This window comes from Sarcophilus harrisii, chromosome 4, assembly GCF_902635505.1.
Source record: "Sarcophilus harrisii chromosome 4, mSarHar1.11, whole genome shotgun sequence".
Lineage (NCBI taxonomy): Eukaryota > Metazoa > Chordata > Mammalia > Dasyuromorphia > Dasyuridae > Sarcophilus > Sarcophilus harrisii.
The window spans coordinates 308,378,707-308,667,064 of record NC_045429.1 but is presented as its reverse complement, the minus strand read 5'-3'; the positions used below and the strand labels follow the sequence as shown (position 1 = coordinate 308,667,064).

General features: G+C 37.5%; 6 protein-coding genes across 13 annotated transcripts; 3 read left to right on the top strand and 3 right to left on the bottom strand.

Moving 5' to 3' along the window:
- Positions 1-14,307: 14,307 nt before the first annotated feature.
- On the top strand, positions 14,308-24,501 carry LOC100918643 (carbonyl reductase [NADPH] 2-like). Its single transcript, XM_003768595.4, has 8 exons — positions 14,308-14,359; positions 15,968-16,065; positions 16,972-17,126; positions 17,979-18,021; positions 22,458-22,557; positions 22,996-23,060; positions 23,197-23,314; positions 23,645-24,501. The coding sequence occupies exons 1-8, from the start codon at positions 14,308-14,310 to the stop codon at positions 23,746-23,748; spliced, it is 735 nt and encodes a 244-aa protein (XP_003768643.1). The 3' UTR covers positions 23,749-24,501.
- A 19,483-nt stretch (positions 24,502-43,984) lies between these two features.
- DCXR (dicarbonyl and L-xylulose reductase) lies at positions 43,985-54,873 on the top strand. 3 transcript variants are annotated; one of them, XM_023502640.2, is made up of 9 exons: positions 43,985-44,183; positions 44,303-44,400; positions 46,450-46,604; positions 46,822-46,864; positions 46,980-47,079; positions 47,589-47,653; positions 48,660-48,777; positions 51,290-51,380; positions 52,310-54,873. In XM_023502640.2, exons 1-9 carry the CDS (start codon positions 44,132-44,134, stop codon positions 52,374-52,376), a joined length of 789 nt encoding a protein of 262 aa, XP_023358408.2. In that variant the 5' UTR covers positions 43,985-44,131; the 3' UTR covers positions 52,377-54,873. The 3 variants fall into 3 exon arrangements, with proteins under 3 accessions (XP_023358408.2, XP_023358409.1, XP_003768644.1); XM_023502641.2 differs by lacking the exons at positions 51,290-51,380; positions 52,310-54,873 and adding an exon at positions 48,890-48,983; XM_003768596.4 differs by lacking the exons at positions 51,290-51,380; positions 52,310-54,873 and adding an exon at positions 49,002-49,171 and having other exon boundaries at positions 44,054-44,183.
- Positions 49,550-52,931, bottom strand: RAC3 (Rac family small GTPase 3). Of its 3 annotated transcripts, none has more exons than XM_031965664.1 (6): positions 52,757-52,931; positions 51,378-51,449; positions 50,912-51,029; positions 50,676-50,738; positions 50,357-50,516; positions 49,550-50,239 (listed from the first exon to the last, which is right to left on the bottom strand). In XM_031965664.1, the coding sequence occupies exons 1-6, from the start codon at positions 52,789-52,791 to the stop codon at positions 50,109-50,111; spliced, it is 579 nt and encodes a 192-aa protein (XP_031821524.1). In that variant the 5' UTR covers positions 52,792-52,931; the 3' UTR covers positions 49,550-50,108. The 3 variants fall into 3 exon arrangements, with proteins under 3 accessions (XP_031821524.1, XP_031821523.1, XP_031821525.1); XM_031965663.1 differs by having other exon boundaries at positions 50,837-51,029; positions 52,757-52,839; XM_031965665.1 differs by having other exon boundaries at positions 50,179-50,239; positions 50,353-50,516; positions 52,757-52,839.
- LRRC45 (leucine rich repeat containing 45) lies at positions 54,153-70,560 on the bottom strand. Of its 2 annotated transcripts, none has more exons than XM_031965661.1 (18): positions 70,470-70,560; positions 66,502-66,788; positions 65,667-65,728; positions 65,086-65,156; positions 64,740-64,918; positions 63,834-63,962; positions 62,407-62,519; positions 61,723-61,781; positions 61,558-61,635; positions 60,656-60,842; positions 60,487-60,564; positions 60,077-60,188; positions 59,880-59,950; positions 58,693-58,785; positions 57,397-57,489; positions 55,817-55,990; positions 55,585-55,732; positions 54,153-55,434 (listed from the first exon to the last, which is right to left on the bottom strand). In XM_031965661.1, the coding sequence occupies exons 2-18, from the start codon at positions 66,731-66,733 to the stop codon at positions 55,238-55,240; spliced, it is 2,076 nt and encodes a 691-aa protein (XP_031821521.1). In that variant the 5' UTR covers positions 66,734-66,788; positions 70,470-70,560; the 3' UTR covers positions 54,153-55,237. The 2 variants fall into 2 exon arrangements, with proteins under 2 accessions (XP_031821521.1, XP_003768645.1); XM_003768597.4 differs by having other exon boundaries at positions 60,707-60,842.
- A 10-nt stretch (positions 70,561-70,570) lies between these two features.
- On the top strand, positions 70,571-94,497 carry CENPX (centromere protein X). Of its 2 annotated transcripts, none has more exons than XM_003768598.3 (5): positions 70,571-70,798; positions 91,942-91,993; positions 92,709-92,762; positions 93,286-93,374; positions 93,585-94,497. In XM_003768598.3, exons 1-5 carry the CDS (start codon positions 70,769-70,771, stop codon positions 93,597-93,599), a joined length of 240 nt encoding a protein of 79 aa, XP_003768646.1. In that variant the 5' UTR covers positions 70,571-70,768; the 3' UTR covers positions 93,600-94,497. The 2 variants fall into 2 exon arrangements, with proteins under 2 accessions (XP_003768646.1, XP_012404054.1); XM_012548600.3 differs by lacking the exon at positions 70,571-70,798 and adding an exon at positions 70,827-71,353.
- Positions 94,498-98,057: 3,560 nt separating this feature from the next.
- On the bottom strand, positions 98,058-251,969 carry ASPSCR1 (ASPSCR1 tether for SLC2A4, UBX domain containing). 2 transcript variants are annotated; one of them, XM_012548607.3, is made up of 16 exons: positions 251,838-251,969; positions 250,721-250,776; positions 246,067-246,181; positions 233,037-233,137; positions 200,210-200,267; positions 191,976-192,049; positions 190,536-190,971; positions 119,261-119,400; positions 118,620-118,701; positions 118,156-118,222; positions 115,310-115,372; positions 114,899-114,951; positions 99,076-99,127; positions 98,574-98,643; positions 98,254-98,426; positions 98,058-98,169 (listed from the first exon to the last, which is right to left on the bottom strand). In XM_012548607.3, the coding sequence occupies exons 1-16, from the start codon at positions 251,937-251,939 to the stop codon at positions 98,156-98,158; spliced, it is 1,656 nt and encodes a 551-aa protein (XP_012404061.1). In that variant the 5' UTR covers positions 251,940-251,969; the 3' UTR covers positions 98,058-98,155. The 2 variants fall into 2 exon arrangements, with proteins under 2 accessions (XP_012404061.1, XP_031821522.1); XM_031965662.1 differs by lacking the exons at positions 98,058-98,169; positions 98,254-98,426; positions 98,574-98,643 and adding an exon at positions 98,650-98,856.
- Between the last annotated feature and the right edge of the window lie 36,389 nt (positions 251,970-288,358).

The window sequence follows — 288,358 nt, the reverse complement described above, 5'->3', positions numbered from 1 at the left end:
AAATTAAAATTAATTAATGAAAAATAATCTAACCTCTCTTTTCAGAAGCCAGACTCTCCTAGTACTTAACCTACTTTATGTGTTTTTGGAGAGAGAACCTTTAGTGAATAAAGAAAGAAAGAATAATTACTACAGCTCTCCTGGTCCTTGCAGCAGTTTTGTGTATATTGTTACATGATGATAACTTAAATATAAAAATTTGGATAAGGGACATCATAGAGAAAGTCTATGATTGGGAAGAGTGGTAGTCAAATCATGTAATTAGGGCTGCAATGAGGACAAAATTCTCATTTTTGTTATGTATTGTTGCTTTCTACACAACTTAATATCCATATTGTATTTACCTATTTCAAAATGTAGAGAATAAAATATGCTTTTTTAAAATGACTTTGCACAAAGGAGATTGTAGCCACCTCCTTCAACTCTCCACCTCAAAGTAAGTAGATTACAGAAAATTCTGGAAGATCTTACATGAACTGATGCTAAGTGAAGTAAGCAGGACGAAGAAAATATTTACATAGTAACAGCAAGATTGTGTGATGATTAGCTGTGATAGATGTAGCTCTTCTCAGCAACCCAATGAACCAAGATAATTTCAAAAGATTTGTGATGGAAAATGCCATCCCCATCCAAAGAAAGAATCATGAAGTCTGAATGCAGATCAAAGTGCACTATTTTCACTTCAAATTTTTTACATTCTTGTGGTTTTTCCTTTTTGATCTGATTATTCTTTCAAAATATGACTAATATGGATATATATGATTAATTATTTAATATTAATTTAATATGATTTTAAAATATATCAAAAATAAAATTATTTTTAAATTTTTAACTTTTAAAATAAAATAAAAGATTATTTTTAAAATATTAATTTTAATGTGATTTAATATTAATCTAATATGATTTTACATGCGTAGCCTATATCAAATTGCTTATGGTTTTTGGGAGGGGGAAAGAAAGGGACAGAGAAAGAAAAATATTTGGAACTCAAAATCTTAGAAAAATGAATGTTAAAAACAATCTTTATGTGTAGTTAGAAAAAATATTATTTTAAAAAATCCTTAAAATGCCTATTTTCTCTTCCTTCCTTATTATTTCAAAAGAAAGGGTATCTCTGATTCTTCCAACATCTAAGCCTCTACCTATATCTTTTATCTAATCTTCATCTTCTTTTCCAGGATCTATGTTATCTCCACTTCCCATCCCAATGCATCTGCCATCCTCTCTTCACTAACTACTTTGCACATACCTATACAGGCCTCTACAAGACTTTTAAACACACATACACATACACACACAAAAAAAAAATCTACTTTAGCCAGAAAGTATTATGTTTCTCAAGGCCAAACTTTTTGAAAATGTCTCAAGAAAGAAACTTGTTCTTGCCATTACTGGGTCTATACCCCAAGGAAATCGTAAAGGAAGAAAAAGGACCCACATGTGCAAAAATGTTTGCAGTAGCTCTTTTCATGATAACAAAGAATTAGAAAGAGGCATCCACTCCCCATAAATTGGGGAATGACTAAACAAACTGTGGTACATGAAAGTAATGGAATATCATTGTTTTATAAAAAATGATGAACCAGCTGATTATAGAAAGCCTTAGAAAGATTTACATGAACTGATGCTGAATGAAACAAGTAGAATCAGGAATACATTATGCACAATAACAGCAAGAATGTGCAATGACTAACTGTGAAAGACTTCCAGAAAAAGATCTTAGGAGAATGAATGTAAATCACCATATGCTATGTGCACTTCTTTTTTCTGTTTTTTAATCTCTTCCATTGTTTTTTCTTTTGTTCTGATTTTTCTCTTTCAACATGATTCATAAAGCAATGTATATTAAAAATAAACTTACAAGACTGAAGCCTGCTCTTCCTCACTCTCTCCCTCCATAATTCCTTGTAAACCTGTTTTCATCTACATCTCTCTATTGAAATTGATGTTTCTTAAAGGTAGTCAACAATCTCCTAAACACATAATACTTAGACTTTTTTATTTTAATTTTTTTTCCTGAGGCAATTGGGGTTAATTGACTTGCCCAAGGTCACACAGCTAGAAAGGGTTAAATGTCTGAGACCAGATTTAAGCCCAGGATTTCCTGACTTCAGGGCCAGTGCTCTATCCACTGCACCATCTACTTGCCCTAATTTGATTTTTTTTTTAAGAATTCCTTCTCACTGGAAACTAAGTGGATGCCTATCAGTTGGAGAATGGCTGAACAAGCTATGGTATATGAACATTATAAAATATTATTTTCTATACAAAATGATCAGCAGAATGATTTCAGAAAAGGCTGGAGAGATTTACATGAACTGATGGTAAGTGAAATGAGCAGAACCAGGAGATCATTATACTTGGCAACAGCAAGATTATATGATGATCAGTTCTGATGGCCATGGCTCTTATCAATAATTTGGTGATTCAAAATACTTACAAAGGTCTTATAATAAAAAAAAAGCCATCTACACCCAGAGAGAGGACAGTGGGTACTGAATGTGAACCACAGTATAGTATTTTCACTCTTTTAGTGGTTATTTGCTTGCATTTTGTTTTCTTTCTCATTTTTTCCCTTTATGATCTGATTTTTCTTGTGCAGCATGATATTTATGGAAATATGAATACAGGAATTTCACATATTTCACAATGGATCACTTGCTGACTGGAAGAAGAGGTGGGGAGGAAGAGAGGGGGGAAATTAGAACACAGGGTTTTGTAGGGGTGAATGTCAAAAATTATCCATGTATATATTTTTAAAATGAAAAGCTGTACTTTAAAAGAAAAGGGGAAAAAAGGAATTCTTTCTCCTTTAACTCTCTGCAGCACTGGAACTTCTCTTTCATCACCAAACTCTCTAAGTATTTTCCTCTGTGTTTAACCACTTCTGAGTTTCCTTTATTGGATCTTTAATTGAATAATTCATTCTCTATAACCACAGAGATCAAAACTCAAGAAATGTGACTTGTCTTTCTAGGTAGCAGTACAAGATACTAGCTTCTTCCCATTCAAATCTCTCCATTACACATCATCCTTTCACTGACACATTTTATCCCTCCCTCTCCTTCATATAAAAGAAAATTTGAGGATCAATAGTGCTTTCTTATCTCCAGGCCTTTGTTCAAACCATTCTTTATGCTTCAGTTTCCCTGTCTGATCCTTCCTCCAACCTCCCTCATCTTTCTCATACATCTAACAACAAAGTCCTAACATGTAATATTCTTGTTGATTTTCTGGAGGTCTTGGTACCAGCCTTCGTTTCAGCAGAGTAATTACCATGAGAAGAGCCAGGTGTTAAAGTCCAAATCCTTTATTATTTTCTTCAAAGTTTTGTCTCCTTCCTAGGGCCCAGGCTAGCTTTCTTGAGATTCTCCAAAATGAGCAGGACCAGGAGATCAGTATATACTTCAACAACAATACTATATTGATGACCTGTTCTGATGGACCTGGCCATCCTCAGCAAGGAGATCAACCAAATCATTTCCAATGGAGCAGTAATGAACTGAACCAGCTACGCCCAGAGAAAGAACTCTGGGTGTTGACTAAAAACCATTACATTGAATTCCCAATCCCTATATTCATGCCTACCTGCATTTTTGATTTCCTTCACAAGCTAACTGTACAATATTTCAGAGTCTGATTCTTTTTGTACAGCAAAATAACAGTTTGGTCATGTATACTTATTGTGTATCTAATTTATATATTAATATATTTAACATCTACTGGTCATCCTGCCATCTGGGGGAGGGGGTGGGGGGTAAGAGGTGAAAAATTGGAACAAGAGGTTTGGCAATTGTTAATGCTGTAAAGTTACCCATGCATATAACCTGTAAATAAAAGGCTATTAAATAAATAAATAAATAAAAATGCAATTAAAAAAGAGAGAGATTCTCCGAAATGTGTCTTGATTTCTGTGGGGGAGGCAGGAGGACCACCATGACTGTCTCTGTCTTGAAGTCTGTCTCAGTCTGAAAGCTTGTGCTCCAGCCTCTAGCCCTCTTCCTTCTCCGAGTCTATCTCCAAGACCTTTCCGAGTCTGTCTCTGGCTCAGATGGGCCTTGGTCTCAATGGAGAAATGAGGCCTGCACCAAGGTGATATGAGATGGAATGAATGAATCTGGCTGAATTTGTCGCAGCTTATATGCTCTATTATAGTTACATTATCTATCATAGGTGTGAATCTTGTAGAACTATATTAAGTACTAAGTACATGAATCACCATGCTAAACTCGATAACCATTGTATTATCAATTCCACTGAGTTAGCTCCTTGTAAGAATCCTGGTTTCAAGTACAGAATTCTGGCCCATAACACTAACACATGCACATTTTAATTATGTGTAAGGAACGATATTCTCCAGACAAAAAAGAAAGGTAAAGAGAGAATTTAAATAGTGTTAGATATTCTGCCTGCCCTTTGTTCTGGCATCTGGACATTCTAAAAGCATACATCTTAAGTAAGCATAGAAGTCATGAAACTTCTGTTTCCTCAGTCTCAGTTCTCACCTGCCCCTCTTAGTGAATCTCCCCCCACAATGCATGCAATACCCACAGAGAGTCTATTCTATTGCAGCTAAATGAGACAGAGGCTAGAGCACTAAGCCTGGAGTCAGAAAGGCCTGAGTTTAAAAGTGAGCTCAGCTACTTATTAGTTTTGTGACCCTGGCTAAATCACTTAAGTATTGTCTGACTCAGTTTCCCCAACTGTAAGATAAGGATAAAAAAGATTGTGAAAATCAAATGAGATAATTTTTGTAAAGCACTTAGCATAGTTCTTGAAACATAACTGTTGCTTATTAAAGGCTTGTTTTCTTCTTTCTCTTTATTGTGTTTAGACAGTTATGACAATAGAATTATCCTCTAAGGTGCCCACATTGATGTATAAAGCCTTACAATTTCCTAATTATTTTATCTTTAAGAGAATCTTTTAAAAGATTCTTGAAAACAAAAAATATATATAAAATGTATCTCTGATATATGGGGAATTAAGCCCAATATTTAAAGCAAGTACCAATTACCAATGGAAAAATCATAAAAGAATATGAGCAAGCAGTTTTCGAAACACATCAAAGCCATCAATAATCATATGAAAAAAACTCTAAATAACTAATAATTAGAGAAATACAAATTAAAACAATTTGAAGTATCAATTGTGACAGAAAAGGAAAATGATAAAGCTGGAAGAGATGTGGAGAAATTGGGGAATTATGGAGGGAGAGAGTGAGGAAGAGCAGGCTTCAGTCTTGTAAGTTTATTTTTAATATACATTGCTTTATGAATCATGTTGAAAGAGAAAAATCAGAACAAAGGAAAAAACAATGGAAGAGATTAAAAAACAGAAAAAAGAAGTGCACATAGCATATGGTGATTTACATTCATTCTCCTAAGATCTTTTTCTGGAATACACTGTTGGTGGAATTGTGCATTTGTCCAACCATTCTGGAGAATAATTTGCAGCTATTACAACTGTGCATACCCTTTGAACCAGCAATATTACTACTACATATGTCTTTCAATGAGATCAAAGACAAAGGGAAAGAAACTATTTGAACAAAAATATTTGTATCACTTTTTTTGTAGTAGCAAAGAACTGGAATCTGAAGAGATATCCATCAATTTGGTATAACTGAACAACTTGTAGGATATGATTATGAGAGAACATTATTATGTTACAAAAAAAGCTAAAGGGAATGGTTTCAGAAAAACCTTAAAATTGCTTGAATAGATACAAAATGAACAGAACCAGAAGAATATAGTTCATACACAGTAATAGTAATATTGTAACAATGATCAAATTTGAAGGAGCTGCCTCTTCTCATCAATACAATGCCCAAGACAATTCCAAAGGACTCATGATGAAAAAAGCTATCTATTTTCAGGGAGAGAACTGCTGAATTCTGAGTACAAATTGAAGCATTTTCTTTCACTTTCTTATTTTTATTTTTTTTAACATGGTTAATGTGTTTTGCATGACTTCACATGTATAATGGATATCATGTTGCTTGTTTTTCAGTAGATGGAGAAAAGGAAGGAGGGTGAGAGAGAATTTGGAACTCAAAATTAAAAGACGAACGCAAAAAATATATATTCTTGCAACAGGACCATTATTATTATCCCAGTTAATCTCAGGAAACTGAGTCCTGGGAAGATTAATTATCTAAGAAGCATAGGATCTTAGAACAGAGGAAAACAAAAAACAGTAAATACAGTTGGCAAGGAAAATCAGAGATTATTACCAAAAAAAAATACTCTGGGAAAAAAAAAGCATTCCACCCACTTCCCAATCAACACTTTTATTGCCAGGTAAATCTTAACCTGTTGTTTTTTTTTTTACTTGAATAGAATCTTCTCTGCTCTTCTGATCCCTTTTATTATCTCTGTATGGTGGGAGAGAAATAGAATTTACATTTAATTGTTTCCATCATACCTATTTCATCTCCTGTAGTTCTCAGATACAAACTGACTTCTCTTAAAGTTCTAACTAGTTTCTAGCTACTTACACGGCCTACCGATATGTACCTGTTATTTATTGGACATTTAAGGGCTTCAAGGGTGACTTTGACTTTTTTGCTTTATCCTCTGACTTCAGAATGAAAATGTGCTATCAGATGTGACTGTATTTCTTTTTTAAATTAAAGCTCTTTATTCTCAGAATATATGCATGTATAATTTTGAACATTCACCATTGCAAAACATTGCATTCCAAATTTTTTCCCTCTCTTTCCCCCACTCCCTCCCCTAGATGGCAAGTAATACAATATATGTTAACCATGTGCAATTCTTCTATATATATTTCCACAAATATCATGCTGCACAAGAAAAATCAAATGCAAAAGGGAAAAAATGGGAAAGAAAACAAAATGCAAGCAAACAACAATAAAAGGAATGAAAATGCTATGTTGTGATCCATACTCAGTTCCCACTGTCCTCTCTCTGAGTGTAGATGGCTCTCTTCATCACAAGATCATTGAAACTGGCCTGAACCTTCTCATTGTTGAAAAGAGCCACATCCATCAGAATTGATCATTGTATAATCTTGCTGTTGCTATGTACAATGATCCCCTGGTTTTGCCCATTTCATTTAGTATCAGTTCTGGTAAGTCTCTCCAGGCCTCTCTGAAGTCATCCAGCATATCATTTTTTATAAAACAATAATATTCCATGACATTCATAGGCCATAATTTATTCAGCCATTCTCCAACTGTTGGCTATCCACTCAGTTTCCAGTTTTTTGCTTCTACAGAAAGGGCTGCCACAAACATTTTTATACATGTGGGTCCCTTTCCCTCCTTTATGATCTCTTTGGGATACAAGCCCAGTAGAAAAAGATTTCAAAACTTTGGTCCTTCAAGATCTGTGATTTTTTTGGTATGCCATAAGGAATACACATCTATATCTATATCTATAGATAGATAGATAGATAGATAGATAGATAGATAGATATAGATATAGATAGGACTATCTCTGTGATTTGTTATAACGAATGTGGGAATTGTTATGATCAGTATGTCTCAACTAATTTAGGCTGGTTGTTGGGTGACAAATATAAAATCCCTCACTGAACTTGAATTTAGAACTCTCTAGCTGGAGATCTTGAGGTCTCTTGGTATAAAATCCAGCACTAGAGGAAAGTTCATCTTTTTTGTTGTTTTGCATAATGAGCTTTTGTATATGTGGCAATCTTTTTGATTCTATCTCCTCAGCATCTCTTACATCTGGCCCTCCTCTCCATTCACACCACTTCCTTCATTATCTAGTCTAGATCATTGCAACAGTCTGTTAAGTGATCTCCTAGCAGTCAGTTCCTTCTCTTCCTGATACAACCTCCACAAAACTGCCAAAGTAGTCTTCCTCAATTCTAAAAACTTTGACATTTAAAGTCTTTTGTAATCTAACTTTGTTTTATATTAGATTGATTGCATTTTATTTTGTTTCATACACAGTCAAACTGTCTTATTTGTGATTATCCAACCGCAACATTCCATCTTCCACTTCTTTGCCTTTCAGATTTCCCCTCTATGGTTGAAAGGCTGTCCTATGTCACCTCTGCCTCTTACACAAATGTAGTACATGAATAGAAGTCTATTAAAACAAGACATAGGGGAGTTGAAACTTGATTTCAACTGAGATGCCCAAAGGAAGGAAGAATGCACAAATACACACACATACACACACAGAATTGGGTATAGAAATGCATTTCATTCAATGAGGAATTAGGAGAGTATGAGGAAAAGGGGGATCTAGAGGGAGGATTACTTAAGGGATGGATTGGTCCTTAACAAAATTTAAGGAAATATAGAAATATTTAGACATCTTTTTAAGGTATTAAAGACTTATGTCTCAAATAAAATTTAACAAGAAATTCAACCTGAGACATTTCTCTGAGCAAGATCATATTTATTTGGGACATATGCTGCCTGTCAACAAATAGGTCAATGGATTGGCTCTCTTTATGTCAAATACCTCCAACAAATAGATAACCCCACCCCTTTTATAGATTTTTGGGGAATACAGAAAAAGAACAGAATGGGGTAGATGACATCATGGGATTGGAGACGACATATTGGTTACAAAGCTGAAATCCAAAGAACAATATGATTCATTGGAAGTTTGGAATGGGGGCTAACAAAGACTCCCCCTTTTCACTCATGAGACTAGAAGTGCTCATTTGAGTGCAGTTGCAAGGTTTAGAGATGACAGTTTTGATCATTGTTCAGTCATATCACTACAAACCATTTGGGAAGAGATGCTGGTTCAGAGTGGCAGAACTGCAGGCTTGCTTTTCAGCTAGGATGGTTGTTCTGTGAGCTTTAGACTGGATCAGAAACTAGAACTGAGATGCTTCTTTGCTCCTGGATTTCAAGCATCACTGCCACTATTCTTTTTCCTTTTTGAATTTATAGTATTAATGCCTTACTCCAAAGATGAATATCACCCTGATCTCAAGTGTTTTTTTCATTCTTCTGTGAATTTGTTGTGATTTAGCTACCAGGAAATAAAGCTGCCCCTTAACATGGATGCCCCATATGAGTCTGGAATTTCCTCCTACTCTTGTCCACAGCCTCTCCCTTGTACTAGAGTACTCTGGAGTGCTCCTGGCCAGATTTCAGTCCTGGATGAAATTCATCCTAGAATTGCTCTAAAATCTCCCTGCCTCCCTTTAATGATCTGAGCTGGAAAAGTGAACTCATTGTGATTTTCTCTTGGATTTGTCCATCAGGATTTGGTCTGGTACATTTTCTAGATCAAGTTGGAGAAGTTTGCTAGGAGAACTCACTGTATTTCTTATTACTCTATGATACTGGCTCTGCCTTTTCAATAGAGAAAGAAAAAAAAAGATAACACTATTTTAGAATTGGAAGGATCCTCATTGACCATCTAGTCTAACCCATAACTTTAAAAATAATTATAATACACACTATAGTGTATCTAACAAATGGTCATTCAGCCATGTTCAGAGACCTTCAGTAAGTGTGTTCCTACCCCCTACCTCCAGAGACACCTCTTTGTTGTTGTTCAATTGTTTCATCCTGTCTGACCCTTTGGGATTTTCTTTGGGATATTTCTTTCTCCAGCTTATTTTACCAAGGGAGAAATTGAGGCAAACTGGGTTAGATGAATTGTCCAGGATCACATAGCTAGTAAGCATTTGAGGCTGGATTTGAACTCAGTTATTGCTGACTCCAGATCTGGCACTTTATGTACTGAATTACCAAGTTGCCCTTTAAGATATCTCTAGATTCTTCTAATTGTTAGGAAGTATTTCCTTAGATCTAATTCTCTTCGAATGGATAGTGTTCAGTAAAAGACATGAGCATAAGGCAAATATGTAAGTTCTTGCTGTTTTCAAATTTTCCAATGATATAGAATCATTATATCCTAAACAATTAGGTAAACAAGTATTTGGCCTAGACATCTGCCCATAATGCTATATACATAATTGTATGAAATAGGGTCCTTAAATGTTTCAAAATGATGCAAGAATAATTAACTATTGATACAATTGTCTGTGGAACCTGACTAATGATTATTGATTATTGAAATTAGAATCAGAAACATCTTCAATATGATTTGGGGAAGAGAATTTTAGTGCAGTCAGTTATCTTAGAAAGATCACGAATGAAAAAGCCAATTTTATTCAAGTTTACTACAGTGGGGAAATAACATTTGTTTGTACAAATAACATTGTTTGTACTATGGTACTGTTTGTACCATATGTGTCCTATGGTATGTGTGTTTTCTTATAAACATCTTCTTTGACATTATTGTTAAAGTTTTAAGCACTTAAGTATCCTTCAAAGGCTTTTATTATAATTGGAGTAAAGTTAGCCTCTTATAAGTAAATTCATTTGTGAATTTAGGAATGGGAAGCCTTTACCTGCAAATGTGTTATTACTCATATTTCCATGCCACCCATTATTTAACTTTCTTGTTTGTCTTTTCTAGGCTCTAAGCCATGCTCTTCCAACTACTTGCTCAAACTATATACCATCTTCTAGCTTATCCCAAGACTCACCACTCTCTTGCATCTAGACCTCACTATGCAGGGTCAACTCTTCTTCCCTTTTCAATCTGAAGTAGTTACAAAAGGTGAGTCATTTGTCCCTTAGTTCCAAATGAATGGTCCCTTTGAGAGGAAATGATGTGGAGTAGCCTTTAGGAATATAATAGTAATAATCCCCAGGCTATTTGACTTTGGGAATGATATAATAGCAACCCAATAGTAGTAGACCCCCATACTTTTTAAAATTTATTTTAAAAAGAAGAGAAAAAATACAGAAAAGGAATACAAAACAAAATAAAACAAAACAAAAAGAACATTGTCATGTGCCCAGAAGAATATCAGGAAGGATTCAAAAACAATAAATTACCAGTTCAAGAAAGTATGTGTGTGTGTGTGTGTGTGTGTGTAGAAGAAATTATATTCATGAGTGTCCATCTTTTTTTTATTTTTTTGTAAATTGTCCTTTTATTCTCTACTGTGCACTTTTTTTACTTTATTCTTTTTTCCCCTTTTCATTCTCTCCCACCACCCGTAAACAGGCTATAGTTAAGAAAAGATATACCTATGCATACATATGTGGATATATAAATACATACATATACAGACCTCCATACATATACACATGTATATCTTTCCTATCCCTGCTGACTCTTTGCTTTAATTCGGCTCCTGATTTGCCTCCTCCCCCATGATCCCTTCTTTATCTTCTTCCACATATTTTGTTTTCTATCTGCCCACAGTTCCCCTTTATTTTTTTAGAGATTTTTTTTATAGTATATATGTAGTGTTTAATTATTTAACCCATTCCCAATGTGAGAAGGTTTTCAGAATTATGAGCTCTCCTCCCTTGAATTTCTCTGTCTATTCTTCCTCTGCATCTCATTTGTATGACACAATTGCTATTTTTACCTTACCTCTGCCCCAGTCTTTTGAGTTGTCCTATTGTTGATGTCAGTGTTAAACATATGTATTCATTTCCCATGTAAAAAGCAACAACAATAAAAACAACAATAACAATTTGTCCATATTGAGTGCCTTGAAATTGATATAGGTTCTTACATATTAAGTTTTCTATAAAATTCAGGTTTGGTTGATAGAAAAGTCCTGAAAATCTGTAAGTTTGTTGAATGTCAATTTTTTTCTCATTAGATATTACAGATAATTTTGATGGATATGACTTTTTGGTTTGCAGGCCTAGTTCTTTTAAGTGCCAGATATGCTTCCAGGACCTGAAGTCTTTTATTATGGCTGCTGATAAATCCTGTACAATTCTAATTCTAGCTCTAACACATTTGAATTGTTTTTTAATTGCTTCTTGCAAGTTTTTCACTCTAATTTGCAGGTTTCAAAATTTGGCCATAATATTCCTATCTGTTTTTCACAAAAGATCTCATTGAGGTGGTGATTAGTGAATTTTTTATGTTTCTACTTTTCCCTCATGCTCCATCACATCATTCCAGGACAATTTTCTTGGATTATTTCTTGCATTATTGTGTCAAGGTCCTTTTTTTGGCCACAATTTTCAGACAGTCTAATTATTCTTAAGTTTTCTCTTCTTGATTTGTTCTCCAGATCTATTGTTTTTCTTATGAGATTTTTCACATTCTGTTTTTTTTTTTCATTCTTTAAATTCAGTTTTGTTATTTCTTGGTCTCTCTTAACTTCATTGGCTTCCCCTTGCCCAGTTCTAGTGTTCAAAGAATTATTTTCATCTTTAAGACTCTGTATCTCCTCTTATAGTTGTTTAACTTTTTTTCATAATTTTCTTGTTTTTCTTGGATAGTTTATATATATTTTAGTTTTTCCTCAATATCTTTCCTTTGATTTTTAAATTCTTCTATAAATTCTCTTTGGGCAGGGAGCCATTTCAGGTTACGTTTTAGGGTAGAAGAAGCTGTTTTTTACTTCAATGTCCTCTTCTAAAAATGAACCCCGATATTCCCTGTTCCCCTAGTATGTTTCTATGGTGTGGTTCTTTCTTCTTTGCAGATTCATTTTTTTAAAAAATAAGAGGTATTAGTATAAGAACCTCTATTCATGGCAGTCATGTCTTTAGTTTCACTTGAATTTTCCCCTATGACCTGGAACTCCAAACCAAGAACTTCATCCTCCAGCAAGTGCCCACAGTCAGCAGCATCCCTGTCCCACTGCCTCTGCATTCACAGGTGTGCTGGTTCCTTATCTCTCAGGGGCACATCCAGCAGCACAGCTGGGCCTGACTTTCCTAATGAGCTGAAGTTTCCCTCAGTCTTCCTGGGCTCTGACTCCACATGCAGTTTAGGAGATGAAAATTGGGTTCCTGCTGAGGCTCCAACCATACCCAGCTTATCCCAGGTCTCCCCACTTGATGCTTTTGCAGACTGAGCCTGGAAGTATTTGCATGTCATATGGAGTTAATCTCAATTAAGGGTCTTTCTTCAGATCTTCTCCATTATATCTGAAGGACTCTGTTCCACCCCAAGTCTTCTTGATTTTTCATCAGTCCATGTTCGACCTGAAATGCAAATTTGTTCTATTTGTGAGAGAAATCTGGAGAGCTTGAAATTACCAACCTGCTCCACCATCTTCCCAGAATCCTAAATTCTGGTAAATCTTTCCAGGTTTTTCTGAAATCATATTTCTTGTCATTTCTTATAACACAATAATATTCCATTACAATCACACACTGTAACTTGTTCAGCCATTCCCCAACTGATGTGGGATCTAATTCTTAGCCACTACAAAAAGAGATGCTATCAATATTTTTGTGCAAGTATTTGACCAACCTACTCTGCCATCTTCCCAGAATCCTCCTCTAACCCCCATTATTTTCAAGAAACTTTCCCACACCTTGGGAATGAGGGTCTCCTTTGGAATGTAACTAGCAGGAGTGACAAGGCACAACCTTGGAGAATGTGTGTGAAAGGAAGTTGGACCTGATATCTTTATTCCATTAAACTATCCTTCAAACATGTCTACATTGTCATCCAAAAGCTGAGGCCACCATCTTGAGTCTTGACCCAAACAATGAGCACTTCTTATTTTCATGAAAAAAGAAAGGAGATCATTGTTAGCCCCAATTACCAAACTTCCCAACGATTATGTAAACCCTAATCTTATGATGTCATTTACCTTGCTCTTTGCTATCTTTCTCTCTTGGAATTTAGCTTGCTTTTATTGGCATTATAATTATAATAAAACTTTGCCTTTCAACTTAGAATTTATCTAAGCTTCCAAACTCTTTGGGGATACCTGTGATACTAGTCAGGAATACCAATTTATTTTTGAGGATCCCCTGCCCTGTGGAACCCCAACATAAAAAATAAATGAGATGCTTGTAAAGCATATAGCTCATTTCTTGGCACATAGTAGGCACTAATTGCTTATATGTTGTTCAGATCTCCAATCTAATAATCAACAAATACTCATTGCATTAATTGTAAGTAGTTTCCAAATTCCTGTTATTTTCAGTATCATGCTTGGAGTTTCAGCTAAGGTATTGTTTAAAGATTTTACAGACCCCAGTCTTTCCTGGTATCCTCTGCCACCATCACCCAGAACTAGGGTGGGGGAATATCTTGGGAGAATCATAATTCTGATGCAACTTTTCCCTACCTATGCACATTCCTGTCTTCAAGCGTACAGCTAAATGTCACTAGTTTCCCCTTTATGTAATCTTGGCAATTGTTTTTTTGCATTGGGTGGAGTTTGTTCCAAGGTTGTAAGGCCCTACCTCTTGTTTTCTGGCCTCAAGCCAGCCCTATGGAAATATAAAGCCCTTCTTGGAAAAGCCCCTCACCTGTCCTGGGCTCTCCTTCCAGCACCATGCAGATCACCTTCAGTGGACTCAGAGCCCTGGTCACCGGTGCAGGAAAAGGTGAGAATGAAGGGGAAAGGGTTGACAGGGGGAACTCAGGTCCAAGTTCCCAATCCTCCCCAAATGTTGCCTAGATTTTGGGAAAGATGAAAGCTAAGCTGCAGGATATTCTTCCAGATGAAACACTGAGAAAGTATTCTCCGGTAACTAAAATATTTGGGAAGAGAATCTGGCGTAGATTATATTTTCCACATCAAGAACCCATCTGCTGAAGCCTACCCACTTCTCAGAATAATGTTTTTTTTAAAAAATGCATAAAATAAAATCATAGGATTACCAAAAAAGATAATTACTTGAAATACAGTTATCAAGAAAAAAAATTTTTTTGAAGTTCCAAGACCTCAGGTCAATAACCTCTGGTTTTACAAGATCGGGTCCTGTGACGCATGTTTGTATGTGAGCATAATAATTGATCCCATGCTGTGTGTTTTTTAAATCAAAAGTACCCTCTTCCCTCATCCCTAGTACTTTGTGAAGAGTTTTGGGGAGGGAGGATTTGAGGATGCTTCAGATTGCCTTCAGGTAATGATAGTGCAGTGAAGAGAGCTCTGGCCTTCGATTTGAATTGAAATTCAGTTTCAGATACTTACCAGCTGTGAGACCCTGGGCAAGATTTCACTCAGTTTCCTCATCTGGAGAATGCCAAATCACTCCAATATTCTTGCCAAGAAAACCCCAAGTGGGGTCACAAAGAGTCATATACAGCTGAAACCACTCAACAACAACACAAGTTTGACAGAAATCCTCAAATCTTGCCATGAGTCTTAAGGCTAAGTCTTTATCCTTCTTGTTCAATCCTCCTTGCCAACATCAGGGTCCAGTCTAAGATATTTAGGGAAGAGAGACAACAGAAAGGAAATCCTGCAAGCATGCTCCCACTGCTGCTGGAGGGGTTGGGAAAAGGGGAGGAGAGCTTGTATAAGAGGCTGGGCCTCTTAGGTATAAAAGGTTTTAATTTTTTCTCCCTTCAAAACTTAAAGAAAAAAATTTCAAAACTTAGGAAGATTCAGAAGGGTGGGTAAGATGTCTCTAAAGAGTTTATGGAACAAAACTAGTATATATTCATTGGACAGGAATGTATGGTTAGCCTGAGATAATCCTAAAGGAAACCACACAGGGGCTGTATTTCTAATAGCCCTTGTCTTTGCAAAGAAATCTGAACCTTGCTCCATTCAAACCTTGCATAATGAACACGGATTAAGAAAGTGAAGAATACTTGCTGGCACTAGAAGGTAATGTTTAATCTTTTACAGCATGTTCCAAAAGTCTTAGGGCAATTTAAAACTTAATTTTAAAAGTTTTACAATTTAAATTTTAAATTTTAAGTTAAATTATTTTAAATTTCAAATCAATTTTAAGCATTTTTAAAGAAGGAATAGCATTGAATTATGTTGGAGTTCACAATGTCTCTTTTGCTCAGTGAGGGACCACAGAGTAGAGAACTGGTATCAGAAGTTTATGTAAATTTGTTCAAGTTATTCTTTGTAGGCCAAGTACCCCAGCTATGGCAATTTTGGTGAGGAGTGAGACAGCAAAGGTAGCATTTTGAGGAATACTTGTAGTCAGAGTAAGGGACCTGAGATGCCATAGATCCATTTGCTCCTACAGGGATTGGAAGGGATACTGTGAAGGCGCTGCATGACTCTGGGGCCAAAGTGGTGGCTGTGAGCAGAACTAAAGAGGATCTGGCCAGTCTTTCTAAGGAGGTGAGAAAGTTCAGCCCTGAACCTCATTCCCCACTTTCTAAATCCCATATCCAGGCAGAGCAGTGCTTGCCAATTTTGGCATGGGGAACCATCTTTTTAAATAAGGAATTATTATCTTTTTTGAATTTTGTACCCCTTCTCATGAGTATCACAAAGGGTATGGACTCCTTCTCAAAATATGTTTTTAAATGCATAAAATAAAATAAAATACAAAGGAAACCAATTATATAAATGCATAAAATAAAATATGAGTAATATCCAGAGGCCATTATCAAATTACAAAGAAAAGATAATGGGAGCCAAGGTCAAGAACTCTGATTTCAACCAACTTTTAAAGATAATTCTGTTGGAGCCAAAGGGATCATGTCCTCTGATACTAAAGATGTCACCCTATGTGTAAGGGATGATGCAAAGCCTTGGAGAAGCTACTACAAGACAAGGGGCAGAAAAAGAGATTGAATTAGGGAGTGGAAATAGGCCAACTGGAAACTAACTGTTTTCACCAATTATTCTTATTACCTGAAAGGCTGGCTCATGTTGTTTTAAGCAGTTAACTGAGCTTTCAAAGGGCTACTAAATTTCAGGTTTCTGAGCCCAATTTCAGTCTTCTTCAACTAGTAATAAGCTCTGGGCTTTCACTTTCACAGCTCTTAAGACATAAGATCACAGGATACAAAAATTTATAATTGAAAGTGACCTTAAATCATATAATTCAACCACCTCATTTTATAAATGAGGATACAGATTTATTTGTAAGGGTATAATTTTGTCCATGGTCACATCTATCACTTCAGTTTTCTCTTTATCCTGTATACTTCTACCCATCTCTCCTCCCCCCTTTCTATTTCCTATTTCCTTTCTCATCTTGGGAGTATCTTCCTGACATTTGTCTCTCTTGCTCCACAGTGTCCAGGATTAGAGCCAATCTGCGTGGACCTGGGAGATTGGGAGGCTACTTCACGAGCTCTTGGAAATATAGGTCCCGTAGACCTATTGGTAAACAATGCAGGTGTACTTCTGACAGAGCCCTTTTTGGAGGTCTCCAAGGAGGCTTTTGACAGGTTAGAGATGGAATTAGAGGGAGGGGTAGAGAATAGAAGAATGAAGACAGGCTCTGGAGGCTTGAAGGATCCTTAAGTGGGTCAAGGAGTCAAGGATTTAGGATATAAAGAGGATATTTCTCAGAAAAGAGAAGCATGAAAGTTCCACTCCTTTCTATTTTGGTTATTAATAAAGCTTTTTATTTTCAAAATATATGCATGGATAATTTTTCAGCATTAACCCTTGCAAAACCTTTTGTTCCAATTTTCCCTCCCTTTTCTCCACTTCTTTCCTTAGATGGCAAGTAATCCAGTATATGTTAAACATGGTAGAAATATATGTTAAATCCAATATATGCATATATATTTATACAATTATCATACTGCAAAAGAAAAATCAAATCAAACAGGAAAAAAATGAAAAAGAAAATAAAATGCAAGCAAACAACAACAAAAAAGAGTGAAAATGCTATGTTGTGAACCACACTCAGTTCTGTACTCCTCTCTCTGGGTGTACATGGTTCTCTTCATCACAAGATCATTGTTCCACTCTTTTCTAGAAGAAGAGCAGAATCTCTGTGCTAATAAGGAAGTGGATGGGGAGGGAAAGACAATGCTGGGGAAGTATAGGGTAGGGATGATGGAGAGTTGGGAGAAGGCGATAAGAAACAAGATCTCAGCCCTGCTACTAATTACTTATGTGACTTTGGGTCACGCTTTTTCCTCTGTCTAGGTTTCAAATTCTACTTCTCTAAAACCATCTGAATAGATCTAAGTTGTTGCAAAGATCTAAGGTTTCTTCTAGCTCTAAATATGCTATGAACCCTGGGGAGAAGGGAGGCATCCATGACTGATAAGAATATTTGTCTGCAGGACCATCAATGTGAATCTTCGCTCTGTGATCCAGGTGTCCCAGGTAATGATGATGGACTGATATCTAGGCCCCAGCTTCTTAAACTATTGTGACTCCATATGGGCTCTTGTAATTGAATGTAGGGGTTGTGAAATTGTGATTTTTATCAGTAAGTGTTTGATTTGTTTTCCTATTTTATCTACCTATATATCTGAGGCCACATAAGAATTTCACAGGGAAAAGGGGATCATGAGTGGAAAAAGTTTAAAAAGCCCTGGTCTAGCTAGAGGGCACAGTGAATACAAGTTTGGTGCCCGGGGATTGTCAATCAGCAAGTCTGGTGCAAATAAGTCACTAATCGACTTTGTAATTAATGTAATTAATAAACAAATATTAACTGCTCTCAGACTTTTTTTGAAGAGCAATCTGATAAGACAAATAAAAGTTATAAAAGTAATATTTTTGACTTAATAAATCCAATATTGAGAATATATCCTGAAAGTGTTATAAAACATACACACACCCAACTCATGTGTAGATTTTCATGGCTACATTATGCTCTTTTTTGTGATTGAGTCATTTCAGTTTTCCCTGACTCTTTGTGACCTCACTTGGATCAAACATACTGAAGCATTTTCCCCACTTCCTTTGCCAACTTATTTTACAGGTGAGTAAATAGGGTCAAATGATTTGCACAGGGTCACCCGGCTAGTATTTGTGTGAGGCCAGATTTGAATTCAGGAAAGTCATCCTGATTCCCAGCCCAGTATTCTTATTTATTGCACCACCTAGCTAACAGACATTATATGTAATAGCAAATAAATAAACAAAAAGCAGAAGAAAACAAAAAGAAATCAAAGCAAACTAAATGTCTGTTAATAGGAGACTGGTTAAATTATTGATGGAATATCATATGGATGATATGAAATGAATGGGATATTATAATGTAGTTAAGAACAGTATGAGAAATATAGTGAAATTTGGAAACTTGATAGTCTATTCTCTAATAAGATGAGAGGGAAACAACTAAGTAGGCAGTTCTCCAAAGAAGAAACAAATTCTCCAGTAGAAACCTTTTCCCAGCCCTTAATGTCTTTTTCTTTGATGTCATCCCATCAGAGTCCATTCACAATCACATTCTCAGTCCCTGTGATGCTCCTCCTCTGTGTGCCCCAGTGTCAGATAAAGTTTGCAAGAGTTACAGATATAGCTTTTCTGTCTAGGGATGTGAACAGTTTAACCTTTCAATATATATTTTTCCCCTGTTAATCTTCCTATTGTTCTCTTGAGTCCTGTGTTTGCAGATTAAATTTCCTGTTTAGTCCTGTTTTTTCTGATAAAAATGATTAAAAGTCTCTGACTTCACTGAAGAGCCACCTCCCCCCTACCCGAAAAGGTGATGCTGAGTCTCTCTGGGTAGTTAATTCTTGGTTATCACCCCAGGTCCTTTGCCTTCCAAAATATGGTATTGCAGGTCCTCTGATCCTTTATTGTAGAAGCTACCAGGTCCTGGGTAATGCTGTCTCTCCTTGACATCTCACTGGTTTTTGTCTGGCAGCATGCAGTATTTTTGCCTTTAGATTGGAGTTTTGGAGTTTTGCAACAATGCTCCTTGGGGTTTTCCTCCTGGGAATCGTTTTCCAGAAGTGATTGATGAATTCTTTCAGGGAGTATTTCCCCCTGCATTTCAGAAACTCCAGGCCACGTTTCCTTCACAAGTGCTATCCAGGCTTTTTTTTTTTTTTTTTTTTTTTTTTTTTTTTTTTTTTTTTTTTTTTTAATAATCTTCAGGTAGACCGATAATTTTTAGAATGTTTCTTCTGGATCTATTTCCCAGGTCAGCTATTTTGCCAAAGAGGTATTTCCTATTTTCTCCCTTGTTTTTATTCGTTTATTTAGTTTAATTGATTCTTGGTGTCTCACAAAGTCACTAGCTTCCATTTGCCCTGTACGAGTTTATACTGAGTTATTTTCTTCTGTTATGTTTTGTATCTGTTTTTTTTTTTTATTTGGTTTATTCTACTTTTTAAGAACTTGTTTTCCTCAAAGAGTTTTTTTCCCCTCATGTATACCTATCAATTCTTTTCTCATTTTTTCTTCTCCCTCTCTTCTTTGCCTTTTGGAGTCTTTCATGAGCATTTCCTGAGAAGTCTCTTTGGGCTTGAAACCAACTGATCTCCCTCTTTGTGGGTATTCTGTCCCAGTTTGGTGTTTGGCCTGCCCTGCTAATAATAGCTTTCTATGGTCAAGCTTATTTTCTGTTTCTTGCTCATTTTCTGTCCTTTTCTTTTGGCATTTCCTCTATTTTTTACTTTTACGGTTGAATCTGCTCCTGGGAAACAGGGGGCACTGTCCCAAGCTTCTTGTGCAGCTCTGAGCCTTGGCTTTGAGCACAGAGCCCCCTTGTGTTGGCAGAGGATAGCTTTGCCTGCTCTAGGCAGGTAATAGCCTGGTTTCCCAGAGTTTGCCTTCTGAGCTGGAAATGGAAGCTGCCCCCTTGTTGTGCCCCTCTGCTGAGCCAGGACCGAGGGTTGCTGATCTGCTATGATGAAGACCCTCTCACTGGTTTTCCCAGAGTCTGTCTGACTCAGGATGAACACCTTCTTCACCCAGTGAGACGGAGCTTGCTTTAAGTTTTTTCAGTCTGTCTTGAGCTGGAGAGAGGTTTCATTCAGTCAGATTCTGTTCAGAGGCTCGATTTCATGTGGTTTTTTTCTAGGGAAACTGGGAGAGCTCAAGCATCCCCCTGACTTTACTCCAACATCTTGGCTCCACTCTCAGAATTCTTTCCAGGCCAACATAAATTTTCTTTATATATATATATGTATATATATATATATATATATATACATATATATATATAAAGAAAATTTATGTTGGCCTGGAAAGAATTCTGAGAGTGGAGCCAAGATGTTGGAGTAAAGTCAGGGGGATGCTTGAGCTCTCCCAGTTTCCCTAGAAAAAAACCACATGAAATCGAGCCTCTGAACAGAATCTGACTGAATGAAACCTCTCTCCAGCTCGAGACAGACTGGAAAACCTTCAAGCAAGCTCCGTCAGAGCCCATGCCTGGGTAATTTTTTACAACATTATCCCTTGCACTCACTTTTGTTCCGACTTTTCCCCTCTCTCCCTTCACCCCCTCCCCTGGATGGCAAGCAGTCCTATACATGTTGAATATGTCACCATATAGCCTAGATACAATATATGTGTGCAGAACCAAACAGTTCTCTTTCAACATAAATTTTCAAGTGCGCACAGGCTAATTATCTGCAGAGTTCTGCTGGTCTACTTCAGGAAGTAGGAGTGGATTTTTCTCGATAGGGGGTCTTCAAGCAAAGAATGAATGGCCATTGATTTTATAAGTTCTACAAGACAAAGCAGAAATGATTAGTATTTGCATTCGATCTGAGTCTATCAGGCTCCAAACAATAACCAAATAGAGCTTGGTCTGGGACCTCTTGGTGTTGAGAATCAAAGTGGTTTTAGTTTAAGGCATGGTCCTTAGGAAAGAAATCTAGCTAGTAAACCCCAAGATACTTTGGGAGAGTTCAAAGATCCAAAAGAAAAAAAAGCTCTTAAAAGCATCTATAGGAAAGGGTATGATACTCTATGTGACCAGAGAAAAGGAAGAAAGGAAGAAAAAAGTGACTTTGCACTCCCTCACTTCAATCCAATTCACTTTTGTCATGGTCCTCTTCAAGAATAAAGGACAAACTATATCAACAAGTTGTAGAAGAGATTCTTGTTCAGCTGATACAATTGTTAGAATTCTGGATCTGAAGTTAGGAAGATCTGAGTTCAAATCTGACCTCGCTACACTTTGTAGCCCTGGACAAACCTCTCTCAGGGGATCAAATGAGAAAATGTTTGTAAAGATCTTTATTAATCTTAAAGTGCTATTTAAGCTAGGTGGCTCAGTGCATAGAACACTGGGCTTGGAATTAGGAAGGAAGATATCTTCCTGAGTTTAAATCTGGCCTCAGACACTTTCTAGCTTTGTGATCCTAGGGAAGTCATTTAACCCTGTTCACCTGAGTTTCCTCATCTGTCAAATGAATTGTAGAAGGAAATGATAAACCATTCCAACATCTTTGCTATGAAAAGCCCTAATGGAGTCAAGAAGAAGTTAAGCGTGACTGAACAAAGACAACAAAAATTATTACTACTACCAGAGGAAAAGTGAATGAGAATGAATAAGCAAATAAAATCCTAATGGGAATTTTAAGAGAAAGTAACCAAAAAGTTAAGATATTTTGTAGATATAAAATATCCATTAGCAAGTTTGTTTGGTCATGGTGATGTCCAACATTAAGTTTTTAATGATATTTATTTTTAAAAAGAAGACATTTGAAAGGAATTAGTTACTCCAGTAACTATACTTTTGGCCCTCTAAATTTTGAAGCTGTGGGATAAATCCTACTTACCCCATTCCAATTATAACTCTAAGGGTTAGAAGGCAGTGAAATCAGGATCCTTCTCCTTCTACTGGTTCCCAGATCATTGCCAGAGGGATGATTGCTCGTGGGGTCCCAGGATCCATTGTCAATATCTCCAGCTTGGTCTCTCGAGCCACTATTCCTACCTTGACCAGCTACAGTGAGTGTCCTCTCTTTTTTGCCTGCTACTGCTCCTACCCAGTCCCTGAATCAATCCCTGAGTCCTAAGTCCATGGGCAGAAGTGGAGTCCATCCCTCAGTTAGGTTTGAGGCATAGTACATTGGATTCAGAATCAGAAGAAGACCCATTCTGAATCTTAATTCTGATATCTCTGTGACTTTGGGGAAACTGAGGTTCAGAGAGAGAAAGTAATTAGATCCTCTTTAGAAGATCCTAACAGAGCTCTCTGGTCCCTGCTAGCTCTATAATCCTACTACCCCATTCTCCTCCTTCCCCTCTAAAGTTTTGATTTTCCTACTTGCCCAGGAAGCCCCCCACAATCCTCTTAGGGATAAGAATCACTAAGCTTAAGGAAAGCAGTGTTACTCTCCCAGACTGGGTTCCTTATAGTTTTTCTCCTTTCATTCATTCCTCCAGGTTGCACCAAAAGTGCAATGGACATGCTGACCAAGGTGATGGCCCTGGAGCTTGGGCCACACAAGGTGAGAGCTCTGGACTAGTAGGAAGCCTTGGGAAATGAGAGTTACAAGTAAAGCTATGGAGCTAGGAACCTTTAAAACCTATGGGAATAGGGACTCTGAAAAATTCAGGCTGAGGGCTGCCTCTTTTGGTATTCAGATTCGAGTAAATACAGTGAATCCCACAGTCGTCCTCACTAACATGGGAAGAAAGGTCTCTGCAGATCCAGAATTTGCTAATGCTCTAAAGGAACGCACTCCTCTGAAGAAGTTTGCAGGTATGCATATGTCTGTATCCATAGGTAGGGTGAGGAGGATGACCATTGGCTCCCTTCCCCAGCAGGATTTCATCAGAGAATTACTGAGCCTTGTCAAGAGAAGGCCACAGATCCAGGGCATAGATGGGTGGTTAAGCTGGGTCATCTCTCCTTCCCCCCAGACTTTCTCTGCTACCCTCCCAATTTCCTGTTAATATTAGGGTAGGAGGAAAGGAGCCCCCAGGCCCAATTCAGCCCCTCCTCTAAACAGAGTTAATTCTACAATTTTACTCTCTTGCTCCCCACTTTGAAGAAAAGCCCTTCCTCTTACTTTATCCCTTCTCCTTGCAGAGGTGGAAGATGTGGTTTACAGCATCCTCTTTCTTCTGAGCGACAAAAGTGCCATGACCAATGGCTCAGGCATTCTGGTTGATGGCGGGTATCTGGCCTCCTAAGCTCCAGTAGGGAGGGTCCACAGATATTAGAACAATGAGTGGGAATTCTGCTTCATTTCCCCCCAACCCCTACCTGCTATAAAGTCCTACACTCCCTCATTTCCTTCTCCTACTCAATCATCAGCCCTTCCCAAACCACCTATGGTTCCTACCCCAACTAAACAAAAAGGTCCCACCTTCTTGCAGCTTTTAATCATCTCCCAGGAGTAGTAGCTTCTTGGCTTTCTCAGAAAATCCTTCATTTCAATCCCACTTTCATTCCCTTCCCCCAATACCCCAGTGGATAAATCTCAGAGAATGCTTAAAGCAAAGTCCTATAACCCATTCTTTTTTCACCCCATTTCTTCCTCTAATTGGTTCTAGATTTGGAATTGGTGGATTCCATCTTGATTCTAATCCTAGCTCTGGATTTTAGTGTCTGCTCTGGGAAAGTTACAACCTCTCTGGGCCAAGGGTTGGACTACATGGCCTATAGGCTCTCTTTCCATCTCTAATCTATAAGCCTAGGAACCAGAGGATTCAAACCTGTAACACAGCAGTGCTTTTCTTCACCTACTAGTGGGAAGAGTGGGAGTTGGGATGAACCTGAGGACAGGAAAAGGCAACAATCATCAATAAACCTGACATGGAAAGACTGAGATTCTGCAGCTCCTTAAAAGTATATGAAATCATGCCCTGAGCTAGGAGTCCCAAGGGTTGGGTTTTAGTTCCTATTCTGATAGGACCTTGGTGGGTGACTTTAGATTTCCTCATCTTTATTTTTTTAATAGTATTTTATTTTTTCCAATTGTATGTAAAGATAACTTTTAATGTTTTTTGTATATTTATTTTTACAAAATTTTGATTTCCAGATTTTTCTTCCTTTCTTCTCTCCCCTCTTCCTAAAACAGTAAGCAATTTGATATGTTATACACACACAATCATGTAAAACATTTTTCCATTATTAGTTGTTGTAAAAGAAGAAACAAGATTTCCTCATCTTTTAAATGAGAAAGTCAGACTATGTGATCTGCACTGAAGATCACTTTCAATTCTGATAATCTAGTTTTGTACAGGGAAATTAGGATGCTAATACTTGAATTGAGAGTACCTTTCCCTTGAAAATTCTTGCTCTGCAACAAAAGCAATTTAACAAGTCTTTATTAAGCACCTATGATATACAGAGCACCAACTAGGCAATTGGGGGAGATACAATTCTTTAGTTGTTTTTTGGAGTTTACAAACAAGGAAATGAATCTATTAATTAGTCATAGTGATGTGAACTCTAAACCAATCCATTCTGTTCCCTTAATCAGGAAATGCTAAAGGTAAATTTTCCCAGACTATCTTGTTAGCATATAATGATGTGAAACCAGTACTCTTAATCCGATTCTCTGGCCTCCATTGTTAGTAATTCTAATCTATCCATTGAGTCTCCAACCTCTGAAACGGTTTTAACATATCTCTGAACAAATATTGGGACTTGATCAGTCACACCTGGCTCCTCCTTAATCCCTCCCTGGCTTCTTCCCAACTCTTTCCAAACTATCTTACCTCTCTAGTTTCTGCCTCTGCTCCTCCCCTGATTTAAAGGTTTCCTGAAGGAGGAAGCAAGATGTAATCATTATGATTCTGCTTTGCTTAGTCACTGATTAAGTCCATGAACTATATCATGTAATAAATGGCAAATCCTTGTAACCTGTGATAAATGTCTAACCTGATTGTTTCACGTTGCGAATCATTATGTCCTCCCAAATCTACTTTATGAATTTACTTCATATTACCACTTTAATACAACTAGAGGCGATAAGGACCTCCATGGTCCCCCATGATGAGATCCAACTGACATTGATGTGGTTTGCCTGGTGGTCTAGAGGTTAGTGGCAATAAGAGAGTTGTTAAGAATCCCTTTTAAATCAGCCACAGGTTCTAGGAGTGAAAGAATTTACTCATTCCCAAATTATTAGTTGCAAAATGAACGTTTATTGTTGGATAGAAACCAGTTTCCCAAGAGACTGACTTCTATAGTGGCAGATCTATGGGAAAATGGAGTTTTGCACTGAGAATGCAGTTCTCAGCGGACAGAAAGTCCTGGCAGCTGAGTGAGCTACCGAGGTCCATCTGCAAAAGACCTTCATTGATGGAAGCTATTATATTGGGTGTCTTGGTGGGGGCTGAGACAGCCCAAGAAGGTCAGACCTAGTTGGGGCTGGGACAGCCCAGATCTCCTATTGGAATTAACAACACTTCAAAGGGGTGCTTTTTGACCAGAATTTCTAATTGAATCAAAGGTCCTGGCATTCTGGAAAGATAACTTATCTAGGGGGATATGCCTTCCCCAGGAGGAGCTGAGAATCTGAAAGGGATCACAGAGCAAAAGGGAACACAATTTCTTAAAGGGATCACAACTTACTTCAACATCTCAATCACCAAGTGTCTTATACACTACAGCCTCATATATGAAAGTTATCAAAATTATTTCATTTTTTTATATGTTGCAAAGTATCTAGTATTCAGTGTATAAGTAGAATGCTGGACCTGGAATCAAAAAGACCTGGAATTAAATCCAGACTCAGTCATAAATTCCTAGCAAAGACTACCCTTCACCATTACATTTAAATTTTATTAATTTCAAGGATAATCTTGAAAGGAATTACAATCACCACTTTAATTCCTAAGCCTCATCTATTTCCATTTACACAACCCAAGCACTCACAATAATGACACATGTAGATCTTTAAAATAATTTATTCAATGATAAAGCAAAAGAAAAATACATTACAGATACTCAAATATTAAAGCAAAGGTATGAATGGTAAAATATATTACAATCCATATATAAACTTGGGGCTCACTTTCCTACCAAAGCTTTCAGTATCTGGTAGGAAAGGGAAAAGAATGAGCACACACACACACACACACACACACACACAGAAATCTGCCACATAGTACATGAGTGAGAAAATTCCCCTGTGCTCAAAGTAATTTACAACTCTGTAAATTTAAATTTTAATGTCCTATTTTTGCCCATAAACATTTCTTCTGGAGCTGAGTTACCATGCTAAATAGAAACTCCTGCTAAAATGACTTGACCCATGCGGTAATTGGCTAACAGGTCACTTACCACATAATAACCAAATGAGTAAATAAACTGCTTTTGATAGCAGAACACACATCACATTAAAACAGATGCAAAACCAACTTTGCCCTTCTGTTACTCCTTCTCAAACCAGAGGAGGTAGTAGAGAGCAATTCAAGAACCCCTGAGAAATCTCCCTTCTTTGTAATTTGGGATTAGAGAGCCATTAAAGTCCTACAGAGTTATCCATTTCCACATCACAATTTTCCCCACTGTGGTTTCCATAAATGACCAGTTGGCATAAGAAATGAAATAAGAATTTTGGGGAAATTTTCAGGAAGCCACAATCAACATGCAAAGGTCAGCAGAATGACATAGAAAAAGGTTAGAAATTCAGAAATGCATAAAATATGTATCTAATAATGTATAATATCAATATCTTTTAACTCTTCATACCATAATAATTCAGATTTCTTCTCTGGTACAAAGGAAAGAGCAAAACATTTTATGCAGATTTTCTAGATCAAGGGACTAGAGTAACACCCTGCCCCACCCTTCACCCCAACCCCACATTGTGAAAGATATAACTATAGTTCTTTACAGACAAGCAGGATTCAGCCCTCTTCTGATGAGGTCACTAAAGCTTTTACAGCCTTTCTCCAATTCATCAACAGATCAGTGTCTTTTCTCAGCAGCAAGTTCTCATCACAGCTATTCAATTATGTCTTTTATTCTTGACTTCTTAAAACTACTAACTCTCCTGTTATAAGAATAACTCTTATGTTATTTCTTCCTATCACTTCTCAAAAATCTCTTTTTTGACTTTTTAGCAACTTTTAATATCTTAAATAAGAGTGTCCTGGTAATCAGTAGCTCATCTTTAACTTATAAGGTAGAACTCCAATACTGAAACAAACATTAGCATTATATTCAATAAACCCAAAGACTTAGGAGATGAAAATGACTGGGGAAATAGAACAGAAGTCTGGTAGAAATTAAATTCAGACCAACATTTAATACCATATAGAAAGAAAAACTCCAAATAGATTCAAGAAAAAAATAAAAAGTCAAATTAGAAGAATAAGGAAGAAATTACTTTTCTGGTCTATAAATGGGGAAGAGTTTAAGATTTTAAAAGGATAGAGAGGATCACACAAGATAAAAAAAGAGACAATTCTGATTATATATATTTTTTTTTGCATAAACAAACCCAGTGTAGTAAAAATTTAAAGGGAAACAATACTGAGAAAAGATTTTTTTGCCACAAGTTTCTCTGATAAAGGTCTTGTTTCCAAAATACATAGGAAACAGATTCATCTTTACAAGACCAAGAACCATTCTCCAATAAGTAAATGTTCAAAAATATGAACAGGAAGAAGTTACCAACAATTTTACAAACATGCTCTACCTCATTAATAATTAGATAAATACAGATTAAAGCAACTTGGTGGTTCTCGCCCATGCCTATTGTACTAGCAAAGATGTTAAAAGAAGAAAATTTAAAATGTTGGAGAGGATGTATGAAAAGATACACTAGTGAACTGTTAGTAGAGCTGTAAATTGATCCAACCATTCTGGAAAGCTATCAAATTGTGAATATCTTTGATTCAGCTATATTACTACTAGATCTATATCTCAAAAAAATAAAAGGGAAAAAATGTAATTTACATGTACAAATATATCTTTTCATGAAAATTAAGGCCTATCCTCTTGGAGAATGGCTAAATAATTAGTGGTATATGAATAAAAAGAAATATTGTTGTTCCATAAAAAATATGAAATTGAAAATTTCAGAGAAAACTGGGAAGACTTTTATGAACTGATTTCACAGTAAAGTGAGCATAAATAGGATAAATATATATGTGTGTGTGTACAAACATATATATATTATTGAAGAAGCAGAAATTGCATTGAAAGATCTAAGAGCTCTGCTCTATGTAATATTAAATCAAGAATCCAAAAGAAAAAAATGTGAAGTATGCCCTGATGAGAGAGTGGAGATGAGTTTAAAATACAGGCAGAGACATTTTTAGACACAGTTAATGTGGGAATTTATTTTGCCAAACTATATAGATATGTTATGAGAAATTTATTTTTTGTTTTTGTTTTTAATTTTCTCATTTGGGGAAACGAAGGGAAGAAATATGGATTAATTAAAAATACATGTTATTTGAAATAAAAAAATAAAATTCAAGAAATCCATCTTTCTTTCTGGTATGAACATGATGATCCTTCCCATAGTCTTCTAATAGTTATTTGATTTATAAATTTTTCAGTTAAAAAATTCAAAACTTTAAAAATAATCACATAAAAATGATCTACCAGATGGACCAAGTGCCTTAATGTTCTGTCTTTTTAAAAGGTCTTCTCGTTACATTTATCTGAGCAGTTACTTTGTGCCTCTCCTCAACATTTGTTTTAATTTTTTTTTTATTTTGACCTCAAGACAGAAAAAAGAACATTTCTATATACATGGCCAAACACAAAAAGAAGATGGTATATAAAACAGTGAATCTTTCCTTCATACTGCTCCTTTTAAAATATACAAAAAGCTGTCTATTACTTCCAAAACTTTCCTTTTGTCTGAATTTCCTTTTTTCTTCTGGTATTTAAAAAAAATGTTTCAATGTTCCTCTTTTATTTATTTATTTGCTCTCAGTATTGTTATCTCCCCATTCCTCACCCTTCCATCTATTCTCCTCCTCCCCTAATTAACCCAGAGGAACAGAAAACAACAATTATTGAGGTCCTCTTAAGAGCTCAAAGCATATGAGCCCTTTGATCTCAGAGGCAGATGAATGAGGCAAGAGACTCATAGAGTGTGAAAAGAGCTCCAGTTTATTATGTCATACAGCCTTGTTGATATACATTTTTGCAAGCGTGATCAGCAAGCGAACAGTAGACAATCCTCAATCACCATTCAAAAAATGGTGGGCTTTGCAAATGCATGGTATCTGCCAATAGAAGCAGAGTCACTCAGCAATTTAGCAGTTCACTCATAGGCGAAAGGCCCTGTCATGACATCCCTGTTTACAAGCAACTAACTGTGACCCTCAGACCGAACCATTCCCATGATCACAAATCATTGCTCCTTGCTCAACAAGGGAGTTTCTGCAACATGGCAGAAAATTTATTGTGCACCAAAGGTCAAGGTGGCCTCAGTACGCCCTCTCTGCAGGGTCCCATAACTCAGCAATTCCCACCTTTTATCTTTTAGATAAAAAGTTTTTTCTTGAGCTGCAACCTCTGAAAGGATAGTGGAGAAAGATCCATAAAAGCATCCTAATATTACAGGGCAACAACAAAGCAATAAGAACATAACAACACCCAGGGCAATCCATGATTCTAATTTTAACCACCATGAAGAGGCATTATCAAACCAATGTATGATTTTTTTCAGTAGTTTTATCTGGGTTCAAATCTTCATGAGAAGCTTTCTCTATGTCAGATGCTAGTTTATATAAACTTTCTATGTCACCTTCAATTATGTTATTGAGAAATAAATCATTCAAATGCCTCTTGATACTGTCCCAATCATAATCTTGTCATTATGATTCGTGATCATGGAAACGGGTTCAGTCTGACAGTCACTAGTTACTCCTAAGCAGGGATGCTTTGATAGGGCCTCTTGCCTATGAGTGAACTGCTAAATTGCTGAGTGACTCTCCTCCCATTGGCAGATACCATGCATTTGCAAAGCCCATGAGTTGCTTCTCTGAATGGTGATTGGGGATTGCCTACTGTTTGCTCGCTGATCACGCTTGCAAAAATGTTTATCAACAAGGCTGTATGGCATAATAAACTGGAGCTCTTTTCACACTCTCTGAATCTCCCGCCTCATTCATCTCGCCTCTGAGATCAAAGGGCTCATATGCTTTGAGCTCTTGAGACAGCAGCAACAACTGGAGCCCAGGGAACAGGGACGTGAAACAGTGCCAGAGCAATCCCTGCATGGTCAAGCAGTGCTATGTGGTCAAGACAATCTCCAAGAGGATGCCAGAGGGAGAGCCCGCCAAACTGTGCTGTTTCTGGAGCAGGCAGAGCGCAATAGAGACAGTTAAGTCAACTTAATGGGGCAGAAAGTAGGCACCCTTCAGACAGGAAAGCATATGTCAGGACTATATACAAATGTATAAGAGAGCAGGGATGCGCACTTCAATTAGGAGATATTAGGAAATTCCTGGACATTGCTTACAAAGTTTCTCCATGGTTACCTGAGAAGGGCTGTTATAATTGTAATAGATGGATTGTTTTTGATGAACAGCTCACCACTTATGATAAGCAATGCCCAGGAGAAATTTTTAAAAAGTCATTTTACTATATACAATCTCATTAAGCAAAGTCTGAAATCAGAACCAGAAAAGGAGGTCAGGAAATTTACAGTTGGAACATAGACAAACTCATCTCTTAGCAGTAAATGTTCCTCTCCAGAGCCTGAGGATGATAATGAATTCCCTCCCCCACCACCACCACCGTCCGTCCCCCTTTATTTTTGTTTCTATCTGGACCTACAGCCTTTCAAAGGCTCTCCTAAAATAAAGCCTAAAAATGAAATAAGAATTGAGGAAAAGCAGGATCAGAAATATAAAACAAAGACCACAGCACCACCTAGTGGATAAAAAGCAAAAGGTAATCAATATATTCTTGATCTTCACTTGAAAAAGTTTTGCAACAGGCTAGAGATCAAGGAGAAGGCACAGAGGGATGGGAAGAATTATTATCCTATTATAGAGGAGAATGGCTCTTTTAACCTAGGGCAGAGAAGACACAGGCATGAACCACTTCCCTTTAAAGTTCTAACCCAGCTGAAGGACTCAGTTCATAAATATGGGGCCATAGCACCTTTTGTTATGTTACAACTTGAAACGATGTCATGAGAAATTTTGTGCCCCAATGATTGGAAAGCACTCGCACGGGCAGTGTTGACTCCAGGACAGGCAGTGTTCTGGATGACAGAATTTTTAGAACAGACGGGGCTGATTGCCACTCAGGTTGCTCCAAGAATAAGCATGAAGTTATACTTTGAGCAACTTAGCAGCCCTGGGACCCATGCAGACACTGGAGATCAAATTCATTTTACTGAAAAGACATACCTCCAAATATCCCAATATCCCAGAATAGCATGGAGTAGGATTCCTATAGAAAAGGGTGAAAAGAAAAGCTTTTCCCAAATAAGACAAAAGACTAGGGAACCCTTCATTGATTTTGTTGCTCGATTACAGGATGTTGTAGCTAAGGCCACTGGAAATGTAGGAGGTATAGATAGGATATTAAAGACTTTGTTATGGGAAAACTGTAATGCAGATTGTCATAGAGCAATGATTGGACCATAGAAGAAATGATTCAGAGGTGTGACAGAAGTATATCAAACTGAGTTGATGTCAGAATATGTGATTGCTGCTAAGAAAGGGCCAAAAGGGAATTGTTAAATTTGTAGTAAACCAGGACACTTTAAGTAAGGAAGCAGGCAATGGGGATAGACCTAAAGCACCATGTCCAAAATGCAAAAGAATGGATATTGGGTTTCAGAATGCAGGAATGCAGGAATTAAATGGGGTCAGGGTCCCCCAGGGAGGCCCAAAAACCAACCTGGGGAATGACAGCTCAATTAGGGACAGATATAAAACAGGAATGGAGGAACAGGTATGCAGCTTTAGATAGCAAGGGACGCTCACAATAATAAAATACAGGAGCAATGATTATTACCGTCTACCCCCTCATGCTGTTTGTGAAGTGCCCATTCAACAGTGTCAAAGAGGAAACCAACTAAAAATCTTTGTTATAAATCCTCCACTATCACAATATTCATTAGCTGTCCTAGTTATACAAATATACGAGGAAGTGCCTGTGTCTGTAACTATGATTAATACTGACAATATTGAAACATATCTTAACAAAGAAAAAGGAAAACAAGCTCAAGGAAAAGTCATTCATCTGAACTTAGAGTTAAAACAGAAGATAATAATAGTGAATTAGCCCCACAGATGGGTCCAAATTCAGAGACTATTGTACAAACATATTTTACAAAGGCTATCGCATTCACACAACCAATATTGATCCTTACTTTGAATAACCAACAGTTTAAAGGATTAATAGACACTGGAGCTTACAGGACTGTGGTAGCTGCTTCTCAATGGCCCCCTTGGTGGCTTATGACATCAGCTAACAATAACGTGTCAAGGGTAGGAGGCAGTAAGGAAGCTTTGATGTCCGCTAAACTGGTAAATTGGCAAAAAGACAGAAATATGGGAACCAATTTTCCTTTAATAATAGATGGCTTACATTATTAACTTATGGGTAGGGATGTATTATAACAATTAGTGATGAAAATCACCACAGATTTTTAGGAGGGGTCATTGATGCTGTAGCTCCCACCACTCCAAAAATGACTTGGACTACTGACACACTGGTATGGATGGAGCAATGGACCCTGACCAAAGAAAAAACAGCCACTCTACATCAATTAGTACAAGAACAATCAGAATTAAGACACATTTAGGAAACAAATAGCTTATGGAACTCCCCTGTATTTGTTATAAAGAAAAAATCTAGTAAATGGAGAATGTTAACAGATTTGAGACAAGTAAATTCAGTCCTGGAAAACATGGGCAGGTTTGCCAGCCCCAAACATAATCCGCAGGGAATGGCCCTTATCGATAATAAATATTAAGGATTGTTTTTACTCTATCCCTATTCACCCCGACGACAAGGATAAATTTTCTTCCTCAGTACCAACATACCATTTTCAAGGACCTGTGAGGAGACAGTCACTATGCAGTTGGGGTGATCTAGAGAATAGAGACAGCATTTATAAAGGCTCAAACAGGACCTATCTTTAACATATTTAACATGTATTGGACTACCTGCCATCTAGGGGAGGGGATGGGGGAAGGCAGGAAAAACTTGGAACAGAAGGTTTTGCAAGGGTTAATGTTTAAAAAATTACGCATGCATATGTTTTGTAAATAAAAAGCTATATAAAAAATTTAGAATAAAATTTTGATCTAAGTTTTTAAAAAATCACCTCTTCCTGTTAAAGTATATGTTAAATCCAATATATGTATACATATTTATGCAGTTATCTTGCTGCACAAGAAAAATCGGATCTAGAAAGAAAGAAAGAAACCTGAGAAGGAAAACAAAAATGCAAACAATAACAGAAAGAGTGTTGTGATCCACACTCATTTCCCATAGTTCTCTCTCTGGGTGTACTGATTCTCTTCATTACCAAACAATTGGAACTGGTTTGAATCATCCAAGAGGTGATTTTTAATGAGAGTCAATCCTTTTTATATAATGCACATCCACTCTCATACGGATGAGCTGGGACCTATATTTGAAGGGAACAAAATAGTGGATGGTCTGCTTACACGTGTTCTTCTCTGTCCTCTAGAACAAGCAGTAAAAGCTCATGAACATTTGCATCTGTCTGCCAGATCTTTCTGGAGATTGTATGGGGTTTCCTGGCAAGAAGCAACAAGCATAGTAAAAAGATATGTAGCTTGTGTACCATATTCCCAAAGACCTGTAAGGTTGGGGACTAACCCTAGAGGTGACAAATCAAATGATATATGGCAAATGGATGTTACACATATGGGAAAAACATGCATTCATGTTACAGTTGACACTTATTCAGGTTTTGTAGCTGCATCCTCTCAATGAGGGGAAGCTGCTTCATGTATAATAAATCACTTATTTTACTGTTTTGCCTCTATGGGTATCCCACACACCATCAAGACTGATAATGGACCTTAAAATATTAAAACAGTTCTTTCAGGAATTCTCCATACAACTCTACAAGACAGGCCATTGTAGAAAGGACTAATCAGACCCTCAAGAGATTAATCAAAAAACAAAAAGAGGAAGATGGAGGTAGAGTCACTCAGAAAGATATAAAGACACACAATAAATTACTTAAAATTTAATTCAAATGATTTTAAGTCCAGCTATGAAATAATCTCTAGTGAATATAGACAATTACTCAAAGATAACACCCCATCTTCATTAAAAAGGCCCCCTAAGAATGAGACCGTGGTAATGAAAAAGGGTCCTGAAGGATGGGAGGGACCCTATAAAGTTCTAATGTGGGGGCCAGGATATACTTGTATCTCCACAAGAGAAAACCTTCCCTAGTGGATTCCCACCAGATATCTCAAAGTTGTCCATAAAACAGAAGAAGAAAAGAAGGAAGAAGAGGTGACTGTCCAAAAGGAGGAGAAGATGTGGCCCCAAGATTACTAGCAAGATGATATAGATATATATAACGGGTTTATGTTACATACAATCAGGATTGGCAACAGAGGACAAAAGGTGTGCTATCATGATCACTATGGTCTAGGACTGACTCATGGAGGGAACACATAACAGATGTAATGCTCACAGGAAATGCATCCCTAATAATCGGGGACAAATTTCACCTTGAGAAATACAATGGAACTATAGCAAAAGTAAAAGTACAACTTTGCTGAACTTGCAAATAGGCTTCCTTTGTGCTGATTGTGAAGGAATAGTACCTGTTGTGCACAAGTAAAGAATGTGACTTTACAAATGCTAATTTTGGGTATGGGGTATCATGTGACATACATGTTGGGCATACAGGGGATGCCCTGGCACAGCGACACCCTCATCTACGTGGGAGGGCTGCAGTGGTATGTCTACATAAAAGCGTCATCAGGCTGGCCCCTCACATCTGCATGCTGTGCCCATACTTGTACTTGTTATATGATTGAAACTGGACATTACAGTCATGGCAGGAAGCTAAAAGGATGAATGATGACAGTCTCCCAATACCTGTTTGGGTACCTTACAAAGGCAATGCCTGAAAAGCTTTATGAAAAGCATAAGCCTCGATGGGACACATTTTTTCCACTCAAGAATTGGGCCGACAGTTTGTTTTTGTTTTTGTTTTTGTTTTTTGAACAATTAACAAAAAATTTACCCCTAACACAAAAGAATATATATATATATATATATATTAATAATAATAAGCCTGGATATGGCTCCACTTTTGTTTCTACATGAAAGGCATCTGGTCAACAAGATATAATATTATGATTAAATACTATATCTTCAGAAACTCACCAAAATTGATGGGACTCTGATGTCCTTTGGATGGAACTTTTTATGCCTTCATATGACCAGGAAATTATCAAGGAAACAGATCTTGGGGCCTCTTTGTCTCCTTTTTTTTTTTTTTTAATAGCCTTTTATTTACAGGATATATGCATGGGTAACTTTACAGCATTAACAATTGCCAAACCTCTTGTTCCAATTTTTCACCTCTTACCCCCCCCCCTCCCCCAGATGGCAGGATAAGTAGTTTAAATATATTAAAATATAAATTAAGATACACAATAAGTAACATTTAAAAACTTATTTTGCTGTACAAAAAATCAGACTCTGAAATATTGCTTGGCTTTGAAGAAATCAAAAGTCAGGTTATAAATATAGGGATTGAATTCAATGTAATGGTTTTTTAGTCATCTCCCAGAGTTCTTTTTATAGGCATAGCTTTATTCATTACTGCTCCTTTGGAAATGATTTGGTTGATCCGTTGCCAAAGGGGATGGCCTGGTCCATCAGAACTGGTCATCATATAGTATTTTGTTGAAGTATATAAATCTCTTGGTCCTCTCATTTCCTCAGCATCAGTTCATTTAAAAATCTCAGGCCTTTCTGAAATCATCCTGGGCATTTCTTAAAAAGTAATATTCCATAATATTCATAACCATAATTTATTCAGCCATTTCCAACTATGGACATCCATTCAGTTTTCAGTTTTAACCACTACAAAAGGGCTTTGCCACAAACATTCTGCAATACAGGTCCCTTTCCCTTCTTTATAATCTCTTTGGGATATAATCCAGTAGTAACACTCTGGATCAAAGGGTACACAGTTTGATAACTTTTGAGCATAGTTCAAACTTTCTCCAAAATGTTATTCTTAAATCCACCAACAATCATCAATGTCCCAGTTTTCCCCTCCCCAACAATCATCATTTTTTTTCCTGTCATCTTAAATCACGGTGTGGTTATATCTTAGGTTTCTTAATTTGCATTTCTCGATTAATAATGACTTGGAGCATCTTTTCATATGACTAGAAATAGTTTAATTTCTTCATCAAATTGTCTTTCATATCCTGACCATTTTCAATTGGAGAATGGCGATTTTTTATAAATTAGAGTTAATTCTCTATATATTTTAAAATGGGCCTTTATCAGAACCTTTGACTGTAAAAAAATTTTTCCCGTTTATTTTCCCTTCTAATCTTGTCTGCATTAGTTTTGTTTACAAAAACTTTTCAGTTTGTATAATCAAAATTTTCTATTTTGTGATCAAAATGATCTTGCTCTTTGTCAAAACCTTCCCCTTCCACAGGTCTGAGAGGTAAACTATCCTGTGTTCCTCTAATTTATTAATAATTTCATTCTTTATTGGGCCGACAGTTTGGCACATGGAAAAACATCTTGGGCCCTTGTTCTTGGACAAATGGCATGAGAATTGGATACCAGTACTATACTAAAGCCTGTCTGGGAGGAAATATGCATTCATGTGGGAAGACTGTAACTGTTACCAAAGAAACCTTAGATTTTTACAATTTACTTGTTGGAATTGTACAGTTAGTGATTGCTTAGAGAATGAAATTGAAGATCAGACTGTGTTTGTGATCACTAGAGCTCATGTATCAATGCTTTTCTGTAAAAAGTGAGAAATGGTATTGTTCTAAAACTGATCATATGTACAACACCATAATAGAAAGAAGGAAACAGACCTTAGTCCCATTAGAAAAAAGAGATGTATCAGCTGTGTCATATTAAGTATCACTATGTTGGTTTCACTTATAGCTTCATCAGTCTCTCTTGCAATGTCCATATCTAATGTACAAAACAGCATAGTACAATCTGGATATATAGAGGAACTGGCTAGGAATGTCTCAGTGGGTTTTGCCCGACAAGCTAAGATAGATGAGCAATTGAATCAGATGATAAAAGATTTAAGGAAAGTATCATTGGAAATATGAGCAGAAGTAGTTATTGAAACTGCAGGTTCAAGTACAATGTGACTACAAATATACAAAGGTTTGTATAATATAATCATGCAGGACTATATTATGATTGGGACAGTATCAAGGGGCATTTGAATGGTTTATTTCTCAATAACACAATTGAAGGTGACATAGAAAGGTTATATAAATTAGCATCTGACATAGAGAAAGCTTCTTATGAAGATTTGAACCCAGATAAAACTACTGAAAAAAATCATACATTGGTTTGATAATGCCTCCTCATGGTGGTTAAAATTAGAATCAGGGATTGCTCTGTGTGTTGTTATGTTCTTATTGCTTTATTGTTGCCCTGTAATATTAGGATGCTTTTATGGATCTTTCTCCACTATCCTTTCAGAGGTTGCAGCTCAAGAAAGGACTTTTTATCTAAAAGATAAAAGGGGGGAATTCCTAGGCTATGGGACTCTTCCAAGAGGGAGTACAGAGGCCACCTTGACCTTTGATGCATAATAAGTTTTCTGCCACGTTGCAGAAATACCCTTGTTAAGCAAGGAGCAATGATTCATGACCATGGGAATGGTTCGGTCTGAGAGTCACAGTTAGTTGCCCATTAAGCAGGGTTACCTCTGGCCTGTGAGCAAATTGCTAAATCACTGAGTGACTCTGCTCCCATTGGCAGATACCATGCATTTGCAAAGCCCACAAACTGCTTCTCTGAATGGTGATTGGGGATTGCCTACTGTTTGCTCACTGATCACGCATGCAAAAAATATATCTCAACAAGGCTGTATGGCATAATAAACTGGAGCTCTTTTCACACTCTATGAGTCTCCCACTTCATTCATCTCACTCTGAGGTCAAAGGGTTCATATACTTTGATCTCTTAGGATAGCAGTAATAAACAATCTTATAACAAATAAACTTAGTAAAGCAAAATGAATTGCCAAGACCAAAAACTGTATGTCCCAAGACCTTTAGTCCACTTTTTTTTTTTGGTCAGAAAATGAGCAGCATGCTTCTTCAAGATGTTGTTGATCGTTACATTGATTAGAGTTCTTCAGTCATTCAAAATCAGTTTTTTAAACCAAATTTCTGTCCTCACATAAATTGTTCTTCTTATTCTCCTCATTGAACTTTGTGTCCGTTATTCTATTTAGTACTCTCTGAAATGATCCCTTCTGTCGTTTCTTATGTGAAATAATATTCCAATACATTCATGGTTCAGTTTGTTCAACCATTCCCCAGCTGTTTAAGAGACAATCAGCAAGACCCTCTTAGATTGTTCTTTTCTCTCTTAAAAGAAAAAGTCTACTCTACCTTTCAAAACTGGGAAGTTTGTTTTGCTTGGGAATACTCTCTCCCCAGTATTATACTCCCTCTTAACTTTCCTTCTCCCTATTTGTTTCCTTCTTAAGTTTGATGTATTTTTGTGCCAAACTCTGCTTGTTTTCAACCCTCCTTTATCCATTTCAGATGAGTGAGGTTCATCTGATGCCCCCTCTCCCCCCTCTTTCCACATGTTTGTATACTATTCTCATTCTAATTATAGGAACTAGTAAGTTCCATCTCTTTCTTTCTCCTTTCTCATTTCCTATATTCTTCCTTTTAATCTCCCTCTCTATCTCTTCTTAAAGCTCTCAGAATAGAATCAATTTGCCTCCAAGAAGGATCTCTAATTTTTTTCCATTCAACTTTCTCATTACTTTCTAAAGACATTAAAATTTCTAGAAATACAAGAATGTTAGCACTACATCAACATATAATTCTTTTCATTTGTTCAAATAAATTTACCTTTTTATGTTTCTCATGACACTTGTGCTTGCATTGCAAAGTTCCTATTCAGCTCTGGTCTTTTTATTGAAACTTTTTGAAAGCCCTTATCATATTAATTATCCATTTTTTTTTTCTTTGTAGGAGTATTCTAAGCTTTTCAGGGGATGATTTTGTTGTTGTTATTAGCCTATTGTAATGTTCTTCTTTAAATTATAATGTTCTCTGGGAGTAGGTTTCTTGGGGAGCTTCTGTGAACAGCCTTCATTTCAGTTCTGTGTAATAATCACCTCAAATGCAGCCAGGTGTTAAAGTCGAGTCCTTTATTGTCTCTTCCAAAATAGCCCAGTAAGCTTTCTTAGAGGCCTATCTCTCTCCTTGGTTCGGAGAACTCTTTCTGCTTGTCCTTTGTCTCAGCCAACTTCAGCCTCTAGCTCCCTCCGAATCCAAAGCCTCCAGCCAGCACAAAGGTGGAAGTTGGAATGAATCTTGACTCTTCCTCCAAGAGTGGGATTGTGGGCTTCTCTTCTCGTGGGCTTGTCCTTCTGATTTGTGAATCTCCTGGACTGAATCCTGACTTGTGAATCTCCTGGAATGCCTATCAATTCCAGTGACTTAGCACCTTGTAAGAATCATACCCGTCTATAGCTTTTGCTTTTTGACATATTTTATTCTAAGATCTCCTCTTATTTTTAACATAAGTATCTAGATCTTATGCAATTTTGACCATAATTCATTGGTACTTGAACTGCTTTTTTCCAGATATCTTTTTTCTTTGGCATGGGAGCTCTGAATTTTGGCTATACCAATTCTGAGACTTTTCCTTTTCTGAATTTCTTTCAGAAAGTTACAGTAGATTCTATCTTCACTTTGTCCTTTGATGTAACATCAATACAAAAGAACAGAATAATACACACACACACATACATATATATTTACATATATAAGTAGATATATATTTATTTCTACATATGAGTACATATATGTATATCTGTGTATACATATGTGTGTGTGTCCACAGAGATATATATACACAATTCTTTTTGTAGTAGCCAGAACTAGAAACATCAGATGAGGAATAGCTAAAGAAATTATGGTATATGAATATAATGGAGCAATATAATTGTGCCATAAAAAAATTACAAAAGGAAATTTCAGAGAAACCTTGAAAGACTTATAGGAACTGATTCACAGTGAAGTAAACAGAACCAGGAAAACAATTTATACAATAACAATAACATTGTAAATACAATTTTGAAGATTTAAGAACTCTGATTATTTTGGTAATCAACCACAATTCCAGAGGACTGATGATAATTAAATGCTCACTATATGTTAGACACTGTGCTAAGTGTTAGAGATAAAAAGAGTCTGTTCTCAAGGAGTTGATATTCTAATGGAGAAGATAACATGGAAACAGCTATGTACCAAAAAGATAAATACAGGGTAAAGCGGAAGCAATTTCAGCGAGAAGACACTGACATTGAAGGGAACCTAGAAAAGCTTCTTATTGAAAGTAGGATTTAAGCTGAGATTTGAAGGAAGCCAGGAAGCAAAAATGGGACAGAAAATATTCCAGACTTGGGGGGCAACCAGAGAAATGGGGGGAAACCAGAGTGGGGGGCCACTGAATCAGGAGATGGAGTGTCTTCTGGGAGGAGCATCAAGAAAGCTTATGTCACTATCACAAAGTATATAGAGGATAATGAAGTAAAAAAAGCCTGAAGAGGTAGGGAAGTGTGAAAGACTTCAAATGCTAAATAGTGAGCATTATATGATATACTGAAGGTATTTACTAGGGAGTTACTGGAATTTTTGGCAGGAATTTATCTTGCATGTCAGGGTGATTCCTATGTTTTAACCCACCTTCTGACAGGGATGATGGACCCAATATTCAGAATGAATCATAGATATTTTTGGACTTGGCCAATATAGCAATTTGTTTTGTCTGACATTATATATTGTTAAAGGGTTTTGTTTTTCAGTTGGGAAAGGGATATAGAAAGAACTAAAAATAGATGCTAATTGAAAAATGTTTCATTAGGAGCATTTAGGTGGTGCAGTAAATAGAGAATACTGGAATCAGGAGAACCTGACTTCAAATCTTGGCTCAGACACTTATTAACTGGGTGAACTTGGACAAGTCACTTAACCCCAAATGCCTCAAAAAAAGTTTTAATTTAAAAATAAAAATTGTTCTGAATTTGTTTTTTATTGTGGTTTTCAGGAAATCTGTTGATTCCTAAATTATATCTCTTGTTTTCCAGGCCAGTTGTTTTTGAAATCAGATAGGTTATTAATTTTTTTCCCCTTTTGATTTTGGGGAAGTAATAGTAAATTTTACTACTTTATTTTCTAAGTTACTTAATCTTCTTCCAATTTTTTTCTTCCATGCATTTTACTTCATTTTTAAAGCTCTTGTTTTATTTCTTCTAGCTATTCATATAGTCCCTGTGTAAGATCCATTTTTTTTCCTTTGAGGATTTAATCCAGAGCTGATCCAGTTATTTTTTTCCAGGTATGTTCAGATTTATAATAAGTTTGAAACTGATTGTTGACTTCTTCGGTTTAGTCATCTCCCCACTATTAGTTCATAAATTGGGATTTTGTGTCAGGGATATACTCTACCCCTTGCTGCACATTTAGGTCAGTGGTTGGCCTGGATTTTCTTGTTTTAGGTAACCTATATTTTTTTTAATAGCCTTTTATTTACAGGTTATATGCATGGGTAACTTTACAGCATTAACAATTGCCAAACCTCTTGTTCCAATTTTTCACCTCTTACCCCCCCAACCTCCTCCCCCAGATGGCAGGATGACCAGTAGATGTTAAGTACATTAAAATATAAATTAGATACACAATAAGTATACATAACCAAAACGTTATTTTGCTGTACAAAAAGAATCAGACTCTGAAATATTGTACAATTAGCCTGTGAAGGAAATCAAAAATGCATGTGGGCATAAATATAGGGATTGGGGATTCAATGTAATGGTTTTTAGTCATCTCCCAGAGTTCTTTCTCTGGGCGTAGCTGGTTCAGTTCATTACTGCTCTATTGAAAATGATTTGGTTGATCTCGTTGCTGAGGATGGCCAGGTCCATCAGAACTGGTCATCATATAGTATTGTTGTTGAAGTATATAATGATCTCCTGGTCCTGCTCATTTCACTCAGCATCAGTTCGTGTAAGTCTCTCCAGGCCTTTCTGAAATCATCCTGTTGGTCATTTCTTACAGAACAATAATATTCCATTAATATTCATATACCACAATTTATTCAGCCATTCTCCAACTGATGGACATCCATTCAGTTTCCAGTTTCTAGCCACTACAAAAAGGGCTGCCACAAACATTCCTGCACATACAGGTCCCTTTCCCTTCTTTATGATTTCTTTGGGATATAAGCCCAGTAGTAACACGGCTGGATCAAAGGGTATGCACAGGGTAACCTATATTTTTGCACCGACTTCCTCCTCCTAGTGTGAGCTCCCTATGTATCTTGAAGATTCAGAAGGCAGTTATCTTCAGAACTCACTGTAGTTTCGGGACAAGGTGTTAAGGACCTCAGAGCCCTTGGTTACCCTAGTTCAAGCTGAATCCACACGGGTCACAGTTATTTTGCTACTGGGGACTTCCAAGCACCCCAGGGACTTTCCTCCCAAAAAGAAAGCCTTCCAAGCTATGTGTATCTGACCCTTCTCAATTAGGATTAGGCGGCTACTGCCTTATTATCCTGGAAGGGAGTTTGCTGGCAGTCAACCCGCTGCTTACTGACTTTGTGTACAATTTGGAAAAAATCACTTTTCTTATAGTTCCTTATTGTTCTTATTGCATTGTTTTATTTTCTGCACATTTTATGTTTTTCCTAGAGTGTGTGTTGAGGAGTTGCTCAGGAAGCCATTTCAGGCATCCTCGTATTTTTCTGACTTTCTTCACTATTTTTCCCCAGTTTTTCTTTCATGAATTCTTCTTTTCGGGACTTTTCGGTAACCAGCCCTATGAAAGGGACTACCGTACACATACAGCATCGTTTTTTGGTTTTTCTTTTTCGGGGAATGGGGATATGTGTCACGTAACTGAGTTGGTAAGAGGCAGCGGTATGGAGGGAAAGCCGGTGCAAAGGTGCACCGAGGCAAGATGCGAGCGATCAGCAGGAAGGCCAGTTTAGACGATGTGTATGTAAAAGGAAGAATGTCAGGGCGTAACACACTGATATGGGCATTTGCATGGCATTTTCATCTCCGCTGCCAGACGAGGAGGCAGTGCCAGGCCGGGGCCGGGAGAGTTAAAATAAAAGTGATGCCCAGGCCACTCCCCCGACCACAGCTCCACCTTCGTCCCAGCTTTTAGCCAACCTCTTGACCGGCCCCACCCCTGGCCATACTAATATGGCCGAAGCTATTCGAAGGGTACCACCTTCCCTCCTATAAAGCGACTTCTGATTGGATAAAGTGTCTTTTCTGTCCTCCCTCTTTCCCCGGGGTGGACTCGTTCCGCAGCGGAGGACTTCAGAACCCTTTCCAGTGCAAGGGGGAGAAAAGCTATCGAAATGGAGCCAAGTTTCGCCGGCCGCCGGGCGCTGGTCACCGGAGCCGGCAAAGGTGGGGCCGGGGCCGATGCTGCAGATGGGGTCGAGGTCACTGGGAGCCGAGCGGCCAAAAGGGTTCAAATCCGGGCCATCCCTAAAGAGCCCATCCCTAAGCCTCTTTGGACGTTTCAGGCATCGGGAGGGACACTGCCAAGGCGCTACTTGCCCGTGGAGCCCAAGTGGTAGCAGTGAGCCGGACCCAGGAGGACCTGACCAGCCTGGCCCAGGAGGTAACGGGGATCTCGGAACCCGGCAGTCTCTTCAAGCCCAGTCTCGTCCCGCCCACTAGAACCTTGCTCCTAGCCATCTAGGCCCGTGAGTCCGGAGAAGCCAAAGGCTGCTGAATGCCAGCTGACCCACGGGTCAGCCACGTCCCTCCTGCCTGCCCTTCCCCACCAAAAATAGCAACAAAAACCAGGGGTTCCGAAGCCGTGAAGTTGACCTTCGCTGCAAAAGACCTGGCATCGCATTCGATCTCAGCTCATTAGATCACGGGTCCCTAGTTTCCTTACCTTTAAAATGGAGATAATATAACACCATGATAACCGCAGGCATTTTATACAGCGCACTTGAAGGTTTGCAAAGCCCTTTATACACATTTGTCTTCTGATCCTCAGTACCACCCAGGGAGGTTGGGTATTAGAATTTTTTTTTAAGCTTCTCTGTGGTTTCATTCATGAAGAGAATTCCTGGTGAGAAAATTGCTTCTACCCGAGTGGTTGCTTTGGTACTTGAGCCCTAAAGAATTTCCTGGGGGCATCAAGCAGTTAAATAGCTGGCTCTGGCTCTGGGTTAGGATCCCAGAAGGGCTGTGCCGCTGGTTACCGGAACCCAGTACTCCCTAATCCAGGCTTGCTCCCTTCTAAATTCTGGTGCCTCTCAACTATTATTATCTTCATTTTACAGATGAAGAAACAAGCTTAAAGGGTCAAAGTGATTTGTTTAGAATTAGTAAATGTCAGATGTGGAATCCCACATCCTACAAACACAGGAATTCCTGACTCCAGTACCTATGCTCTCTTTAGAGCAGGGGTCCTCAAACTTTTTAAATAGGGGGTCAGTTCACTGTCCCTCAGACTGTTGGAGGGCCGGACTATAATAAAAACAAAAACTTTGTTTTGTGGGCCTTTATATAAAGAATTTAATATAAGAATTATAAAGAAAAGATTATTCCCTGGGTGAGGGAATAATCGTCCGCAGCTGCCACATCTGGCCCACCGGGCAGTAGTTTGAGGACCCCCTGCTTCAGAGTGTTCAATCTACAATAAATGGCGTATGCTAAGTGCTTTAAAACTTTGAATGCCAGGCAGTAGGTGGCAAAGTAAATAGAGCACCAACCCTGAAGTCACGAGGACCTGAGTTCACTTAATACTTCCTAACTGTGTGACCTTAGGCAAGACACTTAACCCCAATTGCCTCAGGAAAAAAAAAAAATTTAATTCAGGCTATTTAATATTTCTCTCATCTTCAATCTCTCTTCTACTCTACAGTTGATATTTCAGGTCTTGGGGCTATACTGTGAGAATCATTCCACTTTAGCCCCCTAGTTCTATTCTCCTTCTTGATTATATCCTACATATTCATGTCCATTCCATCTGAGGACCTCAAAGGTGACACTGGACACAGCCTTGGGACTACTGGACTAGAGGCTGCTCCCCCTCAGCAAAGTTTCTTAAGTAATCTGAGTTCTAGCTATTGTGATGTTATGAGTAGAGGTAGTTGAGTGTATGAAGAGGCACCCAGGTACACAATGGTTAGAACACTGGTCGACCCTGGAATCAAGAAGATCTGTGACCCCTCAAATACTTAACTCAATATATGATCCTAGGCAAGTCATTCAACCTCAATCGCCCCCTATCCCACCCATCCCAAAAAAAAAGTGTAAGGAATGGGCAGGGCAAGGAACTTTCAGTTTCCTTGAGAAGTCCATTAGTGGCTCAATATTTAGAACTGAGGGATTCGGTTTTCTGAAGGGCCCTAAAGTACCCAGAGACTTGGCCATGGGCTACAGAGATCTTCTGGAAACTCAAGAAGCACATCTTCCTGTCAATGTCATTTTGCAAGTTATTTTAAGGTACTTCCACTTCCTCCTTTTAACCCATTAATGGAAGAATTCCCAGATTATGGGAGCCTGTGGCCTATTCATTATCGTCTGACCATACCACTTTCCCACTCTCCCAATTTTGTTCCTTCTTTCTGAACTCCAGACTGAGTTCAAGAACTCTCCATGGGAAGCTTTTCTCCCATTGTTACCTAACATCTTTTCCAATCCCCTGAAGTGCCCAGGAATAGAGACTTTATGTGTGGATCTGGGAGACTGGGAAGCCACAGAGCAGGCTCTGAGCAACGTCGGCCCTGTGGACCTGTTGGTGAACAATGCAGGTGTAGCCTTGCTTCAGCCTTTCTTGGAAGTCACTAAGGAGGCTTGTGACAGGTAAGTCCTAGGGGGTAAAAAAATAAAAATACAAAGGGAGGGTGGGGGAGGGGCAAGAGGGGGGAAAACCAATCCATATCCACACTAGAATTTTTCTCCTCTGGAGAACATGAAAATCTAATTGCTCTGCCTAAGAAAGGAAGGATCTCTAGCTCTAGCTCTGGTTGGGAAGCTTTTTTCTCTTGTAGGTATGATTGTATCTGATGTCTATCCTCAGATCTTTTGATGTGAATTTTCGGTCAGTGGTCCAAGTGTCCCAGGTGAGTTGTGACGCCAAATTTGGGGATCACAAGGGTTATTTGAAGTCTCTTGTTCAAACCCCTTCTTCCCTCTCATTCTTCTGTTTTGATCCCTGACTTTTCCCCTGATTTATAGATCATCTCCAAGGGGTTGATAGCCCGGGGAGCCCCAGGAGCTATTGTCAATGTCTCCAGCCAGGCCTCCCATTGTGCTTTAAAGGATCATGCCATCTATTGTGAGTGCCCACCCCAGTTTGCCTTCCTTCATTGACCTTTCTCTAGCAGCTCATTTCAACAATTTGAACCACTAGGCTCCAGTTTCCTGTCTTAATGTAGAATAGAAGAGCTGGAAGGAACCTGAGAGATCATGTAATTAAACCCCTTTACAAGTGAAAAAAATGTGCCCCAGTGAAGTATCCATAGGGAATTAGTGAAAGGCAGGACTGGATACCAAGTCTTTTGACATTCAGACTAAGGCTTAGTCTTCCCATTACCCCAAGCTGCCTCCAACTCTTATGTTCCCTAACCCTGACCATCTTGGTCAATCAACAAGCACTTATTAAGCACCTACTTGTGTGCCAAGCACTGTGCTGAATATTGGGGATACAAAGAAAGGCAAAAACACAGTTCCTGACCTTTGGGTGCTTCTCCCTCTGAACATTAGCCAACTATTTCTCTTAATTCTTCTAAATAACTGACTTAGCTCTTTTACTCTCTTCCTCTCCATCCCATGGTCTCTCACCAGGCTCCACAAAAGGTGCCATGGATATGCTAACCAAGGTGATGGCTCTGGAGTTGGGACCCCACAAGGTGAGATCTGAAATATCTAAATCTACTTGTAAGAAAACCCAAACATTTTCTTCTTATCAGGAAATTAAAGTTCTGCCCTCCTCTGCCCTGGGCAGCCCAGGGCTAGAATAGTCTCTTCAATTCTGGGTGCCACATTTTAGGAAGCACATTAAAGAGAAGTTAGGATTTGGAAGACAGGCTGCATGCAATTGTATCTCAAGTTAATGTCCTATCAGTTGAAGAAATGGGGAATGCTTAGATGATATTGTAGATATGTCACAAGGCCTGGAGGCAGGAATAGCTGAATTCAAATCTGGCCTCAGACACTAGCTGTGTGATCCTGGGCAAGTCACTTAACTGTTTGCCTCAGTTTCTTCTGGTGGGGAATGAGCTAGAGCGGGAAGTGGCAAACTACTCTGGTGTCTTGGCCCAGAAAACCCCAAAATGGGGTCACAGGGAGTCAGTTGGGACTGAACAACAACAAGCCTTTTGGTGAGCTAAGTGGTACAGTGGATACTGCACTGGTCCCGGAGTGAGAAGGATCCGAGTTCAAATGTGACCTCAGAAGCTTACTAGTTGTTTGACCTAGGACAAGTCACTTAACCCTTATTGCTTCAAACAAAAACAAGAAAGCCAAGAAGAACATGTTTTATATTAACTGTGTTCTATATGGTTTTTTTTGGAAGAAGTGTTAGATTTGTTTGCCATGGTCCCAGTGCCTGACTGATCAATAGGCAGAATCAGAAGTAATGGATAAAAGTTTCAAAGAGAAGCAAATGTAGGTTTGTTATAAGGGGAATAAAGAATATCTTTAGAACAATTAGAACTATCAAAAAGGAGGTTGCTTCAGGAGGAAGTGAGGGTAGGGGTCTTCAGACAAAAGTTGGATAAACACTAATCCAGTACATAGAAAGGCCTCATGCTCTGGAGGTTGGACCAGATTTCCTAAGATCCCTTTCAGCTCAGATCATGAGATTCCCAGATGTGGCCATGGCCTGATAGGTCAACCCAAACCTTTCCAACCCAGATCCGAGTGAACACGGTGAATCCTACAGTAGTGATGACTGCCATGGGCAGGGCCAACTGGAGTGACGCCCAGAAGTCAGAGCCCATGCTACGCCGAATCCCACTGGGCAAGTTTGCAGGTAAGTCCTCAAGGCCAAATACTATCTGCTCCCTCCCTTTTCCCCTGAATTGTTTCTCTTTTGGGGCCTTCTAGGAGGCATAGAGGAGAACCCCATCCCTTGCATTTGCCAGGGGCACAAGAATGCATAATCCTCAAAGTGGAAGGGGCAGGTGGGAGTTGGAGCCCGATCGTGGAGACATACCTGCCTCCCAAGCTCTAGATATCACCCCATTCCCCTTGCAGAGGTAGAAGACGTGGTGAACAGCATTCTTTTCCTGCTGAGTGACCAAAGTGCCATGACTACTGGCTCTGCTCTGCTGGTGGATGGAGGGTATCTGGTGGGTTAGGAGGCCTGCATCCTGAACCAGGGGGAGGCATCTGCTTTGTGTGCCCCATTAAATGTTTATAATGTGCTCCTTGAATGCAGGTTATTCTGCCTAAGGTGGGAGGGGTTCTGTTGTAGAGGGTAGAGTTGGAGCAGGAAAAGTATGATACCAATGCCCGGCGTCCTGGAGAGTCCAGTCTAGTTCAGGCTCTCAAGTACCCAAAGTCACCCACACACTAAATTAGATCTTTGGGCTCAGGACAAGCTGGGTCAGAACCAATTTAGGGCTTTTGAGGAAAAATTGAGACCAGTAATTAGTATAGGAAGGACTCCCTTGCATACAACCTGGGGTACAAAGTAACCATCAAGGAAAGCTTTTGTTCCCTCTGATTTAGAGGGAATAGAGACAGAAAAACAAGCTATCTGCTCAGGACAGGGTCAGCTCCCAAGAAAGGAAAGGCCTGTGTTCATGAAGAATGTTTATTGTATAAAATAAGGGATGATGACCCTGTCCTGGGACAAGATGAATAGACCCCACAATTACATACTTCCACCCCCCTGTTCCCCACCCTCCCCAACCTGGGAGGCTACCCTGGTCATGCCCCTTTTCCTCTCTGAGAGAGACCCTGCTCCCTCCTGTGCTAGCTGGAGACCTGGATTTCTGGGTTCCTGGGTACAGAGCAGAGTGAGAGGAAGCTTCAGGCTGTGCTTCCCAGACCTGAGTAGGAGAGAACAAGGACTTCTTCTCTTCCTTATCAGCCCTCCCTCCAGCCCCTCCAGGACAGCATGCTCTGTTCCTTGTGCTGATCTTTCCACTCCAGAGCCCAAGCCTCCCTTTCCCACCCCACTCCCACTCTATATTCCCACTCCCTATACCCACGTCATCTCAGACTGAAGGAAAATCAAACATTTGAACAATGACACCATACTTAGGGGTTTGAGACATTATCCCAACCTCCTGGCCCTTGGGCTCCTAGCCCTTCTCACCACTCAGGCCCCCTGGAGTAGGATTCTCTGGGCAAGGTTTAGAACACAGTACACTTCTTTCCAGGTTTCTTAATGGGTGGGGGACACAGCACTGCCCGAATAGCTTCATCAAACACTGTCTTGAGCCCCCGCTGAGTCAATGCTGAGCACTCCAGGTATTTGACAGAACCTGGGAGCAAGCAGAAAAAGTCTCAGGCTAAAGATGAGGGTGGCAGCATCCTGACCTTATTAAGTGGCTTATCAGGGGGCTTGTTGTCCCCTTCTACTTCCCACTGCCCTGACTCACCAATCTCCCGGGCCATGGCCAGGCCCTGGGGGTAAGTGATGGGGGCCAGCTTCTTGTCCCGAAGCCGTTCAATGGTGTCCTTGTCATCTCGAAGGTCAAGCTTGGTGCCCACGAGGATTATTGGTGTATTGGGACAATGATGTCGCACCTCAGGGTACCACTATGGGAAGAGGTACAAAATGCTAAGAGATTATCCATGGTCCATGTTCTCTAGCCATGGGTCTCTCTCCTTCCCTGGGCCTCATACTTTTAGAAAAGGAATAAAAGGGCCCAGTGTTCCTAGTAATGGCTTTCCTTCCTTCCCTTGCCCACATAGTACCTTGGCACGGACATTCTCGAAGGAGGCTGGGCTCACCAGGGAGAAGCAGATCAGGAAGACATCCTATGTAGGAAAGGGTGATCAATGGTTTGCTGATAAAGGAAGTTCTCCCCACCCTCTACTTTACCTATCTTGCCCAGCTGTAGAATCCCAATCCTGACCTCCAAGTCTGGATATTGAAATTTCATTTCTTCCCAGAGCCCCAGAGGAAACAGGGAACTGCAGGGACTACATACAGTCTGGGGATAAGAGAGGGGTCGAAGCCGATCATAGTCTTCCTGCCCAGCTGTATCCCAAAGTCCCAGGTTCACTGGCTTTCCATCTACCATCACATTGGCTGAGTAATTGTCAAAACTGGAGGGACAAGAGATGGAAGTCAGAATTGAGGGATTTGGCACCTGGATTCCCTCCTAGAGTTCTGCATAGGGAATCTTCAAAAGTTTTAATGGCACCACCACTGCCCTGCCTCCTCCTCTCAACCCTTCAGAATCAGGAACACTGTGTCCCCCAGGGAATGCAGACTGTAGCAAACTTTGTATTTGCCCTCCTATCTCCAAGGCCCTCTCTTCTCTTCCACAGCCAAGGGCCAAACCCACACATGCATTCCTTTTCAGAGCCCTCATCTTTCGTGTCCCTTCTAGCTGGGTGTCTTCAAGTGCCCTGTTCCAAGACCAGAAGATTCCCCAGGTCCCAGATGCTCACACGGTAGGGATGTATTCTCCAGGGAAGGCATTGGTGGTGTAGCTGATTAGCAGGCATGTCTTCCCCACGGCTCTTTAGGGAAAAATGGCATTAACCAGAGGATGATTCCCAAAATCTTGTCCATACCCTTTCCCAATGAACTCTCCATTTGATGGATCTACCCTTTCTCTTTGGGATGTTGTAGCCCAAGACTGCAATGAGGAGACAGAAGTCTAGGTAAAGGTTGAAACTGGAATCTCCATGGTTCTACATGCCTCTCCCAAGTCCAGCTTTTCGGGAGAGGCCCAAGAAGTGGAAAGGAATAGAGAAGTGGAACTTGTTGGGTGGGGTTAATGTAGGAAGGGGGAGTGATGGGTATTCTAACAATTTAAGTGAATTTAGAAAGGGTCTAAAGTGGATGAAAAAAAGTTAGAGGGGAGAGGCACCTAAGACAGTGCCAGGCTGATTCTAATGATTGGCTGGCTCAATAGCAACCTCAGGTCTCGGGTAAAGAGAGATTAGGAGGAAATAAGCAAGTGCTGGAACTCTTCAAGGGGGAGGGGGGGGGGGGGGCGCGGAGATGAACAAGTTATTCCTCCATTGTACTCTGCCTCCTGTGTCACTAGGCCAGTAGGAATTAAAGGACTCAAGTAGGAATCGAGGGGAATGGGCTGGGACACCTGGGGAAGAAATTCATAGTCAATTCAATAATCTGGGCAAAGTGCTGGGAAAACAAAAGCAAAAATCAAACAGCTGTTGTCCTCAGAGTCCACCGAATTGAAAATGCGGGTAGGCAAGGTCTGGAGATGAGTGAGAAAGGGGGGGAAATTTCAGAGTTGGAAGGGACCTCCTGGGATCCTCCAGTTCACTCCTATCTGATGTAAAAATTAATCTCCATAGCATCCGCCCCTGACCAACAGTGAGGCAATCACTTCATTTCTTTGACCCCTCAGGTTACTGCCCTTTCCTGGGGCTGGCAACCCGCCCTCCGCCCATCATTCCCACCCTCCCCGATGCTAGCCGAGGGGCCGCCTAGGCTCTTGCCCAGCCCCAAAGAGACAACGCTGTCAGGGCGTGGCACGTGTGTGCCCTCAGATGGGGGGCGGCGGGGACACGCCGCGCCCGGCTCGGGCTGTCTGCCCGGGCAGGTGTCAGCCCGGTCACCTGGCCTCGTGGGTCCTCAGCAGCCAGCGGACGTGCCTTTTCATTCGCCCGGACCCTGCCCCCACACCGAAATGCAGACCCACCCTTAGCAGCCTTGCACGGGACCCAGCCCCAACCTCTCCAGCCAGGGTGGTACCCCGGACTCCGCCCACCGCCTCCCAGCGTAGAACCCAGTACCCCCAGAGCCAGACCCACCACCCCTCCGCCCCGGCTCCCCGGGCCAGTCCCGGGCTCACCCGTCGCCGACCACCACGCATTTGATCGCCTGCATGTGCCCGGAGCCAGGAGCCGGCTGCGCGGGAGCCGGGGTCTGCGAGCCGAACCGCAGGGAAATGCCCCAGCGCCGCAGCCACGGCGGGGACTAGAGAGTCGAGGGGGCCGGACCGAGCAAGCGGCAAGGGCGGGAGACAGCCGAGCGCCGCGGCCGGAGACAGCCGAAGACCCGAGGCTGGCGAGCGGGCGGGCGCTGCGAAGGTGGGAGGTGGAACCCCAGACCATTCCCCGCCCACTCGGGCGGGGGTAACTCCGTGGCCCAGGGTCAATGGGGCGGCAGGGGCTTAGCTCCTCCCAAACGGACTCCCTAAGACCTCTGGGATGGGGTAACTCAATTCTGGCCCGTTTTCTGGCAATGCGGAGACGGTTCGTCCCACATTCACAGCGGGGCGGGGGGAGCGCCCGGCGGCAGGACACGCCTGCAAGTTGAGAGGGAGGAGTAAAGGGCCCCCTGTCTGGCCGCAGGACTCCAGCCAGGGCCGTGGCCTTCCATCCTCGTGAAACCTAACTCATTTCCCATCTTCTCGCCAGTTGCTAAGGATTTCTCTCCAGCCATTATTTTGCATTGTAATTATCACTGCACTGATTGTACCCCGGCAGGAGATTCCCAAGTTCCTGGAGGGTATCATTTTGGTTTTGTCTTTGTAACCCTAGCACCTCGCTCCGTCCGGCCTCTATTAAGTAGGTCTTGTGCTCTTTGGATTTAATTTGAGGCACTTGGAGAATGAGGCAGAGGGCCATAATAAAAGAGGGAAGAAAAGTTGAATGCACCACTCACAAAAAAGAGCAGCTTCTCCCTCACTACACTATCCACCTCCTCAGGGCCGGGCTCTGTTCAACATTATGATGCTCTCAGCGTTTGCCTTCAAAAGCTGAAGGCACAGAACAAACTCCCATTCCCTTTGCTTGCCCTTCTCTACACCAAAGCAATAGCTGGAATGTGCCTTAGATACCCCCTGGAGCTGCAGGCAGGGGCCAGTACCTTTTCCATAGCAGGCACTCAAACATCAATTGACAAATAAGATTTTGATTGAGTGGCACAAACCTTGGTGATGGGGGGGTGGGGGGGGGGAGTAGGGGAGAACTTTCAGGAAGTTCAAAACTCTCTTGAGAGAATATTTTTTACAGGAAGGTAGATTTTGGCATCCACATACAAAGGTACTCAGATGTCCGCTTACCAAGCCTTTGTTAAACATGGGGAAATTCCAAGACCATGGAGGTTGCCATGTGGCCACCATTGCCAAAAGGATGAAGACTTATTAAGGAAGAGGTAAGTCTTTAAGGAAGGCAGCACAAGACCATAGCAGATAGGGTCTTGTGTTCAGGGAGAGCGATGCACAAGCACCGGAAGCCCTGGTGTATCATGAAATGCACAAGCTCTGTATTTCAAAAACATGCCAAACAATTAAAAAAATCACCATGCTAGCTGTAGGGCTGGGCCCCCAACAGCATGCAAAACAATGTCCACTGAGTGAGTCTCAAGGTTCAATTTTAAGAGTGTTCATAACATTATCTGCTTTGTAACTGGCACACCATTAGGCACACACAAACACACACACACATAAACCCCCAGCTAGCTCTTGGGCAGAGATATCTGCAGAGTTCAAATTTAGTTCTGCTCCAGGTTTCCTGTCATCTTCCAGCACTCTCTTTAAGGCACATGATTCTCAAAATAGGTTGGAGGGGCAAAGATTGGTGGCTGCCCTTGGTGCTCAAAGAGGACCAAAATGACATCAATATGTCAGGGTCAAGATACAATGTGTTGACGTGGCTGAAAAGACCAATATGAGCTTAGAAGATTCCCACCATAGAGCAAGTACAAATAGTCCATGTGAACATTTGGAGTAGAGATGTCTGAAGCACATCTCACATTTCCTTTGAGCTATAGCAAAGGGCAGAGAAGGGAACTGTTAAGTCCTTGGATCCCAGGGAGCATTCGGTTAGCTGATCTGCCTTATAAACAAAGGCAATGCCAGTGGATTTACTTCTGACACAGTGGGCACTGACCAGCCAAGACTTTTCACTTAGACCTAGACTGGGGAAATTCCTTTGGGACAATGAATTCAAATCACATCTAAAATGCATTTTTCAAAAAACACAGCATGGTAGCCTCCATTCTCCTCGGTCATCAGTGTTGCTTTAAGTTGGAGATGGGATAGGAAAGCCATTTTGCCTTGTGTGAAAGAGGTGAAGGAAGGGAAGAAAGTTGGGAGAAACCCAGATTTCCCACTTCCCTTGATAGTAGTTCTCTAGCATCAACTGTACTTCCACCAGGAATCCTCAAATGCTCTGGAAGGTCTCATTCTGTACTTTTCATCTTAGGTTCCAAGGAGGACCTAAGGAGATGGAGGATGTCTCATAGGCAAGCAGAGCTGAGCTCCTTTTGTCTTGCTGTCACCATTCCCTCTGCTTTATACCCAGTCCCAAATCTCCCTTAACTCTTATTACTTGTCGGGTTTTGGAGTCCCCAGGGGAGAGCCCTGTACATAAGCCAAGATGGCGTTCTGTAGGAAGCTTGCTCGCTGGGCCTCCTCCTCCCGCAGCCTGTTGATCTCAGCACTCTTGAGCCTCAGCTTTTCCCTGATAGAAGCATTCTCACTCTCTTTGTCCAGCAGAGCCTCCCGGTGGCTGCTTGACATCACTGTGGGGTAGAGAAGTTCAGTGAGCTGAGGTCCCTCTGTCTTGAATGCCACATGCAGCAAACAGACCAGAAGTAAGAGGCATTTGCCTGTCTCCTGTCACTCAGGAAAGAGGAGCCCGCCTGTGCTGCTGTTTCAGCTAGAGACCTCACCTTTGATCTGCCTTTCCAGGGCTGCAATCTTCTCCTTTAAACCTTCCTGGGCTGTCCTCTCTGCCTGCAGGTGGCCGATCTGCTCCTGCAACTCCACTCGCACCTTATTCACTTCGGCCACCTTCTCCTGTTCCTTGTCTCTCACCTCCTATTGGGAGAAATACTGTGAGGAAAGGAAGTGAGAGCTTAGCTCTGGCCCCTCTGCAGGGACTTGAGGGCCCTATTCACACACCTTCTGCAGCTCCTCTAGCTGTCGCCTCACAGCTTCCATCTGAAGGCCCATCTGGTTGTTCTTGGTCTGGCTTTCAGTCACAGCTTGTTTCTGCTGGAGGCAGTATTCCTGAGCTTCATCCCGAGCCTGGGAAATCAGCCGTATTTTCTCTTCCAGATGAGTCACTCGCTGTTGCTGCAAGTTGCAAAGAACAATAATAACTGGGGAAGGATTGGTCAGTACTGTGGACTATCACCCTGAGAGAACATCCCTAGAAGGGTCTTGGTCTCCCTTCCTCCAAAACTTTCTACTGCATTAGTACTGCTCCCAGGACTTCTTAAAATCTATTGAATAAACTGAACCCAACTCAATGCCTTCTCCACAATAAGTAAGACCAAGAATTTTATAACTTTACAATTAAGATCAGCTGTTCAGTTCCTTTGTTGCATTCAATACTGCTTGAAATCAATGGATCAGGGGCAGCTAGTTGGTGCAATGGATAGAGAGCACCAGCCCTGAAATCAGAAGGACCCGAGTTCAAATCTGGCCTCAGACACTTAACACTTTCTAGCTGTGTGACCCTGGGCAAGTCACTTAATCCCAACTGCCTCAGGAAAAAAAAAAAAAAACAAAATGAATGGGTCAAAAGCTGTGGATTAAAAATCTTTTAACTAGGGAAAATAATCACTGCAATGGGGCTTGTTGCAATAGAATTTGATCTGTAAAATTTTTTTAATAAAGCTTCTTATTTTCAAAACATATGCACGGATAATTTAACAATGCTGACCCTTGCATAGCCTTGTGTTTCAGATTTTCTCCCCACCATCTCCTCCCCTAGATGGCAAGCAATCCAATATGTGTTAAACATGTTAAAATATATGTTAAATCCAATATGTTTATACTATGTTTATACATAGTTGTACAATTCTCTCACTTCACAAGAGAAATCAGATCAAAAAAAAGGAAAGTAAATGAGTAAGAAAACAAAATGCAAACAAACAACAAAAAGAGTAAAAATGTTATATTATGATCTACACTCAGTTGCCACAATCCTCTCTCTGGGCGTAAATGGCTTTCTTCATCATAAGATCATTGGAACTGGCATCAATTATCTCATTGTTGGAAAGAGTCACATTCATCAGAATTGATCATCGTATAATATTGATGTTGCCATGTCCAATGATCTCCTGGTTCTGCTCATTTCACTTAGCATCAATTCATGTAAGTCTGTCCAGGCCTCTCTGAAATCATGTTTCTTATAGAACAATAATATTCCATAACATTCATATACCATAACTTAGTCAGCCTTTCTCCAACTTTCTCCACTCAATTTCCAGTTTCTTTCCACTATGAAAAGACCTGCCACAAACACTTTTGCACATGTGGGTCCCTTTCCTTCCTTTAAACTGATCTGTAAATTACGTTGGTACTTGTTTAAATGTTGTCTTCTCATTTTCTCTTCATGTGTCCTGCCTTCCCCATTAGATTTGTAACCTCTTAAAACTAGGGACTCTTGACTTCTATTCTCAAACATTCCATTTTTGTCTTATATTTCTCAATACCAAGAAAGAGCTCAGATTTCACAGTGTTGACCAACTTACCATTTCCAGGCGCACTTGGCTCTTGGCTTTTATCATCTCCTCCTCTGCCTGACTTCGCTCAGCCAATATGGCTTTCTTCACTCGGTTCACCTCCTATTCCAACATAGACATAAATGTTTAGGTCGAATTTAAGTCGTTCATACCCATCCTCAGGAAGTGACCCTGCTCTAACCACTTAGCAGGACTTTGGCCAAAGTCAGCCTTTCTGGAGGTGGAAAGCTTGGACTTCTAATTTCACTGTAGAAGGAATTCCCCCAAAAGAAACAACTTTTACCAATGATGATGAACAATTATTCTTAACTAAAGAGTCAGAGTTGTCTTAAAGGACTTGCTAGGGATCACCCAGCCAGTGTATGTCAGATGTGGGTCTTGAATTTAGTGTGGCCCTAATCAAACTGAGACCTATTGAAGACTTGAGCTTAAGAAGGCCAAGGTTTCCCACTGCATCCAGGCCATTTCCAGTTGTCCTGATCTATATCTGGCCATTGGACCCAGATGGTTTTGGAGAAGAAAGTGGGACAGGCGACCTTACACAACCCTCCCCTCCCTTAAATCCAATTCACTTGCATGTCATGGCATCACCTCCCTGATGTCATGGTCTTCTTGGAGAATGAAAGATGAACAGTAACATCCATTCTGTCTTACTATTTTTCAACTTTAGCCCAGAGCTCTCAATTACTGAACTTTTTTTTTTTTTTTTTTTTGGCTGAGGCAATTGGAGTTAAGTTACTTGCCCGGAGTCACACAGCTAGGAAGTATTAAGTGTCTGAGGTCGGATTTGAACTCAGGTCCTCCTGACTTCAGGGCCAGCACTCTATCCACTATACCATCTGGCTGCCCCTCAGCTATTTTCTTAACAGAGCTTTTTGCCAGGGTATCTCCCACCTCCTACCCTCCTCCCAAATGCATTATGAGAAATAAGTGGCCTTAGAACAAAGGAGGATCCTTTTTACTCTTTGCCCTAAACTCAGGGTTGTCACTTCCAATCCAACTGCAGCCTTGCTTTGCCACAGTCTGCTTCCTAGATTACTTCTGGGTTTCTGGGCATTTCCCTTAAAAAGATCAAACTAAGAAGCAGACATTAGCAGAGAGTAATGGGGTAACTCAGAAGCCAGAATATTCTTAAATCCAGGTCCACTAGACTTCTGCTGGCCCTAAAGTATAAGGAAGGTATGGGGGATGGGTGATATCTCCACACTCCCGAGGCGTATTTCCAATTTTTTACTCTGAGATATGTCAGTTGTGGGTTAGAATCTCCACCCCCTATTCCCATCCACCTATATTATGAATGCTCACCTCCTCCAGGGAGATTCGTACTGTCTCCAGCTTTTGTATCCTCTCTTGTAAGGATCGTTCACTCTCCTCCATTCGACGAGTCAAGTGTTCTACCTGTTTAGTAACAAAGATGCAGTCCTTGAAGTCTGGAGAAGCCCTTCTCCCTAATTGTTTCCCCAACAGCCTCTGGAAACAGCTTTTCTGACTCCCATTTATTTCCTTCTGAGAAGAACTGAGTTAAAGGCCCAAAAGGCCTCTAATTCTATTATTGGGGGGAAAAAAACTGAGGTGGAAAGATTGTTTATCCATTTGAAAGTGAATTCATTTTCAGAGAGAAATTAACTTCTTAATTTTAAGATGTTCTGGCTGCTCTCTTTCCTGATAGCATAAGTAGGTTTTAAGTCAGGCAGGTAGCCTCAGAATCTGGGAATTAGGAAGCCTCAATTAAAATCCCTCCTCTAACTACTTAACCAGTTGACTTTGAGCTAACTTCTCTGATTCTCAGTTCCCTAAATGCATCCCAAATGGGGGTCAATAGTATCTGAACTATCTATTTTCCAAAATTATTATAAGGATTAAGTAAGAATGTAGGAAGTATTTTGTAAATGGTAAAGCACAATTCAGCTTTTTTTTTTTTTTTTTTTAACCAGAGTCATAATTCAATGTAGAGAAATTCTCAGTGAGTAGCTTCCTCTGCTGGTACAAATCTGTACCTTCAGGACTAGAAGGCTAAAGGCTAAAGCAATTTGCCCAAGGGCTGTGTCAGAAGGATACAAGGTCCAACTCTATCTTTACTCTGCTACACTCTTTCGACTAACTCTATAAAAAACATGGTTGTCCTATGAATAATCAGGCATCAGGAGACCTGGGTTTGGTTCTAGCTCTGCTACCACTTCTCTGGGTGATTTCTGGAAGGCCACTTTATTTCCCTGGCTTTGCTTCCTCCTCTGTAAAATGAAGAGTTTGGCCTAGACAGTCTGCAAGGTTTCTTCTCAGTTTTCTGCTCTTCTAGGACTCTAGAGAACTATAGTCTTCCAGAAGCCACTCCCCAACCCCTGCCTATCCCATTAAACAGAGGTAGTGCAGGTAAGCTTATTGAGGTGCCCCTGGTAGGTTTGGGAACAGCAATAAGCTCAACATAAGCTTGATAGACTAAGGAGGCTCTAAAGTTCTGCTTCTCCACAAGACAGGTTTGGGTGCTTCTTTACCTCTTTTAGTCGGAGGTTTTCGGAATCTTCTAAGCTTTGTTTGAATCTCCTCTTCTCCATTTCCAGGCGCTCTAGAAACTCAAAACATGAAGATATGGGTCACACTTTTCCAGAAGAGTGGCCTGGCGCCCCCATGTGATTTTACTGTCCCTTAGGGTTCTGTTCCCCACTCTCCCCAACCCTCCCCCAGCACTCACCCTCAGCCTGAGTTAATCGTAGCTTCAGCTCCGAAGTTATGTTGGTCAGTTCCTGTTTTGTAAGGAATAGCCGCTCCTGCTGAGTCTTGCTCTTTCGCTCTAATTCATCCACCTGAAAGGCCAACATGATTTAGAACAGAAGTGTCAAACGTGGCTCCCAGTGCAGCCTGAACCAAATTTAAAATATAATTGGGGAATATTTTAATAAAAATACAAGAAAACATAACTAATGCTAATGAATTTTCCATGTGGTATAGTGATTTCTGTTTCTTTGTGAGTTTGAAATCAATGATATCAGGCCCACTCAACTCTACCTCTGGACAACTCTGCCTAGACAGAACTGCTGCTCCTTAGCTAGAACATACAAACATGTTCCAGTCTGTTAGCCCTGGCCTGATGTCCTACCATACCTGGCTACGAAGAAGCATATTTCTTTCATTGGATGAAGCCACTTCTTTCAATAGTTTAGATTCCCGATCTGCAGCTTCCTAGGAATACAATAAGATAAGAAGCAACTTTGGTCAAGCTCTTTCTGCCATACCTGTGAAGTCTACATGATATTCCTCCTAATTCATCTACCTGTTGCCCAATCTTCCCCTGGATCATCACTGAGTCCCTCGTCCAGTATACCTGCTGCTCTAGCTGCAGTTCCTTGGACTGTCGCTGTGATAAGTTTATTTGCTCCTTCTGTGCAGTAGTCAACAGCTCACTCAGGTCTTGGACCTTCTGCTCAGATAGGGCCAAGGCAGCCTCACTCATCTGCAGCCTATATAATGAAAGAAGGGATTTATTAGATCCGAGCCTATCCAGTGCCTCCTGGGTACAGCACACTGGGTTAGGGAGGTGTAAGAAACCTGTTTGGGAGGATAAAACAAAATACAAGGAACTATAAAAGCATAACAATCGCATTAGAAAACTGCATAACAAAGTGCTGTGTGAGATCCATGTGGAAAGCCTGTGTTTAGGAGGGATGCTTTTAAAGATTGTACAAGTTTCTTCTGTTCATTGCTTTAAACCCACACTCTTCAGCCTACCTTTTAAAGACTCCATCACCAACTGTCCCAACTGTCCCCCCTTCCTTCTTTCCCATTACCTTAATCTCTCTATTCCAATTAATCTATCTAAAAAAACCAAACCCAGCCAAACTTACTCCTTCCATCAAATACACTTGTAGTCCTTTCTTTTTTTCTGCCAGTCCATATTCCATCCTACCTCCTTCAAAACTTAGCTCTTAAATTCAAAATTAATCCAATCCAACTCTTTATTATGCATCATTTTTTAAAAAGCAAACTTGATACCACCGATTCATTATTTTTCCCTGATGTTCTGAAATGCCCATGCCTGTGTGTTCTCATGATGTGAAAACTCTGTGAAAGTCAGGGACAGAAGAGATGAATAATATATTTTTGATACCTTCAGGGAGCCTACTAAGGGTAGCCCAAATCAACATCCTGCCTACTCCAGCCCAGCCCATTACATACTTGGCCTTGAGGGAGTTGATGATGGAGTGACGCTCATTCAGGGCCTCTTGAAGCTGACTCACTCGGACTGCTGATGTCCTAAGGAATGGCAAGAGAGACGAACATTGAAACAAACCCAAATATCCCATAAAACAGCCACTTCTCACCTCCTTCTGAACTGCTCACCTGCAATTCCTGGAAATCTCTTCTCTCTGTTTATCAATTGTATCCATCAGGTTCAGGAACTGGGAAAAAACAGATATAAGCCATATAAAAATGGTGAATCCTAATACTTTAATTGAAATCTGGGACAAAGGGCATAATTCCAAATTAGCAGAAAACTAAGTAGCTCTCAGGTCATGCCAAGGAAATAAGAGTCTATCCTTCTAATTTCACACTTCATCTAACCAAAGGACTCGTGTATCACTAGGCTGTCAACTACTAGGAAGGACAAACACTTGGGACTGAGGGATTCTGGGGTACAAGAGCAGAACATGGAGTCAGGAAAACAGGAGAATCAGATGAAGGGACCTGACTAGGAAGACACTGGCAAAACAAAAAGGAGAAGTGGATGGCATACCTAATGATGACCAAAAAAAGGATGAGCTGATTTAACAACTCCTTTTCTGAGGGGGAGAAAAATCTTAAAAGACTAGGAAGAAAGGGGAAAGAACACTTAGGTTCTCTTCACCAACACAATGTCTATAATGAACAGGACTAAGGAAATCATATCCCTGAAGGTAAGCAATAAAAACATCAGCACAAGCTGCAGATATATCCAGACAGCTTCTTGTGGGAGGAGTCTATGCTCTGGGCTGCTTCCTCCCTGTGACAGAGACGAAATGGCAGGTGAGAAGGAAAATTGCTTACCTGTTTGGACTTCTCTTCTTTAAGGTTTTGGACTTCTTTGCTTAGCACATAGGTCCGGTTCTGATTTTCCTGGAGTGACACCTGCCTGTCTAAGTTGTGATCCATGGCTTGTTCTGTGAGACGACAGCAGTGTCACCCCCTGCATCCCTCTTCATTCTGGTAAAGCTGTCACATTACTTGGCAAAGAGCTAGATAACCCACTTATAACCAGACTGTTCTTTTGGCCTGTCCAAAAACTATAGCTGAGGATAGATCTCAGGACACTGAGGACTACCAACCAGATGTGCTATCTGTTCTGGTCACCTTTACAAATTTACAACTATTACAACAGATGAGATACCTAAATAATCTCAAATGATAAATAAGTATGAACTGCATGTGATACTACTTCAGGAATCTTCTTGAATTTTCATTTAGGGTAATTTAAAAATGAATTTCCATTTCTTGACTCTGACTGAGAAGATATAGGAAGGGACTTAGAATATGGTGAGGAATATAGAGAAACTGGACTACAACTTTTAATTCTTTTTGGACAGTTGACAAACTAGAACATTTCTCTACCCCACCCCTCTCCCCACCCAAGTGAATAGATGAACATTTAGTGCATTATTATTTTTCCCAAAAGATAGTTTGGTACAGTGAAAGGAGTACCTAACTGGAGGCAGACCTGAATTCAAATCCTGCCTCAAGAAACGTACTAGCTAGCTAGGAGTCTCTAGACAAGTTATCCTCTCAGAGTTTCCCCACCTGTAAAATGGAGACAATATTTGCACAACTAATCCCTCACAGGATAACTGAAATGAAAATACTTTTATAAATTTTAAAACATTAAATAAATGTAAAATTACTATTATAGTGGCCCTTAAAATCTCCAGGGAGTCTTGCTCATATAGATATGATCCTAGGATCCTGTAGAAGCATTGACTTTTCTAGCACCAGCCCAGTGAACAGAGAACAAGAGAAAATTGTCAGGCTATGCTGACTTGATCAATAATAGTTGCTACTACTTACCTATGCCTTAAAGTTTGCAAAGACACTTTACATATGTTAACCCATTTGATGTAAAGCATTTTGCAAATCTTAAAGCCATATTAAGCCATAGGATGTTCCACTTTAGGTTGGATTTCTAAGCTACCTCATTAGAAATTACTGATGCTGGAATAAAACTTATTACTTCCAGTGCTTTCACAAAACACTTTCTTAGAGAAAAAGCCTTATACTATCAATAGGTATGGAAAAGAAACTTCTCTACTGTATACTAGTCCTATGCAGCTAGATTCTTTCCTACTCAGCTGACATTTCCACAAAATATTTAGCTTTCCCATGAGACAGCGATCAGAGGGATCCTCCAGGTCTGAGAATTGTTTTTATGTCCCATTTCAAGCCAGTTCTAATCTATGCCGGTTCCCTACAGCCCTGCCACTTACCAACAGCTTTCAAGACATCCCCTGGGATGTTGTTTCCAGCTAGCTCCAGCTTCCTTAGGGTCTTGTTGTTGGAAAGACAATTTACAATTGCCCGGCCTCCCAAGAGTCCAATGTTATTCCAACGAAGATCTGAAGGGGAAACATGACAACATCAGGGACAGAGAACCCCACCAGAGGACAGAAGAATAAAAAAGAAGTCTTGACATTAGTTGCTAATTCTTCCATTTTAATTAGAGGTGCTATGGAATCAAAAGGCAGCAGCTATGGAGCCTAACAGGAAGAAAGGGATCAAGCTAGAGCTTTGATTTGGAAAAAAGAGGAAAAGCTCTATTTCAAGTCACCATTTCTTCCTGCCATTAATGCCATAAGCACATTTGCTTACCCGCCACTTTTTGAAAAACATGAAAATTGCAATAGTAAGTAAAGAAGGAGGAATAGTAAAATGCTTAGAATGATCAGGGTACAGAGAAGGATGCTAATTTGTACAGCTATAGCAGCAGTATAGGGAATATTAGCTAGTTCCCTAGTGGTTCAATGGATAGAGGGCCAGACCTCGTCTCAGGAAGATATGAGTTCAAATGTTGCCTCAGAAATTTACTAGTGTGTGACCCAGGGCAAGTCTGCTTGACTTAGTTTCCTCACCTGTCACAAGGAGAATAATAACAACCTACCAGAGTTGGTGTGGGATCAAATGAGATGGGATTTGTAAAGTGCTTTCACACATCTTAAAAAGTACTATAGGGAATGCTAACTATTCTTCTTATCATTGTTCATTTTCCAAATTGTGTCCCAAATTTCCTTTGCACCCTAAGGCCCAGACTAGCTCTGTGGCCAGAAAAATTAAAGAGAGACAACTCTCCCTTGCTGCTAGATCAGTAGTATCAAGCCTGGATGGAACTTCCTTACCTATATCTTGAAGAGTGGAATTGTTCTTCAAGGCCATGGCCAGCTCTTCTGCCCCCTTGTGATTGATCTGGTTGTTTCGGAGGTCTAGTTGCTGCAGAGTAGTATTGGCCCTAAGCCCCTCACAGAAGAGAGAAAAACTTTCTTCCCACATCCCCAGGTTGTTCCACTCTAGAATAAGGCTGTGAAAAAAGCCATTGTCAGGGCTGAAGAGGCTTGACATAGAAAAGCAACTTGTACCCATGAAAACCCATGGAAATGAATAGGAGAATGGTTTGGGAGCTTCTCTCTAGGAAGAACCCTGAACCATGTTGATGAGAAGGGGATGGGCAGGGAATCACCCTCTTACCTTTGAATGGACTTGTTTTGTCGGAGGAGTTTGCCCAGAGCCTCAGCTCCCATAGCTCGAAGGTTATTACCCTAAGACAGATGGATTCTCAATGTGACTGTCTTACTTTCTGAGTGAACCTGTATACCTTATCCTACTACAGAGCTTTAAGAATGGTCCCTAAAGGCACTGTAGAAGGAAGCTAGGGACTGCCTTCTTTTTTAAAGAAGATATGTTTTCCTCAAAATCAGCATCATATTATTCTCTTGTTTGACTAGTGCTACTTAATCATTCATTTATTCAAAACTATGTATTGAATTACTTACTATGCTTACTATGTATTAAGCACTGTAGAAAGTATACCTTTCTACCTTTGAACTTAAGGATTTTTTTGAATTCAAGATGTTTGTCTAGAACACATTTAAACACATAATTTTGAGACATGTAAACTAGGCCATTCAAATAATATCTCTGTAACTATCCAAACTTAGGGAAGGCTATCTAAATTGCTTTCATAGGCCACCAGAGACTACTATCCTACGATAAATATTTAGCAATTCCCACTTTCCCCTCTATCTTTCTCTATGTTTCTATTTGCTCACCTTTAAATCCAGATATTTGACTACTGTGTTTGAACAAAGTCCTTGTATGAGCAGTTTAGATCCTGTAAGAGACAAGGAGTTAGTTTTTTCTAGGATTAAATGGCTTCCTTGGGTCATTCCTATATTCTTTTTCTATCAGCAGGCAACTGCTCAGACCCAAAAAAAGAGATTTTTTTATTTTGTTTGGTCAGAGTTCAGTTATACAAGTGAACCAAAGTTGATCATAGCAACAAAATGCTAATTCAACTCACTACAAATCAGGTAGCCAAACATTAGGTCTACCAGGTTAGGAACTCCTAAAGCTGAGACTTGTAAGGATTCTCCAATTTATAATAAGAAATTACATTTAAACAATATATGCTCAAAGGTTGCCAAGTTTCAAGCAAAGAAACTGATGTTCACAGAAGTGAACTGTTATCACATAATAAGCTTATTTCTAAGTCAATGCACAGAGTTTGGTATATGCCTAGAGGAAGTAAGAGAATAGGACAGTAATCTCGTTATTGTGGAAATCTAGGGATGTTAGAGAAATATTTGGCCCAAAGTCCCTTGCAGAAGAGGGAAAATCTTTCTTCCCATCTCCCTTGGCTATTCCACTATAGAGTGATGTTGGAAGAAGAGATAAGAGCCAAAGGAGCCTTAGGGGATTTGACTTCTGAGTGGGAACCCAGTAGTTATGTTCAGTAAATTAAATGCTGATGGAAACATCAGCAAGTATGTGTATCTCAGGCCAGAACTCAGACAAAGAGATCAGAACTGCATGAGCCCAAAGAGCAGCCAGAGCTTTGTAGAATCTAACCTGGCTTCTGACCAAGTACCCAGAACCATCATTCACCTTCTTCACTCATCATACAGTCACTTAGGAGGACCATTGAAAACAGGATGTCATTTTGCAGGAGCTTCCCCAGAGCTCCACAGGTGTCAACTGACAAGCTCTGGGTGGCCAGGTCCAGCTTGTTCTTGCGATGACCCTCCCGCAAATCATGCAGTTGCTTGAGCACTGCTTCCTGGGGCTCAGCTCCACTGTCCTTACATAGCCGGCTATAGGAACGGCGGAACTCCTCCATTGTCCCAGGAAAACTACAGGGGCTTTTTCAGTATGTTCTTTATAGTCCAACTTTTCTGTGGAGAAATTCCAGAACGAGAGAATTAGCAATTCCAAAGCCTCACAAGTTATGAAGTGATTCACTCTATCCTTGGTAGAGCTGTATGATGTTCCTAGACTAAGCCGTCCTCACTATTGCTAACTTAAGATATCCACAGATACGTAAAACATAAATCAGAATCTGATAAATGAAAAAGAAGACTATAAAGTGCCAAGAGATTAGGTGATGAATAACAGTACGGTTTCTAATAATTCACACTAATACTAGATATAGGGAATACTGTCTTACCAGATAAGGGATGCAGGATGAAATTAGAAAAAACAGGACAAGTGTTAAGAAATCATTAGGTCCTTGTTCCTCTTCCCTACTCTCTTTTCCCACCCAAAATACCATTTCAGTTATTGTAGTACAAGGGTACTAATAAGGACTGGATAAGCCAAGGAATTAGGGGGAGGACACATGTAGGAGATCTACATAAAATGAAGTTCCTAGGGATGACCTTGTCATGCTGGAGGTCCTTTTTTTTACTGGGGTGTTTCCCAGGGTAAATGGAGAAGGCCCCAAGGAAGTTGAAGAGTACAATGTAGTCCTGAGCATATTAAAAAGGCAAACCATGATCATAATATTTTATTAATAAAGCTTTTTATTTTCAAAACTTATCCAAAATTTTCCCCCTCTCTTCCCTTCATTCCCTCCCCTAGATGGCAAGTAATTCAATATATGTTAAACATGCCGTTTTTCTATACATATTTTCATAATTATCATACTGTACAAGAAAAATCAAATCAAAAAGAGGAAAAAGTGAGAAAGAAAAAAAGCAAACAACAAAAAAAAAGTGAAAATATGCTGTGATGCATATTCAATACCCATAGTCCTCTCTCTGGATACAGATGACTTTATCACAAAATCACTGGAACTGGCCTGAATTATTTCACTGTTGAAAAAAGCCACATCCATCATAATTAATCATCGTGTAATCTTGCTGTTACCATGTAGAAGGATCTCCTGGTTCTACTCACTTCACTTAGCATCAATTCATGTAAATCTCTCCAGGCCTCCCCGAAATCATCCTGCTGATTGTTTCTTATAGAACAATCATATTCCATAACATTCATATAACATAACTTATTCTGTCATTTCCCAATTGATGGGACACCCATTCAGTTTCCAATTTCTTGCCACTACAAAAAAGGCTACCACAAACATTTTTACATATGTGAGTCCCTTTCTCTCCTTTATTATCTCTTTGGGATGCAGACCCAATAAGGATATGCACATTTTGATAGCCTTTTAGGGATAATTCCAAATTGCTCCCCAAGATGGTTGAATCAGTTCACAACTCCACCAACAATTCCAGTTTTCCCACATCCCCTCCAACATTTGTCATTATCTTTTCCTTCCATCTTGGCCAATCTGAGAGGTGTGTAGTGGTACTTCAGAGTTCTCGTGCATTTCTCTGATCATTTGTGATTTAGAGCACCTTTTTATATGACTAGAAATGGTTTCAATTTCTTCTGTGTGAAAACTGTGTGTTCATATCCTTTGACATTTTATCGATTGGAGAATGATTTGAATTCTTATAAATGAATCAATTCTCTATATATTTTAAATGAAGTCTTTATCAGAACCTTTTAATGTAAAAAAAATTTTCCCAGTTTATTCTCTTCTAATTCTTCTAATTCTCTTCTAATCTTGGCTGCATTGGTTTTATTTGTACAAAAACTTTTTAACTTAATAAAAAAAACCTTTAACTTACTAAAAAAAAAACTTTTAACAATAAAATAACTTAAAATGTTGCATTCTATAATGTAATTCAGTTCTTCTTTGGCCACAAATTCCTTCTTTTTTTCTACAGATCTGAGAGGTAGACTAGCCTTTGTTTTTCTAATTTACTTATATCACTCTTTTATGTCTAAATCACATCATCATCAATCTTACTACTGACTTCCCTCTACTCCAGTGAAGACAAACTAAAACCTTGAACCCAAGAACAGCAAGGGGAATACTAGTATCTCCCAAACTTCCAGACCTGCAGCCATCACTGAAAGAAGACCTCATTGTGGAGAGGACTACTTCCTTATTGTTACCAACAATAATTGCTATCTACTGCCAACAAGTGGATAAATACAAGAACCTTGGGGATAGGAACATGCCCAAAGTCCATCAGTCCAGTTCTAGCTCAGGCTCCTCTTACAGCAATTGTATGGGAAAGCAATTTCTGTGGGGAAAGGGGGAAAGCTCATGAAACAGCTACCATGTACAAAGCTGCCTCCAGCCAATCTGGAGTAACAAGGCATCCTGTGGAAGAGACAGGAGGCAAGCATAGGCCAGGCAGGTCAGTTATCACCTTGACCTCCATCTCCCCTTGCAGGCACCAAGGACTCTGAACCCAAGAGCCTTGGGAAGTGCAACACTTCCAGCACAGAGTCCTCAGCCATCAGCCTGGGAAGCATCCCCTGTGGAGATGCAGCCTAACAACTACTTCGGCAGGTGGCATAGCCCCAGCTCCTGAAGACCCAGGAGTCCCAGGCACAGCCAAACAGTTCAACATCAGAAACTGCTGTGACTGGATCAATTGCAGTAACATCTGTTTGTGTCAGGAGAACTTTTTCCATGTGAATTGCAGCTGAAATCTTGCACACGTGTGGTCACTACCTCCATTAGGAGGTGGTCTTCTTGAGAGTTGCAACACACCTGCATTTTTTATTCCCTTCACAAGCTAATTGTACAATATTTCAGAGTCTGATTCTTTTTCTACAGCAAAATAACGTTTTGGTCATGTATAGTTATTGTGTATCTAATTTATATTTTAATATATTTAACATCTACTGGTCATCCTGCCATCTGGGGGAGGCGGTGGGGGGGAGAGGTGAAAAATTGGAACAAGAGGTTTGGCAATTGTCAACGCTGTAAAGTTACCCATGTATATATCCTGTAAATAAAAGGCTATTAAATAAAAAAAAGAGAGAGAGAGAGAGTTGCAGCAGTCTGGCTTTTCAGCGTCCAGTGCTTAGCACACAGAAACTACTTTAATAAAACGCATTTCATTCTGTTTTCATGAGGAGGACAATATATATAAAGATGGGGAGGACAGTGCTGTGTATAAAGGGGAACATATAGGGGGCAGAATGCCGTAAGGCAGAGCTCCATACTGGGAAAGGGTCCTATGGAAGAAGGAGCAGTATGCGAATAAGGGGAGGGGGAGGGTCTGCATAGAGAAACGATGGTGTAGGGAGGAGCGACGTATTAGGGAGATGGAGGAGGCAGAGACAAGAAGGGAAGGGGGAGATGGGGTGAAGGAGGCAGTATATGAGGGGAGCGATGCTGCGCGGTTGGGGGGGGGTGGAAAAGGCACTGAATGGGAAAGGGGATAATGGAGAGGGGAGTGCACTAGGGAAGGACTGGTGTCGGGGGAGGGGGGGGAAGAAAGAAGAGACGCTGTGGAGGGACCCTTGAATGGGGGAGGAGGCCGGGTCAATGACGTGATGCTCCCCCGCCCCCAGAATTCTAGAGGAAGGTGGGCGCAGTTACTGACTCCCGGTTACAGGGCAGGAGGCTAGCATAGGTGTGGGGTCCCGTATGCTTTCCATTTCCCCGCACGCCCCCACCACCACCACCACAGGCGTGGGTTCGAGGCCCCCCCCCCAGCTACACTGCAGCGCCCTCCCTCGCTAGGAGGAACCGTCAACTCACTCACCGGCCGCCGCCAGCAGCGCCTCGGTAACCAGGAAGTGCGGGGTGCGCTGGGAAAGGTAGTTCAGCCTGCGTCTGGAGGCGGTAGGAACTACAAGTTCCAGGAACCCTCACGGGGTCTTGCTGGGGAGACCCGCGGTCGGCGGGTGAAAGAGGCGAGAACACGCGTGCGCCGGCTTCGACGGCGGCTTGGAATAGGGGCTAAGAGCAGCGGCCCGCTGCGCCGCTTGCGGCTTCCCGCCGCCCTTTCTCATTGGCTAGCGCAATGCCTGGGGCGGGACCCCTGAGCTCTAAGCCGACAGGATGGAGGAAGAGGGCCCCAGCTTTCGGAAGGTAAGCGCTTGTCTGCGTCCCGGGAGGCTGCAAGTGTTCCCCAGAGACTGCGGAGCAAAAACGGGACGGAGGCCGCCTGGAGCGAGGAAGGCCGCGGGGACGCGCCCCACCCCGCTGTGGGCTGCCCTGATTAACACTGTCCTGTCACCTGCACATCCAATGCAAACCCCTCCGGCTTCCGAGCCCTTCCCTGGGGCTTCCGAGCCTTTCCCTGGGGCTTCCGAGCCCTGACGCCCCTGCGAGCTCTCTGCCCAGCCCCAGGGGCCGGCTCTCGCGTCCTCGCCCCGGACACGCCATCTCCCGACTCGGAGCCGTTTCCACCGGCTGTTCCGCAGGCCTGGGATGCTCCCCCGCCTCTCCTCCGGACCCTGGCTCCCTGCAGGGCCTGGCTAAGTCTCACCTGCCAAGGGAGCCAGCCCTGTCCCGCGTGTTTTTGGTGGCTTCCTTCCGTTGGTTATGCTGTTTAGAATCGGTTTGTACAAAAAAAAAAAAAACCCAGAATTAGTCAAAACAGAAACTTGGTTACCCGGGTGGATTCAAGAAGCAATGTACAGGGTAAGTGTTCCTTCCGTAGTCTCAGTAAATCTAAACCTACCTATTCTGGTGGTTTTCTGAAATGTTTACGTTAGTGATTTTCATAAGCTAGTCCCTGACCTAGGGTTAGGATCCAGCCGGTCTTCTACACCATCACTAGGAATTGTCTGAGGCAGGTCCTGACCACTGAGCCGCCTAGCTGTCCCTCTCTGTTAATGCTTAATACATGGTTATGGATTGATTGGGCTTGCAAAGGAGATTAAAAAAGAAAGGATTTATATGCCCCATAATATTTATACTAGAACTTTTGTAGTAGCAAAGAACTGCAAACAGACTAGATAGATATCTATCAGTTGGAGACTAGTTAAACAAATTTGGAATTGTCTCAGGACAATGGAATATTACTAATGTTTTTAAAGAAACAATGAATTTTCATAGAATCAAACACTTCTACAGAAAATGAAAATTGCAGAAAATGCACTTATCTGAACTGATACAAAGTAAAATAAGCGGAGCTTAAATAAATATATATACATTTATAAATTTGTGTGAATATACACAACAATGTAAAAAATTTAAAAAAAAAACCAGTGACCACAAAACAATAGAAAATGAATGTTGGGAAATAAGAAAGCACACATAACCTCAAAGAAGATATATGAGAATTTATAGTACCAGATAGGGCATGAAGGAGGTGAAGGAAAACCCCAAATATTTAGGACTGTTGGGAAAGGAGAAACTGGGGTATCTAAACAATAAATAAGGGCCATATATTGATTTAACCCAACTTTATCTGTGTTTTTTTATATTTTTATTTTAAACTTTTTTCAATTACATTTTAATGTGGTGTTAGTCACATTCAGAAGTGATGCAGGCTAATGCTGACTCTTCCATTTCCTCATTTCTCAATCCCTTACAGCACTATTTCAGACCCCACCACTCAGTCATAACTGCTAAGTAATTTCATTTATGTCTAAACTGACAAATGAATAGGCTTTCTTGTCTGATATCCTTGGCTACCATGACAATATTCACTCCTACTTATCTTTCTACCTATTACCACTCCTCAGTCTTTTACCTGGATCATCATCTATCCTCTCCTTCTCAGATCTCTTTCATGAGCCCTCTTTTTTTCATCCTTATTTTTACAGTTTTCACTAGGGCTCATAAATTAAGCTATTAATTCTTTACATATGCTACCCAAATCTATTATATCTACCCCTAAACTTGAGCCTGCACTCCAATCGCAATCTGCCTATTATATATAGCTTCTTTGAATACCTTATAGGCATATCAAACCCTGTAAGTCAACAGAATTCCTTATCTCCCTCATATTCTCCCCCATTTTTGTTGTACATCATTATAGTTTTCCAGATTCACAAGCTCAGAGTCATCTTACACTCGTTCCTTTTCCATCTCCCCCACTCCCAACCAATTAGGTAGCAAGTTTTATTGATGATATCATTTCAATATCTATTTGATGTCTCCATAGATATATAGAACACCATTCTCTGGATTTTCCTTCATTTTCTCTGGCTAAACTTTTTCTTCTATTGGCTCATCATCCATTTTATGAATGCCTAAGCATGAAGGTATTTTTCTCCCTGTCCCAGGCTTCTTTGGGCCTTGTTTCTTCTCTCTCACACTGTCTCTGAGTGATCTTATTTGTTCCTATCACTCCTAACATTTCATATATACCCATCTCTTATCTCTCTCAAATTGTACACTTGTACCTGACACCCACAAACTGATGTACCGTAGGGATTTCAAAATCAACATTTGCAAAATGGAATTCTGTGAAGATCGCGTATTTTAAAATCAGCCGGAGTCAGGAATTCAGGTTAGGGGAAAATCATCAGTCTTTATTCTCAGTGAAGAAAGATCAGAGGTGGAAGAGAATGGGCAATAGCAATGTATGTAGCTGAGTCAAGAAGCTAGCTAGACCAGCAGCCACATGACCAGCAGCTAGGAGTATGGAACCAGGCTCAATCTCTCCAGCTTCTCTTCCTGTCTCTTCTGCCTCCACCCACCCAAATCGTCATTTCCTATACAACATATCAAGACTTGCGGAGGTAGGCAGGGACCATTCTTTATCCAATCATGTATATTAATAGAGTATAGCCCAATTACTATTTAGCCTCACGTACTTGGGACCTCAGTGCATCAACTCAAACCTCAGCCCATTACATCTCCCGCTTTCTTTTATTTTAGGACACAGGTGGTCATGCCATCCCTGACTCCTCAGGGAGGTCAAAGCCTCCAAGGGGAGGTGATCACAGCCTCTCTGACTTCTCAGGAAAGGCAGTGAAAGCACTAAAAGGAGATGATCACACCCTCCCTGACATCTCAGGAAGGGAGATGAAAAGCACCAAAGGAAAGTGGGGGTTGCTAGTGGGTTTCTGGGCTGAAGGGTCTTATTATGCACAAACCCATCAGCATGGGAGGTATTACACAAGCACATAGCAATAACGGAGAGACTATTAGGGATGACTCTCCCCACAGTCAGTGCAGGTTCAATATGGTGTAACAAACATGAATTGTATACGCAAGTAGCGGAACAGCAAACAATATAAATCAACATGGTGTTGGAAAGATCACCAGAAGTCCTAGAAGGAGGGTATGTAAACAACAAGTCACACATACACCTTCTTCAGCAGCCAAGAATAGTCCAAAACCAATCTATTGTCCATTGCTTCATGTCAGAATCAAGTCCCCTGAGTTTTTGAAGTCCTCAAAAGTCTTTTTATGTGTTAGGAATCCAATGATTCCAGCAGATTTTAGTCCTGTAACAGTCTTATTATCATTTCTCAGAAGCCAATGATTCCTGAGAGTTTTCAAAGTCCTATGTCTCAGAGAAGTCAATGATTCCTGAGGTTTTCAAGTCCTATGTCTCAGAGAATCCAATGATTCCTGCGGTTTTCAATCCTACAACAATCTTATCATGTCTCAAAGAATCCAATGATTCCTAGGGTTTGACGTCAACAATCTTTGATGTCCATGAGTCAAACGCCATAACTGCCACACTCTTTCAATGGTGAGCACAATCAGCAACAGAACCACCCAATATTTCTTGGGTCTTCTCCTTTGTTTCAAGGGTCTACTCTGTCTCTCTGCGATGGACAAGGTGAATATGGCTCGTTGGCACCATCTGATTCCTTCTCCACCTGTAGGGTACAAGCAAACCCTCTCCCCAAAGCGGTTAGCCTATCTGGTCCTTTCCATTCACCACTTTCTGGGTCTCTCCATCACCTGGCGATTATCTAAAGATAATTGGAGCTGCTCGCACTGGCTGACTGACCTTCTGGTGGGTTATAAAACCTGTCTGCTGGAGCCAGTGCATCTTTTCAAAAATCAAGAAGTTAATAGTATAAAGGGTTAGATTTGAAGTTCTCTAGGGTTACCTGTGGCTCCCCTTTCTTTTGTTTTGAGGAGCATCTTACTCTCTGTTTCTCCTCTCACTATTGCCTGTCCTTGAGGATTAAAAGTATCCCCATGGTGTGAAATCTTATACTGTGCACAAAAGTGTACAAAATGTTTCAAAGTATAAACAGGACCATTGTCTGTTTTATTGCTTGTGGCACACCATAATGCAAATGCTTGTGTGAGGAATTCAGTGACCACTGGGCTTGTCTTTTGCTCTGGTATTGCAAAGTGAATCCCGAAAAGGTGTCTACACAAATGGATAAAAGATAGACGACCAAAAGATTTATAAAGGGTCACATCCATTTGCCAGATTTCATTGGGTCTCAAACCACAAGGGTTCTTTCCTGGAGGCAGTGTAGGAGCATGGAAAGGAAGGCAAGCCATACAGGCTTTTACTATGCTCCTGGCTTCCTCTCTTGTTATTCCAAATTGTAAACGTAAAGCTCAAGCAGCCTGATGATATTTAGAATGAGATGCCTGGGCTTCTTGGAATAAAGGGTGTTGACCAACATAGTTAAAAGGCTATCTGCCTTTGAATTGCCATCAAAATGGGACCTGAAATCCACTGAGGAGTAGACATGTATATATAGATCTTACCTGGATGCTTTCTCACTTGCTCTTGAAGTTTCTTAAAGAGCTGATATATATAGAGCTGCAAATTTTATTTGGGCTGTGCAATTCTTTGTACCACACCTACTGAATAAGGCGAATCAGATATTATATTTATGTCTCCTGGATAATAAGTAAGAGCTAGAATGATTAGTACAATTCATTCTGCTGAGTGACTGAAAGGAGTTCTGACTATTCTCTTTATAGTTAGATCATGAGAGTACACAACATCAAATATTATGTTTGGATGCATCCATGAAGATAGTTGGTCCTTTAAGAGGAACTTTAGAAACTTTTCTTCAGAATCCATCGAATTATGTAATAGTCTGTTATCTTTAATGGAGACCATGTATAAAATTTGGAGCCATGCTAATAAAATTTGCCACTCTGGGATGAGTCTCAACCACATTAATTTGTGTATTGGTATAAAAGGTGTATATCTTGTCAGGTCTTGTCCCAGATAATTGTACTGCTCGCTTAGTGGCCTTTAATAAAATTCTAGCCACAAGCACTGGGTAGGGAGTAAGGCTTTGTGCTGGGGAGGTTCACCCACTCTATCTCACTGTCTCCTTGATGAAGGACTGCTATGGGTGCCTCTTTCGTAGCAAAAACTGTTATTTCCAAGGGTTTTTGAGTGACACTTTCAACCACATTGGATAAAGCCAGTTCAACTTCTCTCAAAGCCTCTTGAGCTTCTTTTGTAAGCTGGCGTGGTGAATTTAAAGCAGTCTCCTCTTAAAATGTCATATAATGGTTGTAACTGATAGGTAGTCAAACCTAACACTGGTCGCATCCATTGGATATCCCCTATCAATTTCTGAAAATCATTCAATGTGTTTAGCTTCTCTGTTCTTAAGGACAGTTTTTTGAATTGTAAGCACCTTAGGGTATACTTCATATCCTAAATATTGAAAAGGAGCATGTCTTTGAATTTTTTCTGGTGCTATGTATAATTTGTAATTCCTTAGTGTTTCTATGGTCTTTTGTAGACATGCTTCTAACATTTGTTCCTCAGGTGTACATCCCAATATATCATCCATGTAATGTAATAGCATAACTTTTGGGAATGCTTTTCTTACTGGAGCAAGAGCAGCAGCAACATACATTTGACACATAGTAGGGCTGTTTTTCATTCCCTGGGGCAAAACTGTCCATTCATATCTTTTATAAGGCTCAGCTAAGTTAACGCTGGGCACTGAAAAGGCAAATCTTTTCATATCCTCCTTATCCAGAGGGATAGAATAGAAACAATCCTTAATATCTATGACCCAAGAGGCCATTCTCTAGGCAATTGAGTAGGAGATGGAAGTCCAGGCTGAAGAGTTCCCATAGTTTCCATCTGTTCATTCACCTCTCTTAAATCTGTTAACATCCTCCATTTTCCAGATTTCTTTTTCACAACACTGGGGAATTCCAAGGACTTAGAGAAGGTTTTAAGTGTCCTTGATCAAGCTGCTCCTCTACTATATCTAATAAAGCCTGAATTTTATCGTTACTTAAGGGCCACTGTTCTATCCACACTGATGTATCAGTTTTCCATTGGATAGGAACAGGTGAAAGTGTTGGCAGGCCTTCAACAGCAGCCCTGCTTAAAAAACCAAAGTACTCATTTTTAACCCTAATTGCTGTAAAATGTCTTCCCCACAGATTGATGGGGATTTTTTCAACTATAAAAGGAGTAAAACTCCTGTTTTGCCTTCAAAGTCCATCTCATAGGGGCAGCACTAACTTCAGCTGCTATTGAGTCCTCCTCGCCAGACCGTGAGGTGTCTGCTTTAATCTTTGGCCAGTGACTGGGCCAATTGGCACCTCTAATGACTGTCTGATCTGCACCAGTGTCTACCAATCCTTCCAATGGAAGGCCATTTATATAGATCGTGAGTATAGGTTGGTCAGTTGTTACATCTGCTGTCCAATATATTGCTGGATTTTGTGATCTGGAATCAGAATCTGGGTGACTATCACCAGGTTGCTTATTAGGATTCTGTGAGTAAACCTAGTGCTACTATTTCTCCTGGTGATAAGTCACATTGTCTGCCTGTATTGGTGACTGGGATATTATCTACACATTCCCAGTTTCCCACATCAGGTGTGGATGGACACTGTTTTATGCGTACTCTCAGGAGTAAACTGGTCAAGCCTGGAGGCAGGGATCCATAGGCTGGAGGAACAGATTCACCTCTCAGGGGTATCTCAGTTGTCTCAGCTGCATACAACTCTATTCTCCCTAATTGTAATCCCTTTCTCCCCATCAGGTTGCCTCCTGGCTGATTGTTTGTAATCCCTTTCTCCCATCATATGGTTTCCTGGCTGATTGATCATATTAGGTATTGGACGTCTAGAGCTTCTGGGTGCACCATTGGCTCCATCATGCCCAAGTGTTTTGCCTGGGGCCCTGGGGCTGGGCCCTTCATCCTGTTTCCCTGAACCTGTCTACATTCTGAGGCCCAATGGAAGCCTCTGTTGCATTTTGGACATGGGGTACTGGGTCTTGTTCTCCCATCCTGTTTTCTCACTCTGCCTCTATATCAACATTGAGCTTTCAGATGCCCTACTTTACCACACTGAAAGCATTAACGTGTCTCTCTAGAAGTCCCTTGCCAGAAGGGACCCTGTCTACCCATGTTTGGATCTTGGGAAGTCTGCATCATAGTCGGGCTATAAAAGGCATTTGTGCCCACTATGGCACAGGGTCTTATGAACTCCTCTAAAGGAGCATCCTTGCACAATCCTAGTATAATTCTTCTGTACACCTCATTAGCATTTTCCTTAGCAAGTTGCCTTATTAAAACATCTGTTGATGAATTTTCCCCATTAGTTCTTGTGATAGCAGTCTGCAAACGTCCCACAAAGTCAGCAAAGGGTTCATTTGGCCCTTGTGTTATTTTTGTGAAGGCCTCACCTTTGTCATTTTTATTGTGAATCGAAGCCCACGCTTTGATAGCATTAGCAGCAATTTGCTCATATGCTGCTACTGAATAATTAATTTGTACTGTGACATCTGCATAGGGACCTGTACCTGTTAGTAGGTCATAGGTGATTGCAGAATGAACTACATTTTGACTATTTTGTTGGGCTTGTATCCTACAGAGCTCACTATATTCAGAAAGCTACATGTAATTTTGTCCAGGTTCTAGGCATACCCTTGCTATAGATTTCCAGTCGTTAGGAGTCAAGATTTCAAAAGCCAAATTCTGTAATAGCATCTTAACATAAGCTGATGTAGCCCCATAAAGAATGCAAGCCTTTTTCAGGTCTTTGACAATTTCTATGTTAAAAGGAGCATATCTTCGACTTTCTTGACCGGAGGAATTAAACTGGGAAATTACAGGAAAGATATAGGGTTGTAGCTCCCTCACATCTATGCCCTTTTCTTTGGCCTTCATTAAGCCCTGTTGCAATCTACTCATAATTGGATGCTGGGGGGGAGGTGTTGGTGCTGTCACTGTCCCCCCCCCCCATTGTCCCTCCTCCCCCCCATCCCAGAGGGTGGAGTTGATGGAGGAGAGTCAATCACTTGCTCCTGAGGTGGAAAGTCACCACACCCTTGCTCACTTAAGTCTCCATGCCCTGTGGGGATATGGTCATTAATCTCTTCATTGTCTTCCTCCTTAATATCCTGCTTCCCTATTTGGCTACTCTGAGCAGGAGCAGTGGGTTTTTTCTTTCTTCTAGGGATAGGGTTTCTTAGTGCTAACTGAATTATATTGTATAAATAGAATGCCTCGATAGAAATTGAATGAGGACCGTTTTCACTGTAATACGCGGACATCTATTGTCCAACCAGGGACCAGTTATCTCGAGAGATCTGCTCCTCCTCTACAAACCAAGGGGAGATGCAATTTAATGTATCCACAAGTCTAGCTACCTGTTCCCATGTTATAAGTAGCCCTTGTCCTTCTATCAGCTTAAGCATGCTTTCTATAGCACCACTCTTGAGTGGGGTTGAAGGGGTTGGAGGCAGGGATGGAGAGTCTTTAGCTAGCATTTGTCGCATTTTAGCCAAAAAGAAAGATTAGTAGTTAAGTTTTTAAGAAAATAAGTTCCCTGTTTGTCTATTAACAACACTCACCCAAGTTCCTGGTCACCAGAGACTTCTTCAGTCCTTGGTTCCCACCGTTGGGCGCCAAATGTGAAGATCGCGTATTTTAAAATCAGCCGGAGTCAGGAATTCAGGTTAGGGGAAAATCATCAGTCTTTATTCTCAGTGAAGAAAGATCAGAGGTGGAAGAGAATGGGCAATAGCAATGTGTGTAGCTGAGTCAAGAAGATAGCTAGATCAGCAGCCACATGACCAGCAGCTAGGAGTATGGAACCCAGGCTCAATCTCTCCCAGCTCCTCTTCCTGTCTCTCTCTGCCTCCACCCACCCAAATCATCATTTCTTATACAACATATCAGGATTTGCACAGAGAGTGGGCAGGGAACATTCTTTATCCAGTCATGGATAAATCCAATCATAATTATCCAATTAATAGAGTATAGCCCAATTACTATTTAGCCTGACATACTTGGGACCTCAGTGCATCAACTCAAACTTCAGTCCATTCATTCTTTTTTCCCTCTCAAAACAATGCCTTTTTCTTGGGGCATGGTGATGGGTGGGTGAGTTAGAGAAGCTACATTAGTGTGATATAGTGGAAAGACCATTGGCTTCAGAGAAAAATCTGGGTTCAAATCCTACCTCTGACACTACCAATGTAACTTTGGACAAACCAATTAACCTGCCTGGACCTCAGTTTCCTCATCTGTTTGTTTAATCTACAAGGCTTCCAAACTCCCAATTTATTATCTTATATTTCTAGTTATCCAGGTTCCCACCCAAATTGAATGACATCTCTTTTTTTAATGTTAAAGTATATATTAAATACAGTATATATATACATATCCATACAGTTATTTTGTTGGGCAAGAAGAATCGGACTTTGAAATAATGTACAATTAACCTATGAAGGAAATCAAAACTGCAAGCGGACAAAAACAGAGGGATTGGAAATGCTATGTAGTGGTTCACACTCATTTCCCAGAGTTCTTTTGCTGGGTGTAGCTGGTTCTATTCATTTTTGAACAAATGGAACTGATTTGGTTCATCTCATTGTTGAAGAGAGTCACATACATCAGAATTGATCATCATACGGTATTGTTGTTGAAGTATATAATGATCTCTTGGTCCTCCTCTTTTCACTCAGCATCAGTTCATATAAGTCTCTCCAGGCCTTTCTGAAATCATCCTGTTGGTCATTTCTTCCAGAACAATAATATTCCATAATATTCATATACCACAATTTATTCAGCCATTCTCCAGTTGATGGACGCGAATTTAAAAAGTTTCTAGCCACCACAAAAAGGGCTGCCACAAACATTTTTGCACTTACAGGTCCCTTTTCCTTATTTAAGATTTCTTTGGGATATAAGCCCAATAGTAACACTGCTAGATGAAAGGATATGCACAGTTTGATAATTTTTTGAGCATAATTCCAAATCGCTCTCCAGAATGGCTGGATCAGTTCACAACTCCACCAAGAATGTATCACTGTCCCAGTTTTCCCACATACCCTCCAACATTCACCATTATCTTTTCCTATCACCCTAGCCAATCTGAGAGGTGTCTAGAGGTATCTCAGAGTTGTCTTAATTTGCATTTCTCTGATCAATAGTGATTTAGAGCACCTTTTCATATGACTAGAAAGTTTCAATTTTTTCATCTAAAAATTGTCTGTTCATATCCTTTGAGAATTGCTTGATTTCTTATAAATTAGAGTCAAGTCTCTAAATATTTTGGAAATGAGGTCTTTGTCAGAACCTTTGACTGTAAAAATGTTTTCCCACTTTATTGTTTCCCTCCTAATCTTGTCTGCATTAATTTTGTTTGTACAAAAGCTTTTCAGTTTGATATAATCAAAATTTTCTATTTTGTGATCAGTAATGATCTCTAGTTCTTCTTTGGTCACAAATTCCTTCCTCCTTCACAGGTCTGAGAGGTAAACTATCCTATGTTCTTCTAATTTATATATAATCTCATTCTTTATGCTTAGATCATGAACCCATTTTGACCTTATCTTGGTGTATGGTGTTAAGTGTGGGTCAATGCCTAGTTTCTGCCATACTAATTTCCAATTTTCCCAGCAGTTTTTGTCAAACAGTGAATCTTTATCCCAAAAGCTGGGGTCTTTGGGTTTGTCAAACACTAGATAATTAAAGTTATTGACTATTTTGTCCTTTGAACCTAACCTATTCCACAGATCAATTAGTCTATTTCTTAAGCCAGTACCAAATGGTTTTGGTAACCGCTGCTTTATAATATAGTTTTAGATCTGGTACAGCTAGGCCACCTTCATTTGAGTTTTTTTTTTTTTTTCATTCGTTCCCTTGAAAGTCTTGACCCTTTGTTCTTCCACATGAATTTTGTTATTTTTTCTAGGTCATTAAAAAAGTTTTTTGGGAGTCTGATTGGTATAGCGAAAATAAATAGATTAGTTTAGGTAGTACTGTCATCTTTATTATATTTGCTCACCCTATCCAAGAGTACTTAATATTTTTCCAATTGGTTAGATCTGACTTTATTTGTGTGGAAAGCGTTTTGTAGTTTTGCTCATATAGTTCCTGATTTTCCCGTGGTAGACAGATTCCCAAATATTTTATACTTTCGACAGTTACTTTAAATGAAATTTCTCCTTGTAACTCTGTTAGAGTTTGTTAGTGATAGATAAGAATGCTAATGACTTATGTGGGTTTATTTTGTATCCTGAAACTTTGCTAAAAGTGTGGATTATTTCTAATAGCTTTTTAGTAGAATCTCTGGGGTTCTCTAAGTATCTGCAGAGAGTGATAATTTGGTTTCCTCATTACCTATTCTAATTCCTTTAATCTCTTTCTCAACTCTTATTGCCGAAGCTAGCATTTCTAATACAATATTGAATAGTAATGGTGATTGTGGGCAATCTTATTTCACTCCTGATCTTGTTGGTAATGGTTCCTGTTTATCCCCATTACATATGATGCTTACTGATGGTTTTACATAGATGCTACTGATTATTTTAAGGAAAAGTCCATTTATTCCTATACTTTTTAATAGGAATGGATGTTGGATTTTATCAAATGCTTTTTCTGCATCTATTGAGACGATCATATGGTTTTTGTTAATTTGGGTACTGATATATTTAATCATATCTCTTGCAGTTGTCTTCTATATAGCTACTATACTGAGGCTTTTATCTCATTATAGTGTCAAACTAAATCTCAAGAACAAGTTTGATCATACCATACCTCTGTTCTTTACCTTTTGTTTCTAGGATAAAATATAGACTTCTCAGATGGTAATTTTTTTCTAAGTGAAAATAATGTTTAATCTGCACTCAGAGTTCATCAATTTTTTTTTTTTTTTTTGAAAGTGGGTAGCAGTTTTCATTTTGGGTCCTTTGGAATTGTCTTGGGTCATTATCTGGATCCTTTCATAGTTGCTCATAGTTATAATATTGCTATCACTATGTATTCTGTTCTTCTGATTCTGTTCACTTAGCATCAGTTCACATAAGTCTTTCCAGGCTTTTCTGAAATCAGCCTGCTCATCATTTCTTACAAAAAAGTAGTTTTCCATTACATTCAAATAGCAGAACTTATTCAGCCATTTCCCAGTCGATGGGCATCCACTCAGTTTCCAATTCCTTGCCATCACAAAAGCTGCTCATTATTTCTTATAACACTGTAGTATTCCATCACAATAATTATTACAATTTGTTCAGTCATTCCCCAATTGATGGACATCTCCTCGATTTCCAGTTTTTTGCCACCATGCACACAAAAAGGCTGTTATAAATATATTTGTAATTTAAGTCTTTTTCCATTTTCTTTGATCTCTTTGGATTACAGACCTTGTATAGTATGCATAGTTTTTAGCCATTTGGATGTTGTTCCAAATTGTTCTCCATAATGGTTAGACCAGTTCATAACTCTTCAAACAGGGCATTAGTATCTCTCTTTTCCCCATATCCCCATATGCCATTTTCCTTTTTTCTAGTAAATGTCAAGCATCTGAGGTGGGATTTGACTTCAGGAGCCACATAGCAGTCCCTGTATATTCTTTTTTGAACACTTCAATCATTTGAAATAAAAGTTCCTTCACTTTCTTCCTCATTTCTTCATTAATGTATTCCTTTTTCTTGTTAACCCAAACCTTCTGTTCATTTAAATTCCCTTAAGTAAATACAGTGAACTTTTGAAGAGACTTGTTTCTCATTTTTTTTTTTTTTTAATGTGAGCACTTTATCATTATATATTTAATTCAGGTTGCACAGTTAAGTTTAACTTTCTGGGCATTTCAAAATTTCTATTCAGCTCTGTAGTTTTTCATGGTATATTATTCCTAATTGTAAGCTTTTCCTTTTTAGAATATCATATCCATTCCCAGCATAGATCCTAAATGTGGTTCCATAATCATGGAATTACTTCTGGCTGCTTGAATTATTTTTCCTTTGACTTCAAGATCTTGATTTTGGCCAAGATGTTCCTGGGAGTTTTCATTTTGGGATTTCTTTCAGGGGGTAACTGGTAGATTCTTTCTACGTTTACTTTTTTTTTTTTTTCTATTGTTCTGATAAATTAGGTCAATTTTCTTTAATAGTTTCTTAAACTAAGCCATCCAGGTTTTTTTATTTGGTAAATTTTTTAGGTAATCTAATGATTTCCCTGATCTGTTTATAGGTCAAGTGTTGTTAAAATAATGAATAGCTTATATTATTCCATTTCTTCCCCAGTCTTTTGACTCTGTTCTAACATTTCTTGTTGCCTCAGGCTGCAGGGATCCTCAAACTATGGCCTGCGGGCCAGATGTGGCAACTGAGGACTATTATGCCACTCACCTAAGGCTATGAAGTTTCTTTAAAGGCCCACAAAATAAAGTTTTTGTTTTTACTATAGTCCGGCCCTCCAACAGTCTGAGGGACAGTGAACTGGCCCCCTATTTAAAAAGTTTGAGGACCCCTGCCTCAGGGAGTCATTGAGTGGTTTCATTCTATTTCTCATGAAGTCCTAATTTTGGTTAAATTTCCCAGCACTTAGAGTAAGCTATTTATCCTTCTTCCATTTTTTTCCCTTTAGAAATCTAATTTTGTTGTATTTTGCTTCACTTCATGCATTTTTTTTTCCCCCTAGTCTTTCTAGTCCCTGTGATCAAGTTATTTTTTTTCTTCTGAGGCTTTGCTTGTTCTTGTTGTGGAATTATTTTTCTGGATTTACATTTTACCATTTGAGTTTTTCTTAACTTTTTTCCCCTTCATTTTCTTCAGTATTTTCTTACATTTGTACATATTTTGATCTGTATTCTAGTGCTTACAAACTTCAGACTAGGGTTTGCATTCCCTGGTGTGTATTGCTTCTCCAAGTTTCACTTACTTATGCATTTGGTTTTATTCATCACTGTTTCATCTGATATCCTATTCATATATTTGATAGGGATGAGTAAAAAAAGCAAGGATCTGGACCTCTGCACAACCTTTCTTATTGCCATAATTACTGGAAATGTGAAATAAATTATATTGTGAACAATCTCCACAGATGACTTGAGTTGTTTGCTCCATTTCTGTTTTTCATGAAGTCCTAATTTTGGTGAAATTTCCCACCATTTAGCGTAAGCTATTTATCCTATTTCTATTGTTTTCCCCCTTTAGAAATCTAATTTTGGCAAAGGCCTGGGAGCCCTGGGTTTTGGTCACTCAATTGCCAGGCTAAGTGACTGTGGGAGCAGCAACCTTCTGCCTGGTATTCCAGGCTCAGACATCTCTATTTCTTTCAAAGATGCCATGATCCTTTCAGGTATCCAGATTTTTAACCTTGGTGTCATCCTAAATTCTATTCTTCCTCCAAATAACCAATTAGTTGTCAGATCTTGTCATTTCTACCTTCACAGTAACTCTTGCATTTGTCCCCCTCTTTCTACTCACCACTTTAAGGACCTCATTGCTTCTCACCTGGACTATAAGCACTAGCCTCTTGATTCATCTCTTTGCGTCAAGTTTCTCCCCTCACTGTTCTACCCACCACATGGCTGGCTAAATCATTTTTCTAAAATATGGTGTTTATGTGAACATTCTTCATAATCCAGCTCTTCCTACCTTTCCAGTTTTCTTATACCTTATTCTATATAGAGAGAATATACTCTGTTTCTCATTCAAGGAATTTTCTCTATTCTCAATGCCTGAAATAATTTCCTTTTTCCTTTCCTTTTTTTCTTGAGTATAGCTTATTTGGACATATCTGTTTGCTTAAATTTTGAATTCCTTAATAGTAGTAACTGACTTTTGCTTTTCTTTGTATCCTTACTACTTGGCACGGTGCATAGAACAAGATAAATGCTTAATTAATACTTGTTGAGTGACTAACCATGTCACTACTTTAATCAGTAAACTCTATTCTGTTATTTCAGAATAAAATATAAAGTCCTATACTTAGAATTTAAATCCATTCAGGGTTTAAAATGAAATAAGCTCAGGTGAATTTTTACATCCTTTTTAAAAAACAATTTTACTAATAGCAAAAGATAAAGAGAATAAAGCTTTTAAAGAACATATAAATGCTACTTTCTTTCTGCTGCAGAATCAACACACGATTCCTAGGGGAGCCGTGACTAAGGTGAAGTTCTAATGCCATTACCCTCTCTTAATATATCTATAATAAAATGTGTTGTGATATAATCTAATATAATTATTAATACAAACCTCTTATATTTCCAGTACAGAAAACCCTTCACACCTTTTTAAAGGCTATTTTTAGTCACCTACCACTAAAACCCTCTCCAGTACAAAATGCTATGCAGGGCTATGGGTAGAAAAATCAGAAAGAATGAAAAGGGTCTAGGATCAAAGGAAAAGTAGGAAGGAGCTGGCATTCCTTAGGGTTTTTATGATAGGCATATGTTGAGCTTACACTCCACTAACATAATCTTGGGGAAATCAAGATGAAGTTTTGGGATAGGGAACTGAAGGAATTGCTAACTTAACATGCAGATCTTTTGGATAAACAGAGGGAAAAGGGACTTGATTTTTAAAAATCTGTCATATATTATTATTGATTTCTAGGCAGGCTCTCTCAGTTCTGCTCTCTGGTGGATGAAAAGGCTAGAGGCATTGCTTGGGTAATGTTGAGAAGTAGAAATAGAAAGAGGCTTGGCTGTTGGAAGCTAGACCATAAATAGACACCTATGGCCTGTCTGTCAACAGTTTTATGAATCAGTTCGACAAAAACCAGGTCCCTCTTCTCTTTCCTTTACTGCTACTACCCCTTGGCCTGGTGCCTCTCCTGGGGCCTTGTGATACCTTTTTTTCCCCTTCCTGTTATATTTTTCCTGAGCTCTCTTAGTCTTTGTTTTTTCTTTTTCAATTAACAAGCACATATTTTCTTTACCTCCCTGCCTCCCCCATTGGGAAAAAACAAAAGAAAACCCTCTTAGGCATAAACAAAACAAATCCTGTAGGTTCTTCTTATTAAAGTCTTTTAGCCTTTAAATGAGCATTTCTTAATCTGGAGGTCCATAAACTTGTTTTAAAAAATATTTCAATAATTAAATAGCACATAATTAATTTTGTTTGGTCTTTTAATTCATACTTAAAACATGTTGAGAAGGGGTCTATAGACTCGTACCTCATTTCTACCTCTTTAATTCCTAAAAATCCCAGCTGAAATCCCATTGTCTAAAAGAACCCATTTCCTTGCCCTCTTAATGTTAGTATTTTGCCTCCATTATTTAATTCCAGTTTATCCTATGTATCACTTGTTTACAGAGACATTTTGTATGTTGTCTTCTCCTTTAGGGCACGAGTTCTTTGAAAGCAGGAAACTGTCTTTTCCCTTTCTTTGTATCTTTGTATTAATTCTTAATTAAATTAATTTTATTTAAATTAATTTATTAATTATTTATTATAATTAATTATATAATATAATAATTTATATAATATATAATTGATTTATTAATTAATTAAATTAATTCTTAATTAAAAACCCCAGGTTTCTGGGGTTTTTTAATTTTTTTTTGTTTTTCTTCCCAGTTACTTATGAAAATTTTTAGCATTAACTTTTATAAGATTTTCTCCCTCCCCTCCTGAAGATGACAGGCAGTTTGATATATTTCTACATGTGTTATCATATCAAACATATTTCCATATTAGTCACAGTTGCAAAAGAAGAAACATTAAAAAACACACATATGAAAGGATAAAATAGAATAAAAAGCTTTGATCTGCATTCTGAGTTCATTATTTTTTTATCTGTTTATGGATATTTTATTTCATGAGTCTTTTGTACTTATATTGAATCACTGTGTTGTGATTTCCACTGTTTAGCGCAGCGTAGGCTAAAAACCCTGGCATGGACATTGATATTCACTCAGTCCTCTATTGTAACTTTCGTTACCAAGGTATTGTCAAATTTAAAAGTGACCTCCTAAAGTACATTTTCCCTTAAATAAGTTGAACAAAACCAATGAATAGAATGATTGTGACTTATAATACATGAAATTGGGTAGAGCTTTGAACCTGGAGTAAGGATGACCCGAGTTCAGCTTCAAGACACTTATTACTACTGGGCAACTCTCTTAAAGCTTTGTCTCAGCTTCTTTACCTGTGAAATGGAGATAATAGGGATTGTTGTGAGGATCAAATAAGATACTAGCTTTAAAATGTTTTGCAAACCTTAAAAAAGCACTATATGAATACTGTTATAATCTTACTGAGTCATTCACTTACATTTGTTCAATTCTAATTTTTAAGGAATTGTTAGCCTTTTTACTTCCTTTTGCATTTGGCCAATTGTACTTTTGAAGAAGTTGTTTTGTTCACTGGATTTTTTTTTTTCATTTTACCAAATTTGTTTTTTTAAAGAGTTGTTTTCGTCATTTTCTGTGCTTTCTTTTCCAAGATATTGACTTTTTCCTCCAAAACTTTCATAATTCTCCTGCATGGATTTAATTTCTTTTCCCCATTTTTTCTTTTGTCTCTCTTTTAAAATCCTTTTTGAGCTCTTCCAAGAGAACCTTTTTGGTTTGATAGCAGTTCACATCTCTTTGAGGCTGCACACATGGGCATTTTGCCATTGCTATCCTCTTCTGAGATTTGTGTTCTTATCTTCTCTGTCACCTATTGTTAGCTATACTTTGGCTAAGAACCTGCTAGATTCTCCCACTTTGCCTTGCCTCTCTGCACCACACCTGACTGGGCTCTTTTTATCCTTGCCTAATTCAGATAGACCTTTCCAGAAGTCCTTTCAAGATATCTTAAGCTGGGAAATTATTACCTTCCCAATGTTGGTGGGTTCTGTCACTCCAAAATTCATTCAGAGGCTTGACCTAGAGTCAATTCTGAGAGAAGCTGGAGAGAATTCGGGCAATGCCCTGGCTTCTCTCTGCCATCTCTAGCTCTGCTTTCTGAATGCTGTTACAATCAAGCACTTAGGTAAAATCTCATTTCCAGAAGTAACCAGCAGGTGGTGCTAAGAACACACTTATTTTTGGAGTGGGGGGGCGGGGTTCCCATGGTCTTAGTTATCCATCCTACTGATGAAGAGGTATGTTTCTGCTCATAGTAACTATTACATCTATTCCAGAAGGGATAAAAATCAACTTAGCTACCTCCGACCTACTTAATTACTTTTTATTTGATGGAATTCCACAAGGGTGCTTATGGGATGTTAAAATTTACAACTGTTCTTCAATTCATTTAACAAACATTTATTTGAATGTGTTAAGGTGAACTGCAAGGGGAATGCATGGTTGACCACATTTTCAAGTATCATATAGCCTAATGAAGAGGAGAAATGTACACAAGTAGCAGGAGAAAAGACATGACTAGAGCAAGGTTTACTTGGCTAGGCAAAAGTGAGTGGCTTGAGATAAAGCTTTGGTTAGAAAAATATGATTAGAGCAGTATATTTATCAGACCATTTTAATAATTTCACATCTATGTGAAAAATGTGTACTGATTCTTTCAATTATCTATTTAGAAATATTGTCTTTGGCCTTTGATTTTACTATTAGGGGATTTCTATACATCCTTGTCAGCAGGAGATTCAGCAATTTCCCTTTCATATCTGGGCAAATAGAAATGATCCATTATTAATTCTTTTTTGGACAAGATATCTTTGGGTAGTGGTATTTGCCTAATAATATTGCTGGGTCAAAGTTTAGTGAATTGTTGGGTATAGTTCCAAATTGCTTTCCATAATGGCTTGACCAACTCCCAGCTCCGTCAGCAGTATATTAGTATTTGTCATTCTCCTTCCTTATCTCTTTAAAAATGCAAGAAAATTTTTAGCATTTATTTTTATAAGATTTTGAGTTCCAGATTTCTCTCCCTTCCTTTCTCTTTTATGATGATAGACAGTCTGATATATTTTATACATGTGCAATTATGTAAAACATTTCTATATTAGTTACAGTTGTGAAAGAAACTGATCAAAAGAAAAACAAATAAGAAATAAAGTGAAAAAATTATGCTTCAATTTGCATTTAGAGTTCTTCATCTTTATCTGGATAATGTTTTCCTTCAAGCAAGTCCTTTGTACTTGTCTTAGATTACTATGTTCTTGAGAAGAGCTGAGTAATTCAGTTGATCATCACAGCTTTCCTGATTCTACTCATTTGCATGGGTTTATACAAGGCTTTCCAGGTTTTTCTAAAATCATCTGTTTATTCAACATTTCTGATTGCAAAATAGTATTCCATGACATTCATAATACCATAGCTTGTTTCAGCCACTCCCCAACTGATAGCCTTCCCTCAATTTCCAATAGTTTGCCATCACAAAAAAGGGCTGCTATGTTTTTGTACATGTAGTTCCATTCCCCATTTTTTATGATCTCTTTGGGATACAGACCTAATAGTGGTATTTATTACTGGATCAAAAAGTATGCACAGTTTGGCTGTCCTTTGGGCATAGTTCCAAATTGTTCTCCAGATTGTTGGATCATTTCAAAACTCCATTAGTGTTCCAATTTTCCCACATCCTCTCCAACATTTATTACTTTACTTTTTTGTCATCAGCCAATCTGATAGGTGTGAAGTGGTATCTCAAAGTTGTTTTAATTTGCATTTCTCTAATTTAAAATGATTTAGAGTATTTATTTCTTCATATGCCTAAAGACAGATTTAGTTTCTTCATCTGAAAACTGCCTGTTTATATCCTTTGATTATTTATCAATTGGGGAATGGCTTATGTTCTTATAAATTTGACTCAGTTTTCTACATATTTGAGAAATGAGGTTTTTATCAGAGACATTTGCTGAAAAGATTGTTTCCCAGCTTTCTGATTTCCTTCTAATCTTGGCTGCATTGTTTGTAGAAAAGCTTTTAGTTTAATAAAATCAAAATTTTTGCCAAACTGATGGATGAGGATAAAGTTGCTTTAATTTGTATTTCTATATTAGTGACCTGCATATTTTTTCATATGCTTTTTGATAGACTTCCTATTCACATCCTTTAATCATTTATCTAATGGGGAGTATGTTTTTTGTTCTTGTAGATTTGAATCAGGTCCTTCTATGCAGGATATTCCAAAATTTTAAGCTTTAATTACTTAGAATTGCACTAAGACTTTTGTGTTGCACACTGTGTTTTGGGTGAGACCTTCGTCAGAGAAACTTGCTTCAATTTTTTTTCTCCCATTACATTTTCCTTTTAACAATTTTGGTTTTGTTTATGCAAAGAGTTTTAATTTTATGTAATAAAATGTCCATTTTTAATCTTCCTCTTTATTCTTCTGCTTCATAAACAATTCCTTTGTTCATGGATCTCAAGAGTCACAATTGCTTACGTACTTGTTCCTCTTATTTGTTTATTTCATCCATTATAACTAAGTCATATACATTTGGACCTTTTTTAAATAGAGATGTCGGTTTAAATTTAATTTGTGGCACATTACATTCTACTTTTTGTCAAATTAATTCTTCCTTCTGAATCGCAGGTCTTTGGTCTTATTGAACATTATGCTATTATGTTTGCTACTATGTTAGATATCCCTAAACTTTTTCACTGATTGATCTTTTTTTCAACCAACACCAAATCATCTAGATAATTATTGCTTTGTGGTATAATTTGAAGACTTCTGACTCTTTTCATTATTTCCCATAAGATTTTTGCCCTTTCATTCTTCTAGCTGTACTTGCTCTCTTTCAACTATCTTATATCAACTTTAGGTCTCTACATGTGGCAGGTCTTCATTCTAAAACTTCTAACACTGCCAAATCCTAGTATATCCTTAAGTTCTTCATCTCTCTATTATTCCTATAGGATACCCAAACTAACAGTAAATTGATACTTGGACCTGAAGTTGGAGATCTATCACCACTACCACCAAGCTTAGACAAGGACTTAAGAGACTTGGAGGATAGATAATAATATTTAAGTGTATTTATGCTTCTCATTTTAGTATTGGGATTGTAGATAGGGCCCTTCCTAGCAATGGCTGGGGGGGAGAGGGGGCTAGAAGTGGAAGGGAAAGCAGAGAGGGAAGAACAGGAGAGTGGCAGAATCAGATTTTACTTTTGTAGCTGATGGTTACCATATGTTCCCAACTCTTACTCTTTTCTTTCCCACAGGAGCTGGTAAACAAGTTGCTGTACTTACACTTTAAAGATGACAGATGCAAAGGTAATTTTTTCCCTTTCTTAATTTTTTTTTTAAATCAAAGCTTTCTTTCCCCCTTTAAATTATTGAAGATGCCCTCCTAACTCCTCCAACAGAACCTTCTCTGATAATTCAGTAGCACAATGAGGCTAAAACAAGCTAACATATAAGCCATGTCTGACAACCCAAACTTCTCTAGAGACCTTTGCTGAGGAGAGAGGCAGGTTTCACACTCTGAACTCATGGTAGACTACTGCATTGTTTGGAGTTCAGTAAGAACTCAAGATCAAGTGTCTTTTAATATTGTTCTTTTTTGTGTCATTGTGATTATTGTGGAAGCTTTCTCTTGGTTCTTTGTTTACAGAATTCAGTTCATAAAAGTCAAAGATGATTTTCCACTTAGAAGTCAGGTTTTAGCATCAGAATCTTCTGAAGTCAGTCATTGACACTGACAATCCACTTAGCAAGGCACCTGATCCTTGCCCACAGTGGTATTGAGCAAGCATAATGTGCTCAACTCCAACAGGATATAAAGAGATTAAAAAGGGTTATATATTTGGTGAAGAAGAGATGGAAGGACTCATGGCATTGATTATCCAGGCATGAGGCCAGAAAAGACTTAAAGCTGGTGCCAGTCCATGAAGAGATAAAGGCAGATACTAAATCAGTCCGAGCATGCTGAATTTCAGGTTTATGGGGATGGGAGCATGCAAATAATTCTATTCTGTTTCCTTCCCAGTCAGTGGAGATGCTCTGCAGCTCATGGTGGAAATGCTGAAGATCTTTGTCCAAGGTGATTTGATAGTTGACTCACTTTTTAAAATTCTCATTAATCTCTGATTTGTGTTAGAGCCACATTGGATTTCTCCCAGTTCCTTGGAAGGAACTAATCTCTGCATGGAATATGCTTTCTTGCATTTTAATTGACTTTAAATCCTGAGACCCAAAAACTGATTAATAACAGTTCCAGTCAATCCAACAAGCATTTATTGAGTACATAAGAAATGCTGACGAAATGCCTAGTTGCTGGAAATACAAAGACAAAATGAAAAAGTCTCTTCCCTCCCTTCAAGGAGCATATGCGGTACTTAGAGCAAGCACCTGGCACAGAATTCAAGACAACTTACAAGGAGTAAAATTGGAAAGTGCATCAGCTTTGAGTTTACAGCTCAAAGCAGCAAAGTAATTCTGGGCAAAATAAGCGGGAGGCTCAGTTCTCTCTCATGTTGAGGTTCTTCTAAACCACATCCAAAGTCAGAATTGTGTACTTCACCCCATCCAAATTTCACTTTTATTCTTCTATGTTCATGTAACAGAAGCTGCAGCTCGTGCAATAAGACAAGCCCAGGCTGAAGACCAGGAAAAAGTTGACATTGAACAGTTTGAGAAAGTGTTGCCACAGCTGGTAAGGAGCCACTGAACTTACTTCTCAGTTGTGGGGCTGGGAGATGTGAAAAGAAATTTCTACGAACAAACAGGGTACACTGAAACCAAGTTTGGCCCAGTTATAAATCAAACCCTAGGTAGGATAGAGCATGGTCATTATTGATAAATGGTTTAGTAGTCTGGATGTTGATAACTTGAAGATACTGAGCTTTCTCTTCTCTCCATCCAGCTTCTTGATTTTTAGAAACAGCAGCATTGGAGAAGATGGAGATTATCGGATCAAGCTGAGCTTACCCGTAAACCTTCTCCAGTCATCTATTTGCTTTTGATCGTTATAAGACAGGGAATCAACCTTATACCAACATTTTGGCTGTGTCTTATTTCAATAAGAAATTCTAAGTGGCCAGATTCTGTTTACTTCCTGACATGACTGAATCAAATCAAAAGAAAATTTCTATAGCTACTGCCTGCCTGAGAATTTCTACCACAATCGCTTAGCATCAGGATGGGTCCCTTTTTTTCCCCTCTGCCAGGGTTGGAAAATAAGGAAGCTTATATGGTATCTTCCTTGAAATAGCACATGGTGGGGGCGGGGTGAAGGAGGAGGAAAAAAGGATAGTGGATGAGGTACTGGGACCAAGGAAAGAACTAAGAGGGGGCAGGCCAGGTCACGTTGGAACAAAATGAGGTGCTCTAGTTCCTTGGACTTGGGTTTCCTGCCCCAGGGGCTACTCATTTAAAGATCAAGGTGCTGGTGCAGCCATCTATTCTTAGCTCCCTGGAAAACAAAAGCTGTATGTCCATGGGACTGAGGCGTCACCAAACCCCTGCCTCATCTCCAGTGCCAGCCCCATAACTTCAGCAGAGTCCCCCCAGTTATTCCCCTCCCCCCCCCCATGGCCCCAAGATGAGTTCCCCAAGACCTCCACTGAGCATCAAGCTCACAGCCAGGTACCTGATCTTTAGTTTATACACAAACAGAGCTTGGTGCTTGCCTTCTCCCAACATTCTTGCTGCCATCTGACATCAAAGCTAGTTTGTAACCTTTTAACCATTTGATATTCCCCTCAGAAGCTGCTTCCCTGAGCTATAAATTTGTTCTCACAAAGCAACATCAATAAATCAAAACTGTCTCCCTCCCTGGCTTAGCCTTTTCACTGCCATTAATCACCCAAAGTCAAGTTGCTTCAAAGCCTTATTCAGCTCCCCATCCCCTTCTCCCCCTCCCTCCCTGCTTTTTTCTCCATCTTTTTAGGGCAAAAGCAAAACTCTTAAAAAGGACAGAATAACAAACAGCATGTGTGTGAATGCCCCAGCTCTCACAAGCCAGCTCCCCGCCGGCAGCTGAGAGAAGCTGTGAAATAGGAAACCTTACACATGTGGGCATGAGCCGCAGCCCAGAGCCTGGCTTGCCTGGAAAACGTTACTCTCACTGCAGCCGCTGCTCCAGAAGCTGCCGCCGTCGGGCAGGATAAAGTAGTGTTTGTGTGGGCTGGCCCCAGGCTCTTGAAAATTGTGTGTCGGAGCAGTGGCCCTGGGTGTGTGCAGAGGGGCTGGGGGGAGGGGGGGAGGTTGATGACATCTTGTGGATGCCACACAGGACTGATGGGCAGAGAGAGGGTGCCACAAAGGGCACTGGACACCCAGGTTCACTTGTCCTGTTAGCGTCCTCAGACATGCATTAAGGCAACATTCATGAGAGCAATGAAGGTGGGCTCTTTCAGCTTATAGCTTTCTAAGCGCATACACATAAACAGTCCTTGATAGGATCACCATTGTGGTCCCTAAACTCTTCTACAAACAGATTCAAAGAGGGTAAAAGTTCTCAGGTTTTAGGGAATGGAGAAGTGAAAGGGAATGGGCTCTCATCCCAAGTGGAAGAAAAAATCTACAGTCACAAATGTGGGCAAGGAAAGAACAGAAGCCATTGAATCCAAACTCTTTTTTCTATAATTGAAGATAAGCAGGTCCCAGAGAGACTATGACTTGCCCAAACTTTACAAAGCACCATCTTTGCAACTAGCCGGTGATAGGCACCAGACCTACGATTTCACTGGTACAGGAGACTTCCAGTTGGCTGAAAAAGCTTGGGTTCTAGGCAATACTCCCTCTCCAGTGCCATCTAGTACCTAATAACTATGGACACCTGACTGCCTTTTTCTGCCTCTTCCTTTAAGAGCCTTTGAACAAATTACTTTGTTCTGTTACCACCAGAACGAAGAAGTGAATCTTTGATTAGACTAGGGTTCAGTACAATGATATAAGAGTTCACTAAGAGGCTTGACAAGGTCCTAACTTCCACAGCACCTTCCACAGCAGATGTCTGCCCATCTTCAGCCTGGGTGATTTTTGTATTCATGCCATCAAGAAAGACAAGCAGGCACAAAGCATAAAGATGGTTGCCCAAAAACATGCCTGCCGACTTCTAGCATCCATCCCTTTCTTTGCTCAGGACTTTAGTCTGAAGGAAGCAACAGAGGAGGACATTTGCCTCTCAAGTTCACATCTGTTTAGCATTTTAAAGTTTCCAAAGCACTTTCCACACACAACAGCCTTGTGAGGTGGTCAATGCAGATACCAATACCTATATGAAAATATCATCTTATGGATGAAAAAAATGAGGCCCAGAAACAGTATTGGAGCTGAACCCAGGTCTCCCAAATTCAGTCTGGAGCTCTTTCCGAACTGGCTCTTTGTTTGGTTATCATTTCCCCAACCCCCGCTTTGGGGAAGGAAGGAATTCCTAATGGATGCGGACACATTTTAGGAGTCTTCCTACCATTCCTTACTTTACATGCCCCAAACATCACCGAAGATAGTTGTTTGCAGCAACAGAGATAACCACTCACTTTACAGAAGCCAGGGAGGCTAAAAAGGAGCCCAGAGCCACTTGTAAAGTCTGCAGCACTGCTTCAACAGCCAACTGCCTGAAAATCAGGTGGCCAGGGGAGCACAGCTGCACTCCCACCCAGCCAGAACTTGAAAACAAACAAAATCAACCCTTTGACTCCACTTTTGTCAGTCTGAGCCTTTGGTGGGCAGTAAGTTTTTGTTTTCAAAGTGAGTTTTTGATTCCTTTTAATCTACAGCATTGTTTTTCCAGTGTGGGAGTTGTAGCTGATGATGTTCTAGGATTGGTATTGACTATCCAGAAATGGCAGGAGACACAGGGCCTGGCTCTGAATACTCTTCAAAAGAATTTGAGAAAATGGGAGCATTTTACTCCCTCTTGTACAGTACTTGATCCACCCCTTGACCCAACACACCCCATCTCTCCACCTTTCTCTTATTCCTTTCCTTCTCTCAGTAAGGTTTTGTGCTTCAAAGCACTCGGGAGCATGTGGAAGTAATTAGACCTGAAGGGAAATGCTGGCTGGTATAGGGAGACAATGACAAGTGCCAGGAACCCTGGGCGCCCCTTTTAGCCACTTTGAAGTTCATTCAGATGGTACAAAGCTCCACTGTGCTTTATTCCTTTGGGAAGAGGTGTGGGTGTGTCTAGCCCAATGAGCAGAAATGGGAGTAGCTACTGGAAACCCCTGCCTGGCCTGGGTACTACTTGCACAGGGCACACCCACAACTTGGTCTTAGGAGGGTTACAAAGTTCTTAGACAGGGATCTACTAGGGAGATCCTGAGGAGAATAAGATAGCCATTGCTCCATTACCTTCCTTCTCAGACTCCCTAAACCTTCCCTAGTCAGCCGCCTTTGTGTCAGACAAGAGATAGCCAGACCCCTGGCTGCTCCAGTCTAAGCAGATGATCACATGAAAGGTTCTTTTCACTGGAGCTTTGTTCTGTTTAGCAGGGAGGTCATTAATGATGTCAATTATGTTTAAAAAAAAAAAAAAAATCCAGGGCCAGAGACTGAAGCCCATATTAGCCATGTCATTAAGGATACCTGTGTTTCTTAAATAAGAATCGAACTTCTGAGACAGGAAAGTGACTGCATTCTCAATTAGACGGGTTTAGCTGATGAATTTATTTTCTTTCCCACCCTACCAGATCAGAATTTTAAGGACTAGGAAAGTGAAAGGGAATGGGCTCTCATCCCAAGTGGAAGAAAAAATCCGCAGTCATACCATCATAAATGTGGGCAAGAAAGGAACAGAAGCCATTGAATCTAAACTCTTTTCCTATAGTCGAAGGTCCCAGAGAGACTGTGACTTGCCCAAACCTTACAAAGCACCATCCTTGCAACTAGACAGTGATAGGAACCAGATCATTTCACTGGTACAGGAGACTTCCAGTTGGCTGAAGAAGCTTCCTTTACCACTGCAAGTCATTCTCTGTAATTTAGAGTCTTGGAGTTTCTGAGTGGACTGAAAGGAGAAGTGACTTGCTTAAGGGTGTTATATTCAATATGTGTCAGGACTTGAACCCAGGTATTTCAAGCATCAAGACTCTCTCTAGTCATATGATCTCTCCCTGAGATATTATTGCCCCTGTCTTACAGATGAGGAAACTAAAGATCAGAAAGGTTATATATAGTATTTGAGCTGGAGATGTGAATAAAGGTTCAAATTTCATTTCATATGAAAATGGAAAGTTCTTATCTTCTGAACCCCTCAGAATGAAATTCTGTTGGGCTAAGAAATCCAAATGGTAAGAAGCAAGATCAGTGAGACTCCTCTTGTTTACCAACTATTGCAGTTCATGCTTTCATCCCATTCCCTTGGCAGTAAGAAAGACACTGGGATTGATTAGGAGGAGCACATCAATTCTTTATTCCCAGCTCAGGTGGGGAGTAGATAGGAGTAGCAGGAGTAGAGGAGGAGTCCCCTCCTTTCATGATGAGCTCTCACCTCTTTCCAGCTGTAGTACAAAGAGGGGAGGAGTTAGTGACCCTTAGCCCCAAGCCATCTTCCCCCCATGAGATCCACCTTCCACAAAAAATACCTGCTAGTTTTAGCCACTTGGGCACTTTGCCAAGATTTCTCCTCACAGGCTGAGCAGTTCCTGCAACAGGCTGTGGGGGTTCTACTGCAACTTCAGTGGACTCCTCCTGTTCAGAAAGCTCAGGCTCAAGGGCTGGCAAAAGAGCTGGCGTTGCTGAGGCCCTAGACATACACCTGAGCAGGCAACCAAATAAAAGGAGTGTGGGTAGGTCTTAAGTTCAAGGGTTAAATTCAACCTAAACAGTGTTTCCCTCCCCCCTTAAATAGTACCTGCTTGGTTCCTGAACCCTCATCCCCCTCTCTCCAATTCCCAAGACTTACCTGGCCACCAGCACATCAGCAGAAGATGGAGAGATGGTGTTCTCCAGCAACTGGGGCTCCAAGTAGAAATCTGTGCAAAACCCCGAGTCCCACCCTCAGGTGGACTGAAGGAAGAGTGAGTCCCAGAGCTGTCCCCAGCCTTTAGCTCCAGACAACATTCTCCCATGGCTCCCCTGGTTGTCCTTAAGGACAGTGTGACCAATGTTGATGTCCTATTCCCATGGGGAACACAACCCCAAGGTGGGACATGCTGGAGCCATGGGGTCTGCCTGTCTCCTATGACCTAAATGAAGGGTGCACAGTAGCTCTCAGGTTCTGCCAATATGTGCGGAAGCCCCCCTTTGCAGGCCCCTTCAAGAAATTTTGTTCCCTCACCCTCCCCTTTTAGGATCTTTGCCACTGATCTTTGAAAAACTTTGAGGCAAGGCAGGGGTGGAAGGATTACAGTTGCTGGAGTTCTGTCTATTAATTAGCTCAGCACAGCCAAAAGGTTCTCACTCACCTACTGGTTCTTCAGACCCAAAGTGAACAAGGGCAGCAGGAAAGAGGTTAGCCTGCAGGAAGGGACAGAGGTTATCAGAAAGACCAGGTGAGGTTATGGACTGGGAAAGCAGGAAGCCACAGGGTTCAGAACAGGGAAATAAATGGCCTTGAGGAAGACGGAGGGAAGAAAAGAACTCTAGTAAAGCCACTGCAAACTTTGACAACCCCCTCAGCTCCAGATCTGTGGTATTCCCTAGTGTTTGTCTTCTGTGCTATGGCTGAATCTCATCTACCTCTGCTTACTGCCTTAGCCTCAAACATGACACTCTTAAGTCCTAAAGGAAGGGGGTCTCATGTAGAAGGGTAGGACAAAGGAATCCTACTACCCATTCCCCCAGTACATGGTCTTCTAGGTTGTTCCTTTTATGCCAAAAGTAATATGGAAAAAAAAAGGTTCTTACAGGGAATAAGTGTTGGAATTTTTTAATAACCTCTTCCTTATGCCCAATTACTGAGGTGAGTAATTAATATTCTGAAGGAGATAACTAAGTACAGCATCTCCCAGCTCAAAGTCCTTTAGTTCAAAGCCCAGCCTTTAGCTCTTCATTTCCCCACTGCCGCCACTAAAACTTCCCCGTCAATCATGTTCTGGGCACACACATCAAAGCTGTGTGTGGGAATGGCCCCAAGGGGTCAGAGAAAATTCATGGCAGGGTCTATGAGTGAGTCCAGGAGACAGAGAGACAGAGCTAGGAGCAGTGGGGGGGAGGGGGGAAGAAGAGGGAAGGAGAAAGGGGAAGAACTTTGAAGGGAGGTAGGAGGAGGGCAACTAAATAGGAAAAGGCAACAGAGTGTTGCGAGTGCTAAGATGATCTGTTACTGACAAAGAACAAACTGCAAATGACAGATTCCCATGGATAGCCACCAACCATAAGAGGGGCTATAACTGAAAGAGGAGTTAGCTACTTCCTCAATTCCTCTCCCACTGCCTGATGTTCTTCTCCCCAGAATCCAACTAATTCATCATTGTTCTCCCTTATTCTTCCACTCCCTTCAATGTTTTGACCTCTGACATTTCATTAGTGGATATTTGATTCTTTTGAATGATTTGTGGAGGGTGCAGTATCAAGGTAAGAACAAAAAAGGGAAAAAAATTCCTTCAAATTCATTCCAGTTACTAAGCTTCTAGGTCCCATCCAAGGTATCCCTGGGCAATGGGAATGGATGGCTTCTGAATAAAGTAGGGGAAGCCCCCATTTCCCTGGCCCTTTGCTTTCTTCAATTCCTGTGGATTCCTGTGGATTCCTCTGGAATCCTGATCACATTCAAGTTTGGCAACCAGTTTCTAGGGTAATTAATGAAAGAATGGTACCTAACACCTAGCCACACACATCAACTTGCATTGATAGCTATGCTGTCAATCGTCTGAGATTCTCACTATGGACTAATGCTAATCCTACTTGGACATTGAGCAACTAAGGATACCATTTAGGTTCTGCACCCCTCCTAATTTGCCAAACTAGACCTGATAAAAGACTGATCATGAGGTCTGCAAAGAGGATTTAAGGGGCTAAGGAAAGGATACTATCTTGCATCCCTCAGGTTTCCTCTTTGCATCTCTGAGAGTCAGGCATCAGGTTTTGAAACACCATCATCTCTGCTGAATGAAGACATGATTTTCTACTCCCAGGCCCACGAGGGAGTGCTATCGTGACAGCACTCAGTACCCAAGGCCAAACAGACCTTTGGTCATAAAGAAATGCCGTCTCAGTTCTAGCAACTAGAATCCTAGCCAGCTGTTAACTAGTCTAGGGTCAAAGACCTCACAACCTGGCACCAACTTAACTTTTCAGCCTTAAATCACAGCATGACTCTTCTCCTATTCTCCACTCTGACCAAATTACATTATTTGACATACTGTATTATTCTCATCTCCCTTTATTCCCTTGCCCTTGCTGTTCTCTCTCTGCAAGACTGGAATGACTCAAAGGACACTTCTTCTAGAAAGCTTCCCAGGCAATAATCACCCTTTACATAGTTTTCACATTTCACACAGCATTTGGTCTGAATTTCCTTTAAAATTCTGCATGGTGATTGATGTCTATTATTTGTGTCTATGCCATAGCCCTTCATGAGATAGCTGATATCTCTAATACTACCTTTTCTAACATCCCTAGTACTTAACAAACTTTAGGTACTTGCTTGACATTGTTTAAATATGAAGTTTTGCCTGGGATCCAGAAGCACTTGCCTGAGAGGGTAAAGCCTTCTCCATTTTGCAGCAGAGCTGCCCTTTGGATCCCCAAAGTGAGAGTTTTCCTCTCAGATAAACAAAAGCCTCAATGTTTACAAAATAGAGATATCAGATTCCCAATCCCGGCTGGGGGAGCATTTCCTAGAGCTAAAGAAAGGTTCATCTTCTGAGATTATCATGCCTTAACCTTCATTGTAGCAAAGTTGCTACAATGTTGGCTTCTTTAGTATGAGAGAGGTGGGACAGGAATTTGGGACCAAGGAGGGTATGGATTCAGTTTATGCACATGACCAAGTAAATTGTAAAACATCTTGTAGACAAGAAGTATGTCCTCTTCTTTTTCTATTTCCTAGCACAGGACTTTTTCTATGCTAACTAAATCTTTATGAAGGATGAGCTAGCTTTGTCCAGAATTGCCTAGACTTGTGGCAGGGAGGGGTAACATGTTTTTCTGGGGATGAAAGGGGATGTTGAATCTGTAGAAAATAGTCCTCTAGGCTCTGCCTGGAGCTTTCAATGACTTTTGTATGCCTCCCTAAGCATTCTCAGTGAAATCACTTATTCTTTCATCCTACTTATGCTATCTCTACTTAACTATAAGTTCTCAAAGAGACTACAATTGATCACTGAAATACATATATCCTGTTACATGCTGAGTACATGAAAGGGCAAGCTAATAAAAACAAGTCTGACTTTCTTTAATACTGCCCTAGGAGGGAGACCTAAGATTTCTTTTTCAGAAAAAAGCAAAATGGAGATGGTCCTTAAGTCAAACCTGTATTGAAAAGGCCTTTCTAAAGATCCCTGACATTGCCACTCTACCCCCAATCCTTAGTCGTCTGAGCCATAGACACCAAACAGCCTGCCCCAGCCTTCCTTCAAATTCCTGCTACAATTCTACCTCTTTCACTGATTCTTCCCTAGCCCTTACCCCTACATTATAATCACCCTTCCTCCTCCAAATTTCTCCTTCATAACCCCTTGCCATCTAAGGTCGGGGTAATGTGCAGCTGCTGGGACAGAAAACATTCTTTCCATTTGAGACTGAGCAGCTTTAAAGTGCCAACAGTCCATTGGAGGAAAGGGGGGAGGGAACATTAAAAGATTAATAAGAAAATGAGAGCTTCAAAGAGCTACGCACATGGACACTGAAATTTAAGCTACCGCCCTGCTTACACAAAAAAAGAGCAACGAGCCCTTTGAAAATTCAATTGCTGAAGATCCAGGATGAGAGAGCAGCCTGGAGTACAGGGCTCAGGGGCAACTTGTCTGCCTCTTTAGGAGGCCCAAAACATCTAAAACTTGTGAGCAAAAGGAATCAGAGTGGTCAAAGAGTTTTTTGGAAACCTCAATGTCCAAAGTGTCACAGACACCACGCCCACACCTTGCCTGTGATTTTGCTTTTTTGAGTTGTGAAAAGAAGGCCTTTCCTCTCTCTTGACTTTCCATAGTGGCATAGGATAATGGGCTTTAGTTTAGAATCCAACTTTTTTAGACTGTGGTTTGACCACATATGGAGTCTTGTAACTGAATGGGGAGGGGGTGCAAAATTATGATTTATTTATCAATAAATGTTTAATTTGTATATCTATATAACAGGAGTCATGTAAAATTTCTCAGGCAAAAGAAGGTCACTAGTGGAAAAGTTTAAAAAGCCCTGGTTTAGAACAAGAAATAAGGAAAATGAAGTGTAAAGAACCCAAGATTACATGGGTTGTAACAGAGGCAAAATTTAAACCCAGATCCTTGGGACTACAAAAATCCAGTATTCATAATCTACAAGCCAGCTATTCACTGCAGCAACCTTTGACAAGTCTCCAGTATCACTAGCTCATTGTTCAAGAACCATTTTCATCTGGTAATGCTGTAGACTATCAGGGACATCAGAGGAAAGAAGAGGAGACAATACTCAGTCACCTGTTTTCCCTCCTTAATCAATTACATAGAGATGAGCCTGGAAAGCCCTGTCTGCTCACCCTTTGGAATTCAAAGGGGTGTTTTTCCTTTTAAGTTGTTATCAAAGTTTAATAGAATTCCAAGCTTTGGGAACAGGCAGGATTTCTCCTGACCCCATATATTCCCAGGATATCACCATCCTTTTTCTAGAATCTGGTTATCATTAAGGCAGCACTAGGCTGGGAATGGAAGTCCAAGGACCCAAATGGCAACTCAAGTCGGGGAATGGCAACTCAAGTCGGGGAAAATGGAAAAAAGCCAAAGACAAGATGAGGAAAGTACCAATCAGCCAGCTTCTGCCTGATACAGAGGCTCGAAAGGAGGAAAAAAAAATTCTGAACCTAGAATCTATAATCTAGCCTACACTTGAAACTGTGACATTGATAGTTACTTAAGTCAATTAAGCCTCAATTTTCTCATCTATAAAATGGGGAAGGAGGAAAATACCTACTTCAAGGTATTTGTAAAAATCAGATGAGAATGTATGTACCCCACAAAATTTAAAGCACTTTATAAATGTCAGTTATTATTATTGCTAGGATATGGCAACAGAGCAAGTAACCCAACTGTTCTCATTCAATTTTTAAGAATATGGTCTTGGCCATGGCCCTCTGGTCTGTTTTTTCCAATTAGTATTCTTCTTCTAATCTAGGAGGCCTAGCTCTTAGGAGATATAATGCTGTTCAGCATAGCAAAAAAGAAAGCAAAGGAGATTCTTTAGCAGTTTCCTCAAGGGCTAAGGACTAAAAGAAACAAGGAGTCCTAACTGGTAAGCCCCTGATGCATATTCAGAAGCAAGTGAGGGTACAAACACACACACACACACACCCTTCTTTGTAACAGACAGTGTTGATGGCAGAGATTCCTATGCCAGGCACACTTCTTTCTATTCCCAGTTCTTTCAGAGGTGGTCTATCAATAAAGGTTATCTAGATAGGTTAACATATAAAGCAGATATATATATGTTTCTAATTTCTGTATACCCTTCTCCAAGTCTAGGACACGTTACAATATGACCCTTTATGAGCTTTCCTCTCAATACATGCAAGGTAGCAATTGAATAGTGGTGGATAAAGGCCACAAGCTTCCCTGCCATCACCAGAGCCCAGGCACTCCGCTCCTTTATCCAGGCTTCATTTTTTCCCCATCTATAAAATGGGAGAGAATAAGACCTACTTATCGTTTAATAACATACTAAAAAGATTGTTTATCTTTCCCTTTCTCTAAACTCTTTTTCTGTTGAGGCTATAACCATTCTTCCAACTTTAGTAAGTGAACAATCACTACTATATCAACTTCAGCACTGATTTTCCCTTCCATCAGTCCTCCCCACCAATATTCAAAGCTAGTAAGCTGCCTATCTTAGCAATTCTATCTCTACAATCTCTTTTAAATTCATCCATTTCTCTCCATACACTTGGCTGAACACCCTAATTCAAGACAACACTGATAAACTGTACTTAAAGAATACAGAAGATTTCCCTGCCTCATTTCTCTTCCCAACTCCCACCCCATCCACCAAACAGAAGCAAAACTGACATTCCTACAAAGATCTGAAAATGTCCTTGCCCTGTTCAAGAAGTTTCAGTGACTCCCTCCCTATTACTTTTAGATAAAACAAATTTTTCTGTTTGTCATTTAAAGCCTTCATAATTGGGCTCATGCCTATCTTTTCAGGTATTCCATACTCTTGATTCTCATATACTATCAAATTGTCTTATTTGCTTTTCTCCATACACATCATTCCATCTCCCATCTCTGGGCCTTTGCAGATGTTGGATTCCCCAGCCTCCCTCCTCAAGCTACCTCTCTCCTCTCCCCCCTTCCTCTTCTCCAATACTTGGACTGAATTCTTTCCTCATAAGGATCCTCCTAGGATCCCTAACTTCCTGATCAACTGGGATCCACTGATTACATAAGGTCTTTCTCATTCCCTCATTTGTTACAGCAAAACTCTGTGGCTTTAATTAATAAGTATTTAATTGTAAGTCTGCTGTATACTATAATCCTCTTGATAACATAAACTGATTGAAGGTAAGTATGACTCTGTTTTTTATTTTTGTATCCCCATCACATAGCGCAGTGCTTTGCAAACATGGACACTTAAATGCTAATTGAGTTGAACTGATTAAAAAACCCAAGTGAGAGAGAGAAAGCAATCAACCAACAAGAATGAATTTTTGATTTAATTAGAAAAGGGCGTCAGGTAGAAAAGGTGAAATTTGAACCACATCTTGAAGAAATTGGATTCTCAAGAGGCAGAAAAGAGGAAGGAAGGTGTTCCAGACATTAGGGACAATCAGGGCTAAGGCTGAGGGATGGAAGATGGATGTATCTTGTAAGATGTGTAAGAATCAGCACAGGAGGCCAGTTTGTTTAAAATGTAGAGTGTGGGAAGAGGATGAGACAGTATAGAACATTGAGACCTCAATGATATTACAAAACATTAAGAAATAACATTAGGAGAGCATCCTATTCTAATAAGTACTTGGTGTCCCTTGAATCAAAGACTGAATGAGTCAATCAGTCTATTTGAGGGAAGGGATCTTAATTCCCTAGACTAGATCATTAGAGTATCTTCTTTACTGTAAACAATCGAATACTGGGAATGTGAGAATATCTTTTTGTTTATACAACTAAGAGAAGTATCCCTTGGTTTATTCTGAAGAAGACTGAAAGAGAAAATAGGGCATAGTTTGGCTTGGGGATATTTTTTTCCAAAGGTGCATCAGCATTAGCAAATCAAAAACTCCAAACTTAAACTATATATCTTTGTTTTACTTTGGTGTGAAATTTCATTTATATTGTATTTCTAGATTTTCAAAGCATTTTACTAGCATATTTCACTTGACCCTTGTAATCTTCGGAGATGGGTACTATTATTCCTATTTTATAAATAAGAAAATTGAGACTGAGACAGTTTAAGGATTTGAATTCACCACTACCTAAAGGTCTATAAAGCTTGGGTTGGAAGCTGCATGATTCTGCATAACAGGTGAAAAATCTGCCTGCCTGAATCTCTCTCCATGCAGAAATGTTTACATATTAATAAATTGTCTCTGATGGATTTTTTAAACCTAGGAGTACAGATTATTTTGTTCCACAAGGAGTGATATATAATGGGGCTGGAATAGCAGGTCAAAGTCAAGTTGTGAAAGGCTTTACAAGTCAAATAGAAGAGAAATGAAAATAGCAGAAAAATCCTCACACTGGGCTCTGTAACTCACTCAGTCATCAAGTGGGTCTACAATCCTCAGGCAAACCAAGTCCCACCCCAAAAGCAGGACAGAATTTTTTTTTTAAAAACCACTTAGCAACCATTCACCATTCTACTAACCTCTCCCCCTTCCTTAACCAGCCCTCAGCTGGGACTCCTGTTTCTACTGCAAAGCTTTGGCTGTGATGCCTCCATGGCCGCTCTGGCCTCACTCTGTAGCCTTAAAACCATCAGCTGTAATTTACAGATGAATTTTTTAAAATGTGGTATTTTATTTTGATACCACAAAGCTCTCCACACAAAACTCAAACAATCTCCATGTCTCATGTTCTCCTTACCAGATCCCAATACATTTTCAAAGAATTCCTTTCCTTTAGGTCTAGGATACATTTACACAGCACTGTAAGGTTTACAAAATACTTTCCTTACAATCAGACAGGTGATGCAAATAATTCCAATTTTAAAGGCAAGGAAAGTGAGGCTTAGAAAAGTATAATAGTATCAGAGAATCTCAGAGTTGAAAGGTTAAATTACTTTCCTAGATCATACAGCTTATTAAGACAGAATTAATATTCTAATGGTAAAGTTGGATCTGAACCTAAGGATTATGATTTTTAATGCAGGGTAAATTGGGAAAGGGAGTAGGGGAGAAAGGGAAGAGAACAGAGGAGAGGATTATTCTTAAAAGTCCATTCTTATAGACAGACAAGAGAGTCATTAAGGGCCTCTATGAAATGCAGATGGTAAATGAAATTATGTAAGAATGGAAGGTTATATGCCCCCAAGATCCTTTATTTTGCTTGCTCTTGCTCCCTTGCTCAAGGTGCTCTGAATTTAAGTTTAAATCAAATAAAAGTTCCAACAAAACCCTACTAATTTGCAGAGGATGAAAAAACCACTGAGAAAGTTAAGGAGGATACAGGAAAAAGTCTTAATTTCAGATGAGAATTATTACTGAAACAACAGACCACTAAGCATAAAGGAGTAAGCAAATTCATGCACTTTGGGTCAGTGCCTGAAAAATCAAATCCCATGAATGGAAAGGAGAATTTCATTTCTCTCAGTCAGCACTTTGATTCAGTAGCTCTCCTGGATTCTTCTGAAATGTTTCTAACACCTGGAAATTAATATTCTTTCTCTCAGGGCACTGGAGAATCAATCAACAAGAACTTAGCTCTTATAATTTTTTTGTTCTGAGAGCTACAGATACAAATTCAATACAAAAAAAAAAAAGCCTGATCAGGCATTTTGATTCCAACAGGAGGATAACATGTATATGAACAGGATTGTGTAAGATTTATATAAAGTAGATGAAAGGCTATAGAACAAGGTTCTTATTTAGGAGAAAGAGAGGGGGGAAAGGGGTCCATGAACTCTTCTTGTTTTATTTTGTTTCCAATTTTGATAATTATTTCATTATAGTTCGTTTCCTTTGTAATTTTATGTATTTTATTTTATGTATTTAAAAACATTATTATGAGAAGAGGTCCATAAGCTTCCCCACACTGTCAAAAAACAGCCACAAGGTAACAAAGGTTAAGAGTCCCTGCTTTAGAAAGAAAAGCACTAGCAGGGGGAAGAGCTCAGAAAAGGTCAGAAGGCAGCCTTTGGGCTGAATCTTGAAGAAACCCAGAGATCCTAAGAAGAGCAAGTGAGCAGGGAGAACAATCCAAGCATAAGGGTCAAACAGTATGGAGGCACCAAGATGGGAAATGTCATGTCCAAGGAATAGCAAGTACTAGACCCTGGAGAATTAGAAGACTTAGGCAAGGAAATCAATTAGAAAGCTGTTATAATAGTCTGATGAGAGGAAATTGGGGCATGTGAAGAGAGAAAGGAACATAAGCAAGAGACATTGTGGAAGCAGAATTAAAGTAAAAAATACATATATAGACATAGATATAGATTCAAAGATGACAATAAAGCTGTCAATCTGGGGGACTGGGAGAATAATGGTGTTCCCTATAGCAAGGAATTTGGGGACTGGAGTGGATGAAGGGGAAAAGATCATGCATTTTATTTTGAGCATATTAAGTTTGAGATATCTGGGCAATATCAAATGTAAATATCCAACAGGCTATGAATGATATATGTGGAAGTGGAGGGCAAGAGAGAGACTAGAGCTGGATATTTAGATCTGGGAATCATCAGCTTAGAGATGATAATTATGCTCATATATTTCCCAAGGATCTTCCACTGACATCTACCTAACCTGCTGGAACCATCCTTCCTCTAGGTCTTCTTACATTTCATATTTCACAGTGCAAGGAAGGAGAAAAGATCATGTATTTTATTTTGAGCATATTAAGTTTGAGATATCTGGGCAATATCAAATTTAAATATCCAACAGGCTATGAATGATATGGAAGTGGAGGGCAGGAGGGAGACTAGAGCTGGATATTTCGATCTGGGAATCATCAGTGCAAGTAAGATCACCAAGTGAGATTGTATAAGACAACAACAGAACCCAGAATAAAAAAGAGGGGAGACCCAATCAGTATTGCAACATTGATAAAGATGGGAAAATTATTTTCTACCTGCTTCCTCCTTTACTACTTCCAGCAAAGTCTCCAAAGTTAAATCTCACATAGTTGGCAAACATACTCCCAAAACCTTTCCAAACCACCCTAATGAATTAGGAAGGGGCAGTTAGATGGCATGGTAAATGGAGCATTCTCCCTGGAGTCAGGAGGACCTGAGTTCAAATGAGACCTCAGACCCTTGACACTAGCTGTGTGACTGTGGGCAAGTCACTTAACCCCAACTGTCATTAAAAAAAAAAAAAAGAATCAAGGAAAGATGGAGATTTAAGAAGAAAAGGGATACTCCTCTGGATAATATTAAAGGCCTCCCAGAACTAAGCAAGGAATTTTCTATACACTATCAGGTAAAAGTATTGTTATCTCTCAGTTTGTACATATCTAGATACACAAAAACTGATTTTAACACACAGGATGATGTTTTTCTCACCTAGAAGGGCCCTGGACTACCATTACCTAGCAATGTCTATTCAGACAATTCAAATTAATTTTGTAGATTTCATTCAGTTCAATGGTCTGTGGAAAGTTCTGTAACTTATACTAAATTCCATTTGTTTAACTGAAAGTATATCAGCTACCATTTAATTTCAAGCTAGCTGAATTAACCACAAATCATATTTAAACCATGTGCCACATTTTGCAAGAATCAATTTCCTTTAAAGTCACTGTGGGAAAGATAAATTTGAATTCCATAGTGGTTAAGCTGAAACAGAGCCCTTGCTTCATCCAGCATTTTACCTAAGCCAAACATAACTAGAAAAGTGCATATGAAGAGAAATAATTTCATATAACAAATTCCTAAGTACAACGAAAATGATTTTTTTAGGTTAGCCATAGACCAAACTACTCTATTAGTAAGGATAATAAGAAAGTTTGGAATCATTGAAGAAAGAACAGAATCCTCTGCTGACAAGATCTGTCTTGAATAGGTCTGGATGATGTGACTGACATAAGATACAGTAGGAATTACAAGCTCAGGGAATGACAGTGACATTAAGGAAAGCTGGCAACTTTTTTTTCTCAAGGATTTTCTCTTCCCCTCACACCTACATTGACAGTTAAATCCACTCTTTTTTTTGGAGCAAGGCCAGTTGGGTCTGGGGAGGCAACCACTGTTGTGCTAGATGTCAAATGATACCCTGCCTCCCTTGTTAGGCCTGGGTGGCTGCTCCTAGCTCTCCAGGGATATCAGGTTTGTCCAAAGATTTCCAAGTGTGCTCAATCCTTAATCCAAGCTGGAAACACAATTTCTTTCTTTGGTTCCTTGTGGACAGCAAGTGTCTGAGGAAAACAGGCAAGGCAGACAGTAAGGAGGCTACTAGGACAGAGGAATGAATAGTCCAAATAAGTGTCTGGTCCCAGAGCTAACAGTCCGCTTTTTATTCACTTGATCCTGGGACAACTTCTCTTACAGCTCTTTTGTTGTCTTCCAACAACCTCCCTTTGCTTTTTTAATTGTAAAATGAGCCAGAGTAATCATACATACACTCTGTGAAAACAGGAAACTCCCTCAAGGCATGTGAGAAAGGAGGCACAATTAATTAGTGTTAAGAAAGTGCTTTGAGATCCATGGATGAAAGATTCCTGAGCTATATACAGTATCATTATCATTACATTGGACTTCAAAGCCCAGATTCTTTAGGATTTCATGAATTCCACCTGACCTGAAGAGATGTGAAAAAAGGAGAAAAAAAATAAAAACGTGCATATATGTGCACACAGAACACATACACACACACACACACACGTAAACAATGTACAATGGATTATACATATATGCCATTCAAAATCTAACTAGCCCAAGTTTACAGAACTCAAGCAAGGTATGTCTGCCCCTAGACACCAGGAAGCCAAAAAAAAAAAAAAAAAAAGGAGAAATCGCCAAGAAAGCTTTGGAAATGAGGAACGGGCCTCTGTATCCTATCTCCCTCCTTCCCCATAGATCTTGCTCAGGTATTCAATTCTGCACACATAAAAAAGAGAGGGAGACAGAGACAGAGAGGCTGAGATTCCACAGAAGAGTTAACTTCTATAGAAAACTAATGGTATTTTCCATTAGCCCTCAGAAAGGCTTTAGAGGGATGGGAGAAAAAATGTTAAGTAGGAATATGAAAGTATTAAGCAGCCCAATTACATGAAAGAAAAGAAGGGCTTTAACCAAGAATTCCAGATTCTTTAATAAACCTCAAATATTACCTAGTCCAGCCTTCTATATGCTATTCTGTGAGTCTTAGACTCACTTGAAAAGAGTAAACCATAGGCTATAAGAATTCCTAAAGATCACCAAGAAAAAAATATCCCAGGAACACCTTTATTGATTCATTATAAAGGTAGACGATCTGGGTCAGGAAATCCTCACTAGGACTAACCTAAATTCCTCTTCTTCTAGTTTAGGCCCATACCTTTTTGTTTCTTAGTATAAAATAATTACTGATTGCCTATACTATGCCAGTACTATACTAGGATTCTATGAAGACTAGAACTGGAAACAGAATTCTTCTTGAGAATAAACAAAGTATCCTTTCTCCATTAGTGTCTAGAAAGAAGACCTAAATCCTGACTTCCAGCTGAGTGACCCTGAAGTCTTCCCATCACCCCAAATCTGCTAAAACACTCTCTCTTTAGGAATACTACCTAAGTTACAGACATGAGAGTGCTGGAATAGCCCAAGAAAAATCCCTATGACCTTTAATAGTGCTGCCAGGTGCAGGACACAGGAAGAAGAAAAAAAGGCTTATCAAGAACTCAAAGCAGATTTTAAAAGAACAAAAAGTCTCCATAGTAAGCAAAGGCAAGGAAACAAAATCTTAGCGGTAGTGGGAGGCTAGAGATGCTTGCAAGAGCTAAACAGTTCTAAGCTGGAAGCCAAAGGAGAAAGGAAGGCTGGCCGAAGGATTAAGGAAGGGAGGGGAGAGGCATACTGCACTTTTCTGGGTGTATTCCTCTATTATTCTGATTGTGGGAATAATTTGGGCACAAGAAGGAAAAAAGAACAAAGGTTATACTACCTCTATTTAAAACCTAAACCGAGATGGACCACCACATCTTTCAAAAACTGTTCCCCTGCCCTCAATTCTAGCACAATCCATGATGAGATCACAGGGCTGAGATTCAGCAGGTTGGGAGGGAACCACTCCTCCGTTTCAGGCCTCAGTTTCTTTTCGTAAAGGAAAAGTATCCTCAGGACAAAGAATGAATTGAAAGAAAATGCTGAACTCCATGGAGAAAGGCATCAAAGCCCCATCAAGGATAACATCCATTTTGGATGTCAGGAGCCTGGGAGAGGCTTCATGGATAGAGAAGGCATGAGATGAGGGAGGACCTACAGAAATTAAGCCAGCTCTTTAGGTGTCTCAGGAAAGGCTAGAAGATAAAGAATGTAGGATGTGCATGTGTTTAGTTGGGGGACAAGGATTGCTACAAACCTCTTTGTCATACACTCACCATCCTCATTCCCCCCCTCACCCATAACACCCAGTCCCTCTCCCCAGCAAAATAACATTCCAAATATTACAATACAAATCCCTATAAGTTCTGGCTTCCTCCAAGGCAAATGTCACTTTCCTGGAGTATGCAAGAGCATTCGGCAGCCTCCTCTCAATCAGGACCAGCCACTAGCAAGAAGGGGTGGGAGGGAAAGAAGGGGAGACCAGCCAACAACAACAAACTTGCCAAGGAAATGAAAGCCCCTCAACTTCCTCGCCTGCCACTCGCCAGGAGGAGAAAGACCTCCCTTTAGTCACTGCCAGCACTCTGATCTCTGGCAGGAAGGAACATACTCCCGGCAGAAGTGGTGCCAGGTCTGGCTGGCCCCATCTGCTGATTGGGGGCAAAGCTGACAGATGAAAGGAGATGGTTGCTAGTAGTAGGGAGTAAAGTGTCACCTGGAATCAGGCTTCTCCAGGTGGGATGGGGTAATGGAAGAGTAAGTTCAGTGTCCCATGGACTCCACAAGTCTGTAGCCTCCTAATTGGAAACATATGGGTCATGGGGCCCAGGACCCAAGTCCACACTCTACAATGACGCATCTTCTAAATTAAATGTTTATCAACAAGCTAGCTGCCAAGCAGAGAGAATAGGGAGAGAAGGAGTAGGTACCTGCTCATGAAGTCCAGTAGAAAAGGGGAAAATTGAGAAGTTAGGAGAGACATATGAAAGTTTCCTGGATATATATAGGGAAGCTCAACTTATGAACACATAAGGAAGGAAAAAAATGTATTAAGACAAGATTTAAAAGTGAAGCAGAGCCCTCCCCCACTAGAGATCTTGGGGTCCTTTTCTTGAGTGTTTTTCAAACACATCCTCCTCTTTGTGACCCCATTTGGGGTTTTCTTGGCAAAGATAATGGAATGGTTTTACACTTCCTTCTCTAGCTCATTTTATAGATGAGAAACTGAGGTAAACAGGGTGCGGTGACTTGCTTACAATCACAGAGGATCTGAGGCTATATCTGAACTCACAAATAGGATCTCCCTGACTCCAGGCCCAGAACTCTTACCTATCTGGCCATCTAGCTGTTCTAGCCTAACCTCCCCTTCAATATTTACCCATCCCTTCCCTCTTCATTAAAAAGTCATTTCCATTCATTCCCTTTCCATGAAATATCTTGTTTTGGGTTCTTATTCCTCAACTCTATCATTTTCCCCTTTATTTCCAACTCAAGACAGGACCCTTTTTCCCATACTGGTCATGCTTCAAAAGATAAAAGAAAAAACGGAAGCCTCCCCATTCATAAATCATCCCCACTTCAAATTTGGGTACCTCCTGCTTCAAAGGCCCATGGAGCAATTGTCTGTCATTTGAAAGGGGTATTAACCCTGTTATTAATTAAAATATCTGAATTGGCTTTGAAAAGGAAACCATTAAGGCAGCTATGCTGGGGAAATACATGAAGAAACTCTTGGAGAAGTATGGGGGGTAAGAAGGGGCAGGGAAGAAAATGCTTTAGAAACATTCCTCTCTAGCTCAGGATGCCAGTTACCAGTAGTATCGGGATCCAACTGCTTCTTACCTTGACCCCATGGTTAAAGGGGGAAAGCAATGGAAATGGCAATATTAGTTAAGATTAACTTCTAAACATTTGTGACAAGGGGTGACTTTGGTAGGTATCCTGCATAGCCCTAATATCCCAGGGAGAAAGGCTGATGACAACACCTACTTCCTTCAAGTGGATCCTGAGGGTACATGGAGGTACACAAGATAGGGCAGCGCCCTGTAAACCAGCTAAACTTAGCCAAGCAAGAGAAAACCCCAATGCCAGGTAAGTTGAGTCCCATAAAATAAGGGACAGAAAGTAAATATAAGCCCAAGTAAAACCCTAGGATCAGTATTTCTGATTCTATTCAGGGACTCTATGCACATCAGTGTGTCCCAGCTCTTGGGACGGACAACAGTTACAAACTCATCCCCTTTAGTGGGGCCCAGGCAGGAAGTGGAGGGTTTTACAAAGCTCCATTCTAAACAACTTCAGAGTGGGCCTAATCCCTTCTTAATTCAATCTGCCTCTAAAAGGCTTTATTATATGCTTGGCAAACAAGCTGCCATTAACTTTCTTTCCAAATACTTGGAGCCTCATCCAGCAGCAGACCTTCCTAACCCAGCTGAGAGACTGTAGCCCAATGGGCAGACTCCTATGAGAAACCAGAAGCAGAGTCTGTACTCAGAAGGAACAGACAGAAAAGATATGAAATGGGACCTAGTACCACAGAGGAAAGTCGATTCAACTGGCTATGACATTACCTGCTATATCTGATAATCACCAAAGCATACATGGGACATTCCCCTAGCAGTCTTTTAATTGAGCTAGGATCCTATTCGGCACACTTTGGAACAACCCACTATCACCAACACCCAGATTGAAGAACAGCTCTAGTACCTGGAAGAGAGTCAGCGTGTTGTCACTCAGGATAGTTTTTGGAGGGGCAAGGACTGTGGAGAGAAAAAGTTGGTTAGAATGAGAGTAACCTCTGCCCTCACTCTTTCTAGCTCCCAAAACAAAGAAGCCAAGATATAGAGGTAAAACAGAATAGAGGAATTGTGACCAAACTGGTCCAAACCATCACTTGGCAGCAACCAATCTTCTATATGGAGGAAAGAAGAGATTCAGAGTAAGTCCCTTTCTTAGAAAGGACTCATATAAATTGTAGTCCCTATTCTCCCTTGGTAACTGCCCAAAGCAACAGAAGATTTGGGAAAGGAAAACTACTATGTAAGGCAACTTTCCTACTATTATTTCAGAAATAAAAAGGGATTTAAGGGAGGAGGAGGAAATTAAGAAAGAACTTACACAGGTAAAAGGACAATTCAGGATTTCCCAGGTGACTTCTCACAAAGTCTCGCAAATCTCCTACTGTAGGACAAGATGAAAAAAAGGATTAAAAGGGAAAGATACATCAGTATTTTAGCAGGACAGAGTCATGACTTGTCTACAAAGAACCAGAAGCAAATTTTAATATCTGGGCTCCCTAACACTCTCCATTCTCCTTTAGGAGAAAAGTGTGAAGAGGCTGGTGAATCTGGCTTAAGAGACATTTTTTCTGGATCCTCCATCAGCCTTACAATATCAGCTTTTAGAATTCAGAAATTAACCTTTTGAGAAGTCTATCAGTAACACTGTGTTGCAAAATAGGCAGGTCCATTCCCTTCTGGTCCAAGGTAACAATGAAATTTTCATTTTCTCATTTAACCCAAGCATCAACAATAAGAATTTGAACCCTTTTCATCTCACATAATCTAAGGATTCTCTTCCTTGGAGTGCAGAGAAGCAGCATCGGAAGGCAGCTGTTAAGCAGCAGGGGCTCCCTTACTACCAAAATGTCAAGGACTTTGAGAGGCAGCAATGCTGGGAGCTATGAGAAAATGCCAAATTATGTCTTCGCTGAAGTGTACTTCTCTATCTTCTTTGCAATGTATACCTTAATTCTGAGCTCTCTTTATCTGCTATTTTATTTTTCTTCTCTTTCTGCTACCCTGAAGCAATCCTACTACCTTTAACTACATCCTGAATTTGCACTATTTAGTGCACAGATTTCTATCCTGCTCCTTGATTAAAATAAAAGTCCAGTACAGAGTTAAATCTCTCTGATGCAGGAGTAGATAGCTAAGTAATAAGAAGGTAAAACTAGATAAGGATGCAGAAAAAAGCATTAGTGTACAATAACTTTAACTATCCTCAATAACACCCCCATTCTCTCCTTTTTTCATTTGATTTCTAATAAATGAGCTGACATACTTTCTTGCCAACAAAAACCCTTAATCCCCCAATCTTTTTCAGAACATATTCTCGATTCCCCTCTTTCACCTTCTCCTCTTTCTCCCTATTTTCTCTTTCCTCCATCTATCTTCCCTGTTTTTCAAATACACCTAAGTTTCTTCATAAGAAAAACCTTCAATAGACCCTACAATCCTCTTATACTATTACATTCTTTTCTCCCTTTCTCAGTCAAAAGACTAGATAAAGTTGTCTACACTCTATATATCTCTCTTTCATTTTCACTAACTTCCCAATCTTTTGCACTCTAGCTTCTAACTTCATCAGAAGTAAAGCTCCTCTCATCAAATACTAATGATCTCTTAATTGCTAAATCTAAATTTTTTTTTCTTAATTCTCCTTTTTTCCAATGAATTTATTGCACCATCCTTTCCCTCCTCAATATAGTCTCTTCTCTGGGTTTTCATGATATTACTTTCTTTGGTTTTCTTTCTATTTAGCTACTCCTAAATATGCCATTAGCAGCTTATTCATATCATACTACTTATCTCTAGGTGTTTCCCAAGAATCTACGCTGGATTCTCTTTCTATGCTGTCTTCATCAACTCTCATGTGTTTATTATCTCTATGCAGACAATATGCTGAACTATAGAGCCAGCGCCAGTCTGTCCCTCGAGCTTATGGTACTCATCACTAACTGTCTACTGGACATTTCAAACTGGATGTGCCAGAGAAATCTCAAACTCCACATATCCAAAATAAAACTCATTATCTTTCCTCCAAATATACCCTTCTTCCAGGCTCCCAGGTTTATAATCTCAGTGTTACTTACACTCACCACTACTCTGGATCCCACACACTTAATCAGGTGCCATATCTTGCTGTATCTAACTCTATAATAGCTCCTACATCCAATCACTATTACTTTCTCATACCATAACTCCAGTTCAGGTCCTCATCACTTCTCACATAGATTATTCCAATGATCTCCAAACTGGGCTAACTCCAATTTGTTCCCCCCACCCCCACCCCCCTTTCACTGTTTATTACTTCTTTTCCTTCCATTCTAAATGTCAGCCAAAGTGATCTTTTCTCTATTTCTCACACATAGTATTCCATCACCTGTATATGCTTTTCCCATGCTCAGAATTCACTCCCTGCTCAGCTATGCCTCAAAAAAAGTTTTCCCTTCCTTCAAGACACAATTCAAGTGTCACTTTTTACATGAAGGTAAATCTTCTTGACCCTTCCAACTCGCTACCCTCCTTCCTAAACTACCTTATATTTCTCTTCATCTTCTGTAGAACTGATCTGATTTGAATGCCATTATTCTGGAGATTTATTAAGAATTTTGTTTGTGGTTACCTTCTGTCTTGAGTATTTACAAGTTCTAGTTGTCACTGAGAGAACTGTAATCCAAGCCATGATCTAGGACACAGGTGTCAGATATAGGGAGTAGGTAGTCTCAGATTTCAACCCACTTTTGAATAGGCCCACTCCCACCCCAACCTTCTGTCCTGGATCCAAACTCTCAGGCAATACAAAAGATGCCTGGAATACAGAGAAGTGATTGAAATTAAGAGTAGAAAGGAAAAAAGATACTTGAGATTGTTCAGGCTTTATTAGTGTCCACTCAAACAGGGTCAAAAAAAAACAAAAACAAAAAAAAAAAAAAAAAAACACAACTATGTGTTGCATCAATCCATCTTCCCTCAACTAACAAGGCACTCAGTCCATCCATGCCCCCAATATCATTCTTCTCATTGAGGTTAGACCTTGTGTACCTATTCCATCAGTTCTACTATCTAGGGTCTTTTCTTATCAAGGTTCTTGGACAAAGCAACACTGTATGAGAAATTAAGATATGGGAAGGAGAAGTTTCATAAAATCTAAAAATACTAGTAAAAGATTTTATAGCCTACCTGTTTCATTTGGGCGAAAGAAGCCTTGTAGGATGTATCGGTCAGGGAACAGAATTCTCAGTGCAATCTAGGCCAACAGAGACAGCCCATCCCCCAAAATAGCAAACTAAGATTATCATGAGGAATAGTAACAACCAACCCCAGAAACCCTGAGCCCAGTTACATAGAAGAAAAATCTATTTGTTTAGTCTCTTATTATTCCTAAACTCTGTTTCTGAAGTTGGCAAAAAAAAAAAAAGGGGGGGGGGGGGCGGGAGAAACCCCTAGGGCAATATAGATAATAAAAACCACCATTTCCTGCCAGCAGCTACTTCATCCCTCTATGGTTTTTGCTACATAGTATCATAAAATCACTCAACTAATTCCTCACAGGATCCCCCCCCCCCCCCCCCCCCCCCCCCCCCATTCAAAGCTTAGTCCTGAAGAGGACTGGTTGAATTCTCCTAGGGTCCAACCTCCCATACCTTTGGATAGCGCTCTAGTTTTTCTTTCATCTGAGCTTCTCGCAAAGATCTGGTCACCAATGGTGCTTCTTCTAGGCGCTTCCTGAGGTAGAAGTAAAACAGAGGGATACAGGAAGTAGAAAGCAGGAAAAGAGATTTCAAGTTTCACTCTTTCCACAAAGAGCTCTCAAGTTAGAGCTATTTCTGGGGTTTATTTTATTTGTCCTGACCCCAGAAATCTTACTCCTTTCTACCCATAAAGAAGTTCTAATTGTATGTGGAAAATGCTAGCATGATCTATGAAGCATATCCAGGAAAGATTTGGGTTCTCCCCGAGTTCTCTCACATCCTTATTCCCCAGGCAGACTCCTGGACATATTAATAGATATCACCTATTAGGACATCTATCAAGTGTCATTTTAAAAGGCATTAGATCCTATAGCTCAATGTTCTTTTTCTTAATAAAGTTAGAAGAAAGGATACCCTTTCTGGAAGAAGGAGAGACTTTACCTAGAAAAACATTCTTGTACATATATCTTTTCTCCACCTACTTACAGCCTTTGGAAGTAGGACCTGAGACTTTTTTGGGAACGTAAGAGAATATAAAAATTGGTGAATAAGGGAAAATAAGACAGATGGCAGATGGAAAATTAAAGACTCACCTTTCACTTTTCAACTGAGCCAAGCGTCTCCTCACATCATCTACAGTGATCTCAAAAAATTCATCAGGAAGCTCTGCTGGCCAGGCCTGGAACAGATCCTCCAGATCTGGGTGGCACACCACTGTCTCTCGCTCCACAGGCTATAGATTAAGAAGAAATGTATATACTTTAGCCATATTTTTGGAGAACTTATAGACAAGAATCTTCCAACTATTCATTTCAGTTTATTAGTAAAACATGTTGCTAGAGAAGTTGAATCCAAGTAAGCTAATGAGGGGAGAAAAATGGCACTTGGTACTACTATAAGCCACCCTTATGTTGATCATCTCTATGGGCAATTAAAGAAAACTACATAGGAACTATTAATTATATATAAGATTCCTCAGCCTAAAACTTATAAATCTCTATGTGTCTTACACCCACATGGGATGAACAGGAGCTGCTCATTTCAACCAGGTCAAGTTTCTTAACTTGAGAGAAGATGATGAGAGGCTTCTCCAAAGGTAGATGAAGCCCAATCTTCTTTTTCAGACTAAGGAAGTGTATATAATCTCCCTCCCCAACCCCTTCCAGGTTTAGTGGGTACACCAAAGATGTAGGAAGCATTCAAGAAGAGTCCTATAGTCTCCTGAAACACAGAAATGCCATTCTTGTCACATCTCTTTCGGGTGGTCCTGAACTCTCCTAATGGCTAAAATAGGAAAGAATTTGCAAAATGTCTATTCATGGAAGAGATGACCCTTTAAATCTTTACTCTAATTTGTCCCTGGCTCTTGGCAACTGTGTCTGGGATGAACTGTCATCACTACTTCCTTCATAGGAAAGTACTATGAAGTGCTATGAGGAGGTAGGAAAAGTAGTACTGAATTTACACTCTGCACCAATCCTTAGCAACTGTCTACTTTGGCAAAGGACTATACAGAGTCCCAGAGACTACTTGTCACCACCTTTCAAAAATCTATGCCCCTAAAACGAGATACTGGGTTGAATAATCTCAGGAAATATGCTGCCCCAAACCCATCCATGTTAGGGTCTTCATTCAGTGCAGGGAGGAGCAAGAGCCAAATTAGAGCTTTGGCAAAAACCAGGGCACTGCTGAACTGGCTGCTCCCTCAGACATCCACCAGCCTGGCCCACCCTTCCCTCCCCTTCACCAGGCCCCCTCCCTTTGCCCACCCTGGGGACACAGGAAGGGAGAGAGTCACTCCTGACTGTCAGCAAAGACAACACAAATTACAAGGCACAGCCAGCTCCATTTGTGGTCCAACTGAGTAATTTCAGAAAGTTAAACCAGTGAGGTCGTGTGGGTGGGACACCTCAGTGGCTTTGAGAAAGCCCAGTGGAGCCGGGCCTAACTAAAGGGTAAAGGAGCTGATTGTAGCTTTCCTCAGACCCAGAGGAAGCTTACCATCTGCCAGTCTTTCCCCTAACAAAACAGCCAGACTCCTTTCTATTTGCCTGCTTTGGTTGCCAGAGGAGAAACAGGTGACCTGAGATGGAGAGCAAGTGAAAAGAAGGATAATGGGAAGAGGCTCATTTTTCTCAGGAAAGGTCTCAGACAGACTTGGGTATCAGTTTACAGAGGGGCTTTGGCACTCCAGACTCTGTAGGCATAAAGAAAATGAACTTTTTCCTTGCTCTGTTCACTTCAGTTCTCAGGACCTCCTCCTCACCCCCAGCCAAAGCTTTATTTTGTGTTTTTAACTGCTTTGAAAAGAGAATCACCCATATCTTGCTTGCTTACCTGACAACTTTAAAGGAAAAGGATTATTTGGGGTACCATGTTTTCCATAAACTTCTATAAGACTTTCTTCCCATGTAAATCCATATACTAGAAAATTCCCCTGCCCTCTTTTAGAGGTATGCTCTCCATCCCATAGTTACCTAGTACCCTTTAGTTTGCTTTTTTCTGTCTTCCACTGCTGGAAATGGATTTCTTTCCTCACTTTATCTCTGTCCTCTCTTTAATGCTAACTGGAATTAGGCAAGAGAAAGTAAAGGATAATTTTCACTTCCCTGGAAATAACAGCCTAAGATATGAAACTTTGGAAAAAGGACAGGTCTTATAATTACTATGTGTCCAGCACATTGCTTGCCACTTTTTTTAGGGGTGCCTCAACCCCTTTACAGGAGCTAGGTGGCACCATCATAGATCACTAGTCTTGGAGTCAGGAAGACCTGAATTCAAATATGACTTTAGACACTCACTGGCCATGTAACCCTGGAAAAGTCACTTCACCCTGTTTGCCTCAGTTTCCTCATCTGCAAAATGAAGCGGAGAAGGAAATGGCAAATCTTTCCAGTCTTTGTCAAGAAAATCCCAAATGGAGCCACAAAGAATCAGATATGACTGATATGACTGAACAACAGCACAGCCTCTGTCACCTTAGCAGATCTGGTTAACAAGAGCTGGCAAAGGCCCACACAAAGATGACTCTTAGGTTGCTAACCAAGGCCCCTGGGGTCTTTAAGACTAACCTTTCCAAAGCCACAACTAACTTCCCAGCCATTGTGGGCAACCAGTGTTAGAGTTTTTCATAATGGAATGCTAGGCGCCAGGCTGCCCCCCATGGCCACAGAGCCCACATTCCTAAAAGACCAAGGGAGCCAGCTTCTGTTTCTGAGAGAGAGAAGAAAAGAGACATTGCTCCCCAACCCTGAGGCCTGCCTCTCTACCCACAGAGACAGCCCGTGGGGAAAAGGCCTGAGAGGCTGGGCCCAGTTTAGGAACAGCAAGGGCAAAACTGGTACGTGGCAGGTTGGAATTCTGAACTCTTTTCAGGTCCTTTCCATATAGGAAGTCAAAAGGCCTGACTTAAGATCTATAAAGTGCTTTGGATTTAAAGTGTGGCATAATGGGAAAAGTGCTTGTTTCACAATTGGGGAGAACTGGGTTCAAGTCTCACCCTGGCCATGGGCTATCTAGGGGACCCTGAGTTACTCCCCATAGGGCTCTAGGGCAACTTTCATAAACCACAAGCTGCAGAAAAGGTGCTGCTCAATATTGGAAAGGATGTTCCTCACTGGAAGCTCCCTTTATTAATGACATCATAAATCAGATCAAAAACAAAATATGCAAATGTGAGGGATGTCTAAGACCCTTACCCAAAATGATTACTCAGAGATCACTCAGTAGAAGGCAGAAAAGTTGTTTATTGAAAACCTCCGGAGGATGAGCCGTCCCATCGCGAGATAAGAAAGAGAAAGTTCGCGGTAGGAGGGCTAAAAAAGTAGTAAAGATACATAGCTTTTGTACAAAAAATTACATCACAAGTAAGAGAGCATTGAGAAGAGGAGGGGAGGCATCTAATTGGTTGTTGCTATTTGGGGAGATTGGAATGGAAGGTTTCTGTTTCCCTGAAATCTCCTGATTTCAAGGAAACAGAAAGTCAGGCCTTCAGACTAAATCAAGCAGACAGTGGTGCAGCTAATAGACTAAATATTGATAAATGTCAAATACCAATAAATGTCATCAGCTCAGGATAAGTAAATATATTTCTAGCTGGCCAAGGCTCAAGTAGATATGAGCCTGCACATATTATACAGGTCATAGGGGAAACACAGAAATAATAAAATACAGAAAAAGAATTTATACATTCCTGTAAGTTCTTCACTTTATTCCCCACACAAACAACTGAATGATGATTTTATTACCAGGGATATCTCTTCACCAGAGAAACCACAGGTTTTGATGAAAAGATAAGTTCTATTTGGAAAGGAATGGAAATTATTTTTACAAATAATCAATTACATCCATCTGATTAAAACTCACCAACCAGCTGCTTGTATGTTAAAAATTAACATAGATTTATGATCTCATCAACATGAATCCTTCCAATGGTAGAAACAGCAAGCTATCCATGCATTCTTATTCCATGTGAACTTGTCCGTATTGTCCTCCAGATGTTCTATTGAGGATTATCTTAACAAGCTACATGTCATCCTTTCTCTAGATCTTTTTATATTTCATAGTACAATTATCTTTCTGTTTTGAGTATAATATAATTCAGTTTAACATACATTTATACAACACTGACTACTGATGTCATGCATTGCAATTTTGGGGGCAAGTGACGGGACTGAGACAGGAAAGAGAATTTACTTGAAATACAGGAAAGTTAGTAGGGCCACAATCTGCAGGTTTTAACTGCTCTCAGGTTTCCTCAACTGCTAGAAAAGGTTATTTTGCATCCCTATTGAGGAAAAAATATTGAGTTTTTTTTTTTAATCTGATTTAGGATCTATTTTTTTTTTTTTAATTACTGTTGAAGCTCAGAGAGGGCTCAGAAGCACACCAGAATCAAGAGGGGTAAAGCTAAATGAGTAACTTTACTAAGGCTGCCAGAAAAAGCCAGATCACCTACTAGTCACAGGGCTGGATAGAACTCTGGCCATGGATGGTCTAATCATATCCTACAAGAAAGGGAAGCTCTGTGGCATTTCTGGTAGGAAACACCACTTTGACTCCAAATATGGGAATTAGAAGCCAAGCGACACATCACAAGTCAAGGAGCTTCAAGCATGAGCTCTTGGCTTTGGATAATCTTCCAGGAAACAAAATTTTTAGCAAAATGAGAGAAATACCTTAAAAAAAAAAATAGATTTGATATCACCAAAGAGAACAGCTTTTGGAAGCACAAACTACAGGAGCTAGAAATCAAAGTAGTACTTAATAAGAATGCCAAGAGTTGGGCTCAGTCTTTTTTCTAAATGCTGAGTAAAAGGAACCTATGGCCCAGAGAATTCAGCAGGTAGGATCAAAAAAGCTACGCCCTAACAAGGTCAGTTGCCCAAAGGTATGGAATACATCAGCTACACTCAATTTTATTTCAGATTTCAGATTTGGGTTCTGGACTAGTTTACTTCTGATTCTTTGCCTGGCAATCTGGTTCTGATTTTAAATTCCTTTGCCCTTTGTTCTGTAGTGACTGCAGTTTACTGTAACATCCATCCTAGGTAGATTTATGGGGAAGTCTTTAGAGCTAAGATGCTTAGATATCATTTTTTTAAATTTGTGATTGGTAAATGATAATGGAAAAACTTCAATAGTTTGAGTTCACAAGATCATCAACTTAGGATGAGACCTTAGAGAACAAAAAAATATACCACTTCATTTTATACGTGAGGAAATTGGGTCCAGAAGTAAGTAACTTGCACAAGGTCATAAAGTTCAGAAAAGGCAAAGATGAGATCAAATCCAGGTCCTGTGATTCCAAATCTAGATCTTTACCTTAAACTATACTGCTTTCACTATTATCAGAATGCACCCATATAAGTTGGAACTATCTCAGGCAAGTTTGTAAATAAGAAATCCCAGCATCAACAGCAAATTCAACTGAAGGTAGGGGTGTCTAAACTAAGTTTAACTTATTTATTGGTCTTATACAGGAGTGAGAGAGAACAAAGATAGAAAGCATATTTGGAAGGCTGAAGAAGTAAAAAGTTAAAATGTTCAAGGGCACTGGAATAAAGAAAACTAATCTAGGGAAATTAATTTACCAGGGAGTTTGGAAAAGATGAGCAAGTACAAATGGCAGGATTACTGAACTTTAAGGGAGATGTGGTTGCTGAGTGATAGCAGTACACTCTAAAAGTGGCAGTAAGATACAAAAAATACATCAACTCCTCTCCCTACATCACATAAGAAAAAAAGTCAGTTTCATAGTACCAAGAATTGTAGTATTTTTAGAAAAAAAAAAGTGTGAAAAGTAATTCAGAATAAAGACCAACAAGTGGGGTGGTGGGTGGTCCAAAGGGTACACTAGAAAGGAAGAGCAGAGGAAGAGAAGGGAGGTCAAGAAAGAGAAGACAGTAGCTGGCATAGGTAGCTTGTTAATCTTTTACTGATCAGAGGTACCTTATACAGCACAATTTTTGGGACCACATAGCACATTGGGATGTAGTCCATCCTAATGGAACGGAGTTGATGGCATCCTAGGAGTAGAAGGACCAAGAAGAAAGACGTCCCTTGGTTTGAATAGTATGGGGGAGGTGAAATTTTCATTTCAAAACTATGATGTTATGTATTTTATTTGGAAGAAGGAGGATATTCTAGCTGACTTGCTAATTTTGAGTCTTTGAATGGACAGGCCAGAATTTTTTCCCCAGTCTTTATGAAAAGAGGCAGTCCTTCTACAAAGACCTCCAAGAGGGCAAAGAGTTTGTATTTTTCCCTTAATGATCCTCTAAGGAGGAGGAGAAGTTTTGATGGATGAGCCAGGGAACAATAAATGCCAACAGTATTTGGCACCTCAGTATTAACTTCCCAGGAAGTGGCTTATGAACTTTAGTCACTTCATTATAGCTGATCTGGATACACATAAAGAACTATCGACTGTTCCAGAAGAGCTATCATCTCTGTTATGCCCTTGATATTCCTGCTCCTATTTTGGCTCATCTGCTTGCTATCATCAGCTATTCGGAGAACCACTGTGAAATGTGTAAAGATAGATTGTCACATGCATGATATCACTGAGATTCATGATTTCATTATTCCAAAAAAGGAATAAAAAGTCTAAGATTTCTGGCTTTTCTTCTTCCCCACTTTACAATTTATCCTAGAGAATTCAGTAAAAGCCCAATAAGCATTATTTTGAGGAGTTCTAATGGAATAGTTCATTACAATTTCATCTCACAAGATGGGAAGCAATAGAAGATATTGAAGCATCAAAAAAGAAACACAAAAGCTCTGGGATCAGCATGTAACTAAGAAAAAGTAAAGCAAAAATACCAATCCAATACTGGCATACATGGAAGGGAAAGAGGAATATGTTTTGATTGAGGGCCATGGGAAAGGGAGACCCTGAGAAAGGAGGGATATCACCATTTTTTCCAAACCTTTCCCCTTTTGTCATTAATACATTTAAAAAATGAGATTTGTAGTTCTTCTAAAACTCCCAATGTTGGTTATCTTTTTCTCAACTTAAAAATAAATTAAAAAAAAAAAAAAAGACAGAAAGGAAATCATTTTAAAAAAAAGAAAGAAAGAAAAGAAAAGAAACAAGGAATAAAATGAGAGAGACAGGCAGGAGTCAAGCAAGGTCTGTGACAGAGCCTGACATCTCCATTTCCCTTCCTCACATTTCAGTGCAATTAATTCAAACCCATTTGGTCTCTGCTTGGTTGACTTATGAGAGAGTGACTCCGCAAGATGAGCTCCCAGTGTTGGAGAAGCAGCAGAACATGGGAAATGAGAGAAAGGAAAAGGAGGGGCTAGGGCAAGCCTTGGGGCAATATAACTTTTAAGAATAAAGGAACTGCTGGCTGTTCCAAACCACCAGGTAGGAACGTCCTGTAGTAAAGGGGGAGATGAAGAAGATAAATTCAGTCTTTCCCAGGTGGGCACAAGTCTGCACTAGTTTACTTCTCTGGAGCAGCTTAGATTCTGTATTTGGAGAGGGAAGGGAGAAAGGAATGGAAGTGACTGATGAGGGAGATAGAATATCCATGGGTACTTCCCAACCACTACTGTGGGCATCACAGGTTCAGCTTAAAGGCTTTTGTTAAGGGATGAGAGATACCTTAACAGCAACGGGGGTTCCCAAGCCAGTGTCACAGTGATATAATAGGAACAGTGTCCCCCTGATCTTTTGGTAGGGGTAGATCTGAATTGGAAAAACCCTAAATCTAAACCTCTCTCAACCTTTGGGAGCATCCCCACTCTCCTACTAGATTCCTAGGGGAAACTCCCACAATAATCCCCACCTACAATTCATTTGGCGATCACCCATTATTGATTAGTCCCGCAAATCATTTGGAGATGGCTCTCTAGCCCCGGGCCATAGAAGGCTAAATAAAAACAAGGCTTGTGTACCTAAATTTTTGCTAATTCCTAATCAGGAACTAGTCCACTGAGAGAATTTCTCAGTGTAATAAACCCACTTTGCCAAAAACTTTGCTTGCAGATTGGGACTGCAAATTCTTTCACAAAATCTGCCACACCAGCCTAGGGACCCCCATCGCTATTGGGGTATCCCTCAACACTTTGATTATCTCTAGCTATTGCTAAAACTGAAGAGGTTAGTTGGTTGCATCCGAGTGCCAGAAATTCCTAAAGACCATATAGAGTCCAACCAAAAAGTCAACTAATTGGTTTATCTTATATCCTTTTTCCACTCTCAGAATCACTTCATTCAGGGATAATCTCTGGTAAGGCACTGAACTCCAAAGAAAAGATTTGCCAGAGGGCAGACAATCAATAAAAATTAAGCACCACCAGGAACTGTGCTAAAAGCTTAGAATACAAAAAGAAATAAAAGTGCCTGCCCTCAAGGAGTCTGAAATTCAACTGGAAACAACAAGCAAACAAATATGTAAAATAAGAATAAGTAAGAAATAGATTAAAGCGGAGCAGTACTAGATTTGAAAAAGGAATTCCTGTAAAAAGTGAGATTTTAGCTGGGATTCAAAAGAAGCCAGGAAATGTGGAGATGAGGAGGGAAAGCATTCCAGGCATAAATGGCACTAAAGAAAATACAGGGGGAAAAGGAGAAAGGGATAGAGGTGGGAGCTAAGATGGCAGAGTAAAAAAAGGATTTTTGCCAGTGCTGTCTCAACACAGCGCTCTAAACTTTAAAAAGCACACTCAAACTGATTCTGAGTAAGAAAGCAAAAACAAAACAACAAAAACAACAGTGAGTCAGAGTTTTTCATTTGAGGAGAACTTAGGAAGATAGAAGAGTGCTGTAGACAATGGGGGCTGCCTGGAAGCATGGCACAGTAGTACTAACACTGATTATGGGTCGCAGGGGTCCTCAAACTACGGCCCGCGGCCAGATGCAGCAGCTGAAGACGATTAGCCCCCTCGTCCAGGGCTATGAAGTTTCTTTATTTAAAGGCCCACAAAACAAAGTTTTTGTTTTTACTATAGTCCAGCCCTCCAACAGTCTGAGGGACAGTGAACTGGCCCCCTATTTAAAAAGTTTGAGGACCCCTGGTTAGGCAATGGCAGAGATAATAAAGATCAAAACACTTGATCAGAAAGAAATTCCAGGCTCAGGATCAGGTGCCATTTGGCAGTTTCATTACACTGTCCAATAAGGAAAGGGGTGGCTGTAGTCACTAGGGAACAGGTATCATACCTGGATTAAGAATCAAGAGAGTAGTGACCAAACCTTTTCCTAGATGACACCAACTTCAAAGTACTGAAAACTTGTTATGTCCACATGATGAGGTTTGAATGCCCTCAATTTCTGGTGGTGATGAGGTTGGTGGCAATAAAAAAATTGTTTAAAAATCCCCTTTAATCAGCCTCAGGTTTAAAGTGAAAGAATTCACTTATTCCCGAATTATTAATTACAAAATGAAAGTTTATTGTTGGATAGAAACCAGTTTTGCCAAGGGACTGACTTCTGTAGTGGCAAAGACTTATTAAGGAAATCGAGTTTTTCGTTGAGAGCAGGCAGAGTCCTAGCAGCTGAGCAAGCTACTGTAGTGTAGGCCTTCTGTAAGGAGCTGAGCTGAAGGAAGCTGTTATATTGAGTGTCTTAGTTGGGGCTGGGACAGCCCAAGCAGATCAGACCAGGAATCCTCAATTGAATGAGAACTTAAAATTTCTATGGGAGTTGATTTGCCCCTGAATAGTATTGCTTCCCTTATCCTGGGAAGATGGGCCTTGTCTCTAGACTTCTTGTAGTCTGGGAGATGCTGATCTTTGAGAGCAGAAAAGGGGACACAATCTCAGAGTGATAATCTTAAAGGGAACACAACTTCAGTAAAGGAAACAGTTTCCCTCCCTCTTCACCCAGACCTAGATGTGAAAGCAGCAGGACTTAGGTCCTGTCAGAAGATCAGACTAGATATTCCTCCTAACTCCAGGGTGAATTCCAAAATAAAGAAATAAGCTAGAAAAATGATCAAACAACAAAAAATGAAAGTGACTTTAAAAAGCTACTATGACTTACATGAACTGATGCTGAGTGAAATGAGCAGAACCAGGAGATCATAATATACCTCAACAATGATACTGTACGAGGATGTATTCTGATGGAAGTGGATTTCTTCGACAAAGAGAAGATCTAACTCAGTTTCAATTGATCAAGCATGGACAGAAGCAGCTACACCCAAAGAAAGAATACTAGGAAATGAATGTAAACTGCTTGCATTTTTGTTCTTCTTCCCGGGTTATTTATACCTTCTAAATCCAATACTCCCTGAGCAACAAGAGAACTGTTCAGTTCTGCCCACATATATTGTATCTAAGATCTACTATTGTAATGTTAAAGGTCACTTTTAATGGGGTGATCAGTTCCTCCATTTGTCCTATTTCGTATTCTGCCTTAAGGTTATGACCATCCTCTCTTAATGGTTGAGATAAAGGTGTTATAGACATTCCTTAATGTCATTAGAATATCAGTAACCTCCATCTCTGAGGCTATCCCCACCTAGGTATCTGCATTATGTCATTGTTAATGTTATTCTCGAGGTTAGACTCTTTGAGATGATAGTCTCGTCTAGCCCTGGGATCCATTGGTCCCAGTATTTCTCTCCATTTAATAAACTACTGAATTGGTCTCTGATCTCTGTCTTGCTCAGTTTCTTTTAACATTACACTGTAACCTATTTAACATGTATAGGACTGCTTTCCATCTAGGGGATGGGGTGGAGGGAGGGAGGGGAAAAATCGGAACAGAAGTGAGTGCAAGGGATAATGTTGTAAAAAATTGCCCTGGCATGGGTTCTGTCAATAAAAAGTTATTTTTAAAAAAAAAAAAAAGGTACCATGGTAACAGAGAAGGTCAAGTCAAATTTAGATGAAGACAATGACTTGAAAACATCTACAAGCAAAGCCTCAAAGAAAAATATAGACTAGACACAAGTAAACCACAAGAATTCTTAGAACTACAAAAACCTTTAAAAGAGTACATAAACATTTTTAATATCAAATAAAAGTAACAGAGCAAAAATGGAGGGAATGAGAGCAATGCAAGAAAATTATGAAAAGAGAATCAATATCTTAGTAAAAGAGGTACAAGAAATACTAAAGAAAAAATTAACTCATTAAAAATCAGAATTGGCCAAATGGCAAAAGAGTTATGAAACTACAGTAAAGAAATTAATTTCTTAAAAAGTCAGATTGGTCAAGTGGAAGCTAATGACTCCATGAGACATCAAGAAACAGTAAAACAAAGTCAAAAAATTGGGGGGGGGGGGAGGTTTTAAAAGGAAATATGAAATACTTCAAAGAAAAACAAGTGACTTGGAAAACAGGTCAAGGAGAGAATTTAAGAATTATTAAACTATTTGAAATCTATGATTAAAAAAGAACACAGACATCATATTTCAAGAAATTATAATGGAAAATTGTCCAGGTACTTTAGAAACTGAAGATAAAGGGACATTTACTACCAGGAGGAACTGATGTAAATTGTGTCCCCTTTGACTTTTTTTTTTTTTTGGAGGGGGGGGCTGAGACTTTTCCTCCTTTTTGAGGGAAGTTCCTGAGCCTCAAACTCTTCTCTGAAAGAAGCCCTCCTTTCTGGGCAGTTAAGTAGTCTCATTAAGTTGGAGATTGTGGGCCTTGGTCGAACCCTCTATTAAGTTGGAGATTAGACCAGAACCATGCCCAGTACCTCTAACTTCCAAGACAAGTAATCTCTTTTCAATTAGAGATCTAGGCCCAAGGCATTGTCAACATTGAATCCCATCTCTGACACTCCATCTTTGACCATCCTCTTGAATCTCCTGCCTTCTTCACTCCTCCACTAAGACCAAGGCTGGTCCCAAGATCCTCCAGAGAGTTAGTCCAAACAGTATTATTTTGGTACCCAAATTTGGGGGCTCTAGAAAGCACACTACATTTTGGCTCCAGAACAGGGACCTCCAGAAGAACACAACATTTTGGTGCCCAATGTGGGGCACTAGAAAGCAGTACACTATATTAACTCCCAGTTAATTTTAAATTGAATTGAAGACTTAGCTGGCTAATAAAAGAAAACTCTGCACCTCCAATCTTTGCAAATGTTCTAAGACAGGACTTTGCCCACTAAGAAGTCTGGTTTCCTAGCAAGTTGGCTTCTCAGTGCCAATAAATCCCTTTTTGCTACACAGATTTCAGGTTTGTGAATTCTTTCCTATAGGATCTGCACCAGCGCAGCCCCAGCAAACCAGGAGCAGATCTAATCAGCAGCAGCAGCAGAAGCAGGGGCTTCCAGAGCTTTCAGCTCATAGATGGTAAGGAGGGATCTAACAACTGGTCAGAAGGAAATTACATGGATCTCTGCTAACACTGAAGCAGGACTCTATTGCTTTGCTCATACCTGAAGATCCAGGCTGCAGTCCTGGGTGGCAATCCCAGGGCAAGGAAGAGCAGTAGCACACCAGAGCTTGTAGCCATACACTGGAGTGGTGACCTGTCTCATAATTCCAAAGCAGAAAAGTATGTTTTCTTTGGTCACAGACCAGAGCACAGACCAGGAGAACAGTAAACACTTCTCCCTACATCATACTACTTTGAAAGAACTGAAAACATACAGGTCCCTAAAAGTTTCTTTGAAAACAGATGCACAAAACCCCTGAAGCTTAGGACAGTGCATCCTCCATTCTGGAAGCAGAGCCCTACATTAATAAAGATTTAAAAGCCAAATAACAGCCTAGGAAAATGAGCAAATAACAGAAAAAGATTCTGACCAAAGAAAGTTACTACAGTGACAAGGTAGATCAAAACACACACTCAGCAAAGGTCCTACATCCAAAGCCTCCAAGAAAAATATGAATTCTTCTCAGGTCATGAAAAAACTCAAAAAGGATTCTGAAAAATAATTTAGAGAGGCAGAGAAAAAATGGGAAAGGGAAATGAGAGTGATCTAGAAAAAGCTGTTACTATGGAGGGGAAGAGGGGGGAGAAAAAGGGATTGAGTGAAACTCTCATGAGAATTGGCTTAAAGAAGGAATAACATACACTTAATAGGTACAGAAATTTATCTTATGCTATAGAATAATAGGAAGAGAAGGGGATAAAGGGAGAGTAATAGAAAGAGGGGTAAATTAGGTGAGGGGGTAGTCAGAAACAAAACACTTTTGAGGAGGGATAGGGTGAAAAGAGAGAAAATAGAATAAATGGGTGGGGGAAAGAAATAGTTAACAAAAATAATTGTGGGAGGGAAATTGAAGCAACATTTTCTGATAAAGGGCTCATTTCTCAAAAATATAAAGAACAGAGTCAAATTTATAAAAATAAGAGCTATTTCCTATAGAGAACCAATATTGAATAAGTCCATGATATTACTTGAGACCTACTCTCAATTAGTGGGATCAATTCAAATTATTGCATCACCTTCTCTCTAACAATTGTAAAGACATACTTGGTAAATTTAGAACAATCTGGATGAAGAATGCATGCAAAAGGAATAAGGCAGTTTATCTATACTATTTACCCCTTAACAATGAATTACAGACATCCTTGAAGTAAATACATTAGTATAATAATTTCTGCTATTTACTACTCTGTTTTGACAAGTACTTTGATACAGATAAAATATCACAACTATTTACAATTCTATTGATTTTAATAAGCATCACAACTAGACTATTTACAATTCTGTATTAAGTATCCCGGTATTAATAGTTAAGGTAGATACTGAAATGTCAAAGTATGGATTGTGCATTAACCCCAGAATGTATATATCACCTGAAGATAGCTAGTATATTGTAACACTAGCCTAAAAGGTATATTAAAAGTATATATATATCTGGCATTCAAATTAATAAATGGAGATTACAAAGCATATCTTCCACTGGCCTCGGATATTCATGTTATGTCCTACTTTCTAGAGCCCTCAAGTTGGGGTGACAAAATGTACCATTGCCTTCTAGAGCCGCAACACCAGGGTGATTAAAATATACCTTCCTAGTGGAGAAGTGATGAGGCAGGACTCCCAAAGATAGTGGGGAAATGGAGTCCATTTATTTCAAGGACTTTCCCCTTTTTATAATGTAACAAAAACAACTCTGAGCACACAGGACTGTGGTGTTTTTCTTCTTTTAAAATATAATGGTTTTCTCTAAGGGCAGGTTTCTTGGGAAGGTTTTCTGGAGGCAGCCTTAGTTTCAGTTAAAAGTAATAATCACCCAAAATGCAGCCAGGTGATAAAAGTTCAGATCTTTATTTCTTCCTCTAAAATAGCCCGGTTGGTTTTCTTAGAGACCTCTCTCTCTCTCTCTCTCTTTGGTTCCAAGAGCTCTTACAGACTGTCCCTTGCTTCTGCCTCTGCTTTCTTCAGCCTCCAGTCAGCACCAAGGTGAAAGTTGTAATGAATCTCTCTTGCCTCTGAGAGAGGGCTTGTGGGCTTCCTCCCAGAGTGCTCCTCTCCCATCCCTGGGAATGTTCCGAAGTAACTCACTCGAAGCTAAGAGCCTCTTTATATATGATCTCCCAAAGGTTAACTCCTCCTTCTGGAGGCAGGTATTAAGGGAGGTGTGAATTCGGATATCTCATACTAAACCCTGAAATCTCCCAAACCTGTGAACTCCAATGAGTACTTAAATACTTCTTGCTTCTATGAGCTCTAAAGGTGTGAACACAAGCACTGTTTCTATCAGTTGTACTTAGTACCTTGTTTCAGGTTCTATTAACACTAGGATTCCAACACAGGACCACATAAACAATTTGCTATGTAGTTTGCCACTTGGTAGCACTCTTCCACCTGCTATCACTCTGCTTCAATCTCAACACAGATTGTCACCGCCCCCATTCTCAGGAAGGCTGAGAGCCCTGAAGGGAGATGGGGCACCAAACCAGACATTGTTAGCAGGTTCCCTCTGGGCTGAAGGATGTTATACCTTACCCAGAGTTTCTCCACTGACTGTGACCCTCTACATCTTCACACTTTGGGTATTCACTGGAGTTGGACTCCATCAATTCCCCAATAGATAAATAATCAAAGTTTCCAGATCAAATAATCTATAGTCATTTGAAAAAAAAAAAAAAAGCCCACATTCACTACTGTCTGGAGAGGCAAATTAAAACAATTTTGAAGTACTACCCCATACCTACTAGATTGGCTAATAGAACAGAAAAGGGAAATGAGAAATGTTGTGGGAAAAATGAGATATTGAATATGCTATTGGTGGAGTTATGAACTGATTCAACCATTTTGCAGAGCAATTTGGATGTCCAAAAGGCTATATAAAAACTATCCCTATCCTTTGACCTAGCAATTCCACTACTAAGTCTATATCCCAAAAAAATATTTAAAAAAATAAAAGGGACCTAAAAATATTTATAGCAGTTCTTTGGGGGGGGGGCAGGGGGGGGAGGGAGGAAAGGGTGCAAATAAATGGAAGTTAAAGGGAAATCCATCAATTGGGAAATGGCTGAATAAATTGTGGTATGTAATTATGTTGAACAACTGTTGTTCTGTAAGAAAGTAAGAGCAGTATGCTTTCAGAAAAACCTAGAAAAACTTCTATGAGTTGAAAAAAAAAAAAATGAAATGTACTGTGTTCAAAGTAACAGCAATAGTTAGATGATCAGCTGTGAATGACATAACTATTTTCAGCAATACAATGATACAAAACAACTTTGAAAGACTTATAATGAAAAATGCTATTCACACCCAGAGAAAAATAATGGTGTCTGAATGCAAACTGAAGCACACTTTTTTAAAAATTTTTTTTTCCTGAGGGTTCCTTCCCCCAACAACATGATATTATTTCCTTTCCTCTCTCCTCATCCCCATATAGAAAATGCAAAGAATTCAATGTAAGTTATACATGTGTAGTCATGGAAAATATTTCCATAACAGATTCAAAAGTTTTAAAAACAAATGTTAAAAATTGTTCTTATATGTAACTGGTTAAAAAAAAAATTAAAAAGAAAAAAAAGGAAAGAAATAGAGGATAAAGCAGAAATTGAAAAAATCCTAAACGAAAACCTGAAATGAAAACTCCCAGAAATATTATAGTCAAATCCTAGAACTTCCAGGGCAAGGAGAAAATGTTGTAATCAATCAGAAAGAAATAATTTAAATACCATGAAGTCACACTCAGGAAAATGCCCAGGGCCAAAATATAAACTATTGTTTAAGGAATAGTTAGGAGGCCAATGTCACTGCATCAAAGCGTACTTGGCAGGGAAAAAAGTAAGGAATAAAAAAATTGAAAAAGTAAAAGCAAGCTAGGTTATGAAAGGCTTTCAGTGTTCAAAAGAGGATTTTTTTTAAGTGATTCTGGAGATGACAGGGAACCACTGGAGTTTATTGAATAAGATAGCATGGTCAGGCATGTGCTTTATGGAAAATGACTAGTGGCTAAATGATAAGAGACTGAAGTCTCTTAAGTAAAGAGACTTAAAAATTAGGTACATATGACAGGACATTACTAAAGTAGTTTAGTCTTGAAGTGATGAGAGCCTAGACCAGAGTGGTGGCAAGATCAGAGGAGAGAAGGATCAAATTCAAAAGAGGTTAAAAGTGAAATTAACAGGCTGGATATTGGGAGTGAGAGGTAAGAAGTTGAGAACCTAAGGGATTGGGAGGAGGATGCTCCCCTTTATAGTAATAGGGCAATTAGGGGAAGGGGAAAGGGAAAGGAAGGAAGCCTTCAAGTATTCCTGATAAAAAGAACAAAACTGTGGAGAAGAGAATAAAGAGAAATTTAGAGCAGTAGATATATTTGATCAAGTGAAATGATAAAACAATGATATAACATTGACATTCGGAGAGAGAAAAGACAAATGTTATTTTTAGAATTCAAATAACTTCGGAGAGAGTGGAGGGTCGGAGGGAAAATAAGGAACAGAAGTGAGTGCAAGGGATAATGTTGTAAAAAAAAAAAAAATTACCCTGGCATGGTTCTATCAATAAAAAATTATTATAATAAAAATAATAATAATAAAAAAGAATTCAAATAACTTCAAGAATCACATAAAGAGAATTAAATAAGAAAAAAGAAAGGATTGAGAGTACTTTTATTCTATTTTGAAGGACTTAAGAAAAAACACATTGTGGGAAAAAAAGGGGAGGAAAGTTATTTTCCAATATGTTCATCAAGTGAAACATGTTGAAAGAAAGTATATACAAAATGAAGAAAGGGAAAGTAGCCATCACATGAATTTCAGACACATTTGGACACAACAAATGAGGGCTGAATATACACACACAGAGATACACATACAGATACACAAGACACACAGTTTGGTGCACAAGTACATGTAATATAAACAGGAACAAGTAAAAAGGAGAGAGGCACTTAAAAGGGAGAATAGTGTTGAGGAGGAAACTCAAATTTCAACCTGAAAGAGTGAATCACTTAAGGAAAGGAAGGGAGGGAATAAGCATTTATTAAGTGCCTATTTTGTGCTGGGGTTATTTGCAAATATTATCTTGCACTTCACAATAATCCTGGAAGGCAAGCACTATAATTACCTCCATTTTACAGATGGAGAAACTGAGACAGTAACTAGCCCTAGGTTACATGTTAGTTAAGTGCCAGATGTGAATTCAGGTCTTCCTTATTTCGGGCCCAGAGCTCTATCTATCAATGGAGGGAATTGACGAGGGAAAAGTCTCCTTGAATCCTGCCTCTGTGAGACCCACCCCAAGGAACCACGATAAATTGGTTTATCCTGGTGGGACTAGTTAAAGTAATCTCATTTAGTTGGACATCTAGATTTCTACTGACCCCTATTGTTGGCTCAAAACCACTTCAGTAAGTGGTCTTATCTAGGACTGGGGGCAGTGACAGCATTGAGGGAATCTCATTTGATTGAAACTTGTCTCAGATTTCCTTATAAAAATGCCAATTTGGGTCTCAGTCCTTGCAGAGGACCCAATATGCCATCCCTGGCATAGTAGCAAATTCTGCCTGCTGAAATGATATTCTCTTTCAGTGTTACCCTCTCTTTATCTTTCTCATCTAGTTCCCTAACGAGACTTTATACCTCTCTGTCCAGATCTCTCTACTAGAAACTTTACTTCTCTTCTGGGACCTTGCCACTAAGGAATTGAGCCTTTGTATTCATGCATAGCAAAGTCTGATTTCCCGATGCCAATAATAAATCTCTTTTTATCAGTGTAGCTTTTCGGGTTTGTAAATTCCTTTACAAAGGACTTCTGCACTGCCAAAAGGGGGTTCCCACAACTCCCAAACCCTGTATCGAATACTAAAGGGGATTTAGGGGATCCAAACCTCTTCATTTGGTTCCCTGAACCCCGAACTTGTCACTAACCTCATCATCAAATTCCCTGACCACCAGGACCCCTAATCTGATCATTATGGTTCCCTGAATCTAATCTCATCATTTGGTTCCCTCACCAGGAACCCCTGGAAATCTAGATCTCATCATTTTAACTTGCTATTTCATGTTACCTTAGTCTGAGATTATGAGATTATGCTTAGCTATACTTATTTTTTTAGTTCACCCAAAGCATAAAAAATTCTATTACAACCCTTTATCGTGAATATTTTCTTCACTTATATTTCTTTTAAACAACATATTATCAGATTCTCCTTTCTAAGCCATTCTACTTTCCTTTTAAATTTGGTAGATTGGTTTAATTTTTGCATCTCAATCACATCATCGCTTTGCTTTTCAACCTCCTTTTTGCAGAGACAGTAAAGATAATGGAAAAGAAGAAATATTACTAACATGAGACATTTGTTTTTGAAGAGATCTGCTTTCATTCTGATGAGATTAGATTCAGGGAACCAAAATGATAAGATTAGGGGTCCTGGTGGTCAGGGAGTTAGATGATGAGGTTAGTTACAGGTTTGGGGTTCAGGGAACCAAATGAAGAGATTTGGTTCCCCTAAATCCCCTCTCAAAAAGAGATAAGGAAACTAATGATAGTGAATTAGGAAAAAATGCTAAGAATATCAATGAAGCATTTTTGAAATTTACTATACAAGAATACTTGTATATGAAACTCATTTTTTAAAAAATGTATAATATATCCCTAAACTGTTTCTTTCTAAACCTCCTTCTATTTTTGTTCTCTGTACATACAAATCAATCTCTTTAAAAATTCCCCCTTTATTATTCATTAGAATTGTTTCTTTATGTCAATTTCATTTTTGAGAACTTCCCATTCATCTCGATGTGAACTCTTTTCTATAAACCCTTTGAAACCTGCCCTCCCAAAGTCTAAGACTATTTCTGGTTATTATCTCTCTTCTCTTATATAATAAATTTTAAAATGGAGAGGCTACTTCCCCTCCAAGGTTCTGATTACTTCTAGTAAACAACTTTTTTCTTCTTGCTGATGAGATTCAAATATAGAACAGAAATGTTCCTTCTTAGTTCTGCTATCTTTTTAAAATTTTAGAATATTTCACTGATATCTTTTATTTTTATATCATCTACTCTTCCCTTTAAAATATCTCCCTTACAACTACTGAAAGACATGTTATAATAAATTTTTAAAATTTTAACAAATAAATGTCTAAGATAATTCAACAAAAGCAATCAAAACTTTTAAAATATATGTAATATTTCAAACATACTTATGGCCATCCTGCCCCCTTACAAAAGTATTTGTGTTTATGTGCCCATTCTTATATCTCTTCTTTGAAGTCGTTTATTCTTTTGAATTTTGCAACTTAAAAAAAAAATTTTTGTACTATATGAAGAATCCTTTCAATATTATGTTACTGCCCATGTCTTCCATAACTCAGATGTCTCCTCTCTGAATGTTAAAGTTAAGGGACATGGACTATTTATTACTAATATTGGTTTATTATTTATGGTTCCTCTCAACAGAATGTAGTTTCCTTATTTGGATGTTTGTTTTTGTTTTATCAAGACAGAATAACTGCAATTCCTAATTTTTTGGATTCACTTGATAAATAATAAAATTTTTACATTCCATCAGTTTTCCATAACATAACTATTCTTACATTGAAGGAACAATGCATAGCATTGTTCTTTAAATGTATTTCTTGGATCAATTATAAGGTCAAACTGTTTATTTCTTATATGGGAAAAATGTTATCTATAACTCTTAAGAATATTATCATTTTAGCAGAACCAGGATATCATTATACACTTCAACAACAATGCTATATGATGATCAATTGTGATGGATGTGACTCTCTTCAACAATGAGAGGATGCAAATCGGTTCCAATTGATTTGTAATGAAGAGAAGCAGCTACATCCAGAGAAAAGAACGCTGGGAAATGAATATGAACCACAACATAACATTTCCACTCTCTCTGTTATTGTTTGTTTGCATTTTTGTTTTTTCTTCTCAGGTTATTTTCACCTTCTTTCTAAATCCGATCTTTCTTGTGCAACAAGATAACTGTATAAATATGTATACATATATTGTATTTAACATATACTTAACATATTTAACATGTAAGGGACTACCTGCCATCTATAGGGAGGAGGTGGGGGGAAGGAGGGGAAAAATCGAAACAAAAGTTTTTGCAAGGGTCAATGTTGAAAAATTACCCATGCATATGTTTTGTATATAAAAAGCCATAATAATAATAATAAAAAGAATATTATCATTTTGCACATATTGAACCAAGGCATGCTGCCTTGGGGAGGATGGAAAGAAGAAAAATTTAGAACAAAAAGTTTTACAAAAATGAAAGTTGTATACTGTAACAATAATATTTTCCAAAGAACAACTGTGAATGACTAAGTTATTTTGAATATTTCACTCAAATCAACTATAAAAGACCTAAGAAAAGTGTTATCCACTTCCATCAGTATAGTATATATTATTAGTTTAAGAAAAATTAATAAGCTGTGTGAAATGGAGATTCACGGCTTACTACTGAATATTCTTTTTATGTTGCGCTGTATAAATGTCTTTTTGTCTTTTTGGTATTTAACTTCAAAATTAATTTTTAAAACTCTTGTTAGAGAAATTTTTTAAAGATTTGACAAGGGGCAGCTAGGTGGCACAGTGGATAGAGTACCAGTCCTGAAGTCAGGAGGACTTGAGTTCAAATCTGTCCTCAGACACTTAATACTTCCTAACTGTGTGATCCTGGCCAAGTCATTTAATCCCAATTACCTCAGGGGGAAAAAAAAAAGAGTTAAGAGGACAGTCCTCCTTCACATGTATTTTTCGCAAGGAAAAGATTGTATAGTTTAAATTACCCATGCATATGTTTTATAAATAACAAGCATTAATTTTTGAAAAAAGGAAAAAAAAATTTAAAAAGAGATTGTATAGTTTTGTTTTCTTATCCAATCTTATCATTCTATTATATTCTATTTTGTTTTACTTGATTATTTAATTCATTCACATTTAAAGTTACAATAGTTAAATTTATATTTTCTTCCATTTATCTCTAATACAGGCATTTTTCAAGTTGTGGTTTTTTCCCCCTTCTTCTGCTATAATCACAATACTGTGTCTCTTTAAGTTTTAGCTTAATATTTTAGCCTTTTCCCCACTCAACCCTCCCTCAACCTAATATTCTCCTTCTGTTTGTTACCCCTTTCCCTTTGGAGTATTGCTTACTAGTGTCTTTTTCTTTCCAACTTCCATATGGTTAATTCTTTCTCTCTTTTTTCTTGTAAATCAAGTAGATTTCCCCCTTCCTCAGTTTTGAAATTCGTTTTTTTTTTAACTCTTTCCAGAGAATCTTTCCCTCATTCTTTTCACTTAAGTTTTAAATTTTACTTTTAGCTTTCTTTTATTTTCAAATTTTGAGTTCCAAATTCTCTCTTCTACTCTTCGACCGTCCATTGAAAAGACAGGCAAAATGATATCAATTACACATATGAAACCAGGCAAACCATTTTCATACTAGCCATATTGAATTAAAAAAAGGTGAAAAAATAAAGTTATACTTCAATTTGTACTCAAAGTTCATTAGTTCTTTCTCTGAAGAGAAATAGCATTTTTTTTCTATTCTGAGTTCTTTAAAATTAGTCTTTTATTATGGTATATGAATATTATGGAATATTATTGTTCTATAAGAAACGATCAAGAGGATGACTTTAGAGAGGTCTGGTGAGTCTTATAAGAACTGATGCAAAATAAAGTGAGAAGAACTAGGAGATCATTATAAGTGGCAACATCAATATTATATGATGATCAATTCTAATGAATGTAACTCTTTACAACAATGAGATGACTGATGCCAGTTCCATTGATCTTGTGATGAAGAGAGCCATCCACACCCAGAGAAAGGCGTGTAGGAACTGAATGTGGATCACAATATAACATTCTCTCTCTTTCTGATGTTGTTCACTTACATTTTTATTTTGTTACTCATTTTTTTTTGCTTTTTGATTTGATTTTCCTTGTGCAACAAGAGAATTGTATAAATGTTTATATATATTGGATTTAACATATGTTTCAACATGTATAACATATTAGACTGCTTGCCATCTAAGAAAGGGAAAGAAGGGGAAAATCTATGCAAGGGCCAATGTTGAAAAATTATCCATGAATATGTTTTGAAAATATAAATAGTTCTTTTCAAAAAAGAATTAGTCTTTTAGAACTGTCTTATATCACTGTCTTGATAAGAGTAGCCAAGTCTTTCACAGTTGATCATTGTTACAATATTGTTATTACTATGCACAATGAGATCCAGGTTTTTCTAGCTTCGTTTTGTATCAGTTTATAATATAAAGATTTTGCCACGTTTTTACTGAAATCTTCCCTTCCTATTATTTCTGCTACTATTATTACTGTTACACTAGAGAATAACAGTACCTCATCACAATTATAAGTCACATTACCCAATGAATAATCATCCCCCTCAATTTCCAATTCTTTGCCACCTCAAAGAGAGTTTCTATAAATACTTTTCTTTTTCTATGATCCTCGTTAATGTACAGACCTAATAATGGCATTGCTGGGTCAAAGAGCACATAAAATTTTATAGCCCTTTAATCACAGTTTCAAATTATTTTCCAGAATTGTTAAACCAGTTCACAACTCCCCCTACAGTCTATTAGTGTACTTTCCCACATTCATTCCTCAATATATTTTCCAGGTCATTTGTTTTTTTGATGAGAGATTTTGTACTTTCTTTTTTTCCCCTCACTTTGTTTTATTGTTTCTTGATGTCTCATGGAGTCATTAGCTTCCACCTTTCCAGTTCTAATTTTAAGGAATTATTTTCTTCAGTGAATTTTTGTATCTCATTTTCCTTTTGGCCAATTTTGCTTTGTAAGGAGTTTTTTTGTACCTTCTTTTACCAGACTGTTAGTTCTCCTTTCATAATTTTCTTGCACCACATTTCTTTTTTCCATTTTTTTTCTATCATTCATTCCTTTCTTTAGCCCTTCCAAGAATTCTTGCTGGGCTTATGTATAATTAGCATTTTTTTTTGAGGCTTTGCTTGTGGCTTTTTTCAGACAAGTGTCTTCTAAATTTTGGTATTCTCTGCCACTGTAGTAGTTTTTTATAGTCAAGTTCTTTTTTGTTTGTTCATTTTTCAATCAATTTCTTAACTTTGAACTTTATGTTAAAGTTGGGCTCTGCTCACCCTAGGGTGGTAAGGCACTGTTCCAATTTTCAGACTTTTTTTACTTTGTGGTTTTCAGAGCTATTTCTGGAGGTTTGTAACTTTTTGGTGCTTCCAAGGTGGTGTGATCCAAGAAAAATTGTGGTTACTGTTCTCCTAGTTTGTGCTTTACTCTTTCTCTTTCTGCTCCCTTGCAGTCATATGAGCATTCCTCTTAACCCAGGTTCTCTGATCTTCCAAAGTTACAAACACTAATGCTCTTTTCAACCCTGGAATTTAAATTAGAGCCCCTAATCCCTTCTGACTGATCAAAAGTGCTCCTCTCTATACTAACTGCATATGGATAATAGTTGCAATTAGCACCAGCTGCACCTAGTGCCAAGAAAGGGTTCCCTGAAATCTTTTTAACCAGTTTCCAACCACCTTACTGGCTAAGCTGAGAGCTCCCAAAGCTGATGCAAGTGGGCTCTCAATTCCCTTCAAGGTCCACTGGTGAGGCTGCCACCACATTCCAGGCTAGTTCCTATCAAGTGTCACAAGATCCCTCCTGCCAATCCCCTAAATTGTCTTACTCTGACTTTTTGTTGGCTCTGTGACTCCAAAATTTTATGTGAAGAGGTATTTTAAAGTTGTTTAGAAGAGAATGTTGGAAATATTTAGCTGGATTGATCTCTGTACACTACTATCTTAGCTCCACCTCCACATATTGTCTTCATTATTTATCCTCTTTCTGTTTGCCTAGATCACCTTCTGGTTCATAACTTGTTTAGTCACTATCTGTGTTCTACATTCTTTACAATGAAAACTTCCAAGGTAATCATTCTGGGCTCTCCTCACTAAGCAGTTTCTGCCCATCTCACAGAGTTTGCTGCATATATTCCCATTTTTCATTGTGCTTTGCTACAAGAAAAATATCAATTTCTGGAGAAAAAAGTCACATGGCAGTTTTCAAGCAGCTAAATCAACATGTATCATCCCCAGATCCCCATTCTTCCCCATGTACCTCAAAACCCCTTTCTCAGGTCCATACCCTCCCATTCTCCTAAATACTAGTTACCCCTAAAGATTCCTATTCCATTCCCACCTGCATCTTAAGGCAGAACATTAATCTTTTCAAGTACCAAATCTCCACAGATGACTCAGCACAAAATCTCAATGCCCTTCACAGAACCTCTATCTCTCTTCACTCATTGGAATATTCATCAGTGGAACACCCCTGACCAACATTAGAACAAAACCTTTATTTCCCCTCCCTCCCTTTTAATTTTCTTTTCTCACCCACTTCCCTATAGACTTTTCTCTTCCTAAATGATCCCAGGGGTCACCTTCACCTCAATGATAACCTATATCTCCATTATTATCTCTAGCCCTATCTCTTTGTGCATATTTAGAAAGAAGTCTTTTTCTGGTCTCTGTTTCACTGTTGCTGTGCTATCATTGGCTGCATTCACTTTCCTTTCCTGTATTTCTGTTATCAGGAGTATTCAATAACCAAATAATCTTCAGGTTTGGTTTTCAAAGACTCTTTTGAGCACTTTGTTGTTACATAACATTCATCGTTCTACATTTATTGTTAAGTTTAGATTTTCAGAATAGGTTGCCCTGTACTACACCCTGAGCTCCACCACTTTTCATAATATATTTTATTCCCTCTGTGTTTTGTGATGTATAAAGAAGAGTCATATTTTATTCAAAATTCCTTTGTATCTAAAGGCCTTTCTTTTAGTCACATACAGAATTAGTTGATTCTGAATTAAACCATTAAATTTAACTACTATTATATGTTAAAATTGGCAGCCACAGACTTTTTTTTTTTTGGAAGCAATCTATTCATTCTTTCAATTGGGATTTCCTTCTCTCTGTTCAGAAATTCAAGGCAGTTTTCTTGTAATTTTTTGCATCTGATAGTCAAAATTTTTGACTTGTCATCCTTTCTTCGGAACTTATAAGTCTTGCAGCTTGTATCAATGCATCCTGCTGTCAAATAATCAGTTTTTGTTTGAATGAAAAACATGTTTTCTTTTAGTGATTGTTTAAAAATTTTCTTCTTCTAGATTGTCCTTCACATCTGCATATCTGTACTCCAAATCAGCTGTTCTTTTTCTAGTTTCTTTCTTGATTTCAGATTCAAGTTTTTCCATTCTACTAATTCATTTCTGATGCATAGGCACTTAAATTCTCCTCTCATAATTCTCATATTGTGGATCCATCATGATCTCTTCAAATTTATGAAGTCCTCTGTTTCATCAAGTGTTGAATTATTTTCCTTGTTTTGCAATATTTATCCAGAGGCCTGAACACATAAATGAATTACGAAGGCCATTTTTTTCTTTTCTTAATGTTTTCTCTGTTGATTTAATGGCTTATGTGCAAGGTCTTTGAGCTTTCTTCTACTGAGATCTTTGATAATTTCAGTCTATTCTTTTCCCCCATTTCCCCCTATTTCTAAACTTGTGGCTCCCTTTCTTCTGATAATAGTTCTTCCAGGGAATTAGTTTCAGCTTCCTCCCATGTTGGGCAACTCATGATTTATCAGCTTAAGTTTCTACCCTATGTTAATTTTCAAGGACAAAATTTATTGCAATTCCAGATACATGTCCTGTCCTTTCCTCTCTCTTCTTTTACTCTCCTGGAGATCTTTTGCCACAAAGAAAGTTGTTAGAATACTAGCCACTGAGGCCTCAGAAAATTTCCAGTCCAAGGTCTGAGCTCCAAGATATATATATATAGTGTAGGGTTAAGTTTGTTGCTAGCTCAGGGGCCCACCAATGCATGGTGGGCAATGGGCGAGTCAAGTGTGGTGAGTCATTAATTCACGGATTTTTTGTTTTGTTTTTTAAAAACTTTCTTTTAGGTTCTTCATTTCCTATGGACACCAAGACAGCTTAATATGCTTTGTCTTTGGTATATAATTTTTGCTTTAAGTTGCTTTGTTTTGGGTGCATACTTTCTGAGTTGGAAAAGTCTTTTAAAAGGTGATGAGAATCAGAAAAAAATGTCTTCTCCATCTTGTTGGTAATATAACCAGAATTCCAATCTCTTATCCAAGAAATCTGATGCAAAATTTCCCTACTTCTCCCTAGCTGAATAATTCTTTTCTTATTTTTGTTGCATTTTTGTGTGAATGAAAACTTTTTCAAATGTATTTAATCAAAATTACCTATTTTATCTTTTAGAATTATCTTTCTACCTTTTATGGTTATGAATTCACCTCCTTCCCAAAACAGCCAAAGAGGGTTCACTAATGTTTCTTCTAATTACGTTTATGATATGATCTTTATAAATATTCAAGTCATGTACCAATTTTGAATTTACTGCAAAATGTGGTGAAGGATATTGGTTTAAACCTAATTTCTGTCAGACTGCTTCACAGTTTTCCTAGCAGTTCTTATCAAACAAGGAATTCTTTCCTAAGTAATTTATATTTTGAGGCTTATCAAATACTGGGTTATTGAATCCCATTATTTCTGATTCTCCCTTTTACTTTACTATTTTTTTTAAAAAGCTAATACAGGAGGCACATGGGAGAAGATGGGAGAGAGGACACACATTTCTTTCTGAACTCCTCCTACTACCCTCATGCTAATTATGAAATCCAGCTTCTGAATTAGCTCTGGACTGGCAGAATCCATGAATATTGCAAAAAATTACCAGCAGAAGATAATTTTAAAGATTGCCAGAAAAGGTACATTTGGTCAGGATCCAGAGGAGGTAGCCAGGCAGAGGCAGACAGAAAGAGTATAGAGGCCAGCAAACACTGTGCAGACTTAAAGCAGGGTATGGCCTCTACAATGTGAAGAATTTACAGGGAGAAATCTACAGCAGTGTTGGCCATTCTGCCCTGATTGTAACCCAGTAGATCAGCAGAGAAGTTATAAAACATCCAACACAAACACAAAAGGTAAATAGTGAACCTGAAACAACTGAATTACTTGGGACCTGGCCACACCCACCAAGCAACTGGAATGAGTCCTCACAGACCCAGCTGCTTGTAGAGGAAACTTGGAAAACCTCTCTTGCTCTAAAAGCAGATCCTATTTTTTTTTAATGAGTAGAAAAGCAAAGAGATCTCTAACCATAAATAGCTTTTATAATGAAAGAAGAACAGATTTCAAACCCTGAGGACACTAAAAGAAGAAATTGTTGCCAGATAAAGCCCCAAAAGGTGGTATAACACAGTCCGCATCACACAAGGTTCTCCTAAAAGAAATTCAAAAGGATCTCAAAAGAGAGCTAGAAGAAAAATGGGGAAAGGAAAGGAAAACTGCAAGAAGGTTTGGAAAAGGTATATAATTCATTAAAAGGTAGATTTGATAAAATGGAAAAAGAAAACAACTCCCTGAAAAACAGAATTTGTTAAATGGAAAAGGTAAATAACCCCCAGGAAAACAGAATTTGTGAATTGGAAAAAGGTAAATAACTCCCAGGAAAACAGAATTTGTGAATTGGAAAAAGGTAAATAACTCCCAGGAAAACAGAATTTGTGAAATGGAAAAAAATTCCATAGAACAAAACAACTCATTTAAAGACTCAACTGGACAAACACAAAAAGGAGTTTAAAAAAAAAAAAAGCAAATGAAGAAAATAATTCACTAAAAATCAGAACTGAACAAATGGAAATGAATGATTCGATGAAACATCAAGAATCAGTAGAGCAAAACCAAAAATATGAAAAAATAGAAAAACCGTAAAACACCTACTTGGGAAAACAACTACCCTAAAAAAATAGATCCAGGAGAGACAATCTAAGGATTATTGGATTCCCTGACAACCATAATGGAAAAAAAGAGCTCAGACATTATTTTTCAGGAAATCATCAAAGAGAACTGCCCTAATGTCAGTGAATCAGAAGGTTAAATAGCCATTGAAAGAATTCACCAAAGACCTCCTAAAAGAGACCACAAAATTAAAACTCCAAAAAATATTGTGGCTAAATTTCAGATCAGACCAAGGAAAAACTATTACAAGCAGCCAGAAAATAAAAACAATTCAAATACCGAGGAGCCACAATAAGGATTGCTCAGGATCTAGCAGCTTCTACCTTAAAGGATAGAATAGCCTGGAATCTAATATTCCGAAAGGCAAAGGAACTTGGAATGCAGCCAAGAATAAACTACCCCACTAAAATGAGCATTTTCTTCCAGGGAAAAAGATGGGCATTCAATAAAACAGGTGAATTCAATTTATTTCTAATGAAAAGACCAGACCTACATGTATAGGACTCAAGAGAAGCATAAAAATGTAAAAAGAATTCTTGAGAATTGTTATTTCTGTTATGGGTATACACGGAGAGTGCATGTATAATTTGATTTTACTGTTATAATTTTAAAAAGAAACTAGAGGTGGAAAGGGGATTGTACCAGAAAAAGGGAAAAGTGGAGGTTAAAAAAAAAAAAAAAACAGGGAAATTACAATTCATGAAGAGACAAAGGAAACCTATTATATTTGAGGGAAAGAGGGAAGGGGGGGGGTGAACATTGTGTTAATTACTCTCATCATATATGGCTCAAAGAGAAAATATTAGATTTAGTTTACAGAGACTTTTCTCACCTTATTGAAAGGTGAGGGGAAAAGGCTAAAAGGGAAGGGGCAAGATAGGTAATACAGAAATAGTAGAGGAAAGGTATAAGAAAGGGGGAGGGACTTTAAAGGAGGGGGACTGATTTAGGCTAGTGGTTTTCAAAAGGTAAATACTGGGGAGGGGGAAAAGGGGGAAAAGGAAAAAGAAAAGTATAATCTGGGGATAATAAGATGGCAGGAAATACAGAATTAGTAGTTTTAACCATCAATGTGAGTGGGGTGAAATTTCCCATAAAGCATAAACATATAGCAGATTGGATTAAAAGCCAGAATCCTACAATATGTTGTTTACAAGAAACACATTTAAAGCTGAGTGAAAATAGAGAATAAAGGTAAAAGGCTGGAGCAGAATCTATTATGCTTCAGGTGAAGTACAAAAAAGCAAGGGTAGTCATCCTGACCTCAGATCAAGCAAAAGCAAAAATTGATCTAATTAAAAGAGATAAGGAAGGAAACTATCTTGCTAAAAAGGTACCACAGATAATGAAGCAATATCTATACTAAATATATGCACCAAGTGGTATGACATCTAAATTCCTAAAGGAGAAGATAAGAGAGATGCAAGAAGAAATAGACGGCAAAACTATAATAGTGGGAAATCTCAACCTTGCTCTCAAAGAACTAGATAAATCAAACCACAAAATAAATAAGAAAGAAGTTAAAGAGGTAAAGAGAATACTAGAAAAGTTAGGTCTTTGGAGAAAAATGAATAGACACAGAAAGGAGTACACTTTCTTCTTGGCAGTTCATGCAACCTATACAAAATCTGACTTTATATTAGAACACAAAGACCTCAAAATCAAATGCAGAAAGGCAGAAATAGTAAATGCAATTTTTTTTTATTCAATGTAATTTTTACTGCATTTTTTCAGAACAGGATGCAATAAAAATGACATTCAATAAAAAGCCAGGGGAAAATAGACCAAAAAGTCATTGGAAACTAAATAATCTCATCCTAAAAAATGAATGGGTGAAACAGTAAATCATAGACACAATTAATAATTTCATCCAAGAGAATGACAATAATGAGACAACATACCAAAATTTGTAGAATACAAGCAAAGCATTTATAAGGAGAAATTTTATATCCCTAGAGGCTTACTTGCATAAAATAGAAAAAGAGAAGATCAATGAATTGGGATTGCAACTAAAAAAGCTAGAAAAAGATCAAATTAAAAACCACCAATCAAATACCAAACTTGAAATTCTAAAAATAAAAGAGAGATTAATAAAACTGAAAGTAAAAAAAAAAATGTATTGAATAAAACTAAGAGTTGGTTTTATGAAAAACCCAACACAACAGATAAACCTGTACTAAATTTCATTAGAATAAGGAAAGAGGAAAATCAAATTGTTAGTCTTAAAAATAAAAAGGGAGAACTTTCCACTAATGAAGAGGAAATTAGAGCAATAATTAGGAATTACTTTGCCCAACTTTATGCCAATAAATTTGAAAACCTAAGTGAAATGGAGGAATACCTACAAAAATATAGGTTGCCTCAATTAAGAGAAGAGGAAGTTAATTGCTTAAATAGTTCCATTTTAGAAAAAGAAATAGAACAAGCTACTATATTAATTATTATTAATTATTACTATTCTATTAATCTATTAATCAACTCCCTAAGAAAAAACCCCCAGGACCAGATGGATTTACATGTGAATATTCTACCAAACATTTAAAGAACAATTAACTCCAATACTATATAATGTATTTGAAAAAGTAGGGAATGAAGGACTTCTACCAAGTTCCTTTCATGACACAAACATGGTACTGATACCTAACTAAACCAGCTAGGAATGAAAACAGTGAAAGAAAATTATTGACCAATCTCCCTAATGAATATTGATGCAAAAATCTTAAATAAAATATTAGCAAAGAGATTGCAAAAAATTATCCTCTGGATAATACACCATGACCAAGTAAGATTTATACCAGGAATACAGAGCTGGTTCAATATTAGGAAAACCATTAGCAAAATTGACTATATCAATAACCAATTAACAAAAACCATATGATTATCTCAACAGATGTAGAAAAAACATTTGATAAAATCCAACATCCATTCCTATTAAAAACACTAGAGAGTATAAGAATAAATGGACTTTTCCTTAAAATAGTCAATAGCATATATTTAAAACCATCAGTAATCGTCATATGTAATGGGGATAAAATGTAGCCATTCCCAATAAGATCTGGAGTGAAACAAGATGGCCTACTATCACCATTGCTATTCAATATGGTATTAGAAATGCTAGCTTTAGCAATAAGAGATGAAAAAGAGATTAAAGAAATTAGAGTAGGTAATGAGGAAATCAAATTATCACTCTTTCTAGATGATATAATGGTATACTTAGAGAACCCCAGAGAAAAACTAAAAAGCTATTAGAAATAATCCACAACTTTAGCAAAGTTGCAGGATACAAAATAAATCCACATAGCAAAATCCAACAGCAAGAGATATAAAGAGAAATTCCATTTAAAATAACTGTCAGTAGTATAAAAATATTTGGAAATCCATTTGCCAAGGGAAAGTCAGGAACTACATGAGCAAAACTACAAAACACTTTCCACACAAATAAAGTCAGAGCTAAACAATTGGAAAAATATCAAGAGCTCTTGGATAGGTCAAGCAAATATAATAAAGATGACAATACTACCTAAACTAAACTAATTATTTAGTGGTATCCCAATCAGACTCCCAAGAAACTATTTTTCTGACCTAGAAATATAACAACAGAATTCATCTGGAAGAACAAAAGGTGAAGAATTTCAAGGGAACTAATGAAAAAAAAAAAAAAATCAAATGAAGGTGGTCTAGCTCTCTACCAAATCTAAAACTATATTATAAAGCAGCGGATATCAAAACCATTTGGTATTGGCTAAGAAAATGAATAGTTGATCAGTAGAATAGGTTAGGTTCACAGAACAAAACAGTCAATGACAATAGCAATTTAGTGTTTCACAAAACCAAAGACCCTAGCTTTTGGGATAAGAATTCACTATTTGACAAAAACTACTGGGAAAACTGGAAACTACTTTGGTAGAAACTAGGCACTGACCAACACTTAACACCATATATTAAGATGAGGTCAAAATGGGTTCATGATCTAGACATAAAGAATGAGATTATAAATAAATTAGAAGAATATAGGATAGTTTACCTCTCAGGTCTGTGGAGGAGGAAGGAATTTGTAATCAAAAAAGAACTAGAGATCATTATTAATCATAAAATAGATAATTTTGATTATATTAAGTTAAATAGTTTTTGTACAAACAAAACTAATGCAAACAAGAGGAGAAGCAATAAACTGGGAAAACATTTTTACATTCAAAGCTTCTGATAAAAGCCTCATTTCCAATTTATATAGAGAATTGACTCAAATTTATAAGAAATCAAGCCATTCTCCAATAGATAAATGGTCAAAGGATATGAACAGACAATTTTCAGATGAAAAAATTGAAACTATTTCTAGTCATATGAAAAGGTGCTCTAAATCACTACTGAACAGAGAAATGAAAATAAAGACAATTCTGAGATACTACTACACACACCTCTCAGATTGGCTAAGATGACAAGAAAAGATAATGATGAATGTTTGGAAGGGAGGTGGGAAAACTGGGACAATGATATATTGTTGGTGGAACTGTGAATGGATCCAGTCATTCTGGAGAGCAATTTGGAACTATGCTCAAAATGTTATCAAACTGTGCACACCCTTGACTCAGCAGGGTTACTACTGAGCTTATATCCCAAAGAGATCTTAAAGGAGAGAAAGGCACCCACATATGCAAAAATGTTTGTTGCAGCCCTTTTTGTAGCAGCTAGAAATTGGAAACTGAATGAATACCCATCAATTGGAGAATGGCTGAATAAATTATGGTTTATGAATGTTATGAAATATTATTGTTCTGTAAGAAATGACCAACAGGATGATTTCAGAGAGGCCTGGAGAGATTTACATAAATTGATGTTAAGTGAAATGAGCAGAACCAGAGATCATTATACATGGCAACAACAAGACTATACAATAATCAATTCTGATGGATGTGGCTCTCTTCAACAATGAGATGATTCAAACCAGTTCCAATGTTCAATAATGAAGACAGTCATCTACACCCAGAAAGAGGACTATGAGAAATGAGTGTGGACTATAACATAGCATTTTCACTCTTTCTGTTATTGTTTGCTTGCATTTTTGTTTTCCTTCTCAGATTTTTTTTTCTTTCTAGATCTGATTTTTCTTGTGAAGATAACTGTATAAATGTGTGTGTGTGTGTGTGTGTGTGTGTGTGTATTGGATTTAACATGTATTGGATTACCTGCTATCTAGGGGAGGGGTTGAGGGGAAGGAGGGGAAAATTTAGAACAGAAGGTTTTGCAAGGTTCAATATTGGAAAATTACCCATCCATATGTTTTGTAAATAAAAAGTTATAATAAAAAAAATTTTTTTAAAGTAATATCAATGATTTTGGGAAACTACTATTTTACAATCTATTTTAAAATACAGAATCCTCTATCTCTTAATAGACTAGATTATCAGTAATACAAGCCAAGAAATCATTAGCCACTCTAATTTTACAAAGAAAAAAAAAAAAGCATTAGCAGATGCCTAGACAAATAAGATACTTCAATAGTCCCAATTCATGTCTTGCTGTGATCTGTGGTTTACAAATTAATTTATTTCTGCTTTCTATACAAAAGGTTTGTAGCATATTTTAATAGTATCACTTTTGGTTTTGCCTCCATCAACTTCACTCAAATGCTTTGTGATGCTTCTTTCTTTTGTTTATTGTATTTCTTCAACAATCTATTTTTTTTAAATAAAGCATATACTTGAGTAGCAGCTCAGTAGCCATAATAAGAGTACTAGGTCTACAAAGTCAAAAAGACTAGATCCCTGATTTCAAATCTGACCTCAAATACTTACTACCTTTGTAACCCTGGACAAGGCATTTAATTTAACCCTTTTTGCCTTGGTTTTCACTTCTATAAAATGAGCAGGAGAAAGAAATGCCAAATTGCTCTTTTATCTCTGCCAAGAAAACCCCAAATGGGATCACAAAGAGTCAGACATAACTGAAAAATCACTAAATTGAACATGAAAATAAACCCCTCATCAAGCCAAATTTCCCTTTTGCATTAAGATCTTGCATTCATCTTGCTTGTTACCCCTACTTGGTATGTTTTGAATATAGACATCTTGTGGCCACAGGTCTAATTATTGACTTCTTTCTTAGATTTTCCTCTTGGGACATTTTTACTATTTTTCTTCCTACTTTGGAGTTATTCTCAATGGATTCAGCTTGAAGGATATACAATTACTATTTTATCCCCCCTTCCCTTGCTGAGCCCCTTTCTCTTTAGTTAACATATTTTTGATGATGATAAGCTTTACTTATTTAACAATCCTCTTATTGGTATGTTATCTCCCAGACCAGAATCCAAGTCTTTTCCATATTTTAAGCTATGATTGAGAAAATTATATCCCATGCTTTTTAACATTCCCATCCACCTCCCTCCATATGTCTTGCACTTCTAAAGCTCACCTTCAACTGCTATCAGTGATTCAAACATCATCTGAGTTCCTAAAGTCTTTAAATTCTTTCCAAACATTTCATAATCTTTAGCAAAGCTATCTGTATCTCATATGAATCACCAGAAGTAGGCAATGGCATCAAATTGACACTTCTTTGAAGGATCTTCATTATGTGCTAAGGATACCTGCCCCAGGGAAGATCTTTCAAATGTATTTATTAGATCTGATAAATATAGATAAATAATCACTTCATGTACTACAGCTGTATGTCAGTTGGCTTGCTGCATTATTATTAAGGCTCAAATGAGCCTTAACTCCTGTCTGCCTCAGTTTCCTCAACTATGAAATGAGAATCATAATAGCAATTACCTCCAAATGTTGCTATAAGAATCAATTAAGATAATATTTGAAAAGTACTTAACCACTAGAAAGATTCTCGGTAGATGGTGGAAGAGGTGAGTAAAAATTAAGCTCTTCAGATTTCTCCTACAAACAGAAAAACTGTTACCTTAGGACAACACAGACTGGTGAAAAATCAAGAAGACATGGGGCAGAACAGAGGTCCTCCTGGCACAATCCAAGAAGATCCAAAGAAAGACACTAGCCAGGATTAGCGAGTGTGAAGTGCAAAGACCTCCTGGCTAGCTTCACAGATGGAGCTAGCTAGGTTTGGCTGGAGCCTTATCAGGAATCACAAAAACCTTCACCTCCCAAACTGCATGTGGAGTTGGGGGTCTAAGGCTGGAAAAACTGAGGGAACCTCAGCTGATTAGGAACACCAGGCCCAGCTGTGCTGCAGAGGCACAGCCCTGGGTAAGAAGGAGCCAGTATACTCAGTGAGTATATAAGCAGTGAGGCAGGGATGCTACTGGCTGCTGCCTTTCCAAGAAGGTGGGGCTTTTAGTTTGGTCAAGTCAGAGGGGAGCTGAAGTAAAGCTAAAGGCACCACCCCGTGATTAGAGGTGTTACACTAATACTTCTCATTTAAAAAAAAAAAAAAAAGAAAAAAAAGAACCACCAAAGAATCAGATCATAGAAACTTATAATGGGAATAGGAAAGATTGGGGTTCATCCTCAGAGAAGAACACTGAAGTGAAAAAAGGTTCTTCTACCCCAATGAGTAACATTAAATGACTCCCTGCCTAGAGAGAATATATAGAAGGGAGGAAAAAAAGTTATCCAACTATTAAAGGAGATATAGAGTCTTAAAAGAGAAAAATAAGTCTCTGAAAATTAGAATTGGGAAATCAGTGAAGTTATAAGAGCTCAAGATATAACAAAACAGAATACATAAAGTATGAAAAAATAGGACAGAATGTGAAACATAAGAAAAACAACATATTTGGAGAACAGATCAAGAAGAGAATATAAGAATAACTGGACTATCTGAAAGCTGTGACCAAAAAAAAGAACCTTGAAAAAATAATGCAGGAAAAAATCCAAGAAAATTGTCCTGGAGTGATAGAACAGGAGAGTAAAGTAGAAATAGAAAAAATCCACTGATCACTACCTCAAAGAGATCCTTTGCAGAAAATATTTAGAGAAATATTATTGCCAAATCTCGAAAATCCTAGATCAAGGAGGAAATGTTGCAAGAAACAAGAAAAAAAAAAAATTCAAAGATGCTAGAGCTATAATTGGAATTGTACAAGACTTCTCAGTAGCTACAAACAAACGCTACCAGACTAAAGGTCCTGGAATCATATATCCTAACAACCAAAAGAAGTAGGCATATATGACCAAGAATATCATAGCCAGCAAAATTATTCATAATATTGAGAGAGAAAAAGTGAGCATTCAATGAACTTGCAAATTTTCACTATTTTCAAACAAACCTGACTCAATAGAAAATTTAACATGTAAGAGCCATATCAAAGAATTTCAAGGAATTTCACATGGACAAATTGTTTTTTAGAGGGAAATGTATACCATGTGTATAAGACTGATATCACCAATAAAGTCGCTCTTAAGAAAGATTGGAGCAAAGTTAAGGTAAAAATAATAATTATACTATACAAATGAGGTGCAGAACAAGACCAGACATAAGAAGCATTAGAAAGGGGAGGAGGACTTGTAGTTCTGAAAACCTAGTTACATTGGGAAATGGGTTAAATAGGCAACACTATTTATATGCCACAAAGGGTACAGCACCCTCCAAAATCTATAAAGAAATAAGAGGAGAGAAATGGGTGGAGGGGCAAGCAAAGGGTGGGAAAAGACAAGTAAAGGATCCATGGGTGAAGGAAAGGTGAAGTAATAGCAAAGCAAAATAAGAAACAGAATTAAAGAAAACAGTACAGACAGGAAAGATATGTGTGTACGTAATGGGGAGAAGTATAGGTATGTGTGGGTGTGGGTGTGGGTGTGTGCGCACGTGCACATAAATATATCCTTACTTAATTATAATCAATCCACTTGGAGAGAGTAGGAAGGGATGAAAGGGGTAAAAAAATTGCACAGCAGAGGGCAAAAGAACAACCTATAAGGAAGTAAAGAAAAAATGGATACTCATGAATACAATGTCTTCTACTATTATATATCCTTTCTTGAACAGGCAATTTATTGTTATATATTTTGACTCTTCCCTGATGTTATTCTAGACACATGACAACGTTCTGCTTTGTTTTGTTTTCTTTTTTCCTAATTTTTTTAATAAAAAAACTTTTTTAAAGTACTAAAATTTCAGAAATATTTAACTCAAGAGATTTTTCTCCTATCAACCACATACTTTTGAATTAGTTTTATTCATGCAAAAGCTTTCCATTTTCAAGTAATCAAAATCATTTATTTCATCTCTTATAATTACCTCTATCCCTTCTTTAAAGAAGTTGATCCCAAGATATAGCTATGAGTTATTTGTGAAAGATAACTATTTGATCAAAGAAATGTATAAAAATTGTATGTATGTATGTATATGTGTGTGTGTGTATATATGTATGTATAAAAATTTATAGCAGTTATTTTTGTGATGACATAAAACTGAAAATTAAGGGAGTGACTATTAATTTGAGAATGACTGAACAAATTATGGTATATGAATGTAATGGAATATAGTAGTGTTCCACACTGTGCTATAAGAAATGACAAAAGGGAAATCTGGAGAGACTTGAATGAACTGACACCAAGAAGTGAGCAGAACCAGAACAATTTATACAATACTGTAAAAATGAATAACTTAGAAAGATCAAAGAACTCTTATTAACACAATGACCAACCACCATTTCTGATCTCTGATGAAGTAAATTAACAAAAAAAAGTCTCAGACTCAACATGCAGAATGAAAAGAATAGATTCTGGGGCATGGCCAGTGTGAGAATTTGCTTGGCTATACATATTTGTAATAAGAGTTTTTTTTTTTTTCTTTTTGCTGAGGCAATTGGGGTTAAGTGACTTGCCCACAGTCACACAGCTAAGAAATGTTAAGTGTCTGAAACCACATTTAAACTCAGGTCCTCCTGACTTCAGGGCTGGTGCTCTGTGCACTGCACCACCTAGCTGACCCACTTTTCTTTCTTTAGAAAGAAAGATAGAAATAAGAATTCGTCAATTGAGAGGAAAAATAAGATACCAGATTTAGTTCTCTAATTTTTTTTTTTTGGCTGAGGTAAATGGGGTAAAGTGGCTTGTCCAAGGTCACACAGTCAGGAAGTATTAAGTGTCTGAGGTCAGATTTGAACTTAGATCTTCCTGACTTCAGGGCTGGTGTTCTATCCACTGTGCCACCTAGCTGCCCCCAGTTCTCTGATTTTTAAATGTATGATCTTATATATTCAGGTTAGGTATCCATTTTGAATTTATGGTACATGGCCAGAGTACTTTCCAGTTTTCCAAAAAATTCTTGTCAAACAAACAAGGCAATTTATTACATTATTGGGTTTAACCATTTCTGTTTCTTCCTTGTATCTTCTGCTCCACTGCTCTAAGTTTCTACTATTTAATTAAATAAAAACCATATAGTTTTGATGATTACTATATTATAATTTCAAAGTAACATTCCAGGAACTCAAGTTCCTCAGTTTTCCTGCATTCCACAATATCCGACCAGTTGTAAGGTATTATTGATGCTACCCCTTACAATCTCTAGCAAACCATCCTTTTCTCTCTATTCACATCCCAGTTTAGTCTCCCATCACTTTTGCCTATATGATTTCAATAACCTCTTAATTAGTCTGCTTCCGATCTTTTCCCTCACAATCTCATCTTCTTCACAGCTTGTCATATTCCACTGCCTCTTCCACTTGTTCTACCACATCATTCAATAACTTCTCTTCCTTTGAAGTTCATAAAATCCATATTCATCAGCCAACTGGGATTTTGGTAGCTGCTATCCAGATCCCCAGGACCTTCTCCTTCCTTCCTTAATGAGTTCAATGCCTGGTTCACAGTCTTTCATCCCCAATCCCTAGCCTCAAATTAGGAGACTTCAATATACATACTAATACTTCTTCAAATCTAGTCACCTAGTTCCTCAAATTTCTCATTTCCCATGAACTTCCAACCATACCTCATCTACACAAACGAGATCATATTTTGATTTTGCCATCTTCCTCAAATGTACCACTTCTGTGTTCATGAAATCTAAAATTCCTTTTTCACCTGGCTTCTCAAACTTTTTCCATTCATGATCCCTTTTTACCTGAGAAATTATTATGTGACCCTATCTCTAATCTGAACTGAGGTGTTATCATGAAGTGTGCATATGCAGTGCAAAGTGCACATGTGTGTTCTGAACCAAGGCTGTAGTGAAGTTGCATGCTGATAAGCTCTGCCAGAAATACCTTGGATTCATTACATGTTTGATTTCAAATTAAATTTTGGTCGTTGCATTCAGAAACCTTGCCTAATTATTGCAACAACCCACAATTTAAGAAGCATTACTTTATCTAATTACAATCTACTATCTTTCCATCTCTCACTTTGCCTTAAAATCCCAAAAATCAATTCTCTGTAATTCCAATACTTCTACCCTTCAATTCTTTCCCAGGTTGCTCTGTTAGTCTTATAATTGCATTGGTCATAAGCTTCTTCCTTTCCTATCCTGATCCCTTGTGGAAACCAGTTCATCTCTTTATGCCCTCTTCTCAAGTTCTTTGTCCCTTAATCCTATTGGAGATTGGGGGGGAAAAAAAAAATACAAAATTATACTGACTAGACCTTCCAAGACAAACTTTCACACTTCCCTTACTGATTCACTATAGCAGTCACTATGAGAGCCCTTCCAAATTTTATTATCCTTCAAGACTTCCATGGTTCCCTCACTCCCACCTCCCTACTCTCAGCTGTGCACTTTGCCTCATATTGACAAACTGAGACTGTTTATTGAGCGCTCACTTTTCTGGCCTACTTATCTCACATCACTAAAATGCTTTTTACCACTTGCTCCTCCATCACTCATTTCACACAAAGAAGTGGCCCTTTTCCTGGACAAAATTAACCCTCCTCCATATGCACAAGTGATCCCATTCCATTCCAATTTCTACAGTATTGTTGACTATCACCATCCCTAATCTCTCCCTGTCTATTAGCTGCTTCCCTACTACTTAGAAACATACTGTCTTTCCATCTTCAAAAAATTTTAACTTCTAATCCATTCCAGAGAGCTATTATGCTCTTTTTTCCTTTTTCTGTCTAAATTTCTAGAGAAAGTATCTACAATTGGTGTCACCATTCCCTTTCTTCTCATCCCTTAACTCTCTTCAGTCTGGTTTCCAACCTTATCACTCAAATGAAATTATGATCTCAAAAGTTACTAACAATCTCTATCATCAAGTCTAATAGTCAAAGGCTCTTCTCTTTTGATAGCCTCTTCCTGCTAGGTTTTTCATTACCCTAATGTCTTCTAGACTAACTTTTTCTGGTTTTCCTTCATGCCTGGCTGTTCCTTCTCAGGCTCTTTTGCTGGATCTTCATCCAGGTCACACACATTAACCACATGAGTTCCCCAAAGCTCTATCTGGGCTCTTTTCTCTTCTCCCATCACTTACTAATGAAATCTAATCAGCTCATAGTTCCAGCTATCTCACATCTGCTTCACATCTCCAACTATCTACTGGACATTTCAACATAGACTGTTAGCAGACATCTTCAAGTCAATGTATATAAAACTGGACTTTTTCCCCTTCCCCCAAACTCTTCCCTCTTAAGAGTTTCACTACCAGTCAAACAAGCTAGCAATCTAGCTAGCTATTTTTCAAGTCTCATTTCTCTTTTGTACTTCTCATGTCCAGTCAATTGCCAAATCCTATAGATTCTACCTTTACTACATCCTCCAAGAAGGCCCATTCTTTCCTCTGATACTGAAACTCCCATGATCCAGGCCTCATTATCTCATGTCTACACAACTACAGTACAGCAACCTGCCTCTTAGTTTCCCTGTCTCGAATCACTCTCCATCTTCCACTCACTTATCAAACTGATCTTCCTAAAAGGCAAAGTTTGATCATGTCACCTTGTTATTCAGTAAACTACAATGACTCTCTATTACTTCTAGAATCAAATATTTGATTTTGAAAGCCCACCATAACCTAACCTCTATCTTTCCAGTCTTCTTCTTCTTTCCCCTCACCCCCTTAAGTACTCAATGATTCAGTGACATTGACTTCTTGCTGTTCCTTGCACTAGCTAGTGCTCCCAAATTCAAGCATTTTCACTCTATGCCTGGAATGACCTCCTCCCTCAAATCTAACTTTCCTAGCTTTCTTTAAATCTTAGCTTAAATCTCACCTTCTACAAGAAGCCTTCAGGAATGCCCTTTAATTCCAGTATCTTTCCTCTAATGTGTGTATATTTAGTGTACACTAATACTTTTTGCTTGTCATCTCCCTTATTAGAGAATAAAGACTGCCTTTTGCCTTTCTTTGTACCTTAAAACTTAGTATAGTGTCTGGCTCTATAAGAGGGTCTTAATAAATGCTTGCTGACTTCACTGGTGACTAACAGCTACCCAAGTGATATTACTGAATTTCATGTGGGACCATGTCAGTCCTTAGTTTGAGCTTTTAACTCAGCTTAAGTCTCATATACACATACACAACTATTTTCATGTTACTTCCTCCAGTAGACTGTAAACTCCTTGAGAGTAGAAACTGGATTTTTTGGCCATTCTTTGTATCTCCAGTAATTAAGCTAGTATTTGTCATACATGTATTACTTAATAAAAAGCCAACTGAATGACTAACATATAGCTCAACTTTTTTCTACATTCAAGCCATGTGCCATCTCTTACTGGAGGCATTTCTTGTTTTAGTTCTCTCCCAGACCCAAATGTTACTTTATATTTACTATTTACTTTGTATATACTTACACATCTTTGTGTACACAGCAGAATAAGAAAATATAAGAGTAAAGAAAGGGGATACTTTGTTGGTCTTTGTATCCCCAGTGCAATGCCAAGAACACAGGAAGTACTTAATAAATCTATGATGAACTAGATCATTGACCAGGAAAGATCAAGTATAAAATCAAGTATAAAAGCCAGAAAAAAATTTGGCTTTCATTCTCCTATTTTAATAAGTATAATTTTAAATCAAATAATCTGAGCCAATCCGCTTCCTAGATAAGGCACAAAGATTAATCAATCAATGAGTAAGTATTTGATAAGTGTCTACCATGTGTACAGTTTTATGCTAAGCTCCAAGGACACACACACACAAAAATTAAAGTCTCTTCCCTCAAAAAGACTGTATTCTGTATACAAAGACAATATATATTTTATATATATATATATATATATATATATATATACACACAATATATATATATAATATATACACATACAAAGAAGTTACAGGGAGGCACTAACATTTCGGAGAAGGCAGAGTCTTAGAAAGACATCATGTGAAAATTGGTATCTAAATTGAGCTTTGAAAGAAATAAAGAGATTTTTAAGAGATAGGATTAAGGATAGAGAATACTGTAGACACAGGTCACAACCTGTACAAACATATGGATTCACTAAATGACTTCTAACGGCACTTTTTATGTTGGCAAAGAATCAGAAACAAAGTGTATGGCCATCATTTGGAAATGGTCAAGTAAAATGTAAAACACAAATATAATGGATTATTACTCATTGTAAGAGAATGAACATGAATGCAGAGAAGCACATGTCATCTAATACTAAAAAAAGTAAATAGAATCAGGAAACAAGTGCTCAATGACTACAACAATATAAACGGGAAAAAAAAGAAAATGGATAGGGAGAAGCATACTGTAGGAAATATAGATGATATAAAAAATTTTTACTTTCAAAAACATATTTGATAACTTTGGGAAAAGTGGGTTCAGTTGAACAATCCTATCAGAAGAGAGACTGCAGAAGTTGAGAAGTCAAGGGAAAGAAAAGAAATAAAAGCAATGAATACAACCAGTAGTTTACTCCCATGAGAAAAGGGAGCAAAGAGAAGTGACAATTTGAAGGGATAGCAATGTGAAGCAAAGTGGGTTTTTTTCTTGTTTTTTTGTTTGGGTTTTTTTTAAAGGACCTAGACATGTTTATAGGCATGAGGCAAAGAAACAATACATAGAGAGAAACTGAAGATTAGGGAGAGAAAGAAAGAAATATCATTGTGGATGTAATTTACCAGAGGAGATGGGAAAGAATGGGACCAAGGATACAAATAATAGGGTTGGCCTTGCTTACAGTGCTTGGAACATGCAAGAACAGATAGAATTTGAATTTTAACTCTATGTAAAGATTCATTTGCCCAAAAGCTTCCAATTATTTTCTACATATACTCAGGAATCTTACCTTATGATGTCCCGAGACTAGATTTTTTCTAGCCCACGAGGCAATTGTGGGGACTAACTAGAGAATGTTTGGAAAATACTTGTGGTTTCTGGAAAAGAAAATTAATACCTATAAAGAAACATTAATGAAATTGGAATAAAAGAAAGTATGGTACAATAAAAACAGTATTCAGTTTAAAGTTAGAAGACTTGGGTTCCCACTCCTTACTCTATTACTGATACCCTGTGTTTCCAGTGAGCAAATCACTTTACCTCCCTGGGCCTCAGTTTCTTTCATTTAAAAAAGCCCTTCTAGCTCTGAAATTCAACAATTCCAACTAAACCAAAAACTAAAGAAAGGCTTCAAAGTCATCGACAAACATAAAATCGCCATGTTCTTCATCTACCCAGAAGCCCAAATAAAGGGTCTAAACGGTAAAAGAATAGATTTAATAAAGACATTAAAAAAAAAATGTTCTGTATAATAATTCATTATACTCACTATGAGGAGTACTTTGGGGAACTAAAGAATCTTCTTGTCTGGAAATTTTTAGATTAAGTTTTTATATGGGATCAAGAAAATAGAGCTCGTCAAAATTATCTATTGACAAAACGTAGAGCAAGGAAAAAAAGAAATTAAAAAAATTAAGTAGTTAATGAAGTGATTTGACAACATTAAAGTGATGCATAAATATGAATTACTACATTATTATTAGGAGAAATATGAGAGGTTTTTGCAATTGTGATTTAATAAAAATCCAAGAGAGCAGCTCCAATGACTGGCTAGGTCCAAGATAACCATTATAGTTATAATATATATATCATAGTATCATATGGTCCTTTAATCCTCACATATTTTTAGGTCTTCACTTTACCAAATAGGTAGCAATATTCAGAGTGAAAAGTCATGGAGGATGAATTGTGAGAAGGACTGCAAGGTGCACACGTAGTTAAAGGTAACTCTCTGGGATATTTGGGACAGCCTTTTTCAGCTGCAATCAAGGAATTGCAAAGTTTGGACTTGTAGCTGTATGAATGGCTTAGAAGATTCATGTGGGCTTCAAAGTTATGTCAGAAGTGGCTTTACTGGCTCACTTAAGGTTTCATTTTCTGAAGAATTATTTTCCAATACATTATTACCCATAAAGAAAAAAATTTTAAAACTATTTGGGGCAACCTCAACTTGAGAATTTTCAGCTTTTTCTGTAGGTGTGATGCTTTATTTAAAAAAAAATTGGGATGTTCTTTGAAAATTGTTTTTGGTAAAAGAGAATTCTTGCCCTTGAGGCTTTGCTTTTTAATGAATCATTACAATAAGAACACAGGCCAAAATCTTCCTGAGTTACTCACACACCACCTAATTCAGATCTTTGCACGCATAACAGCTATGAATTAGAGAGAAAGGTGCCCCACAGCATATGGGGATGGAATCAAAGGCAACCAACTTCTATGAGATCATCAAGCAAAAGACATGCCTCAAGAGTATATGAAGTCCTGAATCTTTCAGAATTTCACAATGAAGGTTAATATGTCTTTATTAAGATTGATGTTACAATTCATTGTACAAGGTCAAAATCCCTAGAGATTCAATATCAGAACAAATCTAGAAAAAATTCACAGATCTGGAGACCAAAAGAATTAATGGTAACTTAACAATTGTTTTTAAAAAGCAACACAAAAACTTGGGCTGTTTAGAACATTTTAATCATCAGAAAACAGTATGAAATATTGTTGCTTCAGGACTAGAATTCAACAAATAGTATTCACAACAGGCTATCAATGAAAGAAAAGAAAGCTAAAATCAGGACAAAGCATAACCAATACTACTAGAGATTTAACAATTTGACAGGTACTTATAATTTATCACACTGCCTCTCAGATTACTCACAAATGATCCACTACCTAAACAAAAAAAAAAAAAAAAAAAAAAAAAATGGTGATCCTCTTGTTGACCATAGATCTCTATCTCTATCTACTATCTCTACTTATACCTCATTCCTCTGTTAAATGTTTTTTATCTCTATGTTATATTTGACAATATAGCTCTCTCCCACTAAATGCTGTCTCTTGTTTGGGTTATATCACAGGACTCTATCTTAATTCTGCTATCTTCTCTTACTATTCCTCAAATTTCCTTTGCTAGCTCATTATGCATATCACGTCCCTTTACAATGGGGTATTCTCCAAGAGTCTGTCCCTTTCTGCTACATTCTCTTTTCCCATCTACTCCATGGATTCAATTATCATCTATTCAGATGACATATCACACACACACACACACACACACACAGAGTCCCAATCTCTCTCTTGAGTTTCAGTCCCACATCCTAAATAACTAATGGATATTTCAAATTGACCATCAAAAAGTCATCTTTTTTTTAAAAGATCTATGTGTGATAATCATCTATCACACCATCTATGTGTGATAATCAACTATGATATACTTAGCACTTGTTAGCAATATAATGATTCAAGGCAATTCCACTAATCTTGGGATGAAAAATGTCTTCCACATCCAGAGAAAGAACTATAAAGACTGAATATGAATCAAAGCATAGTAATTTTCACCTTTTTTTCCTTTTTGTTTTGATTTTTCTTTCACAACATAACTAATATGGTAATATGTCTAAAATAATAGTACATGTGTAACCTATATCAGATTGTGTGCTGTCTTGGGATGGGAGAAGAAAGGAAGGAAGGGAAAAAATTGTAATTTAAGATTTTACAAAAGTGAATATTGAGAATGGATGCCCATCAATTGGAGAATGGTTGAGTAAATTGTGGTATATGAATATTATGGAATATTATTGTTCTGTAAGAAATGACCAGCAGGACAAATACAGAGAGGATTGGCGAGACCTACATGAACTGATGCTGAGAGAAATGAGCAGAACCAGGAAATCATTATATACCTCAACAACGATACTGTATGAGGATGTATTCTGATGCAAGTGGATTTCTTCAACAAAGACAAGATCTAACTTAGTTTCAATTGATCAAGGATGGACAGAAGCAGCTCCACCCAAAGAAAGAACACTAGGAAATGAATGTAAACTGCTTGCATTTTTGTTCTTCTTCCCAGGTTATTTATACTTTCTAAATCCAATTCTCCCTGAGCAACAAGAAAACTGTTCGGTTCTGCACACATATATTGTATCCAAGATCTACTGTAATCTATTTAACATGTATAGGACTGCTTGCCATCTTGGGGAGAGGGTGGAGGGAGGGAGGGGAAAAATCAGAACAGAAGTGAGTGTAAGGGATAATGTTGTAAAAAATTACCCTGGCATGGGGGTTCTGTAAATAAAAAGTTATTTAATAAAAAATAAATAAATAAATAAATAAATAAATAAAAGTGAATATTGAAAACTATCTTTCCATGTAATTAGAAAAAAAATATTAAATAAAAAGAAATTAAATCCATATAAAACATAACTCATTATTTTCCCCCTACCCTCTTCCCAATTTCAAAAAAAGGTACCATCATTCTTCTAGATTCAGGTTTGTAACACTGACCTCAACTCCTTATTTTCACTCATTCCATATACTTAATCAGTTGCCAAATCTTTTTTTTTTTAATTATAACTTTTTATTGACAGAACCCATGTCCAAATCTTTTTTTTTTTTTAATTATAACTTTTTATTGACAGAACCCATGCCTGGGTAATTTTTTACAACATTATCCCTTGCACTCATTTCTGTTCCGACTTTTCCCCTCCCTCCCTCCATCCCTTCTCCCAGATGTCAGTTGCAAAATCTTACTATTTCTACTTTCATCTGTTCTGTTCTTTCTACTCACATAGTCAATATCCTTAGCTCAGGAACTCTTCATCTCCTGTCTAGACTAAATAAACTCCTAAATGGTTTCTGTGCTCTGTCTCTATTTCAAACCATCTTCCAGACAAGTATCAAAGTGATTTTCCTTAAGTACAGATGGGACATCACTCCCTTAATGAATGAACTCGTGTCATTTCCTATTTCCATTGCAATAAAACATAAATGCCTTTGTTTGCTTTTTAATGTCCTTCACAAACTGGCTCAAACCTATCTTTTTAACCTCATTAAACATTACTCCCCTTCCTACACAGTATGGTCCAGTCACACAGCCCTTCTTTCTGTTCTCCAAACATGATACCTCATCTCCCATCTTTATGAATTCTGGAATATATTCTTTCCTCACTTCTGCTTCAGAGAATCCCTTCCTAGCTTCAAAATTCAGTTCAAGCAGTTACTTCTACACAGCCCTCCTGTTCTTTCCACCTGCTAGTGTCCTCTTTTCCTCCCAGCCTTGCTTAATCAGGTGCTTAATAAACTGCTTATTGATTGTCTGGTGTCTTTGACCAGTTAGGGGCTGAGGGGGTCTCAATGATGCTGCAACGAGAAGGAGCCTGGTCCCAAGGGAAATGTGAAATTGGCTCTGCCTATTTATCTGGCCACTGAAGTAACTAAGTTGATCTATCTGATAAATGCCAGAATTCCATGCTTCATCCTATCTAGCCACCCTCCAGGATGCCTTTGCCTAGTTAATATAGGCATCATGACATCTACCCTGCCCATCTCTCCCCAGTGGGAACAGCAAAACTTCAAATCTAAATTTCAAAAGACTTTTTCTATTCCACTCCAAAGGGGTTCATCTACTCAACTTTAATATGAAGCTACACAATTAAGCAAGATAATATTTACTTTAATTATCTATAGGTAGCCAGCTCTAGATCATGCCTCATCCTATACAGTCAACCACCAAGGACTAAGCAGCATAGGGCATATTGCCATCTGCCTTGATACCAAGAGTGCATCCCATATCCCACCCCTACTTTTCAATCTCTTGCTCTGGGAACAAGAGCAAAGCAACTTTATTAATGCCACTGGAAAGGGCAAGACAATCAACAGTCTTACATCTCTGTTCACAATCCCTATCACTATTTAAGCCAAAGCTCCTTTTCCTGGTTACCACTCCCCAATATGTGTTATATCTTTCATAAATTCTTTAAAAGCAATGACTATTTTTGTTATTTTATAGCCAAATATAGTATAGACTAGGTGCTTAATAAAATTTAATTTCACATCATGTATACAAATCATACAGTTGGATATTTTTCTAAGCAATGTGGTAATGTTAGCATATAATGATGAACAAAATATGATCCCAGATTCCAAGGAGCTTATAAGTCTAGGAGAGTAGGTAAAATGACTATAAAACAAATTAGAATAAAATAAGTAACTAGAAAAGATACAAAGGGCCTCCTGAGAAAGGGAGGGTTACTTCTGGTTAGGCCATCAGGGAAGGCTTCACTAATGAGATGGTATTAAAATGGATCCTGAAGAAAGGCAAAGATTTGAAGAGACTCCTGAATATTGGGACAGTGAATTACAGTAAGCAAGGATGATATGGACAAAGATGAAAAGGCAGAGAAATGGCAACATGCATTCAGGAAATACAGGGCATGCAGCTATAATAAAAAGTGTATGAAGGGAGATCCATTAATTAGAATTCAAATACTCAAATGTATTGATGATCTTATTCATTATGCTATTCCCTTCAATGACCGAAGCTCAGAACACATTCATGCCTGCCCATCCTATGGTACTCTTTTCTATGTCTTCAAATAAATTTAACACAAAGGATCCATTTAGCATGTTGGAGTTTTTCTTTCCTTTTTACACAAGGATGCCAGAAAACCCAGCCATCCACTAGTCATCCATTATTCTTCACCACACACTTCATTTTATCCATCTTCTCTCCCCATTACACAATTTTTATAACAATTATGACTCAAATTCTTCTTCAAAGTTTTTCATTGGTTTTATATTGAAGACTTCATATTCACCAGGCATTTCACCATTTCTCTCTTGCTAATACTCATTTTTAATTCTTTAGAGAGTACTATAATCTTTATGTCACATAGCAACATTGGCAAATGTTGATATTAAAATTGGTTTTCCTTTCATGGATGCTAAGAATCACAATCCAGTGGGGACTAAACAGTAATCTCTAGTATAATATAAATAACATATTTGTCCACACACATATAAACTAGATGGTTTGAGATCACCTATTTTGTGGCCATCATTATGTACCACGTCATCCAATTCTCTACTTTGTTCCCATTTAATCAACAAGCTTTCACTAAGTACTTGTTAAGTCAGATATAATCAGTAATTGTAAGTTCCCTGAAAGCAAGAACTGTTTTACTTTTTAGTTTGTATCCCCACTGGTTCAATGCCTTGTACAAAATAGGCCTAAAAGTTGTTTGAACTAAATTCAATTGGTGGTTTTGTGAGCCGGGACAAGATAAGAGAAGGGACAAAATTCCACATAGACACTTTGTTTTTTAAACTAACCCCAGAGAGTTTAGAAAAAATTGAAAGTCATTTTGCTTTCAGTCATTAAAAAGGTCCAAGATCTGTCTCTTGCCACACTGCTTTAAGCACTAGTCCCGTCGATCTCAAATCACAAAAACCTCTATTTCCTGATGAAAGGGTCAAAATTCACAATATCAGTGACCCCACTCCAGAGCATCAAGGTTCTATACCATTGATAATCATAAAAGAAAAATCTTTTGCAGAAATATCAGCAAAAGAAATTTTGCTAATGTCTTGGATGACGTTCTTCCTATATACAAAGTAAATCAGGAGCATAAGGGCGGCAAAATTTCTACTGAAAAGGAAAAGTACAAAGTCATTCTCCCAAGGGAACTTGCCCCTTTCATTCCTCTAACTTATTTAAAGTTCAGAGCACAGAATCACAGATTTCAGGCTAGAAAGAATCTTAGAGAGGTCATGAACTATATTCACTTCATTTTATAGGTGAAGAAACTGAGGCCCAGAGGGGTTAAAAAAAAGTTGTTGAAATATGAACCTGGGTTAAGTAATCTGACTCCAAACTCAATGCTCTTTAGATCTAAGATTAAACCCTGGGGATAGGATTAGAAACCATTTTGGGCACAACTGAAAAAAAAAAAGGATGAATGATGATTAAGTCAAAATGAAACCTTGAGGAAAATTCCAGATCAATAATAATTCCATGAGATACAAAATAAAATTGACAGACAGCTTGCATTGTGGTTTTTACCTTCATCTGAAGAGGCGACACTCAGTATATATCGGGTAAACAGGTAATAAGCCTGGTAAAAATTCATTACTATCCTCAAGTCAAGGAAGGAATCGAGGCCTGACTGCCTGAAAAGACATAAACCCTGAGCAGGCCACTTTTAAAAAGAAGCATTGATCTCTTTATACCCAAATCACAAGACAACAGTGAAAATCTGATCCCTAGGAGACTGGAAAGTGAAGAATTTATCAGTCAAAAGAAGAAACTAGTTTCTAGCCATGTTTGATGGGAAAGATTAGAAGTTTAGAAAAAAAAAAAATACATGGGTAAAAAAAAGCATGTAGCTTTTCTCAGGTATCTCAAAAGGAGTGAGATGAAGAAAAAGAATTAAGGCATTACAATGACAAAGACATAGAATTATCCCATTTACTGGTGACATAAGGGTTTATTTTTAAAGTCCCATAAATTCTTAACAGAGGGGTGACAAATTAGAAGTTCAGAATACATCTTCAAACACAGCTAACGTATAGATTTGTTTTGTGTGTCTATATTTGTTAAAAGAATGTTACTTTGGGGGGGAGCAAAGGGAGTTAGGGAGTGTGTATGAAAGGTTGGGAGATATCTTTTAAAATTATGAAGAGGAAAAGAGATAAAAAAGCATTAATGAATCATTTGAAAAATAGACACAGGAATCAGAAGAAAACTCAAAAGGGAAGAGCAATGCTGAAACTACTACATCCTATTTTTCTGTTATTCTTTGTATAAGGAAATGCTCATGTTCATTAAATTTTGTCAGATTTATTTAAAAAAGAAAAAAGAAAATCCCAAACAATCAACCAAAAAAACTAAGACAGCTAATAGCTTCAGCAACAAGATACAAAATAAATCCACAAAAAGTGTCATTATCTCTTATAATTTAAAAAAATCCAAAAAATAATTTAAAAGTAAATCTCATTTGAAATTATAAAATCATAAACTATTTAAATCAATCTACTAAAGACACATTTTAAGACATATAAATACAATCACAAAGTACTCCTTAATAAAATAAACGATGACAAAAAGATGGATATTCATTATTCCACCAATATAATAAAATGTCAATTTTTTTAAAATGATGATACCACCTAACTTAATTTACAGATTTAGTGCTAAAGTAAATCACCAAACCAAAATTAATTTAGAGGAACAAAAGTCCTAGAAATAGAAACAAAATAAAGGGAGAGGGGGTTGAAATGAAGGAGTAATAGCACTTCCAGACCTCAAATTATACTACAGAGCAGCAACAATTTGGATATGGCTAAAAATGGAAAACTACGCTAATGAAACAAACTAAATAAGCAAATATCAGAATGAAGCATTTATCTCTATAAGTTCAAAATGAACATATGATCTGAATATTAAAGGTCATACTACAAAAACCAATTTTTTAAAATAAACATTCTGATTACATATTTTCCATACAGATATACACACACACATATATACACACATGCACATATTTATGTAAAAACTTCATAAACAGGAACCATTACAAAATATAAATAATTTCAATTACATTAAACTAAAAAACATACATAAAATGAATCGTACTAGGCTAAGAAGAGAAGTTGTGAAGTAGGAAAAAAATTAAGATATGATATCCTATCAAAGAAATTAACATTACTTCACAACAACAAAAGTCATTCCTCAATGAAAAAGTGATCTGTGATGGATTTGGCTGTTAATGAGGTGATTCACAATGGGGTGGAGGTGGGGGAGGAAGAGAGAGAGGGAGGGAAAGAGAGGTGGAGAAAGGGGAAGAGAGGTGAAGACAGAGGGGAGGGGGGGGGAAAGAGGGGAGAGAAAGGGAAGAGAGGGAGATAGGGGGAAAGGGGGGGGAAAGAACACCATCTACACTAAGAAAGAGGTTTTGGGGGACTGAAATGTGGATCACAATATAGTATTTTTTGTTGTTTCCTTGCTTTCTGTTTTCTTTGGCATTTTTTCTTGTGCAGCATTTTGTCTGTGTCTGTGTCTCTGTGTGCGCGCGCGCGTGCACCATAATAAATGTGGAAATATGTACAGGAAAAAAAGTTATCAAAAACAAACCTGAGATTTCAATTCATACCTAGGAACTGTCAATTAATCAATCACTAAGCACTAGCACTAGCCAAATGTTGAGCTAAGCACTGAAGACAATACCACAAAAACAATTCCAGTCCCCATGAAGCTTACAAACTAAAAAGGGGGCACAACATGTAAATAATTGAGAACATATATAATAGATACAGAGCAAAGGAAGGTAACTTAAACAGAAGACTCAAGTGCCTAAGGGGATCAGAGAGGCTTCCTATAGAGAGTACTATTTCAGCTAAGTCTTGAGAGACAGGGTTGTCAAGAGGCAGAGGTGAGGAAGATTAATGCAAACCAGCTAGTGAAAAGGCATTATATATATGGAGTATATAGTGAGCAAGAAACAGCAAATAAACATGCAAATATACAACAGCAAAAAAAGCAATAAAAATGAAGCAAACAAATCTACAAACCCAAAAGAAACCATGAAACTTACACTGCATAAGCTTATCAGACTCAGTTAAAGTGTTAATTTTTCTAAATTGCTTTTTTGATTCTTTTCGTGGCTTGTAGATGGGAGAGAGGAAAGATATAAATTTGTAGATAAAAGCAATATAAAAACAAAAATACTAGTAAAAATAACATTTTTAAGAAGCCAGTTCCTAGAAACAGCAGTCTTCCTAGTTGGCTGACCAATCTACCAACAAATTTCATTAGACATTCTAACTGATGAGTATGCTTGAGCTGCTTGGGACAACAAGACCCCATTATACTGCCAAAACACATGAGGCCTCCTCCCCTTTAATTGTCTCATGTGGCTGACAGCCCAATTCATACTGGTGATTATCAACAAATTCACTACCAGTTATAACAGCAACCAGTGTTGACCCTAGCTAGATAAGTCTTAGCAAACAATGGGTCTCTTTTAAATTCTATTTTTCTTCTGGTACATGGAATGATATGGAATTAACCATGGCATGTACAGTATGGGAGTCAGAATGATCTAATCTACTGCCAGCATAAATGAAAGATATGGTAAAACAGCCAAGAGAATTTTCCAAAAATCAGATTTTTGCCACAGGGTAGAGTATGACCATGAGTATGTCAAAATACCCTGGGCCAGGCAATACATAGATTACAGGTAACCATTTTTACATATCCTAGAAGCAATTGAATAAATTCTCCCTACAACAATTAACACCATATTATAGCATTCTGAATGAAGTACCCCTGAAAACTTAGGATGGTACCACTTCAAGGTAACTGCTGCCTTTCATTATTTTTACGATGTCCACTAACTGTGGAGAACATATCACAGAGAGGTTAAAATGAAAATGGAACAACTTAGGATGGTACCACTTCAAGGTAACTGCTGCCTTTCATTATTTTTACGATGTCCACTAACTGTGGAGAACATATCACAGAGAGGTTAAAATGAAAATGGAACATACCTGAGATAATCAACTCAGACCAAGTCTCTTTCCCCAGAGGGAAAAGAAGTACACATATTACAGAAATACATAGAGTGGCTGATGAATTCATTAGTGTAACCCCTGAACTCCAAAAAAAAAAATTTTTTTTTACCAATCTATATGCATCCTTACCTAGTTTGTTCATGACTAAAGTGTTCAAAAAATGCTTGTCCCAGAGCAAGCAAAACATTCACAGTTCACATCTGTATTGTATTTTAAGGTTTATATATTTTTCCTAATAACAAATCTATGAAATAAATATTGCAAGTATCATTATCCCTCTTCTACACATAGTAAAACTGAACCTCAGAGGTTATATTACTTGCTCAGGATTACACAGCTACTAAATGCTAGAACTGGGAGCCAAATAGTTCTATCCTTACTCCAAATCCAGTATTGCTTTTCACCAAAAAGAGAGAGAGAGAGAGAGAGAGAGAGAGAGATATCGATCACTCTTTAGGTCAGAAACAAGAGGGCAGGTATAATTAAGGACACAGGCTAGGCTTTGCTGCTTCACCTAGAGCAAATATCACATAATCTTTGATCAATGAACTGGACCTTTCACCAATGTGGGCCACTAAAGGCCATGAAATTTTCAACAGGCTGAGGCCATAAGGAGGGAAATTATCAGTATCTGTTCCCGATCACTGCTCTGGCCCTGAATGGAGAATTATAAGAGAATTAAGGGGATGAGAATAAGGATAGAAGGTGGGGGATGGGAGTTCTCCCAAGCACATCTTATTTAACATCAAAGAATAAGGCTGGGTGTTTCTGGACAGCCCCAACCTCTCTCAGTGCATCAAGTTCTGATCTCCAATATAACTATCTTCTAATAATTAATGTTTTGACATCAAAGCCTAAAGCGCTTGGGTCTGTAAACCATCCCCTGTCCCTAGCTTAGGACCTGCCCATATTTTATCCTGTCTCTTTATTTAAATCCCAAAACCACTCACAGGCAAAAACATTAATGGGAAACTTGGAAACTTTTTTTGATTACTAAAGTGTACCTTTGATGTCCCCCCCCCCCTTTCCAAAAACTTGTTTTGTTCCTTTTCCCTCCCTTTCCTTTCCCCCCAGGACTGAAAAGGGACACAAAGCAGATGTCATGTGGCTAGCCAGCCCTCTGGGTGTGCTGCTGTTAGTGACAAGAGAAGAGAGAATGGAAGGAATGGGGGAGGGAGGCTCTATAATCAATCAGCTGCATAAGCTTATGAGATCAAAGGCTCTGAAAGCAACCAAGTCACACACTGTTTAACATGAGGGCGGAAATCATCAAACCCTGGGCACTACCACCCCCAAGATACTGCACCCCACCCCCAAATTCTGCCTAGGCAGAATTGGCAGCTATGCCAAAGGAATCACTCTGTCCAACTGTTTAAGAGTCTGGATTTAGGGGATTTTCTTAACAAGAATCTTCTTCCCACTGGGCAAAGAATACATACAGGAAGACAACAGCCTCTCTCCTATAGAAATAGGAACTCAGGTCTACCTGTTCTCTATATATCCTGAACAAAAATAGCCACTGGTAAATCCTTGGAAAATCAGAGTAGACGTTTTAGGACTCACAGGAAGAACATGCAAAATGCAATCATTTAAGAATGAAGACTCAAGCTGGAAGAAAAAACAAACATTTTTCTCTAGAATTATGAAAACCTGGGGGAGGTCATCCAGATATAAGAGGCAGAAGTCTATACCTTTTACATAAGTACCAAGTTAGTATTCAACACATGCTACTGGTTTTGATAGCAGGAGGTTTAAACAAAAGAGACAAGCTACACTCCATATGGTGGTCAAAATATAGAACAGAAGTTCCTAAAAGCACAAGAACCACTGCCATTCCTGATTAAAAGCAGCCTTGATTTTCCTTTTAGTACTAATTCAAAACTAAGTCACATTCCTTCATTTATTGAATATTTTTTAATAGCTTTTTACTTACAAGATATATGCATGGGTAATTTTTCAGCATTGACAATTGTAAAACCTTTTGTTCCAACTTTTCCCCTCCTTCCCCCCACCCCTCCCCCAGATGGCAGGGTGACCAATACATGTTAAATATATTAAAGTATATGTCAAATATAATATATGCATACATGTTCATACAGTTATTTTGCTGCACAAAAAGAATTGGACTTTGAAATAGTGTACAATTAACCTGTGAAGGAAATCAAAAATGCAGGCGGGCAAAAATATAGGGATTGGAAATTCTATGTAGTGGTTCATATTCATTTCCCAGAGTTCTTTCGCTGGATGTCACTGGTTCAATTTAACGAATATTTTTCTAAACACTTACTAAATATAAGGTCCCATAGTGAACATCATTTGGTAGGGAAGGGGGTAGGTTAAGGGACAAAAGATATCAAAAATGTATGGGGCCATATCTTTCTATCCTTCAAGACCCTTATTTCCACTAAGACATGACTATAATGAAGGAAAAAAGGTAAGAACACAGAAAACCAACGCTAACTCTGAACCATGATTTGAATGACTATAAAACAACATTAAGGGCAAAGTCCCCCAACTTATTCAATGATAAATTTATTATTTCTATTAAGATGATGTGAAATTACAAACTGGATTCCTTCTGGGAATGAGAGGCTGTTTGAAAGGTTTGAAAGAAGATGGCAACAAAAAGTTTTTCCTGCGCTGAGGCAACTGGGGTTAAGTGACTTGCCCAGAGTCACACAGCTAGGAAGTATTAAGTGTCTAAGACCACATTTGAACTCAGATCCTCCTGACTTCAAGGCTGGTGTTCTATCCACTGCACCACCTAGCTGCCCCAATGGCAACAAAACTTTAAGATGAAAGTATACAAAAACCTGTTTCAAACTGTATCCTTCCTCTCATTGATCCATTCTCAGGAAAAGTAAAATTGGCTCAATGAAGATATATTTGATCAACTGACCCTTTTCCATACGTGGATTCTGTATTAGCAGGCCTTGGGAGAACAAAGGTGGGATCTCTGACCATAATTTCTCCACCATGATGGTATTCCACCCAACTGCAATCCTATATAATGCAATCAAGATCAATATCTATGAGGAAATCTATAAAAAGCTATATGAAATAAAGCAAGGAAAAAGTATACATTGACTACAATATAAAAAGCAGAGACAAATGAACAAAAAAATTAGTTATAAACATTTTATATGGAGAAATTCATGTAATAAAATGTAGAAAACTAAAAAGTATATTTAGTTAGTTTTATTGATGATTAAACAACCTGATGGCCAGAGTGGAAAGTGAGAGGATGCACATCAATTGAGGAATGGCTAAATAAAATATGGTACATAAATATGAGGGAATATTACTGTGTTGTAAGAAATGATAGAGAGGATAGTTTCAGAAGAACTTGGGAAGACTTATATGAACTGATACAAAATAAAGAGAACAGGACTTGATAAACAATTTATATAACAGCAATACTGTGAATAAACTTTGAAAAACTTAGTAAATCGGATCAATGCATTGACCTACTTTAATTGCAAAGGATTCATGATGAAATGTGTTATCCACTTCTATGTAGAGAGATAATAGACTCTTAGGGCAAAATTATTTTCTTCTCTTTCTTTAACTTTTATTTTTTGGGGGGCGGGGAAGACATGATAAATATATGAATTGATGTTGCATGACTACATATTTATGATGACTTTTGTTTTTAACTTCTCAATGGGTGAAAGGAGGAAATGAGGGAGAGAATTCAAAACAAAAATAAAGTAAAAAATAAAACTAATTTTATAATTTAAAAAAAAAAACCTAAATGCCTAATTCACAGCCTCTATCACAATATAACTGGGTAGAGCTTCTATACCTAGCTTGAATGCACAAATGAGATAAGAAAAGCCAATCCCCACAATAGATTGGTATCTTTCAGACTGGTTCTGCCTGAAAGGCTAATCTGTCTTCTCCTACCAAATTCATAGTCCTTTTCAACCACTCTAAGACAGCAGAACCATGGAGTCACCAAAAATGAAAGATGAAAATATAAGCAGAATCATATATTGCTAAAAGAGCCAAGAGATTGTAAAGAATAAGATATTTCAGAGAAAATGGTTTTTTTTTTAAGGATTTTTTTTCTTTTTTGATGGGAGGGAAGGGGGCAAGGGACAAAACTAAGAGATCAAAAGATGGCCGTGAATGGAATGTCTGTATTAGAATACATCATTCTGAGAATGTTCTATCAAGTCTCCCTCTCAATAATAATTCCAACTGGTTTAGGACAGAAACACTCATATGGGCTGACAGAAGGGGTCAGGAAAGAGCTGACTTCTAAAAAAGCAACAGGACTCAAAATGGGCCCAATGGTGTTCACTAATGATCTGCACTAATGATTAGTAATGGGGAGGACAAGTAATGCATCAATGAGATTCTCAAGACTACAGGAAACAGAGAGGTGATTAAAATATCAGTAAGAAGTGAAAGAATCACACAAAGGGACTAGGAGAAGCCCACAAAAGAAGCCATAATATGAAAACCAAATTATCCCAATCCATACCTGAAAGATCAGCCCTGGGTAACTCATCTTGGAAGTTTGGGAGAAAAAAACTGGACCGGAAGCAATTAAGAAATTGAGTGAAGTTACATATGGTTCTCACAGAAGAATGGAGAGGGGGGGTGAAGTGAGGGGAGAATTTAGGAATTTATTCTGTAATAATGATAACAAAAATATAAACTCTCTGAAAGCACCAATTCAATCTTGGAAGGGAAGAAAAAGGAAAGGATAATAAAGAAAAGGAATGCTAGTCAGGCTGATAAACAATATGGTCTAAATCCTTGGGTCCTGCAGAACTGAAGGGAGAAGGAGGAGGGGAGAGGAAGGTAGAAGAGCAGGGAGGGAGGAGGGAAGGGAGGGAAAGGGGAGAGAAGAAAAGAGGAAGGAAAGAAGGAAGGAAAAAAAACTTATCATTGGAAAAATTTTAAAATAGAGCAATTGGCTATATTTAGACCCTGACTACAAAGAGCCAACATGGCTTCATCTAGTCAAAAAGCACTTTCTAAGCACTTATTATATGTCAGGTACTGGCCAAACACTAGGGAAACACAAAAAAAAAAAGACAGTCCTTGACTTCAAGGAGCTTACATTCTAATAAAGGAAGAGGTACTCACACAGGTGAAATCCAGAGAATGAAGGATAGGCTTCTCAAAATAGAAGATCCAGGAAGAACTCACCAATAGGAAAAGGATGCTACAAGGGGAAGAAGCTGAGGTGTTGTAGCAAAGAAGAGAAAATGATGCCAGACTAACTTCATTTCATTTTTTGACAAAATTACTAAACTACCAGATGAAGGAATTGCTATTAATGCAATTTACCTCAAATTTGGCAAAACTTTGATAAAAATAAGTCATACCATTTTTATGAAGATGGAGAGATAAGGATTAGATAATACAAATAGATGAGTTAGACAAGACTTGTCAGTGAGATTCAATGTCATCATAGCAATAAATCTCTAGCAAAACATTCCAAGGATCTGTGCTTTGCTTTACATTATTTAATATTTTTCTTAATTATTTGAATAATTGCATTCATGCTAGGCTCACTAAGTATGCAGGTGAAACAAAGCTGGGAGGGGTAACTAACAGCAGACAACAAATCAAGATTCCAAAGAATCTTGACACGCTGGAGCATTCAGCTGAATCTAATAAGATGATATTTAGTCAAAATAACTGCAAACTCTTGTATTTGAGTACTTCCTAAGTATGGAGAGAACAAACAAACAAAGAACCTGTTTGGGAGCAAAATGACAAAAATAGTAATGCCTAGCAAAGACCTCCCTGAAATGAAAGTAGAAAATCAGTCATCAAACATTGACTAAGCACCCACTATGTGCCAGGCATTATGCTAAGTGCTAGATTCTTAATTGGGACAAACCAGGTCTGTTGTAAGGGCTAAACAACATAGGACACTCACTCCTGGATCAGGGAAGGATTGGTTCTTTTCACTACGACGTCTAAAAGAATATATATCAACTGTGCTACAACTGCACAGAAATCAGACAAAGGGTAGAGAAACCAGGAGGCTGAAGAACAAGAAGTTATATGTCACCAGGCTAGTGACTGGTCCAAGAGAAACAAACCCTGGCCCAAATATAAACAGAACAAAATAATTCTGCAACAGTACTCATAAATCTGATAGGCAGGGTCAACTGTCTTTGCTATGTTTAATCTTGTCATCTTTTCAGGCTACTGTCCAATCCTTCTTTTCCCTGCCAGAATTCTCAAATGACACTTAACTTTTAGCCATCATCTCTAATTCCTATTCACCCAATTTCTTTGCCTCATGAACATAGCTTCTGCCCATGTTAAATCTTGACATTTCTGTTAGCAAAAGGTCACGAATGAATATATTCAACAGCCTTCTCTCAGTTGCCCTACTATTGATCTCTCTATGGCACTGATATTAGTGACAACCTTTCTGAAACTCTATTATTCCTTCACTTCTAACACTGTACCCTGCATTTTCCCACCTTTGGGCTTTCCCTTTGTTTCTTCCCATTTTTCTCCCTAAGACTTGCTATCACACAGTTCACTGATGTAATTTTAAATGTCACTTCTACAATGATGACTTCTAGAATGACATCACAGTTCTAACTTCTCACAGAAGTCATAAACAGAATGCCAACTCAGATGTCTTCACCCTATGTTCTCAACATATGTAAAATGGCAAATTTTCTCCCATTAAACAATGTCTTCTTGCTGACACTATCAATATCATCAAGATTCTCTCACTGATCCAGGCTAAAAACTTTCGAGTTGCTTTTGATTATTCTCTCTACGTTAATATCTACCTTCAACTTTCCTTTTCTTGGTTTTTTAGTTTTACTTTCAAAACATATGCATAGATAGTTTCCAATAGTCAAAATCTTGTCTTCCAAATTTTTTCTCCCTCCCTTCCCCATACTCCTTCCCTCAGACAGAAAATAATTCAATATATGTTAAACACATGCAATTCTTCTATACATATTTCCACAATTATCGTGCTGAACAAGAAAAATCAAATCAAAAATGAAAAAGAAAACAAAAAACAAGCAAACAACAAAAAAGGTGAAAATACTACCTTGTGATCCACATTCAGTCCCCTCAATTCTCTTTCTGGATTCTACCTTTAATTTTTCATCAATTTCTGTCATTTCTTCCTTTAAAATATTCCAAGTATAAAAATTATTTGGGCAAAGCAATAATTTTCATATCGTTTTATTCTGTGCCAGCAAGATTCATATTTCTGCTGACACTAGGCTGACTCAGAACATCTAACCTTGATTAAAATGAAATCAGACTGAACTGCTTTCCCCACCTTTAGTTAGTTCTGTCAGCTGAGTGCTGAATTTCACATCATACATAGAGGTTTCACTACTCAGTTTTTCTTTTGTTTTTAATTATGACTTTTAAGGATGTATATTAATAAATCCATATAAATATGCAACAGTACTTCTTAAGGAACACAACACAATGATTCTTAAAAAAAGATATTAGAGAATTTGTTACTGTTGCTATGGGAAGTCGAAGGTTTCAAGGATCATTCAAATTCACAATGAAATGCTAAGGAAAGTACTGCTGAAAACAAACAAACAAAAATCAATCAAGAACAGATATTTCTGTGAAACAGTCTAATATATCTTTGGAAAATAAGCAAACACCATCAGACTTGTCAGTGGAAAGGTTTTTAATACTTCTATGATATAATGTAGGCTTCTTGAAAATGGAAGAATAACAAGGCCACCCAAAAATGTTTCAAGGATATTTTTAATTCCACTGGGTCTGAAAATCTTGTCTACATGAAGGAAATGATGAATTCTGATAAATATACTGATAGACCAAAAATATGAATTATTCTGAACTTTACAAAAATTCCTAAGAGAAGATGGAATCTTGTGCAACAAGGCTTTGCACCATGCCACATAGTATCAAAAGTTAAGAAATTTATCTTTGAGATGGAAATAAATATCCTTTAATGACTTGCCTAATTTAAATCCCATCGAAAATCTAAGGAACAGTTAGCTGTAACAAAGGTAATTTACTATACTATGTGATTAAATTGTGATTTCTTGACAAAAAATTAAATAAAATCTGCAAAATCTGTGAAAGCAATGACACAACACATAAAACAAGTAATATAGCAAAAAGACATTTTGCAAATTAAAACATTTATAAAAATGTAAATTTACTTTGTTGCCAATAATTCACTTACAATCATAATATGGCTATTTGCTTTCCATTAGATGGTGAAAGGCATCAATCTGTACCTATATACTTTTCCATTCTTAATTTTTCACATCTTGGATTCTTGCTTCTCATTTTTGAAAATTATATTTTAAAAAATATATTAGAAGAAATCAGACTCATGGCCCTAAATTTTAAATTACACTTGTAAAGCTATAGAAATAGCATCGGAGCATAATGCAGTGAAAATCTGAAGGAAGAAGTCCTGTGTTCAAATACTAAACTTGCTACTTAAATACCTATGGGACTGCAGCAGTCACCTCACCTTTTTGGTGCTCAGTTTCCTCATATGTAAAATGAAACAGTTGTACTAAATGCACTCCAAATTCCCTTTCAACTCTAAATCCACTATAATTCAGCCCTTAATTCTTTATTCATGCAGCCACTATCTTTATTTAGCTCTTTACTACTTTACTTAGTTTATAGTAACACTGTATTAATTGATCTTGCTATAGCTCCTTCCTATCTAATGCATCTTGCTGCCAGATTACCCAATATTCTTTTCACTATTTTACTCCCCTCATTAAGAATCCATCATGATTTCCATTATCTACTGTATCACACTCAAACTCTTGACCTTCCATAATCTGACCCCATCATGACTACCGAAATTTATTTATTTCTAATCACAAATATAAGCCCTGTTCCAATCAGATTATTCTTTGTATTGTACACAATATACAGAAGGCTAATTTCCATTTGTGAGTTTCCCTATCTATCATACAATGATTGTTCCTCTCTACTCCTCCAATGTGTTCTACTGGAACACTGGACTCAGAGGTAAGAGGCCTGGATCTGAAACCCAGGTCTAAAACTATGACACAATTAAAAAAAAAAAAAAAAATCATCTGACACCCATGGCCTTCAGTTTCCTCCTCTGTAAAATAGTAATATCATTTCCATTATTGATCTTGCAAAATGGTTTGATTGCCAACAAAAATCTCCATAAAGAATTCCTCCACAATTCTAATCCACATAGCTCACAGAAGTCTTCTAAGATCTCTCCCTTCTTCTTTGAATTCCTAAAGCACTTGGAGGAATGCAAAACTATTTATTATTTAACTGCTTCCAAATAAACTGGGAAAACATTTTTACAGTCAAAGGTTCTGATAAAGGCCTCATTTCTGAAATATATAGAGAATTGACTCTAATTTATAAGAAATCTAGCCATTTCCCAGTTGATAAATGGTCAAAGGATATGAACAGATAATTCTCAGATGAAGAAATTGAAACTATTTCTAGCCATATGAAAAGATGCTCCAAGTCATTATTAATCAGAGAAATGCAAATTAAGACAACTCTGAGATACCACAACACACCTGTCAGATTGGCTAGAATGACAGGGAAAGATAATGCAGAATGTTGGAGGGATGTGGGAAAAACTGGGATACTGGTACATTGTTGGTGGAATTGTGAAAACATCCAGCCATTCTGGAGAGCTATTTGGAACTATGCTCAAAAAGTTATCAAACTGTGCATACCCTTTGATCCAGCAGTGTTACTACTAGGCTTATATCCCAAAGAGATCATAAAAAATGGAAAGGAACCTATATGTATAAGAATGTTTGTGGCAGCCCTCTTTGTAGTAGCCAGAAACTGGAAACTGAGTGGATGCCCATCAGTTGGAGAATGGTTGAATAAATTGTGTTATATGAATGTTATGGAATATTATTGTTCTGTAAGAAATGACCAGCAGGATGATTTCAGAAAGGCCTGGAGAGATTTACATGAACTGATGTTGACTGAAATGAGCAGGACTAGGAGATCATTATATACTTCAACAACAATACTATATGATGATCAATTCTGATGAACGTGGCCCTCTTCAACAATGAGATGAAACTATAATCAGTTCCAATTGAACAGTAATGAATTGAACCAGCTACACCCAGCGAAAGAATTCAGAGAAATGAGTGTGAACCACTACGCAGAATTCCCAATCACTCCATTTTTGTCTGCCTGCATTTTAGATTTCCTTCACAGGTTAACTGTATACTATTTCAATGTCTGATTCTTCTTGTGCAGCAAAATAACTGTATGGACATGTATACATATATTGTATTTAACATATACTTTAACATATTTAACATGTATTGATTTATCTGCCATGGGGGGGAGGGGGTGGGAGAAGAAGGGAAGAGGAAGGAGGGGAAAAATTGGAACAAAAGGTTTTGCAACTGTCAATGCTGAAAAATTACCCATGCATATATCTTGTAAATAAAAAGCTATAATTAAAAAAAAAAAAGTATTTAACTGCTTCCAAATTATTTCAAGTGTTGGTATTTTCTTCCCTTCTTAGACCATTAGTTCCTAGAATTAAGGAATGATATCTTCTATCTTTTCCTTCTCCCTCATATTCCCTAGCTCATTGCTGGACAATAATTAAGTACTAACTACTAAATCTAACATGGAAAGCACATACAACACCAGCGCTTCCTTTTAAAGAGTCAGAGCTTAATACTATCTGTTCTCCCTAAAAAGAAAAAAATATCCCTAATACCTAGTAGAAAAAATTTTTTCATCTTTAAAAAAGGGAAAGTAGGGAAGCCATCTTTGAAGCAGTCACACGATTATCACCTCAACCAAGGAGTAGATTTATAACATCAAAGTATTCTACTAGCCTTCAAGAGGTCTCAGTTGGCTGAAAAGAATATCCTTTAATAAATCTTATTTGGACACTTAACTTATGTTCATGGATTTTCTCATTTTCCTTTCTCTAGTATGGTCACCTGGGTTACCAAATAATCATTCATGTGGAGACGCCTTTACTACCAAATATAGGAATTAAACACAGGAAGGTGAAAAAATTTTTGCTTAGCTTTTTTTGTTGTTGTTGGTCAAATGAAATGAGTATGAGAAATTAATCAAGTCTTTTCATTTTGGAACTCCTAGCACTGATACAAAAAATTTTCATTCAAACTGACATAATCTATGGGCCTGATTATTGGTTGATTTTGCTTAATGATTTTTTTTTTCACAGAAGAGGGTTCAATTTGAAGATAACTGTGAAATAAAGAAAAGACTAATCAGTAAAATATATATTTTAAATAGCAATTCATGAACCCAAAAAATAAATAATGCAATTTGATGATTTGGAACCAAACTTGTAACTTGGTTAAAAAAAAAAAAAAAAAAAAATATATATATATATATATATAAAACAAAAATTTTCACCCTCTTGTATTTAGTTCCACTCACTCTCCCATTTAGTTGCCAATTAGCAAGTCAATGATAATCATACCTATTACATACATCATCAGTATGTAATTATACATACATACATAATCAGTAGTAATCAGAGCAATGATTAAGAGAAATAAGCATCCCCTTATTACAGATATACATATTCAGTGTAGAGGGCCTTACTCTGGGTAAGGTATAAGACCCTTCAGCTCAGAGGGAACCTACTAACAATGTCTGGTTTGGTTCCCCACCTCCCTTTGGTGCTGGCACTCTTCCTAAAAAGTCAAGGAGGGTGTGACCACCTGTGTTCTACTTGAAGCAAGTAAAGAGAGGCAGTTACATATACAACTAATACTAGTACTAGTAGTAGTTGTATTAATAATAGTACTAGTAGTACTAGTTGTAATAGTAGTAGTTGTAGTAATTATAGTAGTAACTGTAGTAGTAGTAGTAGTAGCAGTAGTACTAATAGTAGTAATATAGTTGTAGTGTGCTTCTCTAGAGCCTCCAAATATATCATCTGGATTAGCTCTCTGGAAGATCTCAAGACCAGCCTTGATCTTAGTGGATGGAGGAGTGAAGAAAACAGGAGACTCATGAGGATGGTCAAAGATGGAGTCCTATTTCAAGTCCTTTCAGCCCTTAAATACCTTGGTAAATACGTTAAGTACATGCCAACTAGAGAACCATTATATTGTCACATCACACTGAGCAAGCTATGACTATAAGCACCCTCCTATTGATGTGTAAATGCCTCTCTTTACTGTAAGTATCCCTAGCTTCAAGTAGAACACAGGTGGTCACACCCTCCCTGACTTCTCAGGAAAAGTGAGAGCACCAAAGGGAGGTGAGGAGCCAAACCAGACATTGTCAACAGATTTCCTCTGGGCTTACGGGTCTTAAATCTTACCTAGAGTTTTCCCACTATCTGTGGCCCTCTACATCTCCCACTTTCTTTTGTTTTAGTTAAAACAGGTATACATAAATCCATCAGCATGGGAGATATTACACAAGCAAGTACTAATGTAACAAACAATATGACTCAACATGGTATTATAAAAGATTTTCATGAGACCTAGAAGGAGGGTATATGAATAACAATCACACATACACCTCCTTTAGCAGCCAAGAAATAGTCCAAAACCAATCTATTGTCCATCACTTAATGTGTCAGAGCATCTAATGTTTCCTGCAAGTTTTGAAGATCTGCATCAGTCTCATTAACAATTTTTGATGTTCATGAGTTGTTATGATATAGGATCCACCTGCCATTGGCTGCTGAAGGTCTAACTCAGACCTGTAGAATGATTTTTTTCATGTGAGAGGATGATGGCAATGATACAAGGAGATTGAGAGGCTGTTGCATTGCCTGACCTCTCTCCTCTTCCCGCTTATTAATTTCATTCCCAATCCATAACGAACATCTGCATTAGAAAGGCTGTTTTGCAACTCCTTCAAATGTTATGATTTACAAATGTGGAGGCTCTCCGAGAATTTACCTGTCCCTTCACCTAGGCATGGTCCTTAACAATGAGTCAAATGCCATACACATTGGATTAATAGCCATGCTCTTTCAGTGGCACATATAGTCAGATATGGAACTACCTAGGTATTCTCAGGAGGTTCCCTCTGGACTGAAGGGTCTTATACCTTACCCAGAGTTCCCCCACTATCTGCGACCCTCTACAATTCAGAGATCCACTTTCATTACAAATCCCTAGGAAAATCCAAGCAGAAGATATTAGAGACAAATTATATTTCTCTTCCTGGTTTCTTTCATACCCACTGAAAGGAGCCATATATATTATCACTGTACCATACTACCTCATGTCACCCAATATCACATACCTTCATACATAAGTCCTGTAATTAAACTGTTTATATTTGGGAGGGAAAAGAAGTGAGATGAGTGAGGAAAAGATCAAGGATTATCATTATTTTCAAATGAAAAGTCAATTGATCAGTTCTGAGTAAAATTTAACATTAATTGTCATGAAACCAAGACTAAAAACTAGAAGGTCATTTTTTACTGTTTATTCCTTTTTGCATCAATGTGTCAATCAGTTCTATTATAGTGGACTAAAAGGACTAAGTAACAAGGAAAAGAGGAAGCAAGTCCTTATTCATAAATAAAACTTGTGTTTTTCCAAAATGTATGCAAGAATCACAATGAGCAACATCTTAAAGATGTTTAAGCTGAAGTGAAGATCTGAAGAGATTAAGACTGACCCCCAGAAAAGTACTTGTTGGTGAGAAGTCTCAGACCATGCAAAAATTTCCCAAGAATGGCTAATGAAAATTTCATTTTTTGAGTCACTGAAAACAAGACTAGAAAAAGCCCTAAGACTAAGAAAATAATACTATGATGTCCTTCAGGGAAAAAACTGAACAGATGTGTCCTAACCAGCATTTCCTCTTTGTGTATCTTTTTAAATGTTTTTACATGATTGCAACTGGATAGAATATGACTTAGACAAGGTCAGTCTGACTCATAATGGATAAGAGGTAACCTTCAGAAGCATAATGATGTTGATTATTATCCAAAAGTCTTAAAACAGATGACCAATTTCAATGCTGGCATAACTATGAAAGTTTACCTAAATAAAGTCAAGAAAAATGTCTTCCTGGATATGCAACCTACAGGCAAGAGCCTTGCTCTAAGGCACCTATTTCCATCAAGAGTTAAATGGATAAATTGTGGAAATCTCCTTGGTTTGTCTAGACAGTTTAAGTTTCTTCATTTCCCTATGCCAATATTTGACAAGAGAGAATACAGATAAATGGAGAAAATAAAATAAACTAGATAAGTTCACGTTAACATGCATATGACATGTTGGGGTGTGAACTGCAAATGAGCTGATGATCTGAATAACAGACTAATGGTATAAAAACTCCTTAGCACAGTCCAAAATGCAAGACTGTTAGGATGCCCTTTCTATATCACCTTTTATGGCAATCCCAACTATTGCCATATTATCACCTCTAAACAAATGACTCCCAGATCTATAAATGTCATCCTTATCTTTCTCCTGACTCCAGTCTGGCACCACCAACCAAGCGCTGATCATCACTACTTATGTTTCATAAGTACATATGGCTCAGCATGTCCAAAAATGGAACTTATTACATTTCTTCAAATGTCCATGCCCTGTACACAACATACAAAAGCAAAGTAACATAATCTTATGCTATTATTCTATCAAGCCAAGGAGTCTAGCTACTCACTACAACAACAACTTTCAGGAAGTATAAAGCACTGTGCTAAGTACTTTATAATTATTATCTTATTTGATCCTCACCATCACCCTGAGAGGTAAAGGTTAGTTACCATTATCCCCATTTTACAGTTCAAGAAACTAAGGCAAAAAAGTCACTGATTTGCCCAGAGTCTCACACCTAGCAAGTGTCTGAGGCCAAATGTCAACTTAGGGAGATGAATCTTTCTGACTCCAGCCCTGGGACTCTTTGCACTGCGCCATCTAACTGCCCCTACAAAAGCCCAACAAAACATATATGGTAGAAGAGTTGTGACTTTTTTTTTCTTTCTTAATGGGGAAGAAGAGGTATGAAAAAGACAAAAATAAATGCTTGTCATTTTTTAAAATTTTGCTAAAACACCAATTTCTTGTACCAAACTTTCCGATTTCTGCTAAGGCTACTATCATCCTTTTCAGTCCCCCTGCCTCACAGCCCCAAAGTTATGCTTGCCTCTTCCCCAACAAGTTCTGTCATGAAGGGCCAGGTGGCACAAGGGATAGACTACTGGGCCTAAGGTCAGAAAGTCACAAGTTCAAATCTGGCCTCAAACACTTACTAGCTGTATAACCTCGGGCAATTCACTGAAGCTTTATTTGCCTATTTCTTCAACTACAAAATGGACAATGATAGCATCTACCTTCCAAGGCTGTGGTAAGGACAAAATGAGATATCACAGAGCCTTTCGCACAATGCTTGGCATACCCACTCACATAGTACCTTATACTTCTCATCTATATTACATCACAGTCCCACTATTACGTCCTTCTCCAATACATGTTCCATATACCAACCAATTAATATCCTTAGAACACATGTTTCACCACATCAAAATCCTTCCCCTTATTTAAAAATCATCAGTGGTCCCGATAGTCTTTGAAATAAAATATAAACTATTCAATCTGCCACTTTCACAATGTGGCAGTTCTCATTTACCTTTTCCTTATTTCTTTCATATAACTCTGCTTCCCACCCCAGGCCCTGGGCTCGATTGGTGAACTTTCATCTAATTGACCTAGGTAGCCTTGTCACTCCTCTGGTTATCTTCAAATTATGTGTCCACCCTTTTTATCATTTTCATCCCAATGGAACCCTGGGATCAGGGTTCTAGTAGGTGGAACCTTCTCTTTTGCCCAAAACCAAGTCACCCCAACACTATCAGATAGCTTCAAATCCTTGGCCAACCTGTGCCCTCACCCCATCTTATCCTCCTGTATTCAACTCTAATCCCTTTTATTCAGGAAGTCCTCAAGTCTTGCTGGGAGTTTAACTTTTAACCATTTGTATAAATTAAGATTCCTCCATTAGAAGATTAGCTCCTTAAATGAAAGGACTGTCTTAGATTCTTTTTGAGAGTACATAATAAATGCATTTTTCTTTTACTCACTCATTTACAAAGTCTATGATCCAGAGAATATGAACTATTTAAGCTGTTACCCAAATCTGAAAATCTACAGGGTTGCTAGGTGACTTAGTAGATACAGCACCAGCCCTAGGGTCAGGAGGATCTGAGTTTAAATCCAACCTCAAACTCTTACTAGTGACCCTGGGTAACTCGCTTATCTCTTAACTGGCTCCAAAAAAAAAAAAAAAAAAAAAAAAAAAGGAAAAAGAAAGAAAATCTATCTCTGTGCCTTTAAAGAGGTAACCAGAAATGCACTCACTCATGCTGAGACTTCTTTCAAGGCTCAGTTTAGGTGCTTACTACATCCTCCATGTGGCCTTTCCAGGAACCTTTAGTTACTAACCTTTTCTCCCTCATAAAATGTCTTTGTTTTTATTTATTTACATATTGCATCCTAACCCTATCAAACATAAGCTGCTAAAGCACAGAACTTGTTTTACTTTTGTCTTTGGTTCCTCAGCAACCAGGAGAGAATTTCAGACTACATCCCATGATTTTTAGCAGTAACTTTAGTATCTAAATTCTGCTCTATTTAAGCTAATACTCAAATTAATTTGCATTCTCTGAATCCCCAAACAGCTGAAAGTATAGGAGAGGGTCAGGGAAGTGGTCTCAGGTTTAAAAACTGAATTAATTCATAACCTGAAAAAATAAAAGATCAGACAAAGCAGAAGACTGGAGAAGCTATGAACTCAACCTTACCACATGACAGATCTGATTGTTAAAACCAGGTGTCCCAAAGCTTCCCTCCCTGCTCTTTCCCCACCACTATACTAATTAGTTAATGGCTTCTGTGACTTACTATATCCTTATCCTCCTGGATTCTCAGTCCTATTCTTCCCATCCCTACTCCAGCGAATTTTGGAACCATAATAAAATAACACTACCAGTGATACTGAAAACAATATGTCAGTTTACTAATCTTGGACTCCATCATCATGCTGTTAATTTTCTAAATTAAAAAGCAGTCTTGCTCCAGTCTCCTTTATACATTGTCTCTCCTATTAAAATAAGTTTCTCAGGGCAGTTAGGTTGACGCAGTGGATAGAGCACCGCCCTGAAATCAGGAGGACCTGAGTTCAAATGTGACCTCAGACACTTAACACTTCCTAGCTGTGTGACCCTGGGCAAGTCACTTAACACTAATTGTCTCAGAAAAAAAAAGATTTAAGTTTCTTGATGTCAGAAAGTGTCTCCTTTTATATTTGTATCTTCAGCACTTAATACAGTGCTTATATGAATTAACATTTAATAAAATGTCTTTTCACTTGTTCATTTTCTAATCTTTAAGCCACTGAATAAGGAAAAATATATCTTCTTTATCACACTTATTGCCTCCTATGCTAATGGAGATTCAGATTTAAAAAGACTCTTGAGTCCCATGTACACTGAAATTTCTAAAATATTTCTTACCTCTTCTGGTTCTTGTTCCTCCTCCTGGCCAGGCTTGGATTTCTTTGGTTTAGAAGGGCCTCCAGGACTAGAAAGAGATTTTGGCAATTTGGCTGAAGATGGCACCAGATGTCTTGAAGGTATAGAGGAGCCTCCAAGACGCTGCCCGCCCCCAGAGAAAGGAACAAAAGAAGGAGATACTGATTCCTTGGAACTCAGCCTCATTTCATCATCCAACCGTTTAAGGCCCAGACAATCTATTTGGCTGATCCCTGAAGCAACTGCATCATCTGGTCGGCTCAAATCACCACTGCTTAGCTCACCAGAGCCCAAAGAAAGCAGAGAGTTGCTGGCAGCCTGATCAACAGAGATAGATGGGGCAAGGTTTCCTGAGAGTTTAATCTTGGGAACCACAGCCTCCTGCTTGTCAGGTGATTCACACATCTTCATGGAAAACCTGTTGGGAGAAAACCAACACAATAGTAAGCAATATTAGAAACAGGAAAAAAAAAAAATACCTTCTCATTGCCCCTAGGATTTCCTGAGTGTTACTTCCTAGCCCATAGTGATAAAGGGTAAATGGCTCCAAACAAAGCCTTTCTGATAGAATCAGCAAGTTAACCCAATTATCTTGACTGAACAACAGAGGGTTTGGTCTGTTTCCCTTTCTCTATAGTGCAATGAGCAAAAGTAAGCACCAATTCAATATCATGCACAAGTGAAATTAAGCCCCGCTCAGGATATAGAAAGCGCTTTAGATTGGGGATTTAAACCTAAACAAATTAGGAGGAGCTGATCTCAAACCCAACCAGCAGGCGGAGCCACAGGAACCAGCTTTCCAAAGAAACTGTCAGAACCAGGCTTCAAACAATTCAAACAAGTGAGATCACATATAAATAACTTGCATTTCCCCAATTAATACAATATCTATTCATTTGTACCCACAAAGAAACGAATAAAAGAAGATTCAGAAAGAGGCAGAAACAAGTAGGTCAACTTTGGAACAAAGAATGTTAAATTTGTTACATACTTTAAAAAAAAAAAAGCTTTATTTAATAGATTCATGGTTTCATATACAATCCTCTTGTTCCGCTCTTCTTTGTAAGTAGAAATATTCATGTGGGTTGATGTCTGTCAAACTCATGATAATACATTTTCAAAAAAAAAAAAAAAAAAAAAAAAAATTTGTACCCAAATAACATTGTAAAAAGCCTGAGCCAACATCTGCAACCATGGGAAACACATCTGGGCAACAGTTTTAGATAAACAGGCAAATGCAGTAATTACTGTGAGGATGCAATTTTTTTTTTTTTTGCCTTTGAACTCTTTTAAAACGCATTTTTCTGCTGTCTGAAACAAAACAAATTTACCACTATAAGTTCACCAAAAAAAAAAAAAAAAAGAGAGAGAGAGAGAGAGAGAGAGAGTCTCTGACAGGAAGACTAACTTCCTCCACCTAACCTGATGATGGCATTGCCTCCAGTTAAACCCAGTGACTTCAGTGTGGTCTTCTGTAAAGCAGCACTCCCAGTTATCTGAAAGGAGACAAAAATGGGGAACAGAATATACTTTTGTCCAAGATACTTAAAGGATAGCTAGTCAGATAATAAGCAACAGACAGTTGCTAAAAGAACTCTAGAAGAATCATACATTTAGGATTAAAAAGGATCTTAGAAACCACTAAATCTAGTCCTTTCATTTATTAATGACGAAACTAAGGCACAGAGCAACTAAATGACAGCTAGTAAGTTTATACAAGATAGGATTTAAACCTGGTTCTTGCTGACTCCAAGTCCAATGTCTTCTCCACTAAATCACACTACCTCTCTTCTACCTCCCTCTTAACTCAAAAAGCTCTCTAGTTTTGATTTCCCATCTTTCTAACTAGGGCCAAAGTCCTTTTTCCAATTCCCTTTATATCATGTGATACTTTTCCTCCCAAACTTTTGGCTTTCTCATAAATGAAATGGCAGAATGATATATTCCTAAGAAATCAAGAAATCTCAATATTCTAATGTCACATTTATCATTAACTAGTCATTTAACCTCTCTGCGCCACATTTCCGGATTCATAAAATGACTGGATTAGAGCTGACGATCTTTTAAGGTCTCTTCCATTTTATGACTGGATGATCTATAAATCAAAACTAGTTGGACTGAATGGAATAGATTAAAAAGGCAATTCTATAGCCAAAGTGACAACAGATTTGGAGAAATTCTCTAGTCAAGCTTGGGTGGGAAAAAACCTGGGGTGTTATTAGGGATTTAAAGCTGAATATGACACATGGAGAACAATAGGACTCTCTATCAAAACATTTTAGGAAAGAAATAAGAAACAAGTCAAGATCAATTACTGCTTTTCCAGCTGTAGTTAGCCCTTCACCACAAAAGGCTGACTCCCAACCCAAAAAAAAGGGTCAAGCTTTCAGACTTCTAAAAGGTCATATCCAAAATAACTCTGCAGAGTTCAATCATGAACCAAAAACCAAACCTAAAAATTATTTCAATTGATTAATGTTCTTTCTAATTTAAAAAAAAAAGTTACTAGTATATAGCCATCAAAATTATTGTTGGATTTTTTGGTTCGTTTTTTGTAGGAGCCAACTGGAGTTAAGTGACTTGCCCAAGGTCACATAGCTAGTAAATGCTAAATGTCTAAGGTCACATTTGAACTGTCCTCTTGATTCCAAGGCTGGTACTCTATCCCTTGTGCCATCTAGCTGTCATAAAATTATAGCTTTTTGCAGGCAATGTAATGGTTTTAGAGAAGTCTAGAGATTCAACAAAAAATTAACAGAAATAACTTCAGGAAAGTAGCAGAACAAAAAAAAAAAAAAATCAGCAAAAATCATCACTCTTTATATTTTATCAACAACACTTAGGAGGAAGAGAAAAGGGAAATTACATTAAAAATAATTACAGAATGTACATAATGTCTTGGAGTCCACTCACCAATATACTGCAAAAACTACATGATTACAACAATAGAACAAAATCTAAATAACAGAGAAACAGATCTAGATATTTAAAGAGAGACTACTTGCACATGGTTGGGTTCCACTAACATAATAAAAAATGTCACCTTAAGTTAACTTAAGTATCATACCAATCAAATCACCAAAGGGTTATTTTGTAGATCTAGAAAAATAATAAAATGTATCTGAAGAAACAAGGTCAATAATCTCAGAAAGAAATAATGAAAAAAAAAATGAAAGGGTGGGAGAAATACAATCTAGCATTAACCATACCTCAAACTACAGAGTTAGTCACACAAACATAAAGGTAAGTAAATATAGTAGCCTAATGTTTGATAAACACAAAGACACCAACTACAATATTAAGAATTCATGAACTGACAACAAATGCTGGCAAAACTATAAAACAGTCTGGCAGGCATTGAGTTTGTACCAACAACTCAGGTTATATATCATAAAGAGCTCCAACTAGAAGTGTGACCTAAATATAAAAGTTGGCATTATATACAAAATTAAAGGAGCAAAGGAAAAATGATACTTTCTGCAACTATGGCTAATGAAATGACCAAATAAGGGATAGAAAAAAAATAATTACAGAAAATAAAATGAGATAATGTTGATCATGTAAAATTAAAGAATTTTTATACAAACAAAACCAATGTAGTTAAAATTGTAAGGGAAACTGTTAACTGGAAATAAATCTTTGTAGTAAATTTCTTTGGTAAAAGTCTAATATCCACTATGTACAAGCAATAGATTCAGATATATAAGAATAAAAGCTATTCTTCAAAAGATAGTCAAAACATATGAAAAGGCAGTTATCAAAAGAGAACTATGATATATACAAAAATATTCAAATCACTAAAGAGAATTCCAAGTTAAGCAACTCTGAGGCTCCACACCTCATACCCATCAGATTAGCAAAAGTATCAAAAATGGAAAAATGACAACTGCTGGAAGGATTATGAGAAGATAGGCACACTTAATGCACAATTGGTGGATCTGAATTGGTCTAACATTTCTGAAAAGCAATTTGGAGCTGTGTCCAAAAAGTGACTAAACTGTCCATATTCTTTCATCTTTCAATATCACAACTAGATATGTACCCCAGGAATTAAAGATAGAATTAAATGTCCCAAACATACAAAAATATTTATAGCAAGTCTTTTTGTTATAGCAAAGAACAGGAAACCAGGGAGATGTCTATCAATTGTGGAATGGCCAAGTATAGGATGACAAATGAACTAATGCACTAATGATGCCAAAAAAGCATTAAAAAAAAAAACTCAGGAGCTCAGGAGGCACAAATAGTACATTTTAAAAATGAAAATTTTATGTAATGTAGTCTTAATTTCACAAACAATTATTTTTTTCTTCCTCTATGTATATGGAATTCTCTTTTTCTGTTCTTTTACATATACGAAAATAATCCACAGGTTGATTGATGTTTGTCAACTTCAAAATAACAATAAAAATGTCAAAAAAATTCAAAAATAATGAACATATATGAAGATTTTCATCAAGTAGTATTTACACAAATTAAACCAACTCATTTAAGAATATGCATAATTATTACTATGATACATGGTAATTAGGCATAAATAGTAAGCAGCTTCCACAAATGACTAATCAGTATTTTTTATACAACCAACCCAAATTTTAAGTCATCATCTTTTCCTTATTACTTGATCATAATCTAATCAGCATTAATGGGCACAGTTTGTCTTGATACAATATAGATTTAATCTTTGTCCAGTAAATACAAAGATCATTCCCCTCCCCACAAAGGTCTAGAGCTGTCTCTTAGTATTCTTTCCTATAACAAGTACCTACTGTTCCCTTTGAGTTACTCCTAAAGTAATCCTATTTCCCAGGTAAAGAAATTGGGGGGGGAGGGCAGTCTATGAGAACAGAAAATGGTTCCCTTAAGTGGGAGCTGAGAGGAGATCTGCTATTCATATATACAATAACTCCATTATACTCGCTCCTTTACTCCACCCCAAAATGAGCTCGAGCCTCATCCTGACCAACACTTGCTTTTCAGGGGACAAACTGTCTTTTATCTTCATTGGAACTATATAAAAATTAGGGAAGTGAGGGAGGAGAGGAACTGCTCACTAAAACTTGATTTGCCTACAAATCTTGAGTGGACAAAAGGGAACAATATAAACTGGTATAATGTATGATCACTTACTAGACAATAGGCCCTAGAAACAGCAAACACAACTGAAGTGAAGAATACCCAAATTAAAATCCAGCCTCATTTACCAGCTATGTAACTGTGGGCAAATCACTTAATCTATTTGCTTTTATCTATTAGCTGAGGATTTTATCTATACAATGAGAAGAATCATAGCCTTTACTTCCTAGGGATATTGCAAAAATAAAATGAAAAAATATGTGAAATATTTAACGTACCTTAAAGCATTATATACATGTTGGCTATTATTGTAAGATGGTTCATGAAAGAAGAAAAGATATTGAGAATGGATTCTGGATCCCTAACATTTAGTAGCTCTCAGATAGATGGAAGGAGAGAATTGATACTCAAGGCAATATTTCTGATAGAACTAAATCCCTCCTCTTCTTTCTGGGTATCTTAAGAGATGTAAGTCTGGTTTACTTTCAGGTCTGTCTTAAACCCTAATTGCTCATTTTTAGTCCATGTCATTTTCCTAAGTTGTAATAATCATGGATATTTTGGCTTGCTAATTCTCTTACCTTTCCTTCCAGAAAATTCTTCTGCCCTCCCTGAGGCATTTGGGATTAAGAGACTTGCCTGGCTCAACCAGCTAGGGAAGTGTTAAGTGTCTAAGGCCACATTTGAACTCAGGTCCTTCTGACTTCAGAATTGATGCTCTATCCACTGTGCTACCTAGCTACCCCCCAGAGTATTAAAAGTGAAAAAAATTAAATTCAGTTTCAAAGGAGTGTCTTCATGGGGCAAAGGGCTTTGAACACTCAATAATTGCTTAAGACTAATACTGAAGCCAATAGCCAAAGGCTACGTCCCCACTGCTTTAATTTAGCTGTTTTTAGGCAACGCAACCAATAGGTTTATCAGTAATCTTTCTAAGGACCGTCCTCAAAGAGCTTAAATACAGGAATCTTGAAATTCCTCAAAGAGCTTAAATACAGGAATCTGAAAGCTGTAACAGCTAGTTCAACACTTTAAAAAAAAAAAAAAAAAAAAAAAGGACCTTTCTAGGCAAAATAAGCCAAAAAAGGAAATGGGATAAATAGAATTGAAGAAGGGACCCCAAAACTCTAAAACTCTTTTTAGGAAAGATTCTCCTTGGACCCTGTGTCTGTGGGACCCCACAAGGAATACAAGATAAACAGCTTCATTCTGTTATTTAAGTGGGGTTGGTTCCATTCTGAGCTAAAGAATTCCAACCCTATTCAATTGAAGATTTTCTATTCAATTCCAGGTGGGGTTCTAGCTAGCTCAAGCTGAAACCCAGCTTTTGGATAAAAAGAGCCAACTTGGAACTCCACCCACTAGCCCAGCCCCCATGGAGCAGGACTCATTTGTAGCCAAAGCTCCCATTATAAAAAAGCCAATCTTAAACCCTCTTTTTGCAGAGGCCCTAACATGCTATATGCCATGCCAAGGAAACCTCTGCCTGCTGGAATAATATTCTCTTCCAGCACTACCCTCTCTTTATCTCCCTCACCTATTTCCCTAAAGAGACTCTATGCCCCTCTGTAGGGATTTCTCTAAACTTTACTTCTCTGTCAGGACTCCTCCACTACTTTCCGGACTTTGACATTAAGGAATTCAATCTTTCTGTTCATGCATAGCAAAGACTGACTTCCCAATGCCAATAATAAACCTCTTTTACCAATCTAGGTTTTCAGGTTTGTAAATTCCTTTATGAAGAATCTCTGCGCCTCTAGAAGAGAGGTTCCCAAAACTCCCTACCCATGTGCCGAATCCCAAGAAGGCACAGGGGAGCCAAACCTCTCCATTTGGTTCCCTGAACCCCAAACCTGCCACTAGACCTCATCATTTAATTCCCTGACTACCAGGAACCCTAACCGCATCATTTAGTTCCCTGACAACCCTAAATCTAAACCTCATCATATTTTGGTTCCCTGACCAAAGGGAACCCTAAAACCTAAACCTCATTAGGATCATTTCTGTATCATTTCAATTAGACTAATCAGAAAGTAGAACAGTTTATCCAAAAGTAAAGATTTACCAAAAATTCACTGAAGAGCAAGTAAAATTGTCTCAAGATTTTTTTTTTTCCTTGGAGGGGAGGGAGGTAAGGAAGTAGCACAAGGTTCTACTGATGAGGTTTAGATTTAGGGAACCAAAATGAAATTAGGGTTTCTGGTGGTCAGGGAGTTAAATGATAAGGTCTAGTGGCAGATTCGGGATTCAGGGAACCAAATGGAGAGGTTTGGTTCCCCTGCAACCCCTTGGGATTCGACGCAAGGGTAGGGAATTTTGGGGGACTCCCTTCTGGCGGTGCAGAGGTTCTCTGTAAAGGAATTTATAGATCCGAAAACCTAGATTAATAAAAGGTTTTATTATGGGGATTGGAAGGAAGGTTAAAGCCTGGTTAGGGAAATAGGTGAGGGTAAAGAGAGGATGGCACTGGAAAGAGTATTCCAATGGACAGAGGCCCTTGGCGTGCCAAGCATAAGGTTGGCATGTTTGGAACCTCTGCAAAGAGAGGATTTTAGTTTGTCTCTTTTATAATAGGGGGCTTTGGCTACAAGCTGAAGGGGGATCGTGGGTGGAGTCCCAAGTTGGCTCCTAGCTGGGTTTCAGCCTGAGCTGGAATTTGAATTGAATTCAATGAGTTTCAGGACTAGCTGACCTCACTCAGATAACAAGGAAACTGTTTGTCCCTGGGGCAAAGTCCCTCACTAAGGCTAAGTTGAAGGAGATTTTCTCCTTCAAGGATTTTCAGAGTTGCCAGGTCCCCTCTTCATTACATCTAATTTCACTTGAGCCACTGCTTTTAGCATCCTATTTGGGGACACATTAAGGAGCACTAGCCCCAGGGATGCAGAAAAGAAGCATGGAACAAGGCAAAATTCCTATGGATGAGGATGTGAACTATGAAAACTCCCCTTCTTCAGTCATATTAAAAAGGAGTAATTAAATTGAACAGTTCTGAGTGCTGCTGTGCAGAGATACAATGGCTTTTTGATTCTTTGGGAACAAGTTAATTTTTAGACATCCACCAGTCTTCTCATCAAAGCCCCAAGACTCTCTCTAGAAGTCTCTCCTGCACTAGTATACCAATATTCCACTCCTTAAGGATGTCATGATCATAGTAGTAGATAAAACCTCCAGATGGAAGGCTTCTAGAGAGAAGCTCATGAAATCCCGTATCTTCCATGAGCCTTTTGGAGATCAGATAGATTGATTACTTCCCCTTTCTCATGACATCTAAACACAAAAATTTCTCAGTTTACCCTCTGCTACTCTCCACCCATACCCCAAAACTTTTCATTTGAGCAGTCTATGACAGCTGCTTTACTTTAATTCATGTATTTAACATTTTCCTTCTAAGGCACATTTCTTATAAACATATCTGTGTCCATGTGCCTCTCAAATCATAAGATCAAAGTAAACAGAACAGATGATAAATATCTTTGTGCAATAGACAGCACAGAAACAATGTATATAAAAGCAGGAAATGTCAAACTATAGACAACTGTTCTGAACACAACTTGATTATCTCAATAGCAAAATAAGATTCAACAGTAGTCTATGAGAAAATCAGAGTTCTAGAGCTTTCACAAGTTCCTTCTGAGGGCCCAAGTTTGTGCATTTGTAAAGTAAGAGTTGGACTAGGTGATCTCTTTTAGTCCTTTTTACTTTTAACTATCCATAATTCATTCTCCCAGTCAAGATTCTCCTATTTGACCCGAATCAAGGAAATCTCTTCTCAGGTTAGCCTATAGGTATTTGTTAAGTGCTTATTAGATGTGCTAAGCATTGTGCTATAAGGGGAAATGGAAATGAGTCAGCTATGCATTTAAAACGATTTCTGGAAAACAAACCATATGTAAATAAATGGAGATTTTTCTCTCTTCAACCTCCACTCAAGGGCAGGAGCTCTGCTCAAGGTCAAAACAAACAGCAACAGGGACTTGGGGGTTGGGAGAGACCTATAGCTAAAGAAAGCACTCCTTAAGCATCAGTCTCAGAAAGAAAAGAGTTAGAAAGAAAAAAGAAGAGGGAAAAGGAGGGAGGAGCCAGTAGGAAGAAAAGCTAGGCTTTAAGAGCCAGGACTGTTGAACATCACACAAAAAACCTTCACACTGCAAAAGGTTTTGAAAGAGATCAAAACATGGTGCAAAGCAAATATTTATTAAAACAAAACCACTTTTGTGACTCTTGGGCTTTGAGAGACATTGAAAAAACAAACAGGGCATTGAGTGAGGTTTATAGGAGCAGCCGCCAGGGCAGTCTATGGTTATGTTCCAACGAAGCTTGAGCTGCTTCTTTCCCCCCACCCCCCTTTTTTCCATAAAACACATCAGGCTTTGAAAAGATCTAACTTCTCTCAGTCACACACTTTAAAGACAGGTTTGAAGGAGAGAGAATTTTCCAGGTCGGAAAGTGGCATTAAGTTTGTGTAGGGATTTAGGAGAGGTCACAGGGAAAGGGAAGCCAGAATTCTGAAGGGGGGGAGGGGGAGAGGAGGGAATAGAGGATGGGAGTTATTGAGCCAGAGAAAGCTGCTAACCTACCTCATCCCTCATGTAAACACAGACTGGAGTAGATTCACACAGCTGCTCCACACACTCCCTGTAAGGAGAGGAAAAGAAAACAGCTTAGGTTCTCTGAAGCTGATGTACAGAGAACACCCAGGTGCCAGTCACCATGACTCCTAGCTCACAGGACAGCTAGGAGGGAAGCAAATGAGATTCCCGCAGCACCCAAACTAGTCAATGTGGGAGGCATTACCCATGCCTTCAAAGCCTAAGAAGTGAGGGAATAAAGCTACCACACACACACCCACAATCAAAGCTGTATTCTTAAGATACAGGACACGCAGTTTTCTCTCATGCTCCTGGTTATAGCACTCATCCTTACTCAGACCAAATCTGGTATTGCCAACACTCAAATGAGAAACAGACTATTCCAATATGGAATACAACAGAAAGAACATTGGTCTAAAAATCTAGAAACTTGTGTTCTAATTTCTTCTTTACAATTAACTGTGGGACCTTTGTAAGTCAGGTAATTGTAAGTCAGGCTTAAAGAATTACATGTAAAATGAAAGGGTGGGCAAGAATGACAAAAGACAGATTTCTGAAGAAAAGAATTTTGCAATGACCCAAACTAAATAACCACTTTTTGTGTTACTATGCAAACAAAAACAATTCAAGATTATTAAGAACACACACACATACAGGGAGAACTGCTTCAATATAAAAACAAAGGAGAAAAATGTTCTAATAAAACAAAAGAGAATCCTAACCTATATCAGAAATATATAGAATAGAAAATATGACACAAGATAAAGGACCAATGAATAGCTCCAACTAAGTAACAAATAATATGTTCCTTACATAGGAGAGCACTGAATCCTCAAATGATCCAATTGCTTGTCCTTTAAAGGAATAATAATGTGGATCCACAATGCTAACTAATTAAAGGAAAAAGCTTCAGAAAAAAAAAGGTTTATAAAGTAAAGAGCTGGTTAAAAAGATGACAACTAAGAGTAGGATTTATATTTCTGAATCACTATTTAAAATACTAAAATAAAATGTTGTTGGACGAGCTATTCCAGCACTCTCCCTCCCCACCCCCAAAAAAGGCAGCAAATCACACAATATAAAGAAAACCAAGTAATCTCACAAAGGTAGATACCATAGAAAATAGCTACAATGTAGGAAAAATAACAGCAGCAGAGATACCTAGTAATTCACAGGAGAATAAAAAAAATGTAAGAAAGAGCTTTGCAATAAAATCCTAAAATGCTTAAGGAAAAAGTAAAAAGCACCTCAGAAACTTATTAATTGTGTGACACTGAGCAAGTTACTTAACTTTTGTTTGCTTTAATAAACTGCAAGAAGTCAATGGCAAACCACTTCAATATCTTTGTCAAGGAAACCTCATGGACCTTATAGTCAACAAGATCACAAAAAGTTGAACATGAATGAAAAATAACAAAGTGAGTGTCAAATCCACAGAAGAAGAAAATCTGACCAAAAAGGTATCACTAAAATTTAGTGGGATGGAACTCATGAACTGGAATATGGCTTAGTTTAAAAAAAAACAGGATTTTTGTTTGTTTGTTTTGGGTTCTTTTTTAAGGATGAGCTAAAATGGAATTATAGAACCAGAGAGGTAAAGCAATGGAGGCAAAATCTAAAGGGATTGTCACTGTTTTGCTGGATATAAACTGAAAAAATACATGAAGAGTTCAGGAAACAGATCATAAACTTCAACCCCAAAGCATGATGTAATAATGACCAAAGATAGCATCCAAAAATATTTCTTCATTTGCCTTGATGATCTTTATATAATTCAAAATGTAAAAAAATGAGAACTTTTATTCCAGACTCAATTATCAACACTAAGAAGGAACTGCTCAATAAAGTGGTAATTATGGAGACCCTGGGAGTATAAAACTTCTACACCTAGGAATTGATGAGAGAATTTGGAAAGGCAGCTTTTATAAGATTGAAAGGAAGAATAAATAGAATTTTACTCAACAGAAGAAGTCAGCCAAGAAGAGATGGGTAAAGAATGCTCAAGAATAAAATTCTGAAAACATAAAAACAATCCAAAGAGAAAAAAAGGGAATAAATCTGACAGGGAACTTAGCAATAAACCAGAATTTTTCAATAAAATGTACAGAAAATGGAAACAGAGGTGGGTAAAACATGGCATGATTTTACATGACTACCATTTATATTACTACCAATAGTAATCTTAGAATGGCGTAAGGCTAATAGTAACCCCACCCCCCTATCTCAAGCCAAGTCAAGCCAAAAAAAGGGGTGTTTTCTTCTTAGCTACACTAGGAAAAGAGATCAAAAAAAGCACAGAAGCACTTTTTGAATAGTACAAATAATGAATGATGGAGAAAAGACAGACCTACTCAACTTTTAGCTTCTATTTACCAACAATAACCTTTGGGTTAAAAAGATCTACAGAGAAATGGCTAAAAGTAAAGTGATAAATAAAAAGATATAATTAGAGTACTTAGTAAGTATTTGGCCGAATTAAAAATTATTTGCTGTCTCTACATTGTCAAATTTTTACAATATGTTGGTTAGTTTTACCAAACTTTCCCCCCATCTTATCTTTAATCAAAGGGATGGCTCAAATATAAATAATGTAACAACAAATAATCAATAGAAAAAAAATTGCTTAATTACGAGTTAAATCACACTCCAGGGTATTGAAAGAATAGGGATGTACCTACTACACCACTATCAGTGATTTTTTGGAGAAACATGGAGTGATTTTTTGGAGTTTTACTGAACAAGACAAAGGCAAGTTTTGAATCTGATTTTCAAAAAAAAAAAAAAAGCAGGGAAGAAAACAGAATATGCATTCCATGTGAGTGGAGTCAAGACAGCTATAAGAAAAAGACATTTTTACCTAACTCTCTCAATATAAGTCCTACATAATAACCTAGCTAGACTAAATTCTGATCAGGAAAGCCAAGAAAAATTCACAATGAATCATTTTCCCAGTCCAGGGCAGCTTAGGAAGACAGAGCAGTCTAAGAACTCTAAGGAGGAAGCTGCTCAGGAGTAGCAACACTGGCAGCAAGAACAGGACTAGGATCATTCCAGTGCCCAGGGACCAAAAGGAAACCAAATGGAGGAACAAAGCAGGAAGAAAGGGATTCCAGAGGACTCTTGAATTAGCACTAAGAGCAAGAATGAGTGTTAACTGGCAGTCATATTGATGAAGGGACCCCGAAACTCTCTGAAAACTCCTTCAAGGAGAAATTCTCCTTGAATCCTCCTCTGTGAGACCCACCCCAAGGAATCAAAATAAAGTGGTTATCTGGGTGGGACTAGTTGAAGTGTTCAATTCCAAGATTTTCTACCCCTACTGTTGGCTCAAAACCACTCCCAGTAAGTAGTCTCATCTAGACCTGGGGGCAGTGACAGCATTGAGGGAATCTCATTCGATTAAAACTTCATAGATTTCCTTATTAAAATGGCAACTTGGGGCTCAATCCTCACAGAGGACCTAATATGCCATCCCTGGCATAGCAGCCTCTGCCTGCTGGAATGATAATCTCTTTCAGCGCCACCCTCTCTTTATCTCTATCTCCCTCACCTATTTCCCTAATGAGACTTCATGCCTCTCTATTAGGATTTCTCTACTAGAAACTTTACTTCTCTGCCAGGATTTTGCCACTAGGGAATTCAGTCTTTCTATTCATGCATAGCAAAGTCTAACTTCTCAATGCCAATAATAAACTTCCTTTTATCAGTCTAACTTTTCGGGTTCATATTTACGAAGGACCTCTGCACCAATAGAAGGGGGGGGGTTCCTACAACTCCCCACCTTGCGCCAATCCTAAGGGGATTTAGGGGAGCTAAACCTCTTCATTTGGTCCCCTAAATCCTGATCCTGCCACTAACATAACCATTTAACTTCCTGACTACCAGAAACCCTAATATCTCCTCATTTTGTTTCCCTGAATCTAATCTCATCAATATTACCTATTATCCAATTCTGGGTAACAGATCCAGGGTGATGTAGCAACATCAACTGAACATGAGGCTCCAGGTGACTAGTAAGTACAAAAAAAAAAAAAAAAAATCCAGAAATTGAGTTGTGTGGAGTTATGAGCACAGAAATCTGAGCAGGAACTTTATTCTGACATTTAACATAGCATATAAGCCTGCAGTGGAAAAATCTGGAAACTGAAGAGATACCCAGCAATTAGGAAATCACTAAATAAGTTGTGTTATACGAATAATGATGGAATATTACTGTGCTACAAGAAATGATGAAGGAGATGGTTTTAGAAAGATCTGGAAGACTTATATGAACTGATACATATACAAGGAGAATGAAGAGAATAACATATACAGATTGGCAATTTTGTAAAAATAATTCATTGTACCAACAGGATGATTTCAGAAAGGCCTGGAGAGACTTACACGAACTGATGCTGAGTGAAATGAGCAGGACCAGGAGATCATTATATACGTCAACAACAATACTATATGATGACCAGTTCTGATGGACCTGGCCATCCTCAGCAACAAGATCAACCAAATCATTTCCAGTGGAGCAGTAATGAACTGAACCAGCTATGCCCAGAGAAAGAACTCTGGGAGATGACTAAAAACCATTACATTGAATTCCCAATCCCTATATTTATGCCCACCTGCATTTTTTATTTCCTTCACAAGCTAATTGTACAATATTTCAGAGTCTGATTCCTTTTGTACAGCAAAATAACGTTTTGGTCATGTATTATTATTATTATTGTGTATCTAATTTATATTTTAATGTACTTAACATCTACTGGTCATCCTGACATTTGGGGGAGGGGGTGGGGGGTAAGAGGTGAAAAATTGGAACAAGAGGTTTGGCAATTGTTAATGATGTAAAGTTACCCATGCATATATCCTGTAAATAAAAAGCTATTAAATTTTTAAAAAAATTCATTGTAAAAGACTTAGCATTTTTGATCAATACAATGATCCCTCAAAATTCCAAAAGACTCATGATGAAAACTGCTATCCACGGGGGCGGCTAGGTGATGCAGTAGATAGAGCATTGGCTCTGAAATCAGTTAGACCTGAGTTCAAATCTGACCTCAGACAAGAAATGCTTCCTATAACTGTGTGACCTTGGGCAAGTCACTGAATCCCAAATGCCTGGGGGTAAGGAGGAAGAAAGAAAAAACAAAAACAAAAACAAACAAAAACAAAAACAAAAAATGCTATCTACTTCCAGATAGAGAATTGATGGACTCTGAATGAAGTATATTTTTCCCCCTTTTTATTTTCACAACAAATGTTAATGTGGAAATATATTGTGTGTTACTTCATTTGTACAAGAGGTATTGTATTTTTTTTTTTTTTTTTTTTTTTTTTGCCTTCTCAATAGATGAGGAACAGAATAGAAGAAGGGAGAGAATTTGATTCTGAAAACTAAAATTTTTTTAAAGTACAATTTTTTTTAAAACATAAGAAAGAACTAAAAATGCTTTTTAAAACCAAATTAGAGGGATAGAAGAAGAAAATGGGAAAAGAAATGAGAGCTATCTATACAAGCTAAAAAGAGACACTTGCTAAAAGATGTACAAAGTCTTACTGAAATAAATAATGGCTTAAAATTTTAAATAGGCCTTATGGAAGCTAATGACTCCATGAAACATCATGAAATACTAAAACAAAGTCAAAATGCTGAAAAAAGAAAATATTAAATATCAAGTGGAAAAAACTGGAAAATAGACTGAGGTGAGATAATTTAAATATCACTAGACTACCTAAAGCCATAAAAGCATGAAGATATCATGTTTTTAGAAATCATAAAAGATAAATGCCAACATATTTTAGAACTAGACAGCAAAAAAGAAACTGAAAGAATACACTAGTCACTTCATGAAGAAAATTTCAAAATGAAAACTCCCAGGAATACTGTAGTAAAAATCCAAAATTTCTAAGTCAATGAAAGACTACTACAAGCAGTCAGAGAAAGAATTCAAATATCATAGAACCACAGTCAGGACTAGACAAGTTTTGGGAGGATTTTTTTGTCCGTTTGTTTTTGTAATAGCAGCTTTTTATTTTCAAAATATATGCAAAGATAGTTTTCAACATTCATTTTTGCAAAACTCTTTTTGTATTCCAAACTTTTCTCCCTCCCTTCTTTCACCCCGTGCCTAAGAAAGCAAGTAATGCAATATATGCTAAACATGTACAATTCTTCTATACATATTTCCACATTTATCAGGCTGCACAAGAAAAATCAGATCAAAAAGGGAAAAAAATGAGAAAGAAAACAAAAAACAAGCAAACAAAAAAAGGTGGAAAAACTGTGTTGGATCATACAAGTTTTAACAGCAAATACCATTAATGAAAAGAGGACTTGGAATAAATATTCCAGAAACCATGGGATCTAGGATTATAACCAATAATAACCTGCCCAGAAAAATAAAGGATAATAGTTCAGGAAGAAAAATGATTATTTAATGAAATAGAAAACTTTCAAGCATTCCTGGAAAAAAACAGAGCTAAACAGAAAATCTGACATTCAAACACAGGGCTCAAGAGAAACATAAATAGGTTTTTATATTTATATATATATATATATATATTTCATATTTATGAGTGAGAAACTATAAAGGATTTAAATGTGTACACTATTATATGGGGAGATGTGCTTGGGTATGATTCTACGTTTGCATAATTTCAAAAGAAGAATGGAAGAATGTAGAAGAGAAATGGAGTCGAAGAGGAGTTAAGAGAATGGAGGTGTAAGGAGGAGAGAATAAAGGGAAGCAGTAGTCAGAAGCATGACTCTTTACTATGGGAAATAAAAGGGAAAAAAGAAAAGAAAAAGTGTAAGAGCATAGGATAAAGGGAAATACACAACTAACAATCATAACTGTGAATAAATGTGAATGGGACAAACTCATCTGAAAAATGAAAAAAGATAGTCGAATGGATTCAAAATCAGAAACTAAAAATGTTGCTTATAAGAAACTTGAAATATAAAGTTACACTTTGTCTTATCTGTTATGCTTCACTTGAATTGAACAAGACAAAAATGGCAATCATGATCTTAAAAACAAAAAGCAAAAGCATAAATAGATATAATTAAAACTTTATTTTACCAAAAGATACCATACACAATGAATCATATGCTCAATTGAGCATAAATGTACTAATTGACATAGTATTTAAATTCTTAAAAGTTAATGAGTTACAGAAGGAAATAAACAGTAAAACTATCATAGAGAAGGTCCTCAATTCACCCCCTCACACCTAGATAATCTAAATATAAAATAAACAAGAAAAGAAATAAATAGAATCCTTTGAATAACAGATCAAAAATTAACTGAAAACTAAATAACATAATCTTGAAAAATAGGTGAGCAAAAGAACAAATCACAGAAACAATAATTTCATTAATGATAAAGACAAAATACTAAAATTTGTGAGATAAAGCCAAAGCAATTTTTAGAGGGGGGAAAAAAATCATTCTCTCTAAACACTTACATCAATAAAGGAGAAAAAGGTAAATAAGATCAATAAATCAGGCATGCAACTTAAAAATTTAAAAACTAACAAATTAAAAATCCTCAGTTAACCAAAAAAAAAATTACAAAATTGAAAGTAAAAAAAAAAAACCACTGAAGTAATAAATAAAACTAAATCTGGTTATTTGAAGAGAAAAAAAACAATAAAATAAATAAACCATTGGCTAATTTGATTTTTTAAAAATCAGTATAAAAAACGAGAAAGGTGAATTTATGATCCTTAAAGATGAAATAAAAATCAAGGGCTAAACTGTAAGCCAATAAAACCAACATTCTTAATGAAATGAATATTTTTACAAAAAGAGAAATTGATACTTTAAAAAAAAACTATCTTAGAAAAAATTAAATTAAACAAATCATAAATGAACTCCCTAAGGAAAAAGATCCAGAACCAGATGGATTGACAGGCAAAAATCTTCTACCAAACATTAAAAGAATTATATGTATCTTAGCAAGAAAATTACCAAATATTTTATGGTAGCTTTAGGTATTTTGATGAAAATTATGTGAAAAAACAAGTAAGGAAGGAAAATTACCAAATTCTTTCTTAGATACAAATATGGTCTTGATACCTAAACCAGGGAGAGTCAAAACAGAAAAAGAAAGCTAGCCCAAATTCTCTAATGAATATGCTACAAAAACTTAAAATACTAGCAAGAGTATAATAATGATATCACACACATCATATACTATGATCAGACTGTATTAATAGCAGGAATGAAGAGCTATGTCAATATTAGGAAAACCATAAGCATAACTGACCATACTGGCAACGAAATAACCAAAACCATAATTATTTCAATAGATGCAGAGTAAGCTTGGGAGAAAATAAAATACTCATTCCTATTAAAAACACTAGAAAACAAAGGAATAAATGGAGCTTTTCCTTAAAATGACAAGTGATATCTCTCTAAAACTAAAAGCAAGAATTATCTATCATGTGGATAAGCAGAAAGCCTTTCCAATTAGATCAGGGATGAAGCAAGTATGTCCATTATCACCATTGCTATTCAATATTTAATAAGAAATGCTAACTATAGAAATAAAACAAGAAAAAGAAAGAGGAATAAATGTAGGCAATGAGGAAACAACTATTACTCTTTGTAGATGACATGACAGTTTATTCAAAGAATCTTAGAGAGCCAAGTAAAAAGCTAACCAGCAAAATTGTAATATAAAATAAACCACACAAATCAACATTATCAACAAAACCTAACAGAAAGAGTTAAAAGACAAATTCCATTCAAAATAACTATTGATAATATAAAACATATGGGAGTTTACCTGCTAAAACACACATTAAGAACTGTATGAATACAAATAAAAAACATTTTTCATACAAATAAAGAAAAATCTAAATAAATCATGGGTAGGTGAATTCAATATCATAAAAGTGACAATATTACCTAAATTAATTTGCTCATTCATTGCCAAACCAATGAAATTACCAAATGACTACTTTACAGAGTTAGAAAAAAATAACCAATTTCATCTGTAGGAACAAAAGGTCAAGACTAGCAAGAAATTCAATGGAGAGACAGAGATAGAGACTAATATCAACAAAATTGTAACTGTCAAAAACAATTTGGTACTGAAAAAGAAATAGAGAGCTTGATCAGTGAAACAGGTTAAATACACAATATCCAGAAGCAAATGGGCAAAGTAATCTAAAGTTTTTATAAAGCCAAATCAAGCTACTAAGGTAAGAACTCACTAGTTGACACAAAGTGTTGAGAAAACTGGAGAAATACCTACAAGAAATACATTTTTCTGCATCCAGAAAAAGAACTAAGACAAATGAATGTAAATCAACAAATGCTATGTTTACATCTTTTTTCTGTTTTTTTTTTTTATTTCACCCATGATTTTCTTCCGTTTGTGATTTTTCTCTCCCAAAATGATTAATAAAGCAAGGTATATTAAAAACAAACTTAATACAATATTAAAAAAAATTTGTGGAGCTTAGAAGAAATTATCTATGATATAGGCATAAGGAAAGAGATCTGGAGGTAAAATGGATAATTTTGATTATGTAAAATTTAAACGTTTTAGCAATAATAAAACTAATGCAATTAGAATTAGAAGTAGAGCACTGGAGGAGGAAAAGCATTAAAATTTTTTCTGATAAAGGATTCATTTTTCAAATAGAAATTTGACTCAGTGGGAATCAAAAATAAAAGTAATCCCCCAATTAATAAATGGTTAGAGTACATAAAGTTTTCACAAGAAGAAATCCAAGCTATCAACAATCTTATGAAAATATGATCTTTGTTGTTTTCAACTGCATTCAACATTTCATGACTGCATTTGAGGTTTTCTTGTCAAAGATAGTAGAATGATTTGTGGTGTCCTATTCCTGCTCATTTTATAGATAAGGAAACCTGCTGAGTCCTGTCTGCTGAGACAGGTTTAATTGCCTTGACCAATGTCGTACAACTAGAGTCTGAGAACAGATCTGAACTCAAGATGAGTTCTAGTAAATCACAAGTACCATAGAGAAATGCCAATTAAAACTCAGAAGTACTAAGTCACACCCATCAGATTAGTTAAAATGACAAGAAAAGGAAAATGACAAATGCTAGAAGGGACATGGGAAAATAAGTACATTAATGTACTGTTGCTGGAGGTGCAAAGTAGTCCAGTCATTCTAGAAAGCAATTTGGAATTATGCTCAAAAAGTTATTAAACTGAACCTACCTTTTAACTAGACCTGTACCTTAAATAGATTTTAAAAATAAGAAAAAGAACCTATATATTAAAAAATATTTATAATTGGTCTTTTTATGAAAAGACCTAAAAATTGAGGGAATGTCCTTTAAATGGGGAATAGCTGAATAAGTTATGTGATAAAATATTATTGTGCTATAAGAAATGATGAAGGGGATGATTTTACATGGGAGGACTTGTTTGAACTTATATAAAGTGAAATGAGCAGAACATGAGCAGAATCAAAGCAATTTATATAGAAGCAATATGGTAAAGATAAGTTCACTTTGGAAGACTTAGTAATTCCGACTTAATACAATAACATACCACAACTCCAAAGGATTAACAAAGAAACATGCTCTTCACCTCTAGAAAGGAAACTGATGGATTCAGAACACAAGCTAAAGCACATCATTCTTCTATTTTTTTCTCCCTTCCCCCCAAAATATGGCTAATGTGGAAATTTGATTTGTATATGTGTGTATATGATGAGGTTTTATTTTTTTTTATTTTCTCATATGAAATAGGAGGAAGGGGAAGGGAGAGAATATAAAACTGAAAAAAAGTGAATCTTAAAAATTATGATGAACTTGACTTTGATTCTTGGCAAAATTCTAAAACAAAGAATGATTAGTGAACATCTAGAACAGGAAGCAATGACTGCAAAAAATGTACATGGCTTCCTCAAGATTAAAGAACATCAGTCTTACCCCATTGCTTTTACTTTATCTGCTGCTTTTACCTTATCTGTCAATCTAGTTACCCAAATAATTAACCTCTGTTTTAAGCAAAGTGCAAGCTTTCATTCTAATCTTCTAAATAAAAACAAAGAAGGTGCTATAGGTGCTAACCACTATATTGGGCCCAAGTACTCTTGATCTCATCTTGTCTTCTACAGAATAATTACTCCTGCAATCATCCCTAAGTCATTCTAAACTTGTTTTTCTTCTTTCTTGCTGTTTCCTTCCTTGCTATGTACAACATGCTCATTATCCTACCATCCCAGCTAGTAATATTTCTCCCACTCATCTCAGTGAACCTTCAAGAAAAGCCATGTATCTAACCTATCTAAAATATAGGTTTATTTATTTCCTCTCACTTCTTTTAAACCATACTGGCTTCCAATTTTATTATTCAATTGAAAATGCTCTCTCCAAAATAATTAATGATCTCTGAAATACTGAATCCAATGGCTTTTTTTCACACTTCATCTTGATCTCATTCCAACATCTGATTGCTAATATTGATCACTTTCTCCTCCTGGGTACATACTCCCATCTAGTCTCTTGGTCCTCTTCCTATCATCTGACTACTCCTACTTGATCTACTTTGTTCAATCAACATCCATCTCATTACTGTCTATCTACAGGTATCCCCCAAAGACACTATCGCAGGTTTTTCTCTTTTCTTTCTACTCTACTTCATGTGATCTCATTAAGATCTCAATGCAAATGATTTCTGTAGAATCCATGTCTTTGTTTCTGAGTTCAAATTCCACATCACTAAGAGCCAAAGGAATGGATGTCCCATACACAACTCAAATTCAGTCTGTGCAAAACAGAATTCCTTTTCCTATCACTAATACTAAATACACCCTTTCCCTAAACTTTCCTCTTACAATCCAGAGCACAATCATCCAGCCACTTAAGATTTGCAACCTCAATATCACCCTTGCTGTGTGGAGAAAGAAGGAATTCATGATAAAAGAAGAACTAAAGAACATTATGAAATGCAAAATGGATAATTTTGATCATATTAAATTAAAAAGCTTTTGTACAAACAAAATCACTGTAGCCAAGATTACATGGGAAGCAGAAAACTGGGGGAAAAATTTTACACCTAAGGTTTTGATAAAGGCCTCATTTCTAAAATATATAAAGAACTGATTCAAATTTATAAGAATACAAGTCATTCTTCAGTTGATAAATGGTCAAAGGATATGAGAAGACCATTTTCTGACGAAGAATTTAAAGTCATTTCTAGTCATATGAAAAAAAGATATCACTACACACCTTTCAGATTGACTAAGATGACAGGAAAAGATAATAAATACTGGAGGGGATGTGGGAAGACTGGGACACTAATACATTGTTGGTGCAGTTGGGAATTGATCCAACCATTCTGGAGAGCAATTTGGAAATAGGCCTCAAAGAGTTATCAAACTGTGCATACCCTTTGATCCAGCAGAGTGTGTACTGGGTCTACACCCCAGAGAGCATAAAAAAGGGGAAAAGAACCACATGTGCAAAAATGTTTGTAGCAGCTCTTTTTTGCAATGGAATTGGAAAATGAGTGGATATCCATCAGTTGGGGAACGGCTGCATAAGTTATGGGATATGAATGTTATGGAATGTTATTGCTGTTTAAGAAAGGATGAGGAGAATGATTTCAAAAAAGCCTGAAGATATTTACATGAATTGATGCAACATGAAATGACTTCAACCAAGACAACACTGTACACAGCAACAACAAGATTATGTGATGCTCTACTGTGATAGTCTTGACCCCCCTTAGCAATACACTGATTTAAGGTGATTTCAACAGACGTGATAGAGAGCCATCTGCATCCATAAAAAGGACTATGGAAACCAAATGTGGATCACAACATAGTATTTTCACCATTTTTTGTTGTTGTTTGCTTGTTGTCTAGGGAAAGGAGAGAGAAAAATTTGAAACACAAGGTTTTGAAAGGATGAATACTGAAAACTATCTTTGAATGTATTTTGAAAATAAAAAGCTATTATAAAAAAAAAGGAAAAAAAATCACCCTTGCTCTTCATTCTAACTAAATCCATAAATACAATAAATAGTAAATAGTAAATACAATCAAGCAATACAATCCAGTTGCCAAATCTTGTAATTATATGTATTTAACATCTTTTATAGGTGACCCCTTCTATCCACTGACACAGCCATTACTCATCATATAGCCATTATCTCATCACCTCACTTGGATTACCACAAAAGCCTTCTGACTCGTTTCCCTGTCTCAAATGTCTCCCCACCCCAATCCAGTCTTCATATAGCTGCCAAAATGATTTTTCTAATATCTGACCATCTCATCCTCCCACTCAACAAAACTTTCCATTTCCTTTAGGATCAAATGTAAACTTCTTTCTTTGGCATTTAAAGCTCTTCACAATGTACCTCTCTAAGTCTTTTTTTTTTTTTTTTGGCTGAGGCAATTGGGGTTAATTGATTTGCCCAGAGTCACACAACTAGAAAGTGTTAAGTATCTGAGGCCAAATTAGAACTCAGGTCCTCCTGACTTCAGGGCTGGTGTTCTATCCACTGCGCCACCTAGATGTCCCCCCTCTTTAGTCTTTTTACACACTATGCTCTTCCATATACTTTATGGTCATGTGTGGGACAAGTCGGGTGCGAGACCCCTTTCCTAAGTAACCAATCAAAGACATCACCATGTACAAAGAGAAAGCATTTTCCCTACAGGGAGAAGCCCAGACACACCTGGAAGCCATCCCAACTCTGCCATGTGCTCCTGGAACCTGGCCAGCTTCCAGCTTGTCCAGAGTTTAAAAGCAAAAGACTGGAACCTTCTCATTGGATAGACCAAAAGGATGTAACCATCCTTGACCAATGGTCACCAATGATGGCTGCCTCTCACAGGTCACATCACTTCCTGCAACTTCCTGTATCTCAAGGTTCAAAGCTCATCCCTCCAGAGATCAAATGACCTCTCCAGGGTCCCAGTTCTGGGAACAAGGATCATGTGACTCAATAATACTGAGAAATACTTCATCCAATCAGTCCCATTCAGTCATACTGATGTACTTGTAGCTCTATACAGATAGCATTGTAACGTACTTCCAAGCTTTTGAAATGGATCTACTCAAAACCTAAAAGTGCTTCATTATCACCTCCAATTTTCAGAATCACTAGCTTCCTCAAGACTCACCTTAAATTCCATGGTGGTACTAGGTGGTCTTTCTGTGGTACTAGGAAGGTCTTTCCTAGTACCCCAGCTGCAAGTGAATTCCCCTTTAAGGTCACCTTCTTTATCCCCTTTGTATCTTTTACTTCATCTTAACAATTGTTTTAACTTCTAATTTGCAATCCTAGTGTTTAGCACAGTATGGCATACAGTAAGAGCTTAATAAATATTTATTAATCAATTGCCTGAAGGAAAACAAAGACAAAAGGGAAATAGCCTCTGCCTTCAAAGAATTTATATTCTATGGAGGAAATGATATGTATACATTTAAATAAACATAAAATACATACAAGATAGGTAACAGAAGATAGGGGAATACTTGCAGTTGGAGAGAGAGCATATGAGCTGAGTTTTGAAAGGAAACTAGAAACTAAAAGGCAATGGTAATAAGGTAATGCAAAAGTTAAATGTATGGTAAATAAATAGAAAGGAGGCAGCCCAGCTAGATGTCACAGTGGATAGAGCACATGCCCTGAAATCAGGAGGACCTGAATTCAAATGTGACTTCAGACAATTAACACTGCCTAGCTGTGTGACCCTGGGCAAGTCACTTAGCCCCAATTGTCCCAGCAAGATAGACAGACAGACAGACAGATAGGAAAAATCAAGATGAAGTCCTATGAAAAATCTAGAGAGAAAAAACAAATTAGGAAAAACTCCGAGAAGAGAAAGGAGGTATCTGAAATGAACCTTAAAATAAAGAAGGAGTCTTAACAAAAATAAATGCAGAAGGGCAGCCTATTTGAAACTTAGTATTTATGAGAAGGAGAAATTCACCTAAGCAAATTATGAAAATGAGAGTACAGGATGAAAACAGGGAATGCAGAGTTTTTCAATTTGGAAAGCAATGAGACAGCACTGAAAATACCTTAGGAAAGTCATCAAGTCACTGGCTTGAAGAAAGAACTGCAGAAGGGATAAACTGGAGGCAAGAAAAATGCTTAGAAGGTTATTGGGTTATATGGAGATAGAGTGAGAGGACAGGGTGAGAGAATAAAACCCAAAACCCCATATCCAAAATGCCACAAGGGCTTCCACTGAGCCTCTGAATGTAGATTGACCCAGAGAAATGAGAGGCAGGGCCCAGCTCCAAGGTATCAATCAAAAGACAGATGGAGATAGAATGGATGGGACTTAGCATCTGCCTAGATCTGTGGGATGAGAGAAGAATCAAAAACAATTCAGAGCCTTAACAGGTTTATTCTACATCAAAGATTATTGTTGCTGATTGAATAAAAGAAAATTACCTTCCTCATTTAAAAAACAATTGGACAAGAAGCCCAACCAAATTTTACAGAGAATAGATGGAAGGCTGTATACTAGAATTATTATGAATATAGAAGGGAAGAGGTAATGTGCAGGAGAAGATTAAGTCACTTAAAGCTGTCCTATGCTACGTGAAGATGAAACGACATTCTAAAAGTATTCAATGATCTCTAATGTCATTAATACTAATACACTTTTTCCTCTTAATCTTTCTTTGCCACTCCTCTCACTGTCATAAACATATATTGCAGTGAGGCAAAGATATGGGTTAAAGATAGATAGATAGATTCAGAACTGCTTGAATGGCTAGACCAAAAGAGTAATTATTATTGGTTCAAAGGGTTCTAGTGAAGCACTAAAGGGAATTATGTGCTTGCCCCCATATCAATAGCATGATAAAGGTATGGAGAGCATGCTTGCCAAATTTACAAATGACACAAAGCTAGGAAGAATATTTCACATCTTAGATGACAGAGTCCAAATTATCACAACAGGTTAGAACAGGGGGATAAACCTAATAATATGAAATTTTAGGGGAATGATGTTTCTATCCCAAGTGTACCTAGGACAAACATGGGGAAAGTTGTGGCTAGAAAGCAATTCTTCTGAAAAAGTTGTAAGAATTCTAGTAAACTAGTAGCTCAGTAGAAAAGTAGTGGTAAAATATATAGAGTGCCAGGCCTGGAGTCTGAAAGAAATCTTCCCAAGTTCAAATCTGGACTCAAGACACTTAATAGCTGTGTGACCCTGGTAAAGTCACTTAACCCTGTTTGCCTCAGTTCCTCCCTCATCTGCAAAATGAGCTGGAGGAAGAAATAGCAAACCAATCTAGTACCTTTACCAAGAAAACTCCAAGTTTGGGGTCACAAAGAGGCAGAAATGACTAAAGCAACTGAACAAGAAAAGTCAATATTTTAAACTAAATTAAACTCACCACTGTGTCCAAGAGTAAAGAGAGAGTACAATCCTACTGTACATCTACAACATTCAGTGCTGGGCACTACATTTTAATAGTATATTTAAGTTTATCCAGGAAAGGGTGATCAAGTAGATAAAAGGCTTTAGGATCAAAACACAAAGATGTAAAGAAGGAACTAGTACGTTTAGCTCAAAAAGAAGAGATTTGGGGCAGAAATGCTGTCTTCTGTAGCTCTTTTCAAGTAACTAAAGAGCTATCACATGAGCGATTAGAATTCCTGCTTAATTCCAAAGGGAGAGGTTAGAAATAATAAGGCAGAAGATGTAGAGAAGCAGATTTAGGATTCATTCAAGGAAAAACTTCTTAACAGCTGAAGCTGACCCAAATTATAATGGGCTGCCACTAACAGTGGTATATTAGCTCATGAGCATATCTCATGGTATATGCTCATGAGATAATTATGGGTATGTTCTAGAATGGATTCTTGATCAGTCTGAGGTTTAAATAGATGGTCAGTTTCAACTCTCCAATTTTTTTATTCTGACAAAAATAAAAGCCAGTCACTAACGTCCCTCAAGTGCTAACATTCTGAGTCTAAGACTCCATGAACCATTTCTTGGCAATCCAAAACACTATTCCAAGGCACAAGATTACTTTGATCCCAGCATAATCTAATCTAACATCCTTCAACCAAGGATATTCTCTAGACATAAAGAATAAAGGATTTATGATAAGATAACCTAAGACATCATTGGGTACCTCAAAAGCACACAGAAAACTCAGCATTTTGAGTTCTACTCCTGGTATTAATAACTCTAAGTGTAGAAAATATTCTAGGATATGTCAAAATACATCAATTCCATCTTGCTAATAACTCAAACCTTTCCACTTGTATTGACACATTTTCCCTTTTTTATTTATAGTCTAGTCTGACATTGGCCTACTTTGGGGTGGCACCAAGGACCTATGAGGTCATGTAAATTTCGAAACTGACACCAAAATAAAAATACCCTCATTTAATTCTGTACCAAAACCTTTACGAATAACAAGCCTCCACTTTAAAATACTATATAAATATGAACTTAATAGCAAGAACAAGTTAGAATCTGGAATTGTTTAAATGAAATTTCCAATAAGCAAAGAATTCATTTCATTAAATACATTTTGAATACCTACTATGTGAAAGGCAATAAAATACCTTCCTCCCTCCCCTTGTCCCAAAACAAAATATTACTGCCCAAACTATACTTTAGGTTTCATGGGAAAAGGAGCAAGGAAGCAAGACAGAATAGGTTCAGTTTGAGTGTAAAGTAAAAAGTGCCACATGGAAAAGAGATAAAAAGGGTAATTTATTAAGCAATTTCCAAGGTCTTGGAAGAAAAATTGAGAAGACATTTGACAGGCATGGGGAACAACTAGTAGGACAACTGAAAAAGACAATAAACAATGAGAAATTTAGCCTAAAAACAGATGTACTGGGTGAAGGGCCTAGAATACAACCTCAAGTTAAAACCAATCATTCCCTGGCTGAAGTTTCAATTGAAGAAGAGGTTTTGAATGCTATTAAGACTGTTTTCATTAGTGGCTAGAAACTGGAAACTGAATGGATGTTCATCAGTGGGAGAATGGCTGAATAAATTGTGGTATATGAAAATTATGAAATATTACTGTTCTGTAAGAAATGACCAACAGGATGATTTCAGAAAGGCCTGGAGAGACTTACACGAACTGATGCTGAGTGAAATGAGCAGGACCAGGAGATCATTATATACTTCAACAACAATACTAGATGATGACCAGTTCTGAGACCTGGCCATCCTCAGCAACGAGATCAACCAAATCATTTCTAATGGAGCAGTAATGAACTGAACTAGCTATACCCAGAAAAAGAACTCTGGGAGATGACTAAAAACCATTACATTGAATTCCCAATCCCTATATTTATGCACACAAGCATTTTTGATTTCCTTCACAAGCTAATTGTACAATAATTCAGAGTCTGATTCTTTTTGTACAGCAAAATAACGTTTTGGTCATGTATACTTATTGTGTATCTAATTTATATTTTAATATATTTAACATCTACTGGTCATCCTGCCATCTAGGGGAGGGGGGGGGGGGGTAAGAGGTGAAAAATTGGAACAAGAGCTTTGGCAATTGTTAATGCTGTAAAGTTACCCATGTATATATTCTGTAAATAAAAGGCTATTAAATAAAAAAATAAAAAAAATAAAAAAACGACTTAGTGTTACAACTAAAAAAAAAAAAAAAAAAAAAGACTGTTTTCATGTGGTAAAGCACTGGGTGCTGATTCTGTTTCAACTGTGATTTACAAGGTAGGGAGTCCATTCCTCATATAAAAGCTGAGTGAAATTTTTCAGATTATATGACAAGAAAAAGTTATAACTTAGGACATCTCTATTACCCATCTGTATCAAGGTAAATGGAATGGATTGTCCTGTGACAATCACCTGCCAGTGAGAGGGGTCTCTCTCTCTCTTAGTCCTTGCTGGCAAAATTCTTTTCAGAGTTCTCCTTAATAAGCTAATCCTACCTAGAAAAAAGGTCATCTTCCTGAAAGCCTGCATGACTTAAGAAGGGGGGCCAACGAACAGTTAATAAGCATTTACTATCTGACAATTCCAGGAAAAATTCCAGGAACAGAATAGAGGTCTACAAACAACATTTGTAGATCTGACCAAGGCCTTTGATATTGTCAAATAGTGAGGGCTTATGGAAAATTATGTCAAAATTCAATTGCCTAGAGAATTTCATCAGTATAGTACATCAATTTCATGATGACATTCTTCTCGCCCAGGGTTCTAGAATACATTCCAACTAATAAAAATAAGGGTAAAAGAACTTATATATCTTGTTGGAAGATTTTCCTACAACTTATCCAAAGGGATTAAACCTTTAGTTAATCATATTCAATTTACCCTCTTATTCCATAATCACTACATTAATACAGAATCCATTAAGAACTATACTGGAATCCAATCATTCTGGAGAGCAATTTGGAACTATGCTCAAAAAGTTATCAAACTATGCCTATCCTTTGATCCAGAAGTGTTTCTACTGGGATTATATCCCAAAGAAATCCTAAAAGAGGGAAAGAGACCCATATGTGCAAAAAATATTTGTGACAGCCCTCTTTGTAGTGGCAAGAAACTGGAAACTGAGTGGATGCCCATCAATTGGAGAATGACTGAATAAATTATGGTATATGAATATTATGGAATATTATTGTTCTGTAAGAAACAACCAACAGAATGATTTCAGAAAGGCCTGGAGAGACTTACATGAACTGATGCTAAGTGAAATGATCAAGAGATCATTATACATGGCAACAAGACTATATGACGATCAATTTTGATGGACATGGCTCTCTTCAACATTGAGATGATTCAAACCAGTTCCACTTGTACAGTGATGAAGAGAGCCATCTATACCCAGAGAGAGAACCATGGGAACATAGGAATACAACACAGCATTCTCACTCTCTCTGTTGCTATTTGCTTGCATTTTGTTTTCTTTCTCAGTTTTTCTTTTTCTTCCTTCTTGATCTGATTTTTATTGCACAAGATAACTGCATAAATATGTATACATATATTGGATCTAACATGTAATTCAACATATTTAACATGTATTAGACTATATGCCAGCTAGGGGAAGAGGTGGGGGAAAGAGGGGAAAATCTGCAACAAAAGGTTATGTTGGTCAATGTTGGAAAAATTACCCATGCATATGCTTTGTAAAGAAAAAGTTTTAATAACAATTTAAAAAAAAAAAAAAAGAATTATACTAGACTGATAGCAGAGGTCTCAACTGGGATAAACTTTTCCCTGGGACCATTTCAGAACACTAGTCTAATCCCTAAAAGAGAAGCCTGCTATTATACCACCTGAATCTATTATTACTTCCTTTATTTATTCCCCCTTTCCTAAAATATGAAGAAGACAGTAAGAGCTATTCATTCTTATGGCATTTCCATTGTACTTTAAGCCAAGTGATCTATGCAAAACTAGTCAACTTTTGGCCATTCTATCTTCATATTTTCTCATAGTCATTGCCATCAAATCTATCGAAGCAAACTCAATAAAGAAGGATTTCCAGAAGTTCTCGATTAGGTCTCCACTCTCAAAGACAAAGTGCTCTAGACCTGAGATGGAATCTGGACCACTGGAAGAAAACAAGTTACTAGTTTATGAAGCTGGCCAAACCACAATAAGGTTTTTGAATCTGAAGTAGTCATTTAAATCTTGGGCAAAAGGACAGCACCCCTGCTGTGATAGGATTAGTATTGTCAAACATTGTTTCTCTGAGTTCACTGAATGTGAGGTATGTGCTCTTCCTCATTACCAAAGAACAAAAGATCTGTCTGATCCACCTATTGTGAAACACCAGGAACCCAGGTTTCACCAAAAGAAAACAAGACCAAAGGGAGAAATCAGGACAGTCTGGTCAGAGACCAACCAATTCTATCTAACTCTCCTCTTGGAAGTCAAGCAGCTAAATATCAGAAGGCAAGTTGAATTCTAGTCAAGGTAGATTAAAAGTCATAAAGAAAAAAATCCCTAAGTAAAGGAGAAGTGTTTAAAAATTAAAATGATGACTGCAGGTCTCCTCTATATTAACAGGAGTTTCATACCACATGAATTGAAAAAAGTGGTTATCCCCAAAACAGTCATCCTACCATATCACTTTCAAATCCAGTCAAAGTCTTGAGCTTTCAGGTTGAAACACAAGAATTTCTGGGAAGGAACTCATTTTAAAACCAAACAACATTGCATTCTTATTCATTCTGTGTGTGTGTCTGTCTGTCTGTCTGTCTGTCTCTCTCTCTCTCTCTCTTGTGATTCTTCCCATGAGAGAGAACTTCAATCCATCTCTGGGAACTACAAATCACAAACAGAAAAAAAAGAGAGAGAAAAACAAACAAGAGATCTTTAATGGCCTTGTTTTCTTCCCTGAGCCCACTGGCCTCCCTCTTTCGTGATAATACATTACATGCGCCTTTCGAGGCTGTCCAGCACATCAAACGCCCAGCAATGGCTTTGATGTGTGGCTCCTCCAAAGGGAAATGGCAGGCAGATTAGATTCCCTCATGTTAGGATCTGAGAGGGCCTGTAAACATCTTGTGTGTGAGGACTGCAGCACGCCGAGGGGAGGAGCAGCTTGCAATAGCTTCCAGACCTTCTACAATCCCAATTAGCAGAGATCTCCCTTCAGAGGACAGTGGGGACCCGGGGGTAAATTCCAGTGGATTTAGGAGACTTCCCATCACGCACTAAGAAGAACCATAATGCTTCCTCTGTACAACCTTTCCCAAAAACTTCTAAACATCTCCAAGGAGAAAGAAGGCTTATAATTTATGGAGAAAACCCAAAAACCAGGGTTCATATCTAATAGGCATGAGCCCCATGGCAAAACAGAGCTATATAAGACGGACCATGAGAAACTATATCATAGGAATATTTAAGCCACTTAAGACACACAGACACAGACATACACACACACACACACACACACACACACACACAATTGTTTTATCTTTTCAAAGAGAGTACAATGGGCATAGGAAAGGCCAAGTATGTGCTGACTGATTTGTCTATGAGAAGCAACTGAAGTCTACATTAGTTGACCTATTGTTTACATAACACCTACTAGCAAAGCCAAACAAATGTATTCTTTTAGTATGGGTTAAATGCCTGATACTATTTGCTTTTGCAGAAGCTACTTTTTAACTAAAGAGGTCATCATATTACATATGTACAGTTCTTGGCAATCAGGCTCATTAAGTCAGGGTAAGGTATGGTATTTGAAGCTCTTTTGTACTCTTGGACCTTCTGTTTTGGTTTAACAGAGCTGGAGCTAGGACACACAAAACTGCAGCCAAGTTAAACCAAAAACCATAGCCACTCCCTACACCAGAACAAAGAAACTGACAAAGGTGCAGCTTCAAGACTTAAGCCACTCTTCTCTGCCAACTCAGATGTATCATCAAGAGGAAAGGCAGCATCTCCAAATTGTGGGATGAAGACTCCTTCAATAAATCAATCAACGAGCATTTATAGAGTACCTACTTTATGCTAGGCACTGGGAATACAAGCATAAAAAATTAAATAATCCCTACTCATAAGGAGTCTTACTTAATGTGGAAGGCAAGTACATGTAAACTGAATACAAAGACAGTACAACTTAATACCAGGAAGTTAAATACAAAGTACTTAGGGAGGGAGGGCACTAACAGTTGAGGGAACTAAGAAGAGCTTCACATAGAAGGTGATATTCAAGCTGTGTCTTGAAGGAAAAGTAGCATTTTATATGGAAAAAGTGAGAAGGATATAGATTCCAGGGATTAGATAAAGTAAAGGCTCAGAACCAAAAGATGAGACATATCCAAGTAATGATGTAAAAGGAAGCTACAAAGAGATATTGAGATTAAGTTCTTTGGGGTCCAGCCAGGTTGAAAAAGCTAAAAAGTTTATATTTTATCCTAGCAGCAAGAGAATCAATAGAAGATACTGAACAGAAGAGAGACATGGTCATATGTACGATTATGGAAAAGTATTTTGGCAGTTGCATAGAGTATAAACTGGGACATCACACAGGAAGGCATTACAATAACTTAAGTGAAGAGGATGAGGGGTTAAACTAAGCAGGAAAAAAGGAACAAAGGAGAAAGATGCTGTGAAAAGAAAAAAGGAAAGATTTGGCAATTCTGCTATCCAACCAAAGTGACTTAACGCTGTTTTACACACACACACACACACACACACACACACACACACGCAGCAGTCTATGTCCTGTCTCAGTCAGTTCCAACTTCTTCATGAAGTCTTTTTAGACTGTCTCAAGCACTAGAGTCCTCCCTCCCAGGCTATCTTGTATTTAACTACTTTGTATATGTTTGTATTTTTCACTTGATATTCATTCTGCATAGAAATACATGTGTATATATAATTATAAATACATAATGTATGTACTTATACTTATCGTCTTCTTCCCTCCAGCAAGATTCTTTTAATCTTTATACTCAGATCCTCAGCACCTGGCTTAGTAGTCTAGCACATGGTAGACATCTAATGAACTGCTGAATGATGGAAAAAGCATGAGCAAAAAATTTACCAAAAAAGTGGGAGAAGACCAGAAGGAAGGTGGTACCTTCAACAAAAATAGAAAGGCTGAGAAAAAGGATTGCATTGGGAGTAAGAAAACAAATTCTCTTTTGGATTCAGTGTGATGAGATTAGATTCAGGGAAGTAAATGATGAGATTAGGGTTCCTGGTGGTCAGGGATGATGAGGTTAGTGGCAAGTTCGGGGTTCAGGAAACCAAATGAGAAGGTTTGGCTCTCCTAATTCCCCTTGGGATTTGGCGCATGGGTAGGGAGTTATGGGTAGGGAGTTTTGGGAACCCCATTCTGGCGGCATAGAGGTCCTTTATAAAGGAATTTATGAACCCAAAAGGCTAAGCTAATAAAAAGAAGTTTATTATCAGCATTTGGAAGTCAGCCTTTGCTAAGCATGAATGAAAAGGCTGAATTCCTTAGTGACAAGGTCCCGACAAGAGTCAAGTTTCTAGTAGAGAAATCCCAACAGAGAGGTATAAAGTCTTTCGTGAGGATAAAGAGAGAGTAATGCTGAAAGAGAAATCATTCCAGTGGACAAAGGCACAGCATGGCATAGCATGGCATGGCATGGCATGTTAGGTCCTCTGCAAGGAGAGGATTTTAAATTGGCTCTTTTATAATAGAAGCCTTTGGCTATAAGCTGAGGCCTGCTTTCCCCTCCTAATGAGGGCTGGTGGGTGGAGTTTGAGCTGGAATTGAATAGAAAAATCTTTAACTAAATACGGTTGGAATTTTCCAGCTCAGGACTCAACCAGTTATCTAGTTATCTAGCCCCACCTAGATAACAGAATGAAGCTGTTTGTCCTTGGTCAGGGTCTTTATAGTGGCAGGATTCAAGGAGGAAGTCTCCTTGAAGGAGCTTCTCAAATGCTCTATCTCATGGCTCATTCCCAAAGTCAGAGACAGAGAGAAAGAGAGTTTTGGAGTTCCCCTCATCAAGTGAGTTTGTGAAACATCTAGTTTAAATTAGGGCTCAGGGAAGAGATCGGGGCTGATGTATGAGATGTGTAAATTATCTGGAGAGAGAGGATAATTAAAGCCACGGGAGTTGATGACAGAAAGTATAGGAAGAAAAAAAGAGCCCTAGAGAGATCCTAAAGTTGGATATGAATGGAGAGTAAGCAAAGTGTGCTTATGTGTTATAAAAACACAGGAAAAGAGAGTATTCAGGGGGAAAAGGTGGTCAGCAGTGTCATATGTAACAGAAAGCTCAAGAACAATAAGGATTAAGAAAAGACCATCAGATTCACAAATAAAAGGAAACAAACTGGTTATATAATGAAATACTATTGTGCCATAAGAAACAAATATGATGAATACAGAGAGGTATGGAAAGATGACATAAATTGAATGCAGAGTGTATTAAACAAAGCCAAAAAAATGATATAAAACAATTACAACAGTTAAAATGTAAAGAAAAAACAACACAAAATAAATATGCAAAATTACAAAGAAAACAAGCATAGTTTCAAAGCAGAGATAAGAGAAGATAATCTCCAAATCCTCCATTCATTTACAGAGAGGAGAGAGGTCCCCAGATGTGCACACTGAATATATTTTCAGAATTTCTTTTCAATATATTAATCACTTCTACAAATTTCTTTTTTTCTTTTTTTTTTCCTCTTTCTGTTACTGAAAAAAGAAAAAGTATAAAATGACTATCTGAGAAGGAAAAAGAAAAGAGATAGAAGGGAAAATACAGGTACTAAAAATAAAAGATAGCAATATTTTTTTTTTTAAGAGGTCACTGATAACTTTGGAAAAAGCAGTTTTAGTTTAATAAGGCCGGAAACATGAGGAGAGAAAATGGGACATGAGCATGGATAACATTTTCCCAGATTTGGTTTCACAGAAAGTGAAAAGATATAAATATTCAGTCAGTCAACTACCATTTACTAAGCAACTACTGTATGTCAGGCACTATACTATGCTTACTTGATAAGCTGTGATATGCTGAAGATAAAAAAAAAAAATACTCAAGAAGCAATAGCCTAACTGAAGAGAGAAATTGCAAACAACTATGTACAAAGAAGATATATACAGAATAAATTGGGGGCAATTTCAGAAGGAAGGCATTAAGATTAAAGACTGAGAAGGCTTCTTGCAGAAGGTAGGGCTTTAGCTGAAATCTGAGGGAAAACAGAAATGCTAAAAGAAAAGAAAAAAAGGAGCTAAAGGTAGCATGACAAATTTCTAGTGAAAAAGCTAGAATCAAAAAGAGTTGCACACAAGGAACAGCAAGAAAGGGAATATCACTAAATTGCAGAATACTTGGAGGGGAGCAAGATATAAGAATACTGGAAAGATTGAGGGTAGGGAGGAAAGTAAGGTTATAAAGGGCTTTAAAAGTCAAATAGGATTTTATGTTTGATCCTGGAGGTTGTAAAGAAACCCTGTAGTTTTCTTGATTGGGGGGAGGGAAGGATATTATATGATCAGAACTATTCTTTAGAAAAATCAATATGACAGCTGAGTAGAAAATGAATTAGAAAGATTTGAGGCAGGAAAACTACAAGGAAGTAGTCTACAGGACTACAGGACTAGTTGAAGGATGAGGTGATAAGAGCCTGCACTAAAATGGTGATAATGTCAGAGAAGAAAAGGGAATATAAAACAGAGAATGTTATAATCTATAGGACTTGGCCACATGGAGGGAAAGAGAGGGTAAAGAACTGAAGATGACACCTAGGTTGCAAGTCTGGGTAGTTGGAAGGATGGCAGCAACCTTGACAGGAACAGGGAAGTTAGGAAGAAGGAATGTTTGCAAAAACAAAGAAGTAAAACAAACTGAAACTATAAAAGGGACTTGTCATCCCTAAGGGTAAAGAAATAGGATATAGGCTGACAAAAGGAGCTCCTCTTCTTTCCTAGCCCTAGATTCAAAAAGAGTTCAGTTTTTGGACACAGTGAGTTTAATATGTCTATAGGACAACCAGTTTTATATATCCAACAGACAGTTGGAGAGATGCAAGCCTGGAAACAGAGAGAGAGAGCAGGGCTAGAGAAGTAGATCTGAAACCCATCTGCAAAGAGATAAGTGAATAGTGAGGTCTAGTAAAGGTTTTTTTTTTAAAGATGAGGAAATGGACCCATTTGAAGGTGATAGGAAAAAACCTAGTAGATGTGGAAAGGTTGAAGATTAGAGAAGGTATAAACAAGTGAGCCATCTGCTGAAGAAAACAGAAGGGAATAGAAGGGCACACATAGAGGCAATGAACTCAGGAAAAAGGGTCTTCATCAAGAGACTTGAGTAAAACAGGAGAGAATGGGAGATGACATGCTTTACCTCCTTTTCTCTTGTCTTCTAGCACTTCTGGTTTCCCTCAGATCCTATCTACAGTTCTACCTTCTATAAGAAGCTTTCTCAGTTTTTAATCTTAATGCCTTTCTTCTGAGATTGCCCCCAATTTATTCTGTATTCACAGCAGATGGCCACAAATTTCTCAACAAAGTAGGAGGTGAAGTCCAAAGCTGAGAGGGAGAGGTGAAGAAGAGATATGGGAATCTTGGGGGATAGGGAGGAAGGGTAGTGGAAGGGAAGATTTGGAACAACTACTGTGGGGAATGAAATAAGAACTAGAAAATGAATTAGGTAGTAAAAGGATCTATTTGTGGAAGTGACAGTCCAGTTGAAAATGGACAACAAATTTGTAACAAGATACCTGAGTTGTATGAATTCCTCCAACTTTATTCAACATCTGTGGAAGTAGCTGTAGGAGTAACAGAAGGTTATAATTTGACAAGGGATGGTATGTGACAGAATAAAGTGATTTAAGAGTTGATGACACTAAGGAAATGAATCGTTTAACTATAGGATTAAAGACTAAGAAAGAAAGTAAGTGAAATCAAAACATGGATAAATAACCTATGAAAGTACTGAATGGTAGAAGGATTGGATTGAGGCAAGGTCAATTCAGAAAAGGTTTAGGAAGGGTGAGGCAGATGGAAAGATTTAATGACTGGAGGTTATGGTTAGAGAAAGGAATGTCAGAGCTTTTGGTCATGGAAAAGGACCATTTGTGGGTAATGGTTAGATCCATGGTATGACCATCCCTTTTTGTGGTTGAAATGGAGTGGAGGAGTAGGTCACAGAATTTAAGGGGACAGAAGATTTAGAGATTAGGAACTTTGAAGAAGCATCAGTATGAAAGTCAGAAGTGTCCTAGTTATAAGGGCACTCTGTCTCACTTAAATGCAATTTGATAAAAGTTATCAAACTGTGCATACCCTTTGATCCAGCAGTGTTACTACTGGGATTATATCCCAAAGAGATTATAAAGAAGGGAAAGGGACCTATATGTGCACGAATGTTTGTGGCAGCCCTTTTTGTAGTGGCTAAAAACTGGAAATTGAATGGATGTCCATCAGTTGGAGAATGGCTGAATAAATTGTGGTATATGAATATTATGGAATATTACTGTTCTGTAAGAAATGACCAACAGGATGATTTCAGAAAGGCCTGGAGAGACTTACACGAACTGATGCTGAGTGAAATGAGCAGGACCAGGAGATCATTATATACTTCAACAACAATACTATATGATGACCAGTTCTGATGGACCAGGCCATCCTCAGCAACGAGATCAACAAATCATTTCCAATGGAGCAGTAATGAACTGAACCAGCTATGCCCAGAAAAAGAACTCTGGGAGATGACTAAAAACCATTACATTGAATTCCCAATCCCTATATTTATGCACACCTGCATTTTTGATTTCCTTCACAAGCTAACTGTACAATATTTCAGAGTCTGATTCTTTTTGTACAGCAAAATAACGTTTTGGTCATGTATACTTATTGTGCATCTAATTTATATTTTTATATATTTAACATCTACTGGTCATCCTGCCATCTGGGGGAGGGGGTGGGGGGTAAGAGGTGAAAAATTGGAACAAGAGGTTTGGCAATTGTTAATGCTGTAAAGTTATCCATGCATATATCCTGTAAATAAAAGGCTATTAAAAAAAATAATAAATAAATAAATGCAATTTGATAGCAAGTCAAGACATCACCCTGCTGATGTCATTGGTCCTCTTCTAAAAGAAAGGCAAACAACAATTCTAAGGGCAAGAGTTGAGAAGTAAAGGAAATAAGTTGAGAAGTAAAGGAAGCAAGTAAGCCAGGTTCTGATTTTCTTTGGAAAGAAGGAAAAATGACTTGGAGAGGCTGATATACAATAGTCTCCATGACTTGAATAAGACTGAAAAATAATGTCAGCTCTGCTCTCACACAGAAAGTACAATACCAGCCTATGAATGGGTTTCCAGGTCAGGGCCTTTACATAACTGAAAAGATATTACATAGATATAAAAAGTAAACTAGCCATGCTCCTTTATTCCCAAGAACTTTTCTCCTTGCTGTCACCCCCAGTGAAATATTGTCTAATAAAAGAATTTATTCCTCTTGCTACAACTGAAAGAAGGGAGGCTGCTTTAAGGAAAAGCAAGTAAAGCCAAACTAGGATACTAGACCACTATGTAGACTTCAGGGAAAGAGGAAACAAATACCCAATGAACAAATGTACTGAATCCCAAACCTTTGTTATCTCAGTAAAACCTGACCTCTAAAGAGAATTCTGCCTTTTCCATCTCATCTGGGTACCATAAAGAAAGCAAGTTAGAAAGGCCAGGACAAATCAGGAATTGGGGTAGAATCCAGGCAATTGGGAAAGAACAAAGAACAAATTCATTAAATTGAAACTTTAAAAGTGACTTGTCCCTCTAAAGACACGGAAGTAAGTATAGGTTGCTAAAAGGACCTCCCCAATACACATTTATGCTGGCCCTCACCCCAAGATCCAAGAATAACACATTTTCTATTCATTTTCAAACATATAAAATGAATGAGAGGGGAAAAAAATTTACATTGCCTATTTGTATGAGATCTACAGACACTAATACCAATGATCTCTACTTTCTGATAAAACAACCATAAAGATTTTGGAGGAAAGACCAAAAAAAAAAAAATCATACCTGGTAAGGCAGTATGGTTTAGAAAGAATCCTGGACCCATAGTCAGTAGATGCCTAGAGTCAAATCCAATCTGTATTTCATCAGGAGTAAATCACTAAACCACTATGAACATGAGTTTGTCCACTTGTAAAAATGAGGATAATTATATTTAACAGTGCCCACCTCACAGGGCTGATTTGAAAATCAAATGAGACAGTGTTGGAAAGTGCTTTGCAAATTCTACAACACTATATACATGTCCATTATTTATTATTATTATTATTAAAGAGGCAAGTTAGCCAAACGAGGATAAAGAAATGCACACACTATAGCCTGCACAATTCACAACAGCCTTAGCATCTCAACTAGTGCAGTCTTCCAAAGCCACAAAGAAAGCAGAGAGGAATTATCTTTGGAGCAGAGTTTATTACTTTGACATTTACAAAAAATGCCTTGTTCTTGAATTGACTTCAGACAAATTGCAGCTTCAAGCAGAGGGTGTAGCGAAGGAGAGGCAAATGGAACACCCCAACCTCCGTAAGCCTGAAAAATCTTAATTAAGTGCAGGTTGCTGTCTAGGTGTGATCAGATCATACTATTACCAGACAAAGCAAGCTCTGAACTAAAAATGTGCTGATTGTCTCTTCCATCAAATCAGCTCAACTTCTCTTCTAAAATTAGGATGGTATCAGTGAAGGAGGCTACAGAGGGAGTACCTTGCATGAGACTGGTAAATGGATTTCATGCACTTGTTTTTTAATTAAGCCTCACCCTCTAAGTAGGACCAGGAAACCTGTGTCCAAAGAAGAAGACAGCAGATTCTGGAGAGTAGGGGCAAAACAGAAAGAAGGTGGATGCCATTAAGTTTGCATCTCTCTCACATTTTGCAAGCAAGTGTTTTGCCATAGTTGTTAGCCCCAATGATTATCCAAGAGTTACCAAAAAGAAGAAAAAACACTCTAGAAATTGCTTCAAGTAAGGAGAGAAGACAAAAGCAATTTTGCTTTATCTTTCAAACAATGTGCTATGTTTGTACTTTTGCCAATAGCATGTAACTTCTGTGTATGAAAAACTGCAAGTTAGTCTTCATTCCAGAAAATAAAATGTAAAGGATGAAGGAACACATCTACTCACCAGGTTAACAGGGAGACTGAAGGTTTTTAGAGAAATGCTTCAGAGATGTAACAAAAAAAGAAAACAAATAATTCTCACTTTGTATCAAGACAGTGGAAGAATATAAAACCAAAATAAAAAAAAAGACTCAATGAACACTTGAACACATAAAACATATACAGTTCTTTACAGAGAAAGGAAAACTAAAGGAAGCGCCACAGAATAAGGAGACAGATCCACAGATGACATCAGGTAGCTGGTGGCTTTTTGTTAAGGAATACTTAAATAACTATTTAATATCATAATATAAACAAGAAAACACATGTATTTGGGAAAAGACCAAAAGCCTCACAAGAACTAGCAATCTAATGACTATTATCCACTTCTGGTTATTACTGAATACATGATAAGACTAGAAGAAATAGAAACAATATTCCAAAGGATTATTTAGTCCTAGTTTAAAAAAAAATTACTCCTAGTTTAAAAAAAGAACCATGGGGCAGCTAGTTGGTGCAGTGGATAGAGCATCAGCCCTGAAGTCAGGAGGACCTGAGTTCAAATCTGACCTCAGACACTTAACACTTCCTAGCTGTGGGACCCTGGGCAAGTCATTTAACCCCAATTTCCTCAGCAAAAAAAAAACAAAAAAACAAAACAAAAAAAAAAAACCCTGATTTAAAGCAAATAAGGACACTTACTAGAACATTCACTCTAGCAAAAGCAGAAAAGTCATAAGTTTCTTAGAGTATTCTAATAACTTTATCCTCCAAATGATGGCGGTAACAACAAAAGAAAATGCTATTCTGAAACTGTTCCTGACCAACAAGGAGAAACTGGTTGATAAACTAAAAGTAACAGGAATGTTAGAGACAATTAATCATCTGCAATAGTTTATGAAATTGATTTCTGATGAGAAGGAATCCAAATACTCCACAGCTAGTATATATTCTTCTTTTGAATAGCTACTAACTGCCCAAACTTTTCATCCCTCAATGTCTATCAATTGCTCCTAATTCTGTCCTGTGATGCCAACAGAGTAAATCTAATCCTTTCTCTATGTGATTGTCCTCCAGGCCTTCAAATACTTGATCATAGCTCCAACATGCCCCCTAAAGGAGAAAATTTTGAAGAGGTACAACTCCTTATATCATTCACTCAACCCCTAAAGTTGTTAGTTCTCTCATTTTTATGAAGTATTTATATCTTTTTGATAAGCAAGACACTCTAGATAGCTCTTAACAATTTGTGTTAAATAAAATAAATAGATACCTAGGAAATTAATTAAATAAAATATAAATTATTATATAAATGTATATTTATATAAATATTTAAAATATTTATTAAAATTATATAAATAATTAAATATAATCTATTAGGCCCTTATAAAGTGCCTGGTACTGTGCTAAACTCTGCAGATACAAAGATAAAAGTGAAAATAGTCTATGCCCCGGAAAAGTTTAATAGGGGAGACATGTACGTATTTAAATATACACCTAATATGCATGAAATAAAGACCAGCAATATAAAACACAGACTGATTTCACATGCCTAAAGGTAGGCCATGTTTGCCTATTTACCTTCAATAAATAATGCTGTAATGTCTTGCCCAACTTGAAAGTGTTAGATGGAACTACATAACAAAGCACAAGCTTAGCAGAAACATTCCTTCAGAGTCAAATGATGAAAGGATAGCACTATTTCACATAAATATGAAGCTTTGGAGGAAGAAAGCTTTGGTTTGTTTTTTATAAAATATAGCCAACTCTGTTATAAAATAGGTTCTTTCCCAGAGGGTTTATTAATCAAGGAATTACTATCTTGGTTTCTCTTCCATTTAAGAATTACCAAAGTATTATATCACTTTCTGGGAGAAAATCAGCCCAAACATCTTATTTTCCCCCTAAAGGTCCACTGACTCTTTTGCATGGCTTCCAGAATCTTCAAAGAGAATTAAATATACTTTCTTCACCAGTATCCAAAATTAAGGACCACAACTGTGAAAAGGAAACTTAATGAAGGACTTTATTCCAACCTTCCTATAGAGAACTGCTAAACCACCATTCCAATCCCAACTAAGTTAATCTTAAAGTCAGTTTTCTCAAAAAATAATCCCAGAGAACCAAAAGCCAGAAAAATCCCAAAAACCTAACCCAATTCATTTGGAATAAGCCAATTCTCTTGATTTACAATCATAGTTCTGGCAATAATTAAAGAGAGAATTAAGGATCTCTTAACCCCTTAAGAAAGGGTGTCAAATGTTCACTTTATATCTTACTTGGTTTGTACAAAATGAACAAGAATCTCCCAGAGTGTCTGTCGAGAACAAAATGTATCTTGTAACCTAGTGCCATCATCCAATTGCAACGCAATCCGAACCTATGGGAAAAGAGAGCATAAAATTAGATCCATTATTAACAAAAATGACAGCTTTTTTTTTAATCCTCAAACCCTAAACCAAACAACCTAATTGCAAAGGTGCAAAGAAAAAAATGCTATCTAATGACCTTCCCTCAAAACATAATTTGGGATTTATATGAAACATTGGGAACAAAAAGTATTTTGGAGAAAAGTTTCTTCCTCTTTGACAACTGATAACAGATACAGAAAAATCACCAGTCTAGGAGTCATCTAGATTTCAATTCCATGTTTTCAAGTATGCTCCTACTTCAGAATGGGCACTGGGGAAAGAACGAAACTACTTTTTTCCTAAGTCCTACTGACAAATCCCATAAGACTGACCATTCAACTTTGCAAATGAGTAAATGGAGAATAACACTCAAATCTCCCAGAGTATTAAAAACAAATGATGAGATGGTCCCTGCTCATAATAAATTTCTACTCTACTAGGAGTTTAATTAATTCTTTTTGTTTTGGGGTTTTTTTTGTTGGTTTTTTTTTGGGGGGGGGGAGGGTTGCTGAGGCAATTGGAGTTAAGTGACTTGCCCAGGTTCACACAGCCAGGAGGTGTTAAGTGTCTGAAACCAGATTTAAAGTCAGACCCTCCTGTCTTCAGGGCAGATGCTCTATCCACTGCACCACCTAGCTGTTCCTAAAAGTTTAATTATTAATTTAGAAGACACTAATTCAGCATTGTACAATAAATTTCTTTTCCCCAATTTTATGATCAATCTTATTCCAAGTTTTCAGATTCCCTTCTGGGATCAAAGCCTTGCTCAAACAAAACTCCCAAACTTTGAAATATCTTTTTCTCACACTGTTAACAGGCTTATATAGCATCAGGAATACAACTAGTTTAAAAATTACAAAAATTCCTCCCCCTGATATTTTCTTGATATCCTCCTATAATCCAGATATTTCTTTTTTTTCTTTTTATTTTCTTAATAATTGTAACTTTTTATTGACAGAACCCATGCCAGGGTATTTTTTTACAACATTATCCCTTGCACTCACTTCTGTTCTGATTTTTCCCCTCCCTTCCTCCACCCCCTCCCCCAGATGGCAAGCAGTCCTATACATGTTAAATATGTCACAGTATATCCTAGATACAATATATGTGTGCAGAACCAAACAGTTCTCTTGTTGCTCAGGGAGAATTGGATTCAGAAGGTATAAATAACCCGAGAGGAAAAACAAAAATGCAGTTTACATTCATTTCCCACTGTTCTTTCTTTGGGTGTAGCTGCTTCTGTCCATCATTGATTAATTGAAACTGAGTTAGATCTTCTCTTTGTCAAAGAAATCCACTTCCGTCAGAATACATCCTCATACAGTATAGTTGTTGAAGTATATAATGATCTCTTGCTTCTGCTCATTTCACTTACCATCAGTTCATGTAAGTCTCTCTAAGTCTTTTTGTATTAATCCTGCTGGTCAATAATATTCCTTTTTTTTTTTTTTTTAATTTAATAGCCTTTTATTTGCAGGATATATGCATGGGTAACTTTACAGCATTAACAATTGCCAAACCTCTTGTTCCAATTTTTCACCTCTTACCCCCCCACCCCCTCCCCTAGATGGCAGGATGACCAGTAGATGTTAAATATATTAAAATATAAATTAGATACACAATAAGTATACATGACCAAAACGTTATTTTGCTGTACAAAAAGAATCAGACTCTGAAATATTGTACAATTAGCTTGTGAAGGAAATCAAAAATGCAGGTGTGCATAAATATAGGGATTGGGAATTCAATGTAATGGTTTTTAGTCATCTCCCAGAGTTCTTTTTCTGGGTATAGCTAGTTCAGTTCATTACTGCTCCATTAGAAATGATTTGGTTGATCTCGTTGCTGAGGATGGCCAGGTCCATCAGAACTGGTCATCATATAGTATTGTTGTTGAAGTATATAATGATCTCCTGGTCCTGCTCATTTCACTCAGCATCAGTTCGTGTAAGTCTCTCCAGGCCTTTCTGAAATCATCCTGTTGGTCATTTCTTACAGGGTCAATAATATTCCATAACATTCATATACCACAATTTACCCAATTGATGGGCATCCATTCATTTTCTAGTTTCTAGCCACTACAAACAGGGCTGCCACAAATATTTTATTTATACATATATTTTATTTATACAAATATTTTGGCACATACAGGCCCCTTTCCCTTCTTTAGTATCTCTTTGGGGTATAAGCCCAGTAGTAGCACTGCTGGATCAAAGAGTATGCACAGTTTGATAACTTTAGGGGCATAATTCCAGATTGCTCTCCAGAATGGTTGTAATCCAGATATTTCTATAAAAACTCTGAACAGACCATTTTCACTTCTAGAGCCTGCTTCTTCAGTCCTAGCCTAATTGCTGTATTCTGTATAGGGATCCTTTTCACTATCCCTTTCTACTCAACCTAACCCTCTTTTAATAATCAATCTCCAAGCTACATAATTTCATTTCTAATAGGTCCCATATTTTAAAGCAGCATTTCTCAAATTGTGTTCCACAAAATGTAAAAAGAAGTTCCATGAGAATTTTCCTTAGCAATATTTTTCTTTCTAAATTAGTCATGAAATCACAGATGTATCAAAAATATTTATCCCATACAGCAAGTTTGGAGTATAAAAACAACCTTCATTTCCCCTTTTCTGCCCCCAAATTTCTGGACATTCTTTATCCCTGAGTCATTTCACAGCACCAGTTCTCTTTGAACTAGCATTGTTGAGTTCTACTCATACAGCTCAAAGCCCTAAATTCTTCTCTGAAACAGAAATGATAACTTAAATAAAAGTATTTGTTTTTACAAATAACAACACTGTTCAAACTAGTACTGACTTTTCTATCCAAATAATCCAAATCAGCAAACTACTAACATCCTACCAACCTAACATCCTTAGTAGGAGAGACAAGAAATGGGAAAAATTGGAGGAAATCTAGAGGTATTATTGAAATCCAGCTGGGAAGTACTAATACCTTAGATCTGTCTGCAGTAAGAAAAAAAGAAAAACTTATCAAAGAGAAGCTATAAAAGAAACTTAATATCTAGCTATACAAAGTTAAGAAGATACAAGTTAAATAAGACCTACAAGGTTAAACAAGGGACAGGGAGGAAGAGGATGGGAGGATCACGAGAAATAAAGTACCAGTGGTAGAAATAGACTAGGAAAAGGAATCAACCTAAGGCTAAGGTGATGATGAGTTCAATTTTTAAATACAGCAATTTAATGGTGACAATGGGCTATTGAAGATGTCCAAGAATTAAGATACAAGATCTCAGATAAATGAGCAAGAGTAGAGAAACAAGATTTGGAAGTACTCAAGTAATAATTGAAATAGGTAAAATTGATGAATTCTTGAAGGGAAAGAATCACAAGGATAAGAAGAGATCCAAGAACTCATCCCTAAAGAATAGCCGTAAGAAATAAGAAGACTAATCAAAAAAAAGAAAGAACACTTAAGAAAACAGGAGAACCAGAAAAGTATAGTATTCCTTCCCTAAGTCTTTTCTTCTTTAAGCTTTTCCTAGATACAACCAGCAGAGGTAGTCACATAATCTAGTAAGGTAAAAAGCAGTTTAATGTAAAAGATTGTCTCTTGATGAAACTTGCAACTTAGTAGAAGTTTCAGTGACTTCTGAGTGACATAAGCAAGAAACAATTGTGATGGACATTTTTTCTGATATCACAATCTTTCAGAACTCTCTAAAACTTTAGCTGTCTCCATGATCTAAAACACCCAGAAGCCCAAAGAAAGTTTTAAAAAAACTATAGATTGACTCTCACTTCACTCAGTACTTCTTAAGGATGATACACAATAGGGATTTGCAACAAAACCCAGCCCCACACTCCATTCCCCTCCCTTCTTCCCATGCCATAGGTCTATGGCTATGGAGATTTGCTCAGGGAATGACAGACAAAAGCATGTGGAAGCCCTTCAGGAGCAAAAGTCTGCTGAGGGACACAACCCCAAAACACCAGCACAGTAGTTCTGCCAATGGTGAGGCAGATAACCCCTTAGCACTAGCACTGCATAACCATTATATGCCAATGGAATCCCACAGCAGCAGCACAGAGGAAGTAGAATAGGACAACAAGAATGACTACCACAGAGGGAGTGGGGAGTAAAGCATTCCATTAAGAATGAGAGAAAAAAAGCACAGCATCAAAAAGGACCAGTTCTGATCATCCAAAAGACACCTAGTCCAAAGATCTAAGTTGGTGAATCATGGTTTACACTGCCTGGAAGAAACCTAAAACACTTTGAGATCTAACCTCCAAGGAAACCATCATCAGAAAAGACAGGGTCAGAAAGTAAACAGGGAAATTAGTGGGGAGGGAGAAGAGATTTAAAATCTAAGTGAGAAGAAACACTGAACATAAGCAGATAAATCAGCAAGTAAAATATCAACAATAAAATTAAATATGGCCTCCAGATCTAGTCAACAAGTTCAAGTATCTATAAATAAATGCTGCAAAACAAAGAAAAATGATCCAAAATTTGATGTGATGGAAGACTCTACGGAATGTTAGAACATAGAACCACAACATGTTCCTGAGTATTCAAAAGAAAAATGAAAATTATGAAAGCAAAATGTGTGGCTTGCACAACAAATATAATAGAATAAAAGAACTGACATCTCACCAAAGAAACAAGAGAAACAGATAGGGAATATAAATATTAACAGAAATGAAGGACAATCCAGAAGAGAAGAAACAAAAACAACTACGAAAAATATGCTAATTATTCAAGAAACTCATAACTGATCATGAAAATAGGACATATAGACATAATCTAAGAATCATAGTCTTCCCAGAAAAACATAACAAAACAAAAAAATTTAACATCATAATGCAGAAAATAATAGATGAAAATTACTCAGAACTTCTGAACACAGAAAATGAAATACCAATGGAAAGAATTCACAGATCACTATCAGGGGGGGGGGGGGGGGGGGGGTCACACACACCCTCCACCCTCCCCCAAAAAACTAAGGGTGTAAATTCTAAGACACAGCAGTTAAATTTAACAATTCCATTTAGAAGCAACAAGTTCTACAAATGATCAGGAAAAAGACCCTCAAATACAAAGGAAAGGAAATCCAAATAATGTTAAGACTATTCTGCACCCACCAGAATATATAGAAAGAAATATAGCAATGTGTTCCAAAAAGCAAAGAACCTCACAATGCAGTCCAGGGTGTCCTACTCTGATAATTTGAGTTTAAGCATACATGAAAAAAAAATGGAGATTCCATAAAGAGGCATCTGAAACATTTTTAGGGAAAAAAAAAAAAATCAGAATTAAAGAGATTAATTGCTTCCTGAATACACCACACAACAGAAATGCATAAGGAATAAATAAATGCAACAATGGAATAGCAATAAAGTGGAATAAGAGAGAGCAGCAAGAGACTTCTTTCTATACTGAGGCATTATGGACAGAATATATGACATCCTGCCTATGATTAACAAATTTTTTTTGGTGGAACTACATTACAACATAAGAGAGTACACAAAAGGAAGAGAAAAAAGAAGGAGCACAATGAAAAATACATGATATGCCAGAGTCAAATCTAAAGCTAACAATGATCAAAAAGTAATCCCTGTGGTCTCAGAAAGAGGAAAGCCTAGAGAGAAGAGGGTAAAAAGAAGACGACGAATTGAAAAGAGGGGGGAAAAGAAATAAGCCTTGCTTTGATGGTGAAAGAAGGTTACACTAATGAATGCTCCTATGGGTAAAATGAAATGTTCTATGAAGGGAGATGAGGACACCTGAAATAATGGGTCTTATTCTAGGAGTGAGGTACAATGGAAAAGGGGAATTCATGTAAATTCTAGATAGAAGTAGCAAAAACTACTGAGGGAATCTGAAAGCCTGGAATAGGTACTTTGGAAGTTCTATGGAATACAGAGAAAAGAGAAAGAACAGCCAATTATAGGGTTTATGAGTCAAAGAATGAAGGTCTAAAATAGAGAGAATCGATAATGAAAAGAATGGGAGATTTTTTTTTTTGCAAAGGGCAGGAAAAAAAAGAAAAAAAATTTTTAAGTGAACAGAACTAGTTGAAGAGCAGGAGATGAGGGGTTAATCTACTTGACTGAGAGGAAAAAACAGGGGAGGAAAGAATTTCCAGACAGAATCAAAAAAAAAAGGAAATAATAAAGCTCCAAAAGGAAAGAGGTAACAAATGAGAGAGGATGAAATTTAAAGGAAAAGAGCCAGTGGGAACAAAGCCATCTTTAAAAAAAAAAAAAAAAATTTAAGATAAAGTAACTGAAGGAGCATAGTACTAGCAAGGAGGAGGAAGAAAAACTTACTTAAAAAAAAAAAACACAAATATTAGCTCTCACAACTTTAAATGTAAATGGATTAAACAAGCCAATAAAAAAAAAGAGCAACAGACTAGATAAAAAAAACAAGATCCTACAAGTTGTTGTTTACAAGAAAAAACAAGACATACACAAAATTAAACTGAGAGGATATGCCTGGAACATAGTAAGCACTATAAAATACTAGCTATTATTAAATAACTAGGGAAATATTCAGTGCTCATGGCTAGGCCATGACAATATAATAAAAAATTACAATAGTACAAAAATTAATTTATATTTTTAAAGTTATGCCAATCAAATAAGCACCAAGGGAAAACTTTATAGAACTTGACAAAATAATAACAAAATTCAAGTGGAAAAACATAAGATCTAGAATATTAAGGGAAACAATGACAAGAAGGAAAGATCAGTTGGACTAGTCCTTCCAGACTTCAAACTATATCATGAAGTAGCAATCTTCAAAACCATTTGATATTGGTTAAAAAAAAATAGGTCAATGAAAGTTTCAACAAGAGAGGTTCAAAAATAATTGAATTCAATAATCCAGTGTTCAATAAAAAGAAAAAAAACAAGTTATCCTAATGAAAAAAGCCTTTTTAAATAAAAACTACTGGGAAAAATGGAAAGCGGCCTGACAGAAATTAGGCTTAGACTAACACCTTACACCATATTCTATGGATATGTGATTAAATGGATGTACAACTTTAATATTAAAGATCTTACTATAAATAAAATTAGAAACTATAATCTTAACCACATAATTGAAAGAAACAATTACAAAAGATAAAATAATTTAGATTACTTTAAAATGAAAAGTTTCTGCATATTCAAAATTAATGTACTTCAAAGAAGGGAAGTGGTCAAATAGGAAAAAAACCAAATTTCTCTGACAAAGATTTGGTACATACACACACTCACACACACACACATCCATATATACACACACATACACTTAACACATAAACACTTAATACATACAAATAAAAAATAAGTCATTATCCAATAGATAAATGACCAAAGGATTTCAACAAACAGTTCTCAAAAGAAAAATTTCCAGTTATGTACAATCATATGGAAAGAATGCTCTAAATCTCTAATAATAAGAGAAATATAAATCAAAATAACCCTACGGTTTCATTTCACATCCTGCAAATTGGCAAAAATGATTTTAAAAAAATGGAAACCGTCAATATTGAATGGTTATAGAATAATCACATTAATACACTGTTGGTAGAACTGTGAAACATTTTAAGGTTTTAGGAAGCAATTTAGAATTATGCAAATAAAATTACTAAAAATTACTATTCCCTTCGAACCAGAGATTCCATTATTGGGGTTATTCTCCAAGGAAGCCATTGTTATAAAGAAAGTTCCCACATAATCCAAAATATTTCTAGCAGCATTATGTGGTAGCTAATAATTTAGGAACAACTAAAGAAATTGTGGTATATGAACGTAATGGAATAGTGCTGTAGTGGAACAGTACTGTAAAAAACATTGCATGTGAGAGACTTACATGAACTGATGCTGAGTGAAATGAGCAGGACCAGGCGATCATTATATACTTCAACAACAATACTATATGATGATCAATTCTGATGGATGTGGCCATCTTCAGCAATGAGATGAACCAAATGAGTTCCAATAGAGCAGTAATGAATTGAACCAGCTATACCCAGCGAAACTACTCTGGGAGATGACTATGAACCACTACATAAAATTCCCAATCCCTCTATTTTTTGTCCACCTGCATTTTTAATTTCCTTCACAGGCTAATTGTACACTATTTCAAAGTCCAATTCTTTTTATACAGCAAAATAACTGTTTGGACATGTATACTTATATTATATTTAATTTATACTTTAACATATTTAACATGGATTGGTTAACCTGCCATCTGGAGGAGGGGGTGGGGGAAAGAAAGGGGAAAATTGGAACAAAAGGTTTGGCAATTGTCAATGCCGTAAAATTACCCATGCATATAACCTGTAAATAAAAAGCTATTAAAAAAAATATTGCATGTGATAAATACTGAAAGCATGGAAAGATCTGTATGAACTGATACAGAATGAAATAAGCCAAACCAAGAAAATAATATCAATAGTAACTACAACAATATATATAACAAAATTATAAAGATCAAGCAGGATTCAAAAGAATACTTTGAACCCACTCCTTTAAGGTGAGAAGTCCACAGGTGCTACACATTATACATGTTTTCATATTTTTTCACTGTATTGATCAATCAGACTGACTTTTTTTCCCTCTCTATAAAATATCAGATGGCTCTCTGGGAGAAGGGGGGAGTGGGAGAAGGGGAGGGTACTTGAGATAGCTAAGAAATAGAATAGATCAATAAGAACTTGGGATTTTTTAAGTTTTAAAATAAGAAGAAAAACTTTATCTTTTCACAAAGAAAACACAATAAAAACAAGAATGTAAAAAAAAGCATCAAGGACCAGTGTAATGTTTAGTGGGGAGAGAATCATTATAAAGTGATGACAGTATTGTTCATTCTGCAAGTATTTATTGAGTCCCTACTGCAAGCCAGGAATTATCAGGTGCTGTGGAAAATACAAAAAATAAGATATGATTCTTATGCTCCTACAATTCATGATCTATTAGGAGAGATAAAATGTATATAAACCACTGTTGTGGAAGATGTTATGTGAAGGTTCAGTATGAAAGTTATAGTGTTATGCTAAGTTGGTGGAGAAAGAGATACCATGAAAAGTTATGTTACCATAACTTCTCATTTCCTTTACTTGGCCCTCTACCTTCCTTTCTATTCTCCCCATTAAGGAATTAGAATACCAGACAGCCAAGTGGAAATAGTATGAAAAATAGTTCTACTCCAAAATTCTAAAAGTAGATTTCTATTGTACCAACAAAGTTATCTCCTCCATAAGAATTCAGTATTTTTTTTTTTTTTTACATTGAAGCATAATACTAAAATAAGTCTTTTGACAATACAAGTATATCATAGTTCTGGAGTATAGCATTTGACAAGTATATATATCCAAGCATCAAAAATTTTGGAACTAAATGGGTTCATACTAAATTTTGTCCAAGGTATCACATTAACCCTAAATAATGTTTTATTTTTCCCTTAAAATGGGAAGACACTAATAGCAAAAGCCAATGAGAATCTGACAAAGCAATCCAAAAATCCAATAATATTCTTGCAGAATTATGCAGAAATATGCCAAAAATAACTCCTATGCGAGGTCTCTAGTTTGGATGAAAATATGCCTCTCTTATTCTTTTTGACAGTCATGGAGAGGAAGGCAGGTGACTCATTTGCTTACAAATATAAGAATAAATAGTGAAAAGCTTAGCCAATTCTCCCCCGTCAGTGGAAGAAACCAACTACTTGGAATAACAAAGCTGCCACTTTTGATGATCCTCTCTAACCCAAAGACTATGTCTCCAACTACAAGATAGAGTCACTGAGCCAAAAGGAAGAATGTGATAACCCAAATCAGAGAAGGCAAGTAAAAAAACAGGTCTTAACAGTAAGTGTGTAGCTAGATTTTTGTGAGGATGAAAAGACTAAAGACTGAAAATGTACTTCTTTACACACACACACACACACACACCCCCCACAAGACTACAGAGAGGGGGAATTTCTGTAATAAATAAATGACATGCTGGAATAAAATTCCAACATATCACATCCCTGACTTCTGCAATATACTGGCTTTCCTTTTGTGAGCCCTAATGAAATTTTATTAAAGTCCTGGAGTGTAGTAAAAAAGAACACTGAACTAAGAATCCAGCGAGAAGATTCTATCCCAGGTTCTGCCAATAGTATGGCTTTATGCAAGTCATTTAACTACACACAATATTCTACCTCCTATCTCCCCACTTTTGAACAAGCTGTCTCCTATGTTCAGTATTCTCCTTCACCTCCACCTTTAAAAAGTATCTATCTTTATCGTTTCATATTTCACTTCTCATTAGATTACTCTCCTTAAGGAAAGGACTATCTTTGTCCTCTTTTTATAGTCTCAGTGCTTAGCATAATACTTAGCACATAATAATGTGTTTTACAAAGAAATTTGACTGACTGCTCTATATGAGGCCTTTCCTGGTCCTCCCCACTGTTAGTCTCCCTACCAACCCCAAAATTACTTTGAAATTACTTTGTGCAGTATTGAATCTAACAAGTATTTCAACATATTTAACATGTATTGGACTACCTGCCAACTAGGGGAAGGAGGGGAAAATTTGCAACAAAAGGTTATGCAAGGGTTAATGTTGGAAAAATTACCCATGCATATGCTTTATAAATAAAAAGCTTTAATAAAAAAAATTTTTAATTACTTTATGTACAATGTGTTTTTGCCTGGTAAAACATAAGCTCTTTGAGGGCAAGAACTACTTTATTTTTTTATGTCCTAACACTGGACCCAATACATTCCAGTTACTCAATAAAAGCTTGTTGAGTTTAACTGAATTAAGTTCTCTGGGGACTCATTTTCAACATCTGTAAAAGGAGGGAAAGGGGCTAGATGATCTAAGAGGTTACTTGCAGTTATAATTTTTATGATTCTATGACCAAAGAGTTAAAAGAATTGACCAAAAAAAAAAAAAAAAAAAAAAAAAAAACAAGCATAACTAGAACATTTCATACCTCATACTTCAAATGCCCAAAAAAACCACACATTTCATATTTTCTGAATTTCTATTTCTTCCCCAATCAGAGCATTTACTTAGCCCTGCCCCCAAAAGAAAAAAATTTTCTCTTATTAGTGTTCTATGTAAATTAAGGAACTTCTTACAACATCAAAGTTTTCCTCAGGACTCCACATCTAGGAAACAAAAGAAGCAGTAAACAGCCTGACTTAAACCTACCTAAAACTACTGTCATCACTATCTACCACACCATATCACTCTTCTTCTCAGCATGTTTTTGAGGAAGCTATCTACAAAAGAGCTGCCTCTTCTCCTCTCACTTGGTACTAAAACCTCTGCAATCTGGCTTCTGATTGCATTATTTATCTGAAACCGATCTCCCCCAAGTTATCAATGATCTCTCTATGACCAAATCTTTTCTCAGCCTTTCTCTTTCTTGACTTCGCTAAAACATCTGACACTGCTGGTCATTTTCTCTTCTACAGGGATGCTCACTCTTCTCTGGATTGTCATGATATTGTTTTCTCCTGGTATTCCTGCCTATTTGGTTGCACCTTTTCTCCTGTCCCCCTCCTTACTTGAGAGAGACTCGCAAGGCTCTATGCCTAAACTCTCTTCTTTTTTTTTCCTTTACACTACCTCACCAGCTCCCATGGATTGAATTTTCTTTTCTATGCAGATGACTCACAGATCTACACATCTAGGCCCAGTCTCTTTCCTTCATTCCAGTCCAGCTGGTATTACCAACTGCCTTTTGGTCACCTTGAACTCAATGTTACACAGGTCTCTTCAACTCAACATGCTCTTCACACCTAAACTTCTCCTCACATTAATTTTCCTGTTACTGTTAAGTGCAACATGATCCTTTCAGGCACACAGGATGAAAACTTCATTGTCACACTTTATTCTTCACTCACATTCATTGCACATTACCCAATCCATTGTCAAATCTTGTTTGATCTACCTTCACAGCATTTCTCACAGCTATCCCCTTCTCTCTATGCATATAGTGATCATTCAGGCTTAAACCCTTATTACCTCATGCTTGGACACCTTCCATGACCTTACGATGGATTTCCCTGTCTCAAGTCTCTTCCCATAACATATTCCATACTCAGTTGCTGAAGTGACTTTTCTTAAATGAAAACCTAACCAAGAACCCCCCCACTACAACATAAACCCCAATGTTTACTATCTCCAGGACCAAATATAAACTCTTCTATTCAACATTTAAATTTCTTCTTAATTTTATTCACACACACACATACATACATACACACACACACGCATGCACACACTCCTCTATGCTATGGAACAGGGGTCCTCAAACTTTTTAAATAGGGGACCAGTTCACTGTCCCTCAGACTGTTGGAGGGCCAGACTATAGTAAAAACAAAAACTTTGTTTTGTGGGCCTTTAAATAAAGAAACTTCATAGCCCTGGGTGAGGGGGATAAACATCCTCAGCTGCCACATCTGGCCCGCAGACCATAGTTTGAGGACCCCTGCTCTAGATACACCAAACTTCTTGTTTTTCCATCTACCATCTCCCTGCCTTTACACCAACTGTCCTCCATGGAAAGTTTTCCCTCCTCACTTTTACTTCTTAAGTCTCTAAGATTTCCTTCAAATTTCAGTTTAAATATCATTTCTTCAGGAAACCTTTCCCCATCCCTTCTTCAGCTATAACCTTCAGTTCTGAGGTTACCTTCAGTCTATACTCCATATATCTTGCACACATCTAGTTATTTACACATTGTTTCCCCCATTAGAATGTGAGTTCCTTGAAGGCAGGAACTGAATTTAACATTTCTTTGTATTCCTAGTACTTAGCAATCTGTCTGAAATATAGTAGAATTTAATAAATACTTTCTGACTGAAAAACAAAAAAGGAATGGGAGGGGAAAGAGAATAATTCCAGTCCCTCCAGAAACACACATACCGTATTTTCAGGTCCCTCCCGACTACGGGAGACTGGCACCATCTCCAGCTTGGCATTGTTAGGAAGATTGGCAAATCTCCACTGCAGGGAAAGATCAAGCACATTCCTCTGAAACCTGAAAAACAAACCAAAGTCCTCACCACAAACTGATAGCACATTACCCTGAAGCCACCTGCCACACCCAACTCCAGTTAAATCCTCCAATAACAAGGAAAAAAGACTAGCAGTTTATCTGCCTGGAGAATCCCACAACCATTGACATTTTCAAATTAGACTAAAAGTTAAAAAACTGAAAGTTTAAGGCAGTCAAAAGCTAAAGTTGTCAACAGCCAGAGAGAAAGACAAAACCAGCTTTGAAATTCCTCCAAATGTGATGGTCTTAACATGTCACTGAGGCTCACAAGAAAAATGGTTATTTCCCAAGGTTTTGAAATTACTTTAGGTATTGTGAACAACCAGGGCAAAGGCCAAAGGACATTGACTTCATTCTCATCAACAAATTATACCTATCATGATTGCAAGTCCTGGATATGGGGGGAGGAAAGGAAGAGAGTAGGAGGGAGATGATCAACTGAAAATCAAATTATCCAGTACATCATTTTATCTACTACATTCTCCTTATCTTCCCCTTTCTCTATATTCACAGAAACCTTCTATCCAACCTACTAATAAAAAAAATCAAAATAAATAGGCTTCTTTCTGGTATTCCTTCCCATCCCCTGAAGGAAATAATTAACAAATGAGAATGTGATCAAAAGCCAGGTAACAAGGATGAGGAGGAAAAATGGTATACTGACAATATACAAACCAGGTAACTTTTCAGTTATCTGAAATTTGATTAACTGGTAAACACAAAACTTTCATCACCAATTGAAAAAGGACAAAATATCAGATTAAAAATTAGGATAGAAATTCAGTTAACAAAAGTTCTAGTCTCAGAGCCAAAACTAATTTCACTCATCACACTGAACAAGTTACTTAATATCTCTATGTCTCTTAGCTTTGCAAAAATTACTATAGATATATAATATATATACACTATAGATATATATATCTATAGATACTATAGATATATATCTGTATATACTATATAGATATATAGCTATATAATTTAATGATCATTAAAACCTTCCACCAGACTAAAGAAGCTGCCAGTCTGGATCAGCAACTAACAGAACATAGCATAGTTTTGGAAATACCCTGATTCTCATGCAAAAGATGGAATCAGAGAACCCAAGAGTTGAAGGAGATAAGGTTTCTCAGAAGTAAATGAGGGAAATTAAGAGACCAAGATGTAAGTAGTTAGATGAAATCTAACAGAGTCCAGGAGGGGAAAGCAGATCACAGAGTCATAAAGGATACTGGCAGATCTCAGAAAGAGGAAACCAAAACTTCCACTGATCTTTATTAGTGAACCCTCCTTCCCAATTATAATTTTGGGATGCATGATCTATCATTATTATATCTATTTTACAAATAGGGAAACAGGGATGAGGAAAGCCAAATTAACTTTGGGCCACACAATGGTAAAACTAGGATTACAGAAAACAAAGAAGTTCCTGACTTCCAGTTAAGATCAAATATGGATTCATCACAAAATATATCCTTATCTATACAGAATAAAGAAAAAAAGAATAAAAAAGAACCATTGGAAAGGGAAGGAAACAGAGGGAGAAACAAAGAAACAGTAAATTTCAGAAGTCATGATAAGAAAACAATTCTCCCAATTACCCCTAATTTATCCTTCCTAAAAATAAAAGAAAAACTAGAGTGGGAGATAGAATGAGAAAGAAAATAACTTTCCTTCCACTTACCTCACTCCAATCCCCATAAAATTTTTAAGAGTAAGGATTTTTTTAGCCCTAGTTGTAGAGGGCCACAAACAGTGAGGGAACTCTGGGTAAGGTATAAGACCCTTCAGCCCAGAGGGAACCTGCTGAAAATATCTGGTTTGGCTCCCCACCTCCCTTCGGTGTTCTTACCCTTCCTGAGAAGTCAAGGAGGGTATGCTTCTACTTGAAGCAAGGGATATTTACAATAGAGAGATATTTACATAATAATAGCAAGGTGCTTATAGTTAGCACTTACTCAGTGTGATTGATGAGATAATGCTTCTCTAGTTCCAACATATTTAGTGTGCTGTAATGATGTAATCATACTGAGGTATTTAAGGGCTGACTGGAAATAGACACTCCATCTTTGACCTTCCTCATGGGTCTCCTTGCCTACTTACTTCACTCCTCCCCTAACACCAAAGGTTGGTCCCAAGATCCTCCAGAGAACTAATCCTGATGGTATATTTTGGCACCCCAATTTGGGGGCTCTAGAAAGCATACTACATTCTGGCGCCCCAATAGGGACCTCCAGAAGGACACTACACCTAGTAATGTCCCAATTCTAAGAAAGTACAGCTACTAAATATCCAAAAAATATTATTGTGTCTCACCCCTGATGTATAATTGTAAAGAAGACTGTGTGAATCACCCAGAAATAAAACAAAACATAAATTACTATTCTCAAGTGTCAAACTGAGTTCTATTTTGAAAATATCCATAAAAGCATGAGGTCTAAAAAGTGAGAACTCTGAGAGAGAGAAATTTTAAAGGCCAGAGAGGGAATCTGTATGAAATTTGAAAATGTGCAAAGTGGCCAGTACTGAAAACAATCAATGATTTTTCTGAATCATTAACAACTAATGCAAGAAAGTTCAAGAAGACTGGGAAATCAGTAAACATCAGATCAATCTTTAAATCTGGCTCAAAAAATAACTTTGGAAATTGAAATATAGTAAGTTAGATTTCTAGTGCAAAAGTAGAACAGATAGTGAGAAATTCAAAAAGGGGTTAAGAGATGTGTGAGAAGTATTTGAGGTTGGAAAAAAATGACACAAAAAATGCCACACTAAATTTTTTTCTATTAATTATGGCATTTTAAAAAATAATAAACATAACTACTTAGGGGATGAAAGCAAAAAAAAAAAAAAAAAAAAAAAACCTAAACTATCATGATGTCAACAGGAAACACACTCAAGAAATTAATTCCATGTAACTCCAGACACTCTATGACATATGCCAAAAACCAGTTATATAAAGGGACATGGCAAATTTCTCTATAGCTGGATCTTCAGATATGACTTAACATGTTCATTAATAAACTGTCAAAAAGAATAGACATACCAATACATATAACAATTAAATTATAGCAATAACTTAATTAGATATCCCAATGTGTGACAAGACAAAAATCCTACCAATGGACATTATAACAATTAGAGATTGTCCAGAAGAGAGATTTAAGTTAGAATCCTACAATTAGCTAATATAAAACATAGCTATTTTCTTAAAGAAATAGAGACTACAAGTTAGATTACTGTCACGGTATATGGATGCAATCAAGAAGCATATTCTAGTGGAAACATTCCTAGATGGTTAGAACTAGGAACACTAAGCTCAGTTCTGTAACCTTGACAGTTAGCACCTTTTTTTTTTTCATCTGTAAAGTAGGTATTATGCCACTTATCTACTCACATATTTATCATATTATTTGCCTCAAAGATATTATTTTCACAGTTACTTCCTCCATAGAAAGTGAAACCATTCTATCTCTTAGCAAATGATATGTGATCAAGAAGTTATCATCTAATAAGCAATCTTCTAATGAGGTGCCTCTCTAACTTAGCTAAACTAAGCTTCTGAACAATAATCTTTTGATAGAATTTATGCTGTGAAACAAAATTGAGGAAAAAAAGATGTAAAAATATCTTTAAAGTTTTTTTCTTCATTATAACTAAAGTAAATATAAATATATAAAATAAAAATAAAATTCTAACAGATTATGGGATATATTGTTTTTCTTTCCAGTCTTCTATGTTCTTAATCCTCAAAATCGTAAGCAATAGCTGATAAAAACATACTTAAAGACTCAGTGAAGTTAGTGTGGTAACTGCCTTCTTCAATGAAGACTACAACCTCCCTATACATATTCATGAATATCTATGATTTAAAAAGACAGGTATTTTGGAATAGTGGATAAATGAGAAAGAATAAAGACATGGGTTCAAAACCTGATCCTAATATATATGTGTAATTATAGGCAAATTACTTAATCTGTTAATACTCCAGATTATTCTCTAAGTTATAAGTTTTTAAAAGAGTTACTAAATTGCCCCTCTTTATAGGTACAAGTTTCCACACTAGGAACTCTCTAAATTGAAGAAATTACGAGTTCAAGTCTCAATATAACTGAAAAAAACATTATCACACAGTAATCAAATCCCTGATGAGGAAACCTTTCCAAAAGTAAAATTCAACTTATGTCCAACATATGTCATTTATTCGGTCTGTACTTAAGGATTTCCAGCTTAGTGGGACTAGCCTGAGGTTATATTCCATTGGCTCAGCTTTCAAGAGCCTAAGATCAACACCACAACATAATGAAATAATGGAGTAAAATATTAGTGGCAGAAAATTAAGCATACTATGAGAATAATTGCCTAAAAACCTAAAAGGTTTTCTAACTAAACCTGAGCCTTTGTGCTTTTCAAATTTAAAGGCAGGGTGTCCCTCCTCCATATTCTAGAGATCTAGGTATATGTACTGGTCCTAGTAGCAAGAGTCCTAGACTGAAAAAGGCAACGTTATAAAATCTGACTCACTTCAGATCGTATTCACTTGGATTGAAGTTCTGTCGCCGACAGGTGTCCTCCAAAACCTGCCAAAAAATGAAGGGGAATAAAATTACTGTCTAAAGCAAGCAATGTAGTCATCAGAAATAAATACCATTAAGTAGCTATGAATTGCAGGATCTCCAAGTAAGCAGAGAAACCACATAATCCAATCCTATTTTACAGATAGAAAGACTGCAGCTAAAGTAAAAGTAACTAAAACCAACACAATGATTTGTCAATCGACGTGGGACTAGAACCCAGATTTCCTAACTCCTCCTCCAGCATACTTCCTACCAAGTCACACTCTGCTACTCTACAAATCCTAGATTTAACTGTTATAAGAAAAACAGCTTCATGTGCCACCCTCTATCTAGTCATCCGGGAAACGCATGTGTCTTTGCAGTAACAAGGGTGATCTGATGAAAACACACGAGTAATTTATCAAAAATCCAGTCCTACTGCTACAGGGGAAGAAGCGGAGGAAATAATTCGAGCTCATGCTCTCTTAAAAGGGAAGGATGGAGGAGGGGGGGAGGGGTCAATAACCTCAACTGCAAACACAAAATATCACAACATCGAATGAGGCCGAAGATTGGACTCCAAAGGTTCAAGTGAGAGACGGGTGGCTAAGAAGGCCTTAGAACAGACCTTTGGGCTTTGCTCAAAGACATCACTATGCCAGAATTGGAACTCATCGCTAACCACCTCCTGGATGGAGAGGGAAGGGCGCTGCAGGAAACGCCCAGGGATAACTCTCTCACTTCCCCACCTCACGACGTACAATTCCCGCCACCTCCTCAACCCACGTTTCGAGAGCGTTCCCTAGAGCCCCTCCCCTTCCCCAGAGCCCGCAGAAAAGGTCCGCCTCAACGCAAGACCTTTCGAGGCCTCGCCCTATTGGTCACCCGAAGCCCCGCCCCTCTCTAGGACACGCCCCCCCCGAGACATCCTATCCTATCCTACCCTACCTCTACCCTACCCCCACCTTACCCTTACCCTCCCCTCCCCTCCAAAAGTAAACCGCAAGAGCCCGGGCCTCAGCCCGCCCGCCGCATCTTAAGACTCCGAAAGGCAGCCATCAGCCTCTTCTTCTCGCCTGCCGCACCTGCAGTAACGCGGTGCTCGGCGTCACCTTCACCGTGAGACGCCTCCCGTTCGGGGTCAGAACCGACACCGCGGGGCCCCCGCTGCCGCCCGGGGCCGCCATCTTCCGATCACGTGACCGCCCCCCTCCCCGCCGGCTCTTATTCAAATAACTTTATTGGCAAAAAGGCCCGGAAGAACATCTACAGCTCCGGAGGGGGCGGAGCCTTAACCACTTCCGCTGCTGGGCCGATACCAGGCAGGAGCTTACTCTGCCCCGTTCCCCCTTCACTACTGACGCATCCTCTCCAGAGATCTGCCCTACCAGGTGGGCAACCCCAGTCCGGAACTTTAGAGCCAAGTCTACGCCCGCAATAAGAATGAATAATGTGTACATATAATCGCTTTCCCATTTGCAAAGCGCTTTATAAGTACTATCTCACAGGAGGTAGGTGCTATTCTCCCCATTTTGCAGATGGGAAAACTAAGGCAAAGAGGTTAAAACGACTTGCTCAGGGTTACACAATTAGGAAGTATCCAGGACAAGCTTCAAACCCGCTTCTTCCTTACTTCAAATCCACTTATCTGCTTCAATAGCTATTCTGTCGCCTTGACAACAAGTATTTATTAAATATTTACCATGTGCTAGGAACTGTAAACATTTGGTAAGCGGTTACCGTGTGACCGGAACTGCATTTGTCTTTTTTTGTTGTTTTTTTTTTGTTTTTAGTTCTTAGGGCCATTCTCTTCTTTTTTTTTTTTTATTTAATAGCCTTTTATTTACAGGATATATACATGGGTAACTTTACAGCATTAACAATTGCCAAACCTCTTGTTCCAATTTTTCACCTCTTACCCCCCCACCCCCTCCCCTAAATGGCAGGATGACCAGTAGATGTTAAATATATTAAAATATAAATTAGATACACAATAAGTATACATGACCAAAACGTTATTTTGCTGTACAAAAAGAATCAGACTCTGAATTATTGTACAATTAGCTTGTGAAGGAAATCAAAAATGCAGGTGTGCATAAATATAGGGATTGGGAATTCAATGTAATGGTTTTTAGTCATCTCCCAGAGTTCTTTTTCTGGGCATAGCTGGTTCAGTTCATTACTGCTCCATTGGAAATGATTTGGTTGATCTCGTTGCTGAGGATGGCCTGGTCCATCAGAACTGGTCATCATCTAGTATTGTTGTTGAAGTATATAATGATCTCCTGCGGAACTGCATTTGTTTCATGGAGCCCAAATCCTCAGGTATGAAAGTTATGTGGCAAGTCCTGATTGGATAAAGCATCACTTACCTGGGACGCAGTTTCCTCACATGTAAAATGAGGAGACAAAAGGTCTCTTCTAGCTGAAAATCTCTTAATTCTGGGACCTAAAATAATCCTTTCTCCTTGTCTCTCGTTTTCCTATAACCAGCCTTGAGGAGGCAGTGGAGCTGGTAAAGAGGGAGACGGATTCTTCCATATATATTTAAATTTAACATTTGTTTAGCTTCTGTGCACCAGCGTGTGTATGTGCGTGCACTAAAATGTGTTCTATGTTCATGGAGAATCTGTGGTCAGAAATACTATGATTTCAGCTACCCTGCATTCTGTCTCTTGAGCGGACAGATAACTAAAAACAAAACAGCTTCAGGAGGGAAAGCATTAAAAATTGGGGGAGGAGGGGGAGAAATCTAAAAAGATTTCAAGGAAATTATAGAACCTAAGCAGAGTTCAGAAGGAAGCTAGGGATGTTAGGAGATGGAGAAAGCATTCCAGACAGGGGGTGGGGTGGGGATGGGAGTAACTAAGAAGATGAAGATGGAGCGTCAAGTTCAGAGAATAGTTTTGGCTGGAATTTAGAGTGTGTGGGGAAGCTATGTAAAATCAATCTGGAAAGAAGCCAAATTAGAGAGAATATTGACCATTCAACAAGTAATAATTTATTAAGTTCCTAGTATGTGTTAAGCATTGTAGTAAATAATGGAGATACAAAGACAAAAGCAAAGAAGTTCATAATCTGAGAAATGAGGGTGTTGAGAGATGAGAGACACCCTAACAGCAATGGGGAGTCCCCAGGCCCAGTATTGCAAGTTTTGTGAAAGAATTTGCAGTCCCAGTCTGCAGGTGAAGTTTTTGACAAAATGGTTTTATTTTTCACTGAAAAATTTTGAGTGAACTGCTTCCTGATTAGGAAGATTGCAAAATTTGGGGTAGAGAGTCTTGTTGTTTTTTTAGCCTTCTATGGTTTGGGGCTAGGGAGCGATTAGGGGCTAATTTCCAAATCAATAAGGGTGGTGATTGTTTCCCAGACCAAAGTGATTCCCAGATCAATTGGAAGTGGAAGATTCCCATGGGAACCAGGTAGCTTTCCCAAGGGAGATTCAGGTAGGTGGGGATCATTTTTAGAAATTTCCTCAAGCCAGATGGCCCACTCTCCACAAAGATCAGGGAGACACAGAGTCCTATTACATCCAGGGGAATGAGATAATATATAAACAAAGGCAAATACAAAATAAATACAAGTTGATTTAGGGAGAAAAGAACACTCAGCTGGAAAATCAGAAAAGACAATGAAAGTGGTGTTTGAGCTAAGCCTAGAAGAGAACTAAGGTTTTCTTAATGCAGAAGTGCATTTAAGATATAGGGAAAGAGCCAATTCAAAACTGTGGAGATGGAAGATGAGATGCTACCTATTGGGACCAATAAGTTTAGCAGTGATTTGTACCAAAATCAGAGAGGTAAGTGAAAGTCAAGTTGTGAAGGATATTAAGCGCCAGATTACTTACTGCTCAGTCATTTCAGACTCTCTGGAACTCCATTTTGGAGTTTTCTTAGTAACGATACTGTCCCAGATCCTTCTCCAGATCATTTGGCAGATGAGAAAGTAGAGGCAAACTGGATTAAGTGACTTGCCCAATATCACACAATTAGTTAAGTATGGCTAAATTTGAACTCATGATGAGTCTTTCCATTTCTAAGCCCTCTCTGTTCACTGCAACACCTAGCTGCCCTGTTAATGTCAAATAGAGGAGTGTGTATTTGATTGTGCAGATCATAAGCATCAATGGTTTTCCTGAGATGAGGGCAGGGAAGAGTAACATGGTCATCATATCTACCCTATAGGAAAATGAGTGTGTGGGAACTGAAACAAATTACATACAAATTAGTCAAGAGAATGGTGATGCCCTTGACAAAAACTAGGGACATTAGTTAGAAAGATCGGTTTGAGAGGAAAGAAAATTTATTCTATTGTAGAAAGGCTGAATTTTACATGTCTACTATAATTAATTTTGAAATGTTGAATGGGCAATTAGTATTATAGGATTGGAAGGAAGGAGAAAGATTAGGGCTAGATATACAGATTTGGGAATATCAGCATCAAAATGATACCTCAATGAATCTGACGGGGAGGGGAGAACCCTAAAACTGTGCTCTCTGACTTTAGGAAGGAAGCCATGGGAGAACTCTTGAAAAACTCTCCTCTGAGAGAGGCCAGTCTCAGGGAATCAAGATAAAGTGGCTTCATTCTGTTATCTTGGTAGTGAGTAGTTGTACCCTCTATTGAGTTGAAAATTGGTCCAGGACCACTCTTACTTAGCTGGAATTTAAATGGTCTCATTCAATTGAAAATCTAGACCTATGGGCTATGACAATATTGAAGGAATTTCATTCAATTGATCTCTAATAAAAGAGGCAATTTTAAATTCATACCTTGCAGAGGCCCAAAGCAGGACCATGCCTTGTCAAGGAACCTCTTTCTCCTTGGCATGGCTCCTGACTCCTGCCTGCTGTGAAGACATTCTCTTCTCAGTGTTAACACCTCTGTTTATTTCTCTGCCAGTATTTCCCTGCTAGGACCTTTATTTCTCTGCCAGAACTGACTTCTCAGTGCCAATAAACTTCCTTTTTGCCACTAATATTTCGGGTTCATGAATTCTTTCACATTGAATCTTCACCAACCAGAAGGAGATTCTCACACTTCAACTCTGCACTGCCGCTAATCACATCAAATATATGTGAGCTCATAAATCACCAAGAGAGAATGAAGAAAGAGAAAAAACAAGAATCCAGGACAATCTCTTGAGGGGATACAGAGAATAAAGTAAAGATGATGATCAAGCAAAGGAGATTGAGAAGGTTCTATTTTCTCCAATTGCCAAACTGAAATTGTATTTTATTCTAGAGGCATCAGGAGCCACCAAAGGTTTTTTAGTCGAACAGTGATCCAATAAGACAGATCTTTAGAAGATACCAATATTTAAGGGACAGGAGATGGATGATGTTCAATAAATTAATCAATAGACATTTATTAAGAGCTTACAATATGCAAGGCACTAAGCTAGGTATAGGTGACACAAAGACAAAATGAAACATTTCCTTCCCTCCTGGCTTATCTTATATTTATTTTATTGTAGAAATAATGTATCCATAAGTAAACAATTACAAATATACTTATTTTAAATACAAAGTATGTTGGGGAAAAAGAGAGAAGAGAGCCACTGGGGGGCTTCATTTAGAAGGTAGTATTTGAAGAAAATTTTAAAGGAAATGAGAGATTCCTAGAGATAGAAAGGAAAAGAGGGAATTCCAAACGTGCATCATACCAGTGCTGAAGCATTACACATGGAGTGTCATGTATGAGGAATAAGAAAATGAATTTGTTTAGGTAAGAAAGTACAAGAAGAGGATTTATAGCAAGATTGGAAAAGTAGGCTGGGAATCAGATTGTAAAGAATTTTAAAAGCCAAACAAAAAACTTGATTTGATTGTATTTGATCCTACAAGTAATAGAGAGCCTTTGGAGTTTATTGAATTTGTAAAGTGACATAGTCAAAACTTGCATTGTAAGAAAATCACTTCAAGAATTGCACATACATTAATTTGGAGTGAGGGGAGACATGATATAGGAGTCTAGAGGGTTATTTCAAAAACCCAGATTGAAGGCGATAAGGTCCTAAATGAGTATCATGGGCATATGAGAATGAGAAAGGTACTAATGGAAGTGGAGGTAGAAACAACATTTGGGATCTGATTGGATGTTTGGGTAAGGAAGAGAAGTCAAGAGTAAAAACAAGGTTGGAAACCTGAGATGGGAAGAATGGAGATGTTCTTGAGAGAAATAAGTTTAGAAGAAGGGGAATAGGGAGGGGAAATATTATAAATTAAATTTTGGAAATGTTGAATTTAAGATGTCTGAAGGATACCATTACTTTCTGATTTGATCAGCTTCTCAAATAATGCTACTATCATTTTATTATAGACTTCATTTTATTCTTAACTGTCATAACAATCAGTTTGGATTTATTGTTGTTCTTTCCATCAACATTGTTGTAGTCATGATGTATGTTATTTCCCCAGTTCTGCTTGCTTCACTTTGCAGGAATTCATGAAAGTCTTCACATGTTTCTCTGTATTCATCATGCCCCTCATTTCTTACAGCTCATTGATATATACACAACATGCTATTTAGCCATCAATAGGGATACGCTTCTTTAAGTTCTTTCCTACTATAAAAAGGATTGGTATCAGTTTTTTGGCATATATGAAATCTTTCTTTTTATCACTGATTTCTGTGGAGCCTAGCAGTAAGATCTCTGCATCAAAGGTATGACTTTTTAGTCACTTTCTTTGCATAATTCCAAATTGCTTGCCAAAAAGTTTGAATCAATTCACAGTTACACCAATGGTATATTAATATTTCTATTACAAACTTTCCAAAGTTAACTCTGTTAGTTAATTTTGTAATTTTTGCCTCACAGCTATCTTAATTTGCATTTGTCTTATAATTAGTAACTTGGAACAAACTTTCATATTATTATTATTATATGAGTTATATTCACTTAAGAATTAAGTTCATCTAGCTATGCCCAGAAAAAGAACTCTGGGAGATGACTAAAAACCATTACATTGAATTCCCAATCCCTATATTTATGCACACCTGCATTTTTGATTGCCTTCACAAGCTAACTGTACAATATTTCAGAGTCTGATTCTTTTTGTACAGCAAAATAACGTTTTGGTCATGTATACTTATTGTGTATCTAAGTTATATTTTAATATATTTAACATCTACTGGTCATCCTGCCATCTAGGGGAGGGGGTGGGGGGGTAAGAGGTGAAAAATTGGAACAAGAGGTTTGGCAATTGTTAATGCTGTAAAGTTACCCATGTATATATCCTGTAAATAAAAGGCTATTAAATATAAAAAAAAAAAAAAGAATTAAGTTCATACTTATATGAATTCCAATCTTGGGAACTATTTTTTTTTTTAATATTCCTTAAGCACTTCTCCATCTGGAAATGTATTTTAGTTATATATTTATGTTCATTCCCTATATATCTTGAGCATCAGACCTTTATATTTAATACAAAGCTTTTTAAATTGACTTGCATCTCTCTAATCCTAATTGCAATAATATTTTGGTTTTTAATTTTCAGATAAAAGCTCTTCAATTGAATGTAACAAAAATAATATATGTAACCATTTGTGATCACTCTATTTTTTGTTTATTTAGAATTCTCTCTATATCGTAGTTATAAAAAGTACCTGATTTGTTCTCTTCTAATTTTTTAATACATGACCTTTACTATTCTGGTCACTTGTCCCTTTTGAGTCTATTGTGCTAATATAGTATAAGACAGTGATCTAACCCAAACATACCAAAATGTTTGCCAGTTTTCTTGCAATTCTTATGACATAGGAAGTTCTTCCCTGAGAATTTTATTGTGTTCAAAGTTGCAGAACACTATTGCAATTGAGTTCATTTGTTTTTGATTCTTCATTTACTAATCTGTTTCTGTCTCATTGTTTATTTTTCTATTTTTCTCCAGTACCTGATAGTTTTGATGATTCTTGCTTTATTGTATGATTTAAGAACAAGAAAGAAGTGCTATTATTTCTACTTTTCTCATTATCCCTTGATATTTTAAATCATTTGTTCCTCCAAATGAATTTTTTATTGTTTTTCTAGTTCTACACAGTATTCCCTTTGTGGTTTTGATGGGAGCGAATCTTGAAACTGTGTCCCCTTTAATCTGTAAAAGAAGGGAGATTCGGGGTCTCAGGCTCTCCCCTGGGAAAAGCATACCTTTCCCAGATAATGCCCTCCCCAAGTTAAGTGGTCTCATTCAGTTGAAAATCTTGGCCTCATATTGAGTGGATGGAAACTCCAAGATAAGTAATCTCTTTTCAACTGGAAATCAGCCCCAAGCATTGACAATATTGAAGGAATCTCATTCAATTTTGAATTAAAGCCCAAGCCTCAGACTGCTAATAAAAGACAACTCTGAATTCCAAATCTTTGCAGAACTCTGAAACAGGACTATACTTTGCCAAGGAAGCTCTCTTCTTGGCAAAACTGCCTGCCAGGACTTTGCCCACTGTGAAAATATTCTTTTCTCAGTGTTAACCTTTGTTATTTCCCTGACAGGACCTTACCACTAAGTCTGTCTTCCTAGTAAAGTTGGCTTCTCAGTGCCAATAAAGTTCCCTTTTCTTGCCACACAGTTTTCAGGTTTTTGAATTCTTTCAATTCTTTGAATTCTTTCACATTATTGGACCACAGGGGATTCCCCACCCCAATTCTTGCAACTCTTCACTATCACTAGTCTCATCATTTATACCTCATCAGTTTGCTTGGTATGGCACTAAACCTCTAAGTTAATTTTGTAATATCATCATTTTTGTTACATTGGCATGTTCAAGCCATGAGCTTTGAATATTCTTTCCCTTATTTAAGTCATTTATTATTTCATTAAGGAGCATTTAGTAATTGTATCTATTTTTTCTTGAGTGTACCTTGATAAATTGATACCCATACAGTCTATATATGTTGAATGCTATTTCCTTTTCTGTTATTTATGCCTGAATTTAGTTATTTCTATCTAGAAATGCTATTGCTTTTTTTTTTTTTTTTTTTTTTGGTTGACGCAATTGAGGTTAAGTGACTTGCCTAGGGTACACAGCTAGGATGTATTAAATGTCTGAGGCTAGATTTCAACTCAGGTCCTCCTGACTTCAGGGCTGGTGCTCTATACACTATGCCACTTAGCTGCCCCAATGCTATTGCTTTTTGTAGGTTTATTTTCTATTCTATTTTTTTGCAGCTGTTTCAATTAGCTGGAGTTTTGTTGTTTTGCCTCTTCTAGGATTTTCTAAGTAAACAATTACATCATCAACAAATAAAGACTTTGTCTATTCTTTGCCAATATTTATGCCTTTAGTTTCTTTTTCATCTTTAGTTACGATTGCTAGAATTTCTAGAATGACCTGAGAGAGAGAGAATATCATGTTATATATTTAATATCAGAATTTTTATGTATCAGGGCCTCTGCCATCTAATCTCAATTCAGTCCTTACTGATTGTAGCCAAAGATTGCAGAAAAAAAGAACAGAGTGGAGAAGGATGGCAAGAGGTCTTGAGATAAAGAGAATTGTCACAAAACTAACTCTAGGAGCCTTTTCTTAAATTTCCTCAATAAAATAAGAAGTGATAAAGAGGATGGGATAAGAGGGAGGCATGGGAAGCTTGAAGAAAAAAGAAAGGGTTTGGAATAGTTTCTGTGGAGTGAGACAAGAAATCACTTAGAGAAGAGTTAAGGGATTAGTTGGCCAAAGAGAAGGTCCACATGTGATTAATTGATATAAATTTTTAGTGTAGCAAATCACCTCAATTGTGTAACTTCCTTCAGCTCGGTAAATATGTGAGTAGGAATAACTGTAGCAAATGATGGAGTATTCCAGGGTTGGGGTTTGACAAGAAATGAGTGACAAAGGGTTCATCAATTCAAAAGAAGAGCACTGTATGGCTTTGAATTAACTATAAGGTTCAATTGGAAAAAGAGGAAAGCAAACTCAGGGAAGGGATAATGGCCTGAGAAAGCACCAACACCTAAAGGGATTAAAATACATTATAAAGGCCAAAAATATCTTTATAAGGGTTGAAACATAGGGAGAGCAAGAATACTTTAAGATTATGGGCAGATAGAGAAATGTTAAGATTTTTATCATTGAGATAAAATAATATGAGTAATGGTAAAATCCAGGATATGTTTGACATGGAGTAAAAAAATAGGTCATGGAATTTGAGAAGAACTAAATTTGGGATGTTTAAGGGAGCATCAACATAAATTGTGAAGTCCCCTAATATAAAAGCAGGAGTTAGAAAGGAGAAAACAGTGAGACAAAAACTGAACATAAGACAAGAGAGGAGGGTAGTATAAAACAACTACCAGAATGAATGATTTTAATTTTTTAAAGGCAATTGGAGGTGACTTGCCACAGCTATTAAGTGTTAAGGGTCTGAGGTCAGATTTGAATTCAGGTTCTCCTGACTTCAAGGCAAATATTTTATTCACTGTGCCATCTAGGTGCCTTAAAAGATTTTAATAAAGTAAACAATAAAGCAAGTGAGATTGATGAGTGATGAGAACAAAGGGAGCATTTAAAATTGGCAGTGAAATATATGAAGTATTTCAATTCCCCTTCTAGAACTACTGTGAAAGGAGTATGAGAAATGGTATGACCAGCTCTGGAGAGAAGGACCAGGAATGCATTGTTATGTGGGTGAAAGCAGACATTGTCCAGTATAAGTATAATAAAGGAGTTTGAGAAGAGGAGGCCCTGGAGAGACTTACATGAACTGATGCTAAGTGAAACGAGCAGAACCAGGACAACATTATACACAGCAACAGCAAGATTATACAATGATCAATTCTAATGGACGTGGCTCTCATCAACAATGAGATGATTCAGGCCAGTTCCAATGACTGTGGATGAAGAAACCCATCTGCACCCAGAGAGAAGACAGTGGGAACTGAATGTGGACCACAACATAGTATTTTCATTCTTTTGTTATTGTTTGCTTGCATTTAGTTTTCTTTCTCATTTTTTTCCTTTTTGATCTAATTTTTCTTCGGCAGCATGCTATTTGTATAAATATGTATAGAAGAATTGCACATATTTAGCATATATTGTATCACTTGCCATCTAGGGGAGGGAATAGGGGGAAGGGAGAGAAAAAAATTAGAAAATAAGGTTTTGTAAGGGTGAATGTTGAAAATTATCCATGTATATATTTTGAAAATAAAAAGGTTTAATTTTTTAAAAAAGAGAGAGAGAAGAAGAGGCCCAGAAGGAAGGGGAAATTGTTTATTATGGAGAAAGAATTCCCAAATGCAAAGTAGGTAAATAAAATTAGGATGGTATATGAGGAGGATAGGTTTGGGGAATAGAGTATCAAAGTGAGGGTAATGTAATTCTAAGCCATCAGTGATTAAGTAATATAGGAATGAAGAGAGAAGCAGAGTTTGCTATTTGTAAGGGTAGCAATGGAAGTCAGATGAATTGGGATTTTCATAGTTTCAAAAGCTATACCTCAAGACCTTTGTAAATCTTTGCACTAAGCTGGGTGGTATTGTTGGAATCAAGGCTAAGATGTTGGAGCAATGGACTTGTTCCCTGGTGTTAGTAGCTTAAAACTTTAAAAACGTTAAAAAAAAAAAAAACTTTAAAAAAACTAAAAAAAAAATTTATTTGTATATTTTGAAATCTCAACAAACCTGAATGTTCTCATGTACAAAGAATAGACAAAAATATTAATGTATAAAATATAATATATATATAAGTAAAGTATATAAAGCCTTGATTATTATATTGATATATAAATATATTATATTTATTATATAGTTTAATTGTTAAAGCTTCTTATGGTTTGGACTCATATGAAGTCATTGGGGGGGGTCACAAAATTATGATTCTTATCAGTAAGTGTTTGATTTGAATACCTATTTTTTTATACCTATGTACTGGGAATTGAGTAAAAATTTCTCACGCAAAAAGGGATCACCAGTTTAAAAAAGTTAAAGAAGCCCTGATATATATTAAATTCAACATAGTAGTATCAATACTGCCTTGAGAGGGTTGTCTTTGTTCCTTTCTGAACTTTCTTCTGCTTCCTTTCATTGATGTTCTCTTCTTTTTTTTCTACCCCATTTTTCCCCATAAGGTTCCCCTTCCTCAAAAAAAAAAAAAAAAAAAAAAATCCTTCCTTGTAAAAGAATAGTTTACTAAAACAAATCCACATATTGTTCATGTCTGAAAATGTGTCTCATTCTGTACCTATCATCTCTTTGCCAAGAGACATGAAATATGATTCTGTCTTTTAGAACATTGTATTGATACATATTAAGTCTTTCACACTAGCTTTCCTTTAAATGTTGTAATTTTTGTGTACAGTCTTTTACTGGTTCTTCTCACTTCATTCTTCATCAGTTTACATCAGCTTTCCAAGGTGTCTCAAAATTTATCCTTTTACCCTTTTTAGTGGCATAATACTATTTCATTACATTTATATACCATAAGTTGTTTAGTCATTTTCCAATTGATAGGGGCACACTTTTTATTTCCAGTTATTTGTGACTACAAAAAGTGCTTTTATAAATATTTTTATATATGTGGGTTCTTTCCCTCTTCCTTTGATCTCTCTGAAATTACATTCCTATTAGGGGAGCCTTTAATAGAAAAGGACCGTTAATAAAAATGGAAGACTTTCAAGTATTCCTAATGAAAAGAGCAGAAGTGAGTAGAAATTTTGAAATACCAACACAAGAGCTGTGGGAGGAAAAAAACTAGAGAAATAAATACATTTGTTCAAATGGAAAAAACTATATGATGAAGGGCTTATATTTTAACGCAATAGAGAAGAATCAAGTATCCCTATAGAACTTTAATGTCTTCAAGGGCATAGGGAGAGCTAAATAGGAAAAGCAGAAATTTGTGATCATAAAAGATGAAAAAAGAGAGGGAAAGAATATATTAGAAAAGAAAGTAAGAAAGTAGGGAATTTTGTATTTATTTTAATCACATTCTTGAGAAGAATGTATAAATATGAAGGAAGAAGGGGAACTGGTACCATATGAATCTTATTTTTATCCAAATTGGTTAGAGTATTGAAAACACAAACATACCAAGTTTTTGGTATAGAGATACATTTAACTTACAATAGAACCAGATGGGGACAAGAAAAGGAGCAGTGGGGTTGATTAAAAGAGAGGATTATTTTGGGGAGGGAATATAATAAGCAAAACAAATTTCAACTTCAGCAGATGGTAATAGGAAAATAGAGGAATAAAGGGTAAAAATCAGTGATCAAAGTATAGAAGAGAAAAAAGGAATGTATAATCTTTGCCTTTCACTACTATCCAGGAAGTCTGTATTTCCCTTCCATTCTAACCCAAATGGATTGTGAGACACACACACACACACACACACACACACACACACACAAATAGTTTAAAAGGTTAGGATAAAGGAGAAAGAGATAAATGGCATTCATAACCATGAACATGAATGGGATAAACTCACTTGTAAAACATAAGAGAATAACAAAATTGCTTAGAAAGCTAAACCCAACAATGAGTTGTTTAAAAATATAAGTAGTATGCTCTGATTCACTATCCCAGAATTAGGTCAACTATATCTGCCCCTCAGGGTATGCCTCTCACAGTGGTATCCCTGTGAGGTTGGGGCATGCCTTTTCTAATGTCATCTACTTAAGCCTAGATCGGGATATATTCCCCATCATTATTAGATAACAGTAACTTACTAGCATCCCAGTTCCATTTAATTAAAATCAGCTAGCTTTTGCAAAGTGATATTTTATTTGAAAATACAGTAACAATCAAAGTATAAACACACCCTCCCCCAACACTATGGGAACATACTCTCCCTTTAACCATTTTGTTCTCTGGGGAGAGTAATCTCAGGCGTAACACAGTCTCTAAATAACCTTGATATATCAAGTTCATGGACACGTGGAACATGATTGTCCTATGAGGCTTATCTGAGGTACTGGGTTGGATCCTTATTCTTTCTAATATTAATGCTAGGCTGGGCTACAAAACTTGACATACTCAATACCCAGATACCTAACCTTTCAAAATTCACTAAGTCTATATTAATAGGATTACATATTGGCCTTAAGAGAAGAAGGCCCAAATTCTCCCCTTTATAACATTTTTCTTTCACTGATCAAACTCAAGAGCAGAAAGTCTGACCAACAAGGAGGCTAAGTAAGGGCTATTGAACTCCAGCTTCACAATTGTAGCCAGTCAAAGAGGCTGAAATTTTCCACATGATTAGCAGATTGTAACCATTTACAGAATGTCTATGAATGTTCCAAAATGTCTTTAAGGCACTTCTATTACAAATCATCATGATCTCTCAGAAGCAGGCTCCCCAGGCTCTTTCATATGAAATGTTATATGAGTGGCACTCTGCAAATAAAACTCCTTATTACACAAGAAACACATTTGAAGCATAAATTCTCACAAAGAGTTGAAATAAGGGACAAGAGAAGTATTGTATTTCCAGTAAAATAAAATTTAAAAAAGCAGGGATAATAATCATGTATGTTGTGGGGTTTTTTAGGTTAAACATATGCAGTTCTTTTAAACATATTTCCATATTTATCATGCTCTGCAAGAAAAATCAGATCAAAATGGAAAAAAAAACCATGAGAAAGGAGAAAAAAAATAATAACAAAAAAGGGAAAATACTATGCTTTGATCCACATTCAGTCTCCACAATTCTCCCTTTGGATATGAATGACACTTTCCATTACAACTCTATTAAAATTGCCTTGAATCACCTCATTGTTGAAAAGAGCCAAGTCCATTCCAGTTGATCATCATATAATCTTCTTGTTTCTGTGTTCAGTGTTCTCCTGGTTCTGTTCACAGCATCAATTCATGTAAATTTTTCCAGGCTTTTCTGAAGTCAGCCTGCTAATCATTTCTTAAACAATAATAATATTCCATTACATTCACATACCATAACTTATTCAGCCATTCCTCATTTCCAGTTTCTTGCTACTACAAAAAGAGCTGCTACAAACATTTTTGCACATGTGGGTCCTTTTCCATTTTTTATGATATTTTTGAGATATAGGCTCAATAGTAACACTGCTGGATCAAAGGGTATACACAGTTTTATAGCTCTTTGGGCATAATTCCAAATTGCTCTCCAGAATGCGTGCATCAATTCACAATTCCATCAACAATGCAATTAATGTCCCAGTTTTCCCACATCCTCTCCAACATTTATCATTGTCTTTTTTCTTTTGCCAATCTGAGATGTGTGAAGTGGTACCTCAGAATTGTCCTAATTTGCATTTCTCTAATCAATAGTGAGATTATCATGGTTTAATACAAGGTGACAGTCAAAATAGATATGCCTAAAAGAGAAAAATAGGGAACTACATACTGCTCAGGTACACAAACATGATACTGATACCAATACTTAATATTTATGCACCAAGTGCATTTAGTGTCTAAACATTTAATGGAAAAGTTGATCAAATAACAAGGAGAAATAAAAAGCAAATCTAAAATAGTTTGGCAATTCAATTTACCCTTTTCGGAACTAGGCAAATCTAACAATAATATAAATAAGAAAAAAATATCCCCATGTTTAACTTATATAGGACTGCTTGCTGTCTGGAGGGTGAAGGAGAAAAGGGGATAAAAATGTGGAATACAAAGGTAGATGTTGAAAATTATCTTTGCATGTATTTGGAAAAATAAAATATTATTGAAAATAAAAAGTCTCTCCTTTTGGAATTTTCCTGACAAAGATGATGGAGTAATTTGCTATTTCCTTCCCCAGCTCATTTTACAGATGAGGAAACTGAAGCAAACAGGGTTAAATAACTTGCCCAGAGACACAGAGCTAATCAGTATCTGAGGCTGGAATTAAGCTCATGAACATGTCTTCCTGCTTCCTAGCCTAGTGCTCTATCCACTGAGGCATCAACTGCCCTAAGAGAAAAGGTAAAGACCAAAATAAATTTTTAGGAAAGATAGATAAAATATCTCCCCAAGTGACTGATTTTAAAGGAGTATATATATAGCTCAACTATGCATGGCAATGATGAAAAAAGGTCCTGTGCTAGGACATAAAAATTTCATAAGTCCAGAAAACCAGAAATGGTAAATATATGAGTTACCACATGCAATACAGGGACAATTATAATTTGGAAGAAAGGATTCAAACTTAATTTGAAACTAAAATGTCAGTAGGTGAAATAACAAATCATAATTTTTATTTCATCACAGAAAATAACAATGTGGCAACCTGTCAAAATGTTTGCAATATAACAGTCTTTGGGAAAAAATTTATATTTTCTGTCAATAAAGAAAGAAAGATTAGATCAGTGAAAGGAAATTATTTTTTTGAAAAGCTATTTTGACAAATTACATGCCAAAAAACTTTAGTCATTTCAATCAAATAGGCAAATATGTATCACACTGTAAAATCCACTGTATAAAAAAAACAAGAAACAGAAATTTTAGATAACCTAATCTCAGAAGTAAAAATTCAACAAGCCATAAAGGAACTCCCAAAGATGGAAAAACCCATTCCAAATGGATTTATAAGATATTTAATCAAATATTCAAAGAATAATTAATTCTTATTTAAAATAGTTTCCAAGAAATAAGCAGAGATCCTACCAAACTTCTTCTATGAGATAAGTATGATTTTGATATATAAATAAATCTCAGAAATGGCAAACAAATAAAATTCTAGAACAATATTTTTAGTGAATATCAATGCAAAAATAATGAACAAAACACTAGCCAAGAAACTACAATAATACATTGAAAAGATTATGCATTATAGCCAGATTGAATGTGTGTGTGTGCATGTGTGTGTGTGTGTATCAGGAAACTAGAATTGGTTCAATATAAGAAAAACTACAAAAATAATAGACTATATTAATAATTTAAAAAAACATGATTATATCATGAGTTGCAGGAAAAGTATTGATAAAATACAATAAACATGATTTTATCTTTTAAAAAATAAGCTTAGAAATAAATTCACCTTTTCTTAATATAGCAAAGAGTATATATCTAAAAATTAAGGGTTAGCATTATCTATAATTGAATAATACTAAGAGCCTTTACCATTGAACAAAGATACTAAAACAAAAAGAAACAAAAGTAATGATTTTTATATATTTTCTAGTGTTTGAAGTAATTAGTGACTTTACCAAAGTAGTAAGATATAAAATAAATCCATAAAAATCATCAGCTTTTCTGTATATTGAGTAAGAAAGGGAAAATTATTATACACACACAAATTCAGTTGGATATAAAAATATAACTTACCCAACAGGGAAGGAGAAGGAGAAGGGGACCAAGAAAAGGGAAAGAAGGTGAGAAAAGGGAGCGTGTATTAAGAGAGGCAGGTGTCAGAAGCAAAACAAATTTCTTAAGAAAGACAGGATTAAAAAGAGAGAAGGATATATGGAAGAAAATAGGGTGAATAAAAATGTACCCTTTTTATCCTTGGTAATCAACATTGTAAATGTGAATGGGATGAATTCACCCATTAAATGGAAACAGATAACAGAATGAATTAGAAACCAGAATCCAACAATATATTGTTTTTAAGAAACACACTTGAAACATATACAGAGTTTAAAAAAAATTAGTCAGAGGCTGGAGCAGAATCTATTATGCTTCAGCTCAGGTTTTTAAAAAGGGCACAAGTAGCAATCATGATCTCAGAAAAAGAAAAAAAAATTTAAATGATAATCAAGGAAACTACAATTTGGTAAAAGATACCATTGACAGTGAAGTAACATTATTATTAAACATATATCCACCAAATGGCAGAAGATCCAAATTCTTAAATAAAAAGTTAAATGACTTAAAGGAGGAAAAAGAAAGTAAAAATATACTAGTGGGGGAATCTCAACTTACCTATCTCAGAACTAGATAACTCTAACCATAAGATAAATAAAGAAGATTAGGAGATGAATAGAAAAAGTTAGATATGATAGGCCTCTGAAGAATATTGAATGGAAATAGAAAGAAGCATACCTTTTTTCTCATCTGTGCATAACTCCTTCACAAAAATTGACCATGCCTCATTTCTAAAATATATAGAGAACTGACTCAAATTTATAAGAATTCAAGCCATTCCTCAATTGATAAATGGTCAAAGGATATGAATAGAAAATTTTCAGATGAAGAAATTGAAACCATTTCTAGTCATATGAAAAGGTGATCTAAATCACCATTGACCAGAGAAATGCAAATGAAGACAACTCTGAGATAACACTACAAACCTCTCTGATTGGCTAAGTTGATAGGAAAAGATAATGACAAATGTTGGAGGGGATGTGGGAAAACTTGGACATTAATACATTATTGGTGAAATTGTAAATGGATTCAGTCATTCTGGAGAGCAATTTGGAATTATGCCCAAAGAGTTATCAAACTGTGCATAACCTTTGACTCAGCAGTGTTTCTACTGGGCTTATATCCCAAAGAGATCTTAAAAGAAGGAAAGGGCCCACATGTGCAAAAATGTTTGTGGAAGCCCTTTTTGTAGTGGCAAGAAAATGGAAACTGAATGGATTTCCATCAGTTGGAGAATGGCTGAATAAATTGTGGTATATGAATATTATGGAATATTACTGTTCTGTAAGAAATGACCAACAGGATGATTTCAGAAAGGCCTAGAATTTAAAACTGATGCTGGAGTGAAATGAGAGGACCAGGAGACTTAAATTTTAACAATATTAATGATGACCAACTGATGGACCGGATTCAGCCAAATCAACCAAACAAAGGAGGAATGAACTGAACCAGCCAACCCAGAAAGAACTGGGAGGACAAACCCAACATTGTTTCCCAACCCCTAAACCAAGCATTTTTTTATTTTTCAGAATTGTCAAATTTCAGAGTTGATTTTTTCGTGTTTTGGTCAGTATTTATTTTTCAATTTATATTTTATGTATTTTTGGTCATCCGCCATCTGGGGGTAAGAGGGAAAATTGAAAAATTTGGAAGACCTGAAAGTTACCTGAATAACCTGTAAATAAAAGGCTATTAAATAAAAAAAAAAAAGAAAAGAAACAAAAAAAAAAAATGGAAACTGAGTGGATGCATATCAGTTGGAGAATGGCTAAATAAATTATGGTATATGAATGTTGTGGAATATTATTGTTTTGTAAGAAACTATCAACAGGATGATTTCAGAGAGGCCTGGAGAGACTTACTTTTTTTTTTTTTTTTTTTTCTTGTCATCAATTTTATTTTATTTATTTATTTTTTTTATTTAATAGCCTTTTATTTACAGGATATATACATAGGTAACTTTACAGCATTAACAATTGCCAAACCTCTTGTTCCAATTTTTCACCTCTTACCCCCCCACCCCCTCCCCTAAATGTCAGGATGACCAGTAGATGTTAAAATATGTTAAAATATAACTTAGATACACAATAAGTATACATGACCAAAACATTATTTTGCTGTACAAAAAGAATCAGACTCTGAATTATTGTACAATTAGCTTGTGAAGGAAATCAAAAATGCAGGTGTGCATAACTATAGGGACTGGGAATTCAATGTAATGGTTTTTAGTCATCTCCCAGAGTTCTTTTTCTGGGTATAGCTAGTTCAGTTCATTACTGCTCCATTAGAAATGATTTGGTTGATCTCGTTGCTGAGGATGGCCTGATCCATCAGAACTGGTCATCATCTAGTATTGTTGTAGAAGTATATAGTGATCTCCTGGTCCTGCTCATTTCACTCAGCATCAGTTCGTGTACCTGGAGAGACTTACATGAACTGCTGCTAAATGAAATGAGCAGAACCAGGAGATCATTGTGCACAGCAGAAACAAGATTATACAATGATCAATTCTGATAGATGTGGTTCTTTTCAACAATGAGATAATTCCAACCAGTTCCAATGGTCTTGTGATGAAGAGAGCCATCAACACCCAGAGAAAGGACTGTGGGAACTGAATGTGGTTCATAGCATAATATTTTCTTTTTTTTTATTAAAGTTTTTTATTTACAAAACATATGCATGGATAATTTTTCAACATTGACCCTTGCAAAACTTTTTGTTGCAAATTTCCTCCTCCTTCCTCCCAGCTCCTCCCCTAGCTGGCAGGTAATCCAATACATGTTAAATATGTTAAAATATATCTTAAATACAATATATGTATACATATTTATATAGTTATCTTGCTACACAAGAAAAATCAGATCAAGAAGAAAGAAAAAAAAAACTGAGAAAAAACAAAATTTAAGGAAACAACAGAGAAAGTAAAAATGCTATATTGAACACATGACCAGTAGATGTTAAAATATGTTAAAATATAACACATGAACACAAACCCTTCTCAGTTCCCACGGTCCTATCTCTGGGTGTAGATGGCTCTCTTCATCACTGAACAATTGGAACTGGTTTGGATCATCTCATTGTTGAAGAGAATCATATCCATCAGAATTGATCATCTTATAGTCTTCTTATTGATGTATATAATGATCTCCTGGTTCAGCTTATTTCACTCAGCATCAGTTCATGTAAGTTTTTGCAGGCCTCTCTGAAATCATCCTGCTGGTTGTTTCTTACAGAACAATAATATTCCATAACATTCATATGCCATAGTTTATTTAGCCATTCTTCAATTGATGGAAATCTAATCAGTTTCCAATTTCTTGCCACTACAAAGAGGGTTGCCACAAACATTTTTGCACATGTGGGTCCCTTTTCCTCCTTTAATATCTCTTTGCAGGGGAAGAGGGGCAGCTAGATGATGCAGTGGCTAGAGCACCATCCCTGAAATCAGGAGTTCAAATCTAGTCTCAGATACTTAACATTTCCTAGTTGTGTGACCCTGGGGAAGTCACTTAACCCCAATTGCCTACACACACACACACACACACACACACACACACACAGATCTCTTTGAGATATCATCCCAGTAGAAATACTGCACAGCATAATATTTTCGCTCTTTTTGTTATTATTTGCTCGCATTTTATTTTCTTTCTCTTTTTTCCTGTTTGATTTGATTTTTGCTGTGCAGAAAGATAATTATATAAATATGTATGCATATATTGGATTTAACATATATTTCTATCATGTTTAACATATATTGGATTACTTGCCATCTAAGGTAAGTGGAGTCAGGGAAGGAGAAGGAAAATTGGAATACAAGGTTTTTGCAAGGGTGAATGTTGAAAACTTATCCATGCATATGTTTTGAAAATAAAAAGCTTTAATAAAAAATATAAAAACAAAAATTGATCATGTATTAAGGCATAAAATCTCACAAACATGCAGAAAAGCAGAAATATTAAATGTTTTGGGGACTATCATGCAATAAACATTGCACTCAATAAAAATAGATTAAAATTGAAATCTAAGTAATCTAGTCCTAAAGAATGAGTAAGTCAAAGAACAAATCATACAAACAATAAATAATTTCATTTAAGAAAATGACAACAATAAAATAACATACTAAAATTTTTGAGAAGCAGTCAAAACAATACTTGGGGGAATATTTATACCTCTAAATGCTTACATCAATTTAAAAAAAGAGAGAGAGAAAGAGCAGATCAATGAATTGGACATATAATTTTTATAAAAGTAGAAAAGGGACAGATTAAATATCCTTAATTAAACACCAAAGTAGAAATTCTCAAAAATGAAAGGACAAATTAATAAAATTGAAGATAAAGAAAAGTGAATTAATAAAATTAGGAACTAATTAGGTTCCTAGTTTATGGGGGGAAAAAAACAAAATAGATAAATCATTGATTAATTTGAGTTAAAAAATAAAAAAAAAAGTAAATTACCGGTATCAAAAATGAAAAAGATAAATGCATAATCAATCAAAATTAAACGAAAGCAATTATTAGGAGCAATTTTTCCTAACTTTATACCAATAAAACTGATGACAGAAATAAAATGGATAAATATTTATAAAAATGTAAATTGCCCCAGATTAACAGAAAAGGAAGAAGACTATTTAAATAGTGCTCTTAGAAGTAACTCCAGGACCAGATAGATTTACAAATGAATTCTACTAAACATTTAAAGAATAATTCATTACAATGCTGTAGCAGTTACTTGAAAAAATAACTAATGGAGCTCTACCTAATTCCTTTTACGACACAAATATGGTTCTGATGTCTAAACCAGAAAGCAAAAACAGAGGGGAGAAAAAAAAAAAACTATATACTAATTTAATGACTATTTATGCAAAACAAAATTAAATAAATACTAGCAAGGAAGTTACAAAAATGTATCATAAAGATTATACAACATGACCAGAATATATACCAGGAATTTAAGGCTGCTTCATATTAGGAAAACTATCATCATAATTAATCATATCAATAACAAAACCAACAAAAATGATTATTTTCTCAATAGATGCAGAAAAAGCTTTTGACAAAATATAGTACCCATTCCTATTAAAAATGCTAGAAAACATAGGAATAAGTGGAGGTTTTCTCAAAATGATAGTGAGGCAGCTAGGTGGTTCAGTGGATAGAGCACCAGTCCTGAAGTCAAGTATTGTCTATAAAAGGGATAAATTCAAAGCTTTCCCAGTAAGATCAAGGATGAAGCAAGGATTTTCATTTTCCCCACAATTATTCAACATTAAATTAGAAATCTTAGCTATACAGAACCAGGAGAACCTGGTATACTGTAACAGCAATATTGTGCAATGATCACTTATGAATGACTTAGCTATTCTCAGCAATACAAGATAATTCCAAAGAACTCCTGAAAATAGATAATAAGGAAACAAAAATATGACTCTTTACAGACAATATGATGATATATTTAGAAAATCCATTAAAAAGTAGTAGAAATAATTAACAAGCTTAACAAAGTTGCAGGGTATAAAATAAGCCCACAAAAATCATTAAAATTTCTATATATAGCCAACAAAGGAAGAAAATAGGAGAAATTTCTTTTAAAATAACTGCATATTGGGGGTAGTTAGGTGGCACAGTATATAGACCACCAGCCCTGGAGTCAAGAGGGCCAGAGTTCAAATACAACCTCAGAATATACTATTTCTGTAACTCTGGGCAAATCAACTCTGATTAATTCAAATAAAATATAAAATAAAGTAACTGCAAACAATATAAAATATTTGGGAGTCTACTTGCTAAGAGAAATCCAGGAACATAATTACAAAACACTTTTTATACAAATTAAAACAGGTCTAAGCAACTGGAAAAATATTGTGGATACACCAAACTAATATAATAAAAATGACAATTTACTTAAATTAATTTGTTTATTCAATGCTATACAAATTAAACTACCAAAGAATTCTGAAAAATAACCAAAATTAATTTGAAAGAATAAAAGGTCAAGATTATTAAGGGAATCAATGGAAAAAATGTGAATGAAGTACTCTTGTATTTTTCTTAAATTTGAACAGAAAAAACACCATTTCCAAAGTACTAAGTAGGGCATAAAAAGAAGATTGTATGTGAAACTATGGATCTCTATCCTGTAAAACTTGTCTCTTTAAAAGCATGTCATAAGGGGGCAGCTAGATGGTGCAGTGGATAGAGTACTAGTCCTGAGTTCAAATCTGGTCTCAAACACTTAATACTAGCTGTGTGATGCTGGGCAAGTCACATAACCCTAATTGCCTCAGCAAAACAAATAAATAAATAAACATACAAAAAATAAGCATGTCATAAATTCATCACATTACTTTCAAAATTATCCCATTTTTTTTTGTGTTTCCTTCTAAATTTCTTTGTGACTCTGTAGATTAAAAAAAGTTTCAATGGCCTTTTTTTCTCCATCATTATTACTAATTCCCATCACCTTTCCATTCATGCCTTCTCCTCTCCCAGTTAAATATATTAAATAATCTTCACTCTCCAAGGCTAAACCAGATATATCTCCCTATCAGGATTCTAGGGCCACTTATGAGGAGTCAAAAATAACTTCTCTACTTTGTCCACTTAAACCACCATTATGGTTGTGTTCACCTCACTGATAGCTGCCAATAACTAGAAGTAAACCATTTTACTTCATCAATAAACATAAATTAGATTTTACAAAGGGATATTTATTTTAAATATGTAGTAAAAGTACAAATATTTACTCCCTATCATCTCCATCTTTAGTGAGTCTGAACTCAGACTTAACTCAGTTTCTTTGTAGCATTAGTCCTATCAAGTTCATGTCCAAATTTAGCATCAATCCTGTATGAGTTTTTGATCAGCTACCATTTTGACTACAAAATATAGCATGGAGTGAGTCAACTCCCAGACTCATGAACTCTAGGATGACTCACTCTCCTGAATTCAAAACTCAAAAGATTATAGCTTCTAACTTCCTACATCTAATACCAAAGAATAAATACTAAGGTCCATATTAATGGGGCTACATATTGGCTTCAGAAGAAGAAGATCCAAGGCCTCTTTGCTTATAGCATTGTCTTTCATCAGATGTCATTCATTGGCAAAAGAGTTAAAACAAGGGACAAGATCCACCAAACGGAGAGAGGCCAAGAAGCTATGTTTGTTTGGGTATTGCTCTTTGAAAGCATTCCTAGTTCTTGTTCTGAACCTGCAGTCAATCAAAGATTCTGCTATTCACCACCTGGTTAACAGATCTGAACTAATTACATAATATCTGCACATGCTCCAAAATCTTCAAGGCACTTCCAATACACAACATCATGACTCTTCCCCAAAACTCTCTTCCTCTTCCACATGGGGAATTACATCATCAGTATTCTGTGCACTCTTGCAAAAATTTCTGTCATTGGTCAGTTCTCTATCACATTAAGAAAGCACATTGTAATAAATAAACATAATCAAGCAAAACATCTACACAGTGGCCATGTCCAAAAATATATACTTCTTTCTCTGCCTTGAGTCTATCATCTCTCAAAGAGATAATTCTCACACTTTAAAAAAAAAGTAAGATGTCAACCACATATGAAAAAATGTTCTATTACTAAAAATAAAAGAAATACAAATTAAAACAACCTTTTACTTATCACATGGTCAAAGATGACAAAAAGGAATATCACAAATGGAGGACTGAAGGAAGATAGGCACACTAATGCACTAATCATGGTCTTTGAATTGGTCTGACCATTCTGAAGAGAAAGTTGGAACTAGAACAAAAAAGTCACTAAATTGTGCATAATTTTTAACCCATTGATACCACTACTAAGCTTATATCCAAAGATTGGGGGGGGAAGAAGAATCTGTATTTACCAATAAAAAAATTTATAACTGCATGTTTTGTTGAAACAACAAATTGAAAACAAAATGGGTGGCCACAAAGCTGGATAATAACTGAATGAGTTATTACATATGAATGGACTGGAATATTAATTAGCTACAACAATTATCAAAAAGATTCAGTTATAATATTTTATATTCTCTGAGAACGTTCAAAACATCTTACATACAGTCATAAATTTTCACTCTGAACAAGATTAACAACCTTGTTCTCGAATCCAACCATTTTGGAGAGTAGTTTGGAACTATGCTCAAAAAGTTATCAAACTGTGCATACCCTTTGATCCAGCAGTGTTACTACTGGGATTATATCCCAAAGAGATTATAAAGAAGGGAAAGGGACCTGTATGTGCACGAATGTTTGTGGCAGCCCTTTTTGTAGGGGCTAAAAACTGGAAACTGAATGGATGTCCATCAGTTGGAGAATGGCTGAATAAATTGTGGTATATGAAAATTATGGAATATTACTGTTCTGTAAGAAATGACCAACAGGATGATTTCAGAAAGGCCTGGAGAGACTTACACGAACTGATGCTGAGTGAAATGAGCAGGACCAGGAGATCATTATATACTTCAACAACAATACTAGATGATGACTAGTCCTGATGGATCAGGCCATCCTCAGCAACAAGATCAACCAAATCATTTCTAATGGAGCAGTAATGAACTGAACTAACTATACCCAGAAAAGAACTCTGGGAGATGACTAAAACCATTACATTGAATTCCCAGTCCCTATATTTATGCACACCTGCATCTTTGATTTCCTTCACAAGCTAATTGTACAATAATTCAGAGTCTGATTCTTTTTGTATAGCAAAATAATGTTTTGGTCATGTATACTTATTGTGTATCTAAGTTATATTTTAATATATTTAACATCTACTGGTCATCCTGCCATTTAGGGAGGGTAAGAGGTGAAAAATTGGAACAAGAGGTTTGGCAATTGTTAATGCTGTAAAGTTACCCATGTATATATCCTGTAAATTAAAGGCTATTAAATAAAAAAAAAAAAAAAAAAAAAAAGATTAACAACCTTGTTCTCGAATCCAACCATTTTGGAGAGTAGTTTGGAACTATGCTCAAAAAGTTATCAAACTGTGCATACCCTTTGATCCAGCAGTGTTACTACTGGGATTATATCCCAAAGAGATTATAAAGAAGGAAAGGGACCTGTATGTGCACGAATGTTTGTGGCAGCCCTTTTTGTAGGGGCTAAAAACTGGAAACTGAATGGATGTCCATCAGTTGGAGAATGGCTGAATAAATTGTGGTATATGAATATTATGGAATATTACTGTTCTGTAAGAAATGACCAACAGGATAATTTCAGAAAGGCCTGGAGAGACTTACACGAACTGATGCTGAGTGAAATGAGCAGGACCAGGAGATCATTATATACTTCAACAACAATACTATATGATGACTAGTTCTGATGGACCAGGCCATCCTCAGCAACGAGATCAACCAAATCATTTCCAATGGAGCAGTAATGAACTGAACCAGCTATGCCCAGAAAAAGAACTCTGGGAGATGACTAAAAACCATTACATTGAATTCCCAATCCCTATATTTATGCACACCTGCATTTTTGATTTCCTTCACAAGCTAATTGTACAATATTTCAGAGTCTGATTCTTTTTGTACAGCAAAATAACGTTTTGGTCATGTATACGTATTGTGTATCTAATTTATATTTTAATATATTTAACATCTACTGGTCATCCTGCCATCTAGGGGAGGGGGTGGGGAGGTAAGAGGTGAAAAATTGGAACAAGAGGTTTGGCAATTGTTAATGCTGTAAAGTTACCCATGCATATATCCTGTAAATAAAGGCTATTAAATAAAAATAAAAATAAAAAAACAACCTTGTTCTCCTCCTCAGGTTCTAGGTGTTCATCTGAGGGGTTGAAGGTATTTTTCTCTAAAATGATTAGCTTGAATCCCTAATGTGGCGGGTTTTTCTGAATACTTGCCAATTATTAGTCCTTTAACAATTAACAACATTTTCCTACTCATTTAACACCAATTAGTTTTTAACAGAGGGATATTTACTGAGAAAATATAACAAGAACAGAGGTTACAATACTGGATGACATTATCCTCTATACTACCACATTCACTGGGAAGAGTAGACTCAAACTGAACTCAGCTACTCACTAACAAGTTCACTTCTAAATGTGATGAAATCAATGAATGGATGAGTCTGCATTTCTGCTACTGCTGGGTTGGTTCAATTGGATTTAATGCTGGGTTAGATTCAGTTGGAGACTATACCACCTTTCCATCTCCAAGCCTGCCTTTCTGCCTCCTTGTGATCCAGACTCTCCTCTAAGTTTCCTGCCTATCTCAGCGCAAATTCAAGCTATGGATTTTTGGCTCAGTATTCTGACTCTTCAAAGTTCATAAAGTTGTAACTATCTCCAGTATCTCTACTCCAAATCAAGAAAACTATATAAAAAAGACAAAAGCAACAAGAAGGTAATGTATTTATGGGCCACCTTGGTGACAGCTCATCAAGGTCTTAACAATAATCTTTGTCTCCTCATTTAAACATGACCAAGCAAGAAAGAGGAAGAGATAAAAGCTTAGCAGCCAATCAACAATCTCTTTTCACTATCTGATTAACAGACCAAAACCAGTTACAGAATGTTTGTAAATGCTCCAAATTGGGAAACTGAACCTTTTCCATTATGTCATCATATCTTTCAAGTAGCAAGTTCCTCAGCACACTTCATCTACTCTGGGTATGTGGGAATGTCATTGGCCAGATTTGACTTACAAAAAAGAACATGGGAAGACTTTTATGAAGCAAGAAGAATGAAATGAGAGGAGCTAGGAGAACCATTTATACAGTGATTACAATCTTATAAAGAAAAACAACTGAAATACTTAAGAATGATGATCCATGCAATGAATAATCAATAGATCAAAAGCTTAATTCCTACCTCATAGCAGAGAGGGTGAAGGATTGTAAATACAGAATGAAATATGACATTTTCAGAAATGGCCAGTGTGTGTATTTCTTTTGGTAGACAATAATTATTTGTTTAAAAGGATTTTGGTTTTGGTTGGGGAAAAAAATGATGTAGGAGGAATCGAGTATTTGTATGATTTTTTTTTTTTTTTTAAAGAAGGAAGGATAATTGAGGAGGAATGGAAAAGAGAGTGAGAGTAATACTTTTTTTTTTTAAAAAAAGAAAAGTGTCAATGAATCATTATACAAATAAAGAACAGAAAGTTCAAAAGGGGATAGGCAAATAAACAGGACAGTGTTGGAACAACCATGTTCAATTTTAAATATACCAAAAAAAAATTTTTTTAAGCCAAACCCTATGTAGTGGAAAATTGTGGTTTCATATGCACTCCTTTTTTCTGTTCTTCATTTTATGGGGAAATGTTAATGTCTGCTTGGTGTTTGTCAAGTTCATAATAATAAAAGGCAAAATTTAAAAAACCTGTCACCTCTCTCAATACACTAACCTTTAGTCAAAGAGGGAAAAATTTCAAAAGAAAAACGATCTCACAACTAGAAAATCAGTTGAGTCAGCAAGAGTTAATTCCAGGGCTAGATTCAGTTGGAGACTATACCACCTTTCCATCTCCAAGCCTGCCTTTCTGCCTCCCTCTAATCCAGATTTTCCTTCCCTAGGAGTTAACCTGCTATTTCCAATGATCTGTTTTGCATTTGAAAGTGGCTTGGCCCTTTAAGAATAGAAGCGGACCTTCACCATCACAATCACCTCCCTCCCCTTTCTCCTCCCCTTTCTCCCCTCCCCTCCCTTCCCTTCCTCCCCTCTCCCTCCCCTCCCTCCTCTCTCCCTCCCCTCTCTCCCTCTCTTCCCTCCCCTTCCCTCTCTCCTCCTCCCCCTCTCTCCCCCTTCTCTCCCTCTTTCCCCTCTCTCCCTTTCCTCCCCTCCCTCCTCCCCCCCCTCTCTCCCCCTTCTCTCCCTCTTTCCCCTCTCTCCCTTTCCTCCCCTCCCTCTCCCCCCTCTCTTCTCTCTCTTCCCCCTCTCTTCTCTCTCTTCCCTCTCTCTCCCTCTTTCCCCCTCTCTCCCCTCCCTCCCCTCCCTCTCCCCCTCCCTCTTCCCTCCTCTCCCCTCTCCCCTTTCTCTTCCCCTCCTCCCTTCTCTCCTCTTTCTCCCCTCTCTTCCCTCTCTCTCCTCTCTCCCTACCCCAACCACCCCTATCACCCCCATCACCCTCTTTGGAGCTGGAAAAGTTCCAAGTGGTGAGATCTAAAAGTTGTCCCTGGCTTTTCCAAAGGCCACATGTGGATCACAAGTGTGGGAGGGAAAGTCAAAGGTCATATGGCTAGCTAGAGTCACTTCTAGATCAAAATGGGTTGATCAAATAAGAAACATGGGGCCCAGAGGAGGAAAGAACCTGGAGAAGAACCAGGTCCTAGATTGAGAGAGAGAGAGAGGAACAGGTTGAAGACTCTTCCTGAATTTCAGTTTGATGGAGTAAATAGAGCTGACCAACTTAATGTTCTGTGCCCTGGTAGAAAAAAAGGTTCTTACTCCATCTTCGCTGTCCCACGATTCCCATATTGTATTAGATCCTACTTTTTCTGGCATTTCTTCTCCAAACTGTATTTTCAGGATAATTCAAAATCCTTTTTCCTAGGCCCTTTATTTCTTCTTCAGATTTGGTCCTAGAAGGCAGTTGTTCTTAAGTAAGGAAATGGAGATTTGAAGAAATTCGGGAGAGGCTCTAGGGGAGGAGATAAATAGCTTGCCTGAAGTCTTCCATAAGATCAATAAAATAGACAGGAACCAAGAGGCTTTCTTTCAAGTCAGGGTTTTGGTTACCTGCCTAGTACAGAGATACTCAAAGAATGAATGTGGACTGAACCATAGGCTAGGTTTGGTAGGAGATCTAAGTGATACTGTGTTAAATATGTGAGTGGGAGAAAGATGCTGAGGAAGACAATTTTGATAGACTCTTATGTCTAAATAACTTTGTCTTTTAGAATATGAGATCTTCCTTTGAGAAGAAGTTAAGCACTGCTTCTCTAAATGTATAGAATGGTATCTTTGTTAATGAAGGGGATGTATTTCAACAAGGGAAACTGATTTCAATTTTACCTTTAACATTTGATACCTATATAAATTTGTGCAAGTAATTTAATCTTTCTGCACTTCAGTTGCCTCATCTGTAAAATGAAGGTATTGAATCAGATGACCTCTAAGGTCTTTTATAGTTCCAAATTTACAACCCCACAGACAGACTTCATTGGCAGAAATTTCACAATCAGATTTAGGGTCCAGGGACAGATATAGGGTCTATCCACTTGGATAGACTTGGAATCAGCTTGAATTCCATCTTCTAGATTTATTAGCAGTATAACCCTGGGGCAAATCACTTGATTTCTCTCAGCCTCAGTTTCCTCATCTGTAAAATGGGGGTAAATAATAGCACTTATAAGGTTATTGTAAGACTAAATGATGTAACATATGTAATATAGTCCATTTTGGTAACAGGTCCTCTCTTCCTGACTCCAGAGCCAAATGTAATTGAGAGACCAATCCTAGGTTGTGGATTCACGCTTTGCCTGAGCTGGGCCATATGACCCTCTAATCAAAATAAATTGCTTTGTCTTGACCTATAACATGGAGGTCATACATGCTCAAAATTCTGGCCTGTACAACCCTTTCCCCAACCCAACTTCAAAAGTCCTGTACTTAGGAAAATGTTGTCTCCTTTTGCTCCACCTCTGTCACTTATTACTGGTAAAAAAAAAAAAAAAAACTTGGACAAACCTCTTTAATTCTGCAGGCCTCAATTTCTTCTTCTATAAAATGAGGAGGTGAAAGCCAATGACCACCCATGCCAAATATCCTAGGATAGGGAGCTGCCAAACACATTGACCTGTCACTGGGAAGATCTGAAATTTCTCCTGATGCTCTAAAATCTAACCAACTTTGTCAGGAGTTTTATTCCCAGAGGACTTGGTCATTGAGACAGCACAGCTGTGTAACAAAGGAAAGATATCCTGTTCATCCAGAAGTAGGGAATATTCTGCATAGGCCACAGAGAATCATAGAATAAGAAAGGACTCTAGGGGCCACCTAATCCGACCGTTACCTGAAGCTTGGATTCCCTCTACAATATCTTCAAAAAATGATTATTCATGGGGGGAAAAAAAAGACTTGGGAAAAACCCTCGCAGGTCTTCACCACAGTGACACATTGTTATCATGGACTAGAAACTCAGAAGCTGACAAAATTTGAATGCATGGTTGAGTAGCTAAAGGATACTAGAGGACTCAGAGAAGGGTAGAGGAAATAAACATGGGAGAATAGGATCGCCTAGCCTGAAATAGCATTTTTAAAGGAGACTTCTGAGGTTCACATAGAATGAGAGAGATGCCTAGGTGGGTGACATACATATGGTTGCAAAAATGCCCCCTCACATAAGGCTAGGAGATGTTCACACAGCTGGGGAGAGGCCCTGAGAACTTCACTGCCCCAAGGCAGCCATCTGGCCTCCCACTTAAGAGGCAACAAGAAAAAAAACAACAACAAATAAGACTTCTAAGCTGAGCTTTGAGCTGTTTCCTAGAACTGCAAGTTTCCTTGCTTAGATGTCCCTCTGGAGAGGCCCCCAAGAGAGAACAGTGGCGGGACCCAGAGACAAAGCTTCGGGTGGGATCATAAAATGGGCACTCACAGCTTACTGGATGACAGACATCCCAGGCCTTCAGACGTATTTCTTCTGATCAGCACATCTGTTTCAGATTCTCCCAGTTCCCACCACAATGCCCAAGGCAGAAACCCCACAGAGTTGTTGACAGCCTCCCTCCACATCCCACCCTACCCCATTACCCATTATCCTTACTTCAGTATATACTAGGACAAGCCCCAGGGACTGCCCCAGCTCTGAACCCAATTCTTATTTTCCAAATCACCAGATCTCTAACACTTCCCATCTGACTCATTCTCAAGATAGATAGGATAAGGAATCAATGAGTGACTGAAACAAGGGGCCAAGATTTAGATTCCCATTTCCCTAATTCTGGATATCCAGAGGCTGTATGATATAATGAAAAGGAATCTTAAATTTAAGATGGAAAAAGACCTCAAAAACCATCTAATCTTATTCCTTCATTTCAAAGATGCCATAATTGAGACCTAGGGAAATTATACCTTACCCAAGGTCACACAAGTAGTGTCAGAGGCAAGATTTGAACCCTAGTTCTCTAACTCCAAAATCAGTGCTTTCTACCATGTTGCCAGGCTTGGCCCTAAAATTTACTGCATGACTTTGGGGAAATTTTTTTAGTTTTCTGACACCCCACTTCCTATCTGTAAAATGGGGAGAATACTTATCATGACTCACTTTCTTTGCAAGGTTGTTGTGATGAAAGGGTTTGCAAACTTTCAACTCTTACTGTATCAATGTGAATTGTTTTCAGGCAAACATAATCCAATCCTTCTTCCATCCCACTTTCTCACCCACTTTAATGATTGATCTGTTTCTGATTTCAAGTGAATTCTATAGTTCTTAGAATTTTACCTTCTTCCCTTAAAATTGGGGTAAATGTCCATCTCTTCACATATTTTCCTGTCTTGAAACAAAAGAATTGGCTAGATGATCTCTCATGGCCCTAAGAATGGGCTAGATGATCTCTCATGGCCCTATCCACTTCTTGGATCCCTTAAAAATGTCCAGGATTGAAAATTCTGTGGCAGGTGATTGTAACATGTAGAAGGAAAACCTGAGCTTATGTGACTGTTTTATGTGACTGGGAGGAAAGGGGTACAGGAATAGCTAAATACCACTGTATTTCTAGAAAACTTTCTTATAATCCCTTCTACAGATTTACCAATAAATTAGTCGATATAATTTCTAATGAAAATTTTGTTATTTCCACATTTTTATTGCAGCAGAAAACAGACAGGAGATCAAGAGTACAATGGAAATTCATCTTTTTGGACCTCTATATCCTCATTTCTATAAAATGAAGGAGTTGAACAAAACCCCAGATTTAAAACTGATTTTTTTTTAGGATTAGACTTGTATATTTACAATTAGCCAGCTCAAGATTCACTCTCTTAAGGAAGCTTTCCTAACTCCCCACTTCATTCTGATCCCTTTTGTGCCAGACCCAGCTTCTTATTTGGCTTATGAATATATAATTTATATCTTGTACTTCCCCATATCCAAGTTTATAATTATTCTTTTGCTGTTTCATATTTTGTTTCTAAAGTTTTCTAAAAATACTCTGTTGGTTGAGCTATTTCAGCTCAATTCCATTCCCAGTGGCAGAGTTCATTCACTCTGTGTATTGTCTGGTATATTCTCATCTATATAACTTCTATGATGTCTATTTGTTATAGGCTTGAATAAATAGGTTTATTTGCTATTCATAAAAAAAGAATAGTCTTTTTGTACCCTATTAGTACCTAACTAGGAAAAAGTGATAGGAAAAACTACCCTTCAATAAGTACCAGATAAATGTTATGACTGTCATTTATTTCATTGGTCTGGGGAGGCTGAAATGAGGATGATTATGTTGACATTCAGAATTTTGGTACCAAATGAAATATTGTCGACATTGAATAAATCTGTGTGAATAAGAGCTGTCTATCACAGGAAGCAGCTGCAGTGAGCAGGGAGCAGACTCTGGTGCGACCAAGCCACAAAGAAGAGAGGAGGGGAAGGAAGAGGATCATGTTAGGAAATAGGAAGCCAGGGTCTTCACCGTTGTCATTACCTATAAATCATATTTCAGAGTTTCTCCACATAAAGGATTGAGCTACTAATTCTAGAAAAATGAAAAGAGTTCTGGTCTTCTCCCAGCTAAGAAATCAAAACACCTTGGCTAGAGAATCTCTACCTGAACTGTGAGGAAAACCTCAGGCAGTCTGAAGAGGTCTAGTTGCAGAAGCAGGTGTCAGCCTGTTAGAGAGAGGTGAAAACATCAGGTAAAGTGGTCCAAGAATCAGGTAGCAGTGCTCTTGCCTGTCTGCCTGAAGTATTTTCTTATCCATCCTTTGTGAATTAAGGAGGCATTTCCAGAGGAAATAATTGCTAGAATTTATACCTTACGGTTTTAAAGTATAAAGTGCTTTATGTATATGATACTTTATTTTTGTCTTCACAAGAACCCTGTGAAGTAGATGTTATCATCCCCATTTTACAGATGCAGAAACTAAGGACATGAGAAGTTAAGTAAATTGCACAAATTCACACAGCCAGTAAGTGTTTGGGGTTGAAATGGAACTCAGGTCTTCCTCACTCCATGTTCAGAGTTGTATCCACTATATTCCTTATCTGGAAAAGAATACTGGATTCTAATAATTATCTCACTGATTCACAATATGACCTAAGTAAGACTTCTTTTCTTTGCCTGTATCTCCATGAAGGAACAAACAAAATAGGGAGGCAGTTGAAAAATTGGTGATTCTGAAATCAAAGACTTGGCTTAAAATTCTCCAAAGGGACGGCTTCTACCTCAGATTCTAAGGCTAATCCGAAGAAAGTCTACTCCTAAAACTGCATTTCACCTGCCCCATCAATGCTCTTTCCAGCCAGTAGACTCAGGTCTTAGAATAAATATTTATTCAAAGATAACAAAAAACAGTAATTATAAAGCAGTTCTCTTAAAACCGGGGGTGTACTTTCCCCAAAATAAATACAGAATCCTTGAGGGGAGACTGGGCTCAAACTTATAATACAAAACAAATAGGGAAGTCATGTGGCCAAGGTGCAGCTCCAAATTTGGGAGGGTTCACTGTTTTTTCTTTCTCCAGAGAGTCTTCACAAAGCTCAGTACTAAGCAAGGTGTTATGGTAATTGTCTGGCTTTCTGGTATTTTATTTAGACAGAATGATCTGATGGGTTCCCTAAGCTCCATCACTTCCAGCCTCATTCCCTATCTGGGTGTTACTGTGCTTTCTGAAAGGGCAGCAGATCCTTAACCTAGAATTGATTCTCCTGTTCCCTCAGAGCCTTGACTCATAACTTTGTGACCCTTAACTCAGAGAATAGAAGAGGACATTCCTATTTTGTATTTTTTACCTGGCTCACAGATGGATTTTCTTTATGAAGAATCTCACTCTAACATATGGTGACTATTTACTACTTTCCCAAATTCTTATAGGTTTAACATAAATGAAAGTGCTTAAAAAGGCACTAAGACAGTCTGTACCCTGGAGGAAGATCCTTCCTCTGTTTTTCATGTGAAATATTATTCCAAGCCTCTGTTTCCTCAATTTGCATCCGAAAGAGTTATTCACATTTCATCGTTTCAATCTTTGTTCAACTATGCTGAAGCCTACAAAGGGGATAAATACCCTTACATAAGCAAGTGATTAACATGCAATATCTACTGACCTATTGATAGATATACACATATACATCTATGTGTGTGCATATACACATATACATATATGTGCATGTATAAAGTGTATACATGCATGTGTATATGTGTATATAAACACATATATAAAGTCAAGATAGAAAAAAGATAACATCTTTTGAAATATTCATAGTAGTATTTTTTTTCAGTAGCAAAGAATTCTAAACAAAATAGGTGCCCATCGATTGGAAAATGGCTAAACAAATTGTGGAACATAAATATAACAAAATATTATTCCACTATATCATAAGAATCATGAGAAAACTTAAGTGATATAATGCAAAATAAGCAGAACCAGGAAAACAAGATACCTAATAATTATAACAATATAATAGCTGTAAACAATGGAAGGAAACTAGGAAACCCAGTGGATAGAACACTAGAGGGGGAGTCAGAAAAAAGAGGAGTTCAAATCTAGTTTCAAACACTTACTAGCTGTAACATCCTGGGCAAATCACTTAACCCTCAATTTCTGCATGTGTAAAATGAACTGGAGAAGTATCATTGATAAGAAAATCTCAAATAGGATCAAGAAAATTGAATATGACTGAACAACAACACATATGGGAAAGACCTATAAAAGTGAAAATGGAAAATGAATGTGTAATTATAATAATCAGACTTATGAATATGAAAATACATCTCATTTCCGTAAAAATAATTAATAATAATAATAGCATTCATATAATGCTTTAAGATTTGCAAAGTGCTTTACATATTATCTCATTTGATAAAAGGTGAAAGATTATAGGTGTAGAATAAGGGTACATACATGTTTAGACTTAATTAATACTAAAATGCTTCCTCTACTCCCAGAGTTTACTTTTGCTAAAATGCTTTCCTCCTTTCTTTTCTTTTTTTTTTTTTTAATTGTTATGAGATGGCATTTTGGATGGAGTAGGAGAAAGGAATATTTTGTGAAATATAAGTGATATCAAAATTAAAAGTACCAAAAATGTGTAGAACTGACTACCTAAACTATAAAACACTTAATGTGCCTCATTCCTAGGATTAGCTATTTCAGTGCCAAGAGAGTTAGAAAGAAAATAATAGTGTCTCCCCTACTGACAACTTCTCCTATGTATTTATTTTAGTCAGTGTCTGACTCTGTGACCTCATTTGGGGTTTTCTTATCAAAGATACTGGAGTGATTTGCCATTTCCTTTTCCAGCTCATTTTATGAGGAAACTGAGGCAAACAGGATTAAATGATTGACCAGGTCACACAGCTAGTGTCTGAAGCTGGATTTGAACTCCTCCTCCTGACTCTAGGCCTAGTACTCAATCTACTCCATCCCCTAGCATGCTATGTATGCAATGAGTCGATAACTGTTAAAAGCTGGAAGCATAGAAGTGGGCCCCTTAAGGTTCATCTGTTCAGAGCCTCCATTTTACTTTAGAAGAAGATAAGGAGCCTAAGGTCACAAAAAATTGGTTACAGGGTTCCCGGATTTCAGCTCGGTGTTCCTTTCACTGCGTTGTCTCAGAGTTAGAGGTCAGATGAAATTCAGCTTTGCTGCATATTATTTTGTGTGAATTTGTGGAAAGAGCACAAGATTTGGGGTTAGAGGGTCTGGATTCTAATTTTAGATCTGCCATTTACTAAGGAGAAGTGGCTTTGGACAAACCACTCAACTTTTCTGCATCTCAATTTTCCTAATCTGTAAAATAAGACGGTTGAACTACACGGCCTCTAAGGTTCCTTCCCGAATATACATTTTTTGATCCCATAGTATTGAATTCTGAGGACAGTGGGGCTGAGGCGGAAGATTCCTCACAGTCAATTAAGAGAGGATAAAAAATCATCCAAAGGGCACTGAGTAGTACCAAATAGCAGTTCTCTATGTCATTTTGATTAGGGGTTTCCAACACAGTCCCCCCAAAAGACCCTATGCCAAGATTTAGTTCAGGCAGATCCTAGCTTGCTCACATCGGGATTAAGAGGTTTCTGTTCCTATGTGATGTGAGGTAGCCAGTCTTTCCTTCCTACAAACGCTCCCCTTACTGTTCCAGCACCCTTGCTCCCAACTACACCTGTCCATTCTTCCCCCCTCCACCCTTTACCCT

Coding starts and splice junctions, on each gene's coding strand:
- ASPSCR1 (XM_012548607.3), bottom strand. CDS start 251,939: ATGGCGGCCCCGGGCGGCAGCGGGGGCCCCGCGGTGTCGGTTCTGACC. Junction 246,182..250,720: donor CCAAGTGAATACGATCTGAA/GTGAGTCAGATT, acceptor TTTGTTTTTCAG/GTTTCAGAGGAATGTGCTTG. Junction 99,128..114,898: donor ACACGCTGACTCTCTTCCAG/GTACTAGAGCTG, acceptor CCCTTCCTGCAG/GCTAACCTCTTTCCTGCTGC.
- RAC3 (XM_031965663.1), bottom strand. CDS start 52,791: ATGCAGGCGATCAAATGCGTGGTGGTCGGCGACGG. Junction 50,739..50,836: donor TTCAATATCCAGACTTGGAG/GTCAGGATTGGG, acceptor TTTCCTACATAG/GATGTCTTCCTGATCTGCTT. Junction 50,517..50,675: donor TCGAGAATGTCCGTGCCAAG/GTACTATGTGGG, acceptor CTCTTCCCATAG/TGGTACCCTGAGGTGCGACA.
- LRRC45 (XM_031965661.1), bottom strand. CDS start 66,733: ATGGAGGAGTTCCGCCGTTCCTATAGCCGGCTATGTAAGGACAGTGGA. Junction 61,636..61,722: donor GAGATTTCCAGGAATTGCAG/GTGAGCAGTTCA, acceptor GCCATTCCTTAG/GACATCAGCAGTCCGAGTGA. Junction 60,565..60,655: donor AGGGGAAGATTGGGCAACAG/GTAGATGAATTA, acceptor TTGTATTCCTAG/GAAGCTGCAGATCGGGAATC.
- DCXR (XM_023502640.2), top strand. CDS start 44,132: ATGGAGCCAAGTTTCGCCGGCCGCCGGGCGCTGGTCACCGGAGCCGGC. Junction 47,080..47,588: donor AAAGGATCATGCCATCTATT/GTGAGTGCCCAC, acceptor GTCTCTCACCAG/GCTCCACAAAAGGTGCCATG. Junction 48,778..51,289: donor CCCACTGGGCAAGTTTGCAG/GTAAGTCCTCAA, acceptor ATTCCTTTTCAG/AGCCCTCATCTTTCGTGTCC.
- CENPX (XM_012548600.3), top strand. CDS start 71,255: ATGCTGTTTAGAATCGGTTTGTACAAAAAAAAAAAAAACCCAGAATTA. Junction 71,354..91,941: donor TTCAAGAAGCAATGTACAGG/GTAAGTGTTCCT, acceptor TCTTTCCCACAG/GAGCTGGTAAACAAGTTGCT. Junction 92,763..93,285: donor GCTGAAGATCTTTGTCCAAG/GTGATTTGATAG, acceptor TTCATGTAACAG/AAGCTGCAGCTCGTGCAATA.
- LOC100918643 (XM_003768595.4), top strand. CDS start 14,308: ATGCAGATCACCTTCAGTGGACTCAGAGCCCTGGTCACCGGTGCAGGA. Junction 14,360..15,967: donor GGTCACCGGTGCAGGAAAAG/GTGAGAATGAAG, acceptor TTGCTCCTACAG/GGATTGGAAGGGATACTGTG. Junction 16,066..16,971: donor TGGCCAGTCTTTCTAAGGAG/GTGAGAAAGTTC, acceptor CTTGCTCCACAG/TGTCCAGGATTAGAGCCAAT.